The sequence below is a fragment of the Xenopus tropicalis genome, chromosome 1 (assembly GCF_000004195.4).
Source record: "Xenopus tropicalis strain Nigerian chromosome 1, UCB_Xtro_10.0, whole genome shotgun sequence".
Classification (NCBI taxonomy): domain Eukaryota; kingdom Metazoa; phylum Chordata; class Amphibia; order Anura; family Pipidae; genus Xenopus; species Xenopus tropicalis.
The window spans coordinates 183292457-183580814 of NC_030677.2; the positions used below are offsets into that span (position 1 = coordinate 183292457).

The 288358-nt window shown below is 40.4% G+C and overlaps 5 protein-coding genes across 14 annotated transcripts; 3 read left to right on the forward strand and 2 right to left on the reverse strand.

Moving 5' to 3' along the window:
* Window positions 1-7589: 7589 nt before the first annotated feature.
* On the reverse strand, window positions 7590-9414 carry foxd1 (forkhead box D1). Its single transcript, NM_001008147.1, is given in 1 exon segment — window positions 7590-9414. A coding segment is annotated over 1 exon segment (990 nt). The 5' UTR covers window positions 9231-9414; the 3' UTR covers window positions 7590-8240.
* An 18072-nt stretch (window positions 9415-27486) lies between these two features.
* btf3 (basic transcription factor 3) lies at window positions 27487-33316 on the forward strand. Of its 2 annotated transcripts, none has more exon segments than NM_001016697.2 (6): window positions 27487-27644; window positions 29204-29272; window positions 30633-30746; window positions 31260-31461; window positions 32662-32718; window positions 33010-33313. In NM_001016697.2, coding segments are annotated over 5 exon segments (489 nt in total). In that variant the 5' UTR covers window positions 27487-27644; the 3' UTR covers window positions 33057-33313.
* A 1570-nt stretch (window positions 33317-34886) lies between these two features.
* Window positions 34887-45192, reverse strand: ankra2 (ankyrin repeat family A member 2). Of its 5 annotated transcripts, XM_012959507.3 has the most exons (10): window positions 44124-44716; window positions 44018-44073; window positions 43197-43561; window positions 42309-42467; window positions 41498-41563; window positions 40581-40678; window positions 39704-39829; window positions 39173-39239; window positions 38854-38934; window positions 34887-38122 (listed from the first exon to the last, which is right to left on the reverse strand). In XM_012959507.3, exons 3-10 carry the CDS (start codon window positions 43480-43482, stop codon window positions 38067-38069), a joined length of 939 nt encoding a protein of 312 aa, XP_012814961.1. In that variant the 5' UTR covers window positions 43483-43561; window positions 44018-44073; window positions 44124-44716; the 3' UTR covers window positions 34887-38066. The 5 variants fall into 5 exon arrangements, with proteins under 5 accessions (XP_012814961.1, XP_012814942.1, XP_012814970.1 ...); XM_012959488.3 differs by lacking the exons at window positions 44018-44073; window positions 44124-44716 and adding an exon at window positions 45106-45192; XM_012959516.3 differs by lacking the exons at window positions 44018-44073; window positions 44124-44716 and adding an exon at window positions 45061-45080.
* Window positions 45193-45400: 208 nt separating this feature from the next.
* utp15 (UTP15, small subunit processome component) lies at window positions 45401-56505 on the forward strand. The gene is given in 13 exon segments (NM_001011103.1): window positions 45401-45469; window positions 48120-48275; window positions 49370-49462; window positions 49830-50014; window positions 50107-50285; window positions 50520-50645; window positions 50857-50992; window positions 51940-52024; window positions 53633-53785; window positions 54054-54155; window positions 54424-54557; window positions 54961-55019; window positions 55777-56505. Coding segments are annotated over 12 exon segments (1548 nt in total). The 5' UTR covers window positions 45401-45469; window positions 48120-48185; the 3' UTR covers window positions 55983-56505.
* Window positions 56506-79769: 23264 nt separating this feature from the next.
* Window positions 79770-211396, forward strand: arhgef28 (Rho guanine nucleotide exchange factor 28). Of its 5 annotated transcripts, none has more exons than XM_004910823.4 (35): window positions 79770-80832; window positions 116379-116422; window positions 121451-121598; window positions 123272-123565; window positions 134609-134792; window positions 137799-137979; window positions 141235-141304; window positions 161363-161493; window positions 162813-163093; window positions 166254-166446; window positions 167021-167132; window positions 169072-169152; window positions 174077-174119; window positions 177515-177638; window positions 178664-178790; window positions 179273-179328; window positions 179981-180032; window positions 184108-184255; window positions 184800-184918; window positions 186347-186487; window positions 188014-188261; window positions 191060-191182; window positions 194711-194828; window positions 195077-195331; window positions 196608-196684; window positions 197236-197414; window positions 198637-198728; window positions 200849-201031; window positions 201856-201987; window positions 202666-202763; window positions 203118-203156; window positions 205052-205099; window positions 206349-206807; window positions 207678-207957; window positions 208914-211396. In XM_004910823.4, exons 2-35 carry the CDS (start codon window positions 116387-116389, stop codon window positions 209060-209062), a joined length of 5001 nt encoding a protein of 1666 aa, XP_004910880.1. In that variant the 5' UTR covers window positions 79770-80832; window positions 116379-116386; the 3' UTR covers window positions 209063-211396. The 5 variants fall into 5 exon arrangements, with proteins under 5 accessions (XP_004910880.1, XP_002934885.2, XP_012808341.1 ...); XM_002934839.5 differs by having other exon boundaries at window positions 79771-80832; window positions 184797-184918; XM_012952887.3 differs by lacking the exon at window positions 169072-169152 and having other exon boundaries at window positions 79771-80832; window positions 184797-184918.
* The last annotated feature ends 76962 nt before the right edge of the window (window positions 211397-288358 follow it).

The window sequence follows — 288358 nt, forward strand, 5'->3', positions numbered from 1 at the left end:
CTTCTCAAATGTTCAGTTCTCTGAATCTCTATGTAATTCACTTACCGACATCTGCACTGTAACATGATTTGTAGCTTCAGGGAATGGGCAAGTTGTACACTACTGTCCTAAAGAAAAAGGCCATGCCCACAGACTGCCAGGCAAAAAGCCAAGGATTTGTTGCCCTGCTATTAGTACATTCAGTTTGTTCTGTCGCACTGTCACCTCTGGCACTGCCAATGCCAAGTGCTCTGTTTGGATCAGAATTGATTGTCACCATTATTCCTTAGATTAAATATCAATGTATTAGTATTATTATTAGCAATATAATGTTACATACAGCTCACAGGTATCAAGTATATAAATAACTACAGTTTTCAGTGATATGCCCCGGGCAAAGAAGGTAAGAATTGTGGGCAAATTTTCAGCACACACACACACACAAATATATATATATATATAATTACAAGTACACAGTGAAAGCCTGAAGGAGAAATGTAAAGTGTGAAGTTCTTCAGAGAGCTGCCGAAACGTGTCCGTGCGGTTGCAGAACATTTGTTTTATTTCTTTTACTTCACACAAATCTCTCGCTTGCCTTTTGTATAAGTTATACGTTTTCTTATTACTCTGCAAATGTCTCCAAATAATTTCTTACCTGGCAAAAAGCTGAAGAGAATCCGAAAAGAGCCGCAGAGTAAAGCGACAAGCACTGCGCCCGGCATCAGTATTAATAGAGACAAATTGCGACAAATTGCCTGTTTTGTGACTTACATCCTACATTATTGTGTATGACTTTCTCTTCCCAACAGGAACGGCTGATACATTAACGAGAGAAACTACTACTCTATACTGTGCTACTACTGCTCATATCAATAACAACAATAATCAATACATTAATTATGTCACCAACTACTGCTCATATCAATAACAACAATAATCAATACATTAATTATGTCACCAATTATTGCTATAATTGTTGTATAGCAACAAATAATAAATTTCACATTTAACTGGATTTAACGTAAAAATCAGCAAAATCGTGAACAATGTGGAAAGGAAAGGGTAGCACAATCTGGTCTGTACCTTATCTTTAATCGTCATTTAGCTATAGTTGTTGTGTCTTGTTATAGATGAGGCCGAAACAGCGGCTCATTTACCCTTGAAAGTCTTGTGGCCTTTTAATGTCTTGTGAGGTTTTGTAACTTTCAGGCACCTGTGTCTCTATGGAATTGGGGCTACCTCTCATATACGTGTTTCTAGATCATTTTAGTGAATTGTTTCTGTGAAAGGTGGATAGTACTCACTGTATTTTAGTGTAAAGTAAAGGCAATTAAACATATCTGAAGAAGCCAGGAGTGGAACCGAATGGATAAAGTTAATAACATGATTACTCTGTACATACATCCCACAGCAAGCAGAACGTACATGAGATGGGAGGTTGGACACAATGTAGGTGATAATTTGGTCTGTGGTCCAGTGAGTCAGTGATACAATAACCGATACACAGAATCTGTATTTATTTATGTTCAAGCTGTAAAAGCTTCTCAGAAAATAAGAAACAAGAAAATAAGGTGCACTGGCCTTAATGCATTTCTTATTTGTTTTTCTGGCAGCAGCAGCACAGCTCTATCTCATACCTTACACTGGCACCAACATAGCCACATCCCTTTCACATACCCTGTTGCACTGACAGCAGCACAACTGGTATAGTAGGGAGAGATGGTGCCTATAGTAGCAGTGGGGGGATAATAGCCTCTGGGAAGGGACTGTGGCTGTGGGATAGCAGGTATAGTAGGGAGAGATGGTGCCTACAGTAGCAGTGGGGGGATAATAGCCTCTGGGAAGGGACTGTGGCTGTGGGATAGCAGGTATAGTAGGGAGATATGGTGCCTATAGTAGCAGTGGGATAATAGCCTCTGGGAAGGGACTGTGGCTGTGGGATAGCAGGTATAGTAGGGAGAGATGGTGCCTATAGTAGCAGTGGGGGGATAATAGCCTCTGGGAAGGGACTGTGGCTGTGGGATAGCAGGTATAGTAGGGAGAGATGGTGCCTACAGTAGCAGTGGGGGGATAATAGCCTCTGGGAAGGGACTGTGGCTGTGGGATAGCAGGTATAGTAGGGAGATATGGTGCCTATAGTAGCAGTGGGATAATAGCCTCTGGGAAGGGACTGTGGCTGTGGGATAGCAGGTATAGTAGGGAGAGATGGTGCCTATAGTAGCAGTGGGGGGATAATAGCCTCTGGGAAGGGACTGTGGCTGTGGGATAGCAGGTATAGTAGGGAGAGATGGTGCCTATAGTAGCAGTGGGGGGATAATAGCCTCTGGGAAGGGACTGTGGCTGTGGGATAGCAGGTATAGTAGGGAGAGATGGTGCCTATAGTAGCAGTGGGATAATAGCCTCTGGGAAGGGACTGTGGCTGTGGGATAGCAGGTATAGTAGGGAGAGATGGTGCCTATAGTAGCAGTGGGGGGGATAATAGCCTCTTGGGAGGGACTGTGGCTGTGGGATAGCAGGTATAGTAGGGAGAGATGGTGCCTATAGTAGCAGTGGGATAATAGCCTCTGGGAAGGGACTGGGGCTGTGGGATAACAGGTATAGTAGGGAGAGATGTTGCCTATAGTAGCAGTGGGGGGGATAATAGCCTCTGGGGAGGGACTGTAGCTGTGGGATAGCAGGTATAGTAGGGAGAGATGGTGCCTATAGTAGCAGTGGGGGGGATAATAGCCTCTGGGAAGGGACTGTGGCTGTGGGATAGCAGGTATAGTAGGGAGAGATGGTGCCTATAGTAGCAGTGGGGGGGATAATAGCCTCTGGGGAGGGACTGGGGCTGTGGGATAGCAGGTATAGTAGGGAGAGATGGTTCCTATAGTAGCAGTGGGATAACAGCCTCTGGGAAGGGACTGTGGCTGTGGGATAACAGGTATAGTAGGGAGAGATGGTGCCTATAGTAGCAGTGGGGGGATAATAGCCTCTGGGAAGGGACTGGGGCTGTGGCATAGCAGGTATAGTAGGGAGAGATGGTGCCTGTAGTACCAGAGGGGATAATAGCCATTGGTTACACAGTATAGGATAGCAGAACCAGTAGGTTGAGATGAAAATAATACTTTGTATCAGTATAGTCCAACATGTGGTCAGTAAAGCTGATAGTTCTAGTTTTACAACAGCTAAAAGACTATAGGTTGGACAGGCTACTTTGTTATATAAATGCTGGCGCCCCACAAAGCCTGTCCTGCCCTAGGCACTAGCGCCAGTAATCACCAGCCTAACTGGAGTCCCAGGTTGAAGACTAGTGCAGTAGAATATGGTTTTGCCATTTAAAGAACAAATAATCACTGAAAGGAAAGCTCAGTATCTGGAGGAGAGGAAGACTATGGGAGGCCCAGTGTGTGGTACTAAACACAAGCCATAAGGCCTTCATTACTTTTCCTGCCTGTACCATTTGCTTAATCTAAGCAGAGATCTCTTTTGCTTGTAATAACAAGAGAATCAGCACATTCTGTTTGTGTGGTCTCCCTTCAGAACCTGATGAAACACCAGTGAGATATTCCCGTCACTATCACAGGCCTTGTCTCTCGGCTTGTCCTGCCATTTTCCTAGGCCCCAGGAATCTCACCAGGTTAATGAGTTCTAGTAAATCCACACATTGTGACTGCTCAGAGGGAGGGAGGATGGTGTTGGGCCATCAGTTAGTGTTTCAGCCAGTGCCCATTGTGGAGAATAACTCCCACAACTCATACAGCCATTACCCATGCCTCTGTGGGCTCTGAATAGAGACAACACTCTCTGGCATTAGCATGCAAATGGCAGCTCCCTGGGAGAGGAGAGATCTCTGATCAAAGAAGGGGGCTTTGTCCCAGCACCTGCTCTGCAGAGGGACCAGGACACAACTGGCAGGAATGACCAAGTAATACACATAGTAAATTACCTGCTATACCCTTCTATGGCCTAGCCAGGCCTGGTTCTGTCTCAGACTGAGACTGCCTCCTGCATGGGCCTATGCTTACAGTTAACTGCTCTTACTCTGAATTCTGAAGGAAAGTAATGATAATATTTTACATTTTCCTTACATGAAAACACAGGTTATATACAGGAATGTTTCACCGGGTGGGAATGCGAATGAATTTAGGATGCAGTGTTTGCTTCTTGCTATTCCTGGGCAGCAACATTTAAAGGCTCTGCCTGGGGATTCAACTCCTTAGTTTAGCTCATTCCTCCTTTCATATGCACCTATGGATGTTACATGTTAGACCCACTGAGAACCCACGGATAACTACAACACCCAATATCCTCAGTAAAAGGTGGGCTGAGGATTGTGGGAGTTTCCCGCAGCTGAGGGTTTTGGGTTTATATCGCTTATGTTTATCCTGTGGGATTACTTATCAACCATCTGTATATGTGTAGTGCTAGCAGATTATTATGGCCCAAACAGACCAAGAATACTGAGCCGTATGGGGCATTCTAGGCATTTGCACAATCCCCCTGCAGAAGCAAGAATGTTAGTAGCTGTTATTGGCAATCAGATAGACAGACAGACTGACTGAGAGAAAGGGGGGGGGGGGGGTTACTAGAGGTGCTGCCCTTGTTACAGTCAGTGCTGCTGTTATATTGCTCCTTGCTACTTTTGGTGCTGCTGTTCTATTGCACCTGCAGCTGTGGGTTTGATGTTCTATTGTCCCTGCTGTTGCTGTGCTATTGAACCTGCTACTACAGGTGCTGCTGTGCTATTGAACCTGCTACTACAGGTGCTGCTGTGCTATTGAACCTGCTACTACAGGTGCTGCTGTGCTATTGAACCTGCTACTACAGGTGCTGCTGTGCTATTGAACCTGCTACTACAGGTGCTGCTGTGCCATTGAACCTGCTACTACAGGTGCTGCTGTGCTATTGAACCTGCTACTACAGGTGCTGCTGTGCCATTGAACCTGCTACTACAGGTGTTGCTGTGCTATTGAACCTGCTACTACAGGTGCTGCCTGTACAGGTACGAATGCATTGTGTATTGCATTACTATGCGTGTCTATGACTGCCCTATTTGTTCCCATAGTAGTATAGTAAGAGCCTTTGACTCCATTCACAGATAACTCAGCCCAATAATCACACCATCAGGATCTGCACATAACAGTCTCATTAGTGACCTGCACATTAAGCACATCTTAACCCCAGAGAGAGGCAACGAAAAGGTAATTAATAACCCAGAGAGGAAGAGGCCCATTCCCAGGAGCAATGAGTGGCTACTGGTGCCCATAGTGTAACTGCTCAGAGGGCCCTTAAAAGACAATAATGAATATTCTCTGAATAGAACCTCTAAAAAGGACTTACAGCTGGAGCTGGCATTGTATTAACCCCTTGCTACAAATTGTCTAGCTGTTGCAGGTTAACTTTATAGTTCTTAGTTTCTAGACAATTAATAATTTGTAATTTCAAATATTTTAAAGACACAACCTACCCTCTTACAGTTCATGGTGATTAATTTTAAATCTAGGCCAGAGCAAATGCAATTGTATCAGTTATTGGAGTATGGGGGGCTATAGGGGTGCACAGCAGCCCCTTCTTACCTTGGATACTTTAGCAATAACATAGAGAAATACTGGGGGGTGGTCCATGTTGCATGCCTTATATACAGGCATCAGACCCTTCTTTATGAGATTTAATATTTATGGCATATGGTGCGTACATGATGGAGCAAACCCGAGCGAACTCGTTCATAATTGATACCAGATGCTCCAGAATCAAAATTTAATGTCTTACTTTGAACTCAGACGCAATGGGATTCTGCACTGAGCGGCGATAGAACAACAGGGCGCTTCCTAGCGATTACAGAATAGTGCGGGGTGAACTTCTTATTTATCTAGTTTTAACGAAAATAAACAGGGGAGTTTGGAGACACCTGAAAAAAGACACTGCGCCGACCTGGGAATTTAGGGACTTTCTGTGGCCCCTTATGTGGCCCCTTATGTCCTGCACATTGTCACATGTAATGTCTGTAATAACAGAAGGATATGGCCCGGAACGCACAATTAACTACAGACTTTTCTGGCTAAAAGTTGGTCATTTAACGATCAATTATTTAAAATTAGTACATTTCAAAGTAGCATATGTATAGAAAATAGATATGTATTATTTTTGTTAAGCCAGTTCGTTCGCCAGCAATTCGATTTATTTCAACAATTTCAAATTCCTGTGTTAATTATTCCTAATAAGGCAAACGGTCATATAGTATCACTAAATTCTGCAGATTGTAAAAAATATATTTATTTTATGTTAGCCTGGCACAGATAGTAAATGTACAACTGACAGATTTAATCGATAGTGAATATACGAGTAGTATTGGCCTTTCTATAGAATCTAAACATTAGATAAATAGTGTTTGAATGCAAATAATAAAAATAATCATAATAATAATGCACTTTTAGAGGTTGGAGTGTTTCCCTTATTCAAACAGATATGAGATCTTGTTATTTCCCATTGTAGTTAAAGCATGGGGCAGTGGTTATCAGGCAGGGCTGCTTACAGGGTAGGGGCTTCTCTACTTGCTTCTATACAATCCATTAAAAATAACAGAATTCATCCATTTCTGCGCAGGGTGAAATTATTGCCCCTGAGGTGGATAACTGGCCCCCAGGGGCTACAATTGCCCTAATTCGGCTGTGTGAGCATTAGGCATTGGCACGCAGGCACTTACAAGCAAGTGACCGGCCTCTTCTGTATTATTTCCATTTAATCATCCCTCCTCTAGTAATATTGTACTAAATAACTCTCAGCTTCATAATAATGCGACTAGTGGGAGTGCGGCAAACCCTGATATATTTAAATACCCAGGCCTACTGGCATACATGTCATTTTCCTTTATTTTCCCTTCCAGTAAAGCATTTCCTGAATTTAGCAAATCGAAAGTAGAGTTATTTAGGCAGTATTACTCTGTATTGTTTTACTATACACCGTATTACTGTGCTATAACATTGTACTCTTACTATCCCACTGTAATGATTCAAAAGTATGAGAAATACAGGTAATAAATATTCCCAATTCATCAGAACATTTTTATCAGTATCACCCCAGTCAGCCTTTTGTGACAAGAGGCTTTCTAGTTAGAAAATAGGATAAATAAAATAGTTTCTAGGTACTGATTTTCGATCAGTATTTATAAGGAATATAATTATCACAAGTTGAAGAACTCGTTTATTTATAAATTGTAGTGGAATACACAGCCTTCTATGTCCCAGGAATATAATGCTGTATGGGGCCTACACTAGGCACTGGCAGCCTCTCTATTCGCTTCTTTGCTGCGGACGAATCTTAATTAAATGTTGACTTTATCCGAGGCTTAAATATAAATATATTATTATAAATTCAGCCAATAAAATAAAAATATACTCTTAAAATCATAAATAATACTATTTGCGCATCTTTGCTCCAATATGGATCATTCTGCCCAATTTTAGTTACACTTCATTTAATTTTTTTTTAATTGACACACCATGTAAACTATTTTAGCTGTAGGATCCTGGGAGATTTTACAGTTAAGAGGTTAGGCTTTCCCTACTGCTGCATTTAGCCCAGATCAATTCTCTCGGACCCTAAACAATGAAGTGAAATTATTCGGTATCTTTAAACATTTTGTTTTTATTTAATTTTTATTTTTTTTTTGTAAATGTGAAAAAAAATCGTACATTGCCTAGGTACAATGATACTTGGCAGTATGCGTTACATTAATTCTTGTAAATAAGAAATACTTTCGTACAAAAACACAACCCCCTATTATGATACAAAACACAGGCTAAAATTGAAATGGGGAAGATTGTCTCTGTGTAAACATGGAAATCATTTCGCCACAAAAGCACTTGGTGTGTGTGTGAGCTACAAGATATTGCTGCATTTCTGCTTCCTACACAAATGCTGGGAATCTTCAGACCTGAGTCACAGTAAAACTGTACAAATAGAAGAGACAGGGATCTCTAAAGGGCAAGTAAAGGCGCTGCAATCCGTTGGCAGGGAACCTTGGTTTGGCATAGAGTTCAGGCTGAAATATTTTGCATTCCTTGCTGGAACACAGCTCTCCAGCCTGCCTCCCTCTGCTTGTGTTAGAACTACAGTTCCCAGCATGCTACGGCAGCCATGCCTGAGACTTGTAGTTTAACACCAGAAGGAAGGAAGTAGGTTGGGCATCCCTGGAAAAAACCCCCAAAGCAAAACATGATGCATAATCCATAAAAAGCCTCCTACCTTCTCAGAAATGTCTGATTTAAGAATTAGAAATCCTAGTGGTTTGTAAGCACCGTCCCAGGCTGCAGGGTCCCCCCTAAAGCTGCAGCAGCCTGTGAGCTGGAGAAAGTCACCAGGGCCCTAGAGATCACAGGGACCCCAGCTGCTTTGGGGGAGTTACACTGGCCAGGGTTGAGGTCCCCACCTATGATACTCTCAATAGAAAAGGTGGATCTAGCCAGGGCTGAGCTGGACTTGCTCTGCAGGGAAGGTGGCAGGGCTGCTGGGCTGAGCTGGTGAGGGTAGAAAGTGCAGGTCCTTGATAGATCCTGGGCAGCAGGTGGCATAAGGGCTGGGGCCGCCATGGGGGGGAGGCTGGGGGGCTGCTGCCTGGCTTGCTGCTGCTGCTGCTGGAAGGCAATCAAGGCTGAGTGTGGGTGGAAAGGCTGTAGCTGGATGCCATAGGCGCAGCTGTAGGGTCCGTAGCTGTAGGCAGAGGCTGGAAGGAAGTGGCCGGGCTCCCTAAGCACCAGCTCCGGCGCTTGTTGTCTCTTAAAGCGCTTCCTCCTCCTGAGAAAACTCCCATTGTCAAACATGTCAGCGGACTCCGGGTCCAGCGTCCAGTAGTTGCCCTTGCCGGGGTTGCCGGGCTCCCGGGGGATCTTGACGAAGCAGTCGTTGAGGGACAGGTTGTGCCTGATGGAGTTCTGCCAGGCGGGGAACTTCTCCCGGTAGTAGGGGAAGCGGTTGCTGATGAACTCGCAGATCTCGCTGAGGGTCAGGCGCTTCTTGGGGCTCTGCAGTATCGCCATGGTGATCAGCGCGATGTACGAGTAGGGGGGCTTCACCAGGGCGCTCCTGCCGCCCCCGCCGCCCGTCCCCTTGTAGGGGTCTTTGGTGGCCGAGCTCTGCGGGGATGTGGGCAGGAGGTCCCCATGGAGATCCTCGTCCTCTTCCTCCTCTGCCCGCGGCTCGTCGTCTTCTCCCACCACGTCTATGTCGGTCTCTTCAGCAAGAACATCGGACATGTCAGAGCTCAGAGTCATGGCTTGGGAGGCAAATCATAAGGCTGCTGGGGGGCCGACTGCATCGGGCACACACACAGGGGCAATAGGGGCAACCCCGGGCTCCGGGCGATGGGTCTCGGCTCCCCGGCTATAGCGGCCGGTCATTGGCCCGCACAGGCGGAGAGGGAGCTGCAAGGAGTGTCGGGCAGCGCTACACAAGCTTGCCTTTGACTTGGCCAGAGGGCGGACCTTATAGCAAGCACACACCATCACATGGCTGCCAACGTCAGAAAAGCAAATGGGAAAGGGGGGAAAGTGAATCGAGTCCAAGCCACACAGACTATCGCCTATAGATCGCAACAGGGCGACTGGGCTGGAGTCGCCTCACTGGGAGCCCTGGTCACATGACACTTCAACCAGTTCAGAACCCATTTCCCCAGTGTCCTGATCTGGTACTGAATGTCCCTCCCTATAGCTCTGCCTCCAGCCTCCTGGGACTCAAATGCCTCTCTGTATCCTGAGCAGGTACTGTATATCCCTATAGCTCTGCCTCCAGCCTCCTGGGACTCAAATGCCTCTCTGTATCCTGAGCAGGTACTGTATATCCCTATAGCTCTGCCTCCAGCCTCCTGGGACTCAAATGCCTCTCTGTATCCTGAGCAGGTACTGTATATCCCTATAGCTCTGCCTCCAGCCTCCTGGGACTCAAATGCCTCTCTGTATCCTGAGCAGGTACTGTATATCCCTATAGCTCTGCCTCCAGCCTCCTGGGACTCAAATGCCTCTCTGTATCCTGAGCAGGTACTGTATATCCCTATAGCTCTGCCTCCAGCCTCCTGGGACCCAAATGCCTCTCTGTATCCTGAGCAGGTACTGTATATCCCTATAGCTCTGCCTCCAGCCTCCTGGGACTCAAATGCCTCTCTGTATCCTGAGCAGGTACTGTATATCCCTATAGCTCTGCCTCCAGCCTCCTGGGACCCAAATGCCTCTCTGTATCCTGAGCAGGTACTGTATATCCCTATAGCTCTGCCTCCAGCCTCCTGGGACTCAAATGCCTCTCTGTATCCTGAGCAGGTACTGTATATCCCTATAGCTCTGCCTCCAGCCTCCTGGGACCCAAATGCCTCTCTGTATCCTGAGCAGGTACTGTATATCCCTATAGCTCTGCCTCCAGCCTCCTGGGACTCAAATGCCTCTCTGTATCCTGAGCAGGTACTGTATATCCCTATAGCTCTGCCTCCAGCCTCCTGGGACTCAAATGCCTCTCTGTATCTTGAGCAGGTACTGTATATCCCTATAGCAATAGAACCGACCTTCTCCTCTCTGGGACCCAAATGCCAATGTCCCTCACTATGTCCTGATCTGGTACTGAATGTCCCTCCCTGCAGCTTTGCTTCCAGCTTTCTAGGTCCCAAATGCCTCTGTCCCTCTCTGTGCCCTGAGCAGGTACTGTATATCCCTGTAGTATTAGCACCGACCTTCTCCTCTCTGGGACCCAATGCCCCGCTCCCTGCCAGCACCTATTATTCCACTTGTCTTCCCACCAACACACACACACACACACACACACAGTGACTATGCAGTAAATACATTACTATGGAAATACACCAGCACTATTCTATTGGCTTTTGTATTGTGAGAGGTAGGTATGTATTCTTTATAGTGTGCAACCGGTGGATTTAATTTTTTAATAAGAAAGGGAAAACTGAGGTAGGAAGTTAGGAACCAACAAGAGATAAAAATGGGAAGCCCAAGTTTCCAGGTTTCTTTTTAAAACTTTGTGTGTATATCATGTATATATCATAGATATATGTATAATATCTATCTAATATATATATATATATATATATATATATATATATATATATATATATATATATATATATATATATATATATATATATATATATATATATATATATATATCTTCCTATCATCTATCTATCTACATCTATGTATCTATCTAATGCTTGTGTATGTATTTTATATAGTCCGCATAACTATGCCTCAAGCTGGGTACAATTAGGCACAGTCAGCTGTGGCAGCCATGCATATAAGATATATATCTTTATTTAATATAAGTATGAACGTTGCAAAGCCAACAATGTCTTCAAATTATTTTTCTCGGGAATATTATATAAATATGTCTTATTTGCAATGCAATACTCTATACTCCATATTCCATCTCCAAGAAATCCCTACTAGGGACGAAAACTTTTGTTTCCCTCTCCTTTTATTATACTATCTAACTGTCTGAAGACAGATATTAATATGGTCTGTACAATCTTTTATGTTTAGTTAACCAAATAAATTATGCGTACTGATGTAAAAAACACAAAATATTTATTTTAATGCTACATTACTCTTGTAGGTTATTTTTTATGTAGAGAATTAAAGTATGAAAAAAAGTAACAACGATGTATGAGTATTTCTATTTATGCTGTGTGTGTTATATATATATATATATTCACATTCACCAAAGAGAAGTGGCACTGCTGCAAACTCTGGGTGCAAAAGGACTAATCCCGTTGGTACAGGCTCACATACAAAAATCCACCAAAAAAGTCCTGCACTACAAACACTTTATTGTTGAAAACACATAGAAAAAAAGGCAATTTCAGAGCGTCCCACTCCTTTATCAAGCCATATATATATAAATATATATATTTAGTATATGCTAAAAAACCCTTTTAGCATTGTTATTACAATTTACATTTCAGAAAGCCAAGAAACTTACGAAACTTTGAATGACATTTTATCTTCCCTGACTGAACCCACTGAGGAGAGATATTTACTGGAAAGAATTGGGATTTTAGAAACCAACAGGATAATTTAGAAGCATCTGTAGAAGTGTAGTATTTGGGTTAGATACACAACACTAATAATGAAAGAGCAATGTATAATGCCTGTAACACCAATAGCTAAAGCACAGCGCTCAGTATCATTTCTATATACCGTATAGGGAAAGCTGGATATGTGCGCAATGTATCAGTGTTACTGGATTCCACCTGTTGCTGTTTAGTCGCAGAGCAGTTGCTGATGGTACAACTAGTTACAAAACAAAGCTGCTACAGTGCCAGGATCGCACTTACTGAGCGCTTTATCTTCCTTTACCCGCACCGTGGGAATTCCTTAGTGTATAAGGGCCATTCGCTTATTTATTTAGCGGCACTTGTGCGCTGGGGCAGGCGCTGTTATGCCGGGTTAGACCCAGTTACTTGCGGGAATTTACTGACTGCATTTATAGGGCACATCTCTGCGCCCATGTGGGGATTCCTTTGGAAAATGCGCTTTCCCATAACTAACAAAATAATATTAAAAACTGGCCTGGCTAAATCTAACACCATTTTAGTTATTTCTATTAGGCGTTCTAATAATTCAATGAACGATTTCTTCTACCGATTACCACAAACAGTAACAACGTCGTTTTCAAATAATGACACAATTATCACAAATGAGTTGCTATTAGCAACAATTAAGTCCGTGCTATAGTCAAACAATTACATTAACAGTTTAATTATTGTTCTAATAATTATCTCATTGGATTGGAATAACCCTTTGGGATCATTAGTAAAATGAGTATTTCTGCTCACAGTTGATTAAAAACGAATTTGAACCAAAGAAAACTGCGTGAATATCAAATTTCATTTTTAGCGAAAAGAGAAAAAAATAAATGATAAAATATACAAGATATAGAATTATATTATAAATTAATATACAAATAATGTAATTATATAACATATATTACAGGGCGATTCTTTTTCTTTTGATTATATATTTATGAATTGTTTTTATGTGCCTAGAAATGTTTTCGGTGGATCCATGGAATATTCATTATTTGTTAAACTAGAAAATTAGAGTGACTGCTGTACAAAGCAACCAATTAGCATTATACAGTAGTAAATCTGACAGCAGTTAAAAAATAGCACTTATTGTATAACTCTCTGCCTCATTTATTTCTAGACAGACATAATCTAATAACAATATAGTTTTTGTACTAGAGCTTATCTGTCCATTATCTATCTATCTATCATCTATCTATCTATCTATCTATCTATCTATCTATCTATCATCTGTCTGTCTTTCTATCTATCATCTATCTGTCTGTCTGTCTATCTCATCTATCTATCTATCTATCTATCTATCTATCATCTATCTATCTATATCATCTATCTATCTATCTATCTATCTATCTATCTATCTATCTATCATCTATCTGTCTGTCTGTCTATCTATCTCATCTATCTATCTATCTATCTATTATCTATCATCTATCATCATCATCATCTATCTACCTACCTACCTACCTATCTAATCTCTCTCTCTACATATCCATCTACCAATCCAATATCTATCTATCAATCATCTATCTATCTATCTATCTATCTATCTATCTATCTATCTATCTATCTATCTATCATCTATCTATCTATCTATCTATCTATCTATCTATCTATCTATCTATCTAATGTTAACAGGAAGCGAAACAACTTTTTCTCTGTACACATTGTTTGGGTAGTGGCGGCACCTGTCGGACAAATGTGATTATTGCAGGCATTTTCACCAACCCAAGCACAAAGCATGAAATGAATGATGCTCCCTGGCGCAGGAGCTGTACATAGCCCTACATTAGGCATTGAGAGTGCGCGGTGCACTAGTATATTCATGCAGGAAACCGTGAGTTGATCCCTGTAGCAGAATTTCTTAGCTAATAAGCAATATATTGTAAAGGGGAAAGCAGTAGAATAGTTACAGCTAGGCCCCTCAGGTGGGAGACAGACAAGGGGAGGCAAAAGCAAAGGAAATCGCGGTAACATTTCTCATTACAAATGACAGAACAGCTGCTTTACATAGGACAGGAGGCCAGGTTGGACCTTGGTATTGTGGGCAGAATCACAGTAGAGGAATTACTAAAGGACCCCTGAGTGTAGAGGTCCCAATGGGGGTCCTGGAGGATATACAGTGCATATGTTTATAAAAAAGATAATCTTCCCAAAGATTGGGGTTTCCAAAGACTCTGCAGTGAGATCCAGTGGTTTCTAGTTATGCTGATAGCGCTGCATTCAGAAACTGCGCACTCACCTGTATCATCATTTTAGGAGGTCATTAAATTGTGACTTTTTATTGCAGGGATAATAACAAACAGTTTCGATTGTTAAATCGTGATTTCTAGCACTGTTTAGTGAATCTGGACCTACTGTAAAACAAAAAGGGAGTGCTGCTCACTGTGTAGCTTTAAAGGAACAGTAACACCAAAAAATGAAAGTGTATAAAAGTAATTACAATATAATGTACTGTTACCCTGCATTGCTACAACTGGTGTGTTTGCCTCAGAAAGACTACTATAGTTTATATAAGTAAGCTGCTGTGTAGCCATGGGGGCAGCCATTCAAAGGAGGAAAGGCACAGGTTACTTAGCAGATAACAGATAAATCCCCATTATATGGGGCTTATCTACTAGTTATCTGCTATGTAACCTGTGCCTTTTCTCCTTTTTTCCAGCTTGAATGGCTGCCCCCATGGCTACACAGCAGCTTATTTATATAGTAGCTTTTCTGTAGCAAAAACACCATTTTTTTGCAGAGCAACAGCACATTATATTTTAATTACTTTAAAACACTTTAATTTTTTTATGTTACTGTTCCTTTAAGTACTTACAATGTGTGTGTGCCACAGCAGTGCAGCACTAGAACTAGGTCCCAGACCCACAGCAAAATCATTCTAGGGACCCCAAAACTTTAGGAGTAAGACATTTTTCATAAACATATACTGATACTACTTATCAATTAGTGTCCCCCTCAGGGCCAATTTAATTAGTGTATTGTATGCTTGTGTTACCCACAGTGTGTTACCCAAGGCACATAATAATGCAGGCAATATAGGTCTATGTTTACCAAAGCAGAACTGAGTTCCAGCTGCTCCTTATGGACCTGGAAGAAAATCTTAGAAACGTATATGACTGTCATACTAAAGCAACCGCAGAAACTGGGAAATTAGCAGAATGTGACTTATAATGTATGTACCGACATACTGAGCAGTGTGAGTGTGAGTGTGTGCAGCTGCAAAGAACAAGGCAGATTGAGCAACTAATACATTCATAGTTACATGGCTGATTTGGCCCGTTAAAGGAGACATATTGGATAAATGGGGAAAACCCTAATTTTGTAAGCAATTATGAATAATATATGTATGTATGTATGTATGTATAACTTTATTTATAAAGCGCCACAAGGGTACGCAGCGCTGTACAGTCTTACAGAATACAAAATTACACACAGGGAGGACAAGTGATATAATAAATAAATACAATAAATACATATATGTATATATATATATAAGTGCCATGTGGTATGAGACACAGTAGGAAGGAGGTCCCTGCCCCGTAGAGCTTGCAATCTGAGTATGGCATTTAGCAAAATATTTCAGATCTTTCGGCATTTAGCAAAGATTTCAACAGTTTCGCATTTTTTTTTCACAAAGCAAAACAGGACAGATACCCTCATCACTAAGGGCAGTGGCACACAGGGAGATTAGTCCCCCGCATCAAATCTTTGTTACCGCAGGCAACTAATCTCCCTGCAATGCCATCCCACTGGCCATTTACTTTTCATTTTCTATCTATCTATCATCTATCTATCTATCTATCTATCTATCTATCTGAAATCAGCAAAACAGTTCTTCTCTTTCTGCATCATTTGAAATCCTGGCAGGGGAGGAAGGACTAAAACACTGATGTTACAAATTGTAACAACTTCTCCACAGCCTACAAACAGCATGCAGGAACTACATAACCCACAATGCATTGTACTGTGATGTTCCTTTCCCTATTGACATCACGTGTGCAGAGGATTGTGGGATTTGGGGTGATGAGGACAACTGACTACTGTTATATTTCCTCTTTGGCCTAGTATTAGGAGCTTAATTTCAGAGTGTGAGTTAGGATAGATAGCAAGGACAGCCCAAGTGCCAACAAGGGGTAAGATTTCTGGAGCAGAGCCCTGTGGCAATTATGCACCAGATAGTGTTTTTGATAGCATTCAGGCGTATGTTAGATAAGAGCCTATGGGTACAATCACCGCAGAGAAAGGAGGGAGGTCAGTAGTGAGAGGAGACCCCCCTGTAATAGCTAACGGCACGCTGCCTGCGCATCCCAAGGTGACGGGGGCCCTGGAGGCTTCGGTGAGAAACACTGAGTTTAATAAAGAGAGTTCAGACCTGCTTAACCCCTCAAGTGAATCTCAACCTAGTTGGTTATTATGAAACAGATTTGCACTTTACGCAATGTAATGCGGGGAATGTAGAGGGGAAAAAGCACCTCTATTAATATCAATGATATGTTTTTGACATTATTTAAGTGGCTCAGATAAAACACAAGTGGAACCGGCCATGTAACATTGTTGTAATCAGATGTGAGGAACATGGCAAGAACCCAGAGCCCCCATTGCTCCTTAGGGATCCCAGAAATTTGTTTCCATATATTTTTAGCTGAATGGCATTGTGTATATTGGTCACAATGCCACCCCAAGAATAATATACAGAGAGGCACGTAGCAAATAAGCACAGTGCTCTGGTGCCATCTTGTGGTCACTCGAATTAAAGAATCCCAAACATCTATCAATGAGAGACAGTCACACTAGCGCTCTTAAATTCTGCAAAATAAATCATTAAATAAATACTCTATAAAAATGAAAGTGTTTTTCCCTAATATTGGGAATTTTCTGACTCCTGGAATGAGGGGTGTTTTTCTAGAGCTCTAGACACCATCCCCCAGCTTTCCCCTTCTCTTGAGGATCTGTACATGTGCAGCCAATCTGCATCAATTGCAGCAAACACGGGAACCCCCTACTCCCCCTTGGATTTAGCTGCAGTACCTGGTGGCCGGAAGGGGGGATTTTGTGCCATATCTATGTTGTAGCCATGACAAGTAGGTTGCTACAAGTATAACTGTGTGTTGTTACCCTTATTGCAATTGCATAGAGGGCCATTTATCAGCAATCTGATTTTAGTTGTTTTAGAGTTTTTTGAAACCACAAAAAAACACTACCGCTAAGGATGAAGACACATCGAGCTACATAGTAGCAGCTACTTGTCTAGGGTACTAAGCGCCAAAAAATCCCCTGCCATAGGCAATACTGAGAATTGCCTCTGCTAAAAAACACGTAGAGACAATTATCATAAAATGATCAGCATTGTCTATTTTAGTAGCAGTGACAAGTAGCTGCTACTAGTAGCTCCGTGTGTCTTCACCCTAAAACTACGAATGTCTGGTTATTATAAATAAATAAAAGATCTGAATTGAAAAAGCACAAACAAATTAAAATGTGGAACGAAAATAAAAAGAACAAAGAAACCTCAAATTTTTCATTTTCATAAGAACGTAAAAGAAAAGAAAAACCTCTAAAACCACAGACAAAATAGATTGTTACCTGACTACTGCGGGACCTCGACAGCTTTTAGATGCCATACTTTTTTCCGCGTTTTTTTTTTTTTTTTTTTTTTTGCTTAAAAACACAATTTTTTGAATTTTCATGTAATTGGCTAAAACCAATATTCATAAATTTGAAAAAAATACAAATGTTAGTAACTGGGCCCATAGTGTAGGTTGGGTAGGGATAGTGTAGACTAGTGATGGGCGGAAAAATTTGCCAGGCATGGAGTTGCAGTGAATTTCCATGTTTTCCCACTGGCAGATTTTTTTGCAAAACGGGTGACAAAATTCACTGCGTGACCAAAAATTGATGCCCGCGCCAAATAGAATTGTCTCGAGCAACATATTCGCGGATATCATTATATGTTTGATTTCAATAAACTCTGAAACCACTAAAATCAGAATGTTGATAAATCTGCCCCTATTACACAAACACCAATCACTTTACGGAAGAGCAGGGCTGTAACCATAGGTGGATGGTAATGTTTTGTGGGCCGGAGGCAAAAACATGTTATGTATTTTTAATGACAGTCAACAAACTAGCCCAACAATATTTTTTTGTATTTTTGTGTAACACACATGTTGATAACTTTAAAGAACTGAAGTGATAATTCAGTTTGTAGCAGTGTAAGGTTACAGACAGCCCCATATATTGTAAATGAAAAGGAGAGCAATTTCATGCAGATACACTGCTTTAGAAATGTTATTTCAAGCCAATACACACAACATGTTTCTCATGTTTCTCAAGTGTAAATACTATTAAAGACAAAGTGAACGTATAAACCCACAGTCCCACCCCCTGTGTCCATTGATTGGTACTCAAAAGTGTCCATCTTAGTTTCATTGTAACACCATAAGGTTTCATTAGTCCATATCATTAGTATCAACTAAAAGTCTTTATACATAGGTGATCCATCCATTTGTGAGCACAAAGCTGTGAAAAAAAGCACAATTAAAATCCCACACATTATCCATGGATTTAACAGGGTACCGGGAACTGCAAACCAGATATGCCTACCAAGTATTATATCAAGTGTCTTATTAAAATACAGATTAATAATATATCAGTAATATTAATAATATCACCAGGAAAAAATAATCTTACCCTTATCTTTACGTGGCTACACTTGCTGGTGAACAAAACATTCTCAAGACCTGCAATAAATGAATACATACATAAATAAAGCTAACAAATTTACAAAAAAGGTTTCAAACTCCAAGCACCAATAAGCCCATCAGTCCATAATGTACTGAGCTTTTTAATCCATTTACCTTCACGTTTCAAGAGTTCTTTCTTACGATCACTAACCCTTAATTCTAGGATTGCCTCATCAAGGGCACACCATCTGAGTGCTGCATTATGCTTATATTCAATAAAACCCCATACAGCTTCTCTTCTGAGCCCTTTGGCAATGTACAGTCACTCTTCTGTGCATTTCATTCATACCAGCAGTTTTTACAATGTTACTATCACAAATATGTAAGCAGAGTGCCCTCTGCTGGTCAGTACAGGTGGGAGGCAGGCAGAAGAGCAAAATCTCATTTTAGTGAAGCAGTAAAGTGTTTGACATTTCCCTTCCCAGCTCTATGGCTCAGTGTGACAGAAGCAATAAAAGGCTACTGCCCTTAGGGCAGCATTAGTAGATGTGTCAGATAAATAGCAAGTTACTTTATTCAGGGGTATCTAACAAATGACATGCCCCAGTAACTATCACTTTCCATGCCCTTTAAATATTTAGGCTATAAGGATGAAGTGGGAATATTTCTCCATCAGCAGTAATAAGCATTCAAACTTTTAGAAATAACTAAAATTTGGAACAGGCAGTTTACAGAACATAACTATGGGATAAATTGGTTAAAATTTGAATTACTGATACAGTAGGTAAATGACCCCATGGTGGGACAGGGTTACGGAGCTCCTTTACCGTGAGGCAATGTGGATTAGGTCTTGGAACCCTAGTTCTACACGGGATAAAGAATATAATTTAGTCCCCACTTTTAGATGATTCCTTATTGTTTGTTTAGTATTTGAGGGTAATTGTATTTGCTTTATGTATTTGCTTTTAGGTATCAGATGCAGTAGTGAGAAGCTGTTTCTACAAGGTAAGGGGACCCTATGTAAAATAGAAACAAAATGCTACTGTGTTTAATTTGTATAGAAAAGTTTTACATTTTGTAGCCAATTGTATCTGATAAGCAGCCACTAGAGGGCAGTGTGCTTTAGACTATATTAATAGGGTTTATGCTACGCATTTGGTTAGCTTGAAAAAGGGTGGATTAGGATCTGAAACATTGCTGTACTGGTCTGTGCCATTTAACAAATAAAGGCATTTTAATTATATGAAGGTTTGAAGTGCTGTTCAGATTTCACAAAAGATTGTCTCATACCCTATACAGAGAGATGCCCAAAGATGAATCCAGCATAAGCATTACCCATTCATATGTCTGGTATAGGATCAATGGGCTGCTGGGAAGTGGTTGCAATTACGAAAGTGGGGAACAGTCTTAGAGATGCTGTAGCATTGTGGCCTATGGAGTAAAGCAATATTGTAGATCCTTCTAATTAATAGAATCTAGTATATATGATAATAAAATAGGTACAGTGCCATCATATCTGTGTCTATGGTTCCATGTGTCTTTCAGCCCCATCATGTACATATTAACCAATTAAGTCCCACAGCAGAACCCACTCCCTGCAGAGATATTAACCCATTCAGTTCTTCAACTAAACCTCTCTATCAGCAACACCACCCAGTTTACCCCGCCCTGCCCTGCCGTTGCCCATTTTGAGCTGCTCCCAACACTATTACCCGTCACACACAATTGGCCAGTCACCTTTAGCAGAATGAGGCACAGGAGCACCGCTCCACTCAGTGTTCATCATTGGGATTCAAGAAATACACAGAGCCATGTTCATTGGAAACAGGATTTATTGATATAAATAGACAATTGGGGGTCGGGCATTCCAGCAGGTGCCTCCTCTTCCTTTTGATCGGCAGCAAGAGCTTCCTCTACTTTTTCGACCCACCCCCCAATGCGCTTTCCACCAACCCCCCAACGCTCTCGACCCACCCCCCAACGCTCTCCACCCACCCCCAAACGCTCTTGACCCACCCCCCCAACGCTCTCGACCCACCCCCCAAACGCTCTCGACCCACCCCCCAAACGCTCTCGACCCACACCCCCAAACGCTCTCGACCAACCCCCCAACGTTCTCGACCCACCCCCCAACGCTCTCGAACCACCCCCCAAACACTGCAACCCACCCCCCAACGCTCTCGACCCACCCCCCAAACGCTCTCGACCCACCCCCCAAACGCTCTTGACCCACCCCCCCAATGCTCTCGACCCACCCCCCAAACGCTCTCGACCCACCCCCCAAACGCTCTCGACCCACCCCCCTAACGCTCTCGACCCACCCCCCAAACGCTCTCGACCCACCCCCCAACGCTCTCGACCCACCCCCCATCGCTCTTGAACCACCCCCCAAATGCTCTCGACCACACCCCCAAACGCTCTCGACCCACCCCCCAACGCTCTCGAACCACCCCCCAAACGCTGCAACCCACCCCCCAACGGTCTCGACCCACCCCCCAAACGCTCTCGACCCACCCCCCAAACGCTCTCGACCCACCCCCCTAAACGCTCTCGACCCACCCCCCAAATGCTCTCGACCCACCCCCCAACGCTCTCAATCCACCCCCCAAACGCTCTCGACCCACCCCCCAAACGCTCTCGACCCACCCCCCACCTCTTCTCTTTGCTCCACAGTAAGAGCTTGCCTTTTCTTCTTTCTCAGTGGTTCTGAAAGAGAAAAATGTAACTGAGTCAATAAATGAATGAATGTGACATATGGGCAGTAAGTGTTCAAGGGGCAACTAGGCCATAGGGCTGTATTACTGGGTAACTGTAGCAAGTAAACATTATTTTATTCAATACTGCCCCCACCATGTACCCTATTGCCCCCCACACCTAGAGCATTTGTAGGGAAAGTTTATGAGACTAATAAATGTTATACTGTAAAAGGACAAAAGTATTGGTATTTATTCCATTAAATTCAGTTACATGTTAAGGTTGGTACATAAGAGCAGGGCAGATACCTGGGGCAGAGGGGCAGAACTCTAAGGAGCCTGTCAGTGCTGGGAACAAAAATAAAGTATTTTATGGTGGGGCACAGGGGTCCCCAAATGTTACCTTTTTATAGGGGCCCCAGTGGATAACAGTGTATATTTGCTGACATCCCTGCATAACTCCCAAATCCTGGGTCTGTTTCTCCCAACCAGCGCTACAATCAATGGCACCTCCAAAGCCCATTTTAGGGGAAATTTGTCCAGATTCACTAAAATCAGTGAGAGGAGCAACATCCGCTAGTCTGGGGGGCATCATCTAACTATTTCCCCGCTTTTTTTAACTATACTAAGGGTTATTTGGCCAAAAATCTCTCAGAGGGGATGTACACTTACCTCTCACCACAATGCCACAACCAACGGACTGAACCAACTGTCACATCCCCAGGCACGAAGTCCCCTCTCATCACATGACAGGTGCCACTCTTAAAGGGGAAGTGTCCCCTGTTGATGAGTAAGGATTATATGGCGTTTATTTGCCCTTAGATATGCAGTACATACATAGCTTATTATGTACATAGAGCGTTGCTTTGTATGTATGGCCTATCTTTGTATGTGCTCCCATATCTGCTGGAGAAATCTGGTGCTAAGTCTGTGTAACTGGGGGGGGGGGAGTCTTTATCTTGTAGGGTTTCCCTCCTATCTTGATGGGGGTTACAGGGGGGCAGGTTTCTTCTAGTAAGGGGGCAGGTGGATAGGGAAACAGTACAAATCATTTGTTACTCAGGCAGTGACCAGGCTGCTTGTCTGTTGGGCCTTAAATGATTCTTTAAGTATAAACTATTGCATCTTGGGAAACAGGAAGTGAGCTTGCATACAGACTGATGCCAGAAACACAGTGTGCCATACATGTTACATAAACTCCCATATACACATGTATCAGTGCCGGGCCAAGCCGACCGAGCGCCTTAGTTTTGGCAATTCAATTACATATAAGCCTATGGCTAAAGCTTGGGTACTGTACATGCAGTTGCCGCAGAGAAAGGAGGGAGGTCAGTAGTGAGAGGAGACACTGCTGGAATAGCTAATAGCACGCTGCCTGCGCATCCCAAGGTGACAGGGGCCCTGGAGGCAGGGTCGGACTGGGGCCCGCGCCCATAGCGTACCCCCCCGAGGGCCCCCCCAACCCCCCTTGCAGGGCCCCCCACCCGACGACTTTCTCCGAGTGCATAAATATAACACATCGGGGCAGGAGCGTTCGGGCAGGGGGAGCGCCGCAAGGGTCGGACTGGGCCGCCGGGGCCCACTAGAGCCGGGGCCAACCGGGATTTTTCCCGGTGTCCCGGCGGCCCAGTCCGACCCTGCCTGGAGGCTTCGGTGAGAAACACTGAGGGGTAGATTTATCAAAATGTGAGATTAGAGTTTAATGCTTAAAAACTCACCATGTTCTATTCCTTGCTATGGGATTTTTTGTAGCACAAAACCATTGATAAATACGCTGTGTAAGAAAGGTAGTTCAGACTTGCTTAACCCCTCAAGTGAATCTCAACCTAGTTGGTTATGCTGATACATAAGAAACAGATTTGCACTTTACACAGTGTAATGTGTAGAAGACAAATAGCACCTCTATTAATATCAATGACATGTTTTCGACATTATTTAAGTTGCTCAGAGAAACTTAGGGGAAACCGGCCATGTAACATTGTTGTAATCAGATGTGAGGAACATGGCAAGAACCCAGAGCCCCCATTGCTCCTTAGGGATCACAGAAATTTGTTTCCATATATTTTTTGCTGAATGGCATTGTGTATATTGGTGACAATATCTAAATTGTAAGCTCTACAGGGCAGGGACCTCCATCCTCTTGTGTCTTTGACTCTTAACTTATTGCAACTGTACCTTGTATTTATTGTTATACTTTGTATTTATCTATTATTATCGCTAACCCCCTGTTTGTATTAATGTATTCTACTGTAAAGAGCTGCGTACATAAATAGCGCTTCATAAATAAACATATACATACATACATACAATGCCACCTCCAAAATAATATACAGAGAGGCATGTAGCAAATAAGCACAGTGCTCTGGTGCCATCTTGTGGTCACTCAAATTAAAGACTCCCAAAAATGTAAATGAGAGACAGTCACACTAGCGCTCTTAAATGCTGCAAAATAAATAATTAAAAAAACATAGCAACATTTTTCCCTAAGATTGGGAATTTTCTGACTCTTGGAATGAAGGGTGTTTTTCTAGAGCTCTAGACACCATCCCCCAGCTTTCCCCCCTCTTGGGGATCAGTACATGTGCAGCCAATCTGCATCAATTGCAGCAAACACGGGAACCCCCTACTCCCCCTTGGATTTAGCTGCAGTACCTGGTGGCAGGAAGGGGGGATTTTGTGCCATATCTATTTTGTAGCCATGACAAGTAGCTTGCTATAAGTATAACTGTGTGTTGTTACCCTTATTGCAATAGAGGGCCATTTATCAGCAATCTGATTTTAGTGGTTTTAGAGTATTTTGAAGCCACAAAAAACACTACTGCTAAGGGTGAAGACACACAGAGCTACTTAGTAGCAGCTACTTGTCTAGGGTATTAAATGCCAGAAAATACCCTGCCATAGACAATACTGAGAATTGCCTCTGCTAAAACACATGTAGAGACAGTTATCTGTAAATGGTCAGCATTGTCTATTTTAGTAGCTGTGAAAAGTAGCTGCTACTAGTAGCTCTGTGTGTCTTTATTATTAACATTATTAACATTTCTTCACCCTAGAACCACAACTTTTCTAGTTATCTGAACTGAAAAAGCACAAACAAATTAAAATGTGGAATGAAAATGAAAAGAACAGAGAAACCTCTTTTTCATTTCATAAGAATTTAAAAGAAAAGAAAAACCTCTAAAACCACAGACAAAATAGATTGTTACATGACTTCTACTGGACCTCAACAGCTTTTAGATGCCATACTTTTTTTTCTCCATGGTTTTTTTTTTGCTTGAAAACACAGTTTTTTAAAATGTTCATGTAATTAGCTAAAACCATGATTTTTAAAGCTAAAAACAATGATTCATAAATTTGAAAAAAATACAAATGTTAGTAAAGGGGCCGATAGTGTAGGTTGGGTAGGGATAGTGTAGGTAGTAAGGGGCAGACCTGCTTGCAAATTCCCTCAGGGCAGCATTAGTAGACGTGTCAGATAAATAGCAAGTTACTTTATTCACTCAGGGGTTTCTAACAAATCTATTTATGAAGTGGGAATGTTTCTCCATCAGCAGTAATAAGCATCCATACTTTTTGTAAAAATGAAAATTTGGAACAGGCAGTTTCAGGTCAGTTTATAGAACATAACTATGGGATAAATTGGTTAAAATTTTAATTATTGATGCAGTAGGTCAGTGATCCCCAACCAGTGGCTCCGGGGCAACATGTTGCTCACCAACCCCTTGGATGTTGCTCCTGGTGACCACAATGCAGGTGCAAATTTTTAATTTCCTGGCTTGGAGGCATAAAGACCATGTGTACTGCCAAGCAGAGCCTCCTGTAGTCTGCCAGTCCTCATAGAGGCTACCAAATTGCCAATAACAGCCCTTATTTGGCACCCCCAGGAGCTTTTCAATGCACGTGTTGCTCCCAAGCTCTTTTTACATTGGAATGTGGCTAATGGGTAAAAAAGTTTGGGGATCCCTGCAGTAGGTAAATGACCCCATGGTGGAGACAGGGTTACGGAGCTCCTTTACCATGAGGCAATGTGGATTAGGTCTTGGAACTCTAGTTCTACATAAAGAATATGATTTAGTTTATTTTTAGGTGATTCCTTACTGTTTGTTTAGGAGTTTAGGGTAATTCTATTTGCTTTTAGGGTGAAGATACACAGAGCTTCTTAGAAGTAGCTACTTTTCATAGCTACTAAATGCCAGAAAATACCTTGCCATAGACAATACTGAGAATTGCCTCTACTAAAACACATGTACAGACAGTTATCAGTAAATGATCATAATTGTCTATTTTAGTAGCTGTGGCAAGTAGCTGCAACTAGTAGTTCTGTGTGTCTTCACCCATCAGATGCAGTAGTGAGAAGCTGTTTCTACAAGGTACGTGGACCCTATGTTAAATAGAAACAAAATGCTACTGTGTTCAATTTGTATTTGTGTCTGTAAATTACCCTCCCATATAGATTGTAAGCTCTACGGGGCAGGGACCTCCATCCTTTTGTGTCTTTGACTCTTAACTTATTGCAACTGAATTTATCTTGTATCTAGCTGTATTTATTGTTGTACTTTGTATTTATCTATTATTATCTTAATAATCCCATTTGTATTAATGTATTCTACTGTATAGCGCTGCGTACATAAGTAGCGCTTTATAAATAAAGATATACATACATACATACGTATAGAAATGTTTTACATTTTGTAGCCAATTGTATCTGATAAGCAGCCAGTAGAGAGCAGTGTGTTGCAGACTATTATTAGTGGAATATGCTACGCATGTGGTTAGCTTGAAACAGGGTGCATATAGACCTAAAACGTTGCTGTACTGGTCTGTGCCATTTAACAAATAAAGGCATTTTCATTATATGAAGGTTTGAAGTGCTGTTCAGATTTCATAGTACATTTTAATATCATGCACTGCTGCTCTGTGTGGCTGCTTCAGAATCTCTGCTACTTTATATAATCAAAGGAGAATGAGAGGTATAATCACTGGGTAGTGCCCCTGCTCACTAAAACTGCCCCGGTCTGGCTTATTTCTGTAGAAGGGCCTCATGGCTGTCCTCTTTAGCTTTTTATTAATATTCTTTTCCTTTACTGTGCATGCGCCTGCCTGGGCCCAGAGAGAAGAAGAGAAAGAAGGATATGACAGTGAATGAGAAATACAGAAAGACCCTGGGCAGGAGCAGTTGGTTAACACCGGGCAGGGGGAGCACCGGGCTGGGGTATCAGGTAAGTGATTATAATCACTGGGTGGTGCCTAACATATTGGCAGCCCCCAGGGTTTATACCATTAGTTCTACATTAAGTGGGGGGGGGGGGGTCACATGAATACGTTGCATATAGCCGCTAAGTGACTGGTATAGAAGAGTTTTAGTTCTGATACTCTCATATAAAGTCGGACATTTGCTGTCTGTAGGTACAGGAGGAATGGATACAATGTAAAACACTTTAAGGTGTTGTTGGTCAGAAAAAAACCGGAAAATGCAGTTGTTACACAAACTCTTTGCAGCAATGTCTCTTATCCCCAATGACAGCTGCCCCCCCCCCCCCATCACACTATAGTGAGGCCAAATATAAACAGTGTGCGCTGCCCCCCGGCTGCTGTCAGGGTGCCCCCCAGCTACTAGCGCCCATTCCCAGCTGGCACCTATGGCTGCTGCTTGTACCTCACTCTTTACTGTATGTATGTATATATTAAGAGCCATATATCCATGGGAGAATATCTACCATTATTTTCCTGTTAATATTTGCAAATAAAAGCTCCCTGCAAAGTCTGTAGGACTCCCAGCAATGTTTACAGTGAGTATATTATATTGGCTATTACCTCACAGACGCTTATGACCAGGTTTTGGTGATGACAGCCAATACTATGTGATGGGCAGATGATTTGGAGGCCCAAACAGCCCCCCTAGCCCAATAAACAGTGAGTGCCTATGGCATCTTACAGCAGCCCCTCTAGTATTTGCCTGAACCCACAGACTAGCAGGTCGGGCCTCATAAGCAGATTTCTCATAAACCACTTCCAGCACTTCCATTCTTATGAAAGCCATGCTTGAAGCTGCGCTGTGTCTCCGCCAATGAGGGGCGGGGTGTAGGTCACATGGGGCGCTGCGCCACTTCCGGCCCTCCCTCTTGGCTTCCATCTTGCTCCCCGCGTGTGTGCGCGCCCGTCCCCCGGCTCCGTAGGAAGCCTTTAAACCCGCTCTGCTCGCCAGGCGTGCCCGCTGTCTGCCTTCAGAAGGTGAGGGGACGCTACAGGGTGTTGGGGGGCTGTGTGTGGGTTTCGGGGCAGGCTGCTACCGGGCTAAGGAGAGGCCGTATGTACCACAGTGATAATGAGGGGGCCCCTGTGCGTTACCGGGGATTTGGGCTGTTGCTATGGGGAGTCAAACGCCAGAATGGCTAAGCTATTGCTTGTCCTGCTGAATAGTGCGGGTCGGTATCGGTCACTTCCCCGGCTGAGCGTTGTTTCTGTAATGTAAGTGTCCCCAGTGTGACAGGACCCCCCCCATCTCATTGAATGGAACCGCTCCATCAGCACATGAGCTGTAACATAGGGTTCTACTGGCAGCGCCTTGTACTGCAGCCCCCCGGCCGCTCCCTCCGGAGCTGTCATAACGGGTTATAGGCTCCGTATATTGGCCTGCCTGTGGGTGTATTCATTATTATATTGCCTTACTGTATGTAGGGTGGGGGCCATTGTGGGGAAACCCAGAGCTAATCTGTTATCTTGGCTGCTGCACAACTGTAATGGTTCGCCGAGCGCTTCAGGCAGACAGCTGCTGTGTCTTGTCACCCAGGGGCCCCACAGCCGTGAAGGGGAGCGCCGCCTGCAGCCTGATGGGGTCAGGGCCTAGTGCTGCCCATGCCTGGGGCAAGTTATTGCTGTTTCATTATAGACATGATGCTCTGGGTGTAATTGCCCTGCCAGGGCCTGTCCTGGGGAACCTTGGAACTGTATCTGTCTCTATCATGTGGGAAGGAGGGCAGACACCAAATGTGGCACCTTGGTAGGAACCATTTTTCCTGAGTTGACCAAGTGAGCAGTGTTTGGCAGGGAGTTGTAGTTAGGCTGATCAGTAAGGTGTAGCTGTGTTTGATATAAGGCACTGAATGCAATAGAGTAGTACAGTCATTTCTCCACTGGGCTGTAACTCCCAGCATCCACTGATATAGAGGTTTTAGTTGCCTATTAGCTGGAGGGCTGTAGGTTAGATACCCTCTGCAACTGCTCAGCTGTAACTACTATTAACCCCTTTAGGCCTCACTTATAGGCATTTACATACATGTGGCCCACCTTGCTCTCTACATTATTCTATATGCGTAAAAGTGGCCAGTGTGCACCTCTTGAAATGCCTTATTTCTTATGTAGTTGTACGTATATTAAAGTCAAGATGCTGGTAGTACAGAATCATACTTTTTGATTGAATTTACCAGTAGTGCCTGAATGGGACACTGTGTAAGTGTATATCCCAAAGGTTACTGGCCATTATAGGATTTTCATACCATATAATACAAAATATGTCACAGTTCAGCTGTGTGTGTATGGGAGCATACTGTCAGATGTGTATTGCAATGAAAATTCACATTGTTCTGCTTTGAAATGAATGGAGTAGCATAAGGCCTCCCAAGGCACTAACCAACTATATTCTCTTTCTTGCAATTATGGGCTTCTGACACCATTTCATTCCTGCAGTTTTTTCCAACAGTAGCGCCACACATACCATTCCGTAATTTTGCTCTTTGGATAGAAGGATGGGGAACATGCTGCTTTATGACACACTCTTCTTACTTTTTCAGATGAAAGAGACAATCATGAATCAAGAAAAGTTAGCCAAACTGCAAGCACAAGTGCGCATTGGTGGAAAGGTAAGTACATCTATGTCATTGTGCATTTGAGTTCATCTTCTTTATGCTGTAAATCAAAAAGCTGATATTTACTGTATACCAGAGAGCTGCAGTGTAAGGTTAAATTGTTCAAAAACCTTGAAAATTTAAAAATTCCTACTACTGTGTCTTTGCTGCATATGAGCATTGGGCTCATTACCCTAAAAGCAGAGCAGGTTGCGGGGCCTATTCAGGAATTACATTTTTTTCTACTAGGAAGTATCTAGATTTTGAGTTTCATTCAGTTTAGCCTCAAAACACAAGGGGCACAGTGTTTAGGGTTAGGCCATAGCCGCATGGCTTTACTGTGCCCATTCAAACTCATCAGAAACTGCTGAGCCAGCACTGCTTCTTGTTAGTCCTATGCAGTTAGCTGACTGTGCAACTTCAAAAAGTCATTCCCGGTTCCAGGCTTCTGTATAATCAGATTTAGGGTGCTTTAGAAATAGTATTTACATTCCATTGAAACTTTTGTTGGAATTTGGTTTACATGGTCCAAACATTTTTCATTCAGTGTAGTTGGTCCTTAAAATTATCACAAAGCTCCTTTAGCTTTGGCTACCAAATATTTCATTGGCACAGATACATTGGCTTTATAGAAACACCAGAAAATAGACACAAAAGTTTGAACCCATGTTTTTTTTTTTTTTTTTCCAACCTAACTTACTATGTTACTGTACAATTAGCTTACCTTTGTAAGGGTTTCATGTGGATTTCACATAGATGACAATGATATTAACATGATGGTTTTACAATAAACTGCTATGTTAAGACTCTTAAAAGAAGCTTGCAGTGTATTGATTCTGCTGTTACTTTTATAGTATAACACTTAATCCTGCTTTCCCTTGAATAACATGGAACCTTTTTCTGTATATTTTCTATAATGGTCACTGATCTGCAGTCCGCATTACCCAATAACCCAGACAGCTCCTTTTATAAAACCACTGCAGCACTGAGAAGACACTGTTGCCTTTCTCTTTTCTCACTCCCACTTCCATACAACCCCATTCGCTGCAAGGTTGCAATAGGTGTTCCAGGCCCTAATTCCCTTATTCAGTGATTGAGAAGGGCAGGAGGCTGAGTTAGACAGTGAGCAAACCTTCCATTACAGTTCAGGGGTACATTTTGTCACCTGTATCTGTTTCAATTATATGTTTATAGTGTTTAATATTCTTAACTGCATTATAATGTCATGATCGTAAATGCTGAGATAACCTGGGCCTGTCACTCGCATCTTTCTTTATGCTGGTGATATACTTGGTGTATACTATCTGTACACTGTCTTCAGTTAGTTATTCAACATTTCCCTAAATTTTCTTCTTTTGATTTTTGCTTTTGTTAGGGGACAGCCCGCAGAAAGAAGAAGGTTGTGCACAGAACAGCAACTGCCGATGATAAGAAACTGCAGTTCTCTCTGAAAAAACTTGGAGTGAATAACATCTCTGGCATAGAGGAGGTAATGTCTGCGTTGCTGCCATTGGATTCTGTGTGCACACTAGCAGTGAAGTATTCGGTTTCTGGGTGTTTAGCACAGATACATGCAACGTCTAGGTTAAATGACAACTTAATAATAACAAATTAGGTTAAAAAAGAGAATCTAATAGTTATATCCCACTGATAGGTCCCGAATCAACATATGAATAAGCAACAGAAGTTTCAGTGGAATAAAAACTTTTATTGGCTCAAAGTAAACAATTCACTGGGATGCACCTATCCATTGTCTGGTATAGTATATCTTATATGTTTGCTTTTTGTTGAATTGTTTAATTTGAGCCAATAAATGTTGTTTTTATTCCACTGAAACTTCTGTTGCTTAGTCTAGGTTAAATGCCTAGCAACTAGATCCTGGATCTTCTATAGCATGATATTTTAACGTAATGGGATCACAAGCTGACGGTAGAAGGTGACTGTGTTTTCTTAAGAAAACTATCTTTTAGGAAGTCTGTTCAAATTAGTTTTTTGTTTACAGGTGAATATGTTTACAAACCAAGGAACAGTTATTCACTTTAACAACCCCAAAGTCCAGGCTTCCTTGGCTGCCAACACATTTACCATTACTGGGCATGCTGAGACCAAGCAGCTTACGGAGATGCTGCCCAGCATTTTAAATCAGCTTGGAGCAGACAGCCTTACCAGCTTGCGGAGACTTGCAGAGGCCTTGCCTAAACAATGTAAGTAACCTCCCTCTGAAATGTATTAGCCAGTTTGGCTAAGTAGAGGAACAATGTTAGGATACCTTCTGTTTGCTTTGCTTTCTCTGCAGTAAATTTTGGTTCTAGGACTGCAAGATACTGTGTGGTTATGGGAGTCAATATAGGTATAAATGTAAAAATGTACAGTCCTTAATTGATGGGTTCTACATGTAGCAAATGATTTAATGACAGATTAAGCGCTGCCTCTCAGTTTAGCTTTTCTTGCTTACCAATGTACTAACACCATGGCATGGATATGCACTTTTGTCCAGATTTTGCCCCTGCCAGTTCATTCTTTTCTTTTAGACAACATCATGGTGTTAATTTTCTTTTTCTGAAATTTGAACAAGCTGAGCAATCTCTCTAACATTCACCAACAATCGGCCCTATCCCGCGATGTTTGCTGTTTCTTAGTAAACCCTGGAGCCTGACATATCTGGCATCTCATTCTGCCCAACATCTTTACTCTGTCAGTTGTCTGTGTATTTTCTTGATAAAATAAGTTAATATGGCACAATCATGGAATGCTGCAACTTCTCTGGCTTGCTACATAGCAGGTTACATAACATCTCAGACCCCCATTTTCAGTATGGGCATAATGTGCAAGTTATGAAAGCAGAAAAAAGTGTTTATAAGATAACTGTTCTTGCCTATTTAAATTTGTCACTACAAAGGCTATCAGTTTTAGGGCAAAGCAGAACAAGATATTTGCCCCAACAAACTATATTTATTTGCTTACATGCTACAATACCTAGCATTGCCCCTGATAGCTGAAAGCTTGTGGGGTTGGACCTCATGTATGTTTATTTGTAAAACAAGAATAAGGGGATACATATGCTCATAAGAGAGAGTTTACATCAAATCTCACCCGTAGTATAGTTGGGCCCAGGTGCTCATGCCCCAGACTTTCAGCTAGAGGGAGCCATCATGGATACATCACAAACATCAATAGGCAGGCACTCCGGGAAGTGCCTGCCTATTGATGTTTGTGATGTATCTATGTTTATTTGTAGTTAGGCCCCCCTATAATTACACATTTCTTACCAGCCCTCACTTGCTAATGGTGTGGCCAGCTAAGCCATATGGAGAGTAGTTATTCACATCATGTGGAGACTGGGTGCCCTTTCAGTTGTAGACTGACTATAATTAGTACACTTATTTTTTAATTTGTTTTTTCAGCTGTGGATGGGAAAGCACCACTAGCTTCTGGGGAGGAAGAAGATGATGAAGTACCAGGTAAGACATAGGCATATCCAATGTTTTATTGTATTTGCTAACCTTGGTTACACTATAGTCTATTTGAGATTTATTTTTAAACTGGATATTTGTAGATATTTACTATGCCTAGTAATGCAAATATTTACCTATGGGGATGGTTGAGTGGTTAGTACTGCTGTGGGGCTGTTTGGATTTAGTTATGAATTCTATGTGCCTGCTGCTGGAGTCACAAATCGGTGTGAGATTTGTTGTAATCACGGCTGTTTGCTAATCTTTTTTTTTTTTTTTTTTCCCCCATCCTTTTTGCAGAACTGGTTGAGAACTTTGATGAGGCTTCAAAGAATGAATCGGTCTGAATGAAAAATATCTAAAAGGAACAAAACTTGAAAAGCTGACGGAGCTCCTATTTTATATTGTGACTGCATTGCCTTTGTGTGTGGTTTTTTGTTGTTTTCTTTTGACCTTTGAGATTAAAAGCCCCACAGATTTGAAATTCTTTCTATAGCAGCTCTGCAGTAACTGCATTCATCAGATAATTTGCCTTTGCAGCCACATAAAGTGAACAGTCCTGGAAATTAAAATGTAAATGAATAAAGAATAAACTTAATAGGAATTGCGTTTTGTATACATTAGCTTTGTTGAAAAAAAAGTTACTTGGTTGGAAACCTATATGTAGAATCTAAGGCTCTGGCACTGTCAGTACTAGCACCATAGATGTTATGATCTATTGCATGTAAGGGGTTAAGCACATCTGACTTTAGTGCCATGCAGAAACATAAGGTTGGGATTATAACTAAGAAAATATTTGCATGACTACTGCAGAAAAAGTTATAGGGTTAGACAATAAGTGTCGCACCACACTGAAGTGGTGTAACAAAAGGGGTCAACAAGTGAGAAGAGCATAGAGTGTAAATCAAAGATGTTGGAATAAGGGCAAATACAAACTAGAAAGGGAAATTTGAAAACAAACTTCATGTTGGTTTGAAAAACTTGAAGTCACTGAATGAAATCTGATCTGTTGTTGGCTTCACCCACTTTTTCTAACCTTGGACCAAAGTTATATAGTAAAAACCACTGCAAAGTTTGGGGACCCTGGATTTAATAGTGTCTGGCAGCAATTTAAAGTCAATGAGTGACATCTAATTGGCAATTTTTCTAACTTGGAACTGCAGTTACCCAGTGACTAACTGCAAAGTTTAGGGACCATCAGATTAATAGTTAAAGAATGACAACAGTTTAAATTTTAAATAAGTCAATAGGTGAATTGTGATTGGTGGTTTAAATGTGTGAGTGGCACACACCCTGCTTTTAATTAAAATTACATTTAAAAATAACTTGAAATAAGCTTTGAACTGTTAACTGTACATAACACCTGATTCATGCCACAGATAGTGATACCTGTGCCCAGACTGGCACCATAGCTGTACTGGGGGTATCCCAATCTTGCAATGGTCTTGAATTTCCTCCATTTGTACACAATCTGTCTAACTTGAATGGTGGAGTCCAAACTCTTTAGAGATGTAACCTTTTCCATCTTTATGGGCATCAACAACTCTTTTTGAGGTCCTCGGGCACCCCCTCTGTTCAAGCCATGATACACATCTCCAATTGTGTGATCAGGCTTTGCTGGATCCCCATTCTTTAAAGAAACCAGGGTGTCTCACACCTGATTGTCATCCCATTGACTGAAAACACCAGACTGATAAGCATAAGGTTTTACTTACTTTTGCCACAAACAGATGTGTTATTGGATCATTTTTTTTTTTTTTTTTTTTAACAAATACATAACCAAATATAATTTGGATAAAAATAGCAGGACACCAGGCTGTCTAGGTGTCCATTACCAAACCAAGGGTCTTATTTTTAAAGTCAGTTCTCCCTTTGCTGCTGTAGTCTATAGAATAGGCTCTACTCTTCTGGAAAGGCTTTGCACTAGATGTTGGAACATAGTTGGTGGATTTGCTTCCATTCAGGCCCAAGAGCAGTAGTGAGGTTGGGCACTGATACTGGGGATCAGGTCGGGCGCCAGCATTCCTATTCATCCCACGGGTTCAGTTGGGTTCTTCTATTGCCATTTCAGCAACCCCATACTCTAATGACCTTGCTTTGTACTTGGGGGCATCAAACACAGTAAGAAATTGTCAAGAAATGCCTTCATTCCAACATTGTTAGAAATAAACTGTATGTAACACAATAGTAGTTTATTGGTACAGACACTGTGCATAGGCTGCAATGGATACAAAACAAAGCAGGGGTGATAGCACCCTATTTAAATGAACCAAATAGGAGAGATGTGTGCCAGATCGCACTAAGCACACACTGACATACATGTATCATATTTACACTTACACAGGCAGAAAGACAGTTACACAAGAGAACAGGGTACCACAATACATAATTGCATTTCTGCATAATTATCATTACAATAACACAGTATGTTAGCAGTTATTAGAGGAGGCCTAAACACAGATCATTTAATTGGTTAAATCACCTTGAAACAAACTTTTTGCAACAGTAATATTCTGTGTCAGTTTTTTATGACGTCTGAATGATGCCTTATGTTCTGCAGCTCTAAGGCTTGGAATGTAAGCTGCCACATGGTTGCCAGGACTTCATTGCGCTGCCAAGGGGCAGTTAAGAATGATCCTAAAGCCCGATTACTAATGGGGTAATAAATGTTGCAATGTTTACACCAGGGGGTGTAACCAACCTGCTTTCAAAAAGGTGACCAATAGATGCCCCTTTCTGATTGGTGGCCATGGGTTACTAAATGTAAACGTTGTGACTTGTATTGCGTTACCTGCTTTAAAAGTTTAAGTCAAAGGTGAACTATCCCTTTCAGACCCCTCACTCTCTCTAGTGTTAGCAGGGTTAGTGAGCGCAATATGCTACTAATTATAAATACAGATCTCGGGTACCCAAAGTGCAATGGTTGTTTCATTTCAAGTTACCCTTTTTCTAGATACAAATAAATACTGACAACAGTATTACATCTTATTATTACATTAATTATTATCTTACACATTTTAACTCAGGAAGGTGCAAGGATGTGGCTCAGTATAAATTAGGGGTGCCATACATGTGGCTTATAATAATTACACTGACAGTCTTAAACAATGAATGCCCATGCCATGCCTTGGACCTGGGGAGCACTATCCATATATATCAAAAAAATAAAAAAAGCAGTGTAAGCAGTACAATGACTTTGTTACCACTGACACTGGTCAGTCGGCAGGTCTCTAGACAGCTGCATAAAGAGTGACTTGTCATGAACCCAGCACAAACTTCGCTGAAGGCATTCTCACATGCCCCTGTAACAAATCCATGATAGAAGGACTGTAAAAGCTGCTAATATAATAAAATCTAAAAAAGTGATGATAAAAATGATGTAAAATTGATCAATTGCTCTTCTGAGCACTTTTGCAATTCATGTGGGTATAGGCTATCAGGGGGCCTGGTTGCTGCCCAGGGTACAGTGCTAACTGAAGCCCATGGCAGCCCCGGAGCAAAACAAATGATCAGTTATGTCTATATCAAATATTAGTGCTTGATACATGTAGATATTTCGCTACCTCCTCCTTATAGCTGTAGGCCAGCACAGTTCAACTAGAACACTAGAAGATATCACATTATCGGGCCTATATATAAGCTGTAAAATTATTGCTGATTACTCCAACTTCACTTTTTTTTTTAACTTTCATGGTCACAAACACAATTCTTTCCTTCCTTTCGACATCACTCATCTGCTCTCATTTTATAATGCAATGCCATTAGAGACCAGCGAATGCTCTGTAAACACAATAAGTCTCACTCAAACAGAAGGTGATCATGGCTCAAACAAGTCTTTGTTCCTTTAAAAATCTAAGAGTCAAACAGAAAGGTTTGATCTGTGGGATATTTAGGGCACTGGCACACGTGCAGTCACGTCTTTATTAGCTCAGAGGTGCCCCTAATCTCTCCCTCTTGCCTTGCATATGAATTGCCCTAGAAATGCCTAAAAATGCAGCAGTTAAATGGGTGGTTTACCTTTAAGTTAACTTTTATTATGTCATAGAACAGCCTATTCATAGAAACTTTTCCATTGGTCTTAATTTTTTATAGTTTTTAAATTAGTTAATCATTTGTCTAGCTGTTCTGCCTCTTTCCAGCTTTTCAGAAGGGGGTCATTGACCCCAGCAGTAAAACTATTGCTCTGTGAGTCTATATTTTTTTTACTTTTTATTACTTATCTTTCTATTCAGGCCCTCTACTATTTATTTTTAAGTCTATTATTAACACTGTTGCCTAGTTGCTAGGGTAACATAAACCCTAGTAACCAGATAGCTGCTAAAATCCTCAAAATGGACAGCTGCTAAAAAAGTGAAATATGTAAAAAAAAAAAAAAAATTAAGACCAACGGCAAATATCACTATCTATATCAGGGATGTCCAATTGGAGGCAACCAAACAATTGTTATGGCCCAATTCTGCTCAGAGGCTCTATAGACTTCACTATATAACATTTTAATTTAATCTGGCCCAACATGCTGTATATGATACAACAGGCCTACAACATGTAATAAGTTGGGTAGCACTGGTCTACATCACACTAAAATTTAATTTAAAGATAAACTACCCCTTTAATAGTTTTCAGGGAACAACTGAATTCACATGGACAGCAATGCAGGGGTTCTGGTGCACATGTTTGGGCTACACTCTATAATAATAAAAATGTGAATATTTTTGCTATATTATTTCTTAAAACCATCTTTAATAGTAACCATATCATATATATACAGATTGATTAATATTATTATAAAATATCAGGATATAAGTAGTCCTGGACGAGTGCTTCCAAACAGGTCATAAAACCCAGAGGTGACTTCCAAGATCTAAATGCAGTATATTATTATTATTATTTTTTTTTTTAACAATATACAAGTTTTCAATGAGTCATTAAGCAAGTAATGGCATAACTAAAGTAAAAGGAAAGTCAAGACATTGGGGGAGCAGGATACCCATTGTGCTTTCCTGGTCCTATAAATACTGTTTTTAGGGATATATACATTTTACAGGTTTCATCATGTCTCCCATGTATTATAGTGGTATATGCATGGAATCATGAACCTTATAACAACTTTACCTTTAAAAGCAGCGATTCTTGTTCTGTGCATCCTCTGATAATAAGAGAACCAGTCCACAGGATAAAAAACCCATATTGCGCTGTAGAGACCACTTAATCTACTATGTGCATTTTTATAATTTTTTTAGTTATTGCACATTGTTAGTATAGAAACCCCACTGAAACTAAAAGTCATAAAAACTACCGGCAGGTTGAGCAGGATAACACATGGACTATTCACATCTTCTGTTAAAAACTAGGTTCACTTATTCTTTGATACTTTGAAGAAGTTGCAACAGATGAGTCTCAATTACTTGCTGAACTGAAAAGCAAAAAAAAAAAAAAAAAAAGTGTTAGCCATAATACTTACTACCGTAGGCCAAGCATGATGTCAGGGCCACCCAGCTGCTGTGAATGACAATTCAGGGACCCACAGCTAAAGGGGAGCTGCAACATTTATGATACCATTTTAAAATCATGATCTTTTCCTTAAAATAACCGTTATTAACTAATGAAAAGGACAAATTTGCTCACAGAACATTGTGGAAAAAGCACTGGACAGCTCGAGCATGTAGTTCTGCTCCAAAATCCTCTCCAAGTGCCTGCACCCAGGGTAACTCAGTGGCTTTTGGTGCAGGCACATCACTAAGCTTTATGGAGTGTAGGGGCAGATTCTCAACCTAAGTGGCTACTGCCATGGGTTGTCATTCCCCTTAAATTATTTCCAGAGCTAGTTTTATTAGCTGTTTGTTAAGCTGGCCATACACAGGCAGATTAAAGCTGCCAATTCAAGTCCTTTAAACCGCTTCGGCAGCTTATCTGTCCGTGTATGGGGACCTGACAGGCCTCCCAGATCGATATCTGGCCAAAATCAAGCAGGTTACATTTTCCCGTTGGATCAGGAAGCGACATTTCCAAGGTGGGCATATTGGGGAAAGTTTTCCTTATTTGGTGAGGTTGACTTAGGATGTAGAGTAAAGATGGCCATACATGCTAAGTAAATATTTGCACAGAGCAAGAAACAAGTGGTTTCCTTCACGCAGAGCAACGTACCACTTCTATGGCCAAGAGCTACAGACAAGTCCATGGAATTATACCCAGAGTCTGTTTCGATAGTTGGGTCTGCACCATTTTCTGTTGAACACATTAGAAATAAAAATTACAGGTCATACATCATTAACCAAACAATACAAGATGACAGCTTAAGTTGATACAAAAGTGAGCTTCATTTCTGAGATAGAGGCAAAAGCCTTGTACACAACTCACAGGGTACACCAAATTATTAACTAAACCCTTCTATTAGCTGGTGCAATGCACAGTACAAAATAATAATTCCTCACAGCTTTACCAGCCAGTCATATGAGACTCTCACCCAAGAGGATCTTCACACACTTCACATGATTTCCATGAACTGCATAGAGCAGAGGAGTGCCTCCATTCTGAGAAAGCAAACAACAAAATAAAAGTTAGCAATGATCCAATTTTTTCCTTTACAGAATTATTCTCAAATGTACTTTCCAAGTACTTCAGGCCCTTTGAATGACAGAACAGAACTCACAAACCTACCTAATTCTGTCCAACATTATTATAAATTCATAAATCCTTAACAAGGAATTTCATATTAACGTTTAGCAGGACAGAATGTTGGCTCAATTTGATTCATGAGTTTGTATGTTCTCTCTGAGTCTATGTGGTTTCCTCTGGGTATTTTGGTTCTTCTAACACTCAAAAACAGGCACGGTAATTGGCTACTGGTAAAACTGCCCATAATGAGTGTGTATGTGATAGAGACCTCAGACTGTAAACTAAATGGGCAGGGATTGGTGAGAACATCAAATACATTTGTTGGTGTACAAAACATTATAGTGTATATACACTGATATTCTGAAATAAAGGAGCTTACCCAGTCATATTCATTGACATCCACACCACACTCTACAAGCATTTTGACAATATCCGTATAACCTTTGCTGCAGGCCAACGATAACGCACTTTCCCGACCTTTTCCAAGGACCTGAGGATCTGCTCCCTTACAGAAAAATGTACAATTTAAAGGGATATTATACAGGCCAATCATAATTAGAAATCAATACACCATATGCATGGCTGAGTAAAGACAAGAACCAAACATTACCAGAAACATAACTATAATAAGAAAACCTGGTCCCGAGCATTCTGGATAACAGGTCCTATACCTGTACATATTTTTAAAATACTAACTTAGTTTCCAGAGATATTATTCCACAATAATATACTACATACCAGAGAAAGGCTTATAGACAATTAAACAAATGGTAAGGAGGCTCATTTATTTTTATTTCATAGATGATATGCTCAAATATTTTGTTCATGCAGACATTGCAACACATACTAAATATGTAGAAATGCTGATTTTGATCAATAATGCCTTAAAGGGGTTGTTCACCTTTAAATTAAGTTTTAGTATAATTTAGAGAGTGCTATTCTGAGACAATTTGCAACTGGTCCTTATTTTAAGTTTTTTTATTTATTTATTTTTTTGGCAGGTTTCCAGTTTGGAATATCAGCAGCTTAAAAGCAAAAATAAAATTGTTGCCTCACAGAGAAATATTTTGTGGCTGTTGGGGTCAGTGACCCCCATTTGAAAGCTTGGAATAAGAAGGTTGTTTGGTGACCTTGCCAAACAAATGGATCTTCTTGTGTATGGCCAGCTTTAGGCAAAAGTCTGCTTTACTGCTAATGTGTTTTAATTTAAAAATTAAATAACAGTTCTTGTCAAATAAATGTTGTAGGGTACTCACATTCTGGAGAAGAAACTCTACCACAGCTATCTGCCCATGTGCTGCAGCCCACATGAGAGGTGTGAAACCTTCTTCATCAGTAAGGTTGACCACATTTTCTGTTTAAAAAAAAAGCAAGACTGTCACTGAAATCAAGGGGCTCATAATTAAACTGATAAGAAGTATGAACCATAGTGTCTCCATGTTATTTTGAGAAATGTGTAACACTTCTAAACTGTGCTTGATTTTTTATTTTAAGTACAATAACAGACAAGGTGATTAATTGCCCTTGATAAATCTCCTTTACTGCTGGTGACTAAGATCTTGCAAATGCTTTCCAACTGGCAATAATGTAAACCTCTGGTGGGAAAACTTGTCGCTAGGATGCAAAGTTTCCTAGTGAGGCAATATCCTAAAAATTAAGCGACATGTTTTCCCACTGGTAATTTACATTATTGCTGATGGTCACCTGAAGAAGAGGAGATTCATTATGGGCAACATCTCATAATCTCCTAGTCTGTCATTGCCCTAATGTCTTCCTATTCAACAGATGGCCTTCCTCTGGGCTCCAAAGATATCTATTATTTTACATCAGAATTCCAATATGTTATGTCATCGCACTAAAATGTCCATATAATGTGTCAAAACCCAACAACAGTTCTGTGCATTCAGACCAATACACAGACCCACAACTGTCATGTTGCTAAGTGAGTTTGAGGCTTATAGTGAAAAGAGGTTATAGCACCTATGATATTTTAAGTGAATAAGGGTATCCCTTATCTAATCAATAGCTATAATCTTAATCTTTGACCAGCTCTTATAATACTGCTCAGCATACAGATACACATACAGTGACTTTATTACATTTAAATTCTACAGAGAGTATATGGCTTGAACGTGTGGTGATATATACATAACCATTACATATTTACACTCACCCTGTTCCAGACGGCTGGCCAAATAAACCATTTCTCCTTGGGCAGCCAGCTGGTGAACAGACAGAGCTATGAAATAAAGACATGACGCACTTTTATAAAACATAAGCCACAGCACTAGCAATAATAATACATCACAATTACAGAAATGCTCTTCAATTTAACCTAAATATGAGCAATACATTTACTACTAGCTCTTAGAAAGCAGAACAACTTGACATTCAATAACCAGTTCGTCATTTTTAAGACACAGGCTAAATTTATTAAAACAGATATGTGGGGGAAGTATGTTGGTATGACGGAATTGTTATCTAATATAAATAATGTATATTCTAGTGCAGTTCTATAGAAGAGGGACAATGCAGGACATTTCAGCACATTAATATTCAATCATGGACAATTATATGCACAACTGAAAACATGAGAAAGAAGAAATGAAACAGTCAAGCAAGCATTAACACGACGTCTTTACAGCCAATATACCTTTTGATAAAAAGAGGGATTACAATTAAAAGGGACCTACTTTAGCCAATAATACCTAAGTTAACAATACCAATAAAAGTGGTCAAAATTGCTGCCTCAATCACAAGTCTCAAAGTCTGCGTTCTGCTACTTAAAAGGTAAAACAAACAGGATACACAGCCACAGAGGATCACTTGGTCATTTTGTGACCCTCCAGACATGAATCACAACTAATTAGGCATGCATGAAATATTAAATGTCAAGATAAAAAAATAATAGAAATGATGTAATGGTTGATGAAGCCCTTTAGTATCAGCAATTGCAAAGAGACACTGGAAAAATAAGTGCTTACAGTTCACCAGCAGGGGGGTTGTGGATACCTCATTGCCCCGGTGTTTATTTGTAAGAGTGGTTGACTGTTTGATTGGAGAGAAATGTTTCGTTGTAGAGGGTGTGTAGACATGTCGAACCTGGATTCCAGGCGAGGGAGACGTATGGATATTGCATTCAGCTGCATGGAAGAAAAATTTGTCAAGATTTAAATATTTCTCAGTCACTATGGGTAGGAACTTGCAAATGAATGGCTCTGGAATAACAGTGTATATGACCTGATTTTGCTCTAAAAGAAAAGAGATATAAAGGGGATTAGATATTAATCTTTCATAAATAAGCACAGACAATTTTTATATCCCCAGTGACAAGGTATTAAAAGCAAGATACTCAATTTACTCTTTTAGACCAGGAATACATAAGCTAATTTTTATGGCATTTAATGACCACAATAAGCCAAATATGCTGTGAACAGCTCCATGCTACCACCAGACTGCAAAAAGAAACACTGCAGTGCTTTCCAGTTCCAACACCTCGTTTTTACTGAAAAGCTGAGGACCCTATATGCGCTGCGGAACTAAAAAACAACTGGAATCCCAGAAAGAAGGTTAACTAAATTAAGAGTTGGGTCAAAATTTGGGTTAAACACTAGCTGCTGCCATAGATAAATTTGTAACAAATAGTGACAGTTGGATACAGCAATGCTTTCATTTATCTGTAACATTGTTATAGGCAAACAGAAAACTCTTACTAGTTGGGATATTTTACAGTCAAGGGGCCTCTATGCAGGTCTGATGCATTAACATTATAATTACAGAGTTTGTGTATCTAGTGCTCATTTTATTTACTCTAGCAAAACAGTCGAAAGCTTTTAAGTTAAAACAAAAAAAGCACACATAAATAGAATAACCTTTAAAAAGGACAGATGCCACTTCCAGGTCAGAGTTAACCTGGTCCTGTATATTTTTGCTTTCTTCTTCGTTCAGAGACTTTACAAAGCGAGAGCACACGTTCATATCAAATCTGTTTGGCAAAATAAATTTCATTCCCATGGCTACATTCTGGGCTGAGCCTTCCTCAGGGTTTGAGTCCATCACATGCTCCACCTTGATATCAGGCATGCTGGACAGGCAGAAGCTGACACACTCCTCTCCTGTCAGCTCCTCTGAGCTCTCCAGGTTACTTAAAGAGGACATGGCGACACCTCAGCTGGCCTGTATTCTTCTTCTTCTAACTGCCCGTTGCATCCATTGCATCAAATACTGAGAAGATCAGCTACAATAAAAGAAAACAACAAGAATAGTAACTACACTGTTACACATTTACATGCTTTAAAATGAAATTAGTTTGTGTCATGTGTACTCCCTGCTATCGTGCAGCACTACAGAATACAGCAGCACTTAATAAATACATGTTGATAATTATACTGAGGATGAACCCTTCTTTCACATCACAAAACATTTCTTTTTTTGCTAAATCCACAATCTGCAAATACAGTGTTTCATCTGAAGTCATGAAAATGTTAAATATCTGTAAATGTATGTATGATGTTAAAGTCTTCTCATCACCCACCCCTCAAGCAAATGAACCTAGGAGGCGATCGGGTAACCTCTTCATGCAACCGGACCCCTTTGGATTTTGGCCTTTTTTGCTGATTGGTTGATCCAATCAACGATTATATCATTGCTAGCCTTTCCTAGAGAGTTAATGGCATCATGTAATCATTCTTACAGTAATGAACTCCATCCTGAAATGATAGTGACGCTGGAGGAAAGGGGATGCACTGGCTTTTCCGCAGCTAACTTAGAGATGAATGTGGCCACTAGTCTGTCAGAACCTTTTCCCCAGTAACTGAGAGATGAATGAGGCCACTAGTCTGCCAGAGGCTTTTCCCCAGTAACTGAGAGATGAATGAGGCCACTAGTCTGCCAGAGGCTTTTCCCCAGTAACTGAAAGATGAATGAGGCCACTAGTCTGCCAGAGGCTTTTCCCCAGTAACTGAGAGATGAATGAGGCCACTAGTCTCTCAGAGGCTTTTCCCCAGTAACTGAGAGATGAATGAGGCCACTAGTCTGCCAGAGGCTTTTCCCCAGTAACTGAGAGATGAATGAGGCCACTAGCCTGCCAGAGGCTTTTCCCCAGTAACTGAGAGATGAATGAGGCCACTAGTCTGTCAGAGGCTTTTCCCCAGTAACTGAGAGATGAATGAGGCCACTAGGTGCCAGAGGCTTTTCCCCAGTAACTGAGAGATGAATGAGGCCACTAGTCTGCCAGAGGCTTTTCCCCAGTAACTGAGAGATGAATGAGGCCACTAGGTGCCAGAGGCTTTTCCCCAGTAACTGAGAGATGAATGAGGCCACTAGTCTGCCAGAGGCTTTTCCCCAGTTACTGAGAGATGAATGAGGCCACTAGTCTGTCAGTTACTGGGGAAAAGCCTCTGAGAGATGAATGAGGCCACTAGTCTGCCAGAGGCTTTTCCCCAGTTACTGAGAGATGAATGAGGCCACTAGTCTGCCAGAGGCTTTTCCCCAGTTACTGAGAGATGAATGAGGCCACTAGTCTGCCAGAGGCTTTTCCCCAGTAACTGAGAGATGAATGAGGCCACTAGTCTGCCAGAGGCTTTTCCCCAGTAACTGAGAGATGAATGAGGCCACTAGTCTGCCAGAGGCTTTTCCCCAGTAACTGAGAGATGAATGACTAGCCTGGCAGACATGGCGCTGGGTATAATGCTGCCAGATGTACCCGGCACTGCAAGCTCTCACACTGCCACTAACCCAGTATAATAACAAAGCTAGAGCTTCTCTGTTTATGTTACTCACCTGGGCTGCCACCCTTTGTTATATGACAAAACGTCACTTCCTGAGTGGACGTCATCAAAACGCGACATCTTTGGAAGAAACTCTATATTTCCAGCCCTCTCCATGGTACGACTCTCAGGCGTGTGGCAGTGACAAGATATTGCACCTCCGGCAGTGCTCGATCCCCTATAGAAACCGAACCGTGGGAATGAAGTTCTGTTTCAAATCTAAACTGTCCCTACACCAGTTGGGTGCCGGCTGCTGACTTATAACCGCTGCGCCCCGGCCGGAAGTGCGTCATCCAGTAACATGGCGGCTTGCAGCGACCATTCCTGCAACGTGACTGCCCGTGTGTGAAACCGACATCACGTATTGGAGCTGGGAGGTAAGGGATGGAGCGATATTTCATGTAAAGGTTCCGTCTCTAAAATGATCTGCAATGCGATGTTGTGTTGTGCGGATTCCGTGTGTATCTGTAGCACCATGAGGCGACTGAGCCATGGGTTAGCGATCTGCCACTGCAGGCAATCTGATCGCCCATCCTGGGGCTGTCGGGGGTTAGCGTTGTCCTTCTGTATTATGCGATAACATAGTAACTGCAAAAATCGCAATAAAAACGATGTAGTGGGTTCCCTAATCAGTAATGGTGTGACTGTACAGCCGTGACCAGCAGGATCCCCGAAACCTCTCTTTCTACCAGTGGTTGGCACACTTTCACACTTTTCCCAGCTCGATTCCCCATTCGAGGTCCAGCCTTTCGTTGGAGCGTCGTTTTAGTTCATAAAATGGGTACAATATGGGTAACAATAGTTCCAAAAATATTTTGTAGCGCAAATACATAATCTCCCCAAATATCCCCCTAATTAAATATGAATTAGTTAATAGTGACCCCCAAATGTCAACCTAATCTAACAAGCTGGGCTTTCAGGTGTACTGTATTTAGAAGAACAAATGGTCATTGTCACCAATTATCACTCTAAGGGGCAAATTCGATAGGTCCGATTACAAAAAAAATCGTATTTTTTTTCAAAAGTTTAAAACTTTTGTGTATTTTCTGCAATATTTTTGTAAATTTTTGCGACTTTTTCTTACTTTGCGACAATTTGAACTACAAATGTCACAATGAGTACGAAAGTTTCTGATTCATTCAAGCTTCGGTATCGTGACTTTCCTTGGGCCGGGTTGGAGCTGCAGAGTGCCATTGAGCCCTATGGGAGACTTTCCTTGGGCCGGGTTGGAGCTGCAGAGTGCCATTGAGCCCTATGGGAGACTTTCCTTGGGCCGGGTTGGAGCTGCAGAGTGCCATTGAGCCCTATGGTATACTTTCCTTGGGCCGGGTTGGAGCTGCAGAGTGCCATTGAGCCCTATGGGAGACTTTCCTTGGGCCAGGTTGGAGCTGCAGAGTGCCATTGAGCCCTATGGGAGACTTTCCTTGGGCCAGGTTGGAGCTGCAGAGTGTCATTGAGCCCTATGGGAGACTTTCCTTGGGCCAGGTTGGAGCTGCAGAGTGCCATTGAGCCCTATGGGAGACTTTCCTTGGGACAGGTTGGAGCTGCAGAGTGCCATTGAGCCCTATGGGAGACTTTCCTTGGGCCGGGTTGGAGCTGCAGAGTGCCATTGAGCCCTATGGGAGGCTTTCCTTGGGCCGGGTTGGAGCTGCAGAGTACCATTGAGCCCTATGGGAGACTTTCCTTGGGCCAGGTTGGAGCTGCAGAGTGCCATTGAGCCCTATGGGAGACTTTCCTTGGGCCGGGTTGGAGCTGCAGAGTGCCATTGAGCCCTATGGGAGACTTTCCTTGGGCCGGGTTGGAGCTGCAGGGTGCCATTGAGCCCTATGGGAGACTTTCCTTGGGCCGGGTTGGAGCTGCAGGGTGCCATTGAGCCCTATGGGAGACTTTCCTTGGGCCGGGTTGGAGCTGCAGGGTGCCATTGAGCCCTATGGGAGACTTTCCTTGGGCCGGGTTGGAGCTGCAGAGTGCCATTGAGCCCTATGGGAGACTTTCCTTGGGCCGGGTTGGAGCTGCAGAGTGCCATTGAGCCCTATGGGAGACTTTCCTTGGGCCAGGTTGGAGCTGCAGAGTGCCATTGAGCCCTATGGGAGACTTTCCTTGGGCCGGGTTGGAGCTGCAGAGTGCCATTGAGCCCTATGGGAGACTTTCCTTGGGCCAGGTTGGAGCTGCAGAGTGCCATTGAGCCCTATGGGAGACTTTCCTTGGGCCAGGTTGAAATTTTCAGAAATTTCATCAGAAATTTTCGGATTTAATGCGAATTGTCACAAATCGCACTCGTAATTCGTACTTTCATGAATCTGGCCCATTGCCACTACTCCAAACCTCCCCCCCATGGGGTCAGCCCAAAGGCACTGGTTTAGAGCATATATTAGGAATTGATATGACTGATGTTTATAATAGGGTTTGCTAATAACAAGTGGTGAAAATAAGCACCCCCATATAAATCAACCAAATCAATGTATTGCATTAAAATGTCAAATCGCTAAAATCTGTAGGTATGCTTCCCCTGTATAAAAATCCCACCTAAGAGCAATTACTAAGAAATACTACTCAAAACATAGTTTAGCTACACATTTAGAGATCTTTTAAATGTGGTTTATTAATTTCTACCCCAACTGCTTTCACATTTTGAATTATAATGGTGCGTGTTTTTACCACATGTTATCTGCATTTGGCCTTTTTGTTGGGTTGTGTGACCAACTTCATAAGGACATGCAGGCAAGACTTACATTGTCTATACTTTTCATTTAATAAACTATTCTAAGCTTATTAATAATAAGCTATATGATTATGTCACAGCAAACGTGTTTGTAACCTTGCACAGAATCTAAAATAAACAGCTGGCGGTGTTGATCTCTATATATTTCCATTTTTACCCATCCATAATATATAGTTAAATAAGAACAATCCCATTCATGTTAGAAAACATAATGTGTAATATTACATCTACAAGGCATTGGCATTGGTGTCCAGCAATTTAGGAATTCCCATGGCTTCTTTAAGTTTTAACTTTTTTTATTTCAGCTGAGCTCTGGTCTCTTCAAGAGGTGCAATTCCTTTTGTTTGAGATACATCATTTATGAGTAGAAAATGTCCGGTTACAAGCCTGTAGCCATCCCCACCTACCCCAAGCTTGGTGAGAAGATAACACAGGATACTTTGTACTGGAAGCGTTACAAGGTAATATACAAATGTGAAAATTAGTTTGGATTTATTGGTTACATAAGGGTATCTTTATAAGAAAGAGGCTATAAAAAATGGTCATGAAAGGGCATAACAGTAAAGGGATTGTTGTCATATGTTGTTTATTATCTATCCATAAGTAAGTTTGAGCTCTGGTATGTCCCAGGTCCCTGGGCTTGTCCATTGTTTATAATTTGTGTGTTTATAAATGTGAGTCACTGAAAGTAGAGAGAAAAAAGGAAGTTTCTAAAGTAAAGGAGACTGAGGGGTGCTGCACAGTATCTTGGCTGTACTGTACCTAGCACCGCACACTGCACTGTTCTGGTCAGAGTTCTCTAATATATTTCCTGGGATCTGCTGGAGTAATTCTCTCCAAAGGAGTCACAGAACCAAGTGATCCTACCTCCACTGGGACCACTTTAAACTTTTTACTTTGTCTTCATTTTTGTTTTCTAGTTTTTAATTATTTGAAATTACTTCTCACTCTCTTCAGCTTTCAAATGGGGATCACTGACCCCATCAGCCAAAATCCTATTCCTCTTTGAGGCTACAGTTTTATTGTTACTTTTTATTACTTATCTTTCTATTCAGGTTCTTTCCTTATTCATGTACCAGTCTCTCATTTAAATCACTACCTGGTTGCTAAGGTATTTTAAACCCCAGCAACCAGATAACTGCTGATTCCATATAGGGTAGTTTCTAAACAAAAAGTGAAATAATTAAAAAAACAATAACAATGAAGACCAGTTACAGATTATCTTAGAATATTACTCTCTACTTCATACTAAAAGTTAACTCTCAAGGGTAAACAACCTCTTTAACACTGTGTGTGTATATATATGTTGCAAGAAGACAGGCACTTACGTATAAGTAGGTCCAAGGGAGCCTGGGTGCAGTCCCAAAATAATAGATGGAGTAGCTGTAGAGAGAGTCCGAGAAATATAAATATATGCACAATAGATATGAGCTTCTTTATGTGCTGATGTGTTGTGAAGTTACCACTCTTGTATTGCCATCATATATTTTTGTTCCACATGAAGTTGCATATTTCGGCTTATTGTTAATACCAAATTGTATGTTCTTTTCCTTAGACACCGGTTCAAATAAAAGAATTTGGGGCAGTAACAAAAATCCACTTTTCACCTGTTCAGCCTTGCACATATGCTGTAACGTCATCCACGCGGGTAAGTAGAATATAGTCGAATGCGCTAAACTGCACAGCTCAGAATTATAGTAAATAACACAAATAGAAATTTATATGTCTGAAGCCATTGTGCAAACTTGAGTAACAGAAGAGTAGCGCTGCAGGGGAAAGGGTATTTTGCTTGAATATATCAACTATTTTATTCCTGTTAGCAATACTGTTGGTTCTGCTTTCTTCCTCTGAAACACTCTTTGTGTTATACTAACTAGAATTGTAGGTATAATCAATGTTTGTTTGTTTTTTGTTTTTTTGCCCTCCACTAACATTGGTTATCTGTAGAAAAGTAGTTTTACTTAGATAATTTTTTGAAGCCACCAGAGGTGTTAACTAATTTTTTTTTCCCCCAGATTCACCTCTATGGACAGTACTCTCAGGAACCTATAAAAACCTTCTCTCGCTTCAAAGACACTGCCTACTGTGGGACCTTTCGGGGAGATGGGAAGCTTCTTGCTGCTGGCTGTGAAGATAGTGTTGTTCAGCTCTTTGATATCAGTGGGAAAGCTGCACTTAGACAGTTTTCTGGCCATAGCAAGTAAGAATATAATAATTCCCTGTGACATGAACATAAGGAGTTATGGCAGCCTTTCTCAATATCTAACAATGCTTTTGTATGTCTTATTACAGAGCAGTGCACTTTGTAGACTTTACCGCCGATAAGTATCGCATTGTGTCTGGTTCTGATGATTACACAAGTAGACTCTGGGATATTCCGAATGGCGTAGAAATCACGAGCTACAATGAGCATACGGACTATATTCGATGTGGCTGCACAAGTGCGCTGAATAATGATTTGTTTGCTACAGGTGGGTATCATGTCTGTTTAATCTTTGCAGAATATGAAAAGATCAGATGGTGTGAAGCTAGGGCCATATTTTTTATATTCTATGATATTTCGCTCTGTCCTACATTTCTGTTTATCAGTATAAGTGGGGTCTGCTATAATATTAGATTAAATGAAATTTGTGTTTTGATTAATCATACTCAGTACTTTGTTCTGAAGTAAGCAGCATTCTTCTATTGTCATATGCATGTTGCAGGTTCATATGATCATACCATTAAAATATTTGATGGCCGAACAGACAAGAGTGTAATGAGTATGGATCATGGACAGCCTGTGGAGAGTGTGCTTCTCTTCCCTTCTGGGGGCCTCCTTGTTTCTGCAGGTATGTCTGGGCAAGATCATTGACAGTTTGTCATTCAAAGACTTATCTGGGAAATTTTTAATGAATGTATACCAAACTGTTTGTTGTAAAACTGAAAGAACCTGAACTATGCCGTGTTTGATGATGCTCTTATTACAAAGCATAACATGTAACCTTAGATGTTCAAAATATTCCATGTTCTGACTTATTTCTCTCATTCCTTCTGTTCTAGGAGGCCGTTATGTTAAGGTGTGGGACATACTTAAGGGAGGGCAGTTGCTGGTGTCATTAAGAAATCACCACAAAACAGTAACAAGCCTGTGTCTTAGCAGTTCTGGTCAAAGGCTGCTATCTGCTTCATTAGACAGGTGGGTAATTTATCTAAAGGATTCGGGTGAATCTACTCAAACTTCACTGTGTATCATACCAAATGGGAAGGTTTTGAAAAAGTGTTTGCCAATTCCTGGGCTCAAGATAGGGCTTTTTATACATTAAACTCGGTTGCTTTCATCAAGCAAGTGAGACTGATGGGTGGAGAATGTATCTTGGAACCCCTGTAGTAGCCAAATAACAGCAAGCATGTTGAGAGAGTATGGGTGCTTACTATAAATATATTTATAGTTTAATTGGTAAACAGAGCTATCCGTCTGCCCTTAGAGCAAGATTGTCACTTTTGGGGGCCAAATGCAGTTCTTTCTTTCCTTGTGGCTCTCGGCCAATTATTTTTTGCCAAGTGTAGCCAACTGCTTAGAATTTTTATATTTTCCACTTGCGGGGAATGGGGGGAGTATTATACTGAATCTGGTGGGATTTCAGTTAGAGGTTAGTTACACCCTTACTGTGGCATTTTCTTTCTGGAATATGAGCTTTCCAATTAAGAATGAATTTAGTTCTCAAGATACTCGCCTTGTTTTCAGATAAGAATTGCCTGACAAGGTTTCAGGAGATTCATAGAGGGCGATACCGGGCAGCTTGTACTGCTAACAAAAACATAGGGCAAAAGCAGCCCCATGCCACTTCCTTTGCTTCTTGGGAACCACTGCTCTAGATCCTAAGTGCAAAGTGATTACTTTAGAGGAGCAGCTTATAGTGCATTTCTGTAGTATATATTTTAGTTTTTTATTTTTTTGCATGACTGTGGTTAGCATGCATCTTAGCAGGATTCCAGTGTGCTACATAAGTATATACTGTGTGCTAGCTTTTCTGCTGTGGCTGCCTGCGTTCATTCTGTAAATTACACTGTGTTTACTGTGTGCGCTTACCCTTTATGTTGTGAAAAATCAAAAGGCAAACTAAACTGACTTTTGTTTAACAGGCATGTAAAGGTCTACAGCACAATGAACTACAAAGTAGTTCACAGCTTTGATTATGCTGCCTCGATACTGAGCCTGGCTTTGGCAGTAAGTATAAATTATATGTACACACACACACACACATACACACACTGGTTTGTCCCTGAGGAAGAGCACAGTTGGTGCTCGAAACGTTGGATCGTTTTCATTAAAAAAAATTTTGTTTTCTAACAAAGTCCCTGTGTGTGCGGCTCATTGTCTTGCTATATACATGGTTTTTGCAAGCACCTGGGGCATTTGATTACTATTAGGGTGTGCTCTGTTCTTTTCTGTATATATAAATATAGATTTTTTTTTTTTTTTTAACCAAATAGTTTACAGTGGTGACTATTATGTAAGGAAATACATATTTTCAAGTTCTAAGATTTCTATTTATACAAAAAAGATTTGTTGGAACAATATGTATCATTTATGGATATGTATCATTTATATTTGAAATACAGTTTCCCCATTTAAAAATGAGGCTTTGATGAAAAATTCAGTGTCTATTTTATTACCTTGCGCTGTTCTTGCTCCCTCTTCTCCCTGCTACTCGCACTCTGATCTACCAAGCTAAAAACAATCTAAAGCACTTTAAGTTCTGGCCTGCAGGAGAGCATCAAGCATGCTTACACAGGCACCGCCAGTAGATCAATGTGGGAGTAGCAGGAAGAAGAGTAAGCAAAAACAGCGCAAGTTGAACTGGCAAAACTGTATTTTAATTTTGAATTTGGGTCTGTGTCCCCTTTAATACCCACTTAATATTTGAATCAGTGGCTAATGTTAAAGGAACAGTAACACCAAAAAATGAAAGAGCTTTAAAGTAATAAAAATATAATGCACTGTTGCCCTGCACTGGTAAAACTGGTGTGTTTGCTACAGTAACACGACTATAATTTATATAATAAGCTGCTGTGTAGCCACGGGGGCAGCCATACAAGTTGTAAAAAAGGAGAAAAGGCACAGGTTACATAGCAGATAAAAGATAAGTTCTATAGAATACAATAGTGTTTTATCTGTTATCTGCTATGTGCCTGTGCCTTTTCTCCTTTGAATGGCTGCCCGCATGGCTACATAGCAGCTTACTTATATAAACTATAGTAGTGTTTCTGAAGTAAACACACAACTTTTACCAGTGCAGGGCAGCAGCACATTATATTTTAGTTACTTTTATACACTTTCATTTTTTGGTGTTACTGTTCCTTTAATCGGGGTGATTAAAGCTCAGAACTGCTGCTAAACTCTAATAGTCCATTGAACAAGAAAGCAAAGATGAATGTGTCACTACAATGCTTACTGGCTGATACAGACCAAGCTTTTGGCAGCACTTGTCCTTTGCTTATTCACATAGGTTTAATTTTACACTTATTCACAACCCTCGCAGCATTGATGCATATAGGCAAAGGCTTCTAGCAATCACAATAACATTCTCCTTGTTACTGATTACTAGCTATTGCAATACCTGTAGCTTTTAGGCTAATGTTACACTGGCTGGGTAGTTTGGGACAGGCCAGCAGAGAACTCTATGGAATGTCGATAATGATGCATTCACTCTTATAATAGTTATTTTTTACTTTTCTTTTTAAAACCCCTTTTCTCCAAAAAAAATATTTTTTCTTGTAAAATGACTTAATATAGTTCTGGGTAGTACTACATATATTTATGTCTTCTTTGCAGCCAGATGACCAAATGATTGTAGTGGGGATGACCAATGGCGTGTTGAACATTAAGCATCGGAAACCTGAAGAGAGAAAACAGTTGCAGTCCACGACAAAGAGGCACCCGCGGTACAGAGTGTTTGTGAGAGGCAAAGACTACATGCCCAAGCAGGTACAGAAATTAGCAGTGCTCCTATTAAGGGAGAAACACAGACTGCTTATAGTATAAAGTGCATTCACTTTGGAAGTATGAAAATGTGCTGCTAATTTTTTTTGGGTTGAGGTCTGACATTTGCATAGGTCTCCTGGCCTGAGGCTTTCTGGCCAGAATAGCTTAAAGTACCATAATCTTCATGGGAAAGCACACCAACATTGTAAAAACATATTTCATACTTCATACTTTTTTCTAATGTTAATTTTATGTTTTTTTACAAATACAGGATGACATCTTTATCAGTAAGCCAGTAATAGCGCACTTGAAAAAGTACGACAAGTTGCTGAAAGGTTTTCACATGACGGAAGCACTTGACACTGTGTTACAGGTAATTATGGGCAGGGGGAGGGTAAGCACTGTCACTGTAACTCCTGTATCTTTAAGGGTACAACATGTTAGGATTAACACCAAAGGTTAACTTTTAGTATGTTTATAGAATGGCTAATACTAAGTAACCTTTCAATTGGTCTTTATTTTTTCTTTTGTATAGTGTCACAATTATTTGCTTTTTACTTCTGTCAAGCTTTCAAAAGGGGGTCACTATCCCCAACATCTTTTTCCCGTATTAAACTTTCTTTTGCATCATTTTTTTGTAGCCTCAGATTCGAAATCAAAGACCTGAAGTCACAGTCGCAGTGATGAATGAACTTAAAAGAAGGGGAACTCTTAAAAATGCTCTCGCTGGAAGAAACGAAAAGCAGTTGAGCGACCTGCTCATTTTCCTTCTCAAGTAAGGGCCGATGCAGAGTTAACAGCTTTGATTTTACTTCTCATTTAGTTCTATAAACTTGCTGATTGGTGGGAGAAAAAATTTTGCTTGGGCGCCGTTGAAGGCATTTAGGGCTGAATCATAAGGTGGAGGAAATCCCTATTGTTTCTTACTCCGTATCTGATGATTCAGCTCTGAACGTCCATGGAGGGAACGAACGATCGTAATTTTAAGGTGTATGGCCACCTTTAGAGTTTATAGAGAAGCTGCTTCACTAAAGAAGACCATCCAGTCAAGCTATCATTTGTGTCTTATATTAATCATTCATCCATAATCTGCAAATTTTAGATTGTACATTTACTTATGTAAATATTTGGATTTGTAGTAACTTTTTTTTTTTTTTCTTTTTTTTTTTTCTTTTCAGACATCTGGTAAATCCTCAGTTTGTACCAATTCTATTAAATGTGGCAGAGCACATTATAGGTAAGCCAACGCATGCAAATAAATACAAACGTAAAAGGGGATAAACTGTAAGCATATAATTACTTATAGTGCTACTTGTGTACACATTGCAGTACATTTAAAACAATGCAACATTGGAACAGACTGATAAATGCAATAATAGAATATTACAAATTTCAGAATTACACTTAGATTCCAGATTAAGTGCTGACTGGTAAGAGGCAAGATTTGGGAAGTTCCTTCCCTGTGGAGCTTTCACTCTAACTTGGTGGGTAACTCGCGCACACACACACACAGGAGGATAAATGTACTTACTGTTATTGAGGCATCACAGCCTAAATCTTGGGCCATACATGGTCTCAGTGTTGGATTACTCAGTAGGCGCCATAGGCATTGGGGCACAGAACTTAAGATTTAAAATAAGATGATAAAGGCCCCTCTGGACTGAACAGATTTCTTATTGGGCTGTGTGTGGGTCCCTCGGGTGGGCCTACCCATCCAGTGTCTGACCAGAGAGAAATAAACAGCTTTGAATTTGTTGTATCCGGGCAGCTGATTCTGATTTCTTTATTAAAAAATATAAAAATAATAAAGCAGTTTTTCAATATCTGTGATCTATTCACCAAAGAGCTGTTTGACACTGACAGTACAGTTTTTCTGAACTTAACTAAGAATGCCCTTACTTTACCCCTTATCTTACCTTTATATAATGTTATAAGGAGTCACATTCCTGTTGTCAAGGCTTGTATTGAGTTATTTTCTTTCTTTGTCTTTCTAGATATCTATTCTCCTGTTGTGGGTCAGTCTTCTGTAATCTACAAACAATTCATAAGGCTTCAAGAGGTGCTAGAAAAAGAAATTAACTACCAGGAGGAACTCTTAAAAATGTTGGGCATGATGGACACACTGTTTGCTACGATGACATCGAAAAAAGAGAGCCCATGGGATGAACCCAAACCAATACTGCCTCTCAGTTCCCAGTAATGGAGTGGAAGCGTGAACATTTTTATCTGGTGGATAGCCAATTCAGTTTGGCTTACCCTTTGTACTATATTTTAATACAAGCATCACCAGAAACTGCATCTATTTATACAAAATGTATAATGAAAGCCACATCTTCTCTCTTTTAAAGAGAGCTCCAGTTTATTATGTGGATGTCTTTTAAACATGTTGAAAACTTGCAGTTTGTTGGACAAACTCCCAGTTTTTACATCAAGGATTCTTCCTGAGATCACCAGTACCCTGGCAAGTAATGGCAGCGAGTAGCTCCAAGGAGTTCAGTTTTACCCAGTTTGACAGCGCCACTTCCTGCTGTGTAAATGTACAATCACATTTGTAAGTGGGCAGTATATAAACTGCACCCACGCCCTCCATGTCTGTTGTTTGAATGTGGTTTGTTTAGGGTCACGCTGCACTGGAGGGCATGCAGAGCAGAAATGGGTTGAAACATTCCATTTTACCTGCAGTCGTTGTTGAAACTTAAAAAATAAAGAATATTTTCAAAGAATGCTGTTCATTTTCTACAGTGTGTGTTTGTCGATGGGCACTGCCCCCTGTGCAGCACTACAAGTCTCATAGCCTTCTCTCCTCCCTTTTATACAGTGACAGTGCTTGTATACATGAATGTTGTACAGTGAGGAACATAAGTGTTTGAACACCCTGCCATTTTGCAAGTTCTCCCACTTAGAAATCATGGAGGGGTCTGAAATTCACATTGTAGGTGCATTCCCACTGTGAGAGACAGCATTTAAAAAAAAAAATCAGGAAATCACATTGTATGATTTTTAAAGAATGTATTTGTATTGCACTGCTGCACATAAGTATTTGAACACCTGGCAATCAGCGAGAATTTTGGCTCTCAAAGACCTGTTACTCTGTCTTTAAAAAGTCCACCTCCTCCACTCATTAATCTAAATTAGTAGCACCTCTCTGAGCTCTTTAAAGATGGGCAAGACCAAAGAGCTGTCAAAAGACATCAGAGACAAAATTGTGGCCCTCCACAAAGCTGGAAAGGGCTACGGGGCAATTGCCAAGCAGCTTGGTGAAAATAGATCAACTGTTGGAGTTAGAAAATGGAAGAGGCTAAAGACGACTGTCCGTCTCCCTAGGACTGGGGCTCCATGCAAGATCTCACCTCGTGGGGTATCACTGATGATAAGAAAGGTGAGGAATCAGCCCAGAACTACAAGGGAGGAGCTGGTCAATGACATGAAGAGAGCCGGGACCACAGTTTCAAAGGTCACTATCGGTAAAACACTATGCCATCATGGTTTCAAATCATGCATTGCACGGAAGGTTTCCCTGCTCAAGTCATCCCATGTCCAGGCCCGTCTGAAGTTTGTCAATGACCATCTGTATGATGCAGAGGAGGCATGGGAGAAAGTCATGTGGTCAGATGAGACCAAAGCAGAACTTTTTGGTCTAAAGTTCACTCACTGTGTGGAGTGAAGGAAAGTGGAAAAATAAGTATGAGTTGCATGCCAAGAACACCTTCCCTACTGTGAAGCATGGGGGTGGTAACGTCATGCTTTGGGGGTGGTTTTCTGCGAAGGGGACAGGACGACTGCACTGTATTAAGGAGAGGATGAGTGGGGCCATGTATTGTGAGAAGTTTGAGCTCCTTCCATCAGTCAGAGCATTGAAGATGGGTCGTGGCTGGGTCTTCCAACATGACAATGACCCGAAGCACACAGCCAGGAAAACCAAGGAGTGGCTCCGTAAGAGGCATATCTAGCCTCCAGTCCTAAATCCAATAGAATATCTTTGGAGGGAGCTGAAACTCAGTGTTGCTCAGCGACACCTCCGAAACCGGACAGATCTAGAGGAGATCTGTGTGGAGGAGTGGGCCAAAATCCCTGTTGCAGTGTGTGCAAACCTGGTCAAGAACTACAGGAAACATTTGACCTCTGTAATTGCAAACAAGGGCTTCTGTACCAAATAACACTTATTTTTTCAGGTGTTCAAATATTATGTGCAGCCGTGCAATACAAATACATTCTTTAAAAATCATAGAATGTGATTTCCTGAATTTTTTTTTTTTTTTTTAAATGCTGTCTCTCACAGTGGGAATGCACCTACAATGTGAATTTCAGACCCCTCCATGATTTCTAAGTGGGAGAACTTGCAAAACCGCAGGGTGTTCAAATACTTATGTTCCTCACTGTATATGGTTTCCAAATTGTAGGTTACACACAGAGCTTAGAAGTAAACTGTACCTCCAAATACCCAGCCTTTACCTATAAGGTGCACCAATAGCACTCATAATCCTCTTGTCTTGGAATATATTACAAATCTTTGTTCAGGTATAAGACCCGTAATCCAGAATGCTCGGAGACCAAGGGTATTCCGAATAAAGGGTCTTTCTGTAATTTGTATCTCCATACCTAACCCAAGTGTTAATTAAACCCAATAGAATTGTTTTGCATCCAATAAGGATTATTATACCTTAGTTGGGATTAAATGCAAGGTACTGTTTTATTATTACAGATAAAAAGGAAATCAATTTTAAAAATCTGAATTATTTGATTAAAATGGAGCTTTCTCAATAACAATTTTTTTGGATAAGGGATCTCATACTTGTAATATCCTGTGCATGAGCTGATTGTATGTTATTGACTTATCTGGGGTATTTCGAGTTATATAACATTTTCTATAATAGGGGAATATACAACTGAGTACTTTTGAAATGTCTGAAGTAGTGGGAACGTTAGCCCCAAATACATTAAATACAATGAAGGACAGTGATTCATGACAGGCCAGGCTCCCTTACCCTTCCAAAAGTAGGTTTCCTGAAGGCTGGAGAGGATTTCAGCATTGTAGAGTTCAGAATGCGTTCACAAGCCACCACCTACTGGTAGACCTGAGAATAGCACCCAAGCAGGAGAATCCCTGTTTCGCGGTTATGTGGCTTCGGTCATATTAAAAGTACACTGAGTAGGAAGAACAATAGGTTACCTGAAAGCAGTTCTAATGTGTAGCGCTGGCTCCTTCTGAAAGCTCAGACTCAGGCACAATGCACTGAGATGGCGCCTACACACCAATATTACAGCTAAAGAATACATTTGTTGGTTCAAAATGGTAGAGAGTATTATTTGCTATGTAAACCATGTAATTTAGAAATAAAAAGTAAACCATAAAAATCATGACAATCACTTTAAAGGCTCTCATTTTTGGTTTTAAAGGAGAAGGAAAGGTAAAAATTAAGTAGGGTTTATTAGAAAGGTCTATGTAAATACAGCCGTAAGCACTCACAGAGTCCTTTATAAAAAAAAAAACACAGGATTTTTTGTCTTCTTATGTGTTTATACTGTATGTACTTTGGAATCTGACTTCCTCCCTCAAAAAATCCTAAATTCCTGGGGCAGGAGGCTGCCCAGCTCTCTCCCTTCTCCTGCTCCCCCTCCCATCAGCAGGGTCGGACTGGGCCGCCGGGACACCAGGAAAATACCCGGGGGGGCCAAGGCCCAGGCCCGACCCTGTTGGCGCTTCCCCTGGCCGCTGATATCCTCCCCTGATGCGTTTACATATGCGCATTCAGGGGAGGACGTTGGGCGGGGATTGGGGGGTGTTAGGGGTGCACAGCATGGGCCCCTGCAGGGGACACGTACCTTGGGGAGTGCGGGAGCCCCTATGGGCCCTGCACCCCCCAGTCCGACCCTGCCCATCAGAATGTGTGATCTATGCTACCAACAGCTAGAGCTGCAGCAGGAAGCTACAGAGTCCAAGCTAAAATGGCAGCTGCTATCTTAAACAAAGGGAGCTTCTAGGGCTGTTTAATCAGGTATGGTAAAGCTTTCTGCCGAATAAATATAGTGTTCTAGCTCTCACTAATGTGACTAACCTATTGGCAGTAAAATGCCATAATGACTTTCCTTCTCCTTTAAGGTAATGCTATGTGTGTAACAGGGGGCATGTAAATACCTTCTATTTTAAGAAAACTTTCAGTGAATGTTACATTTCAAATAAACAGTATTTCCCAATACTTACATTCCCCTCTAGATGGCAGCTGCGTGCCTGTGTTTTAAGCAACCCTAACTTTTGAACATGTGGTTTGAAATACTACCAAGTAAACATAACATATAATTGGTTAGCTGTTACTAATCATACATTCAAATGTAATACATATAATTAGGTACAGAGAATAAAGAGGGCATTTTATGATATCTGCATGTTGGATTCTGGCATTATTAAAATTATAATAACTCGTATTAAAAGTAATGTTAAAGCATCCCATCATGCCTGTTTTTTTACCCAAGAATGTGTTGGTATAATTTTAAAAATGTTCCATGAACTTCTAACCATGCTCCCCTAACTCTGTTTGATAATTTCTGCTCATTCTGGGGGTGAAACTCCAATTCCATTCCCTGCGTATGTGTCTCAGACTGTCAGTGCTCACAACTCACCAATCGTCCTTTCTCTCTCCTTCTCCAGTGCGCCATCAGATCCCAGTGCTGGAGCTGGGGCCGGTTTAGGGTAAGAAGAGCTAAACCCCCACAGAGTAGGGAATATGGGTTGAGTATTGTGGACTGAGGAAGAATATGAGGATGGGAAAAAAAACAAGATTCCCTGTCTCAGTAGAAAATTGACCCCAGTAAGCGCCCCTGCATCTAAATGCTGTCCCTGGCTGTCCCCATGTCAACAGAGCCCCCCATGTCTTCCAAACTTCCCATGCCAGCTTTTCTGTTGCTGAAAGAAGGGAAATATATGAGCATTAAAATATGTGTCTTTGATGTTGAGCAGGCGTATGGCAATAGGTGGCATGGGCATGGCATATAAAAATATAAAAATTTAACACACGCCACAGACCCCTTCCTGTCCCCAGATTTCACTTTGGAAATCTGGTAACCTTATATCTAACTGTTGTAGTTGTTGCCATGACTAATCATTGGCTGCCAAGCAAAATCAGGGCCAGTATTTAGGTGGGGAGATAATGCCCTAAAATGTACACAGAAATATTACCCAGCTGATGGTGTGTATCACCATCAGGAATAAAGCACTGAAAAGACTTTAGCTGAGATGCACATATGGGGAAAAACATTGGTTTAAAGCAGGGGTGCCCAGACTTTGTCACCCTGTGATCTACTCTTGCCACTTGGCCTCTGTCATAAGATCTACCATAAAGGAGAAGGAAAGTCATTTTGGCATTTTACTGCCAATAGATTTGCCACATTAGTGCCACCTAGAACACTATATTTATTCTGCAGAAAACTTTATCATACCCGAGTAAAGAGCCCTAGAAGCTTTCTCTGTTTGTTTAAGATTGCAGCTGCCATTTTAGCTTTGTCTTTGTAGCTTCCTGCTGCAGCTCTAGAGGCTGGTAGCTCAGATTACACATTCCAAAGGGTGGGGGGAGAGAGTTTTATGAATTGTTATGGGAGAGGGGAGCAGGAGAAGGAAGAGGAGAGAGAGCTGTGCAGACTCTGGCCCTGGGAATGAAGGATTTTTCTGAGAGAGGAAGTCTGGTACCAAAGAACATGTTTACAAAAAACAACAAGAAATCCTGTTTCCTTTGATAGAGAACTATCTTTTCTGTGAGTGCTTAAGGCAGTATTTACATAGATCTTTCTGATAAAGCTTACTTAATTTTTACGTTTCCTTCTCCTTTAATAAAAATAGTGCAACATATCAATATAAATGTAGTTCCAAATTCACACACAAAGCATTATACAAGTGCCAACAGAGCAGTATATAAATGCAGTGCCAACACGTTTAATGTAAAAAGGATTGTTGTATTTTTATTCTCCTTCTTCCCAGTCCACTTTGTAGTTTGCACACAGAAACATATATATAGTGGGAACAAATGTATACAGTGGCCAGGCGGGGAAATCTTCTATGCTGGGATGAAACTCAAGAATTCTTTTTTTGGGGGGAAAAAAAGAAGTGGCAGGATGGCATCCACCTTGTGGTCTATCAGAAACATTAAAGTGGTCTACTGGTAAACCCCATCTACCTCTTGGGCACCCCTGAAGTGGAGGTTGCAGTTATAAAACCTGTATGCTTGGGCCCACATACATTCCTCTGGATTTAGTGGTGTCTTCTGCATTTCTCTGTGTTTTTCACAGTGCATTCTGGGTTGTAAATACATGGGCAGAAATACCACTTACTGCTGGCTTCTTGTGTAAGACCTTGTAACACCCTGGCAGTGGCAACACCGCAAGAAGCTGCAGGCCAAGGAAATACCATTGTGCTCTATAACTTCAATGCTATTTGTTTCAGAAAAATATGTAGTCTCTTTAAATGTTTTGTGTAAGAAAACCAGGCTTATGTAATGCCATTCCATTCTCAAAATAGTACGGAACAAAACACAAACTTATATTTCATTCCTATAGTGTTAAAATATCTCATCAAAAGCCCCGGCGCACACTTTAACCTGACGGGCTTTACAAAGGTCTCCAAGCAACAAACTGTGATTCCTTTACATGTTCCAAAAAATCTATGTTATTTCCTCAGATCACAGCTGCTGGAAGGGATGGCAGGCAGTGAGTTCCAGTAAGCAGGACAGGCATGTCATTGTTGTGTGCCACCGAGTTCCTTGTCACATCCACACAAGCATCACAAGATTGCACATCTGCATTCCGGCACTTAGACTTGAACAATCGAAGGAAATTCAATCCAAGACGACCGCATTATGCACAGACATTAGCAAAAGCAAGGAAATTCTGCCTGAAGTCTTGAGCAACATTCCTGGCTGCCTGGGTATTTCCTCACTCTTAAGTGAAAATAAGCTCTCCTTTGGAACAAAATCCATTTGTATTTAAGTTTAAAAAAAAACAAAACAGCATAATGTCTCAGTATCGCATGCTCACATAGCTTTGGAGAGATTTTGGACTGGGCATCCTAGGGCCCACCCAAGAACATGATATTGACGACAGTAGTATGGAAGTAGATGGTGCTAAATGGAATAGGTGTCATATAAACCTATGGTGGAAATACAAAAGCGATAATGCAAATTGTCTCTAGCTGGGGGCCACCAGGAGATCCTAGGCCAGTGTGACCCTGTACAGCAACCTCTCTCCAACCTTCTATTACCTGTAAGCAACATTTTTTAAAAGTTAGGGAGCAATGCAAGCCTGACAAAAGTCCCAAGGGGCTAATAAAGGCTGTGATTGCTTATTTGGTAACTCAATATGGACTGGCAGACTACAGGAGGCTCTGTTTGGCATTACACATTGTCTTTATGACTCCTAAACTTGCCCCCAAGTCACAAATTCAAAAATAAACACCTGCTTTGAGGCCACTGGGAGCAACACCAAGGGGTTGGGGAGCAACATGTTCCTCCGGAGCCACTGGTTGGGAATAATTGCTGTAGAGAATACCATTTTTTTTTTATTATGGACACCACAATCTCCACCAATGATCAGTTTTAAAGTTCTACAATGTAGCCAAGCATGGGCTTAGCTCACGTAATAAACGTGAAGAAAAATGGCTGTAAATATTCTCAGCAGCTGTTCTATTTTATAAAAGAAAGGTTGTCATCTTGTAGGTGTGTAGAGAGCAATGAATGACATTTGACCCCTGTTGATCTCCTCTACTTAATGTTCTTCAAAGTGCTCCTCTGTTATCTGCTATGTGTAAATGTGTGCCCTGCAGCAATACTGCAGTCTGAGTGGCAGCCCCCATGGCTACACAGCAGCTTATTTACATTATTTAGATTATTATTGTTATCTATAGAGCAGGTTTGGATGCAAACACATACATGTAACCAGTGCTGAATAGCGGTAAATTATATTTATAAGCAGTCTTTTTATTTTTGATGCTGCTGGCAATAATCTAGTTTAACATAACCTCAGTGTGCCGCTAAAAGCAATAACCTGTTCCACACCTCTCACAACTCTGGTCATGCCCATTCCCACACCTTGTGTCTCAACCATTTCTCCTTGTAGATTGTAAGCTCTTTTGGGCAGGGCTCTCTTCACCTCTTGTATCGGTTATTGATTGCCTTATATGTTACTCTGTATGTCGAATGTATGAAACCCACTTATTATACAGCGCTGCGGAATATGTTGGTGCTTATAAATAAATGTTAATAATAATAATAATAATTAGATTCAATATATAATATATTCCAAATGTAACCAAACTAGAAGTAATATCAAACGTATGATACTAACTGCTACACTTTTGGAAGTTTCCACCGAGGCGCATAATCATAACAAATAATTAAAAATTTTATTTACCATTATATTGTCTTACCATTATGTTTTATAACCATTATGAGCCACATCTGCCATTCTCAATAAAGCCCTACACCTACCCCCAGCTAGGACACAGAAGTGGAACAGTAGGTATGTACTTCTAGAGATAATTGAAAGACCAATAACTGAGAAGCAGCACTAATAAACGGAAGCCATCCATAGAGAAATAATAGTGACTTGTTTTTGTTGCGTTTCCAAAAAGAATGAAATCAGAGTAAAATTCTTCCATCAGCAGCAACACGTATCCATTGCCTTTCAGAAATAAGCAAGAATTATCCTGCCCCCAAACAATGAAGCTGTAATATTATCCTGCAAAGTTATTGATCTGTTTCCTATTGTTTTTGTGGGCCTGACGCTTTCATGTAACACAAGAGCAATAAATTCAGAATGGAATGGGCTAAGCTACGGGGATGTGTGCAAACAGCATTTTCTATGGCCCCAAGCCTACAATAAGCCCAGCCTGATGGGACAAAGTAGCAACAGAAGACATAATGTACTGTTCTGCACTGCATAATGTAGAGTATTTGTTACTCGTGCATTGTTCAAGATTTTCAGGCTTTATTCAAAATTTAAAAAATGTTGTGTCAGGTGTAATATTTACAGAGTTCTTTGTAATAACCTTTAGAACTTAGATGTTGCAGCTCTCAAATGATAGAAAAATGAAATGAGCAGATGTAGATTTGTGGCGACAATGAAAGGGGCAATATGTCTGGGGCCATGGTACATTCAGCAGTATGATTGCCACTACTTGTGGATGTGACCAAAACGCCTGGGTTCGGACTGGTCTAGGCCCTAGTGCAGATCTGGATTGGGAATCAAAATAGGCCCTGGCATTTTAAGTACACGGAGGACCAAACAGCCCCCCCCCAGCTATAAATAGTGACTGTCTATGGCATCTTACAGCAGCCCCTCTGGCATTTGCCAGAACCCATAGATTGCCAGTCCGGGCCTGCCCTAGTGATGTTCTAGTATCTAGTGGACTACAGCATAGGACAATTCCTGTCAGCCCATCTTTATTTCCACTGAGGGCTTATATATCAACATTCTGTATATCATTAGGCACTATCTACTTGCTGTGAGCACAGGCCCATGGTGTCAGAGTCTCTGGTCGGCTCTAGGATACTCAGACCCACACTAAAATCACCTCTACTCATACTTGCCAAGCACGAGCTACTAGCCCTCTGCCATGTGTGTTACAGTTGAAAACTAGTTAAATTGCATTTTTAAAGGTCAATTTATAAGTTATATTAATATGCCTTTATATTGTTTGCAACCTCTTTAATATAGCTATCAGAGGCAGGATAATGCTTTTGCCAAGACAAAGGGCTGCAGAGAATATATATGGGATCCATTATATGGAAACCTGTTATCCAGAAAGTTCCGAATTACGGGAAGGCTATCTCCCATAGACTCCATTATAAGCAAATAATTCCATTTTTTAAAAATTATTTTGTTTTTCTCTGTAATAATAAAACAGTGCCTTGTACTGGATCCCAACTAAGATCTCATTAATCCTTATTGGAGACAAAACAATCCTATTGGGTTTATTTAATATTTAAATTACTTTTTAGTAGACTTAAGATATGGAAATCCAAATTACGGAAAGACCCCTTATCCAGAAAACCCCAGGTCCCAAGCATTTGGATAACAGGTCCCATACCTGTACTTATAAATGCAGATATGTTCTGTGTGAATTGTATGTATTTATATGGCACTACAAAGATGTGCTGCACTTTTAAAGTTTAACATTTCTGCCTAGCACTGATGGGCTCCTGACTTTCATTCTGACCTGGGTGCTGTTTGCAGTGAGTTGTTCTGCCCATGTATGCATAGGTTTACACAGGTAGTCAGGTTTCCTCCCACACCCTACAGCAAAAACAAAGTAATAGATTTACTTAATAGATTTACACAGATATGTGCTAAGTAACCTATGATACAGGAGGTTCTTGCCCCAAAAGGCTTAGGGTGATGGCACACAGGGTGCTTTGTCACCCATAGGAAAATCGTCAAAGCCTCTGACATTTAAAAAAGAAGAGATTTGCAACACGTATATTTGCGTGATTTCATGGTTCAAATGTTTTACCATTCTTGTAAAAAAAAAAAAGGGTATTCTTGGGCACTTTGTTGCCCCATGTGTCATCACCATTACAATTTTAAAGGGACAGGGGACATACAGATTTGTTTTGGGGAGGCAATAAAGTAAACGGAATCCTCCCTTTACATATACATTGCTAAGGGAAGGAGAACAATTTAGGGGAAGAAATGATTAAGGATTGATTGTACTGGGTGGATATGAGAATCTGGAAACAGTAATAGTGTAGTCTGGGAAAGATAAAGACAGTGTTGCAGCAGTCGCTAGGCAAAGGAAGGTAGGGCTGGATTAAGAGCTTAAAACATCCTGGAACTAAAAACTTTAATGGGCCTATATTTAAGTACAGGCACACTTTCAGGCAACAGACATGTGAATGGCAAGGGGGGGGGGGAGCTTTCAGTATACTTTGTCTCCTGTCCACACAGTTACAGAACACAAAACCAACAAAGGCCTCAGAATCATCCCGCTGTGTACTTTTCTCCCAAGGTGTAAATATTAGGTAAGGCCTGGAGTTGCAGCTCCATCCTACTCATTAATATTTTAAGCTGGCCGTACACACACTAATATAATCATACGTTTCATACGATTTTTGGACTGTATAGGGACTCAGAATTATCTTCCCGATAATAATCGCTTGTTTTGTTGATCAGACAGCAGGTTAGGGAATTTCGGTTGGATAACTATAAAATCTGCACATGTAATGTGTGTCAGACAATATCTGCGGGGGACCTACAATGCATTCCCAGGAAGCCACTTTCGTACGATTGGTGTCTGACAACTATTTCATGTTCAGAACATCCTCCAATTTGTTATTTTTATGGCTTTATCCTACAATTTCAGTCTGAATGTTAGTTTTAGATCATTGCATCTACAACGTAAATGTACAATTGATATCCGAAAGTTCATCGGAAGAAGACTAAAATCTGAACGTGTATGGGCAGCTTAAGAAATAACAGCATTACACTGTTGACAGTTATGCCACCTGATAAAAATAAGAGCAGTATTTTCTTCCACTAAAGGTGGCAGCCCTAACTGCAAAGCAAAATGGAGGCTCACCTTTCACTTTATAATGCTCTCAGTGTTTGGCAGTTCTACTGCTGAATCTTCCATTGCTACAGAATATTTGAGGCTCTATAAACAAAGGTTACCAACTCCATAACCACAGGATTACCTTTACTTTTCTTTATATATCATTAAAGAGTGTATTTTACGTCACACTAATGCAGCCTGTGCCAGACTGTTCCTCCATTTGCACAGGGACTGACTTACAAAATGGTAAAGCCTTTGCATTGTGATGTCATGGTGCCACGTCTTAAAATAAGCAGAAACGCCTATTTCTCACCTTTTTGCTAAGCCATTCCTGTTAACACAAAATGAATATTTCACGATGAGGAGAAACCAAAGTAATGCAAGAGCATTAAGTCCTGCTTACATGCTCAGGGCATGTCCTCTCTGCTAGAGGGAGCCTAAATGATTTCTGGAATCACATTCTCTTTATTCTCCGGCTTTGTGTATTTTCACCCAAATGGCCCTTTAAACGTGGCTCTATTCAAACATGTTTTGTTTGCAAGGAGCAATTGTCATTCTGTGATATTTTAAAACTATGGAAGGATATTACTAAAGGAAATGTCATCCTGCTATTGTCCTCTCTTCATTACGCGGCACATCAAACTCTAACAGAGAGGTTGCCCATTTTCCTTGTTGGCCTCATGTGTCGCCTTGTATGTGCCATGCAGCACATGTTCTGTAAAGGGGCAGTCTATAAACAACTTTTTAAGTTAGAGATTTTATATTCTTTACATAAAACATACATTTTTTTTAGACATACATACTTTTAGTTAGCGTTGAACTAATCAGCCAGGGCTGCCAGTAGGTGCTTATGGCTGCTATTCACCTATTCTTCCAGGAGTATCAAAAATCAAAATTTAGAATTACTCAGAATTCAAGGCCCCAAAAATTTCCCACTTGTACAAGGTGCAAGAATGCCAAGACCTTTATCTTTGCTCCCTTGTAAATAGTAATACGTAGATCTGCTGAAAAGGCTATTTTTTTTCCTAAAGATTTGTTATAATATTTACACAACATGTCAAATTTTGTCTTGTCTGGGGGTCAAAGAAAATCCACCAGTGCTAGTTATATTATTATTTATTTGCACAGCTAGCACACATAGATTACATCCAAATCAGTCATAACAGTAGCCAGCAGTGCCCATTTCACAGGCTCACGGGAAAATAATAGCTCATATGTTGATGTTATTGGGAATTCTTGAACTGGCACTATTATGGGAGCAATGGGCCAATGAAAATGTGAGCATTCCATGAATCTCTGTTAATGTAAAGAGGGAGACTCCATGGGTGAATTTCTGGTATTTCTGACAGTAACAACAGGTTACACACAAGATATGCTTACATTAGGCACTATTTATATTTTGTGGCTCTTAAATTAGTCTGTTGTAATAGGACTGTAGTTCTGAGATTCCCAAATGCAATATTTGGGCTTTAATCACCTCTAATCAGATATTGTATACTGATTTATCTCTGGATAATCAAACTGGCAGCTCACTGTCAGATAATCCAAATAGTCAGGGACAACATGGGTCACTGCTTGGTTCCCCTACACCAGCGCTGTCCAACTTCTGTGGTACCGAGGGCAGGAATTTTTCTGGCCAACGCGGTAGAGGGCCAATAATGAAAGCCAGTTTGACCACTCCCCCTTTTTAAACCACACCCACTTAAAACCACACCCATGTTATCACAAGAGCTTTTAAGACTATACCCACATTAATGGTGATAGCGCAGCAAAACCCAAAATGGTTGGTGCTCACTGTAGGGATATCACCCTTCATTCATATGTGAAAGAATTATATTATGTCTTATTAAGACTCAACCTCATCTTCCCCTGTGGATAGCATCACAACCCCCAGCACATAATTACACATCTTAGGGACCATATAATGACTATTTTAAAATCTAACAAACTCCTAGAACAAACCCCTGCCAGGATCACCTCCCACAGGCAGCATAGGGCAGGCAGAGTATGGCACACACAGGCAGCATAGGGCAGGCAGAGTATGGCACACACAAGCAGCATAGGGCAGGTAGAGTATGGCACACACAAGCAGGGTAGGGCAGGCATCATAGGGCAGGCAGAGTATGGCACACAGGCAGCATAGGGCAGGCAGAGTATGGCACACACAGGCATGGTAGGGCAGGCAGCATATGTCAGGCAGAGTATGGCACACAGGCAGCATAGGGCAGGCAGAGTATGGCACACACAGGCAGGGTAGGGCAGGCAGAGTATGGCACACACAGGCAACATAGGGCAGGCAGAGTATGGGACACACAAGCAGCATAGGGCAGAGAGAGTATGGCACACATAGGCAGGGTAGGACAGGCAGAGTATGTGCCATACAATGCTGGCACTGCTCCTACAGTCTGAGGTGTGATTAGAGCCTGAGCCTGAGGTGTGAACAATGCAGGGGGTGAACAATGTAGGGATTAAAAGGTGTGAACAGTACAGGGGATTACATATTTAAACAATACAGGGGGATTGCAGGCTGAATATGAGGTGTGAACCATGCAGGGGGCCAGTTAATCTCAGTACTGATACCATTTAAAGCTTCCACAAAGGTAAACCATCAAAGCAGCCAGACAGGTGAGGGGGCCACACAGAAGGGGGTCGAGGGCCACCAGTTTGACAGCCCTGCCCTACACTATCCAATCTTGGGTTTGACTGATAAACATGAAGATCTGCCGGGTTTGGACTACCATGTGGGTGGTCAAACTGAAGAGGTTCTGAGAATTTAAAAGGTTTTGCCCAGTGATATATAGTGTTGCAGATAGTCTCTATTGTAGGAGAGAAAGGACTGGAAAGGACTGTGAGAAACCAATGGGAATTACTGATCCCCACAGCACAACTGCTGACACTACAACTTTCAGCATGCTTCAATGAGGAAATCTCAATATGGCTGTTTCCATTTTTCATTTAACAACAATCAGAAATAATTGTCATTATACAGAGAAATCCATGGGAATTACTGCAGTTACAACATCCCAGGGTTATAAGAGAAAACTCAATTAGGTCCCAAAGAGAAAATGGAAAAGACAAATAGCATGTCCCACAACCCCACTGTCACAACACACCATATTATATTTTTTATATTACCATTCACTACCCTAAACAGCTCAGCTGGAGCACTCATTGTCTAGCTCCTAAGTGTTTCCTGCAGCAAAGGCTACACAAGAACTGTTCACTAAAGAGATACTGTCACCAGAAATTTAACCTTTATTACCACTGTCCAGGGGCGCTTCTGCCATTAGGCGAGTTGAGAAACTCGCCTCAGGCGGCAGACGGGCCCAGTTACCAGGGGCGGCAAAAAGCCGCTCCTGGTAACTTTAAGAGCCAAATTTCCGGTTTTTAAACCGGAAATTCGGCTCTTCTAGTGAAGAGAGCGCAATTGCCAGGAGCCGCCTCAGGCGGCGATATGTCCAGAATCGCCCCTGCCACTGTCATCTCATTGTCTTGGCAAACTCTTTATAATTTTGCCAGGAAGGTATTTGTCCAGTGCTTTTGCATTACCTATCCAATGATGGGGCTTCTATATTTGTGCTGTAGAAGTCCATTGGTGTTAGAAATACTAATTGACAAGTTAAGAATGGGCAGTCAAGTTGGAAAGTCAGGTTTAGGAACTTTAACAAACAATTGCTTGCAAAATTCTGAAGATTTTTTTAGTGTCATTATCACTTTAAGATATAGTAGAGCGAGAGGAGGAGGTCTCCTATGTTTGCTGATGCTCTGTAGCAGTTTTAGTATAGACTTTGTCTGTGCAGCATGGGGGGAATATCTCCAATGGCAAGGAAAGCCACTGATTATCTACTTTCTCCTTTTTGTTTTCTATGCTGCTATGATGCTCTCAAAGATAAAAAAAAAAAAACCACCAAACCAGTCTTCCACATGACTGAACATTATTTAGAAAGTGGCTTAGGAAGGATTGGGTATCCATACTGAATTTCAGTAGCTTGGAGAACTCCCAAATGTAACACAATGATTAAATGTTTTCCTTGCTGCTCATGACATGTGGTTCTGCTGGCACATTCTGTTTGACACATTTTTTTTTTACTTTAATCCGTAATCTTACAGATTGTGGGCACAGAATTCACAAAGATTTTTTATTATTGTCTTTCGGTGCTAATCTAATCCTCCCAAAATGGAAAGTTGTGTAACATTACATTCTTATCTAAATTGTTAACCTTTAAAATGAATATATTTCACATCTAAAGGTGGCCATACACCAATAACAATCTTTTGTGCGACCATCGGGGAGGTAGAATATAGAGGTAGAAACAATAGAAATTCTACCTCCATCTGCCGATTCAGGCCTGAACATATATTTTGCCCAATCAAAATCTTTTAACCTGCCCGATTGAAGAGACGATAACGGTCGTATATCGGTAGCCCCTCTTTGCACTGCTTCAACACCCCTGCCCTGCAAACTGAGATTCACTAATCTAAGGGGAGGTCACAGTAAGATAGGGATGCACCAAACTCATGGGCTCTGTATTTGGCTGAATCCTTCTTAAAAGATTAGAGTTTAGATTTGGTTTGGCTTTTAGAAATTTGAATCCTGCTAAAAAAGGCACAAATTCTGAACTGAATTAGTAATTCAGTGCGTCCCTACAGTCAGATTCAAATGACCATCAGCATGTGGTGTCACTATCCTTTACTCTCTAGAATTCTGTATTCAAATATTTTTATTACTTCTTCTGTGTTTTCTGTTGCAGCACAGTAGTTTTACACAGCAGAGTAACTATAGAGGAAGCAGACCCTATGGTTTCGGAAGGGACTGTGGGGTCTCCTTTCTCTATTGTTACATGGCCCCCTTCCTTCTGCTCACTCTCTTGCGTCCCCCAGCCTGCTCACATATAAATCCCTGCCCCATCTTCGATAAGAGAGCAGGCAGGGAGCTATATGCGAGCAGACCAGGGAATGAGAAATACTGGGTGGAGGGATGGGGACCAAGGGCTGGTAGGGTTAGCTACTCTGTGCCAGGTGCCTCTGAAGATTTTTTTGCAGGGGGGGAGGCAAAATACCATGTACAATTTCTTCTTTCATTTGTCTCAGTGAAAATGTTTAATGCAATGTGAAACTGTATTCTAGCCCGAAGTTCCTACCATGCAACAGAAGGCACTAGCGTACATTACAGCAATAGATATGGAGCAATGGAAGGACAGGAAACTGCACATGGTTCTCCCAAGATATGACGCAAATAGCGAATTCCAGTTATAAAGAATGTTCTTTCGGTTGTTTGTTCATTATTTAGCAAGCTGGCTTTATTTTCTTACAATCTAGATATCCTAGGAATGACTGTATTGAAATGCCATATTTTTTATTATCTTCCTGCCTTTAGTGGAAAATCAAACAATGTGAATATAACTTGGCAGAACTAGGAGAAAGTGTGAGATAATTGAGTGCCATTGTTCAATACAGATTCTGTCTCACCTGGAATAAAATACCTTAGGGCATTGGAATGAAGGTATCTGTGGTTTCAGCGGACAATGACTCCTCTGTGCCTTAACCCCGGTGATCCTCCCAGAATAGGGCTCTTCAACAGGATGCCCAGAGGGCAGATGTAACCCTCCAGTGCATTTATAGCCCGCAGCCTGCCCATAGAGTCCACAGAGCTTCTAACTATGCCATCTTCACCATGTGAGCATATCCCTGCCAGTATAGTTACATAGGGTTGAAAAAAGACCATCAAGTTCAACCGATCCAAATAAACCCAGCACACACAACCCACACCTACCAATCTATACACTCACATACATAAACTATATATACAACCACTAATACTAACTGTAGATATTAGTATCACAATAGCCCTGGATATTCTGATTGTTCAACAACTCATCCAGGCCCCTCTTAAAGGCATTAACAGAGTCTGCCATTACCACATCTCTAGGAAGGGCATTCCCCAACCACCTACGCTGCTTGAAATGGAAGCTCCGTTCCTCTAATCTAAAGGGGTGACCTCTGGTGCGCTGATTGTTTTTATGGGAAAAAAGAACATCCCCCATCTGCCTATAATCCCCTCTAATGTACTTGTACAGAGTAATCATGTCCCCTCGCAAGCGCCTCTTTTCCAGAGAAAACAACCCCAACCTCGACAGTCTAACCTCATAGTTTAAATCTTCCATCCCCTTTACCAGTTTAGTTGCAGTCTCTGCACTTTCTCCAGCTCATTAATATCCTTCTTAAGGACTGGAGCCCAAAACCGCACTGCATACTCATTCATGTTGTGTATTCATGTTGTGTACTGGATATCAGGCCTACTGCTTGGAAAAAGTAGGGCAAGTATGGTGGGAGTGATATGTGAGAGCCAATTTTGTAGTCAAATGTCCCAGGGGCCACAAATGTTTAACTATTTAAATGAGATAAGTCGTCTTTTTTAAACAGATATCCTGTTAGGTTCCCCCTATTGATTACAAAGTTGAGTAATTGTTTAAAATCTATTGACATTTTCTAACCTGGGAACTGTTAAATAGCTGAACTGGGTCAGAACCAGAAAGACACCAATTAAACATTATGTCAAAAGGTAGAATCACTGCAAGGTGAAGGTTAAGGTGATAAGGCCTTAGATTGTGAGCTCCACTGGGGAAGGGACTGGTGAGAATGATGTTTCATCTTTGGTAAAGCAGGTCAGTGCTGTATCAATAAGGGACAATAAACATGATGTTTTCATGCATTGTGTGCTTACACAACAATAAATGAGATGTCAGCTTTGTTTGGGCAAACAGATCATTGCTAGGCACGCCTGGTTTTAATCTAACAGAATATCTGATACAAATATCACCAATAATGATGAGCGAATCTGTCCCATTTTGCTTCACCGAAATGTCGCACGTCAAAAAAAAATTGTCGCCCGTGGCTTTTCTTTCATCCCGCGGCTATTATTTTGTCGCGCAGCTATTATTTTGTTGTGCAGCTATTATTTTGTTGTGCCAATTTGTGGGCGACAATTTTTGGACGTGCGGCGAATTTTTCCGCAGCAAATTTTTTTATCTGTTTCGCGAAACGTGCAAATTCGCCGCAAATCCATGCCTGCCGAAACATTTCGCCCATCACTAATCACCAATTCTTGAACAAATTTAAAATACAGTAATATGACATCAGGGTATTATATATGCCAGCTGACTTTTGATTTTGATTTTTTGCTGTGCGTTATTTTCGCCGTTTTGCAAATTTTCACTGTTTCACAAATATTTTCAAAGATTTTTGAATTTTTCAGCAAAGCAAAACGGGACAAATTCGCTCATCACTACTACACACGAACAGACCCAATTTGCACCAATTTGCAGTGCACAAGGCCACAGTATACCTTTAATTTTAGGATATAAGCATTGTGTGAAATGTTACACTTTGTACTTCGTTTAAGTAGTTTTTCCCTCAATATGCCCACTTTGAAATGGCCGATATTGGATTGATCTGGTATTTCAGCCCTCAGGCCAAAATATTGAATCACATTACTGGAATACAAGTCATCAGGATGAGGACCACATCAATTTTTAGTCTTTGAGAAATATGTTATGTTAGAATGCTAGCAGTGATGCACTTGTGTTTGTTTGTTGGTTTGGGGCAAAAAGAAGTTTCAAGTCATGACAGGAGCAGGGGAGACTAGCCCAGAGTTGTGTAGACAGCCATAGATAACATCTGGCATGTTTATACAAACATCCCTTCTTCATTAGATAAAGCTTACAACAACATTGCTGAGCCTGCTTGGTCCACTTACCATGGCTTTATGCATGCCCAGATTTGCTTGGCCATTTTGTCTGATATTAGCCTTGCTGCCCAACCATATTTGAGTTGCTGGGGGGGGAGGAATTTACAAGAGACTGGCAGTTCAAATTGAAATTATAATCTGCTGATGCCCCTTTCCCTGAGCAGACATCAAGGCATCAGAAGAAGAAGAAGTGAGAGGCCAGTGGTTCAGCAATGAGATCTTTGTTTAGGGAAACCAGCACCTTAAAGCAGCCTGTTTACCTTTGATTGTAAATTATGACATCACAAGGCACCATTTATGACAATATATTCTACTGGGTATTCATGGCTCTTGTGTGTCATATACAGGGCCGGATTTCTTTTCCATGCGCCCAGAACCTGTTCTGCTCTTCCCCACCGCCTCAAGCATTGCACAGAAGCTCGTCCCTTCATCTTACATCCGGAGCACTGGTAACATGCGTCTAGACCCCAGTGCTCTGAATGTAACAAAACTTCAGGTGCAGCCCCCTTAATCTGTGCTGCCCTATGCCCAGTACTTAGTGGCCTTGCCATAAATCTGGGCCTGGTAATATAGTGAATAATATACCCCCTATTGTAAAATATAAAGATATTAGAAGTCACCGAGGAGTTCCATGTCCATTTAAAGGTACAAGGCTGAAGGCTGAGTGATTTTATACTTTATACATTACCGTATATACTTGAGTATAAGCCGAGTTTTTCAGCACCAAAAATGTGCTGAAAAAGTAACCCTCGTCTTATACTCGAGTATATGGATTTGCAGACTTGCTGGCATTCATTGCGCACAAGACCCCCCCCCCCCCTTGGACGTGCGCATGTGCGTTTGCGCGCATGCCTTCCTACGATTGGGAGCGCACACAGCACCAATATGCCAGGATTGCAGAATGCAAGGAGGTGTCCTGCCTGTCACAATTTGTGGGCGATGTGCCTATAATTAAGCAATTGCTTAGGCATGGTACCGAGGGAACCCTCCTGGTCCAGACATGTTAGTAGCTCCACTTCTGTGTTATTAAGTATGAGTGTTGCGAAGGACAACCATATGAAAGTGCGTGTGTACTTCTTTATATGATTGGGCGCGCACACAGCACAAATATGAAGGGATTGCACATTGCATACCATTGAAGCACACAAATGATCCGATGGGAGCGCACACAGCAGAATGGCAAGTACTTAATACTTAGTGTGGCTGCTTCCTTAGCCTTACCAAACTTGCTTTTGTCTGCTGCTGTAGCATTTTCCTTTTTCTGAAGTTATCAGCAGTGTTGTATTTCTAAAAGGCAGGATAGTCAAAGGGTCCTCCATCAACCTTTCCCTAATCACCTGCCAACATAATATACAGTATATATGAAGAGTTCACAGGCGGTCACGCTGAGTGTCCTTTTATTATTTATTTGATTATTGAAACTTAGCAGTAGCTGCTGCATTTCCCACCCTAGGCTTATACTTGAGTCAATAAGTTTTTCCAGTTGTCTTAGGTAAAATTAGGTACTTCGGCTTATATTCGGATCGGCTTATACTCGAGTATATACAGTATTTATTATAATACACATGTTTCAGAGAGTCATTTGACAGAAATTACATCACTAAGCAACATTAATAAGGATATAATTTACAGGATATTCATAGGTCTTGCTTATTACAAGCATATTATTCACAAGATCCATGTATATCCATTAAATTATATATTCTTATATAATTATATCACCTGGCTGGTAAAAACGATCCCTGATGCCAATGTTAATAATAGAGTAAATGGTTAAAAATATAGGAAAGACAGTTTTTTTTTTCTTAGAAAAAGTGGCAATGATAAGGCTTAGTGAGATAATTTCTGTCACATAACTCTGGCGCTTGTGTATTTTAATAAATAATGCACCTCCTGTTAAAATACAAGAATATTAGAAGTTACCTCTGAGTTTCACAACCTGTATAAAAGCACTTGGCCTTGTGCTCTGATCATAGAACTCCTCTGTGACTTATGATTTATGCAAAAGGAGCATAATGCATTACACCTCCATAAATATCCCGACATGGGAACATGTGACAGAACCCAGAGGGATCCCGAGGCACAGGTAGAGGGAAAGGCAAAGCTGCCAGCACACAGTAAGTCACACTCACACACCGCTGCTTCTCATAGTATTTTTTGTAGTCATTTCCATGAAAATTAGCAGTTTACATTGAAGTGCAAGACCGGGCAAACCTGCTGGCACCGTGTGTGACACAACAGGAGTGTGATGGTCCCGGGATGCTCGTCATTAATAAGAAGGATTGGCAGTAATTAGCTGGCAGCCACACGTGTTCCTCATGTCCCGACCAACCCCTGGGTGGGGCAGACACAGGTCAGACAAATTAGGAGGGAACCAGTTGCCTGACTGCGTCGCTTCCCCACCCACGGATTCCTCACAGCCAAAACAGCAGCAGAGTTTGTCAGCGTGTCACTGGCACAGCCGGGACTGAGCTCCTGCCATAGCTCTGTGGGCTGGGATGGATGCGTTACAGAACTGAGGAACAGGAACGTAGGGCAGACCCTGTATGTGTGACAGTGCTGAGGGGCAGGAGCTGGCACTGTAATGGTACAGAGGGGCAGGAGCTGGGTCTCTAACAGGACTGAGGGGCAGGAGCTGGCACTGTAATGGTACAGAGGGGCAGGAGCTGGGTCTCTAACAGGACTGAGGGGCAGGAGCTGGCACTGTAATGGTACAGAGGGGCAGGAGCTGTGTCTCTAACAGGACTGAGGGGCAGGAGCTGTGTCTCTAACAGGACTGAGGGGCAGGAGCTGGCACTGTAAGGAGACTGGGCTGCAGAAGCTGTGTCTCTAACAGGACTGAGGGGCAGGAGCTGGCACTGTAAGGAGACTGGGCTGCAGAAGCTGTGTCTCTAACAGGACTGAGGGGCAGGAGCTGGCACTGTAAGGAGACTGGGCTGCAGAAGCTGTGTCTCTAACAGGACTGGGGGCAGGAGCTGGCACTGTAAGGAGACTGGGCTGCAGAAGCTGTGTCTCTAACAGGACTGAGGGGCAGGAGCTGGCACTGTAAGGAGACTGGGCTGCAGAAGCTGTGTTTTGCACATTTTTCAGCCAAGCAAAACTGGACAGATTTGCTAATCACTAGTAAAAACATAAAATTTAGCATTTATTTTTACCTGAGCACACATTTTTTTAAAGATGTGCACAGAATCGTGCGACCAAGATTATTTCTTTGTACACCTAGCCAAGAAGGAATTAGAGGTAACTTTGGAGGGGCAGGAGCTTGCACTGTAACTCTCACTCCTGTTACAATTCCAATTGCTTCCACTCAGTCCTGTTATAGTGCCACCTACTGCCCCTCAGTCCTGTTACATTGCCACCTACTGCCCCTCAGTCCTGTTACAGTGCCACCTACGGCCCCTCAGTCCTGTTATAGTGCCACCTACGGCCCCTCAGTCCTGTTATAGTGCCACCTACGGCCCCTCAGTCCTGTTATAGTGCCACCTACGGCCCCTCAGTCCTGTTATAGTGCCACCTACTGCCCCTCAGTCCTGTTACAGTGCCACTTACGGCCCCTCAGTCCTGTTATAGTGCCACCTACGGCCCCTCAGTCCTGTTATAGTGCCACCTACGGCCCCTCAGTCCTGTTATAGTGCCAGCTACTGCCCCTCAGTCCTGTTACAGTGCCGCCTACGGCCCCTCAGTCCTGTTACAGTGCCACCTACGGCCCCTCAGTCCTGTTATAGTGCCACCTATGGCCCCTCCGTCCTGTAACAATGCCAGCTACTGCCCCTTAGTCTTGTTACAGTGCCAGCTACTGCCCTCAGTCTTGTTACAGTGCCAGCTACTGCCCCTCAGTCCTATTACAGTGCCACCTACTGCCCCTCTGTCCTGTTACAGTGCCACCTACGGCCCCTCAGTCCTGTTACAGTGCCACCTACTGCCCCTCAGTCCTGTTACAGTGCCACCTACTGCCCCTCAGTCCTGTTACAGTGCCACCTACTGCCCTTCAGTCCTGTTACAGTGCCAGCTACTGCCCCTCAGTCCTATTACAGTGCCACCTACTGCTCCTCAGTCCTGTTACAGTGCCACCTACAGCCCCTCTGTCCTGTTACAGTGCCAGCTACTGCCCCTCAGTCCTGTTACAGTGCCAGCTACTGCCCCTCAGTCCTGTTACAGTGCCACCTACTGCCCCTCAGTCCTGTTACAGTGCCAGCTATGGCCCCTCAGTCCTGTTACAGTGCCACCTACTGCCCCTCAGTCCTGTTACAGTACCAGCTACTGCCCCTCAGTCCTGTTACAGTACCAGCTACTGCCCCTCAGTCCTGTTACAGTGCCAGCTACTGCCCCTCAGTCCTGTTAAAGTGGCACTGGTAAAGAGAAGAGGCAAAGCTGCCAGCACACAGTAAGTCAGTCACACACCGCTGCTGCTCATAGCATTTTTTGTAGTCATTTCAATGAAAATTAGCAGTTCACATTTCAGTCCCAGACTAAGCAAACCTGCCGGCACTGTGTGTGACAGTAGTGTGACGGCCCCAGCACTGTGTGTAACACACCAGGATCGTGTGGCACCAGGGAATCTCATCATTAATGAAAAGGATTGGCAGCAATTAGCTGGCAGCCACACGTGCTGCTCATGTCCCGACCAACCCCTGGGTGGGGCAGACACAGGTCAGACAAATTGGGAGGGGACCAGTTGCCTGGCTGCATCACTTCTCCACCCACGGATCCTTCACAGCCAAAACAGCAGCAGAGTTTGTCAGCGTGTCACTGGCACAGCCGGGACTGAGCTCCTGCCATAGCTCTTTGGGCTGGGATGGATGCGTTACAGAACTGAGGAACAGGAACGTAGGGCAGACCCTGTATGTGTGACAGTGCTGAGGGGCAGGAGCTGGCACTGTAATGGTACAGAGGGGCAGGAGCTGGGTCTCTAACAGGACTGAGGGGCAGGAGCTGGTACTGTAATGGTACTGAAGGGCAAGAGCTGACTCTGTAACAGGACTGAGGGGCAGGAGCTGGGTCTCTATCAGGACTATGAGGCAGAAGCTGTCACTGTAACAGGACTGAGTGGCCGGAGCTGGTACTGTAGAAAGACTGAGGAGCAGACACCGGCTCTAACACAGACTAAGAGGCAGTAGCTGGCTCTAACAGAACTGAGGGGCAGGAGAGAGCTCTCTAACAGGACTGGGGGGCAGGACCTGGCTCTCTAACAGGACCAAGGGCAGTTGTTGGTTATCTGATTACAGAACTGTGGAGCAGGAGCTCATTGTATCACAGGGCTGAGGGGCAGGAACTAGCTGCATAGCAGAACTGAGGGAAAAGGAGCTCCAAAGCTGAGAAACAAGAGCTAGCTGTATAGCAGAACTGAAAGGCATTATCTTGCTGTATAACTGGACTACTCTGAGAGGAGCTGGCTGTAAACCCAAGGACTGAAGGATAGAAACTGGCTAACATCCAGATCCAGGACTGAGGGTCAGGAGTTGGCTGTTACACCCAGGACTAAGGGAGAAGAGCTTTCAACACTTGGAGCTAAAGGACATACTGGATTTAACACTCTGGGCTGAAGGACAGAAGCTGGATATAACATACAGGGCAGTAAGACTACCATATGCACATTAAGCAGCGATGTAACAAGGAGCTAACATGCTTCAACAGGGGCTCTGATCAACTGGACTGTGGTGGTTAGAAAACAGGGAATTATTTTGGCCTGTACCTGAACAGTACTGCGATACTCATCCCACTTTCTTCATCGCAACCTAAAACCTACTGAGGCTAACAAAGTGTATATTTCAGGTAAGTCTTATTCTCTCCTGCCCTTTGCCAATATACGGGAATTAGGTTGCGCTTTAGACTTAGCCCATAGTAACCCAATCACATTCATACAGGAACCCATATGTTCATTTCAGGGATGTGATTTAATGTGTAAATGTTGATATTTATTACAAATTCTCACATGCCCTATACTTACAATACAAGTATAACATTCCCAGAATCCCAGCATTCCAAAAGCATGCACCTTGCACCTAGTTCTTGGTCCAATTTAGCATCTAGAGCTGTGCCATTTAATTGTAAATGAATCTTTAACTCTACTACTGTCTGGGAAAGGTTTATAAAAACTAATTCCAAAGTATTTTCAGAAAAAATAAATTAAAAAATCCTCTGAGGGACGTTTCATAGAAATAGCTGCAAAAGGAAGGCCACCATAGGTGCAGAAGTACAGATGATCTCTAGTGCCTGTGAAATGTTGGGAACTATGATTGTCTTTCCAGAATTGTAATATACATTCTGCTGTACTGATATGTGTAAGGTTATATGTTGGTCCCTACTCTGATCACTTTTCATCACTAATAAAGATATGGTGAAATGCACTAATGCTAGTGATAAAGAAGAGAGACAAGTGATATATCAGTATTTTAGGTTATTTATTTATGGTAAAGGTCAATCCCCTTTAGCTATAAATAAAGCAATGTATTTGATTACATTTCAATATAAAAAGCAGTTGTCAAATCAAGCAGTATTATATGAATATTTAGTCATATAAAGAGTCATTCTATAATATTTATTAAAAGAGTCAGGGAAATTATAGACTCAACTAGTCTTTGCACCTTTTATTCTTGGTGCATAATTTTGCTTTTGTCAACAGATTTGAATAATAATGAAAAAATGTATATTTTATATTTATTTTGTATGTGTCTCTCATTGGGGTAGTTAGTAGCTATATTAGCTTTCTCTAAGGTCTTCAGTACAGGAACCCTCTATAAATATAACTATTGTTACTTACTATTTCTTGTCTTTCTATTCAAGCCCTCTCCTATTGATCGTCCAGCCTTTCATTAAGAACCAGTGCCTGGTTGCTATGATAAACTGGATCTTAGCAATCAGATATCTGCTGAACAAAAGGCTAAATAATTCAAAAACCATAAAAATGAAGACTAATTGCAAAAGCTGTCAGAATATCTTCATTCTAAAATTAGCAGTTTAACATAGCAGTTTATCTGTAACTAAGTTGTCTATACACTGACTGAGCTATATATTGGTAAAAACTTATATCCTTAATGTAACTGTCTATGTCAATATGACAGATTGGCCTGTGGGCCTACATGTGCCTGAACACACTCTCTGTATAAAAGCCCTAAAAAATGTTTACTACAAAAAGAGGAGATACACCTCCTCCTTGTCAAAGTCAATGTGAAGGTGCAGCCATAAAAGATCAGTTGCCGTCCAACAGGCTTACTGTATGTCTCATGATTTATATTTTGTTTTTTAGTAATGAATCAAATCTCAATACATAACATTGGCACAAGGTCTAGTAACCCATAGAAACCAACCACAGGTTTACTTTTAAACAGACAAGCTGTAAATGATAGCTACTGATTGGTTGCTTAAGGTTAGCCACATGCTCTTAAATTTTATAAAAGGCACTAAGTTTCATTTTCCTCCCTCTCATATAAGCTCTGTAAAACAGGATAATAGAATGTGTAAACTTAGCTGCAGCTTCTGCTGAGAAATGTATTGGCTAATGTATTTGTAATGTTGCGCGGGCCCTCTCAGAATATTTGTTTGTAAAATGCCCTTTCTTTCTGGCACTACCCCTTATAAACATATAGGAAACCCGTTATCCAGAAAGCTCCAAATTATGGAAAGGCCATCTCCCATAGACTTCATTTTAATCAAATAATCTATATTTTTGAAAATGATTTCCTTCTTCTCTGTAATAATAAAACAGTACCTTGTACCTGATCCCAACTAAGGTACAGGTATAGGACCTGTTATCCAGAATGCACAGGACCAAGGGTATTCCGGATAAGGGGTCTTTCCGTAATTTGAATCTCCATACCTTAAGTCTACTATAAAATCAATAAAACATTAATTAAACCCAATAGGAATGTTTTGCATCCAATAAGGGGTAATTACAGTATATCTTAGTTGGGATCAATGACAAGGTACGGTTTTATTACTTAAGAGAAAAAGGAAATAAGTTTTAAAATTCTGAATTATTTGATTAAAATGGAGTCTATGGAAGACGGGCTTTCTGTACTTCGGAGCTTTCTGGCTAATGGGTTTTCAGATAAGGGATCCCATACCTGTATAATGAATCCCATTGGAGGCAAAACCATCCTATTGGGTTTATTTAATGTTTATATGATTTATTAGTAGACTAAAGGTCCCCATAGACGTTGAGATTCGCTCGCTTGGCCCTGGGGCCAAACGATCAAATTATATTGGCGGAAATGGGGCAGTCGGTTTGGGGACCGCATCAATGAGCTGATGCGGTCCCCGATCCGACTGAATTTTCTAACCTGGCCAATCAATATCTGCCCAATGTCAGGCCAGATATCGGTCGAGCAGGCCCCTCATTTCTGCCCCTACACAGGCCGATAAGCTGGTCCAAGGGACCAATATTGGCAGCTACAATCGGCCCGTGTATGGGGATTCAAATTACGGAGGGCTCCCTTATTCAGAATACCCCAGGTCCTGTGCATTCTGGATAACAGAATACCTGTATTACTGAATGTCAAGCATCTTTTTGGACTCCTATTGAGTAGGGACACTCAGCGAAAATGTTTTCAAACAAATGAATTTCTTATCACACTGATTATAATGTAATGCCACATTCTAAGTGAAAGTGAGATTTGTTATTTACCTATATGAACAGCAATGCGCAAGCTTGAAACTTACTGAATAACATTATATTTGTAGGCTATCACCCCCCTTTTAAACAAGCAAATAAATGGACCCAGTGTGAGATTTCACACTTACTGGAGAAAAACCACAGAGCTGCGGTTACATCAAAAAGTGAACAAAGAATTTGTGTAATGTGTTCATTTAGGGGACCATCCTTTGCTTGGGGCACTTACGTGCCCAAGGGGATCTTTTACCTGCACTGGAATAGAAAAGACCAATCACTGCTTACTATGGGAATGCCAATAGAAGTGTCACATTGCATGACACTAAGCTGAAATTCATTTGTTAATTCCCAAGCTCTGTGCTTTTTTAATTATCTTTGGCTTCTACTTTACACCAGCTACTGACAAGCTACAGCCAACCCTTATTTCCTTCTATATACACGCCACTGTTTTCTCTTGTTCAAGGGCCTGAAATAAAGCAAAAGGCAGGTCTCAACAGACCTGGAAACTGATAGCTGTGTTTACTAAAAACAATGTGTATTTTAACTTGAAATAACCCCAAAGCAGTCCAAAACAGTGATATGAATCTTGGAAAAGCACTATGCACTTAGTCATCCTTAGACTGCCAAATTAGGTAGAAAGTTTCAGCCATTGTTCTGCCGTCTTAGCACAGTCCTCTGTGATATCAGCTTACAATGGGTGTCTGCGTTTTTTTCAGATATGGGCACAGGTAGCTACATGAGTACAAATCAGTGTTCTGAATTAAAAGCTAAAGATATTTACAAATGTAGATTTCCCGAAATCGCCCCGTTGTGTCTGCCACCCTGCCAGCGACTTACATGTTCGCCGGTGGGATGGCAGGGGTAGGCAACTCGGGGAGATTAGTCGCCCGCGAACAGGGAGTTTTGCCGCGGGCGACTAATCTCCCCGTGTGCCAGAGCCCTTAGGCCAAAGCAGAGTTCCCCAATCTTTTCTATCTGCAAGCAACATTTAAATGCAAAAAAAGCAAGCATGCAACCATGAAAAAATGTTGTAGGGGTGACCAAGAAGGGCTGTGATTGGTTATTTAATAGCCCTATGTGGACTGGCAGACTACAGAAGGCCCTGTTTGGCAATACCCATGGTCCTTATGCCACCAAAACTTGCCTCCAAATCATAAATTCAAAAATAAAGTTTGTAAGCAACTTGCTGCTCCCTAGCAGCTGGTCAGGGATCACATTTGGCAAATTCTTGGCCTGCAGATAAATGCAGGGTTAGGATCTTTCCCTACCCTTTAAAAATCTCAAAGTTGTGCCTGCACCTGAAAGCATTATTTTGGCCAGGGTGTAGGCACTAGCAGTGTATGCAGGCACTAGCAGTGTATTTCACTCCAAAGCTGCATACTCGACCAAGGAAAGTGGAGGATCTGTTTTGTGTAGGGATGCACCGCACCCACTTTTTTGGGTTCGGCCGAATCTCCGAACTCACCCAGCAGGATTTGGCCGAATCCCGAACGGAATCTGAATCTTAATTAGCATATGCTGATTAGGATTGGAAGGGGTTAAAAAAAAAAATTCGGTGTGCACATAGCATATGCTAATTAGGAGTTGCCTTCGGTTCGGCCAGGACCGCAGATCTGGCCGAAACCGAATCTTTAAAAAAATGCCGGGATTCGGCCAAATCCCAAACTGAACCCAGGATTCGGTGCATCCATAGTTTTGCGTGCCCCTGCCCTTTGGCTGTAGTCACAAGTTGCGTTTTCTTCACTGGCATCAAAACAGTAGACTGCAGTGACAGATTCCAACAGGTATAATCGATTTAATTAAATTGGTTTAAGAAGGGAATCAACAGGTTATATCCCACCAATAGGTCCCGAATTATCATATGAATAAACAGCAAAAATTTCAATGGAATAAAAACCACAATATTTATTGGCTCAAATAAATACAACAAAAACTAACATATAAATCATACTATACCAAAAACGACAGGTGCATCCCAGTGCCTCATACTAAATGTTGTGGTTTTTATTCCATTGAAATTTTTGCTGTTTATTTAACAGGTATAATCCTATATTCATCCACTCAATTGTGTACAAGAACATTCAGTGATAGAAGCAACTGAAGGCATTATACCTTTATCCAGGGATCCCCAAACTTTTATACCCGTGAGCCACATTCAAATGAAAAAAGTGTTGGGGCGCAACACAAGCATGACAAAGATTCCTGGGGGTGCAAATAAGAGCTGCAATGGGCTATTTGGTAGCCCCATGTGGACTGGCAACCTATAGTAGGCTCTGTTTGGCTTTACACTGGGTTTTATGTAGGGATGCACCGAATCCTGGATTCAGGCCGAATCCAGACTTTTTTCTGAAGGATTCAGTTTTCGGCCGTATCCACGGTGCCAGCCAAACCGAATCCGAATTAGCATAAATTAGCATGTGCTAATTAGCATTTAGTAGGGTTAAATGGTAGGGGGAAAAAAATACACCGCATGCGCAAATTGTTTTTAACCCTTCACAATCCTGATTAGCATATGCTAATTAAGATTTGGTTCGTGATTCGGCAGAATCCGTCGGGGTGGGTTCGGGGGTTCGGCTGAACCCAAAAAAGTGGGTTCGGTGCATCCCTAGTTTTATGCAACCAAAACTTGCCTCCAAGCCAGAAATACAAAAATAAGAACCTGCTTTGAGGCCGCTGGGAGCAACATGTTGCCCCTGAACCACTGGTTGGGGATCACTGCTTTAATCTATTGAATGCCATTGCATAGCCCAGTGTTAAGTTCTGGGTTCTGTAGACAGAAAGAAGACTTACAGCTCTGAGCTGAATGTTCACTTCCTAGGTTGGTACTTGCTTAATCACCTGCCCCAACTGACAAGTCCTTTAAAAGGGATTCTGTCATGATTTTTATGATTAACTTTTTATTTCTAAATGACACCGTTTACATAGCAAATAATTCGCTCTGCCATTTAAATGTTTTATTCTTGAACCAACAAATATATTTTGTATTTTTTTAAAAATATTGCTGTGAGTCTGAGCTTTCAGAACCTGCTTTCAGGTACCCTATTGTTTCTCCTACTCCCATGTAACTGGAGGAGTCCCAAGCCAGACTTGGATTGTGTACTATTGAGTGCTATTCTGATACCTACTGGGAGCTGCTATCTTGCTCCCTTCCCATTGTTCTGCTGATTGGTGCTGGGGGGGATAGGGAGGGGGGGATAACACTCCAACTTGCAGCTCAGCAGAAAAGTGCAAGTGAATTTTATTAGAGCACAGGTCACATGGCTGTGGCACCCTGGGAAATTAAGAATATGGCTAGCCCCATGTAAAATTTCAAAATTAAATATAAAAAAATCTGTTTTTGAAAAATGGATTTCAGTGCAGGATTCTGCTGGGGAAACTCTATTAACTGATGGTTTTGAAAAAAACATGTTTTCACTTTACAAAATTCCTTTAAGTTAAGGAAATTGTGTATTTGTATATTGTAAATTGTACTGATTTTTTTTTTCATATGGAAGTAACAGATATTTTATTGTAACGTTGCTTTTCATATCTCCCTGTGTCCTGTTCCGGAAATAAAACTATCCTGATGATACATTTTTATATACATACCAGACAGAGTGAGACTTGGAATGTGACACTCTATATATACAAACACAGTATGGAAGAGAGAAAGCAGAGGTTTCAGTGAAGTGACAGCGGAGGTTTTGCTTTAGGTTTGCGTTAGTTCAAGTATGTTTATCACTTGTAGTGGTTGCTGGAATGTTCCCCTTTGGAGGTCCAACCTTTGGTCAGGACCCCCTTAGTGCAAAACAAGGTTAGGGATAAGGCTAATGTCCCATGGGGAGATTTAGTCGCTGCGATTTTTAAAAAGCGAGTTTCAGCGACAAGTTGCTTGGTTTGTCCCTACATAGAGAATAATATAAATCGCCAGTACTAAAAACCGATGATACTACTTCAAATCGCTTATCGCTCCGAAACGCTATGAGACCCTTTTTCAATTGATTTTACAAAGAAAGCGTTGTCATTCAAAACTTCTGGATTCTCTGAAAGTAAAACCCACGGAGCGGGAAGTCACTGCGATTTCCCCATTGCACTGAATGTAATTTCTTTGTTTAACTTCAGGCGTTTATTGAGTACAGCTTCACAATAACAATATGTACAGTATTTGAATAATAGTGTTGAATTAGTAGTTACACATTAGTAGCTTCAAAGACAATTATTACATAGCATAGCATAACACATTCTATTATAGTTTAACTCATTTGAGTCCGGACTGGCTTAGCCCTAACATGATCCACTGGGGTTGGGGCTTAGGTGGCCCATTCTAGACATTTATCCCATATCTTATGGTATTTCTTTGGGCTGCCCCTTTTACAATAGATGAGGTTTTCCAGACTGGATAGACGCTTGACTTCTAAAGTCCATTGGGCGGAACTAGGGGGTGTGGCCTGCTTCCATTTCCTTGTGATAAGCTTCTTTGCTATGAATAATGTTTCATTAATAAAGGCACTTTGATACCGTGTGAATATCTCTTGTATACCTATACCAAATAAGGAGACCCGAGGGGATCTAGAGAGCTGTATTCCTAAGGCTGTATCTATGGAGTCAAAAACCTCATTCCAATAGCACTGAATGTAATTTCTAATTGTGGGCGGGGAATATGACACCTGGATTTGTAGGAAATAGAATCGCTCCGTTGTTGAAATCTCTAGTAATTGCTTGTTAGGAAAAGACAAACGACTTGTCCCTGGAACTCGCTTTTTAAAAATTGCAGTGACTAAATCCCCCCGTGGGACATTAGCCTAAAGGAAAACATTTGTATCAGTCATTCAGCTATAGTTCCAACAATATTCAGGACAACAAATACTTTTTCATCCCTAATCTCACTCTATATTTATCATGCTGGGTAAAAAGTGGAGTGAAGCATTACCGGTGATGGTGGCCAGGGCAACCAATCAGCAATTAGAGTCCAACAGTTAGAAACCAAAGCAAAGCATCTGATTGGCTGCTATGAGCAACATCACCGGTAATGTTTTACTCCACTTTGTAGACAATAAATATATCCCTAAGTGATGTACAAGCTAGGCTTGTATGTTTAGCTAGGAGAAGAAATAGACTTACTCTATAAATCTTACCCTAAATGACCTTCAGTCTGCCTCCCTGCAACTACTTAAAGCCCTCAAGGTGAACCGGCCCCATGGTTTGCAGTGTTAAGGTGGCCACACATGCAGGGCTGGATTTATGTAGGTGTCTTCTTACAGCCTTCCTGAACAGCATATGGCTGAAAATCAAACAGGTTAGACAATTCTATAGGGTGAAGATTTGATTGGTGTGTCAATAGGGACCTGAATAGAACTGTATTAGGATCTATTTGTTAGCCTGGGGGCTAAAATATCATTATTTGGGTGACTAGATTGGGCAAAGATTGACTTATTTGGCATTCTCATCTGATGAATGGATCTATTAGTGGAAAAATGCAGGAGTAGGAATTTCCCAGTGATAATGCTGGATTGCTGCTTATAAAGTGCTTTGTATGAACTATTCCCCATTCTCTTTCATTAAAAATTATTTTGGGACACTTTGTTGTCCCCAGGAGAGAAAATCTCAGAGTGCTGTATTACAGGATTAATAATGTAGTCTCACAAAAAGAGCCATAATATAAAATATATAATATATAATAACATTTTGAAAATCCCTATCTCCAGAGGTAATAAGTGTAGCAGAGAAATATTCCCTGAAATTACAAGGACGCTACATTGGCCAAACAAACAGAGAAAAAGTACACAAGTACAAGACTGGGAAAACTAGGCAGGTAGTGTTGAACCTGACAGCCCTACCGAAAGCTGGGCTATCTGGGTCAAAACCGGACATGGCCTAAGGCTCATGGGGTTGCCCCATGAGCCTTAGGCCATCAGCCAAACAAAAGCATCAGGGCTTCTTTGCCATCCAAGTAGATGGCCAAATAAGAATATAATTTAACATACAGTCTTGTACCTGTGCACTTACCTTGTGCTAGTGTTCGACTACAATAGCTTGTGTAAACTTTAGGAAACAATTGCACATGAATTCTAAGCATGCAATTATTAACATGTCATTAATTATATATAATTTGTCAGCCAGTTAAACCATGCCTTTCCGACCTTATGCAGCATTTAAGGTATGGCCAGACACACTAATGTAATAAATAGTCCTAGTAAACTGCTTCTAACGGAAGCACAAACTTGCCTATTAGGGCTCTGGCACACGTGGAGATTAGTCGCCCGCGACAAATAATTAATTAATGTGATTAATGTGATCATCTCACATTGATGTTGGCTTGTTACTGACCATACTGCCTGCCCTGCGTTGACCTGAATAGCAAGTGCTGCCGCAGTGATATGCCAGTGGAGAAAATGCTTTGTGTGCCATTGGACTAATAGTCCTAGTCATAAAGGACAGATAAGACATTCCATTTATTTGTTTTATTTTATCTGTTAAATTCTGAGTTGTTCACTTCCTATTTCTTAATGCCCAAGGTTGTTTGCCTTGGCAGCGCAGTAAAATATAAACTGTGTGTTATCAGCATGGAAACTGCACATACTTAGCTATAAACAGTTTCTGCAACCCTATTTGTTTGCATAAAGTGCTATTGAAAAGGCTTAAAAAAAGTAAACCAAAAAATAAAATAACACCAAGAATGAAAAGAGTAAAAAGAATTATTTTCTTTTTTATTTACATAGTACTTGCTGTGCTACGGGGCCACTTCATATTCACTTTCCCCAGCAGTCTCTCATTCATCCCTGCTATCTGTGTTGCCTCAGCTTTACCCGTCCTAATTTGCACCCATCAGTGTCTTTCTCTGCACTTTCACCCAGTCCTGGTAGGTTCTGCCAGCCCACCCACCGTTGCCTCTGCTGCAGCAAATAAACTGCCGTCTATCCTGCAAATTTTTCTGTGTTGAATGAGTAGGGTAAAATTTAAAGATGGTTGTGGGGTCCATTGTGGAACACACAGCCATCTTTTTTTTTGCCAGCATTTCAGCAAGCAGTGCAGAACAGAATATGCTGACGGTATTCTTCTTGGGCAACTGTGGGTGAGGTAATACTTTCAAAATATTCATGTTCTGCACTGATGCTTCTGTCAAGTCTGGTCATTATCCATTTTGGGATCATAATTTGCCAGTGTAAGTTGCAAGGTAGCCCACCGATTGGATCATTGCCTAAGGCCCACCAAGGTCTTAAAACAGCCCTGAGCCCAGCTACATTGTGAGTAAGGCATCCAGTGCTTACTGCCTGCTCTGTGTCTGTCTTATGTCTACCCATCCTGTGCTCTGTACTCCATGTATGATTTTTTGCCCCTTTTGTACCATCTTGTGTCTCCATACACACTTTCCCTAATAACCTCTTAACCTTACACCAGGGATCCCCAACCTTTTATACCCATGAGCCGCATTCAAATGGGAAAAAGTGTTGGTGAGCAAAAAAAGCATGAAAATGGTTCCTGGGGGTGCCAGTAAGAGCTATAATTGGCTATTTAATAGCCCCTATGTGGACTGACAGCCTACAGAAGGCTCTGTTTGGCATTATACTGGGTTTTTATGCAACCAAAACTTGCCCCCAAGCCAGAAAATCAAAAATAAGCACCTGCTTTGAGGCCGCTGGGAGCAACATCCAAGGTTGTTGGGGAGCAACATATTTCTCACGAGCCACTGGTTGGGGATCACTGCCTTACACCATGCTTTACTATACTCACTATTCTACTGTAGAAATGCCTGATTCTGATACTGTCTTGCCTTTCTTTAACCACAATCCCACTATAACAGTCTTCTCCCAAACATGAGTGCAAGGCACATACAATTACTGATCTGCTGGTCTCCCCAATAAAGAGCTGCAGAGGAGATTTCCCCTGATATTACCATGATTGAGTCGGCTTTGGTTGGCAGCCACTGGTCCTGTCATTGCTTTTACCAGGTTGTGGTAACCTCAGAGCAGAGCATCAGAAATAGTAGTTATAAGAAAATTACTGCAGAATTCACAGGGCAGTTGCATTCTTCCTGCATTTCAGTACAAATGGATGTTCTTTCTTATTCATCTTCCATTATTGTTCCCTTTGGAGAGGAGAGGGCCAGGGTTTCACTGTATGGGGAGCTGCAACAGGAATGCTATTGTTTGAAGCGAAACAACATTATTAGCACTACAGCTTCTTCAGTGGAACCCTAAATGGCTTTGACAGCAGGACAGTCATTAGCAGCAGAGTCACCGTGGGATCCACTCTTGTTTTCAAATGTATTCCTTCCTAATAATTGCAATATAGTGCCATAATAATCTGCTTCATACAGATCTCAGCACAGGCGTGTTTTTACTAAAACAGGCAGGCAACTGTAACTTGAATAAAAATAGGATATGAGATTTCTCTGACATTTGTGTTGTGTGTACAATACAACAGCGTATGATAAACATTCAGACTTGGGGACGTTTAACTGGAAATGTTATTGTGTTCCACTGAACAGAGAGACACTGTGCTATACACAATACAAAGGAAGGTGTGAAAAGAAACAGACAAATACCCATAATTCCAAAGGATGACCCATTTTTTAGCTGCAGAATCAGTCTGGTTCCCATTGTGTGTGTATCTCCCATATACAGCCTCACACACTAGCAATTTGACATTTTCCCTCTAATGACATCTTGTTCTGCTTGGATCATTTGTGTAAATGATGTCAAACACATAGTCCACTAAGTTTACTGGAAAATAACCCCCCCCCACGCATCTCTAGGTAGCCATTATGGGAAATATAGTTTTCACAAACACAGTTTGCCTTATGTGGGACAGACCTTCTGTTCTTTATATGCTGTAGATTTTGCATCATCAGTGGTCTAATTTATGCCAAACCACACAATTTCTATGCAATTTCATCATGAAAGAATAGGTAAAAGTATGTTTTTTTTAATTATAATTAGTTAAACAACCATGGCAGTATTTTGTTTTTCTTTAAATTAACCAACTAACTTTCTTTCTGACCGACTTTCTATTCAGTCCCTCTCCTATTCATATTCCAGCCACTTTTAAACTTTTAAACCACTGCCCGGTTGCTAAGGTAAACAAAACCTTAGCAACCAGGTAGCTGCTGAAATTCAAACTGCTCAATAAAAAGCGATATAACCGAAAAAACACCCAAAATACAAAAATTAAGAAAAATTGCAAATTGCCTCAGAATATCACAGTTCAAAGGTTAATTTGAACTGAAGCACCCATTTCAGCTAGCTATACACATACCCATAAAATATTGTTCTGGTTATTATTTAAGTATGTGTATGATAGTCCAACAATCCTAACAAATATCAGTATGCTATTGCTATAGGTCGGTTCAGCATATTTGATAATTGAATCCATCTATACCATCATCTGGGCTTACCACTGAAATCAGCAGAACAATAGAAAGGCAGCCATATGGTCTATTGCTCTTTGCACCTTATCTATCTTTTTAACCCATGAGCCAATTGGTTGGATGCTGTCTTTCCCTTTAATAAACCTGTTGACTTAGCTAACAAACTTAGCTAATGACTTGCTTCTGTTTGCTGACAGACTGGATATAAAACAATAAAAGCAATAAAGCTATATGCTATTGTAACATGTAAGTTAACATTTTGATAATGGCTGAACCTCATTGTCAGTGACCTGTACTATATTGATATGATCAGATGAGATATTTTAGAAACAATGGGCACATTCCTGCTAGAAATACAAACAATAGAGCTGGCTTAATGATCAGTTATGGGCAGCTGTTTTATAATTTAGCTTTTTATGGGGGACTTACAATAAAAGATTCAACTCAATTATGTATTATTACTCATTAGCTCATAAAGTAATCATGAAGAATAACAGCCAGATTAGTAAATTACTGTTGGAAGGAAATCAAAAGAGGTAATTTATAATTGTTAGGAGCAGCTCAATGCACAAAAATGGGCATATCATTTAACCTACTAGCCACATTTGCAGTTTAAAGGATGGCCTTAGTATGATATCAGCGGCACAAGGTATTGTGTGTGGTCTGGTGTGAGTCCTGTACCTAATGCCTGCCTTCACCACTCAGTAAGTACAGTGCTTCCTTTGCATGTTATACCTGCTGGTGATTAAAGGTATGTTAGATGAATAACATGCAGCTGAAGCCCTTGTCCCACCATGTACTAACCCCTTCCATCATAGCTATAGGTGCACCTATTTGCGTGGAGTTAAGTAACTGGCACAATTATTTGCTACTAACTACAAAAAAAAAGAATTAATTTCTCATTATGTTGCCTTATGAAATAATAGAAGCAGACATCAAATTTCCTGGGTGTTTTCTAATCCTTCCTATTGCATCATAATCCCCTGACAAGAAGCAACAACAGTATATTGGCTAGCAGCATACGGGGCATGTCTGGCATCACTGAGGGTGTGGTAGGATAACCTTTTAGTTAAGTCTGTACAAAGAGAGATAGGAATCTCAAGGTATCCAGCAATCTTCCAGGAGATTTGACCTATATTTAGAGAATCATTTGATTTTCCAGGTCTGCATTTTTCGAGGTGATGAGTGGGGGCTATAATTTTCATCACCCACCACCCCTATCCCAGCCCCGATTGTCACCGTGCATGGGGTGATCTGCAGCTTGCCTTGGGTGCTTTTCAGTCATGGCCCAGCACTGGGACGATGGGTCCCAGTCATTACTACCTGCCCTATGGCGGAACCCTAGTATTTCAGCACTATCACCCCAGAAATCAGTAAATGATCCCTACAGTGTTAGGAGAACATAGGGGGTCATTTAATGATCCCAAGGGCACAAATATTGGAGTGCCGAGGGGTGCAAGAACACACTATGTAGTGCTCATTTACAAGAACTTGCACCCTGGGGAATGCTGCATTCTTAACTGGAGTGTGGGAAAGTGGAAGGTCTCTGTGTGAGAAGCACAGAAACCTGTATCAATATACAGAGATCAGAACACAGTGTTAAAAAAAATGGCTTGTTTGCATTTTGCACACTGGATTCTTTAATGCAAATTGGCCCTTGTAATATTATCCTTTCCAGTCTGAATGGAAATGCAGTCTATTCAGCATTAGCAGTTCTTTTTGGACTACACATTTTACAAACTCTTGCTTTTCAGCGCCTCCAGTTAGGGCTGTGACAGACGGGGAGGTTAGTCACCGCGCAACAAGTCTCCCTTGTCGCGGGTGACTAATCTCCCCGAAATGCCATCCCACCGGATAGAATGTAAATTGGCTGTGGGATGGCATAAGCGGGCGACTAGTCTCCTGGAAATGTCATCCCACCGGCTAGAATATAAATCGCCGGTGGGATGGCATACGCGGTGCCGCAAGTCATGGAAGTTGCCTTGAGAGCAGGGCCGGAACTAGGGGTAGGCAGAAGAGGCAGCTGCCTAGGGTGCAACGATTGAGGGGCGCCAGGCAGGTACCTCTCCTGCCTACCCCTAGTGCTACTTTGTCATTGCCTCCGCCGCTTGTCATTAGCGGCGGAGGCAATGAGCGATCTAATCGCCCCGCCCCCCCTGCACTGCCTCCTGTGCTTTGGCGCGCATGCACCGTTCAGGGGGCGGGGATATGGGCGGAGTTGGCCGACCGGGTTGCCTAGGGCGCCCGGTCGGCTTGGCCCGCCCCTGCTTGAGAGGCCGTGTATGCCATCCCACTGGCGATTTATATTCTAGCCAGTGGGATGGCATTTTGGGGAGATTAGTCGCCCGCGACAACCGAGATTTTTCGTGCAGCGACTAATCTCCCCGTCTGTCACAGCCCTTACTGAGAAAGGGTCATTGGAACTCCTCAGAAGAGACTTGCATGAGTCTAGTTCCTGAACTGGTGTTTTGCTGCATTCCACAAACAAATACTAAAATATATCTTTTATAAAATTACCTGCATCCCACCTGGCTATTCATGCAAGATGCCTGCAAACTGCCTGTATGGATGGTTAGGATACTGGGGCTTTTCAGCCCAAATCTACTGCTTTGTGGATGTTCTACAGGTATCCTACTTCATGCAGGACTCTACTCAGACGTGCATGTTAAAGAGCCACAGAGGGCTCAGGATGCAATTGGCCTCTGTCCTGGGCAGATTTTACAGATTTTGTCCTTTCCTGGGCAGATTTAACCCTGTACAGGCGCTTGTGCAAGTGCTTGTTAAAAAGGGTGGTTCACCTTTAAGTTAAGGCTAAGGGGTATATTTATCATGCTGTGTAAAAAGTGGAGTAAAACATCACTGGTGATGTTGTTTATAGCAGCCAATCAGATGCTTTGCTTTGATTTTCTAACTGTTGAAATCTAATTGCTTATTGGTTGCCCTGGGCAACATCACCAGTAATGCTTCATCCCACTTTTTACACAGCATGATAAATATACTCCTAAGTGTCAGACGTGGCGTATAGTGTATAGACTATAGTTTCGGCAAGTAGAAAATCGATTGCTGAAAATAGCGCCATACGCCTCCTACCTGTGCCTGCAGCTGAATGGAAGACGCTCGGGTGCAGGCACATGTAGCCGATATCTGCTGAAGATACGAAGTCTTGCGTTTCTTGCCGGATATCGGCTACATGTGCCTGCACCCGAGCGTATTCCATTCATTTGGCCTAATACCAAACCGAATCCCAATCTCAATTTGTATATGCAGATTAGGAGCAGGAAGGGATCAAGAGAACTGTGTGCATAGGGCACATGGCTTTGTTTGTCTGACAAAAAGTCATGTGAGTTTAAGGATTCACATTCGATTTGGCCCGGATTTTGGATTTGGTGCATCCCTAGTTTTTTGTTTCTTACAATTTTTAAATTATTTGCCTTTTCCTTCCTCTTTTCAGCTGTCAGAAGGGGGTCACTGACCCCAGCAGCCAAATAGAAATTGCTCTGTCCTGCTACAATTTTACTGTTTTTGTTACTCTTTATTACTTATCTACCTATTTAGCTCATATTCTTTTTATATTCCAGCCTCTCATTGATATCACTGCCTGGTTACTAGGGCAATTTGAACCCTAACAACCAGATACCTGCTGAAATTCCAAACTGAAGAACTGCTAAACAAAAAGCAAAATAATCTAAAATCCACAGAGAATAAAAAGTGAAGACCAATTGCAAATTGTCTCAGAATATCAAGCTCTACATCATTCTTAAAGTTAATTTTAAGGTAAACAACCTCTTTAAGGGCTCTGGCACACGGGGAGATTAGTCGCCCGCAACAAATCTCCCTCTTCGCGGGCGACTATTCTCCCCGAAATGCCATCCCACTGGCTAAAATGTAAATCGCCGGTAGGATGGCATGCACGGCGCCGTGATTTCAGTGAAATCGCGGAAGTTTCCTCTTGAGGCCGCGTATGCCATCCCACCGGCGATTTACATTTTACATACATAGTTACATAGTTACATAGTTACATAGGGTTGAAAAAAGACCAGTGTCCATCAAGTTCAACCCATCCAAGTAAACCCAGCACACCTAACCCACACCTACCAATCTATAGACTCGCATACATAAACTATATATACAACCACTAATACTAACTGTAGATATTAGTATCACAATAGCCTTGGATATTCTGATTGTTCAAGAACTCATCCAGGCCCCTCTTAAAGGCATTAACAGAGTCTGCCATTACCACATCACTAGGAAGGGCATTCCACAACCTCACTGCCCTCACCGTGAAAAACCACCTACGCTGCTTCAAATGGAAGCTCCGTTCCTCTAATCTATAGGGGTGACCTCTGGTGCGCTGATTGTTTTTATGGGAAAAAAGAACATCCCCCAACTGCCTATAATCCCCTCTAATGTACTTGTACAGAGTAATCATGTCCCCTCGCAAGCGCCTCTTTTCCAGAGAAAACAATCCCAACCTCGACAGTCTCACCTCATAGTTTAAATCTTCCATCCCCTTTACCAGTTTAGTTGCACGTCTCTGCACTCTCTCCAGCTCATTAATATCCTTCTTAAGGACTGGAGCCCAAAACTGCACTGCATACTCAAGGTGAGGCCTTACCAGGGACCTATAAAGAGGCAAAATTATGTTCTCATCCCTTGAGTCAATGCCCTTTTTTATACAAGACAGCACTTTATTTGCTTTAGTAGCCACAGAATGACACTGCCTGGAATTAGACAACTTGTTATCTACAAAAACCCCAGATCCTTCTCCATTAAGGATGCCCCCAACACACTCCCATTCAGTAGATAGTTCGCGTTTATATTATTTATACCAAAGTGCATAACTTTGCACTTATCAACATTGAACCTCATTTTCCAGTTTGCTGCCCAGTTTTCTAATTTTGTCAAATCGCTCTGCAAAGCGGCAGCATCCTGCATGGAACTTATAGTTTTGCACAATTTAGTGTCATCAGCAAAAATAGAAACAGTACTGTCTATGCCCACCTCCAGGTCATTAATAAACAAGTTAAAAAGCAAAGGACCAAGGACTGACCCCTGCGGTACTCCACTAACCACACTGGTCCAATTAGAAAATGTTCCATTTACCACCACTCTTTGTACTCTATCCTTCAGCCAGTTCTCTATCCAATTACAAATATTATGTTCTAGGCCAATACTCCTTAATTTGATCATTAACCTTCTGTGAGGTACTGTATCAAACGATTTAGCAAAGTCCAAGTAGATGACATCAACTGCCATTCCAGCATCAAGGTTCCTGCTCACCTCCTCATAAAAGGCATATAAATTAGTCTGGCAAGATCTGTTACGCATAAAACCATGCTGGCACAAACTAATAGTATTGTGAACTGCAATGTATTCATCTATCCTATCCCTTATTACCCCTTCCAAAAGTTTTCCTACTACTGATGTCAGACTAACAGGCCTATAGTTTTTAGGCTGAGAACGGGATCCCTTTTTAAATAACGGCACCACATTAGCAATCCGCCAGTCTCTTGGCACCATGCCAGACCTCAATGAATCCTGAAAAATTAAGTGAAGAGGTTTGGCAATCACAGCGCTCAGCTCACTTAATACCCTGGGATGAATCCCATCCGGCCCTGGACCTTTGTTTACCTTTACATGTTCAAGTCTCTTTTGAATTCCCTCCCGAGTGACCCATGCGCCAGTAGCTAAATTACTAGAACTGGGCATATTACAAGGGAAGCCTTCATTATCTGGCTCCTCAGATGTATAGACAGATGAAGAATAAGAGTTCAAAATTTTAGCCGGTGGGATGGCATTTCGGGGAGATTATTCGCCCGCGAACAGGGAGATTTGTCGCTGGCGACTAATCTTCCTGTGTGCCAGAGCCCTAAGTGAACACTAAGGACCACACAATTGAATCCTTTAGTGCTCTAGCACTTGAGCCCCAGTGATCATTAAATTACCCTTTTTTCCCAGTACTCCTCAACTATGTGGCATTGCCACTATGTATGATAAAATGTACCTTCTTTGGGGCATCTGCTGAAGCATATGTATCCAGCTCTTGTCACAAAAATGCAAATATATGTTGTCACACTCTTAGGTTCCCTTTTGTTTGGTAATCTTCTACTGTGAACTAAGGGCGAAGACACACAGAGCTACTAGTAGCAGCTACTTGTTGTGGCTACAGAAATAGACAACACTGATCATTTACTAATATTGTCTCTGCGTGTGTTTTAGCAGAGGCAATTCTCAGTATTCTCTATTGCAGGGTCTTTTCTAGATTTTAGTAGCCGTGAAAAAGTAGCTGCCATTAGTAGCTCCATGTGTTTTACCCTAAACGGTTGTACACTTACATGCACTTCAGTTCCTTTGTTTCAACTTGCACAACATCAAGTGCCTATAGGTGCAACAAACAAGTAGACACAACTGCCAAATTGCTGCATTGTGTTTGTATAGATGTGTAGGCACAAGTGCTTTTTGTCTAGTGTTTTAATTGATAGATTAATGTATGTCAAGGTTTATTTGCTTTAAACTCTTCTTTGGGCTGGTGTAGGTCATGTAGGTTTAATGCGTGTTAGTGAAACAGGCAGTTTGTTTTGCTGTGTCAGAACCGTGCCGAGAAGCAGTTGCACAGTCCATTGCATGTAGTACTTATTCATATTGTATATTGCCCAAAATCTGCTGACCTTACATGTGAAAGAAGGTCATATTTCGCCCCAGCTTACACATTGCACGCTACATCGCTTCCAACAGGGCCGGAAAAAAGTGCAGTTTCTGAGTCACGCAAGAATTTCTAAAGCAAATAAAAATATGTGTATGCTACTGGGGAAATGCAATGTGAAGGAATGGTAGCATTCTTTCTGTAGAGCAGGGATCCCCAAACTTTTTTACTCACGAGCACATACGCAGAATATATGCACAGAGCTCCTCCATCTGATCAGAGAGCCTCAGTTCTACAACTTATTGCCACACTAGCATACCTCCCAACAATTTGAAAATGAAAAAAGGGACAAAAATAAATGGCAATTTTTTTGACCACGCCCATTTTTGTGACCCCCTAAATACCACTTCCATTTGACTAAATTTGGCAGGTTATTTAAAGTTTGAGCACATTTCTGGGGGGTTTGGGGTCCTGTTTTATTTGTTATTACAGTTTTGCTGAAAAAAGTGAAATTGCCCTTTAAGCTGCAAGTCTCAGTTCCCCCGAGAGACCTATTTAGCTTATTAGTTACAATTGTATCTCAGTGCAGGGGGGGACTTTTAAACTTTCTGGGCTCTCTGCCAAAAGCCAACTTATTTAATTAAATGCGAGAAACAATGTATCTAAGTGCAGATGACACTCGTTAAGATTTCTGGGCTCTCTGACAAAAGCAACTTTTTAATTAAATATGAGAAACAATGTTTCTAAGTGCAGCTGAAGCTTGTTAACTTTCTGGGCTCTCTGCCAAAAGCTACTTTTAATTAAATTTGTATTTTTCTTAGCATTCAGTGCAGGAGATCAAAGGGAAATGAGGGACTTTTCAGTAAGAATCCAGGACTGGGGGCTGAGATGTCAAAAGAAGGACTGTCTCGAGAAAATCGGGACAGTTGGGAGCTATGCACTAGGAACATTGCACCAAATTGCAGTAAAAAAAAACCAAAACAACAAGTGTACATTTTTGGGATCTATGGCTTCTCTGCCTACGTTTATCCCCCAGCAGATAAAATGGCTTGTGTTGCATTATCATGCCAGTACTGGAGGTTTCCTTTTAATTTCAATATTCACAGTTTAATTTATATATTTCTGGGATTTCAGTTCCAGTATCCTGTGCTGTGATTCTTTACTTGCCGTTATCAATCAGTACTTCATTGGTAGCAAGGCCAGACTGGAAATCAAAATAGGCCCTGGCATTTCAATTACACAGAGGCCCAAACAACGCCCCTCCAAGTTGGGTTTCCACCTTTTCTGGAAAAAATACTGCATTAATCCTATATTTATTTTTACTACCAACCCAATAAATAGTGACTGTCTGTGGCATCTTACATCAGCCCCCCTGCCATTTGCCAGAACTCACATATTGCCAGTCTGGGCCTGATTGATATTTAGTGGCATTTTGGTGCCACATTTTTAAAATACCCTGAGCCAAAAAGTTTGCCCACCCCTGGCTCCTAACTGTCCCGATTTTTGCGGGACAGTGCCTCTTTTGACAGATCAACCCGCAGTCCCAGATTCTTACTGAAAAGTACCTCCTTTCCCTTTGATCTCCTACACTGAAGCTAAAAAAGATACAATGTTTCTCAAACTTAATTAAACAGTAGCTTTTGGCAGAGAGACCAGAAATCTTAACAAGCTTCATCTGCACTTAGAAACATTGTTTCTCACATTTAATTAAATAAGTGGGCTTTTGGCCCAGAAAATTAACAAGCTACACCTGCACTGAGATACAATTGTAACTGTAACTGTTGTCTAAACTAAAATGCGCTCTCATTTTGTCTGCTGTTGGGGGTGGGATGTAAAAATGTTCCAACCCAGTCCAAATAAGCTGGACCATGGGCTCCAAACCTTATTGAATTGTTCATGTTAGTAAGTCACTTTCTTCATAACCTTCGCCAGATCCAGGTAGGACCCGACCAAGCAAATAGTTGAAGTATGTAAAGTAGCAAAGTTGGAGTATGGGTTAGATTGACTTTTGTTGTAAGTACTAGGCTAGGTTAGTTCTGACTCTCAGGGTTGAGGCTACCAGTCTTGGCCAATATTGCAGAATAACATTAGCAACATTTACTGCATTATATTTATCCCATTTTTCTGTGTACTACCCCTCTTTTTGTGCTAATGGAACTCACTTCATCCACAGTTTTTTCACCTACATATCGCTTATGTAATTCACATCATCCTCCCACCTAGATAATCACCTGAAACAAAGGCTCGAATGCAGTCTGATGCCTGCCAACAATAAGCTGACCCAGAGCAAAATTGCCTGCGGCAGTGATTCTTAAGCCTTATTGTGGCGCACCCTTGCAAATGTGATGAGCCTTGAATGAACTCTTTGCTCCCTGTATATAACATTATCTGTTGTTACTTCTACATACAGCCTATTTTTGTGCCATAACATGCAACTGCATTCCAGTTGTTCTGGTTACAACTTTGCAGGCAACAGCAACATTCAGTAATGCGCATTAGGTTGCAAGAAGTGAAACTTCGAGAGCAGAGGATGAGTGTATCCCCAGTCTGACTGTCACCCAACCCAAATTTCAACCCTAACCTGCCTGACCTAAGGGTAAACCTGTGGGTTCCGTGGGTTTAAATCATTACACCAGTGACACAATTTACACACAAGTGATTCCCTCAGTTTATCAGTACTTCTTCCCCACAATCAGCACATTTACTGCACACTTTTTGCTTGGTGCTTACAGAAACACTGAGACAGATGGTATATGTATTTTGCTAAGTTTAGGAAAGTATGTTATATCCAGCCAAAAGGAAAATTACAAGTCCACATATCTTATCTATAAGTAGGATTTATAAATGCATGGAGTGTTTAGTAAAATGTCACGGTGGCTCTGTAGTTCCTCCTGCCCGAAGCAGCAGCTAGAATGCCGGATGTGAAACCCATTGTTTGTATCACTTTAAAATATGGACTTCCATTAGCAGGCCTATAGATAGGAATCACTTGGTGGGGTAAGGGCAAGGTAAAGTATGTGTTTATCCATATCTGGTTTTGATTCTTTAAATAATGTGGCAGAAGTCAGTTCTCCTTCAGCCCTGTTCCTCAGCTGTCTTCTGTTTTGTTTTTCTGGGGCCAGAACCCTCAAAGGTAAGAATTTAAATAGGTAATAGGGAATTCAGGGATGATTGTATCTACTGAATTGTACCCACTGCAGGGGTATATATATATATATATATATATAAGCATAACATTGCTCTTTTTCTTGATTTACACACTGTGACCAACCTCTGCGGCTGTGTCTGCCATTGTCACAGATTTGATTGTGCCTTGTGCCAGCTACCCCTTAAAGGAACAGTAACACCAAAAAACTAAAGCTTTTTAAAGTAAATGAAATATAATGGACTGTTGCCCTGCACTGGTAAAAGTTGTGTGTTTGCTTCAGGAACCCTACTATAGTTTATATAAATAAGCTGCTGTGTAGCCATGGGGACAGCCATTCAAGCTGGAAAAAAAGGCGAAAAGGCACAGGTTACCTAGCAAATAAGGATAAGCTCTGTAGAATACAATAGTGTTTTATCTGTTATCTGCTAAGTGTCTGTGCCTTTTCTCCTTTGAATGGCTGCCTCCATGGCTACACAGCAGCTTTCTTTATATAAATTATAGTAGTGTTTCTGAGGCAAACTCACCAGTTGTACCAGTGCAGGGCAACAGTACATTATATTGTAATTTCTTTTATACACTTGAATTTTTTGGTGTTACTGTTCCTTTAAGACCTATTACAATACTAGGAAAGCAACACAGGACACAACATGAGACTGGCCTGCACAGGGTTAAAATAAGTCCTCTAACCAAGCTTTTCAGGTGATTACAACATATGTCTGCCATAACCAACAGCAGTTTTCAGTTAAACATACTGAAGTATAGTAAACCTAATCCTAATAGGTGGATGCAGCATTATTTATATACTCTTTGTTCTAAACAGAGGAAGAAGAACTTCCTTAATCCTTTTCAGCTATGGGTACAAGCTCTGTCCTGACCTCACTTATTTCCTTTACCTTTTTTTTTTTTACAAACTGGGAGAAAATAGTGCATACATTTTAGGTGGAAAATGGGGCATATGATTCGTCTATTCATGATCTGTGTTGCAATCTCAGTGTATGTTTGGGAGGATAGCTGGAAAGCTACTGTGAGTAAAGTACAATCTTCTCTATAACAAGGGAGCACATTTACATTTCCTTTCAGTATTCCACATGTAACAAGACGCCTGGTTTTGCTCAGAAATGTGTTTTCTTTAGTTCATGGATCAGCTCGGACAGTGTTGTGCTTTAAATGTGGTATTTAAGAATTACTAATCTTTATATTATCCTAGGCAGCCTGCCAGCGTATGTATAGAACTCCCTAACAACATTTATATCTTGTACTGTTTAAGTGGTGTAACTACAAGCAAACACAGACATGGCACGTTTCATTCCAGGCTTCAAAGAGCTTGCAATCTTGTATTCAGCACAACATCACTACACTGGGTCTTGTCCAGTAACATAAAGCTTAAAAAAAGACAAGCATTCATCCTGGTTGACCTTTTGCTGCTAAACCAAAATTACTGCTTGGCTTTGCCTGAATGACTGGTGGGGAAATCCTTATACCGTCACTGTATACATACTCGGATGGTGTTGGTGCGCTGGAAGCAGTATATCCATACAGGGTCAGATTGGATCGCCGGGGCACTAGGAAAAAAACCCGGTGGGCCCTGCAGCCCAGACCCAATCCCTGCTAGGCACTCCCTTGAGCCACTGGTCTCCTTCCCTCGATGCACTGATGGTATAATACACTCTAGGTTATTTAGCAACCCTTGATGTTACAAAAGGGGGAGAGTGGGAGAAAAGGGTTGTGTAGTAAAAACATGACCATTTTTCGAGGGGTGCAAGTGCTAAAGTGCTAAGGGGTGCAAGTGCTGGCCCCCTACTTTCACTTACTAGCAAGTGTGAAACAGAGCACAGAGGACTGGATATTCGCACAGTGACCAACGCAGTAGTAAATGAGCCCTAAGTCCTTCATTAGGCCACACTTGATTCAAAAGGGGCAAGTGGGTGGAGACATAGGCATCCTCCCTTTCTGTCGCTACCTTGTGCATCATTATAAGGCCTCCTGACACTGCCCTCTGCAATGGATTTTTGATCATTTACAACCCTGGGGGGCGCAATTGTTAGTAAATGAGCACTAGGGAGCACAATATTGCACTTGTGCCCCCGCCCAGGCTGTAAATGACCCCTCATGCTTAAGAGCATTTATAGCCCTGCCCCTCAGCCTTGTTTCATCAGTGGTGAAATAAAAAATGCTCCTTATATTATCATTAAAATACTTTTTCTTCATTTCACTTATACCCCATATGGTATCAATAGGGAAGCAGTTTTGCATTATAATTCATGGTTTCTGGAACCCTGTCTGAACCATGTGCTAAAACCTGCTTGTGCAGGGTGACTGGGAGTCAAGGTGGCTTCCCTACAAAAGGTTTAAGGATACTGCAGTGCAGTTAGGCTTATTCAGGGACAGTCACAAAATATAAGAGAAATTACAATAATGTAATAAATGTGTAACTAAGCATGTACTATTTACATGATTCAAAGTATCATTCATACCCTTAAATGTATCAGTTGAGGCAAAATATGTTTATCGTTACATGCTTCATTAATCCAGGGAGGAATTCCATAACACACACAAAGAATATTTTTATGTGTGATCCAGCGCCAACTAATTTGTAGCTGCACTAATTCTGTTTTTCTTACAAACAGTTGGCAGCACCACGGGGAAACATTATTTACAAAGCAAACCCAGGCTGTGTAACATGATTTCTGTGTGTAGTAATGACCTAGAAAGGTGAGATGGTTAAACAGAGGCAAGCCTTCCTTGTTCAGTCTGCACGCAAATACTGCCTGTTGTCCTTTAGATTCAGGATGTGGAGGCAGTATTGCCTCCATCGTCTTTTTCCAATTGTCATTTGGAAAAGACATTATGGGGCAGATTCACTAAAGGTCGTCAACGCTTAACGCATAGTTTTTTGCTTTAAGTGTGCGATAATTAAGTACCGATTCATCAAAGTCATTTCGCATGCGTTAATTCTTATGTTGCATGCACAAAAAAACGAATTATTGCAAAGCGTCATTTCCATTGTATTGCAGTAATTATTGAATAGAAATAATACTAACGCATGATTCACAAACACAAATGAAGCATCAAACGCGTGAAATATTGCGGTAATCTGTGCTAATATTAACACCTACTTGGAGTAGGCGGTATTTAAAAAACATTGCGGTTCGTGAGCATTTGGCAAGACAAGATGGAGTTAAATATCTCTTAAAAATATCTCATCGCCAGATAAATAACGACAATAACATCGTTCTTAATTCAGACAAGTGTCCTTTTAGTGAATCGATCGTTAATTCGCAAAATATAAGAAGTGAAAATATTTTTAACGCATGCTATAAATATCACTTGTTTTTTCGGACTTTAGTGAATCAGCCCCTATAGCTGCTGGCTTGGAAATTCAAACATCATAGACTTATGCACAGTAGGTAGAACCAGTGCACACAAGGTTTTATAAATTATGTTTGGCTTTGAAAGAGTAATGTATGATTGGAAATGTGGGGTGCAAAAACACAGGTGAAAATCACCATCTGTTTGTTCCTTTGAACCTTGGTCTATAACGAGCATCTGTGGGCTCAACTTAAGGCTAATGTCAGACGAGGTGTAGGGCGGATATTTTCGAATGAATAGAATACGCTCGGGTGCAGGCACATGTAGCGGAAATACGCATAAAAACGCAAGAGTTTGAAAGTCTCGCGTTTTTATGTGTATTTCGGCTACATGTGCCTGCACCCGAGCATATTCCATTCATTTAAGTGCAGGTAAGAGGCATAGGGCGGTATTTTCAGAAAACGCTTTTCCTCTTGCCGAAAATATCTGCCCTACGCCTCGTCTGGCATTAGCCTTATGCCCTCTAAAATAGAGGACAAGAATCCGCACTTTAGTTTGGTGTAATAATTGATTTGTTAAGCCGTCCTTACATTGTAAAACCTGCTTGTTTGGCAAAGGAAGTTGAGCTAGATGGCGATCATAAATGGCCAGAGGATTTTGGGCGGGTTCGACATGTGTATCAGTGGGTTAGGGTCAGGTGTGGGTGAGAAAATGACCAATTATGACCAGACCTATTTCCAAGTTGGGTAGGTTTGGGGCAAGGAATATGGGCAGTTTTATTAGTGTGCAGGACACATATTTTTGGGTAAGGGTTCTCCACGTTGGTGAAACAGTTGTGACAACCCTTTAGAAATCACTTAATGCACTTAACATTCCCCTTCAGCCAACCCTACAGTGACTATAGTAGCAGGCCAGATGACAGTGACTTTGGACATACATACCTGAAGGTCTGAAGGAGGTCTCAATCAGCAGCTTTGGTTATAAAATACTACAGCTCTCATTTCCAGGCATTCTTTTGGTGATATGTGACAAGTAAGTGTTTCCAGGTAGATTTAGAAATCCTTCCCTTTGTAGCAGAGAAAAGTTAGGCAACCAGCTGGTTCATAGGAAAGGGCTGTTTATAGTAAAATAAGTAAAAAAAATAACAATGTTGCTTCACTGTGTGTGATTTTATCTCAAGGTCATAGGAGCATTTGGAGAAAATATTTAGTAAATTCACTTGTCACTTCAGTTCACACATTTATAAACGCTGACTGTAGAATGAAAGAACACGAAAATCACCTGTAGAAAAGCACCTGACCTGTGGCCCCCTGTGTCATTAAATGGTTAAAATAATTCTCTGTGCCTTCTAATGTACTTTTCCAATCTTCCCTCTTTAATACACCCAATTAAAATGCATTGACCCTTTTTAACATTGTGTAAGCGAGGTTCCTTTAAATGTTTAAATTAAGTATTTTAGGGTCACCTAGCAGGAAGGAAAAGAAACGATTTTATTGCTTTTATTATGAAGCTCCGCAACTGTATTTTTCCTTTGATGTCTGGCCTGGTTTCATCTCTGTTTCATCTGTCATAGGGCTACAGTTTCATCTCCTTTCACTTGGGGTTCTGTTTCATTAATTGGAAATCTGCCCCAGGGCCTCATCATCAGTTCTTTCTCAAAAAATATGGCACATACCATGTAACAGATTCACTCGAGGCTTTCCTGCATTGCTGACCCAGCTTATTGATTGCCACATAACCCTTCTTTAGGGAAATGTGTTTGTGTATATCATGACTACTGGCCTTGTGATCACTGTAATTTATGAATCCCTCATCTAGCGAAGGAAGATATGTGGTAGAATAAAGAACTGCTCAGAGCTGAACCACCACATGGTTTGCCCCAAAAATGTTTGTACTCAAAATACCCTAAATAGACTGTGGTTACATTTAAAATATTGAAGTTCAAGGTTTGCACTATTGTTATGTTAGTGCTCCTTGTGCAACTAGCAGAACAGTAGTTGTAGGTAGAAGGAGGTTGGGAAAGCTCAATAATACATACTATAGCCCTACAGTGACTATAGTAGTAATCTCAGGACTGTGACTTACATACTTACCTCCCAACATTTACAGTTCAACATTACAGATATTTTAGGCTTTGCATTCATTTAGGAATGGTGATGTTATGACTAGTTATGGCCAGACATATTTCCAAGTTGGGTAGGTTTGGTGCAAGGAATAGGGCCTCAGGACCAGTTTTTAGGGTGTAGAGCAGGGATCCCCAACCTTTTATAACTGTAAGCCACATTTAAATAGAAAAGGTTTTCCAGAGCAACACAAGCATTAAAAAGGTCCTAAGGGTGCCAATGAGAGCTATAATTGGCTATTTGATAGCCCCTATGTTGACTGGCAGCCTAGAGAAGGTTCTGTTTGGCAATTACACTGGGTTTGTATGCAATCAAAGCTTGCTGCTTACCTGGAATTCAAAAATGAGCACCTGCTTTGAGGTCACTGGGAGCAACATCCAAAGGGTTGGAAAGCAACATGTTGCTCTCAAGCCACTGATTAGAGATCACTGGTGTAGAGGGTCAAATTTTTGGGTAAGGCCTCTTCATGTTGGTGATAGAGTTGCAACAACCCTTTTCCTTTAGTGATGTAATTGCACCAGTCTTTATTGGAGGGAGCAGAGTTCAGTGGAGATCATAATTGGCCTGAGGACTTTAGGGTGCATTCAACATGTGTATTGGTGGGTTAGGGTGAGGTGTAAATGACTAGTTCCATACTGCCAACACCCCACTCACATTTAGGTTAATGGTTTTGTCACTGCTTGTCAGTATTTTCTCTCATAAACAGTTGCACATATAGGTCTGTTGCCCTAAGTTACCACCAACACTTAAAAAAGTGCCATTGGAATAGACCCAATAGACCCATGACCCAAAGACCCTTCCCAATTTTCCATGTGATTGGGTCTGTACAATTTTTTCAAAATTCAGAATTATAACATTAAAACACTCTTTGGCTTAAAAACAAACAGAGCTAATGTAATACAAGTTTCAAAGGGTTCTATTTCCCTAGAAACACAAAGCAACCAAACAACAGGTAGCATATACTGATGAGCTATTCGAAAGTCAATATCTGAATGGTTGCCATGGGTTACTAGAACATTTTGGGTTTTTTTACAACAGCGCAAGCAAAGATTTAAACTATGAGGTTAGACTGTCAGGGTTGGGGTTGTTTTCTCTGGAAAAAAGATTTTGCAAGTGGACATGATTACTCTGTACAAGTACATTACAAGGGATTATAGACAGATAGGGGGTGATCATTTTTCCCATAAAAATGTTCCCATTTAGATTGGAGAAACAGAAGTTTCATTTGAAGCAGCGTAGGTGGTTCTTTCCACTGAGGTTGTGGAATTCCCTGCAGGGTGATGTTGTGATGGCAGATTCTATTAATGCCTTTAAGAGTGGCCTGGATGGGTTCCTGAAGAAGCTTTGAACAAGCTATTGTGTTACTAAGATCTATAGTTAGTATAGATAGTGGCCTTTATAGTTTATATATGTGAGATATGTGTGTTTATATAGTTTATATATGTGAGATACTGTTATATATAGTTTATATATATGAGTGTAAAGATACGTTGGTATGAGTGTGCGTATATTTGTTCACTGAGGTTCATTTGAAGGGGTTGAACTTGATGGACTTTGGTCTTTTTTGAATGCAACTTATAACTATGTAAGTCATTACTAAGTATTTCTTCTGATCTTTTGCATTTCATAACTCTTCTGTGACTGTGGATTTTCCTTGGTCATTGTGTTTAGTCAGCTGCCTACTGAAAAAAACTGAAACAGTTGATTTAATTCATAAAGCTTATTATGTATCTATGTTACTTAACACATACACACACGAAAACATGTTTACCTTAATTATTATGGTAGATGCAGTTACCCATAGCCACCAACCAGAAGTTAGATTAGAACAGCCTACTGCAATTAGAACAATGAAACCAAAAAAAAATATTTTTTTTTTATCAAGTTCAACCTGATCCCCAGTAAAAGTAAATACACCTATAAAGATCTACCTTGTCCAAGAAATCATCCAAGCAGCTCTTAAAGGCATTAATAGAACCTGTCTAAATAATATCACCCAACAGGGCTTTCCACAACATCACTGCCCTCACCGTTAAAGGAACAGTAACACCAAAAAATGAAAGAGCTTTAAAGTAATAAAAATATAATGCACTGTTGCCCTGCACTGGTAAAACTGGTGTGTTTGCTACAGTAACACTACTATAATTTATATAATAAGCTGCTGTGTAGCCACGTGGGCAGCCATTCAAGCTGGAAAAAAGGAGAAAAGGCACAGGTTACATAGCAGATAACAGATAAGTTCTGTAGAATACAATAGTGTTTTATCTGTTATCTGCTATGTGCCTGTGCCTTTTCTCCTTTGAATGGCTGCCTCCATGGCTACATAGCAGCTTATTTATATAAATTATAGTAGACTTTCTGAAGTAAACACACAACTTTTACCAGTGCAGGGCAGCAGCACATTATATTTTAGTTACTTTTATACACTTTCATTTTTTGGTGTTACTGTTCCTTTAAGAACCATTTGTGTTGCTTCAAGTGAAAGTTGAGTTCCTCAAGTCTAATGGCGTGGCCTTCCCATTTGTCTTGTTGTTTTTATTGTGAAAAAGACCCCCACGATCATGCCACTCTCAGACACACGTGACCCCGGGAAGGGGAAACAAGGGGTTACACTCAGTCACCTTTCACACAGGTTAGACTAAGATCAGACACCACCAAGCACACCACTGCCCCAAATAACTATTCGCTGCCACCATCTATCATTAAATCTGGCCATACACGCACCGATACTATCGTACGAAACATCGCAGGAGGCTGCTGATATTGGCCGACTCGCCGATCGGACCGGTTAAAAGATTTTGATCGGGCGCCATAGAAGGCACCTGACCAAAATCTGCTGTCAGGGCTGAATCAGCAGAAGGAGGTAGAAATCCTATTGTTTCTACCTCCTTATCTGCTGTTTCAGCCCTGACGGTGTGTGGCGGATCTGACGATGTTTCGTACGACCAATGGTCGCACGAAACATCATCAGATCGCCACGTGTGTGGCCACCTTAACAGGCGATAGAAACCTAATCTGAATATCTCCCTGCTCTCTACAACAGGTACTATTTCCTAATACACAAATGTATCACACACTCTCTCTCACTGTAGTTAGGGTTAGCTTCTACTAATTCAACAAGCACTCTAGCAGCCAAAGGGTTAAATTAGAGTCAAACACACTCTCCTGCTAGCAGTCAACTAGTTCATTTACACAGACAACTTTCCCTCTCTCCATACAGACAAGCAGTTAATACATTTTAGGCCCAAACGTCATACAAGCACATGAGTCTTAGAGCCAAAGAATATAACATATTAAATTTTATATTTAATATTACAAGAATAGACATAGTGCATTTACAAAGATATTACAAAAAGAGACATACACATAACATTGCAAACAGTAAATAAAATAAAAGGGAATAAAACACAGAGAAACCCTATGTACTTTACCAAGTTAGGAATTTCCTAACTTAGGATTTTGTGTCCTCCTGAGGCAAGAGTTTGAGAACCTGAGCCCACACCCCAACAGAATTGGTACCTCAAGTATGAGCTGTTAGTCACTGGGTCTATTGCCCTTTTATCCCCCGCTGGGACCCTTCCTCAATACCGTATGCATGAGGGGGGAGTGTCCAGGAACTTGTCCCTTGTGACCCCCTGTAGAGGGCTGCAATTCTCAGGCCAGTTTCTGTCATATAATATTGAGACTTGCCAGTATCCAATATTATTATCAAAATATGGGCTTGCATTAACCCATATGTGGGTGATCAGAATGATACCAAACATGAGGGGTGTCTCATGTTCCAGTCCCCCAGAAACTATCCCTCCTAACTGGTGGGTATAGGCTGTCCCTGTTTAGTATCATTAGCAAGCATGGGACCTCCTCATAACCAATATGTGATTTATGAGGATGTGAACCCTAAAGCAAAGGAGATATGGATCTCTTTTTATAATCCATATTTTTCTCATAGCTGCACCCCCTGCACTCATAGGTAAATGAGGTAAACCAATTGCCCCAACTTCCCCCAACTGGCCTGGCTCCGTATTGCCTTGTAGCCCAGATAAATTTGTCACCTTCCCACAGTCCCTTGTCGCATATTTAATTAATTAAGGACACAAAGCCAAATGCTGCCAAGTTTAACTCTGGACATACCAGGGAAATACTATGCTGGCATGACAACCCCCTATTATCTTTTTATGTTGTCCTCTAATTGTAAAGACAATCATGCCCCCTTGCAAGCGCCTTTTCTCCAGTTAAAAGAACCCATGCTGAACATATTTCCTTGTAGTTTAATTCCACTCTTTCTTTTACAGGTTAAGGTGCATGTCTCTGCACTCTTTCCAACTTATTAACATCCATTTTAAGAACTATTGCCGGAAACTGTGCTCTCAAGATGAGGCCTTACCAGGGATCTATAAAGAGGCAAAATTATGTGTCCATCCCTTGAGTCAACATCAACCCTCATCAATCCCTTGAGTCAACATCCTGCATGGAACTTTTAGTTTTTCACAATTTTGTATCAAAATCTGTTCATTTATTAGTTGGAGAAAGATAATTGGGGTTTAGATGAGAATAGGCATAACTGGTCCAAGTGCACAGGGAAAAGCTCTTTTATGTTTTTATGTTTGGTGCATCAGTAACATAAAAGACAGAAACTAGTCTAGTTAGGCTTCAAGGTGGGTAGTGCAGTACTCTTTATTTGCTCTTTTAGGGCTCTTAAGCTGGCCATACACGTGGCGATCTCACGATGTTTCGTACGACCGTCGGTCGCACGAAACATCGTCAGATCCGCCACACACCATTCAGGGCTGAATCGGCAGGTAAGGAGGTAGAAACAATAGGATTTCTACCTCCTTCTGCCGATTCAGCTCTGAAGGGAGAATTTTGGTCAGGCGCCTTCTATGGCGCCCGATCAAAATTTTCTAACCTGGCCGATCGGCGAGTCGATATCAGCAGCTTCCTGCGATATCGGTCGGCTCGCTGACATGCCATACACGCACCGATTATCGTACGAAACGAGGTTTCGTACGATAATATCGGTGCGTGTATGGCCACCTTTAGACACAGGTGTTTTTGTATGTGTTTGATACGTATTTGAGATGCAGGTTAGAGCACACCTACATGCATCAGATAATTGATTACATTATAGTCTGAGTGGTCGCACTCATGAGCATTTAGAGTTGTGTTCATGGGGCATTTGCTCTTCAATGCATTATTTTGGATGCCACATGCTACATTCTCCAGACATTCAGAACACATAGACACAATATATGTATTTTATGTGCTCCGCATGCATTTCTAAACACAAAAAGAAAGCGTAAGTGCATTTACAACTGCTGTATGCTACAGGTTGAGCATTTGCCACGCTTTACTACTGGAAACAATGACATGCAATAACCGTTTGCTGCAGTTCTTTCATGTGGGCATGCCGATTGTTGCTAATAAACATGTGGCCCAGTACAGATCAAAGAGATAGCTGGACTCAGTAGTCAGGTGCTACAGTAGGCACGCAGTTGGGTGCTTTTGACTGTCAGGTTTCTCCACAAGAATGATCTCTTTACAGAAGAAAAGTGGTACAGATAGGTTCAAGCTGAGTACCAATACCAGTCAGGACTCTTCCCCTGTTCTAGTCCTTCATTCCAACCCTCTACTTTAGTATTCACTCACATCTTGCCTCTACAGTTTTAATCCTTTGCTCTGTTAATCTTATGGGCTCCCAAAATTCCTGATGCATGTACCTATATTCATAATGGTGTTTTAAATGTGCAGCAAGTTCCATGTCTGACCTTCCTTGGAAGCTGGTCAGTTGTATGAATGCACAAAGGGAGACAAAGGCAGACTCGCACCGTCTGTTACATTCTTTCCTGCTCCCGAGCTGCCTTTCCTGCCAACAATAGTGCAAGGAACAGACAGGATGCACGCTCTGGAAAACGTCACATCACTTATTCATGCACAGATTAAAGTGTTATGGGGAGCTTTATAATCATCCTTTTCCAGCTACGAAGTTGGTTAATTGAGTCTGTAATGCAGGGGATACATTTTTGCAGATGAAGGATATAGCAGGGGCACAGTGAAGTTCTTGTATGTTTTCACTCTGGGTGGTACAGGACAGGAAAAGATTGGGAACAGTCTGTCCAGGGAAGGCCTATTTAACTACACGCAAGAAAACAAATGCTTCATGGACAGCGCTTCAGTGTGAAGTATAAAAAATCTTAGGTGGAAAATTCTCAGTAAACCTCAAATATTCTGAACAAGACACAGGATCTTGGAATCCACACTTCTCTTTCAGTAGTGCTTCAAATATATATGAGCTGCTACACTCTGCTTACATATACCAAATACACCTACTGTATGGAAGTTAGGGTGAAGACATACAGAGCTACTAGTTGCAGCTACTTGTCATGGATACAAAAATAGAAAATGCTGATACATGTGTTCAACAGAGGCAATTCTCAGTATTGTCTTTAGTAGCTGTGAGAAGTAGCTCCATGGGTCTTTGCCCTTAGTAGTGTAATAAAAAAATGTGAGTAAGGTCTTACGAACAGGACCTTTTAATCCTACTGCTTTATTCTGCAACCCTGGTTTTTGAATTCATTTAATTCAAGCTCTCTGTTCATTATACAGGTATGGAATCTGTTATCAAGAATGCTCGGGGCCTGTGGTTTTCCAGATAAGGGGTCTTTTTGTAATTTGGATCACCATACCCTAGGTCAACTAAATAATAATTTAAACATGAAATAAACCCAGTTGGCTCCAATAAGGATTCATTATATCTTAGTTAGGATCAAGTACAATATATTGTTTTATTATTACAGAGAAAAAGGGAAGCATTTTTAATAATGTGAATTATATGATTAAAATGGAGTCTATGGGAGATGGGCTTCCCGTAATGGGATTTCAGGATAACAAATCCCATCCCTGTAATATACGCATGACATAGCTTGATGATGCTTTATACAAAACTGAAGGTGATGATGAAAGAAACATGATTCAGAAGCAATAAAAAGGAATCCAGACCATCTATGTTAGACTGATATGCCTGGCTAGACAGGATTGTGTAATACCAATTACAACTTAGAAACCAATTACAAAACAAAAGTTTGCACGTGTAAGTGTATTGGATCAGATGCCTTTGAGTTCCAACCTTACATCATGTTTTTGGTATAATAATATATATTATATATATATATATATATATAGTATAGGTATGGGACCCGTTATCCAATATGCCTAGGACCTGGGTTTTCTAGATAAGGGGTCTTTCCGTAATTTGGATCTCCTACCTTAAGTTTGCTAAAAAAGTTATTTAAACAGTAATTAAACCCACTAGGATTGATACCTGTATGCAATTTTGAATCTGGTGCTGTACAAATAAATAGTGAACAAACCCTATAATGTTTTCTGTAATATTCCCTATATATCTTTGTGAGGGCAATTAATACATTTGTACAGGTAAGGGACCTGGGGTTTTCCAGTTAAGGAATATTTTCAGAATTTGTCTCTCTATACCTTAAGTCTAAGGATCAATTATATCTTAATTGGGATCAAGTACAAGGTACTGTTTTAATATTACAGAGAAAAAAGAAATAGTTTTTAAACTTTGAATTATTTGTTTAAAATGGAATTTATGTGATACAACCTTCCTGTAATTTGAGCTGTCTGGAAAATTAGGCGACAGAGAAAAGATGGCTGAATACCGGAGAGAGCTGATAGCAAATTAGTTGCAATAAAAACTGAGACGTCTGCTTCAGTAAAACCCTTTTTTTTTGCATGTACTACATTGGAATATCGGCTATGTCAATAAAAATAAATATTTGCCTTTTTTTTTGCTGATACTCATCCTTTAAATCCAGTCCTGGGTGTAAAAAAAACATAGTTTCTTGTGTCTGCCTAGAAATATATACCTGTAGCAATCACAGGTGTGGCATGGACAGACGCGCTCTGTAAGCGTATGGAGATTAACCTGAAGAAGAACACACCCCTCTAGTGAGTGATGCTGTGTGGGCGCAGTGTTTGAGAAAGGCAGAGTAATTATAGCAACCCATCCACCTGGCCTATTGTTAGCCCTGCATAGGAATAAATCTAAACGTATATCTTATCTTTGCATAACAGTCGCACACATGCCTGACGATCACTCTTTTGTTCCTCTCTCTGTCTAGATGTGAAGATGATGGAACTCAGCCTATCCGAAGTGCCTCTCTATGTAAGTGGAACTTTCCTTTTTTCCTTAAGCACTTGCCACAGCCATTTCCCTTCTGTCAACTGGGATGGAAGAACACACAAGATGAAAGTGTGCATTCAAACATCCACAGGCCCACATTGGCCATTTGTGAATTCTGGCAAATGCCAGAGGGGCTGCTGTAAGATGCCACAGACAGTCACTATTTATTGGGCTGGTGGGGGGTTGTTTGGGCCTCTGTGTACTTGAAATTCCAGGGCCTATTTTGAATCCCAGTGCAGATCTGAACATCCACATACTTTTATCAGTAAATAAGTATGCCGCCGTGTTTTACAAATGTATCTCCATTGTCAAGTGATGAATTCTGGGACTTGAAGTCCTTCTGCTTTGCACTGTAAGAGACTTTGCACCTGGGGCGGTCTGCAATCGGCAGTTCTCTGTCTCTGCCTGCAACCTTTTACTGACAAAGCATTAGCACTCAGAGATGGGTAGGCAGATTGGCCATATCTATTGACTGTTGGTGGGAGGCACATGCATGCAGATGGAGATAGGAAGTCTTGCTTGCAAAGAACATTGTCAGGCAGTGCAAATGCTCTCTGACACTTGCCAGTAGCTGCCAATCATGTGACTATCAAAGTGTCTGTTTGGAGCCTTCCATGAACTGGATACTGTATGCTGTTTTAAATCACCCCCCCCCCCCCAAATAATTAATTGCTTAAGGGGAACACCACCCAAGCACAACTTAAGAGCACTTGATGAAGGGACTTGGCCCCCAAAAGTTTGCTGGATCTCAACTTAAAGACGTAAGGAGATGTAAGATTTTTCACAAAGAATGATCTAATGGAGCCTGTGTTTTTGTTTCATTGTTACATTTGCTCATTTTTGCAGCTGAGCAATACCCAAACACAACTTAAGCTTTTTGAAAACTAAACATAATTTCAAGCAGCTTTGAAATATACAAAAACAATCAACAAAAAATATGAAGCCTTTTGCATGATTTTAATGTAATAATATGGTTTGGAACAAGCCCCGCCCCCTGTTCCCCTGTTGATCTGGCTGACTGCTTTGAGACTAGAATATAATGTAACAATAGTTGCCTGTCCTCTGTTTTCGGGCTCCCTCCAGGTGTGGACAGCCTTTGCTGAAGGGGGGGGGTATTTTTTGTTTTTAAAAACTATTTTTTCCCCCAATCTGATTGCGGGAGCTATTACACGCACCTCCCGTTGGGGAACAATTTTTATGGCAATAAGTGCCCTTTAAATAGCCCTGCCCTGCAGTCCATCTACACAACACTCACTCTAAACCAGTTGCCTTGGCTGAGCTGGCACTTTCTGTAATATTTTCTTCATGCATAATCTTCAGCTTTGGTCTTGCATTGCCCTTATGTGCCTGGGGCCAAACAGTAGGTTAAATAGCAATGTTCTGCAATGCTGCAAAATACACCGCAGCACTCCAGGCTTGGTAAAGGGCAGTGTTTTTGCCTAAAATATTGCCTGCTTAGGTAAATCATTTGTGTTACTGCATGTAATCTGTTGTGCTTCATAGTTGTCCTTTACATTAGATTAGAACACCCCGTGGAAGTACGGACCACTTGCTTGCATCCATCCCTGCAAAAGTATATTCCTGCGAGGTAGTCACTACTTGTATACATGCATTCTGAGAGGCCTAAGCAAACTGTTTTCTTTTCCCTTTTCAAAAACAGCTCTAGGGTGATGATTTAAGATCCCAATACAAATAGAATTGTAATTGTGGGGGAGTGAAGTATCTAATGTAGATAAACATATTCGTTGACTTGCTGGAGAAGAAATATACGTTAATTAAGTCGAGCGTGGGCAGAGCTTGTCTTGTTGTGTATAGTTGTGTATAGCCTGCAGTGCAGGGCAGTTTATTGGGATTTTCCCAATCCCTGGTCCTGAAGTTTCCTTGTGTATGACAGAAGAATGTAACATTCATGGTTCAGACAGCAGCACATGACAATAAATTAATTTTGTGGTTCATATCACAAATCCTGAGCCACATCCTCTTGTTCATCATCTAGCATTGACCTGTGTCAGACAATAGATTTTATAGATTTTATCCATGGCCAATAAAACCATCATCCTCCAGAGTCCAGACCACCAGGCCTAGCTTAGCAGTATTTCGACTATATAAATAGTGCAGCTACAGATGGAGCAAACTTTTTTGTCTAGACTTTGTCTGGATTTATGTTGCTCAGCAGGTTCCACCATATCACTAGCAGAAGAGGTAAATGCCTAGGGCGCAACAATGAGGGGACTGCAGGCAAGAACTGCTCCTGCCAACCACTAGTCTGCAATCCCTTGTCATTGCTATACCTCCCAACTGTCTCAACTTTCGCCGGGATAGTCCCTCTTTTAACAGCTCAGCCCACAGTTCCGGATTCTTACTGAAAAGTCCCTCATTTCTCTTTGATCTCCTGCACTGGATGCTTAAAAAGATACAATATTGCTCAAACATAATTAAATAAGTAGCTTTTGCAGAAAGCCCAGAAAAATAAACAAGCTACACCTGCACTTAGATACAGTTGTAACTAATAAGATAAACATATCTCTTGGGGGAACTGAGACTTGCAGCTAAAAGGGCAATCTCACCTTAATTAGCAAAACAGTAATAACACATAAAACAAGACCCCAAAACCCCCAGAAATGTGTTCAGACTTTACATAACCTGCCAAATTTTGTAAAAATGGGAGTGGTATTCATTCAGGAGGTGTGGTCAGAAAATGGGCATGGTCAAAAAATGTTTGCCACACTACGTGCAGCATTTCTTTTTGTCCCATTTTACATTTTTCCAATGTTGGGAGGTATGCATTGCCCCCGCCATGCATACATGCGGGGGTGGGGGGGGAGTGAGGTTGCAGGGGCAAGATAAGCTCCACTGGGCCAATGAATAATGTATAATCTGCAGTAATGTGCTGGCCCTTTGTAACAGGAAAAAAAAAAGGTGATAAACTTGTTTTATGGCACTGTGAATCAGTAAACCTGTTTCGCTAGCTATGTAGTTATGGGAAAATGAATATTGTAAAGTCACTTTCCAGGCTTTGGGTATACAAACTGCAGCTAACATAGCTATATGTGAGTCATGGAATGAATTAAATGCTTATATTATTACCTCCTCATACATATGACTGTATTTCTATCAGTCATTTAATTAAGATTCTTTTGTGCTGAAATCCAGTATAATTACAGCAGCAGTGTGCTTCCATGTGTATACCCATGTGAACAGGATAATATAGTCCCATAACCAAAAACATCAATTATAGGTGAACTCAGAGGTTTGATAGACTACTTTTTCCTATTCTTTTTAAAAACGTTATATATATGGAGAAGGAAAAAACTTTATATATAGTCGCCCCACTACAAATCTTTGTTGCCGCAGGCAACTAATCTCCCCACATTGCCATCCCACCGGCAAGAATGTAAATCGCCGGTGGGATGGCATACGCGTTGCTGCAATTTCCGGAAGTTGCTAGAAATTGCTGTTTGTCACCTCCCTAAGAAGAAGGAAAGGTAAATCACTGGGGGGGTGCCAAAATATTAGGAACCCCCCAGTAATTGTAATCTCTTCATTTATACTCTGGGTTGGTGCTCATAACCCACAATGCATTGCACTGTGATGTCCCTTATTGACATAACCTGTACAGCAAATTGTGGGATTTGGAGGATGCAGCCGAAATCATGAAAAGGCTGCAGACAATTAGAGATTTAATTTTCCTTGATGGTGCCTTGCCAATACATTTTACTATGCTATTAGTTAGTTTTGTCATGTATATGTGTATTTTATTTTATTTATATAGTGCTACATGCAGTACTGTGCAATTTAACCAACATATTCATGAAACAAACATGGCAACATAATATATGAAATATAAGCAATTCTGTTTAAAAGTGAACATTAAAACATTCTTGAATGTATATAGTTTAGACACACACAGTTAAGGAGGTCCCTGCCCCAAAGAAATTACAATTCAAGCATAATGCTTAAAGAACTGGTTTATGACTTTTCAAATCTGTGCAAATATTGGAAATAATGCATTCTTTGTCATGTGTGCTTCAAAAAGACAACTGCTGCTAAAGCCAAGCTTTTGTGTGGCTGACAACTGCACAAAGTAGTGAGGCAGAAGTGAATAAACTGAAGATGAATAGATGGAGGTACCATACACTTTAACTGAAGTTCAGTGCAGAACTGGATGAGTATTCTATAAAACAATCCAGAACCCTGCTACAATACACGGGGGAAGAATCAGCCCTTTGTGCCTCAGGGCATTCTTGTCGCTCACAATAAATTGATTTGGTATACTTATTCTGTTCCTAAAACCGCAGAGTCCAGGGATTGCTTCAGTCCAGTTGGGTGCTTAGATCCTTGGGCACCAACATTGTATAACCTGATTCTTTCCAGGCCAAGATTTGTTTATTATAAAAAGGGGGAGACAATAAAAGACTAAAAGGAAGATATAGGCAAGCAGAGAATGATAGGGGAAGAGAGAGAAGGAGGATATGTCTCCCACAAAGTGTGGGAAACACAAATGCTGCTGTGGGTTTAGGAGATTTAATGTGCCTTGAATCACCCTAAACCCAGATAAATTAATAATTAATATACCTGATTCTATTCCAGTCTCACTAAATTTCAGGCACAATCACACTGTAAGCTTCATGGAGCGGGACATTCGTTCCATTTTAACAGTTAGCACTTCTATTAATGTATTCACATGTACAGCACTGCAGGTACAAGCAGTATAAATAATATATATTTATATATATATACCAGACCAATTTTCAGGTTAGAATTCTAAAAATTAGAATTATTTCAGTGTTTCTAGTATCAATAACTAATATACTATGTCAATAACTAATTTACTATGCCAGGGTTGCATGTACTTGTATAGGTTTCTACAGAACACTAGGGCTGGGACACGTTTTTTTGTTGATGGATATTTCCCCCTTAATCACATAATTTTTCCCCATTTATGTGGATAAGACCCAGCTATGAGTTACACAGGTTGTGCCTATAATAATATTTATGTCCATCCTTCAGGGTCAGATGATTGTATTTGCAACTTTTGGGCAAGATCTTCATCTGCCGGAAGATGCAGAATTCTACTTTGTTTACAATGGATCCAGCCAGAGGCACGTAATATTTGCAGAGCGCCTCGCTTCAAATGTCCTGCGCTCTGTTTTTCCAGGTGAGAGTTTTTTTTCAAACCAAAAAGCAATAAATGTAATACATGATGGAGTTATGATGCCAAGTGAATATTGATGTGGATAACATCAGTGGATGATTTACAAAAGAACCCATATTTTGTGTCTGTATTAGGAAATTGCTAATTTCTATATGATTAGGAAAATGTTTTATTATTTCTACTAAGGTCATTTTCTTGCAGTCTTAACAGACGGGAATAGTAAGTGTCAGTTGCCAATTGCCTGTTCATTACTTGCCTTGTAGGCTGTGGCCCACGAAGCAGGTATTCACATCAGAAATATCTTCATTATTGTTTTGCCTATACCAGAGTCACCAAGGTGACATTAGTGACATGCTACTGATCCACCCACAGGCCATGAGTCACTCAAGGGTAGTTACAGGTTGTCATAATAGCAAAAAATACAGCATACCATTGTCACTAAATAATTTTATCAGCAGAAACATACAGTATATTTCCTTCACCTGACCATAAATGCAGCAATAAATGCTGTGTAGATAAACTGTCTCTATACACCTGCATACTTCTAGATGCAAAGATATAATTCATAGTTTGCTTTGAAATGAATCTGAACTGAATGTGCAAACATCAATGAAAAACAATCTGCTAGTCCATGAAGCCTATAGAATATCACTATGCCATGCAATATTTCAAGGCAAACAAATCACTTGAAATAGCATTAGACAGCACAGTTAGGTTGCCTGCTACCGTCACCACAATATTCTGCGTAAATAGCTCTAAATTACATTTTTCCAGGATGCAGTGGAACTCGTTAGCCTGGTAGTGTCCAGTACAGTGTTCATTGTATGCTGAGTCTTAGCAGCTGCCAGCCAATTCAGTTCTGTACAGGTTCTGCACAAAAAGTATTGTGTCCAGGGGCATTTCAGGGGTACCCTGATGGCAGGAGGGGGGTCTCAAGCATAAATGTTTAAAACACCCTAGGGCTTATTTAACGCAACCTAAAGTGCAGGGCTTAAATGGATGCAAGTTGTGCCATTCATTAATGGTACTTGTAGGGTTGCCACCTTTTGCGGTGCCTAACTCCGATCAAGGGAACGGTGTGTGACATCACTGGGCAGGGCAGTAATGTCACGTGGGGCAAGACTATGATGCCTCAGGGGTGGGGCTATGATATGGTTGACAGGCCATTCACCACATCACTCTCAAAGAGTTATGCACAGTTTTAAGAAAACCGGGCTGTCCGGGTCAAAACCGGACAGGTGGCAACCCTAGGTACTTGGGTCCAAACACATTTCTTGCGCTTCCATATAGTTGTGCTTGGCACCAGTGTGTCTGTCCGGCCCCCCACTGTTGAATAAAGTGCAAGTGTGCCTATTAAATATGGGGAACCTTGAATCTACCGCTAACTTGAATGAGATGGTAATTCCAGGGGTTACTTGGCATGCAGATTTAAGCCCAAAAGAATCACACACTAACGCGGTTAAAACATCATGCCATGGAAGTGATGTATTACCCACTATGAACATTTTAGCCGAATCCAATAAATTCCATTAGTTTTGACACATTGGGTACAATTGCATCAGACACCCCTGCCCACCAGTTCTCAATGCATATAAAATTGGGGGTAAGAAACATGATCTGAAATTGCACTTTGCACTTGTTGTAAATAATAGCTTTTTTCTTTTTATTGTCTACAGGCCACAATTGCCCAGAATCTGTAATTGTTACTGTGTGTATGCACACCGAGGGCTACTCACCTGTGATCGTGGCTTGCACGCCTGTAACATACATAAGGGACACAGCATGCAATATCTCACACTACCTGAAAATGCACTGTGGGAGTCTATCCCCCACCAGCCATGAGACAATACTCACTCATTTTGGACTGACTGTCAAGGATTTGCTCCATATGGACAGAAACATGATGCTGTGCCTCGCTAGTGAAGAATCAAAGCCTATCTGGAATATCCTTGGGTCGGCTTCTGAATCAGGTAAACGTATTCAGAAATAATTTCATATACATCATGTTGAACCTACACTGGAATTTATATATATATACAGTATGTAACCTCTATTTTGGCTTAATAACTGCCTTCCCAGACTAGTACCAGTAGAACATGGGTTACACTGGTCTTTTTCACCCAGAATGGGCCTTTGCTAAGTGGAAGAGGATGGTGAGGGTGTTGTTCAACTACACCTCTCTTGCTGCTATACAGAAAAATAAAGACAGAGGGCTCCAGAGGTTCTTGCAAATTATTGAACATCCACAGGGATTACTCACAACACAGCTTCTCAGAGGCAAGTGGCACAGGCAACATCACATGCAGAGCACAATACAGGCTGACACTCCCCTGAGGAGAGACTTGGCAGAAATTTCACTTCACCTCTGCCACACCCCATAGTGGCCTGGAAAACCTCAGGGAATTCTCTATCCTGATTCCCTATTCACTGGGATCCCTACACTATAGAGATACCTCCAATCTGCCACTCCTATGTTGGAGCTCAGAACTGCTCTTTCTAGCTCTACCCTAACTGCCTTACATTCTAGAGTTTACTATAAAGGAAGCTACACCTGCCAATATCTAATGCCTCATTCACAGGGCCCTGTTCCCCAACTTTAACTGGGGCCCTGCCCAGGTTCACAGCAACATCCACCCTGTTCCGCAGGTGGAAGCAAAGAGGAAATGTCACTCCTTTCCCAGCATTATATCAAAGTGAGGCAGGAAGTGGTCACCCTACCATCTAGCGGCTAGCCAATAGCATCCATATGTAAATGTACTGACTATATATATATATATCTACAGTATATAGTTTTATAGTGTTGGTAACTTACAGAAAACACGATCTTTGCTAAAGCCTCTGGGTGCCATCTCTTATCTAGGCTTAAATTGCAGTGTGTGTTCTTGCTCGAGAATTGCAGTTTCACAATGCAATATGGGCACATGTATACAGATGTATTTAAGATACAGGCACCTGCCTTGCCTTAAAGGGGTGGTTAGCATTTAAGTTAAGTTTTAGTATGTTATAGAATAACCTGTTTTTAGCAAATTTTCATTTGACCTTTATTTTTTTATATTTTTTGAATTATTTGCCTTCCTCTTCCACTTTCAAATCTCTCAGTTGCCCTGTCAGGTTACGAGTGTATTGCTACTTTTTATTATTTATCCTTCGGTTCAGTTCCCCCACTATTTATATTTCAGCCTCTTATTCAAACCACAGACTGTTTGATAAGTTATATTGGACCCTGGAGAGTTACTAAGAAAAAAACGAAATCATTCAAAAACCATAAAAAATGAAGACCAAATGCCCATTGTCTCAGAACATCTACATCATACCTATAATTTAAGATAGAGGTGAATTTCCCCTTTAAGCCCCCTCTGCTCCAGTACCTGCCACACTCATAGGTGCTGTACTTGCATATGATCCTGTAAGTAAATCTGCTGAATCGCTTTGTGAGGAAGGGCATAACAACAATAACTTTATATTAAGGCTGCCCAATATTCAGAAACACCAGCTATCAGCATTGCCCTGACATGGGATGGTGAGAGTTGTAGTTCAGTAAGTGAAAGTTGCATTATAAATAACAGGACCCCACTCAGGGTACACTGTTATATTCCCTACCAATTGTAAGGACATCCCTGTTCGCTGTTTTCTTTTTCCCATAGCAGTGTGTGGGTTTTGCAGTTGTGATACTGAGAGGTTGTTATCACGTTCCGCTATACAAGAAGTGCGCCTCCGATAGAACCTCATTTTCACATGTCCTTCGTGTTTCTGTTGGCAAGCAGTCCCCCCATTCCGTCCGCCAGTTGCTTTATGATAATACTGACCTTTATCCCTGCACGACTGGACATATTTAATGCCTGTTGTGCACCAAGGGTTTCAGGCAAACTTTCAACTTAGCACTTTATCTGTTTGGTTCTGTGTCTCAGGATACAACATCTGTAGATCCGCAGGGGGGAAAGCATACAGGAAAGGTAGGGCTCACTGAGGCCATGGGAATAGATTCTATCTGTGGCAGCCAGACTATTACTTTACAGCTGGGGATCCGTTAGAACCACTGGATAAAGTGACAGGGAAGGACTGCTAGGCATATTTTCTTTTTTATCTCCCACTATACCATGTACTCCTTCAGGATCCAGTTCTGTTTACAAGGGATGTTGGCTAAGCCTGACATGTGAGTGTGATGCCCACATTGCAAAGTTCAGCTTTCTCCTTTGAATATCTTGGCCTGAGCAGAGGTGAATATATCAAAATCTCAGATGTAATGCACAATGAACTTATATTATAAGCATTAATATGTCAATGTGTTTGTGTGTAGCCTTACAGAGTATCATACTCAATATCAGCCTTTGAAGCAACCATAGTGGGATACAAGCATGTATCAGTGGTAGGTTGCTAAGCATACATACATGGTATGCAGTCAATCATGAATCAGTGGTAGGCAGTCAGGCAGACAGGAGTTGCAGTTCTTTACCAAGCATGTTGGTAACTACTGCTGATCTCTTAACTGCTGATCTCTTACTGAAACATTCTATGTTAAACGATAGGTTGAAGGCACATGGTGGGATTAATGTTAAAATGCCCCGTGGGTTTAAATGTCTGTAATCCCTGAGTATTTCATAGCATAGTTGAACATTCTCTGAATATTTTTAACAGAGAATGGTTGCTGGAATCCAAATAATGCCTCTTACTTCTGAATCTACAACAGTTTGGGGGATTGCTAACAGGGTGTAGGGGGGCTTCATCTTGGTTCTGTGACCTGTGGGGACACCAGGGACACAAATAATAAGATATTTCAGCAACCATGACAAAAGCTGTAAAGTGAAAAGGCAGTGGCGTAAGTAGATGTTACTGGACCTGTGAAAGGGCAAGTTTCACATGCTGAGGGCTGTGGGGCAGGGGTGGCATTAGGAAGCTGAATATAGTTAAGGACAAATAGTTTTTATACCTTACGAGGCATTCAAGCTTCTAGCTATGTCTCAGAAGTCCTCTACCTGCCAAACTACCCTTGTTTGGGGTTTTAATATGCTGCTTTAAGAGCTTGTATTCCAATCAAATAAACTGCCGTCTGCTTGCTTCTGGCCTGGTGTGGCACCAGATGTTGCACCAAGTAATAAATCCACATAAACGCATTACCTGTCATATCCAGGATACAGATGGTTTCATTTATTCAAGTTCCCTCAGAGGCAGAGCCGGCAGACAGGTGCAGGTTGTCATCTCAGCAGGTGTCAGGTTGTTTATTCAGAGATGAAGTTCATTGCTTTGGTGCATTCATAAAAATATATTAGAGATAAAGATAATATGGTTTAACGGCTTTCCTTTGCGTGAGACTTTCTGTGAGGCAGCTCGTACCATTAGAGTATTATTAAAACAATTTGTTGTAAAGCAATTATTTACCACAGAACCTTGAGAAGATGTATTTGAAAATTCGAAATTGAATGAAAAACAAAAACTCTTTATGGCACTTCAGTTGCTAGAAAAAAGAGCAGAAACAGTAGCATATTGATTTGCTTTGTACTTTTACATATGCAACAAGATCCCACCTTGTGTGAAGGTAACATTTTAATTACTTACCCGATAAAAAGGCATAAAAGAACATAAACTACCAGGACATTTATTACATGTTTATAGCACTAAACTTCATGTGGGCACATAACTGCGCTAATTATTTTGTTATACACCATGTACTTGTGCCTAGCCCTTGTGCAAATAGTAAGCGTAATGCATGTGAATGCCCTTTAGTCAGGTGCTAAAGCTGCAGTAGGGGGCAGTGATGAGCCAGGTTTTACTAAAACAAAACCCAACCACCCATAGACTATAATGGCTGCATTGGTGATTAAGCTAAGGTTACCAGATATTAAAAATGAAATCCAGAAACCCTGCAAAGGTTACAACCTCAAGGTCACTGCCACAAAGTTCAATTTAAATGAGAAGATAAGTCCCAATCACTTGGGGGTGCCAAATGCTAGGAACCCCCAAGTGATTGTATTCACTTACCTCACAGGGAGGGTGAGCCAAAAACAGGTAATAAATAAACTTCTGTGACTTCAGTATACAAGTGCCGGATGGGTGTCCCTCAGACCTCCTAAGAACCCTGTTGCGTATCACTGAATAATCTGGGTCACCACATGTGACATTAGAACCCATTGAAAGGATGGAGAGTCATTTTTATGGTTCAGTGGAACTTTTGTATATTTATTGACTAATGACATATTTTGAATTCTTGACATTATATTCTAAAGGAGTGTTTTGACACAAAATCTTGTGTTTTAAGCCATTGTCATGAGAGACATTGTAAGCTGAAGCATTTGCCTGCAATTAGTATATATAGTATTGCCTGATGTAGGTATAAACAGAGAACCTGCTTAGAACCCAGTGCGTGACTATAACCCATTGCACCAACAGAGGGGGCTCTATTCATATATTACATTTATATATAGAGTACTTGTTATTCTAAACATATGTGAAAAGTTGTTGCTGTTATTTATATTATTGTTTCCAGTATTAGCACATGACACTAGTGTTAGAAATAGGTTATTATAATAGCATTCTCATTCTCATAGAGACTCCTCCATTCTGAAGGTGAGGAGCCTGAAGCTCAATTGTGTAACACATAGCAATGCATGTTTCCTGCCAATATAGAAAATGTAATTTTGTTCCATTTCGTATTCCTTGTCTACATTCACCAAAATACCTCCATTCAAATGTATCTGCGTGTGTGTACAGATTGTAATGAATTGTTAATCCCTATTCCTCATGCAAAGCTGCCTGATGAGAACTAAAATTATGGCATAATGTCTGTGTCTCCGAGTTTTAAGGAGAACTAAAGCTTAACAAAAAATAGGCTGAAACTGTTGTACCTTATGTCTTGGGCTTCTGTACCAGTTCAAGGCAACCCCAGCCCTTTAGCAGGGAAGATCTGTTCCCCAAAGATGCCCCAGTAGCCCCTCATCTTCTTTTCTGCTGATTCCCTGCACATACTCTGTGCTGCTGTCACTTACCTGAGCTTAGGGACCCACTCACAATATACTGTATATATAGAGTATAAATGTCACAATATACTGTATATATAGAATATAAATGTCACAATATACTGTATATACAGAATATAAATGTCACAATATACTGCATATACAGAATATAAATGTCACAATATACTGTATATATAGAATATAAATGTCACACTATACTGTATATATAGAATATAAATGGCACATTATACTGTATATAGAATATAAATGGCACAATATACTGCATATACAGAATATAAATGTCACAATATAAAGCTGAATAGTAATTAAGATTCTTATTACAAGCTAAGTAGTCCTTGCGGTTTGCCTCAGAATTTAATAATCAGCTCTGTTGCATCAGCTTTTATGACATATGAACTTTATTTTCTGCTTGATGATTGGCAACAGTCATAAGCTGCTTCTCTATACAGCAGTTGCGGGCTAATAAGGCCAACACTCCATTTGGGGGGAAACAATCGTTCTTTTAAAAAAAAACTGGAGCCCATACCTCTGGTGAATGAAGATTTGCCGCAGGGCTACTAATCTCCCCATGCACCACTGGCCTTAAAATGGTTCAGTATATAAAATATGGCATTTATAGTGATATTTGTTTTTAAGGGTTTAGTTCTCTTTAAAGTGACAGTATACACCAATATCTGTGTTCTGTATGAGTAGAATGAATAACTTGCATGTCTGTGTCAGAGGTCTGCTGTTATAACTAGGGATGCACTGAATCCAGTTTTTTGGTTTCGGCCGAACCCCCGAATCCATCCCAAGGGATTTGGCCAAATACCGAACCAAATCCAAATTAGGATATGCTAATTAGGACCCAGAAGGTTAAACGTCGCCGGGCATGAAGCGCAATGCAAAAATTTTTTCACTTCATGGACATGGACTTCATGGCCAAAAAAGGCAGAATCCTGGCTGAATACCGAACCGAATCCTGGGCTCGGTGCATCCCTAGTTATAACTCCAAATAACTGCATTCCTAGAACCATATTTGTGCATCAATCAAACAATGTTCCATCAATAGTGCAAACATGCAGTTTGGAAAGTAATGGATGTTATGCTATGACTTTACATGCAGCATGGTTGGAATTGGCCCTGCAGAATGGACAGTGCCACAAATGAAAATTACATGATGATGAATGTAGCCTGTGGCTAAAAACTACTAATTGGATTCCAGCTTATAAAATACATTGAAAAAGTGACATGTTTTTTCCTACTGAAAACTGTAAATTCTAAAAGAACAGAGGGATATATCCATTATAGATACGCCTTTTTATTAAAATTATTCTTTAATATGAGGAGAGCACTTTCACCCTGCCTCATGTTTGGTTCCATGTTGAACATATTGCTGCTTTAATATAGTTCTTTTATATGAATTGTCTTGCTAACACTAAGTTACAGGGAGTAGCAAAAACAGCATGTACATTGTATCGTTTGTGTCTGGATTAAATCATCTCTGTGTTTGTGCTGCATGCATTATGCTAATGTCAGTTACTTAACAAAATATGTTCTTCTGTTTATATATCCAGGCCTGATAAATGGCCTCTTACATACAACTGGACCATTTGTAGCAGAATTTCTATTGCTGTGCATGACTAGAGAAAGAATTTTTACTTTTTTCCAATGGTGGGCAATGTCATAATTACATGAATTTCTTTAATGCAGCTCTTTCTGCCAAAAGAAAAATGTATAGGGACAAATCAGTATTATGGCTATGACAGGCAAACTGTTATGATCGCCAGTACTTTCTGCTCAGTTATAGGAAAGGGAAGCACCATTAACCACTGGGTGGCACAGCCCTTAAGCATATAGGGATCTTTCTTTTTTTCCAGACCATTATATCTGTATCTGTGGGTTGGTGGAGATGGTGCTAAATGCTTAAAGGAACAGTAACACCAAAAAATGAAAATGATTTAAAGTAATTAAAATATAATTTACTGTTACCCTGCACTGGTAAAACTGGTGTGTTTGCTCCAGCAACACTACTATAGTTTATATAAATAAGCTAATGTGTAGCCATGGGGGCAGCCATTGAAGCTGGAAAAAAGGAGAAAAGGCACAGGTTACATAGCAGATAACAGATTAGACACCATTGTATTCTATAGGGTTTATCTGTTATCTGTTATATAACCTGTGCCTTTTCTCCTTTAGAATGGCTGCCCCCATGGCTACACACCAGGGTTTTTATATAAACTCTAGTAGTGTTTCTGAAGCAAACACACAACTTTTACCAGTTCAGGGCAGCAGTATATTATAGTTTAATTTCTTTAATCCATTTTCTTTTTTTGGTGTTACTGTTCCTTTAAGCTGGCCATACACATTCAGATTTTGAGTCTTCTTCTGACAAATGTTTCGGATGTCAGTCGTACGTTTAAATGCAACAATCTAAAACTAACATTCAGACTTATATTGTAGGATAAAGCCAGATGGAGGGATGTTCTAAACATGAAATAGTTGGCAGACACCAATTGTACAAAAGTGACTTACTGGAAATGCATTGTAGGTCCCTCGAGGATATCGTCACAATACAAGCGCAGATTTTATTCTTAACCAACCAAAATTTTCTAACCTGTCCAACTGACTAAACAAACATAATTAAGGGGATGCTGCAGCCTTACTACTAACATTTTAACAACTGCAGTGGCAGGAACTTAAATATTTCAAAGAGGCTGTTCACTGATTACATTTTTGTATTAGTGTGAGGGGGTTATATGTACTTTGAGATATGCTAAGTACAGGGGAAATGTGCCATATTTATACCAAATCTAAAACCTATTTCCGTTATACCATTTTGTTTCATCAAAAACATAAGACTGTCACTCAGGGGCCCTCTACCCCAGTTGTGAAACTCCCTCGCCACCCTAAGTTCCTGGCTGGGAGCAGGCCTGGTTCAGCAGAGTCCACAAGTGCCGGAGCCCAATGAGTTTTTTGTCAGTGCCCCATTTAAGTTCAGCTTTGCAAATGAACATATGATAGATATCATGTGTGTGGTTGTACATTTTTGAAAACAGTTCCCTTTATATGTGATAATTTTACTGAAAGTCAGTAGTTGTTCCCAGTGAAAGGCTACACAGGCTGGGGCTTGCTTTCTGTTCATGTCATTAAAATGCTCTTATTTGGAAAAACTAAATTAAGAACAATTAGAGTTAAAAGCACTGGAAGCAACTATGTAATAGGAAGGGTTGGGTCTGTGCAGACAAAGTATAACTCAAGAAATGGGATGTAAAAATAATGGGATGTCATTTGACTATTTGGCGAATGTGCCTGTGCTTTCTATAGCTACAGCACTTACCCCAGTTACCATGCACCAATTGATGATTTTATTGGTACGTGTATGGCCAGCTTTATGATCTATCCAATGAGCTGAATGATCAGATCACCTGTGGAACAGTAAAAAAAAGTTGGACTCCATGACTACCCCATTAGGGTAAATTTTATAAAATAATTCAAGGCATGTATATGAATGCTCAATGTATGGCACAGCAGGCATCTTGGGCATCTTTAATAGGCTTTGTGTTCAGGCAGGAATCAATCACATTTCAGAAAGATCCAAAATAGATTAACTTTCTATGTTTCTAGTTAACTTTCTATGTGACAGGCTAGGCAGGGAAACGGGCGAATGGGGCAGGGGAATCAGTGGATGGTGTGGGGAAATGGGCAGGCAGAGAGTGGCTTCTAAATAAAAGGGGATGATCTGCCGTGAAAAGAGTCAGAGAAGGTAGGGATTATAGGTAAGGTTGCCACCCATACTGGCATCAGCCCTACCTGGCCATTTGCCGGCTAGCCCAATCGAATATTGGTCGAGCGGCAACCCTAGTTCCTGTGAGTGTGTAATAAAAGGGCAGTGCCTTAGTCCAACTTGCTGTGTTTTGCTGCTATGAGAGACACAAGCCATATCCCTCTCACTTTAAATCCAGGGTAACATTTGTGATGGCTCATGGCTCACTTATTTACATTGGGATAAACAGAATAAGTGGCTGCACCTCATAGCTCAGACACAGACCTGTCATGTGCAAGTGCAGCAATCTCCCTGCTTTTTATGGAGTGTAAATATTCGGCTGTGTATTGTCTGTGTACTGTCATGTACTAGGGACAAAGAGATGTAAGTTTTAACTTGCAAAACATTACTGCCACAGTCACGTGAGTGCATATGGAATAAAGTACTCTTGGCAGATATATTTTTTTTAATAATGAACATGAGGGAAATGTGGTGAGACATCAAGTCGTAAAAAGTGTACATGGCACATGGTTATATCTAGTACATCCAATAGAATTTGATTAATTGGAGTCTCATGGTTAGGTGGGGTGTAGAATAGGACAAAGAGGATGGGGAAAAGGGAAGGGTTAATTTACAAAAGGGAAATATAAGGGTAAGTTTTGGGGGCAAATGAACACAAAACAAAATTTAAATTTGTACAGCTAAACAGTCACTGTCTCAAAATAGTTATTGCATAAATAGTAGTAACATATGCCTCACAATTTAGATACATATTTGTAATTGACTAAGAGGTCAGGCTGCAGGTTTCAGGGGATGATTAGCCAAATAGATGGGTTTAGGGTCCTGGGAATTTGAACTCTTCTTAAGTTAAGGAAAATGCCACCAGCTTATGTACATAATGGTATATTCAAACATAGTCATCCAGGTCTGCTTCCAATCATCAATCATTAATAATGAGAGAGATCAGCAGCTTGTGGGTAATTGTAATTAAATCATATTTTGTCTAAAAGGATGCTGTACAATTTTCAATCATTATCCAGCCCTTTTTTTTTAGATTGTGTTCTATGTAGTTTTCCAGTGCTTAGCTATAGTCAGTTTAGCTGCCATAAAATATGGGAAATAAGATTCCTGCTATGCAAACACCCTTTCTGCAGAGAAAATAACCCCAACCCTGACAGTCTATCTTTATATTTTAAATCTTTCATCCCCTTTACCAGTTTTCTGCACTCCTTCCAGCTCATTAATCTCCTTAAGGGCCCTAGACCTGAAGACTGTCAAGGTTGGGGTTGTATTCTTTGGAGAAAGGCGCTTGCAAGAAGACATGATTACTCTTTACAAGTATATTAGCAGAGTATATTAGAGGGGATTATAGACAGATAGGGGGTGATCTTTTTTTTCCACAGAAAGAATCAGCACACCAGATGCCCCTTTAGATTAGAGAAACAGAACTTTCAAACATAATGAAATCAAATTTCTTATTGGTTCCCATGAATACTTACAGAAGGGTTATGGGTTATAAAGTGGGTACATGTGGTGCTAATAGTTTCCTTTTGATTTCTGCTCCTTTTTTATTTATTGTCTTCAGTTTGTTCTGTTATGAGGCACTATACGGTACAGTGCTTTTCATGGATATTTTACTTTAAAATGAAAAAAATCCCCCATTTTTGACATAAGCTCATTGGGCTCATGTAGAATAGGTGCATATACACTGTCTCAACTGCCTAAAACAAATATAACTTTTTTACATGTACAGTACCTCTCCACAGGTCATTAACATTAATAAGGCACCAGCCTATTCCTCAATTACTGTACTTTATATGGGTGTATGAATAAAACATACAGGATTACACACAAAGCAATCAATAACTGATACAAAAGGTAAAGAGGCTCACAGAATCATTCAACCCCTCCCTCACCATGTTCCATTGTTTAGTGATAGATTCTTGGCCTCAAAGTTCCTCTGCCAAAAGCACCAGAAGGTTAAGAAATTGCAATGCTATTGCAGGATATTCACTTTTTTGTTGTTAAGCTTTTATAATGTTACTTGGTGCTTGGAATCACCATCCTGCTGGAAGATAAACTCCCCCCCCTTATCCCCTTTATGCAGTAATTCTCTGTATTCTGTGCAATTCATTTTTATTCTGGTTAACACGTTTTGCAGCCAGGACTGCAAACAGAAATCAGGGGGCCCTATAATACCCATAATAGTAGAAGTGGGAAATCATGTTTTATTTAAAAAAAAAAAAATGTTGAACATGTCTGTTGATACTCATTATCCACTCATTATCTGCTTTCAGGCAGCTTTCGTGGCGAGACTTTACTTCACCTGACAGCAAGATGGGGATTGGAAGAAGTCTCTCATTTCCTTATGTACCAGCCTGGTGGAGTGTGTGGATTACATACAGAAAATGAAGATCAGGAGACCCCAATCGATATTGCAGCTCGCAGTGGACACATCGGATTGGTTGCACGCTTACGAAAGTAAGTTTAATATATAATAATTTATTTTCATATCACCAGCTCTTTCTTAGCCAGCAGGGATTTCTTTGGTGCTCATGTGGGGCAAGTCATAAACTTTATCTCAGGTCTGGTAGCTTATTGCAACCAATCATATATCTTCAAGCAGCAGACCAGAAAACGCTATGTTCTGATTGGTTGCTGTGGATTACCAGATCAGGTCCAAACTTTGAGACTTTAATTATATTATTAGTAGGGACTGATCATTTGTCCTTATAACTCTAATCTATTAAGGAAAACTATACCATGAACAAAAGTAGGTCTCTATAAAAATATATTGCATAAAATAGCTCATTTGTGAAGCCCTGTTTCATCTAAATGAACTATGTTCTTAAAAATATACTTTAGTAGAAAATTTCTATTTTTAAAATTAAGGGTCACCCCCTCGGATCATATGATGCACACGAATGAGCCAAGGCACACATACATGCTAGGCCACATCAGCCAATGAATGGACAGAGTTCTGCCTTTTGCTCCCACACTTCTTCCTGTTACATTATTTCCTGTCAGGTGATATCAGAGGGACCACACATCACTAAATGGCGGCTCAAGGGAAAAGATATAAAAGGGCAATATTTACTGATATATATTCCAGTTTTGTAAGATCCTTTAATAGGCTATTTAATATGATATAAGCTATCTGTTGGTTGAAGGAGACATATTGGATAAATGGGGAAAACCCTAATTTTGTAGGCAATTATGAACAATATACAGTGCTGGTTTTACTTTGGGCAAAAAATAAATCCTCTCTGTAAAAATGGTCCCTTACTGTAACTTCCTATAGGTCCTATCAGTTCTCTGTCCATGTTTCAAATGTAGGGTGGGCATGTCCTAACAGTCCCTGCCAGAAGCACAGTAGGAGGGGGATAGCCAATCACAGCCTTGCACTCACACAAGCAAAGACAGGCTTCAGTTCCCTATCAGGTCAGCCTAGCTGCTGATTGGTTCCTATTCTACAGTACAGTATACTGAGGGCCGGCAGCTCCCCAGCTCATCCAGAGAATTCAGCCAGCAGGAAGTGGAACAGATGGGCGGGGCTAGTAGAGTTTTGGTGGAATTTCTCATTAAATCATTTAAGAAAGTTGTGTTTCAAAGCTCAATCCTTCTGTATTTAGAGAAGTATAATTCACTGGTACATTCTTAATTTTTATATGATATGTCTCCTGTAAGTAATCATTCTGGGGGTATAGATTTCCTTTAAGGGGGAAGTAGCAACTGTTTTAATGAGTACAGGGTGTGCAAATACAGCTGCATGCTATCTAACTTGCTGTGTGGTATTTGGTTCCCAGTCCCCCTCCCCTTCTTCTATTGCTTTTTACATCACTTTAGTTAATTTCTCCCTATACTTTCCCTTACCTTCCCTCCCCTCTGTGCATGCATTCCTCCCCTCCGTACTACCCACCTCAGTTTGCACCTGGTGTAAAATGCTTTCATATGAGATTAGGGACATCCTTTGTGGTGGTGCAGCCCAGGGATGAATTTACTGTGGCCGAGTTGCATTTTGGCACTGTTGCCTCGTGCATGCACACATTTTAAGACCAGTGCACACAATAAATTGTGGCGTGCACAAAGAATTCTGTGTGAAAACACATATTTTTGCACCTCACACACCAGTGCGCACACAGTGAGGGCTGGAAAGGGCCAGGTCTAGGGCTGTAAAAATTGCGGAGCAGCAGGCTGCCAAGCTGCACATGAAGTTACTTACACCTGGAGAACTGCAGTCCAGGTGTGCATCCCCTGTGTGCCAGGTGTAAGTCAAACAGCAGGGGGCGGAAAAGGGTTCTGGCCTCTGGGCGCGCAGCACAGAAATCCGGCCCTGCACACAGTTTTTAAAAAGTTCACACAAAATACATTTTTTGCACATATATTGTGAGTGAACATTGTGAGTGAACATTGTGAGTGAACATAGACTGAACATTGCATTTTGGCACAGTCAGTTGCACAAAAATTCCCATTCATTAGAGGTACTTGCACCAACATGAACTCCTTGCACGTCCATTGCCTTCCTGCTTCTTGTTTGGAAATTTACACCATTGCATCATGCCATAGGGTTCCCACAGCAGCCTGCATCAATTGCCTTAGTGCAGTTGCACCATAACTATAGGGTGCTCACTCTCATGCCGAACGCTGGAAATGACACCAAGCAAGACACAGCTTAGAGGGAACAGTGCCAAAATGCAACTGGACCACAGTTTATTCATCCCTGTGCCAAACCACCACAAAGGACGTCCCTAATCTCACCTGCTAATAACACCCCAGTCTGATACTGCTACCTGGACCCCTCAGCAGTCACAGAGTCTGTTTCCCCTTTAGTTGTGTGCCTGCCTCTAGTTGTCACTTATTTCCAGGTATAATCTTTGGTTTTACTCTCTATCCCTGGAAATTTCTGTCCCTGGAAATGTTCCTTCTCTACATCCCTCCATTGATGGAGACTGACAATGTTCTGTCATGACTTTTGTGATCTCATATACTGTGTTGCTTGGTATGTCACAGTTTACTTCTAGAACCTGTTCTCTGGCCATGTCATATCCGGCCGGACAGTGGATAGTGGTGTTTGTCTGACACGAGCCCTTCGCTATCCCCCCGGTACATTTAGTCATGAATGAGTCGTTTGTTTAAAGCAAGTGGAACAATGCTGTGCTCCCTTGGGGCTCGCTCTATTTTCCCACTTACAGGCAAGCAGATCTGGTCCTTTTCAGGAGCTGCACTCACACAGGCAAATCTGCATTTGTAGCAAGCACTGGAGGTAATTGTCCTTTATTTCCCATCCATTAGTCAGAGAAAGCTCAGTGCTCAGCTCCAGTTACACAAGTTTATTCCTTGCACAGAGCAGGGTGTTCTCCATCTCCTTCTGCACTGAATCTATTTTTGTACATACATTAATAGGTTTAGGGCTATGATTTTCAGAAATATGTTTACATGTAGGTAACTCGTTCGCACGTGTTTTCATTTTCATGTTATCTCCTTCAGTTTTCAGGATGCGCCACCCCTTGACTTTTTCACAGTAGTCATCGGAGAGGATTCCTTCTTACGCTTCTGTCATTCAACCACTGTGCTGACACTGACTCGGCTTCAGCCTCAGGGGAAGTCGCTGGAGTCTGACATTGAGCTCTTCAGGAAATGTTTGTGGGACTCCCGCTTCATTGAAAAGGTACTGTGACATCTTGTTATGTAAAGTTGCCATTTAATACACAAGTTTAACTTTGATCTTACCCTCTTTTAAATCGGGGATCCCTAAACTTTTGTGCTTATGAGCCACACTCAGATGTAAAAAGTGTTGGTGAGCCACACAGGCATGAAAAGAGTTCAGGCTGTGATTGGCTATTTGGTATTTGGAGCCACTGGTTAGGGATCACTATTTTAAAGAGGACCTGTCACCCTAAGATTTATCTCAAAATTCTTTTCTATTGTGTTTGTTAAGCAAAATAAACTTCACTTACATTATATAAGTAATATAAATCTGGTTTCCTTCAGTTCTGGAATTACACAATCACAGCAAATAGGCAGGTGCCATTTTGTGGGCAGTGTTATTAAGACAAGCTTTGTATCACTCCAAAATCTTGTTTATGTGCCAGAATGGGGGACCTGATGCCCAGGCTCATGCACTGGCTACACAATTAGATGGTTAGGAGGGAGGGGGAAAGTGAGAGCTGAGTTGAAAGTTAAAGTACTTGTCTGCCCCGCCTCTGTGCCTAAGGCATAGAGGCGGGGCAGGCAGTATATGATTGACAGCTGGGATTTTTAAATGCCTTTATAATGGGTTTGGATGTGTTAATATAGAAATTAATTTGGGTTTCTTTTAATTTGAAAATTACTTTTATTATACAGCTTTTTATGTCTGGGTGATAGGTCCACTTTAAATGTTCAGCAAAACATATAGAAAGATGCTTGTCAGGCTTGTTGAGGTAAAATAAATTATCATTCATAGACTGAAATAGTGCCCCTAGTGGCCAGATTATCAGGAAAAAAAGATTATTTCTTGTCAATAATAATCTTGTCAATAATAATTTCTTGTCAGTAATCTTAGAACTGAGGAATCGCTTAGCTTTACTCAGCAAATGTAAAATGTTAAAGTTAGTGTCAGTTTTTAGTGTCCTTTACTCAGTTTCATCTGGTGATGGTAAACAGCAACAATTGGTTTCCAGTTTTGGGTTATTGTAAATGATTCCAATCTTGGTTTGCTTTGCAAGAGTCATCATTCATCATTCCGAAGGTCTGGCTGCACCAAAAAAAAACAAAAAAAAAAACAACAAAAAATGTATACATTGATGTATCTGGAACTTCTATTGTGTACACGTGGAATTGTATTTTAAATCTTTTCTTTTTAATAGACCTGATACAGAAATTAAACCTTTTTTGCATATATTATAAGTTTGTCTGTGCATGGCAGTCGAGCTTATGGCCTTTCCTACACTTCTGCTACTTATTGATTAAAGGGGTTGTACACCTTGATAATCAAATTTGTATGTGGCTTTCTCTCCACTTTATTATTTTATTAATATATATGCATTACCAAAAATGAATGGCTAGGATGTTATGAACTCACAAATTCAAACATGTTTCCGATGCAGGGTATCACCCCTTCTCAATCCTCCTAATCCTCTTCAGTCATATATATTTCTATTTAATGGACTATTTACTGCAGTGCATCAGTGCTTGAAGCAGGAAGCACCCAAACTATGTGAGGCAAAAGACCCATTTAGCAGGACTGAGAATGGGTGTCAGCGTTCCCCTTCCTTGGAAAGCTCTTTGAAAAGGCTTATTGTGGTCCATTGGATATTTGTGAGTTGATATCTCCTAAGCCATTTATATATGGTAATGCATATATATTGGAAAAATGCTTGTATAGTGGAGAGACAGCCACATACAAATTTTATTATTAGGACCCCTTTAATTCATCTGGAGATTGTCACAGGATACTTTGTGGGACAAGCTGGAAAATCTTTAAGCTACAGTCAGCCACATTTGCTTTGGAATTATCCTCTGACTGGTGCAAGTGCATGCCAGAATCTGTAGTGTGTATGTACTGAGAGATGTTCTGCATTGCACCAACCTTAGCTCCTCTGCTGTAAAGGTGGCCATACACGCACCGATATTATCGTACGAAACCTCGTTTCGTACGATAATCGGTGCGTGTATGGCATGTCAGCGAGCCGACCGATATCGCAGGAAGCTGCTGAAATCGGTCGGCTCGCCGATCGGCCAAGTTAGAAAATTTTGATCGGGCGCCATAGAAGGCGCCTGACCAAAATTCTCCCTTCAGAGCTGAATCGGCAGAAGGAGGTAGAAATCCTATTGTTTCTACCTCCTTACCTGCCGATTCAGCCCTGAATGGTGTGTGGCGGATCTGACGATGTTTCGTGCGACCGACGGTCGTACGAAACATCGTGAGATCGCCACGTGTATGGCCAGCTTTAGTCTCAAGTGAGGGTGGGGGTGAACATTTGGGATAAAAATAATTCCCCCTGAAACTGTGGCCCTGTGCTCTGGCCTATATGGCAAATAAATCTCTTATTTCATGGTCCATCAATATAAGTACAGGTATAGAACCTGTTACCCAGAATGCTCGGGACCTGGGGGTTTTCCGGATAAGGGATCTTTCTGTAATTTGGATCTCTGTGACTTAAGTCTGCTAAAAATCATTTAAATATTAAAAAAAAACCCAATAGGATTGTTTTGCCTCCAATAAGGATTAATCATATCTTAGTTGGGATCAAGTACAATGTACTGTTTTATTATTACAGAGAAGAAGGAAATCATTTTCAAAAATATAGCTTATTTGATTAAAATGAAGTCTATGGGAGATGGCCTTTCCATAATTCGGAACTTTTGGGATAATGGGTTTTCGGATAAGGGATCCCATATCTGTATGCAGATTATCATTTTGCATGGAAATAAATGCAGCTTTGCAGAGGCACTATTCATTTAAATAGCAATTTAAATCCTAGATATAAATAACATAAGATGGAATAATTCCCAAGTCATTAGTTTCTGTACTTGTGTGTATCACACAGCTTTCCGATCAATTAAAGCAACATCCATTTATTTCCTGTCTGCAGGGGGAAATGCCCTGTGACTCACAGGAAGCTGCTCTTGGCATGTATACACCTGTAGCTCAGTGTGTAGATAATTTTTTTTAACCCTGTTTAATAAAGATGACCATACAGGCAAGCACTAAAATTCCACTTCAATGTATAAATATATCTAAAAAAATATTGTTATGATTTCTTTCTTTTTTTTTTTTTGCAACTTATATTTTTATTGTTTTTTTTATTTTCTTTTGCAAATAAACATTTATACAAAACATAAAAGAAAAAGAAAAAAAAGGCATAGTAAGTATATTAAAGATAGTAAACCTGAGTTCTGCTGGTTGTGGTTGTCCTGAGTTATGATTTCTTTCTTTCAGATAACAAACCCAATGCAAAATCAGGATCACAAAATACTGAACCAGCCCGATGAAATACATAGAGAAGAAGGTAAAATCTTATTCTTGTTATAATATTGGTCCTTGGGTAGGACGGTACATACTGCAGTTTTGTAAAAAAAATATAGCTTAAATTTTGTGTTTATCTTTATCTTATAACAAGAACAGGGACACATTGGGAGGAAAAAAACATGATATTATATTTGCGTTCTCAAATTTGTTTCTCAAATATTGGGCATATATTCCCAGCCTTTTCTCTTTAACATGTTCATAAGAACAATAAACATACAGGGTGCCAAAAAATGCAAACAGCCATCAGGTAATTGAACTGTAATTGTGACAAAATCTATATTATATATACTGTGATTATAGAGGTGCTGTAAAATGTCTAATAGCGTTTGGGAGATAATGAGTTGTTGACAGCCTGAAATTTGGGTGCATCTTTCATATAAATGTAAAAGATAATAAATAGTTTAAAGGAGCCATGTAGCCTAAATTAAACCCCTCCCCTAATCTTGTATCTTGTAGGTAATTTTGAATAATATATGGTGCTGGTTTCATTCAGGGCTAAAAATGATCAATATCTTTAAAATGACCCCTTTCTTGGAGCTTCCTATAGAACCTCTCTGGTCCTTGTTCATGTTTCAAATAATGGGTAGGAGACTCCTAACGGAAGAAGCGTAGTAGAAGGGGGATAACCAATCACAGGAATCACCACTGTTACATAAGCAAAGAAAGACTTCAGTTCCCTATCAGGTCAGGCTAGCTGCGGATTGGTTCCTATCCTAAAGTGCAGTGTGCTGAGTGCTATAGGGCCCCCTGTACAGCCTGGAAAATAAGGCAGCAGAAAGTGGAACAGAGGGGTCGGACAAGTCAGGTTTGGGGAAATTTCTCAGTAAATCAGCCTGAAACACATCTTTTTTAAGCACAATTCTTCTATAATTAGAAAGGTATAATGCACACATTCTTGTGCCAGTGCATTCTTGTCCCCTTAAAGGAAAACACTGTCTAAAATTTGCACCTGTCAAACAAGAAACAGCAACAGGGAAGAACAGAGAGAAGATATGTAGTTGCTAAATACCATACCATCAGCTGACTCAGATGGTACAACAGGACTGAATGTGGATCTCTGTGCCCCAGACTGAACAAAAACTGGTCAATGCAGGCTTCACAAAGCACAACCATACGATAGCGCTGATGTTCTGAAATCACTCATAACCAAAATGAAAACAGAAGAATAAACCAAACTTCCAAGTGCTGAAAGAATGTAACATGATAGAGGCAGGTATCTTTGCTATTGTGTAAGGGTTTATCTGGAGAACTCTAAAGGGATCCTACAAACCACATGGCTTGTTTACAGGTCTTTTATATGGTGGCAGATTTTGGTATGATATGGGCAGCCACCATGTTATTTTATTACTGTGCTTGGTGCAGCTGTTACTGTGCATAGAATCCTATGGCACAGTAGGTGATGAGGTGCTTGCCATGTGCAAACATTTCTTCTTTCATATGTTCTCATATCAAAGCCATATTGTTTCTGTACACAATACTATACATAGCAGGATAAAGTCCCACCATGTCCACCCAGTCAAGAAATGTTAATTTGCTTACATTTATAGAAGTAAACTGTGAGCTGGGTTGATTCTTTAGTTCTTGGAGATCTGTATGCTTTCCTTCTTGATCACTTGCATAACATCTTGCTAGTAAGAGCTTAGAACTTTTAAAGATTTTCTTATAGTTAGGCTAATCTGAAGGCAATGTAACAAATACTTTTAAATTAATAAATACATCCCTTTTCAGGACAATCACTGTCTGTACCCCATTATGCATGAACAGGGGCTATAACAAACTCTGGCAGGTTTGGACTGGGCCACCAGGACACCTGGAAAAATCCAGGGGCCCCGGCGGCTCTGACGTGACCTTTTCCGGTGCTCCCTCTGCCCGACCGTTCCTCCCCTATCGCGTTAAATTTACGCACGCTCAGTGGAGGACATCGGGTGGGGGACCCTGTGGGGGTTGGGGGGTTAGGGAACGCAGCCGGCTGGGACACCTGTGGGGCCCTTGGGGCGGGAGCCCCAGTGGGCCCTGCACCCCCCAGTCTGACCCTGAACTCTGGAAGGCAGTTATCAGAGACGATGAAATAATAGACACAGATTTTTTGCATGGTCTTGTTACCCATAGCAACCAATTAGATATTTGCTTTTAAACTGTTTCAGTAAATCCTACCCATGCTGATTGACTAGAAGTGGAATTTTGCAATGTTTTACATAAACCCTGTAGTAGCTGGGTTCGGTCATGAGTGCCTCAGCAGACCCCTTTTTTAATTTAAATACCCTAACCATTTTTATTTTATTGTGGTTAAGAGGGGACTTCCTGGCAGGGGGAAATAACCAAGGCAGGTAAACTCTTTGGCCTTGTTATTGGCTGCTGATGTGGCAGAAATCGTAAATAATTTTATGCAAACTATACTACTCTTCTGCAGAATAAAACTTTTAGTATCACAATATAAATGTAACTTGTGGGATGGTCATATTCCCTTTCCTTGCAGATACAAATGGTTATATACATAAGTGTATAGGGTATCACCTAAAATTATTAAAATGGCTTTTGCTCTTGAAAGCACTGTTTCTGGGTGGGCTAAAACCAAGGTCGACAGAGCTCTAAGAGAGAATTGCTGCAGGAAAGAGATACCAGGCTATCAATTAGGCCTTTAGCCACCATTTATCTAGTGGCGTGAGTTCAGGTGTGTGTAAAGTGATATACTTTATCTTCTATAATGGGGAATTTCTTCTTCAGACTTAATTAAACCTGACAGAATGAAAAATTCTTTTTTAAGCATGTAAACCCATCTGGCTCTTTGTGTTTAACACTTTTATTTTCTAAATAAATGAAAATCTAAAGGTTATAATTGTGATCATTCTGTTATCTCGCTGGGGGCCTGGGGTTGTCTGGATAACAGATCTTTCTGTAATTTGGATCACTATTCCTAAAGTTTGCTAAAAATTTACACATTAAATGAACCCAATAGGATTGTTCAGTCTCATATTTCCCAGAGTCAACAACTTTCTAAACTGGTAAAAATAATACATTCTTTGACAGATTTGTCATTAGAATAAAAAAAAATACCAGACACAGTAAAGTGGGGGGGGGGGGCATGCTCAATAGAAGCTGAAGTGGCATCAGAAAAATGTGTGCACTTCATTTATTTTATGATTATTATTTATTCATTTTTTTATGGACTCCTATTTGAAAGTTGGAAAGTGTGGGAAAATAAGGCGAAATACAGGTATGGGATCCCTTATCCGGAAACCTGTTATCCAGAAAGCTCCGAAATACGGAAAGCCCGTCTCCCATAGACTCCATTTTAATCAAATAATTTAGAATCTCAAAACTGATTTCCTTTTTCTCTGGAATAATAAAACAGTACCTTTTAATTGATCCCAACTAAGATATAAATAACCCTTATTGGATGCAAAATAATCCTATTGGGTTTAATAAATGTTTTATTAATTTTTTAGTAGACTTAAGGTATGGAGATCCAAATTACAGAAAGACCCCTTATACGGAATACCCTTGGTCCCGAGCATTCTGGATAATGGGTCCTATACCTGTATTAAAAACTATAACGAAATATAAATAAAAAATGAAATCCACCTGAAAAGATTAACTACTGTTCACTGTTAATTGAAGAATCTCTGTCATTGATTCCATTAAGTTTTTCAAGCCATCCAGTAGTTTTCTAGGACATGTATCATGACTTTTGATCAACTGTTTGCCATTTTTATTACAACTGAATTTTAATAGAAGTTTGTCACATTCAGTATATGTTTCCGAATGCTTGAAGACTGGCAGTTCATCATTACTAATGTTGTTAATACATGGCGGGACGATCTGCATGACAGCACAGATAATACTGATATTTTGATCTTGATTAGGAGTTATTGAATGGATAGAATAGGCGTAGGAGTATGTCTTTTGTTCAACTTGATTTAAAGTTGGTTGTAAGGGAGTTTATGATATAGTTTAAGATTAATGGGTAGATTTTTCACAAGGAAGAGAGATCAGGCAAGTTAACTGCAGCAGTATGTGAAAAACTACTATTACTGCTATGGTTAACACATAAAATAAAAATTAAAAAAAAAAATACTGGCTAAGGCTAAAGTAGATTGAATGATTATCATCTTCTCATGTTGCATAACTGTCTACTATTAGTAGAGCATTTTAAATCTGTGGCCATCACTGTGATCAATTCCACTGAGATAATTAAAGAAGTAGTTGACATTTAAATTAACTTTAATTTAGATTAATTTTAAATGAACCTTTGATATGATGACAGTGATATTCTACATTAAATTAACCTTTGATATGGTGATAGTTGTATTCTAAGACAGATTGCAATTGGTCTTCATTTTTTTGTTTTTTTCAGCTTTTTGTTCATCAGCTTTTCAGTTTGATATTTAATCAATTTATTTTCCCTAGCAACCAGGCAGTGGCATAAATAAGAGAGTGGAATAAGTATAGTAGAGGAACAGAATAGGTGGATAAGAAATAAAAAGTAACAGTAACTATATTATTGCAGCCTCACATAGCAATAGTATTAGGCTGCTGGGGTCAGTGGTGCAAAGAGGTAGAAGAGGAAGGCAAATAACCAAAAACTATAAAGAATAAATACTGACCTGTTGCAAAACTGCCTGTAATAGGACATTCAGTAACATACTAAAAGTTAACCTAAGGTTGAACCACCTCTTTAATGGTCCATAGGAAACAGTAAAAATGGTGTTCACAAGCATGGTCTGTAAAGTAAGACTGGGGTGCGAGTCTCCAAGGCTGTTGGCTGGCTGTGCCCAATCACATAAAACTCTCTTGGATTCTGGCTGTGAGCTGGCAAGTTGCCTGTTCAGTATTAGAATCCTGCAATATAAATGGGGCCACTTCTAAAGGTAGAGAGCTTGCAGTAAGGGGGAGCATTGGTAGGTTCCCTCAAGGAGAAGGCATGTTAAGGTTTGATTTGTCATATAGAATAAAGAAAGTAAAACAGACCACATGTTTATAAATATGGGCAGGCATCATCTGTAGTGATACTGATTGCAGCTGTTAGGGCCATGCATTGGGTTGCAAATACAAGCTGATAGCCAGATCTCTTTCACTTTGAAATAGTCTAACCATTTTTTCTTTTATGGATAAAGGTTTCTACTTAAAAGGAAAGTATAAATCTGTAAGGCATTCCCCCTAAGAGGCAATGCATTCAGAGAATCACACCTAGACCCAGTCTCCTAGGGTGAGAAGTCAAAGGACATTTTAGTTGCAATAACTTTGTAAAGGGAGACAGTTATATTGAGAGTTGGAATTTGTTCTCTGAGACCTTCATACATTTGACCTAGGCACTTCACAAGCACCGCTATTTGACCTTATCATGTAAAATATATATTTGAACTTGAAATGTATAAAACGCACCCATGGTTCAGCTAACCTTTCAAATAAATCCCGATTGAGTTGTATTGTCAGGCATTGTATGATAGCGTATGCCTACGTAAAAAAGAGAATTAGAATGATGTGATGATAACATCCCTTTACATAAATGCTTCACAGGCAGCTAAAACAAAAAGTGATTTGTGAGGCTATTTTGTGAAAATACCACAGTCTACTGCTTCAATTAGCAACTGCAATTAAACTTTCTCAGTTGGTTGCAACACGCATAAAAAAGAGGTAGGATGTGTGCTGGGGTATTAACTTACTAATCCACGAACAGTCCGAAGGGGTCCGAATGCGTTTTTTCGTAATGATCGGTATTTTTGCGACTTTTTCATCACCGTCGCGACTTTTTCATATGTCCCGCGATTTTTTCATCGCCGTTGTGACTTTTTTGTATATTTTCCGTGACTTTTTCGTCACCGTTGCAAAAAAATCGGACTGGTTTTTCCGCCGTTTACTATTGCTCAATACGAAAAAATCGCGACAGCGGTGAATTCGTCGCGCAAAATCCGATAAAGTCGTGACGGCGACGAAAAAGTCGCGACAAATACGAAAAGTCGCGACAAATATGAAAAATCGTGACGGCGACGAAAAAGTCACAAAATTTTCGTTTCCAGTACGATTTTTTCCCTTTCGGGATTCGGATTCGTGAATTAGTAAATCTGCCCCTATGTGTAGCACTGCTGAGCTTGTTTAGAGAAATAAGCCATTGTGACTTAAACTAAAAGAAGCATTTGCTGTGCCATTAAGTGGAGGGCTTGCAAAAGCACAGATCTTTCTGCATTGCTCTAAATAAAGCTTAGTTCATTTTTTTATCTGTCCAGCTGATAGAAAGTAGCACGTTTTTACGTTTTTTTTACTAAGGTGGTGCAAAGTACAAAAAACAAGCACAAAGCACCATGTTTTTCTGCCCATAATGCACCTTTCTCTCCTTTATTTGTACCTGCTGCTGTTAGGGTTAAATCATTGCACCCAGCGTTGCAGACAAGGAGTGGCCAGGCTGTGGGCATCTACATACCCAGCCCATTCCACAGGCAGTAGAAGAAATGCCAGTTGGTACAAGGAGAATTGGCATACCTGTACTTATCACTAGGACAAGGAAGGAAGGTAATGCTATGCTCCTTAGTACTGTTCTCTGTGCTTTGTACTGGTATGGTCGCATAGAGCACAGAACACTGCTCCAGGGGAAGGCTCCCATTAGCTTGCACTTATCCCTATCCCGAAATAAATGAAACATCCCATTTCGGCATCAACTGTCCATTTCTCCATGAACTGACCTGTAAAGCTGATAGTATCTCTCGCTAAATTTTTGTAACATTTGTATGTATCACAGGATTTCCCCTCAGTGTTTAGTCTTTTACAGGACTGGCCGCTTGGTTCCTGTATTACTGACAACTCTCTTCCTTGTGTAGTAACTGTTTCTTTTACATCTCATGAGACTGCTTACAATGTAGGCTCCTATCTGCCTCTACACAGTCCTTTTGCTTCCTGTTTTTTATAGGCTTAGCTGGTAATTCAATAATTGTTTGTTTGTTCCAAAAATATATCATTTTTTCTTTTAAACTATCTTGGAGTTGTCAGAGTTCAGGTCTTTAGACTTTCACACCATGTGGCTAATGTATTGCTATATAATGTATAACAGAACTGTGATTCTAGTGGTTTACAGATGAAAGGTTTCATTTGATTGGACTGGTTTATCTTGCATCTTGGGGCAGATATGTAAACTGCACCTTTATGGGGCTACTATACTTTAATTTTGTATATTGCATGTGTATTTGTCTAAAAATGTTGTGAGGTATACCGTATATACTCGAGTATAAGCCGATCCGAATATAAGCCGAGGGACCTAATTTTACCTAAGAAAACTGGAAAAACGTATTGACTCGAGTATAAGCCTAGGGTTGAGCGTGCAACGGATGCCAGACACTTACATCTTCAAATCCATATACTCGAGTATAAGCCGAGGGTGACTTTTTAAGCACATTTTTGGTGCTGAAAAACTCGGCTTATACTCGAGTATATATGGTAATCACTTTCCACTGGTGTTATTTTCTTTAATGATGTTGAGCTGGGCATAGACATCCAGATACACTTGTTGTTCAGTCACATAAGCAGATATTTTGCCCAGTTTATCCACCCAAAGAGTAATTGCAGAGCAGTGTTTTCATTGGACTTAGTAGTTGAGTAGCAGTGTTCTAGAGCTGATATAGTTCATAATAAATATAAGAGAAGAGAAGCATATTCTAGAAGTTTTATAAAGTGGGCATATAACATTGTAGTAGATAGCAGATGAATAGCAGTGTTATAAAATGAACATATAGTAGCTAAGATGCTGTGTTCTATAGTGAATATATATAGTAGTCGAGGAGCAGTGGTCTAGAGTAGACATATTTAGTAAATGAAGAGCAGTATTTTAGAGCAGACATATAGTAACTGAGTAACAGTGTTCTAGAGTGGACATATATAGTAGGTAAGGAGAAGTGTTGTGGACATATTCAGCAGATGAGGAGCAGTGTTCTAGAGTGAACATATAGTAGTTGAGAGGCAGTGTTTTAGAGTGGACATATAGTAGATGAGCAGCAGTGTTCTAGAGTGGACATATAGTAGTTGAGCAGAAGTGTTCTAGTGTGGACATATTTCATAAATGAGGAGCTGTGTTCTAGAGTGTGCATATTTAGTAGACATGGAGCAGTATTTTAGAGTGTACATTTAGTATTTGAGTAGCAGTGTTCTAGAGTGGACATATAGTAGCTGAGCAGCAGTGTTCTAAAGTGGACATATATAGTAGGTAAGAAGAAGTGTTGTGGACATATTCAGCAGACGAGGAGCAGTGTTCTAGAGTGGACATATTTAGTAGACGATGAACAGTGTTCTAGAGTGAACATATAGTAGTTGAGCGGCAGTGTTCTAGAGTGGATATATAGTAGATGAGCAGCAGTGTTCTAGAGTGGACATATAGTAGATGAGCAGTAGTATTCTAGAGTGGACATATAGTAGCTGAGCAGCAGTGTTCTAGAGTGGACATATTTAGTAAATGTGGAGCAGTATTTTAGAGTGTACATTTAGTATTTGAGTAGCAGTGTTCTAGAGTGGATATGGGAAGTGTTATAGAATGGATATATAGGTCAAAAAGAGTGTTTTAGAGAAAACCTATATAGTATCTGATTGGCAAAGTGCTAGAGTGGACATATACAGTGACTTAGTAAGAGAGTTCTAGAGGGGACTTATTCTAGGTGAGATTTAGGTTTTAGAGTTACCATGTTATAGGTGAGGAACAGTGTTGTTGGTGTAAGTTTTGGGTATTTGCACACCTCAGTGATGCCCCTTAGATAAAATGTGTTCTGTAAACTGACCTTGTTTGTGCTATGTAACAGCTGTTAATGTGTCCGTCTGGCCGACATAACCCAGTATTTTTTATTCATTAACCCATTAGAAAGGCAACAAAATATGCTGAATATTTGCAGAGTAAAAGTCAGCAAAATGAAAATTCCTATGTAAGGACATAATGAATCCTCCTCCTCCTCAGTCTCTAGGGTTTGGCGTATACTTGTAGACAGATTATTGATTAATCAGGAGTTACAAATTTACTTCCTCTGAGTTTAGGAGACACATTCCTGCTACACGTTGCTCATACAGAGGCACTGAGAATGATGCCTTCTCTTAACAACACAATTAAGTAATTCCGAAAGAATGGGTGAATATGACTATGCAAGTATTTAATGCATACCAGTCATTTCAGGAATGCCCTGCTGGTTGGGTGCGGGTTTGCTACACCGACGGATGGGGGTGGTAACATAGTATGCCTCATACCTAATATAGGCTGAATGCTTGTTATTCAAACTTCCATCTGTGACCACATGTTTATTTGTAGTCCTTAATAGCCAGCCAGCTGAGGATGCTGGGAGATATGATTTACTTATATTTTTTCATGTTCATGTGAAAAGGAAATTCAGCAAGAAAACCTGCTCACAAGCATGGGCAAAGTTAAAGGAGAAAGAAAGGTAAAAACTAAGTAAGCTTTATCAGAAAGGTCTATGTAAATACAGCCATAAGCACTCACAGAAACACTGCACTGAGTTCCCTGTCTAAAGATTTGTTGTGTCTGTAATTCCTGTGCCACAGACACGCAGCTTTCTGTTCTCTGCTCGTTCCTGCTCCCCCCTCCCTCAAGAATGCTAAGAACTGGATGTGGATCTGAGCCAATCAGCAGGAAGCTGACTCATAGTCTAACTAACTGAGAATGTTCACTTGGTCTGGTTGTCTGTTCAGGAGTGAGGCATTATGGGAACTTTCTTAACACAGTTCAGCGTTTTTTCTTCTTGGCTTCAGATCTTCTGAACAGGTGAAATATGGGGAGACTTAAGGGCACTATTGAGACAACTGAAGGTATGCCTGCAGCTTGAGATTAACTCTTTACTAGCCTTTCCTTCTTCTTTAAGTCCTTGCTCAGTAACCCATAGCAAACAATCAGCATTTATCATTTACAAATCAAGGGGTTCCTAATGAACCCCTATTTCATTACTTAACCATTTTTTTGCAATTTTTGGAGAGGAAGCAGGGCCGGAACTAGGGGTAGGCAGAAGAGGCAGCTGCCTAGGGCGCAACGATTGAGGGGCGCCAGGCAGGAGCCTCTCCTGCCTACCCCTAGTGCTACTTTGTCATTGCCTCCGCCGCTTGTCATTAGCGGCGGAGGCAATGACCGATCTAATCGGTGGGCGGAGTTGGCCGACCGGGTTGCCTAGGGCGCCCGGTCGGCTTGGCCCACCCTGAGAGGAAGTAATACTGACTGATTAGCCAGGGCAATGTATAGATTCACATACTCCTAGAACCATAGCAGGGTGACTATAACAAACATGTTTCCATTTCTCTCTCACCTTGTTGAGCTTTGGTCCAGTGATGTAACTATAGAGGAAGCAGCCCCTACTGTTGCTGGGTGGCCCAGACCACAGTCTGCTTCCTTTATAGTTTTAGAAACTGTAGTACCTGGCTGCCCTCCCTGCTCATATCCCCCTTTCTCTTACCTAACAAAAGCAAGCAGGTGTGAGCTTGTGGGGAGTGGGGTGAGCAGGTGGTCGGCTACAGGGGGTGGCGGGTTCCTGTTGCTGTGCGTGCTGGGGGTTCTCTGCAAATTTTTTGGTGGGGGGAGCAGCATGGCTTAATTACACCGCTGCTTTGGTTCCAATAGTTGCAGCAGCTGAACATGCAACCATAATTGCTCTCCAAAAATCCAAGCCATCTTGGAGAAAACTTTGGCAAAGCAAGCAGTATGATAACTCCCACTTATAAGTAAAAATGCCTTTATGCCTAGAACAAAATATTCTTTGCAAATGTGGAGCAATTGGTCCTCTTAATGAAAATTCATGAAAGAGTATTTTTTTCTTTAAGCAACAAGTATCTCTTTTCATCTCTAGTTAACTGCATACATTCAACGTGGGCGAATGTAACCCAAACCATAGAAAATCTGAAGTTGGCACAACAAGAGTCATTAAAACTCTATTGTAACAAATAATAAATGCTCTGCCAAGTAGATTTGTACATATTAATATGGCCGTAAGGAGACAATGGCCTTAGTTTGAGGCGAGGGCTCGGCATGTTTGTGTAGCCTTCATTATTAAACTCTACTATGCTAATTTGAAGCGCTAACTCATTGTCATGCATTAACTCGCCAACAAATACAGAGGAGGGAATTAATTTGAGGCCTGAGCACAGACGTGCTACTGTAGGCTTCCGTACCATGAACAGCCATGGAAGTGAAGGAAGGAATGTTAACAAGCTCAAATGTCACCGGCTTCCAAATGTGACATTTAAAGGGAACCGCTGTCTGCTTCTCTTTGGAATCAGAAAATCTCTGTGCAGCCGCTTAGTAACATGTTTATTGTATCCCTGCCTGTAAAAGAGCTTATTTATTATTCATTATGGTTTCCAGCGCGGCTCTCGTAGGCCTCTTAAGTGTGTGTTCTGTGAATCTGTTGGTGGGGTAGAAAACCAGTTATCCCTGGCCACTTGTGCAGAGAGAGAGAGTTGTTCAGGGATACAATGGAAGTATGGGATGCTTGTTGTAAATCACTCACTAATCCCATTATGCATTGCTGCAATGTTACATGGAAACAGCCAGCCTCTTAATAAAACCCTCACCGCTACTGCCTAAAAGAGGAGCGCAGGGAACATACACTATATTCTTATTTCTGAAGTTCATCTTTATAGGTGTAAAGTAATATTTGCTATGATTTAGGGGGGCCGGGATTGTGCACATTGTAAGGTAACCAGGGTTTCCTACAAAAATCTTCCTCTGATGGTCTTGGTTAGCTTATAAATATTGAAATCTAAACTCCTTTTTACTGTCTGCCTAGTAAGCTTCCCATGAATATATCTGTTCATGATTCATATACATCTTATAGACCCCAACACTCACCCACTCATAAATGTCTTGTCTTGAGTAACTTTAATACCTAAATAAAGTTTAGTCCAGTTTCTTATTTTGCATTTCATATGCTGCCTGCCCCCCGGGATGCTGTACCAAATGTCCATTCTCCATAACAGAAAATTGTATCAAAGAAGCCAGGTCCCAAAGCAGCAGATAGAAGTCTGGGTATATAAGCGGCCGCCTTGCTCATAGCATACAAACATCACCCTACACAGTGGGATCTGTTTGTTCTGAGTGCTTTCACTCTGTTTGCTTACAAGTATATCTCACAAGCTGCAGCTTTGTGCAGCCAGTTTCCATTAGCATGGAAATGAGAAGGTGAGTTAATGATTCATTGGCACAGATTGACCTTTCAAATAGCTCTGGACCATGATGCCGCTTAGTTTTTTCCCCCTGTAGTCTCCCTTTTTGATTTAATATTTACAGCCCGATGTGTCTACATGCCTGAGCGCCTGAAGAGAGCAAACATTTACAGCTTCTCCCTCCCCTGGGCAGAGAGGGCAATGTGATCCATCCTTGCTCATTCCTTTATTTTTCATCTGCTTGACTTGGTCTCTAAAGAATCACCAGGATCTGTGTTTCAGCAGCAGGAACTGGCTATATAGCCAGGAAAAAAAATATGGAATCAGACTCAGACTCACCTTTCAATTATTCCTGGCCTTCATTTCCAAAAATGAGGATTCACAGAAGGTCATCTAAACAAGGTATACATATATATCTATATATGCACTTGCATGGAGTGTGTGTAGTACTTGCTGAAGCCAATATATTAGCTATTACCAAGCAGTGCCACTTATGTACATGCTCCATGGGGGGGGGGGGGGGGGGGGGGGGGATTTTACAGTATAGATATTACAAGATTAATTCCAGAATTAATATTCAGCCTCAATCACAATTTGGAATTGTTGATGATTTTTATCTGTAGCTTGCCTCATTGATTTGTGCTTAAAGACAAGCTATATCCTGTCTATGTGCTAAATTTTCAGTGGCAATGTCTCTGTAAATCTGAATATGTACATATCATTGAGACATGCCATTCTGTTTATCTCAGCTGAGGTATTACTGACGATTATTTTTATTTACTAATATCAAGGGCAGCATCTGTTATTGACCAGCAGAGGTGATATGCTCCTAAAAACCATGTTGATATGGCAGCCCCTAATTATATGAATAAATGTGAATTTTCAGGGAAAAAATACAATATGCTGCGATGCTCTCTTACTCTACCTGCCTGTTAAATTAAATGTAAACGGGTACTAATAACTACTGTGTGTTTTGTCTCCAATGGTTTGAACAAGAAATATAAATCCAGAGGCAACAGATGGTACTTACAAATGTACTTGCACCCATACAAGCTCCTTGCAACTTGTACTTGGTGCCAGTGTGCCAGTTCGGCTTGCTTTGATGAATTTCATGCAGTTGGAGGTACAGAGCAAAGGGGCACAACACATGCCCTGAAAAGGTTTTCCTTTCAGGGTTATCTTAGTGTTGCTCGAAAATGACCAACTGACTTCCACCTAGTTAAACATGCCATACAAAATGGGGCACTGGAACTGATACCATTTGTGCACAGTGGTTCCACCACTTGCTTGCTGTACATTGTACCAACAATTTGCCCATTCATGAGTAAACCATGTTCAATTTGTGCAATGTGTTATTATTCTGGAATTCCAATTTTTGGGTAAAAACCTTTGTGATATGTGTTTGTTTTTGCACATAGACCTTTATTATCATTTCAAATCCTGGCAGGGGAGGAGGAACTAAAACACTGATGTTACAAATTGTAACAACTTCTCCACAGCTTACAGACAGCATACAGGAACTACATAACCCACAATGCATTGCACTATGAAGTTCCTTTCCTTATTACTGTTACATTTTTTTAGTCTCAAAGTAGTCAGCCAGGTCAGCAGGAGAACAAGGGGCCAGGCTTAGGCAACTGTTCCAAACCATATTATTACATTAAAATCATGAAAAGGCTGCATATTTTTAAATTAATGTACATTGCTTAAGTTGGGTTTGGGTTGAGTTCCCCTTTAATTATTTTTCTTTTCCTTTTCTCTTTGCATATGAGCCACTGCTCTTAGAAGGAATGGGTTAACTATTTGAGTTGTGTTATAAAAACTGTACCATATGCTTGGCGGATTTGTTTCATTTTATGAGTTTGCGTCACACAGTTGATTGCAGTTCCTGGGGCAGTGTATTTTGGAAGAAAGACCATTAACTTCATAACTAGTAAGTACAAGTTCAGATTATTTGTTTCTGAAAGTGCTAATGTCTATATCCAGTGGCACACATGGCATTTCTCTTCTGGGTAAATTATACTGTTGGAGAAATGCTATACGTGCCATTGCCAATATCACTTTCACATACAAATGATAGTCCCCCATGCCTCCTGTCATTGACTTTATCTCCATTAATAGACCAACCAGAAATGCATGTTAGGATGTGGCATTCTATTTATTATTCTGTTCATGTGGTTCTACACCCATAACAAATGGAATTATAAGAAGTGAAAAGAAGCTCTTTACTTATCTGACCATCATCAGACTGTGGTACATAGATATCAGTTGGGATTGTACATCCAAAATACATCAAGAGTTTCATATGATTTTATTGGTACATGTATGACCAGCTTCAAACACATTTAAGGGAGTTTGTGATATGACTGGGGGTGATCCCTTCCCTGAATTTGGGGCACAACTGGAGGTGTCCCTTTTTTCAAAATAGCTTACAGTCTCCCATTGAGTGGTGAATGTAGTAACTAGTTTAAATACTCGCTTCTGGCATTATCCACTGGGGGTGTCAATTTGGAGACAGTGGCTAACCTCAGACAGTTACACAAATGATGAAAAACACTACATTACACTATAAGCAGGGATTTTCTGCAAGGCGTTTACTGTTTATTATAGTTCGTTTTTTGCTGTACTCTAATATGAAAAAGTAGAAGCGTATTTAAATATCAGAGTCAAGATGAACCATAGATGAAATATATTTTATTTCCTATAATCATAGTAACATAGTAATGGAACTGTAACACTAGGTGGGCAGTGTAAATACTATACTATACTATACTCATTGGCTTTATTTTTTCCAGTTTATTATTAAGTTTATTTATCAAGCAACCATATATTCCGCAGTGCTGTAAGATACGATACAATCAATTCTACTACCATAAATATAAAATATGCAACAAAAAAGTACAAAACAGGACATGAAGTCTAAAGGTGGCATACACGGGCTAATATCAGCTCATGTGGGGGGTACTCAGATGGGCCCGCCCGATTGATATCTGCTTGAAAATTGCCCAGATATTAAATGGGAAGGTTTACAAATCATTTCAGGGTTCATGGGCGTGTTGATGCAGTCCGAAGGCCTTTATGCCATCAATGTGATCTGATCAATCCTATATCACCTCAAGGTTGGTATATTAGTGAAAGGTCTGCAACCTGGCTAAGCGAGAGGATCTTGGCCACCATTGAGGTGCAGCCCATAATAGCTTAAGTGATACATGATTTGTTCTAGTTTATCCACATGGATTTTTTCCGGGTACTCTGGTTTCCTCTTACACTCCAACGACATTAAGGCAGGTTAACTGGCTCCTGATAAAACTGACCATGTTGTGTGTGTTGTGTGAGTTTGACTGGAGCCATGGATTGTGAGTTTGACTGGAGCCATGGATTGTAAGCTCCACTGGAGCAGGGACTGAGCTAAATGATGAAACATCTTTGCAAAGCAATGAGTTACTTGTGTGAGCCAATATAATAAATGATACGAGTAATAATGGCTTTGATTCAGAGAAGGGCAGAAACACTAAATGGAAGCATACTGGCAGATGTTAGGAAGGATCAGGATAGGCTTCTCTAAATCACAATAAAATATAGTGCCAACTGTGACATGTGTACCTGCTGCTGTCTAAGCCCAGGGTGCTTGGTCTGCATTCCCTGCCAGTGCTAGTGATTAGCCATATGGCCACAGCCTGCATACATGTCTGTTTGATGATTTGGTAACAATACCACAATGGCCCTGACCATTTCTTTTGAAACAGCAGGACAATATTTGGTGAAGATAGAAAAAATTAGAACTCCCATTTATAAGAAACAGTGCAAGATACAAAATACCGTGACTGCTAAAAACTGAACTAAAGTTCTTGTTGAAACAGTTTGTACATTGGGAGTGATTGTTAAATATTAACCCAAATTCCCGCTGCTGGGGGCAATGCCTTTTGCATGAACCTGAAAAAATACACAGGAAATGTTTTGTCTGGTGACTGCATAAGAAAATGGAAAACAATATAATAAAGTACTCTCTGCCTCTCAATAACGTTTTTCTAAACAAATGTGAGATTTCTTTGGTTTTAGAAGTTATTCTGTGCATAACTAAAGGTGTACTGTAGGCGTTGTGCCATTCATAATGTGGTATACAGCAAAACCAGAATCATGCTAAAAAGGAATTTTCACCCGAAACTCTTAGCAGTTACAATGATTAGAATTACAAAAGGCCAGATGATTTACCACTAATATCTAAATAGTACACTGAGGGATCTATTTGCTGACAGGTACACCTCTGTATTGTGTTCACTGTTATGTTTATTATATATCTGTTTACTGTTATGTAGAAAAACTATACCCCCAGAAACACTTATCCAACAGATAGTTTATATCATATTAAGTTGCCTATTAAATAATCTTACCAAACCAGAATATATATCCCACACCTTGTGTCTCAAGCCTTTCTCCTTGTAGATTGCAAGCTCTTTTGGGCAGGGCTCTCTTCGCCTCTTGTATCGGTTATTGATTGCTTTATATGTTACTCTGTATGTCCAATGTATGAAACCCACTTATTGTACAGCGCTGCGGAATATGTTGGCGCTTTATAAATAAATGTTAATAATAATAATATCAGTAAATATTGCAGTTTACATCCTTTCCCTTGAGCCCCCATTTTGTGATGGGCTGTATGCTCCCTCAGAGATCAGCTGACAGGAAATAATGCAGCTCTAACTGGAAGTAGTGTGGGAGCAAAAGGCAGAATTTTGTCCATTAATTGGCTGATGTGACCTAACATGTGTGCCATTGGTTTTTTGTGTGCACCTTGAATTGTATGATCCCAGGGCTACTCAGAATGAGGACTATGGGCTGTGGTCTTTCACCCCTTAGAGCTCCTGCACTTACAACCCCAAGGTCAAGAATGTCTGAATGAAATTGTACACATTTTTCAATTCAAATGATAGTAAAAAGTCCCTGGGAGTATCCCTTTGTTAAATTAAGGAATTTCTGAATGACTTTAAACAAATACATTTCTAGCCATATAAAATGTTATAAAGAGGTTGTGGGAGCACTCTATGGCTAATTCAAGTTAAATAAAAATATAATGAAAGAGTGGCTACTCTGGCAAACTTTGCTTTAACAAACAAAATGAATAAACACATATACATGTTAAATTGAACTTAATACTTCAAACAAGAATGAAGATTTTCAAGGTTTCTGTATGTGTGTGGGCCTGTTGGCAACTCTGTCAGAAGGAATAAAATTGAGATGGAACAGCAAATTCCCACTGAGCTTCTATTTCAGGTAGGTGAGTGAAGCAGCTAGCCTCCTGGTACTTTGTACCCATGTTTAGAGGCAGTACCTACTGGTTCTGCTGGTACCAGGAGTTAGTCAGTTGGCTGCTCACATTTCTGCTGGATCTTTTGTTCTTTTCATGCATTTACTTTCTAAATGGCTTCACGCCTATATAGTCTTGTTTTGCTTTCATCTCCCTTTCGGTTACACATACTCTACTGTACCGTACTTGTTATGCTTACAAAACCAGTCCTTGTTTTTTGTAAATTGAAAAGTGATGGACACTCAAAGGGGTTGTTCACCTTTAAATTAACTTTTAGTATGTTGTAGAGAGTGCTATACTGAGACAATATGCAATTGGTCTTCATTTTTATTTTTTTGTGGTTTCTGAATTATTTAGCTTTATATTCAGCAGCACATTTGAAATTTTAGCATCTGTATGGAGTCCAAATTACCCTATCAACCAGGTAGGGGTTCAAAAGAGAAACTGGAATATGATTTGGAGTGGATCTAAATAGAAAGATAAGTAAAAAACTAACAATAACAATGAAATTGTAGCCTCAGAAAGCAAACGTTTTTTCACTGCCAGGGGTTAGGGACTCCCCTTTTGAAAGCTGAATAATTTAGAAATCATAAAAAATGAAGACCAGTTAAAAAGTTGCTAAGAATTGGCCATTCTATAACATGCTAAAAGTTAACCACCCTTTTAAATAAAGCTTTTTCTTTCATCTTGGTGACCCCGGTGTCCATCAATTTCCTGTATATTTACAGTTTTCCGCTCCCCTGGATGGGGGTCTGGGGCTGGTGTACATGGACCACACTGTGTTTTTGTGAGTTTTCAACTCTGCCGATATATCTCTGTGTTTGACATATATTTTAGATCTTGTTCCTTGTACCTGATAATTACTTTAGGAAATAGATTGTCAAGGGTGGAGAGATTTCACAAGTCTAGTTACCTAACATTCCACTTATGAAATATCCCACAGAATATTGATACTTTTGTACCAGCAACTAAACCAGCTCTTACTTTTCCTTAGCCACGTGCACAGGCTGAACATACAGTACATACATGCTGGGGCCTGGGGCACTAAAGACTTGACATTTTCCTTATGGATTGTAACATGTAATTATCACATTTCATTGTTTACCATTGTCCTCTGGACTCTTTTCTTTCAAAGAAGGTTTTAGTGTCTCACAAAATGCAAAATGATTATGGGATTACTGTTTTTTTATTGGCTATTATGGCTTTTGGCTATGGCTTTATGGACTATTGCCTGTTTTCAGCCCTGAAATACTTCTTCCTTTGTTTTTTTATTGTGGATGCACACACTACAGCCATCAGTGGCTGGTTTGTTGTTTTGTTCTAACTGGTTTTTGTAACTGACCCACTGCACAGAAGTATTTTAATGTCTTTATGATTCCAATTTTTTTTTCCAGGTGCCAGCTTTCACCTTGTAAGCTATTATTATTAAAAACAGGTGCTATAAGTAGAAATTTAGTAATTTAACCATGAGCATTAAAGAGATACTGACACCAGAAATTAAACCTTTTTTTACATCTATCATAACATTGTCTTTGCATGACCTTTATTTTTGCCATAAAAATATTTGCCCAATGCTTTTATATTTCCTGTCTGATCCCCCATGTTCCCCTATAAGGGGGCTGCCATATTAGTGCAGCAGGAGTCCGTTAGCATTAGAAGCTGTAACTGACAGGCTGAGAAGGGACAGTCAGGTTGGCAAAACAGTCAGGTTTAGGAACTTCAAGCAACAATTGTTTACAAAAGCAAATCTCTCAGCGAAAATCAATCAACATGACCTATAGGCAACTTTTTATGTACATTCATATTTTGAGGAGTCGTTTTTTAGTGTCAGTATCACTTTAAGCATGTCACATATAGCAGGTACTGTATATAACTTTGTGCACAATATTCAGATGGTACAGCAAGCCCAGCAAAGGTTCTCTAGAAATTAGTCATAAAAAATACCTGTGTGGTCCAATAATCTCATCACATAACTGTCTTTCCACACATTAAACTGATAACGCAATACATACAATACAGCATATACAGTCACAATTAGGGTTTCCACATCACCCCCTTAATACCTTAATAGAGGGGCTGCAATGTAAGAATGTCAGTGGGGGCACAATCTAGCTAAGCCCATTTGTTCTGCTAAAACCACACCACTAAATATCTAAATACACTGTATGTATAAAACATATAATAAATGCAAACCAAAGACAGGGTAATCTATTCCAAAAGACAGATTAAGAAAAAGATAAACACAGTTTTGCTTCATGGCTTAAATATCAGAAATTGCTCCATCTTACTAATGAGTACCTTCCTGGAAATGACGTTCCTTTCAACTTAAGCAACAAAACAGAGGGCATTTGGAGGGAAGCCATTATAAGGTCAACTATACTTGAGGGTAGCACCATGTGAACTTTCTCCCAAGTTTGACTGCTAATACTCTTATCTTGGCATTATGGGCTCTTGACATTTATAATTGCATTATTAGGGTTTTAACACCATTTAGCTTTGTTAGTGCTGACAGAAAGTTTGGGTTAATTTTGGCAAATAAACTATGCAGTATTGGTAGCCATGGTACAAGGAGAAATACATAGCAACTCCCTATACTTTTTTTCCTAGATAAAAGGTATTCATCAATAGATGTGCTCAAGAAGTTAAAACACCCGCCTACATTTCTTGCTGCATCCAGACTTTCTGCCATGCTGAATGGAAATGATGAGGTGTATGCCAACAGTATGGTGGTGGATGAGGTAAGTTACAGTTATAAAGGCAAGTGAGGTTAAAAGATGGCCACATGTTTTGTAACTCGTATATGCTTTCTACTGATGATTGTTGGTACAGGTTTTGGATCTATCATCCTGAATGCTTGGGACCTGGGATTTTTAAGATAAGGGATCTTCCTGTAATTTAGATCACTGTACCTTGGGTCTGCTAAAAATCATTTAAACATGAAATAAACCCAACAGGGTTATTTTGCTAATATGGATTCTTGCAGCTTAGTTACAAGTACAAGCACCTGTTTTATTATTATAGCGAAAAGGGAATCATTTTTAAAAGAATGTATTTAGGGATGGTCTTCCAGTATCAAAACTTTCTGGATAACAGGTTTCTAGATAAGAAATTCCATACCTGTACTAGTGTGCCTTCCATAGTCTGTTAGCTACATGCCCTAACATATTCATTGTATATATGAAACATCAAGATAATATACAAATACTGATAAACAAGATAAATAGGCCCCTATGTATCTAATAGAATAAAGTATAAAGAGGTTCACACTCTGTGCAACAGGAAGGGGCCTTATTGATAGCTACTGTACTTTGTAGCAGTAACTCATAGCAACCAATAAGATGTTTGCTTTTAAACAGGTAATCAGTAAATTCTACCTGCTAATTGGTTGCTATGGGTTACTACTCCTGGGAAAACGTAATGCCTTTTATTATATAACCCCTTATTAGAATAACATTTACTGCTATGGAGGTGTGCATTTACATCAGTGTTAAACTGTCCATGGGTTCAAACACAATTTTTTTCATTCCATTGGCTGCTAGGCCATGTCTCCTTCTGACCTCTTGTAATGACTGAGGAAGGTGATGAAGATGCTTGTGGCCAGCCAGACTGAGGGGCAGTGGCAAGGTTAAACAGCAAGCCTAGCCAGTTACACCTGCACTGAAACTAGGAAGGGGACTGTAGGAAAATAGAAAACTTGCCTTTCTCAACCTGGGATGTAGGAAACAAGACAAGTGAAATATAGCATTACATTCACATTTGCAGAGGGGAAAATATGACAAAAAATGCTTTTTGACGACAAGTGTTAAATACCACATAAACCACCCTCTTTAAAGAGAAATAATGACAAGTATGCACTGGGGATATTCAGGATAACTTGCAGCATGTTAATTAAATGACCAGTAACTTGAAAACTAAAATTATTGATTTGAATAGGTTACATAGAATTTGGGCGATGTAGCTATCACTTGTTCGAGTTGCTGTGGAGTGGATCCTTACTAGCTCTCTCTGCCATGCAGAATAGTATTTTAAATGCCCCCACTTATTATATTTTGTACAGGTGACTGATTCAGAGATCAACTACATTCATGTGGACAATGCCAATACTGAAGGCTCACCTACACACCGTTCAGACTCCACCCTGACAGATAAAGCAAATAATTATAGTGTTTGTGCATCTCCTGAGAGAAACAGACCAGAAGTAAACAATGTGGATCAGGCAGACCTGCCTGCTTTCCTTTCACCTTCCCACCTGTACTCAGGTGCAGCACGGAGACAAAGCAGAACCCTGGGCTATGCTACTGAAAGGAACACAGCTTGTAATGTCATAAAGAGAAGAAGGTAAGAAAAATCTTGTTTTAATATTTTCTATTAACAATGAGGGTCTCTCTATGTTACTTCTGTGCACCAGGAGATGTTGACCAATCAAAAAGTCTTACATTTTCTTTGCTGTGGCATATATTTTACATGGAAATAGTATACAAATTGTAGGTGCTTTCCATGGGGTAAACTTAGATGCATGGGGTCTGGATCTAGACATTTCTAGTTTCTTAGCACAAAATGCCTATGATAGTATTTCCTAATCATTTTCAGTCCTGAGCTGCTACTCGACATTAATGTAGTTTGCCTAATGTATGGATTATAACTGAAGGAAAAACATGGGAAACAATGAGTTTATCTTTATCACAGAAAGAAAGTAGTGAGTAGTAAACAATCCTACATGAAGGGTTTGTATTTTGATACTGATGGGCAGAAAGGGTGATTGGGCAGTAGGTGTTTAGGGGTGACAAGGAGAGGGTTGTACCCCCTCAAATAATTTTTTGGATTGGAAAAAACAGTACAAAATCAAAATGATTCTTATGCATTTTTTTGTGTACGTAAACATGTTTATGGCTGGTACGTGGTTATGTGTATACAGTATATGTATACTGTCCATCTGTACCAGTATCTTTAGCACATTTAAATTAAAGCTGTTTAGTGATCAGTTCTGACTGAGCAGTAGTGATGCACCATATCTAGGATGCAGTTTGAGGTTCAGCCAAAGTACTGTACTTTCTGTAGGATTTGGATGAGCAATTACTGCAAATAAGGTTAAAATTAGTGTTGGTATTCTGACAAATGTTTTCTGGAATTTGGCCAGTCCCTAAATTATGGATTTGGTATATCTTGTCTTCTTTTGTGATTCCCATTTGGGACATTTCTCTCATGGTTTCATAATTGAATTACTAATGGTCTAATGTCAAACGCAGATACCACTGCAGAGACAATAAGTTCCCAGCCATACTGTACAAACAGGACTGCTCCAATTGTGTTCAGCTTTGCAGGTGCACTAGTGATGAGTAACAGGATTTACCAGCTTGCTGGGCTCCCACAGTTAGCTATAAAAGGAGACATTAAGGGTGTGGATGGTTACGCAAAGTTAACTTGTGTTCTTGTCATTTAGTTTCAGTCATTTCTGTCCCATCAGCAGAAAGGACTAACACCAGACTAACATCTGGGTGCTATGAGCTTTGATAAATGCCACATTGTAAAACCTGCCCTCGCTCTAACACCCTGAGATGGGTAAGAAGGTGAATGAAGGGGTGGAGAGATGCACTGCTAAACCCAATCTTTCATATTCTGGATCTGAGTTCACAAGTAACCTGCTGCTACAGGGGGCCAACAAAGGGGACTCCTAATAACGTGTAAAAGAAAATGCTTCTTAGATTAAGGTTACTAGATATCCAAAGTGAAATCAGGGGACAGAAAGGGGCCATTTTTGCAACCAGAGAGGGTGTGTTTGGTTCTGATGACTAGGGTGGCACTGGACCTAAATACAACCCTGCCCATAATCTTTATCCAACCCTTTCTCCATTGAGTAGAGCAGGGATCCCCAACCTGAGCCACAGCCAAATGTAAAAAGACTTGGAGAGCAACACAAACACCATAAAAGTTCATGGAGGTGCCAAATAAGGGCTAAGATTGGCTATTAGGCAGCCTCTATGCACACTATCAGCTTACAGGGGGCTATATTTGGTAGTTAATCTTGTTTTTATTCAACCAAATCTTGCCACCAAGTCAGGAATTCAAAAATAACTACTGGGGGCACTGAGAGCAACATCCAAGTGGTTAGTGAGCAACATGTTGCCCCCGAGCCATTGGTTGGGGATCACTAGAGTAGAGAATGGCTAACCTGGTGTCTATAGAAATATTTGCTGGGAAATAAAGTGAATCATAAGTCTCAATGGGCATCTATTATATTTGGGGTCATTTACGAATGAACACAAAGGGATAATCAAACACCAATGTGTATTAGTAAGTTGCTTACAATTATATTTTCTTTCATTATGTAAAAAAAAAATATACAACTCAACTAACATAGTGGTGTTTGTGGGTATAATGCTACAAACTGTTTACATTTTGTTTGATAGCTTAGTTCTAACAGATATATCTCTAAACCAGAGTTATCTTATTTTATTCTGGTTACACTATAAATGGAAAATGCCAGTATCACTTAGCTTAGAATGTAATTAGAGTTGCCATGGGGATAGAAAAAAAAAATAATTGATTCACTGCAAGGAATAATTTGTTCCCTGGTTTCTGTCTCATGAACTGGATGTTTACAAATCAAGGCACTATTGTTAGATTAGTAGGATAGACCACATGGGCTAAAAGCATTATACAAGGAGCATTTTTAAAGGAATAGAAGAAAAAGATATAGCACATGGTAAAGCTGGGTACAACAGGGAAGGCTCATTAGCCAGTTCAGCTAAACATGAGGAACCACACTGTGTAGTACATCGAAAGACTGGATCGGGTGTGTTCTCTATTCTGCCAACCAAGTGCTCCTTACACCCAAGGGTGAACTTTTACCCCACTCTGCTCATATACAATATCTGTGGGTGGCAAATATCTTTCTGAAATATTAGTTTGCTTTTATTAGCTGTTGGATTGCCAGCCTTAGCAACAACTGATAATAGATAATATTATGTTCATTTAGAATTTTCACTTAGAATTTCAATTTCAGTTTTTTATCTCAGTTGAAAATGTGGCCATTTAATAAACTTATAGGTCCTGACTGGCATATTTCCTTTGTTGAGGCTTGAAAGAACTTATGGTCTAGCATTGCTGCCTTGAAACTGGGGGTCCTTGGTTTGATTCCCACCTGGGTACTATCTGCAAGAAGTTTGTATGTTTTACCCATGTCTGTGTTAGTTTCCTCTGGGTTCTCCATAAATTTGTACTTCTTGTTATTGGGACTTAAAATTAGGATTGTAGATTGTAAGCTCTTTTGGGCAGGGCCCTCTTCACCTCTTGTATCGGTTATTGATTGCTTTATATGTTACTCTGTATGTCCAATGTATGTAACCCACTTATTGTACAGCGCTGCGGAATATGTTGGCGCTTTATAAATAAATGTTAATGTAATGTAATGTAATGGATATACTGTAATGTAAAAATGTTTATTTATACAAAATAATTTTATATCACTGGAGTTAGAAGTGTTCCTCTTTATTTCTAGCTCAAGTCTTGATGGTCTCGATGCTGACAGCGAAGGAGAAGGAACATATCCAAGATATAGTTCTGGGTCATCCATTAAACAGGACTCCCCTGGTCTTCTGGGAAACAGTGGGGATGAACTTGACTCTCCTGAAAGAAATGCTGAGCCTGACTTTCCAATTAGAGGAGTGGGAACATTGCCTCTGCAGGGAAAGGTATATTAATGTTTTGCCTTTACAAAATATCAGGTTCAACTTGATACAGTATGTGATTAAAGGTAGCCTTCACAGATACAACACAAAAGTGGCTTATGGTCAATAGAAAAGGCTTGAACTGAATGCGTCACATAAGGAGCTACTCAAGGAAGCCTTTTATGGTGTGTAAGCAGTATTGCTCTATACGTCTGTTGATTCCTAGAGCCCAGAATTTTGACTGGCATTGGAGATTTTCTGGCATCTCCTACACTCAGTATTCAGAATTTATAGTTAATATACACAAATCTTTTCATTTTATACATGGGTGAAACTGAACACTTATATGGAAAACATTCTGTGCAGCTGGCCAATTTTAAACACCTATGAAAATAAAGAACCCCTTGAAAATATTTAAAAACTCGCAAGAGAGCCAGGCCTGTTGCTGTTGGTTTAGAATTAACACAATTTGCACAGAAAAGCATGGTGGCAGATCACAATTTTGTAGCATAATAAAATGTATTATACTGCCATGTTTCTTGGTTTCATTATAGCACCCATAAAGATTTGTCATATTATTCAAAACAATATTTTTTAGGATCCACTGGGCACTGGTGTTCGATTGCGTTCATACTCGTGTTCCTCGCCAAAGCTTTCTGTTGGAATACCTCGCATAGCAAGGGACCTCTCCGTCAGTGACACAAGTGAGGGTGAGCACTGCTGTCTGATCAGAATTATTTCACTTTGCCAAACATATTTGATCATCATCTCAATGTCATTGTGATTATATTTAGAGCCATGGTCAAGAGAGGTGAAATTATTGGTAACAATGAGGGCAGGGCAAGTTTCAACTGACAGGAAGTCCTCCCCTTTCAATTATAAAAAGATATAAATTGCCCATAACCAAAAATGTTTTTTTATAATTGGCCATGCAAAATGTAAGAAATATATTCAGGATTTGAGGGCTGCATTAACAATGCGGGTTATGTAATAAAAGGCACTAAGATTCCCAGTCTTATGTGTTGCTATGGGTTACTGCTCTTGGGCAAACTTAGTGCCTTTTATTACATATGGGGGACAGTGTGTTAAAGAGCTTGGGGCTTATTATGAACACAGGTGCTTAACTGCATTTGTTATTCGCAGTTTTGAACAGTTCACTAAAAGCTGGAAAATGAAAGCAAAGACCTGTTTGGTTGTTATTGGCCCTTGGCTCTTGTGCAGTTTAGCACTTATGTTTGTTAAGAAGCCCATATGTCTCATACATTATTATAATAACTGAAAAGTTAATATGATTATAAGAATCATAAATGGTTACATTGTTTTAGATGGTGACAATGAAAGTAATTACGTGCGGCCTAGTATACTTTCCTGCACATTGCACATTGTCTTCCAATATATAGCATGGCATAGCTCAAACAGGACCAGCAACAAACGGGTTAAATGTTATGCACAGAATTATGTGAATTATTTATTTATCTTGAGATAACTGTGACCCCCTGTATTCTTGCTTATTCCATTTTTAAACGGGTGATCTTTAAGTTAACTTTCAGTATTTTATAGAATACCCTATTTCTAGCAACTTTACAATTGATTTTCATTATTTAAGTTTTTGAATTATTTTCCTTTTTCTACCAAACTGGCGAGCTGCTAAACAAAAAAGCTAAATAACTGAAAAACCATAAACAATGAAGGCCAATTGCAAATTGTCTTTAATTACAATGTCTACATCATACTAAAAGTGAAAGACAAACTACCCCTTTAATGTGCATTACAATACAGGTATGGGATCCCTTATCCAGAAACACGTTATCCAGAAAGCTCCAAATTACGGAAAGCCCGTCTCCCATAGACTCCATTTTAATCAAATAATTCAGAATTTTAAAACTGATTTTCTTTTTCTCTGTAATAATAAAACAGTACCTTGTAATTGATCCCAACTAAGGTATAATTAATCCTTATTGGATGCAAAACAATCCTATTGGGTTTAATTATTGTTTTATTGACTTGAGGTATGGAGATCCAAATTACAGAAAGACCCCTTATCCGTAATACCCTTGGTCCCGAGCATTCTGGATAATGGATCCTATACCTGTACTGTATACCAAGTTATGCTATATATCCTGCTGTCCTTGTTTTGTTTGCCATACATTGTAGTTGGTATAGTGCTTTCTTTACGGCATATGTGAATTCCTAACTAATACACATCTCATTGACAGCTAAACGGAGTTTGGTGGACCTTCTTCTGTCTTGGTCTTTTTATTTTAATGTCACATGGGCTGTTCTGTTGCCATGGTTTTTAAAGGAAGGGGAGTATAGTGTAAAAAAGTTACAGAATTTTATTTTATTACTGCAAAACACTTGTTGATCAGTTTAAACATTTATCACAACTCTTTACTTGGAATCTGGGCACCTTGCCATGAAACAACATTATTCTATTTAAGCAGCAACTACTGTAGTCACTACAACTCCATATGTTTGTCCCAGGTTTGTATCATAGCCGTCTATGTCTATTGGTCAATGTCTATTAAAAACTGTGGTAATAAAATCAACCATGTGACATGTTTATGCTTAAAGCACTGACACTGAATCCACAATAGTAGAACACCAGTAGTAAATATAGCAATTTCAAGAATCTGTTCCTGCTCTTAGATGGTGTGGTCAGCTTCAGTGGTCGCTCACTCCTCCAAGCACTTTCATTGTCTAAATCAGTATATCTTCTTCACCCTGGTAGTAAGTACTGGAGTGGTTATTGCAACAAAACCTAAAGACTTCATTGTTGCATGGATTTTTCTTTGCTGTCTTTTGGAGGAATTTATCAAGGTGTAGCAATGCTTATGACCTTCCCAGGAATGTGCATCGCCAATAGCTGCAACAGTTCATGGCTGTAAGAATAAATTAGCTGCTCATTAAGTGCTATTGTTATTGTGAGACATGATTTTACCAAAGAGGTAAAGAAAAAAAGTGCTGTTATTTCAGTGAATTAATTAATACCTCTACAAGCAGCACAATGTCCGTATCATGTTAACATAATAAGCTCTGTAAGCTATGGGTAACCTTGATAAACTTTTCCATTTCCTCTCTTTTGAATACTTTCCCAGGTGGCGGCATTCTCTTGTGTAATGTTATACTCATTTCACTAAAAATGTTCCAAGTCTACAAAGTTTCTCACAATTGTTACTGCAAAACTGACAGTTCTGTTTCTATATATGGCTGTAATTGCATATTGATATTTCCAGTTTGGGGTACTATAACTACCAGCGTCCCTGTATGAGCATGATGGGTGTTGGTGTTCAGAACATCTACAAGAAGTGGAGCTCACCTGTTTTAATTAGCTTTGAATAACTAAAAGCACTGATAAGCTAATCTAAAGCCTAGTGAAAGAATGACTACAAAATTAACCCTATATACTGCCTTTTATTTTTAATATGGGCTTGAATAATGAAAGTATTAAAAGCTGGGGGAAAAAAAATATATATACAGTGGAGGAAATAATTATTTGACCCCTCACTGATTTTGTAAGTTTGTCCAATGACAAAGAAATGAAAAGTCTCAGAACAGTATCATTTCAATGGTAGGTTTATTTTAACAGTGGCAGATAGCACATCAAAAGGAAAATCGAAAAAATAACTTTAAATAAAAGATAGCAACTGATTTTCATTTCATTGAGTGAAATAAGTTTTTGAACCCTCTAACAAAAAAAGACTTAATACTTAGTGGAAAAACCCTTGTTTGCAAGCACAGAGGTCAAACGTTTCTTGTAATTGATGAGCAAGTTTGCGCACATTTTAGGAGGAATGTTGGTCCCACTCCTCTTTGCAGATCATCTCTAAATCCCTAAGGTTTCGAGGCTGTCTCTGTGCAACTCTGAGCTTGAGCTCCCTCCATAGGTTTTCTATTGGATTAAGGTCCGGAGACTGACTAGGCCACTCCATGACCTTAATGTGCTTCTTCTTGAGCCACTCCTTTGTTGCCTTTGCTGTATGTTTTGGGTCATTGTCGTGCTGGAACACCCATCCACGACCCATTTTCAGTTTCCTGGCAGAGGGAAGGAGGTTGTCGTTCAGGATTTCACGATACATGGCTCCGTCCATTTTCCCGTTAATGCGAATAAGTTGTCCTGTGCCCTTAGCAGAAAAACACCCCCAAAGCAAAATGTTTCCACCCCCATGCTTGACGGTGGGGACGGTGTTTTGGGGGTCATAGGCAGCATTTTTCTTCCTCCAAACACAGCGAGTTGAGTTAATGCCAAAGAGCTCTATTTTGGTCTCATCAGACCACAGCACCTTCTCCCAGTCACTCACAGAATCATTCAGGTGTTCATTGGCAAACTTCAGACGGGCCTGCACATGTGCCTTCTTGAGCAGGGGGACCTTGCGAGCCCTGCAGGATTTTAATCCATTGCGGTGTAATGTGTTTCCAATGGTTTTCTTGGTGACTGTGGTCCCTGCTAATTGGAGGTCATTAACTAACTCCTCCCGTGTAGTTCTAGGATGCTTTTTCACCTTTCTCAGAATCATTGACACCCCACGAGGTGAGATCTTGCGTGGAGCCCCAGAGCGAGGTCGATTGATGATCATTTTGTGCTCCTTTGATTTTCGAACAATCACACCAACAGTTGTCACCTTCTCTCCCAGCTTCTTGCTAATGGTTTTGTAGCCCATTCCAGCCTTGTGCAGGTCTACAATTTTGTCTCTGACATCCTTGGACAGCTCTTTGGTCTTTCCCATGTTGGAGAGTTTGGAGTCTGCTTGATTGATTGATTCTGTGGACAGGTGTCTTTTATACAGGTGACTAGTTAAGACAGGTGTCCTTAATGAGGTTGACTAATTGAGTAGAAGTGTCTAACCACTCTGTGGGAGCCAGAACTCTTAATGGTTGGTAGGGGTTCAAAAACTTATTTCACTCAATGAAATGCAAATCAGTTGCTATCTTTTATTTAAAGTTATTTTTTCGATTTTCCTTTTGATGTGCTATCTGCCACTGTTAAAATAAACCTACCATTGAAATGATACTGTTCTGAGACTTTTCATTTCTTTGTCATTGGACAAACTTACAAAATCAGTGAGGGGTCAAATAATTATTTCCTCCACTGTATATATGTATAGCAATAAATATTCTGTGACTGGCACACCCTTTAAAACATATATTTATTATATATTTATTGTAAACATATATTTATTGTAAACATATTGTTTAAAAGAATCCGACGTTTCGGTCCTCAATGAGACCTTTCTCAAGGATATATATATATTTAATTTTCCATTTACTTTATTCTGAGAGGGCATTACTGGCTCGGCCTGCAGTGCTAGTCTTGCCTAAGTAGCCATTGTCTCACTTCAGGGCAGCCACAAACTCATATTCGTCTCCCACGGGACCTCTCTTGGGTTTATAACCACTCCAGGTCTGGCGTGTAATGGAAAGAAGGTGCCATAAGTAGCACTCTTCCTATAAAGGACAACACCATAGGTTTTCTTGTAGCCTGTATATAGAGATGCTGTATGTCTATCCTAGCTTCTTTTAATACACAAGACTGTGCATGGTTATAAATGTTATATATCTAATGTCATTTTGGCCTCCATAGATCATTAGAGACTGCTCAGTTTATAAGTAAGCTGCCATCAGCATTAGATTCAGGGGCAGGTTTATAATGGATCAAACATGGGAATACAGAAGGATTGCCAAAAGTTTGATCTTCTTTGTGATTTTAATAAAACCCCCTGACAGGAAAGGGTTAACGAACCAAGACATTTTTAAAGTTGAAAGACGGGACAATTTGTTCAGATATGTTCAACTGCTTTGAGCACTTTACCACATTCATTGTCAGTGGGTGTCAGCACTAATGCCCCTGTGTTAACATCCATTTTCTACTCTGGAGCTAATTGTTTACTCTCCTATTAGAATTAACTAAGGTTGATAAATCAGACCCAAAATGTTGACATCTGTGTAACTGTGCAGAGATTTTCTCATATGGTAGTTACTTTGTTGAGTAAAGCTGGCCATACAATGCCTAACCTGCTCCTTTCACAGGGTTTCCAAAATAGCGGATCTGGGCCCAATTTGACTACCCACATGCTGGGCCAAAACTGGCTCATCCCTCATACACTGGGGCCTATGAACACCTATAAGGCAGGACCGCATGAATACGCTGATGTGCACCTCATCCTCACCTGGTGAGGCTGAGTGGGCTAGAGTCTTATTCTGCCTTTTTAGTGCATCTTACCTAAAATTCAGCTAGTGCAGATGCAGTTAGTTGCCTTGGGTTGTCGGGATATCTGTAGTAACATCCTGGGGGTTCTTCTGCAAGCCCATACCTTATCCATTGATAGTTTATCCTCTGGAACAGTGCTGTCCAACTGGCGGCCCACGGGCCGCATGCGGCCCGCGACCCCCCTCTGTGTGGCCCCCCACCTGTCTGGCTGCTTTGATGGCTTACTCTTGTGTAAGCTTTAAATGGTATCAGTACTGTGATTAACTGGCCCCCTGCATGGTTCTCACCTCAGATTCAGGCTGTAATCCCCCTGTATTGTTTAAAAATATAATCCCCTGTGTTGTTCACACCTTTTAGTTTCTGCATTGTTCAACCCCTGCAGTGTTCACACCTCAGGCTCAGGCTGTAATCACCCACATTGTTCCACTGTTCACACCTCAGACTGTTGGAGCAGTAGAAACCCATAAATAATCCCTGCACACTACAAAAAGAACATATACTGAGGTGGTACTGCAATTAAAACGTTTTTTAATATATAGTTATTGTGCAGACTGTAGGAGCAGTGCCAGCATTGTGTCACTGTATGCTGCCTGTGTGTGCCATACACACACAGGCAGGGTAGGGCAGGCAGAGTATGACACACACAGGCAGCATAGGGCAGGCAGAGTATGGCACACACAGGCAGGGTAGGCCAGGCAGAGTATGGTACACACAGGCAGGGTAGGGAAGGCAGAGTATGGCACACACAGGCAGGGTAGGGAAGGCAGAGTATGGCACACACAGGCAGGGTAGGGAAGGCAGAGTATGGCACACACAGGCAGGGTAGGGAAGGCAGAGTATGGCAGGTTTTTGCTGTACTACAACCATTAATATGGTTATGGTCATGTGATAACACGGGTGTGGTTTCAAGTGGGTGTGGTTTCAAAAAGGGGAGTGATCAAAACTGGCTTTCATTATCGGCCCTCCACCACGTAGGTTGGAAAAATTCCGGCCCTCGGTACCACAGAAGTTGGACAGCACTGCTCTGGAATATAACTAAAGTCATAGGACTTGCTCTCCTGCACCAGTAAGTGAATTGGGGGTATAGTATCATATTGGATGGCTAGTCTTCTTATAGGACCCCAGCCTTAGCAGAATTATGTTTGCTTGTGAGAAAAATTATTTTTTTGTTTAAAAAGAAAAGCTACCGGGGGGGGGGGGGGGGGGGGGTGTGTACAAAATATTTATAAAACCAATTAATAAACAGCAGCACAGAAATACACCTGCAAGGTTTGAGCTCACTTCATTTCCTACTAATTTTCTGTGTGTGATCTTTTGACAACCTGTGGTGCTTCATGTGTTTTGCTTGACTAAAAACTCATCATGGTGGTGGACGAGTTTTTTGTTCAATAAGTTTCGACGTCTTGGTTACGTAACAGGCACCTGATGTGTAATTTCTCTTAACAGAACAGCGGGCGTATAGCCTCCCTGATCAACTGAGAGAAAAAAGGTAACGTGCACTCTTCCTTTCTTACTCTGTGCTACAAATGTTTTTGTTTTGTCTATGCAGTGTCTATGCAAACACAATGTAAGCTGTTTGAAAAGTTGACATATTTTTAAGCAACTGTGCAATATACATCAATTAAAAAAATATGCAGCCTTTTCATGCTTTTTAATGTAATAATATGGGCTGAAACAGTTCCCTAAGCCCCGCCCCCTGTTCTCCTGCTGATCTGGCTGACTACTTTGAGAAAAAAAAATGTACCGGCAGTCACCTATCCCTGTCTGCCTTCAGCCTGCGTCCTCCAAATCCCACAATTCCCTCCACTTGTGATGTCAATAAGGAAAGGAACATCGAAGTTCAATGCATTGTGGGTTATGTAGTTCTTGCATGCTGTCTGTAAGCTGTGGAGAAATTGTTACAATTTGTAACATCAGTGGGGTTTCTGTGTTGTGTGGGGCTCTTTAACAATTTTTGGTTCAGAGGCCAGAGTCCCCCTTTAATAAATGTCTATATGCAAAAACAAACACACATCACAAAGGTTTAGCAAATTTTGGTTTAAAAGCTGGAGTTACCCATTATGTTAAATAATAAAATTATATAACATTATATAAGCTATATAATGGACCAATATTGCAAAAGAGAGTGCAGTATGGTTGGCCATTTAAATTCAGTTTTTTTACTAAATGTATTGACTAGTGCTCTATGTATTACGGAGCCATTGAATGGTCATTCTGGGCAACCAACATCACATCATAGAGAATCACAAGGCTGGAATGGTACAGTGTGGCTAGTGTAGTGGCACTGGAACCAAAAGTGTTTTGTGTTGTTAGGAAATTTGCTTGGCCAATTAGAGCTGAAAATCGTATTTGCTCATAGAGGTTACAAGGGAACTGAAAGTATAGGAAGCACACACTTAAAGAGCTGTGCACTATGGCCATTGACACAAAGTCTCATCACACAAACACACTGTCTGTCCATTATGAAAAATAAATTCTTTGTGTGAAACCTTAAATAAGCAAACTCAACCAGTAATTCTACAGCTGCTCTTGAAATAACTCGCACAGCCTTTACAGCAGCAAACTCAGCGTGCTACTTCTACCTCTCTGTTGTGTATAAAAACAAAAACATTTAAACAAATTTGTTTTTGTACAACGTGAAATTTTATCCCTCCATCTTTTCTCTGTAGAAGCTGTTTTAGAGCTTACAGTATCTTCAGGTTTTCTTCAAAGTGTGTGTAGTTTCATCTATGTCTATGTAAATATGTCAGGATGAGTGAAGAGAGGATTTCCGTTTGGAATGTAAGAAACCGAGCGAGAAGGAAAGTGCAGTGCGTTAATGTATATATTTCTAATCTATGTAACAAGTAGGACATTTACCAACGCGACTATAAAATAAATATTTATTGGAGAGGAGGCCTGCTCTACTACGAATCACTAAATCCCAATACATTTACTGCGTTTAGCTGTATTGTTGTTTATTCTGGCAAAGGAGATGAGATGATATAAGTTAAATACTCTTTTCTAACCAAGTGGCAAAAAAAAAAAAAAATAGCAATTCAACTAGGAATATAAAACAAAGTTACATTAGTGAAGAATTGTTCTAGATATATTTAAATAGTTCATAAATATTCCAATTCCAGGGCTCCCTGAATCAAAGTCAGGTTTATCTTTCCTTTTTTGACATAGACTTATGGAACGGAGGTCATCCACTTGCCATGAGTTCCTACAATGTATATTCCCACATTGAAGCCGCCTTCTGTTGTTGCCTACCGCAATCCCAAGTGACCAAAGATGGTTGGAGGTTGCAAGGTCAAACATTAAACACCCATACTCTGGGCCTTTAAAAAAAATGTTTTCTAAGCTAAAGCTTAAAGCAGAAGAAGAGATCAAAGGCATTATACTGTCAGACACAATGAAAAGTAACAACACAGTAAATGAAAATAGAACACAGTTCGGTGTGTGGAATGGGTCTCTATTGCTGCAGGCACAGTGTTTTTTTTTATTGTTTTATCTGATATTCTTATGCTATTAAAGGTACCTTTCAAATGATGCTAGTGTATATCATAGGGGTGATAGGCAAAAGGCTAATGGCGAAGACACACAGGGCAATTAGTTGACGCAACTTTTTGACAAGTTGCACCGGCTAATTCGCGCAATGAAATAGCACGCGCAATTTGTTGCAGTGACACTATTGCACTCTATGGGTGGAAAGTCACCGCGACTGAGTTAATTAAAAGTCGCGGCAACTAATCGCCCCGCGTGTCTTCGACCTAAACGTGTTTTACATTTATTACTAGTACCCAATAATAATAATAATTACTTGGTGATACCACAAATTGCTGTCTACTTGATGAGCTGGTCATGATATTTGATGAATATCACGACTAGCAGTCTGTGCCAACCAACCAGCAAACCTGACTTAGCAGGTGAAAGAAAATTACCTCTGTAAAAAGTTGAGAGCCAAAATAAAAAGCTTGTGTCAATAATATCAAATCTACTGAAAAATTCACAAAAAGCGGCTACTGTATGAATTTTTGACCTCCATGACTTTATTTGACCCAACTGCAATTATTGTGATGCAACTTTTTCGTCACTCTGCGAATTTTTTTTCACGTGAACTTTTTGCATCCGTTTCGTAAAAAAATAAATAAAATGGGAATTTACAGCAAATCCATGCCTGCCAAAAAATTTCACTCATCACTAGTCAATATTTTAAAGGTATCAAAATGGCCGCAAAGACATTTAGATTTCAAAAAACATTTATGGACTTACTTGGTTTATAAGGGGCCAATGTTGCCTGTCACTGTACCCTTCACATGATGTAGTATAGAGTGGTTACAGTTAAACAATGTTTTGAGCTGTATCAAACAGGTATAGATTGACTAGAGGAGAGGGTTATTCTTCCTCTATACAAAGCACTGGTTGGGCCCCTTATAGGATGCAGTGCAGTTTGGTATGAAGTGCTCATACGGGATGTCAGACCTGACAGTTATGGACTAAGCTATATATATCCCTACTTATGAATCTCTAAAAGCCAATTTATTTTGAAAATGATTTCCTTTTACTGTGTAGTAATATAACAGTACCTTGAAAATGATTTCCTTTTACTGTGTAGTAATATAACAGTACCTTGTACTTGAAGGTAACTAAGCTGCATGAATCCATATTGGTGGCAAAACAATCCTATTGGGTTTATTTAATGTTTAAATGATATTTTTGGGAGACTTAAGTTATGGAGATCAAAATCACAGAAAGACCCCTTATGCAGTAAGCCTCATGTCCCAAGCATTCTGGATAACAGGTCCCATACCTGTTACGGATAAAAAAGTTGTTACTGGAAAAAACCTTTATGACATTGTTGTTCATTTAAAGATTAACAGCTACTGGACTTTACTTTGCTAGGATTGAGGAAGAGGAATGGGATAAATACGCAACTCCTACAAAACCAGAATCTGAAAAGAACAAAGTCAGCCGGACATTTAGCTTCTTGCGGAACAGGATGACCAGCACCAGGAACAAAAACAAGGTGAGATGTCACGAGCTGCCATGCCAACACACATCCGCTTTATATCAGAATTGGCAGGCCTGCCATTGGGCAATCAATAGTAGCACTCCGAAATGCCATGATGATTTGGGAATGTAACAGAACATAACTGCAAATGAGTGTAACTGCGTTAGAAAATGTAGCCTGTGCCCGTTGGTACTTTCTTGATGAATTTACAAGGCTATTTTTCACTCATTATCAAATGGCTCACTTCCTGCAGTTACTGAGTCTTAATAACATTAAGTTGCAGGCACATGGAAATAAAGGTAACAGGCATTGAAGTAAAATTGAATTAATTAGAGTCCATGATTTTAATAAATGTGTTCTACTATGAAAGTTTAATACGATTACATGAGTCATACTTTTATATAACTAAATTAAAACAAATTTGGAGTTAGATTTTTAAATATGTAGAAGATATCTTATTCTCATCAAAACACAGCCCAAACTTGTTCCTCATGTGTATGAGCATTCAGTTATATTTTTTATAAGTAATACTTATGTTTGAAGTTGTGCATTTATATCCATAAATATACTGGAAAGTTGCTAAATGGATACATTATGTACGTTTATTTGCTCATCATAAGACAACATAAATATATTATCATGAATTGATCTAGAAGTGTATGGGGGCCTATACAATAGCCATCAGTGACACTGTAGTAATTCCTTGTTCTCTTACCTGCCTGAAAGGGGTTTGTCACATCTGGCACAGTATTTGGGATGTCCAATCAACTGCTCTCCTGTTGCTGTTAGATTTTAACAGTGAAGAATATTTTTTCAGATTTTTAATGTTCTTTGTTCTTTTGTATATATGGGCCTTAACAAAGGAAAGCTTTCCAGTAAGAGCCACCCTCAATACACACCTAAATTATGTTTCCAGCTGGTGGGGTTTATATCCAGGAACCTTTTCCCTCCAACACATAAAGTTCCTGATAGCACTGACATTCTAATGTAATTCATTCTTACCTCTTTGTTTTTCATCCCTCAACAAAATCATTGTGCAGGTGAAAAATAAGGATATGAAAGAGAAGGTGAACAGGCATCAGTTTGTGACGGGCACGTTCTCTGGGGTGGTTCCATGTTTGGTGTGTGAGAAGGCACTCCTGGGGAAGGAGTCTCTGCAGTGCTCCAGTAAGTGACTTTTATTCGTTATTATTCCTTTGGCCCTTGTTGTTAGGGCAGTGATTTCATTTGCATACGTGACTTTAATTAGCCACTTGCTCTGGAAGGCATATTTTGTGCTCCATTTATTTATATTCATCTAACTGTATTCTGCATCTTTGAGTTTCCATATGCAACTAAAAGTTAAATACAGCACTGGCCGATTCAGCAAGTTCAAACCACTTGTGTAAAAGATGGTGATCATTGGGGTGTTTCATTGGTGGAAAAACAGACACAAACAGGCAACAAAGATTATGGCCATGTACCAGGGGCAACTGCAGTGCTTAAAGCGATATCTGTCATTCAGAACTGACTGTCCCACTGTGGCTAATATAAAATACAGGGCCTCTTTGTTTACCTGTGGCTCCTGTGTGCCCTGTGTAATTATATACAAACAAAGGTTCTTACACTTATCCTCTTTGGTTTGTTGATGGAACTTGCCTTTGTTTCAGGTTGTAATGTGAATGTACACAAAGGCTGCAAGGAATCTGCTCCCCATTGCACCAAGGTAAGATAATCACTTGTAGGAATTGTGTAATATATAAATCCAATAACAATCAATACAGGCAGTTTTATCCATTAATTTAGTGTGTCTATTAATCGCATTTATTGTACTGGTAAGAGGATACACACTGTTCAGTAGGAGGACTTAGCAAGGTTTTGCACAGATTGTTCATATGCAAAATGGCTACTATACAATTTGCCTCTAAAATGTTTGAAAAATTATTATATAACTGTGTTAAAGGGTGCATTTACTCACCTAGACAGTGTGCAAAGTACAGTGTCAAGCGCAATTGCCACGTTTCCCACAATTTGCTATTTTTCCCAGAATTCCAACATTATTACAGAAAAACCCTTTATCCAGAAAACCAAATGTTTGAGCATAGAAATAAAGCAAAGCAAAGTATACTAAAAATGCCGATTGAGCTTTGTGTACATATACTTTGCCTAAAGCAGTCTGTGCCTATGTTTTTGAAATGAATTGGAAATGGAAATGATAATAGGACAGATATAGTATTTGTGCTGGGCACCAGAATCAAAGGGGCAGAATGTTCAAAGGGCATTTTTAGTATATACACCAGGGGTGTCCAACCTGCAGTGCTCCAGCTGTTGCTGAAGCCTCTTAAATCTGTTACTTATGTGCTATTTTTGTTTTGCAGCGATTTCAGGAACGATATCACCCAAAGAACAAGCAGTCGGCAGTTATATCAAGTAAGTAGAACACTTTCCACAGATTATATGAGGTTTCATACTTTGGACCAGTTGTAGACTGGCAATCTGTAGATTCTGCAAAGGGGCTGCTGTAAGATTGACAGTCATTTTTTAGTGGGATGGTGGGGGGCTGTTTGGGTCTCTGTGTATTTGAGTACAGGGTATTATGTAGGCAATGCAGCAGCATCGTTATTATCAATGGGCCTCTGGGAAGGGACTGTGGCTGTGGGATAGCAGGTATAGTAGGGAGAGATGGTGCCTATAGTAGTAGTGGAGGGATAATAGCCTCTGGGAAGGGACTGTGGCTGTGGGATAGCAGGTATAGTAGGGAGAGATGGTGCCTATAGTAGTAGTGGAGGGATAATGGCCTCTGGGAAGGGACTGGGGCTGTGGGATAGCAGGTATAGTAGGGAGAGATGGTGCCTATAGTAGCAGTGGGGGGATAATAGCCTCTGGGAAGGGACTGTGGCTGTGGGATAGCAGGTATAGTAGGGAGAGATGGTGCCTATAGTAGCAGTGGGGGGATAATAGCCTCTGGGAAGGGACTGTGGCTGTGGGATAGCAGGTATAGTAGGGAGAGATGGTGCCTATAGTAGTAGTGGAGGGATAATGGCCTCTGGGAAGGGACTGTGGTTGTGGGATAGCAGGTATAGTAGGGAGAGATGGTGCCTATAGTAGCAGTGGGGGGATAATAGCCTCTGGGATGGGACTGTGGCTGTGGGATAGCAGGTATAGTAGGGAGAGATGGTGCCTATAGTAGTAGTGGGATAATAGCCTCTGGGAAGGGACTGGGGCTGTGGGATAGCAGGTATAGTAGGGAGAGATGGTGCCTATAGTAGCAGTGGGGGGATAATAGCCTCTGGGAAGGGACTGTGGCTGTGGGATAGCAGGTATAGTAGGGAGAGATGGTGCCTATAGTAGCAGTGGGGGGATAATAGCCTCTGGGAAGGGACTGTGGCTGTGGGATAGCAGGTATAGTAGGGAGAGATGGTGCCTATAGTAGCAGTGGGGGGATAATAGCCTCTGGGAAGGGACTGTGGCTGTGGGATAGCAGGTATAGTAGGGAGAGATGGTGCCTATAATAGCAGTGGGAAAATAGCCTCTGGGAAGGGACTGGGGCTGTGGGATAGCAGGTATAGTAGGGAGAGATGGTGCCTATAATAGCCCTAGGAAATAACAGTGAGGATAATAGCCTCTGGGAAGGGCCAAGTGTAAAATGGCTGAATGGTGACTCACTGCAGCTGCACTCTATTAAAGCAAAACTACTAGCAACCCCAAGAGTTAAACAGAATGGTGGATTCTGGAATTGTAGTTCCAATACTTGCTCCATTCCTCAGTACTAATGATGACTGTAGCTGCTGCTTGCATAACATATGTTTCGTTTTTGAAAACTTAAAAAAAACATTGGCTGTAATGTAGCTAAAGGTTAAACCATCTGGAGCCTGAGCGGTATTGCCGGTCAGTGAATGAGCAGTTGTATAAGAACAAGGTGTGTTTACCCACGTGTTTTATGTGCTGGTTTTTTCTTAAATCTGTTTCAACAGTTCCTAGTTGTGAGTTAGCCATTCAGGAAAACAAACATAGCAGCTGGGATTCTGTCAATAGAACATATATATCTGTAGATACAGATGTGTCCGGCCTAGCTTTGGCTGGAAGGTGAGAGTTTAGGGCATCATATACTCCACTTGTCAGAGACTACCTGCAGAAGGAAAAATCATATTTTAAGTATATATCTTTATGTCCCCTCCATAGATTTGCACAGCATAATGACTTCATACTAAATATACCTTTTCTCTGAGGGCATAGTTTCCTACTAAGTATTGGATTCAAAAATGGCATTGCACCTCACTCCCCCCCCCCCCCCAAAGCATTGATTGGTTAGGTCCTGCCTGAACTTGGATTGTCAACTAATGTTTTGGAGCATATTTGATAGCAGATAGCAAAGTGTAATTTCAAGAGCAATCGCCATGTTATTTTCTCAGACGTTTTTCTTGCTGCAATGATACTGCGCTTATAACAGCTGTGCCTGATTCGGCAAAATGGACAAAACTGCACGTGTGATTCTGACCAGTTGCAACAAATATTTTTTCAGCATGCAAATGACATCTGTGTCAGATTCTTTTGGCGCAAGAGGGCTGTGCCTATAGATGCAGGCTCAGGGGGATCCCTGAAGCTACTGACTGGTGAGGAGATGGGGTAGCTCCAGGGATTCCTGCGTCAATAGGCGCAGCAGCACCCAATTCACAACAGAAGGCAGGAAGGGCTGAACAGCGCCAAGTGCAATGATAGGAAAGTACAAAGACCACATTTAGACGTAAATGATTTTAATGAAAGTGGTTTCCCACTTTGCGAGGAGCAGAGCCAATGCTCCATGTGCCCTCAGCTTTAGTGTAATGTTCCTGGAAGATGCTTGTTGTACTGCTAGGAATCATATGGATTAATGTTCTGTATCTGTGGGAGAGGCATTTTACTGTTCGGCTAAACTCCCTGGGGCCTTATCTTGGATTTGTCTTCTCTGGAGTACAGAAAGACTCACTGCTTCATTTTTTTATAGAAATCTGGCATTATTGCCCTATCTCTGGTACTGCAGTTGATGCTGAACTACAAATTTCTCCATGCAGACATGTAGGTCTGGTAGTTGCAGTACCAAAAACAAGGCTCCAGGCTATCTATTTGTGGCCCCAGAGCATTTCCTCTTGCTTCACTTTTATATACCTGCCTGGGACTAGTGGCTTAATTGTATTTTTGGCTATTTATGAGCCTGACGCAATATTGACAGATCCATTTGTTCTCTCATTGAACGTATGTTTGCCCAGCTGTACTCTCTAACCTGGCCTGCGACACTGTTTCGGAGATGGCAGTAACTAGTTTTTCATGTTCCTTTAGTCAGGGGCAGATCCCTGCTTATGGGTCATTATGCTTTCTATAGATTTATCTGTGCAAAACAATTGACTTGCCCTTTCATACCAGTGCACACCAATACAAACTGTAAGAGATTACTGCCTATTGGAACCAGCTTATATTAGTTGCTCTCTTATTCTTTCAAGTGGGACACCTCCACTTGTGGAGTCAAATAAAGAGACATTTCACCACCAAATTTCATTAAACAGTATTTATAGGATCTATAGGACTCATCTATAGGACACATTAAATAAGTGTATTACTGAACCTTCATCTTTATGAACACAGAATATGAAAGATACAGGTCTGGTGAAAGAAGGGAGTAGAAGAGGTTCTGTATCACTGTTGCTGGCAGTAATCCAAAGAGTCTCTATATTAAGATATTACTGGGTAGCCTCTCTGCTAATGCACGTTTGCTTGTGGAATGGTTGGCAATGTTTAACCAAGTTTTTCCACACTCATGTCATCTATTTTCAGGCTGATTTTGAAGAACAGTAGATAAATGTTTGGGTGTATTCTGCAGTCTTATCCAAGTGGTTATAAACAAAGGAAAGCCAAACACCCTAAATTTGTGCTGGCTTCTCTTATATGTGGGGTATTTGCCAGCCAATACTATCTTTGGGTGCCTAGGTTGGGAATCTATTTAGTCCATTTTATATCTATGGCAGAGGTGGTAATAGGAGCTTTCTCTTTAAGAAATAGCAGAGAGTTGATGAAGTTGAAGGTGCCTCATTGGCATGCTGTTTTTCCCCAATAGAAAACTTTTAAATCAGGGCATCAGTAGTAATATTCTACAACTTACTTTGCTGTTTTCCAAGCCTAAAAATTGTCTTCCGCCATTGCCAGCTACAGCTTACACCTCACAGGAGTGACATTTAGCATAGTCTCTATAATTGACAAAAGCTGTTCACATGCCGGGTAAGTATTGGTTTTAGTAAAGTGGTTGTCACTGTTCTCAGAATATCTGAAAGCCAGCAGCTCTTTCTTCCAGGTCGTTGTGTGATATTTTTTACAGTCAATTTTACTTTTTTAATGGGAATTGTACTTTTGGCCTACTCTTGTGTTAACTAGGCATGGCTATAGCAAAACTCCCACAGAACGTCACAAAAGCTTGACTTTACTTTCATCTTTCACATTAAACAGATCACATTTACAATTGTTATCATCTCCACAGATTCATCATATAAAGATATCCCACAACAAGTTCAACCTACAATGCATACTTCTACATCTGTGCCTCTGGGTCTCTCCTCGGGCAAGAAAGAGACCATTCACTCCACTCCCCTGCATTCTAAAACCATCCCTGTGTTAAGCTCTGATAGGTAAGTATTGCATCCCTTTCACCAGAAGTCAAATAAGTTTTGAGAACAGAACAAAAATAAATTGTCATCCAGTTATATTAGGATATGTATAATGTGAGTACAGTAGCCTTTGGCATTTTTATTGCATCTTGCATCTCACCTTGAAATGATACAACTGCAAAATACTGAACATACTGCCAAAAGGCTTGATCCTGGACTCCAGCCTACAGCACTCAGGGTCCACAGGTATCCAGTATCTTGGGGACAAAATACTGGAAGTTTTGAATTGGCTTCTAGAACCATGAAGGGAACATTAAGTAATAGAAATTGGGCTGTAATTGAATATCAAAGGGACATACATGGCAGTGTGGAGTTAGCAAGGGACTGATTACTTAAGGTAGGAGGTGGTATAATAGGTATTGTGAATAATTAACAAGAGCAAAAGAAAAACAAGGCACTGTTGAGAAAATGGTTGCTGAAAAACAGCTTCATGTACCTAAACTAATAATATGCATTATCTATAGAATTATTACAAAAGTGCCAACTAATTTTCTTGATCCAGAAGGTCTGACCCCTCTCTGGAATCAGATGGGGACACCAGTGGCTGCAGATCGAGATCTCAGTCGGAAGAGCTGCTGCAAACCTTGGGCACACCTCCATCCATGGACTGCTTCCCAATTGAAGGTTGGATGTTGTCTCAGAATTCTACAGCCACCTGTTTTCTTTAACTTATTAATTGTGCCTGATGTAGGAAATTCATATTCTAGATTCTTTAATATGCCTACCCTCTGCCCCTCTGCTATTATCTTTGCTTTTATTCAAGCCCCAATTTACAGTAGTTTGTGAGCCACCTGTATGGCTGCACCCCCAACTAGCTGCATGGTACAGCTTCCGCATACAAGACTAGGGTTGCTTTTTAATTTTTTTTATTTATTTTATAAAATAACCAGTATTTGTAAGGGAGACAGAATATATATTTTATAGACAAGGCATACTTTTCAAGCAGGCTGTAAATCTGATTACTAAGCAAAGGAAAGCTCTGTGCCAAGAATTTCACTAGATAAGAAAGGGCACAAATAAATGGAAAATGACAAATACATATCAACATAAGAGCAGACTTCTACAGGCAGCTTTTTGTTGCCTTCTCTAAATATTCTTCAAAAGGGGTGAAATGTAATAATAGTAAATATGCCTTCAATAATAAAATGGTAAATATGGTTTTGATAGCAACAGAAAGGGAAATGAAATCTACATATAAATAGGATATATTACCTGCATTTTTAAATAAATGATAGTTAAGTAAATAGATAAGCTGCTTTTGAGGGCAGTAATGTTTTTGCACATCTCTTAATTACAGGGAGGATAATGTTATCCATGCCAGGATACAAGTTTGTAGAAGCTTTCTGCCATGCCCTTCCCCGCTGTAAAAATAAATTGTTTAAATGACTTTCTCAGCCCTTAACCAATTGCCTATAGGCCCTTAAATAGCCTGAAGCCTGTTTTTCCTGTTTGCAGACCTATTTGTATTTATATACATTTGTTTTCAACAAACATTGGACAAAAAATCTGTCTTGTAGAGCTATAAACAGTGTAATCTTTCCTTCAGCCAGGCCTGGATTTGAGGCAAGGCCACAAGGGCCCGGGCCTAGGGTGGCACAAATTTTAGCATGCCGCCCAGCCACACCTGAACTTGGTTCACATATGGAGCACTGGGTTTTAAGCACACTGTAGTTTTCTGCTCGTTCTGTCCCCAGTGCTCCGTGTGTGAGCTAAAAGTATGCACTTGAGCGCGAACTTGGGGGGGGAGAGGATGGGGGACAGGAGCGATCACTGGGCGCTGTGTTTAGAGTACTGGTGCTGCCTTCAGCACAAAACAAAAAGATCAGTTTGTTCTTGTAAATCCAGCCTGTAAATTATTGGGCACAATGTGGCCCTGGAACATGTGGGTTCTATATATTCTGGTGAAAAAACTATTGGGTAGCATTAGCCATTGCATTACTAAAATGTTGTTACCAACTTTTGTATCGGATCAAATGCATTCACAAGGCACACAGAAAGCAATGCCACAGAACTGTTGTAGTTACCTTTTTTTTCATTTTTTCCCACTGATAGATGTAGTAGATACAACGTTATGGAGTGACTTCAGTAATGACATGCAGGAATTCGAAGCCGAGTCATGGAGTCTTGTGGTTGATCCATTATTCTGTGAAAAGCAAAAGAAAGATGTTATAAAGAGACAAGATGTCATTTTTGGTAGGTAAATCTCTTTTGCTGGATCGTTATGCTCTGTCTGTAGCAGGTTTAGCGTCTGGCACCAAACGCATGTATCTGTGAGACATACTGATCTGTAACACATCATAGGTTGTTTTGGTTCTGTCTCATATTTTGGCTGTAAAGAAAGCCTTTGTGCAAGAGATACAGCGAGAACCAGAAGTTAAGGGAGTCCCTTATGCTAAAATAGGAATTTTCTAATTTTTCCATAATTTAACTATGATGGATGGTTAAAATAATTATTTGAGTGTTTTGTAGAGTAGTACTAGTCAAGTATTCATCTATCCAAATTGTACTGACCATGGGTAGTATGATACATTGCCCTGTTTGCCTCCAAATGGCAGCAGGTGCAATTACATAAGAATTCTGGGAAGTTTTTTTTTTGTTTACTTTATTTTTGCCTGTAATAGCTAGCTAACAGCGCCTCAGTTACAAAGGGTCAGGCATGTTCTGCATAATGCACAAGCTAGGGGCAAATTAACTTGTTTGCCCACCAATATGCTTGTCAAAATTGGGTTTATGCAATTGTCTGGCCCTTGGGCCAACAATCAAATCATAATAAAAAATTGCAGATGCGATCCTTACCTGATGGTATTTTCAAATTTCCCGATATTCAACCAGTTATCTTTTGGACAGTTGCTCTAAAGGCCAATAAGCTGCCTACCTGTTCTGGAGGGTCTCAGGGCTGACTTATGTTTGGAGTGGGTGGTCTTGACCCTAGTTACATTGCTAAGAAAGTTCAGTAAGTAGAATACTGAGCACAAGACCCAGTCAAATGTTTCTGAAAGAAATACGGAGAAAGGAAGCCATATTTCTTTCTCTGCCTGTACTGGACTGGGTTTTGTTTATGCTCTTCAAAGACAGCCTTGAAGTGCCCGCAAGTACTCTAATGTTTCACTTCCCTGACTCAAACGATTTTATTTCCACTGATGAAATCCAAACAGAGGATTATTGCCTTTCTGTGTTTTACCTTTTAATAATCCACTAGGGACCAAAAGGGGAAATCCTGAGTCCTGATGGAAAAGGTTTAGTGAAGGTCACACATATAATTCAATGGCATTGGCATGCCTGTTATTTCCCTAGCAGCTTGTTTTGCAACTGGAAAATGTGAAGGTCATTAATATGAGTTAAGACCACACAGGGTCCATAACTTATACAGTGTTTATAAATGAACTCTTCCAAACCTTTTTAGTTGAGTCTTTTACCCAGTATGCAGAAGCTCATTAAGTAAAATACACACTTTACTTGCCAGGGAACACAGAGTCTATGGCTTTGCCATTCAAAGTACCAGCATGAAAGAACCATAGATTCTACATGTGCCATGCTGTGTATTGTCTGGCAACACGAGGAGCTCAAAGATCTCAAGTGGCATGGCACGCAAGGGGTTAACATATTGGGTTAATCTTACATCTAACCCATGGCTTATTTTGTATGAAGGACATTTTTGAAATCACCCAAACTATAATGTATCTTCATCTCATTGCACTATGCTTTTTTTCGGTGGGCAGAACTGATCCAGACAGAACTCCATCACGTCCAGACATTGTTGATTATGTCTGAGATATTCAGAAAAGGAATGAAAGAGGAGCTTCAGTTGGACCACAGCACAGTGGATAAAATATTCCCTTGTCTGGATGAGCTGCTGGAGATCCACAAGCAGTTCTTCTCCAACCTTAAAGAAAGGAAACAGGAATCTAGGGAAGGAAACGACAAAAACTTTATCATCAACAGAATTGGAGATATCCTCGTGCAACAGGTACTCATTTCTATTATTGCTCCAGTCATTCTACCTTGTACATTTATAAGTAGCTATGAGTGAATTTGTCCCGTTTCACTTTGGCAAAAAAGTTTGGAAACGGCAAAAAATACGTTAAAAATGTGGCTATCGCACAGCTGTTTTGACGCGTGTGACTTTTTTTACGTGACCATGACTTTTTTTTGATGCAACTGCAACTTTTTCCTCAGTCTGCAAATTTTTGATGCACAGAATTTTTGCTGCAGTTTTACAAAAAAATTGCCAGTGGCAAAATGTGGAATTTCACATTGAATCTATGCCTGGCAAAAATGTCACTAATCACTATTTATAAATTAAGCCATTCCACCCCTGCCCTGTGTTTTCCAATCTCACTGTGATGCACCATGATTGTGCCATATTTAAACAATCCAAAGTATTACAATGTCTGTTGATATGAAATAATCTTTTAGCCTCCAAATTACTGTATATCTGCCAATGTACCTAAAGCATTTATTTTGGGCTCCCCCCACAAGTCATCCTATAACCCCCTTTATATATATATATATATATATATATATATATATATATATAATGACTTTGGAGTTTCTGGTTGTTCTGATGATTCTTCAGAGGGCCAGGGGTATTGCAGAACCCACATCTAATGTGCAGTAATCATTGATAAATATTTGAAGTATTTACAGTCATTTTGTTTGCTACAATTGTCACCATTTACTTATAGCAAAAATGCTGTGGGGGCTGCTATAAAAACAGAACAACAGGTTGGGCGAGATTTAAGAAACAGATGCCAGATACACATACCATAACTGCACTATTCTGGATCTCTTGGCAATGGCATCTTCACCTGGGGCTGTAGACAAAGTCCAAAAGCTTTATGTGCCTCTTTTGCTGGTGCTCCTCACCCTTACATTCATAAAGGTGGCCATACATGCACTGATATTATCATCTGAAACCTAGTAGTCATAGGAAAGATTGTAATTGTAAGGTGTATGGCCACCCTTAAGTACCCACTGATTTCACTAGTGATGGTGTTTTTCATACTGTCAAAATTTTTGCCCAATTTAATACACCATTTTTCCAGATCACCAGATCAGGCCAATAATTGTACAAGCCCAGTTAATTTACACTTACATACACCATGCACCTGATAGAAAAATTGGGTTATAAGTGGTTATAAGAAATTGTATGTCAAATGGTTAGACAGCCACATTAAAGGAACAGTAACACCAAAAAATGAAAATGTATAAAAGTAACTAAAATATAATGTGCTGCTGCCATGCACTGGTAAAAGTTGTGTGTTTACTTCAGAAAGTCTACTATAATTTATATAAATAAGCTGCTATGTAGCCATGGAGGCAGCCATTCAAATTAGAAAAGGCACAGGCACATAGCAGATAACAGATAAAACACTATTGTATTCTACAGAACTTATTTGTTATCTGCTATGTAACCTGTGCCTTTTCTCCTTTTTTCCAGCTTGAATGGCTGCCCCCGTGGCTACACAGCAGCTTATTATATCAATTATAGTATGTATGTATGTATGTATGTATAACTTTATTTATAAAGCGCCACAAGGGTACGCAGCGCTGTACGGTCTTACAGAATACAAAATTACACACAGGGAGGACAAGTGATATAATAAATAAATACAATAAATATATATATATATGTATATATATATATAAGTGCCATGTGGTATGAGACACAGTAGGAAGGAGGTCCCTGCCCCGTAGAGCTTACAATCTGAGTGTAGTAGTGTTACTGTAGCAAACACACCAGTTTTACCAGTGAATTACAGTGCATTATATTTTTATTACTTTAAAGCTCTTTCATTTTTTGGTGTTACTGTTCCTTTAATGAAGACAAATATAAGCAAGAGATCTACAAGGTACTTCATACCATCCTTGCAGCTCTACATGCTTAACCAAAACCCAGTCTGGCTTCTTGTGGAGTCACTAACTAGGATTGCATAGGGTTGCATTTACAGTCATGATTTGCAGTCATGATCCCATGACTTTGTGCCTTTTGGGCATGACATGCTTAGGGCCATTGGGGATGGTTATCATTTAATTGGATGGTTATCATTTAATTCAACCTAAATAAGTGCCAAACTCTGCACTGCAGTCCTGGAATGGCTTCTCACCTGAAGCTTTTACTAGAACGGGAGGTCTAAAAAGATTTGCATTACAGATGAGATTAAGAATTTGTAATAACTGTATTGCAATTTCGATAGTGGTGTCCCTAATAAGTGCAGCCTGGGAGATGACTGCCATAAGCAGCATGTTTTAGATAACATTCTCATTGCAGAACAGGGAGAGAGGTATAGTGGCCCTGGTACTGTCTGCATAACAGAGTGGTGGAAGTTGTTTTCGGGTAAAAATTCTAATTATTTTCAGCACACTTGTATTAATATTTTTCCACAACAGTCATAAGCAAAGTGCCAAGCTACAGCAATAATAGTTCCAGGAACATTCTGGGATTTTTAGTTCATAACAGCTTGGTGTAATACCCAAACATGGATCCCTGCATCTGCTTGGGTTTCCTCTGTGTACTCTGGTTTCCTCCCACACTTCATAAACATACAGGCATGTTAATTGGCTCCTGATAAAACCCTAGTGTGAGTAAATATAATAGGTACCTTACGATGTAAGCACCACTGGGGAAGGAATCAATGTGAATGATGGCCAACCAATGTAAAGTGCTGTAAATAAAAGATAACAAACTGCTGTTATGTTTTAAGTGTATGTATTAAATGCTCAGACTGTACCATATCTGCTTAAGCATTGAGCTCTTCCACTCAGTTTTCAGCAGACAGTGCCAATAAAATGAAGAAGATCTATGGAGAGTTTTGCAGTCACCATATCGAAGCACTGAACTTGTTTAAGGAGCTACAGCAGAACAAGAAATTCCAGAACTTTATTAAAGTAAGTGATTTCGAATGTTATTTCCCAGTTTCCTTTTGTTCTTTTGTTTCAGCTCCATGCCACGGGTTGTTTATAACCAGGAGGGGGCTGCCTGGAAACATTTCTCTGAGGGAGCCATTAATCTTGTTAGCCTAATAACCTTCTCACTTCCAATGTATACATAAAGGGACTGAGAAGTCCATCATGCAGTCTGACAAAGCAGCCACAAAGCCTTATGGGAAGCTACACTGTCATTACCTTCTATGCCTTGTGAAATTGCATCAAGCACAGCATGGCTCAGTGATTAACAGCTCTCGGTCTATGGCTCAGTGCACATGGGCCCTGTCTGTGATGGCACAGATAACCATGGGTCCATTATACTTGAATGGGAAACTGAGCTGCACATCCATAGAGATATAACCAAAGCATGAAAGATATTAGTGCAGTATTGCCTGGCAACCAGTCAGTTGCAGTAGAGAACTGAAAGCATGTATCTAGTCGCTAGCTTACTGCGTTGGAGCAGAATTGGGGGTTAAGTTTCTGAATTTTCCCACTCATTGTTTTAGATAATCCATTGAAAATTCAAACCAGACTCTGGGATTAAAACCCTTCAGCATACCTCCCAACATTTAAAAACGATAAATTGGGGCATAGTAAACTGCTTTGCATAGCTCAGTATTTTAACTACACCCACCTTTATTCTAACCCCCAAATACCATGACCAAAGAAAAAACAAAAACCCTAAAACATAACTGAGTCATGCCAGTAAGATTACTGCAGAAATGGATAGATTCAAAACATTGCCTGCACAAGCAGAATACACAAACTTGTGTTTCCCAGTGCTCCCAAGCTGCTTGTCTCTTGCTGCCCAGCTGAAACTCCTGTAAATAAATCTGTGAATGCCCTGCACAAATTGGGACAGTTGGGAGATATGCCCTACAGAAGTGGCATTTAGACTTTTTTTAGCTTCATGCTTCAGCAGTTGGTCAAGTTCCCCTTTAACAAACAACAAACCTTCAAATATATGAAAACATTCATTCATTTAAAGTTATACAGGTATCGGACCCCTTATCCGGAAACCTGTTATCGAGAAAGCTCTGAATTACAGAAAGCCTGTCTCCCGTAGACTCCATTTTAATCAAATAATTCCCAAATGATCCCAAATAAGATAATATAATCCTTATTGGATGCAAAACAATCCTATTAGGTTTAATTAATGTTTCATTAATTTTTTAGTAGAGTTAAGGTATGGAGATCCAAATTACGGAAAGACCCCTTATCCAGAATACCCTTGGTCCTGAGCATTCTGGATAACTCGTCCTAAACCTGTGTAATATCTAGGAGAGAAAAATAAATGCTTAGCCAAAATCTTACCTTTACAGGTAGGGTTTCCACCTTTTCTAGAAAAAAACACCAGCCTTCCTATTTTTTTTTTTTTATATTTTTTCTTTATTGATGACATTGGCATTGATCATTACATTACACATGTAGCCGATATACGCATGAAAACGCGAGAGAATGCAAAGTCTCGCGTTTTCATGAATCTGTGTACCACCCACTATGGAAAGCAGAGGGACTTTAAATCCTGGAAACCATCACTTTACAATGGAACATGGCGACATAGGGGCTGCATTACAATGCTAGCCTGAAGGATGTTGGGAAAAAGTTCATCAGAGTATCATGGTTTCCTCTCAATCTGTGTAATCAAGTTATACCTGTGTGAAAAAAGCTAGTGTTAAAGGATAAGGAAACTGGTCAGGGTGATTTTCTAAGCATTTATGTAATTGACATTAATGATTTTTTAATTTTTGTGTTTTTAGTGTAAGAGCTGTTAAGGTTTTTAAAGGGGTGATTGGTCCTTAAGTTAACTTTTAGTAGCCATAGAATGTCCTGTTCCTAGCAACTTTACAATTGGACTTCATTGTTTATTTTTATAGTGTTTGAATTATTTGCCTTCCTCTTCTACCTTTTTCCAGATTTCAAATGGGGGTCACTGATCCTGGCACCCAAAAAACGATTGCTTTTTTTTGCTCTTTGAGCTTATGGTTTTATTATTATCGTTTTATACTCTTGTTTCTGTTCAGTTCCTCTTGTAGTTTCTCATTTTAATCACTGCCTGGTTGCTAAGGTAAACGGGACCCCAGCAGTCAGGGGAGGGACACCGGCAGCCAGGGGAGTGACGAAAGGATTGGGTCTGGGCCACCGGGGACCCACCGGGAAAAAACCCTGTCGGGCGGCCCTGGTAGGTCCCTGGTGGCCAGTCCCACCCTGCAAAGCTAACTAAATGAGCTCATATCAAAATGAGGAGTATATTTATATTAAGTAGTGTTTAATTTTGATGTAAAGCAACAAATACACTCTCCATACACATGTAACCATCTGACAAAGTGAGGCTTGTATGGGCAGTATACAATATACAACTGGCATGTTAATAGGCCGTTTATATCAGTGCTTTAGGGATAGATGTTGCAGAGACGATGGCCTACAGCTGCAGGATCCCTGTGGTCTCTGCCTGGCAGGTCCGAACTGGGATTCATAATAGACCCTGGTGTTTCAAGTACACAGAGGCCCAAAGAGCCCCCCACCAGCCCAATACATAGTGACTGTCTGGTGAAACTGAGAAATTGGTACTTGCACTTTAACATATTCCTAGAATAAAATCATAGACTTTTGCACTGTAAGTACTGTAAGTAAGGTGAATGGAAATACCTGAAGAACTGTAAAATATTTTTTTTTTTTTATGGCAGTGGGTTATTATATTATTGTCACATTATTTGACAGCAGCAGATCTATGCGCTTCAGTGTTGGGAATAAAGCATATCATAACTGACTTTATTGCTGTTACAAATGCATTATGTACATCTAACTACCAACTAAAATGTGTTCTTTAACATAGCCGTAACATAGCAGCTCTCATGACTGTAAACAGCTTGTACAAATTGCATACTGAGAGAGGGATCTGGTGCACAACAGCACCACCCAGTGGCTCCTTATGGGAACATGCTGAATAGGAGCAGTTTTGATGTACATTGGGGTGACCATATCACTTGAAAATTTATGGACTTGTCTAAAAAATCCAATTAGCAGGGCTAAACTGATTACAATTTATTTTAAATGCAATCAGTCCCTGTAACATGTATTTATTAGACATTTCCCTGATTTTTCAAGAGATCTAGGTACTCACTAACGTACATAACAGTGATACAAGAACCTAAATAACTGCTATATATTGTGCAGATACAGGCAGAGCTACAGTGCCCTGTAATACATTATTTTCTGTATACCGGCTTAACAATGTTTAATAAAAGCTGCACAACCCCTACTTGAGTTTTCCTTTGCTCATACAAGACTTCATGTATTGAACTGAGCTGTGAGCAGTGGGTCAGCCCACATTTGCTGCAGATTTGCTAGTTAAGAGACTTATACAATGAATTGATAAGCTGTAAAACCAGCTGTTCTTCTATCATCCAAACCCTGACACGAACATTTTGTATGAAGAAATTAAAAGTAATATAATAAGCAATAGTAACAATTGCTCATTTTTTTTAGCTAAGGAACCGTAATCTCCTGGCACGCCGACGGGGTATCCCGGAATGCATCCTTCTTGTAACTCAGCGCATCACAAAGTATCCAGTGCTTGTGGAAAGGATATTAAAATACACCACCGGTCAGTACTTGTACAATTTAATCACCTTTACTTAAACTTTATTGGGTTGGCATGTAGTATTTCACAAGGGAATACTGTAGGTTTTATTTATAAAGAAGAGGGATCAACAGATGGAATTATCTGTTAGCACAGTAGGTGTCTTTTAGTCAACTCCTAGTCCTTTAAACATATACTGTATATACATATTCCCTTGCCCTGACTTTAATATCCCTGGATTTTAATCTAAAACTGTTTATTTCCTATATTAGAAGGGACAGAGGAGCACACAGATCTCTGCAAAGCCCTGGTGTTAATGAAGGAGCTGCTGGCAGCAGTGGATTTGCAGGTCAATAAGTTTGAGAAAGGACAAAAGCTGCTAGAGATTCTGAATAAAATTGAAAATAAAACTTGCACCAAATTAAAGAATGGCCTAGAATTCAGAAAGCAGGACCTGACGAGCAAAGAGCGGGCGCTGCTGCATGAGGGAGTGGTGTTTTGGAAAACGGCTACCGGGCGCTTTAAAGGTATGCTTATACTGTTCCTGTGCTGTAAAATACAGATTCTGCCTATGCCTGTGCTATAAAATACAGATTCTGCCTATGCCTGTGCTATAAAATACAGATTCTGCCTATACCTGTGCTATAAAATACAGATTCTGCCTATACCTGTGCTATAAAATACAGATTCTGCCTATACCTGTGCTATAAAATACAGATTCTGCCTATGCCTGTGCTATAAAATACAGATTCTGCCTATACCTGTGCTATAAAATACAGATTCTGCCTATGCCTGTGCTATAAAATACAGATTCTGCCTATGCCTGTGCTATAAAATACAGATTCTGCCTATGCCTGTGCTATAAAATACAGATTCTGCCTATACCTGTGCTATAAAATACAGATTCTGCCTATGCCTGTGCTATAAAATACAGATTCTGCCTATACCTGTGCTATAAAATACAGATTCTGCCTATACCTGTGCTATAAAATACAGATTCTGCCTATGCCTGTGCTATAAAATACAGATTCTGCCTATACCTGTGCTATAAAATACAGATTCTGCCTATGCCTGTGCTATAAAATACAGATTCTGCCTATACCTGTGCTATAAAATACAGATTCTGCCTATGCCTGTGCTATAAAATACAGATTCTGCCTATGCCTGTGCTATAAAATACAGATTATCATCCTAAAATTATTTGGGATTGAATCCAGGTGTGCTTTACACTACAAGTGTGGTTGTGCTAAAATGGGCACGAATGTTGCCTCTTATTGACAGAAGAATTACTGCAATATGCAGGGTGGCAGTGGCTTCAGGGCTCAGAATAGGGTGGCCAGGTCAATGGAAAATTTAGGGACATGTCTAAAAAACTCCAGCTAGCAGGGCTGAACTGATTGAAGTTTAATTTAAATGCAATCAATGCTGCCCTGTAACATGTATCTATTAGATGTGTCCCTGAATTTTAAAGTGATCTGGTCACCTTAGCTTAGCAGCACCAATAGGCTTACTTGGGCAGCATTCATCAGAAGAGATAGGAGGGACAGGAATGCTAAAGTTCTGTGCTTTAATGAAAGTACTTTTAATAAATAGCGTGAATACATGTACCCCATTTGGTCCATTCTCGTATGAATATATTTTCGTGTGAATATGCACATGCGTTCAATTTTATCCATTGGGTTAAATTTGTGGGGGGGTTGCTTCTCAGAAATAACAATTTCCTAACAAATTAGAACATGTAATAAAATTATTAAACCAGTTATTTAGACCACATGATTAATCAATTTGCTCATATTTGTTTAGATATTCAAGCACTTCTGTTAACGGACATCCTGCTGTTTCTACAAGAGAAGGATCAAAAGTATATTTTTGCTGCAGTGGTAAGTTGTTGAATATCTACTTATGAAGGGTACAAAGATGTGTTCTTATTCATACAATTTCCCCAAAGCATAAATATATATATATTAGGCACATGCTATGTTTTTACAGGAGGATGAATGTCATCTGAATACTTTACTTGGCCAAACATCACAGTTTTTTAAAGGAAAATAAATCCTCAAAACAATGTAAATTGCTCTAATGATCTTCTAAGCACATCTGCAATGTACATTTTTTTTTTTAAATTTTCAAGATATTATCAGTTTTTAAACTGCGTATATAATGAATTTGATACATACAGGAAGTTAGTGAGCAGGGAATAGTATCTGATGATTCTCTAGTTGCATAGTAGCGTGAAAATGGACGCATGTTACTTCTGCCTGCCTTCTGGCTGAGAGGATAGCACAAAGGACCCTGAAGGGGCCACATATGTTGTTGGGATTATTTAACATTGGGATTATTTAACATTTTCTCTAATAGTTTGCTGATTGTAACATCTGGGAGATAATAGACTTAAATAGAATTTGTGTTGCTTGATTTGATGTATCTGTAGGACCAGAAACCCCCAGTTATTTGCCTTCGGAAACTGATTGTGCGAGAAGTAGCGAATGAGGAGCGCGGGATGTTTTTAATAAGTGCCTCATCCGCTGGGCCTGAAATGTATGAGATCCACACCAATTCCAAGGAAGAGCGCAATGGCTGGATGAGGCAGATTCAGGAGGCTGTACAGAGGTGGGTGTTGGGAGGGAAAGGTTACACACTCTAGGGATCACATTAAATTAACTTTTAGTATGTTGTAAAGAGGCGTATTTTGAGGTCATTTCCAACTGGTCTTAATTTTTTTAGTTATTTAGCATTTTGTGCAGCAGCTCCTAAATCTTAAAGTTAGAATTTCAGCAGCATTCTGGTTGCTATGGTACAAATTACCGTGAAGAGAGTCACAAATGTACAGTTGTGCTGTAGCTTAGAGAAAGAATGGTGCAATGTGGGTAAAATCTGAAACATATTTACATGAACTGAATAGAAATGACTTAATGTTGATTCCCTTGAATCATTTTTATTCAATAGAGGAAAATTGTCTCTTATGAACACTGTATATTTTCCTTTAAACTTTCTACATTTGCCAGCAAGCATTTTGTCTGTATCAAAGCTGTCACTGGGCTGCCATTGCTTTATTTGGGGTTTCTGGATTTAGGAAGCTTTCTTTATGCAACCTCTGCCTATATTCATTATGTAGCAATTCACATTATTGACCAGATTCAATTTAATAGGAAAACCATAGGGCTGATTTACAATGCCTCACCCAGTGTACAAAGTGCAAAAAGCAAGGCGCGATCAGGCATTTTTTCCCTTTGTGCACTTGCACCCCTTCCTGCTTTTGCACTTGCACCCCATGGGCCATAGATAAACCTAATTTATTTCCAAATGTCCCACTAGACTTTTAATTAGTTTTCATGAGATATGTTTTACGGAATTGGATCTGGCCCTACGTGTGTTTCTGATCTCTCATTGATAGACATTAGTGACAATGTTAAGCCCGTGTATATATATATAGTCAGTTTGCTTAGCATGTCTATTTGGGGCTCATTTATAAAGCAAGTGTATGGTGCAAAATTCACATGCTATCTGCAATGTTTTTCCCCACAACACATTGTTATCTCCCAAAATCCCAGCATAATTAATAGTTTCTGCAATTTACCAATGCTGAACCAAGCTGATTTGGTCTATACTGGGTGCAGTGTGGGTGCAAAACATATCAAACTGTGCTAGCAAGTGATACTTTAGGTACAAGTCTGTTGCGAGTATAAATGCAGCACTTAAAGGGAGCCCTGGGAGTAATACCTACTCAAAACTCATGAGGCCTGTACCTTGCACCTTATGTACGGGTGTTTAGTACAGAGGATCTTGTATCAAGGCAAGTTTATTTTGTAAATGCCATTTTTTTGTCACCAAGCTGTCCGCAGGAAGATGAAGGTAAAAGCTGTGAATCAGATGAAGATAAACGGGTGGCAGAGGCCAGAGCAGTGAAGGCTCAAAAGTATCATGGTATGTACTAACCACTGGGACAATACAGGGTCACTACTATTGTGCCATTTGTCTAAGGTTTTCACACCTGCAGGTTAGACAAAGGCTCACACAACAGGTCTCTGTCACACCAATCTAATCAGTTACATTCTCAGAAAAGTTTGACTTCTAAGCAAATCAGGGGAACTGTTTTACTGGCACACTTCCTACATCCTTGACCCCTGGCATCTACTCAACTCATCTACAAACTCATCTACTCAAGCTGCAGCATCATTGTGTCTTAAATAGATACTGTAACATCATTGTGTCTTAAATAGATACTGTAACATCATTGTGTCTTAAATACAGTGGAGGAAATAATTATTTGACCCCTCACTGATTTTGTAAGTTTGTCCAATGACAAAGAAATGAAAAGTCTCAGAACAGTATCATTTCAATGGTAGGTTTATTTTAACAGTGGCAGATAGCACATCAAAAGGAAAATCGAAAAAATAACTTTAAATAAAAGATAGCAACTGATTTGCATTTCATTGAGTGAAATAAGTTTTTGAACCCTCTAACAAAAAAAGACTTAATACTTAGTGGAAAAACCCTTGTTTGCAAGCACAGAGGTCAAACGTTTCTTGTAATTGATGAGCAAGTTTGCGCACATTTTAGGAGGAATGTTGGTCCCACTCCTCTTTGCAGATCATCTCTAAATCCCTAAGGTTTCGAGGCTGTCTCTGTGCAACTCTGAGCTTGAGCTCCCTCCATAGGTTTTCTATTGGATTAAGGTCCGGAGACTGACTAGGCCACTCCATGACCTTAATGTGCTTCTTCTTGAGCCACTCCTTTGTTGCCTTTGCTGTATGTTTTGGGTCATTGTCGTGCTGGAACACCCATCCACGACCCATTTTCAGTTTCCTGGCAGAGGGAAGGAGGTTGTCGTTCAGGATTTCACGAAACATGGCTCCGTCCATTTTCCCGTTAATGCGAATAAGTTGTCCTGTGCCCTTAGCAGAAAAACACCCCCAAAGCAAAATGTTTCCACCCCCATGCTTGACGGTGGGGACGGTGTTTTGGGTGTCATAGGCAGCATTTTTCTTCCTCCAAACACAGCGAGTTGAGTTAATGCCAAAGAGCTCTATTTTGGTCTCATCAGACCACAGCACCTTCTCCCAGTCACTCACAGAATCATTCAGGTGTTCATTGGCAAACTTCAGACGGGCCTGCACATGTGCCTTCTTGAGCAGGGGGACCTTGCGAGCCCTGCAGGATTTTAATCCATTGCGGTGTAATGTGTTTCCAATGGTTTTCTTGGTGACTGTGGTCCCTGCTAATTTGAGGTCATTAACTAACTCCTCCCGTGTAGTTCTAGGATGCTTTTTCACCTTTCTCAGAATCATTGACACCCCACGAGGTGAGATCTTGCGTGGAGCCCCAGAGCGAAGTCGATTGATGGTCATTTTGTGCTCCTTCCATTTTCGAACAATCGCACCAACAGTTGTCACCTTCTCTCCCAGCTTCTTGCTAATGGTTTTGTAGCCCATTCCAGCCTTGTGCAGGTCTACAATTTTGTCTCTGACATCCTTGGACAGCTCTTTGGTCTTTCCCATGTTGGAGAGTTTGGAGTCTGCTTGATTGATTGATTCTGTGGACAGGTGTCTTTTATACAGGTGACTAGTAAAGACAGGTGTCCTTAATGAGGTTGACTAATTGAGTAGAAGTGTCTAACCACTCTGTGGGAGCCAGAACTCTTAATGGTTGGTAGGGGTTCAAAAACTTATTTCACTCAATGAAATGCAAATCAGTTGCTATCTTTTATTTAAAGTTATTTTTTCGATTTTCCTTTTGATGTGCTATCTGCCACTGTTAAAATAAACCTACCATTGAAATGATACTGTTCTGAGACTTTTCATTTCTTTGTCATTGGACAAACTTACAAAATCAGTGAGGGGTCAAATAATTATTTCCTCCACCGTAGATACTGTAACATCATTGTGTCTTGAAAGATACTGTATCTAAATGCATACCTGTCTGTGTGATGTCAGGCATATGTAGACATTTCAGGGGATAGTACACATAAACCTGCCCCGTCAAGCCAACACTGTGCAGCTACTAGTAATTATTTGTGTGATCTATTATATTTTTTTTTACAATAGATACGCTGACCCTCCAAGATCAGAATATCTGTAATACTTTAGAGGAAAAATTACAGATCTACGCAGAACTTGCAGCCTTAAACACAAAGAGTGACATGCACTTGGAACCTCACCTTTTTATCAAAGCCGATTCAGGGGAAATCCCTCAGGCGGCGGCTCTGCTGGCTGCTGCACTCAAGGAAGGTAAGGGTGCACTTACAGCAAGGGGGGCAGGGATTTTAGATTCAGAAACTGAGAACCTGCTTTATTGGAACCAGAACTTCACTCCCCAATAAAGCCAAATATTCCAAGTCATATGCATTCTTCTTTGCAGCGTTCCCTTTTGGGGAGTAATATTCAGGCATGCCCGGTATTGTGGAGGCAATTGCTATGTTCTTCTCTGGATCTAGAAAAGCAATCATGATGATTAAAACTGGCAGCAGTTTTTTTCTGTCCTACTCTGTAGGAAAGGAGTTTATGGCTAGTATGACACAGTATCGACATTGTGTACATGACCTCTGTGTTCTAATGAGATACTCGCTCTTCCTGTGTGATCCCATTAGAGTTTGGTGATAGTCACTAGTGGCAGATCCAGGTTTTTCTAAAGAATATTGTAGACATCTGCCTGATATAATATGAGGGCGTTTCATACCTACTAGCCTAAGACTTAAGTGTAGTGCTGCTGGAGGGGTGATCAGCTTTCCTATGGCAAGCTATGGCTTTTTTTCTCTTTCAATCGGGGGGTGGGGGGGGGGATTCCTATTGAGGTTTTAGATCTGGACTGGGATTCAAAACAGACCCTGGCATTTCAAGTACACAGAAACTGCCCCCCACCAGCCCAATAAATAGTGACTGTCTATGGCATCTTACTGCAGCCCCTCTGGCATTTGCCAGAATTCACAGATTGCCAGTCTGGGTGAATCACCAAGCTTCCCTAAGGCATAGAAGGTATAGAAGTTAATATTCAGTTAAATACATATAGGTAATACATGTTAATAAAAGCTATGACCTCTGATATTCCCTAATAGCTGAAAATCTCCACTCAACCATTAAATCACAAATGGAGGATCCATCTTGGTTACCTGAATATGAAAGAAGCACTCCGAGAAGATGTCGTTCTGTTGAAACATTAGATGAGGAACCGGAGACATCATATAACTGTAAGTTGGCATGTCTCCTGAATTGACTATGAAATCTTTCCCATGCCAGGTATGCCCTGCCTGTTGCACCAACTGAATGCTGTTTGATAATGATGGAAGTTTATATTTAGAGCTCAGGGCAGCAACAACAATTTCTCTGCCACATTACTAGCCCTTATTGGAGTTCAGGCTGCATTACCTAGCCCTAACTCTTTCTAGGCCTCATTCACTGGGGGGTCCCCAAGGTTGTTTGCCTTGCTCACCTGCCATCCTTACTGGCAGAATGTCAACTGGATTTACAAGATTAAAAGACTGCTACTGCATGCAGTTATTGCAAAGGCAAGAATATTTCTTTCAGTAAAATAAATGGTTAATACTTTCTACCAAAATAAGGAAGCCCTTCTTCTTTGCCCCTATTTAGGCACATATTTTAACTTTTATTTTTAACTGCACTGTTTGATGTATCTACCTCTGTATAGGGGTTATGTAATAAAAGGCACTAAGTTTGCCCAGGAACAGTAACCCATAGCAACCAATGAGCAAATAGAATTTATTGGGTGCATGTTCAAAAGCAGACATCTTATTGGTTGCTATGGGTTATGGCTTCTGGGCAAACTTACATATGGGGGTATATCTATATGTATGTATGTATCTGTCTGTCTATCTCATATCTATATGTGTGTATTTGCATACTATTAGCCCAGAGCCCAGATGCAAGGGAGAGAAGGAAGCTTTCCTATGATGCCAGTATTTCTCATGTGAAGAGTGACAGGGATCTGGATTTCACAGAAGAAATTGTAAGTCACAGTCATTATGTAGTGACAAGTAGAAACCAAATAATTACACATAAGTAAGAACAATAATTTAACAAGCTAAATTAATACTTAATCTTTATTAGTCCCAGTTAAAAACATATGAAGAATTGTAGGGCCAAACTGCTTATATGTTGCTATATATGTACCCTGGAATTTTGACCAAGTCTTAGGCCAATATCTGTCCATGCATGGGCATCTTTTGTGCATTTGTGCCTCTGTTCCATTGACATTAGTAGGACATATTGGTATATGGCAGACAAAGGCTTTTATGTTTATTTAATTAGGCTGTTCTTCCATTTTATTGAAATAATCTGATCTCTGGAATTTCATTATTAGGAGGAATGTATGCAAAGTCCAAGCTATAATCAGGATGAAGTAAGTAGCCCTGTGTTCCTAACATTTTGTGGCAAGTTAAAGCTGCTTGCTGTGCACTCAGTTAGCCACAAACATATGCTTTATATTTGTATGTCTGCATGCACCGACTCTGCCAGCTCACTTGTCATAAAGATTTAAATACAAAGAATTACAAGGATTGTAAAATAAACTGGCAACTACACCACAAGTTTCACCCAAATGCTGACTACCTTGAAATAAATGAAAGCATATGTGTGCTTATCACTTGTTTGTGTGGTCAGCTTTTTATTCCTCCCTATTCATGAAACAGATACCTCTACTATGTTCCAACTTAAAAAAAAGTTAAATGTTTTTAGGAAGACAATACACTGTATGGCCAAAAGTATCAGGCACAGTGTTAGCCAAAGGTATCAAAACTAAGTTCCAAACTGTCCATTCTGGGAGCAATGTTAGTACAAAACCTATATGTAGAACAAGTGGGGATTTATGGGTGATCAGAACAAACCAAACATCCCCATGTGCAATGCCAAGTGTTGGCTGGAATGGTGCAAAGGTCACTGCCATTGACTCTAGAGAAGTGGAAACGTGTCCTCTAGAGTGATAAATGGCATTTCATCATCTGGCAGTTCTGGGTTTGACAGGTGCCAGGAGAACACTACCTGTCTGAATGCATAATACACACCGTAAAATTTGGTTGAGGAGGAATAATAGTCTCTGCCTATTTCCATGGTTTGGGCTAGGGCCCTTGGTCCCAGTTACTGCTTCTTGCTTTATTGCAACAGTTTGGGGAAGTCATTCAGCACAATAATGCACAAGGCAAGATTTCCAGACCCACTACCATAGCATAAAGGGACATTTGTGGCCTGACATCTACTTCAGTGAAAAATGATCTGCAGCAGGGTCCAGATAACCAGCACTAAGTAGCACAGGTTGAATTAGCTTCTGTGCCATAGTCACTAAAGTTCCCATGTATGCATTGCCATGGCATACAGAGCAGCCATTAATGAGGACATTGGATTAGTCAGATAAAAGGGAAAATAGGTACTTTTCCTTAGTCTTAGTCTGCATTTAAAAGAGTGCTATGGAAAAAATCATGGTGAGAAGAAACCATGAGAAGAAATACACAGGAATGGGGTTAAGCGTATGGATACGGTTGGCTGCATTCGGCCCTGGTTTCCAGCCATGAACATTGTCCACCTTCTGTACAATCCATACAGTTTTATCATCCAGAGAAAACATTACACTCAGCATTTTGCCAGTCTCCCCATAAACAGAAGCAATGAATTCCACCAGTTCTGGAGCTAACGTGCAGCACGTGGGGCCAGGCCATTTACCCTGACACCCCATATATCACTGCTGTCTTATTCATTACTTTGACATTGTGCCTCGTGTGTGAAAGGTTATAGTTGGCGAGGAGAAGCTCAGCAAGGTTCAGCCAGTGAATGATGGTGGGGAGCAGGATTTCTATTTTACAGCTCTGAATTCTAGTGTAATTCAATAGGCTTTGCATATTATTTATTGGAATCTATTCGAGGCCAGTGCTTTGGCTGCTCTTACAAAGAACTGCATCTTTGTGCTATGTGCTAGTATTGTGCTATGAGATTCATGTATATAATGAAAACTACTGCAAAAATCAAAATTTAATGTAGATGGCTGAATTAGCCATCAATCAGAATCTGACTCCTAAATATAGAGATACAGATTGCTGAGGGGGGGGGGGGGGGGTAGTAGTGAATATAAACTTAATTATTTCAGAAATATAGCAGAATTTATTATTGATATTTTTTTGAAAGATCATGATTTCCATGAGATGAAGCTCATATTAAATTTTCATTCTTGCAATAGTTCCCCTTTAAAGTAATTTCTTCATTTTTTTGAGCACAGACAGCTTCTGAGCAGTGTTGGTTTTCTTCCAGGTTCTACAAGTGGTGCATAACCTTACTCGCCTGCTGTACAGCATACAGGTAAGTGCTTCTTGGAGACCAGTTATGTATCGCACTGAAAAAGGTATTATAATATTAGAATTATACTGGTAGAATATATTTTAGAGAGAGATAGCAAGTACAATATGGCTGTTGGATATCCCCCGTCACTATAATTCTAACAGGTTAAGCAGAGCTTGGGGCACAATATTTCTCTTATAGCCACAATTGCGAAATGGCAACATATGTTAAAGTGCTTTATGCTGGATGGCTCTGAAGGGCTATATTTTTGTTTTGTTTTCCAGCAAATTAATTCAGACAAAATAAGCCTTTGAGAATATAATAGATTCAAATATGCAGAAAGGTCCTTCTAGTAACCAATGTAGGTCTGGGCACCTGGGGCCCGCTGGGACCACCAGCCGTATGCACATAAGTATGTGTTGAATCTGCTCTAATTTGGTTAGCCATGGAATTGAAACAAGTGAATTAAATAATTGATTTATTAATTTACAAAAGAATTACAATGTATACAATAAAAAGGGAAGTAACTTAAGAGAGAAAAGTGGCTTACTAGCAAAGCATTTACAGTGCTTTATTTATATATATACAGGTATCGGACCCCTTATCTGAAAACCCGTTATCCAGAAAGCTCCGAATCACGGAATGCCCGTCTCCCATAGACTCCATTTTAATCAAATAATTCAGAATTTTAAAACTGATTTCCTTTTTCTATGTAGAAATAAAACAGAACCTTGTAATTGATTCCAACTAAGATATAATTAATCCTTATTGGTAGCAAAACAATCCTATTGGGTTTAATTAATGTTTTATTGATTTTTTATTAGACTTAAGGTATTGAGATCCAAATTACGGAAAGACCCCTTATCCGGAATACCCTTGGTCCCGAGCATTCTGGATAATGGGTCCTATACCTGTATATATAAATATATACATCTCTTTGATAGGACAATACTTTAGCTGCAAGAATTGCTGTATAGTTTCCTGTCAGGAAGACTATTGTTTAGGCTTGCCCCTTCAAAGTTACCATATGATGGAAAGGCAAGATATTTGTAAAATACAATACAGTATGTTTGCACATACATATCTCAACCCTAACCCACTCACTGGTCCAATCCAGACGCAAATTTTAGCTGCTGCTGCTGTTGTAGCATTAAAGCTCATCATGTCCTTTAGCTTATGCCATATGGATGTTATGTACTGATGGAGCAGATCCTACTGCTTACTATACCCGTTGATATGCTTATTTACCCTATTTCTTTCATTTTACTAGGCTACTGTTGCTATGCAAGATAGCCACATAGAACTGCATAAAGCTTTCCTACAGGATTATGAATTGGGCAGTAGAGGTTCCCGTGGAAGTATACTTAATGAACATGAGAAGTATCGCAACCTAGAAAAGCACCGCTGCGAGATGGTCAATTTACATAAACTCCAGCAACAGTTGCATCAAGAACAACAACGCTGGCTGCGCGAGTGCGACCAAAAACAGAGGGAAAACGAGGAGAAGGAGAGCATGCTCCAGCATAGGGAGCAAGAGTGTCAGAGTCAGGAACATCTCTTGCACCAAAAGAGGGAGGAACTTGACCAACAGCAGCAAGAATTCCAGCAAAACGTGGAGCGGCTACAGGAGGGTCATAGACTTGTGGAGAGGGAGAAGGAGGATCTGGCTGTGAAACTTAAGCTTTGGAGGCACTTTAACAACCATCAGCCAAGGAGTCTATTGACTGAGGTAGGGAAGGTATTCTGTACTCCCAGGTGATTCCAGTGGTTTATAAGGAGGGTGCCATGGGGTTAGCGATGGCGATTTCATCTGATGATGTGGCCAAAACAAATGGAACAATAGAAAAGCTGATTAGTACGTTTTTACATGTAAATGGCCCACTATAGACAGAGTGGGGATTGTACTTACACTCTAGCAAACGTGATTTATACAAATAATATTTCAGTTATAAACCTTCTAGCTTCACATATGGATCACCAACAGATAGGTTGGTTGGATGCAGACTTACACTTTATTGACAATGGTTACTGTTCATTACAAAAGTCTTATTTAAAATAAGCCTCACAGCTGACAAAAAAAAAGAATTTAAGAGCCATAGATTGTGCAACACCATAGGTGCGTACTGATATTAATCACATTGTCTTTTAACCAACTGCTGTAGCACAAGAGGCATGTGTGCTTTGGAAACAAGCTTTACACCTGCCATAGAAACTCATATCTTATTCACTTGTAGGAAGGTGTCAGTGATTTCTCTAGAAGTTTCTAAAACCCTTTATTGCAGTGGTTAAAAGAGATAAAACAAGATATTTTGGTATGTTTCTTAAAATCTCACTTTATGGCTGCTTCATCAGTTTTTCAGCTGTTCCATGAAGAATATAAAGCAATTCCCAGAACCTTTTCCCGAGGAAAAGGTTTTCTTTCTATTAAAGTGTTTGCTTCAAACAATCAGATCAGGGAAATTGCGGATTTAATAACAGAAGGACAGACGGTGCTAATAAAAGTGTCAGAAAATGCTGAAGCGATAAGCTGTCTCTGGTTCTTGTACACAACACCAGTCAATTTATTCCCACGTTTCTTCTTTTTAATTCCTCGGAACAGGGTGTCGGAAGCCGTCGCTCTGTCAGTTTACAAGACGAAGACTCTGTGTATATTAACAGTGCCTTGGCTCAGATATCACTCAACACCATCACAACATTTCCAGCCCCAGACTACCCGAATGCACATTTGTTTCACAGCCCCAGTTCACTCCTTGCACAGTCTACTGAGAAAAACACAACGGACACTGCTAATGAGCCTTGGAGCTCTGTGGTCTCTCGCCACCAAAGACTTGAAGGATCTTCACTCATTTCCCGGCACAACAAGGATGCATGTAACAATGGTACATTCCAAATATAAATATTGATAAAGTAAATATGTACCTGCCTTAATGTTCTTCATTATCTAATTCTGTCTGTGTTGTAAGTTCCTTCTACTCTTACCCCATTTTGTCAACAGACATTTCCACCAGATTCTTTCTCTGTTTACTCATCAGACTTTATCACATATCCTATGTGTCTGGTGAGCCTTGTTTTTCCCTTACTCTGAACCTATCCACAGAGATAGCTATGAATTGGGCCCACCGGTTTCAAAACCTGCCCACACCAGGCTCCCTGAAGAACTCATTTTGCAGGATCCAGACTTGCTTTGTATTACTGGCAGCACCTAACTCTCTGGGTCCCGCTGTTTTCACTGAGTAGAATAACATTCCTTTGCCTGCTTCAGTGAGCCACACAAACCCCACATTGACATTATTGCTTCCATTTGTGCAAGTGTTATGTCCCCATCTACCTTAGGGGGGTATATATAGTAAATGGGAGGTGGGATATATAGTAAATGGGAGGTGGGATATATAGTAAATGGGAGGTGGGATACATAGTAAATGGGAGGTGGGATACATAGTAAATGGGAGGTGGGATATATAGTAAATGGGAGGTGGGATATATAGTAAATGGGAGGTGGGATACATAGTAAATGGGAGGTGGGATATATAGTAAATGGGAGGTGGGATATATAGTAAATGGGAGGTGGGATACATAGTAAATGGGAGGTGGGATATATAGTAAATGGGAGGTGGGATACATAGTAAATGGGAGGTGGGATATATAGTAAATGGGAGGTGGGATATATAGTAAATGGGAGGTGGGATATATAGTAAATGGGAGGTGGGATACATAGTAAATGGGAGGTGGGATATATAGTAAATGGGAGGTGGGATACATAGTAAATGGGAGGTGGGATATATAGTAAATGGGAGAAGTCAGTTGGTAACTAACCGTTTCACATCTTTTATTGTAGATCTGAATGCAGCTCATGTTATTTCCTGTGGTACGCTCCTGTCTGTGCCTAATGCAACGCAGCCTGTGGAACCACAGACCAAACCCGCAGAAGAAACCTCACATCATTTGGAAAATGGCAAAATTGAAGAGAACATAGTTTACCTCTGATTGCGCATGGACGTAACGTTTGCTCTCTGGAGAATTCCCTGCGCTGGTGGAACCTACAAACCATTTGCTCACAATCAGACAACGGACAGGAGAAAATGGTCATTTTTTTTCATTTGTGTTTTTGTACTACTTGCCATTGAGTGGCAAGGCATCGATGCCATGTGGATTCTTATTGACATTTTATTGTTTTATTATCACTTCTGTATCCTGATTTACCCATGGAGCCCATAGCCAGCAACATGTGAGCGACCCGTGACTCTCGGGGTATTACCATGGAGCTACAATCACTTCCTATGGCCCTTAGGGTTCTACAGAGGACATTCTCATGTATCTCAAACCGAGGGCACGACTGAAGCCTATGGATGTCTGTTACATGCCATTTCAAGGATATTTCCATGAACTGCATTATTTCCATGAACAAATGGAAATAAGCAGCCAATCGCTGCAGGTCCATAATATAAGTATTTAATGGCTGGCAGTGAACTTGTTGCTTTGTAGCCCTCTTGCTCAGTGAGCCAGGGGATACATTTTATATTTTTTTCTTGTGGAAAACTAAGTTATATTTAAGTATGTTGTTAATCCCTCTTGTCTTAAGCACCTTTTGCAGGTATTGTCCCTTAACAAAGTCACAGAAAACATATTCCTAAGCATATGTCTTAATGGGGAAGAGCTCAGAGTGCTCTTCTGAGCGATTTTGCAGTTTACACCAAATATTGTTTTCTTGCTGTGATTTTATGATATCAGTAGTTATTAACGTCTGTGATTGTGAACCAAGCACTTGTGTTAGGGCAGGCTGGGCAGTGCTATTGGTCAGTGTGACAGAAGCAATATCATCGGGCAGAGAGGCGTCAGGAGACACTTCCTGCTTCAGTAAATGAGCTTTTGCCATTCTCTCTAGAACCTCCCCAACAGAACAGCAGAGGGCGCTCCCATTTCACATTCATTATAGTAGCAGTGAACAACTGCTATTATTAATTAAAATGGAAAAATGTAAATTGCAAAAATGCTCAGAAGAACAATTTTACATGAAGTTATACAGGTGGGTATATATCACTTTTAAAGATATAAAATGATCATGCTGAGTGTGCCGGAAATTCCGTGGAGAATATAATGCTCTGGATGGGCCTCCTGACTGAGCATCTTATGGGGGGGTCTGTGTTCTGTTAGAAAGTCAATTAATACAGTGACCTTTAACTGTGTTTAATTGGGAACATTAATCCCTATGGATCTTACTGAGATCTCTGGTTGGGGTGCAGCAGGGTTTGGCTCTAAGCTACTGATTGGTGGCAGGTATCAGTGTTACTTGGTGTCAGTCTGGGATTAGAGCCTTGCCCCTCCCTGCACTGCGTGAAAGGGGATTCTTTTTTATAAATCGTTTAGTATGTTTTAGATGGATTTATTCTAAGCAGCCTTTCTATTGGTCTTCATTATTTATTTTGTTTGCTTGTTTTAATTATTAATCTATTCTGGTTACAGCCTGCAATTGAAACATCTATCTGGGTGTCGTGGGTCACTGACCCCCAGCAACAAAAACACAGACTAATTATGAGGGTTAGAAGTTATTATTATATAGGAATATAAATAGTACAAACATGAAAAAAAATTAAATAATGAAGACTAATTGCAGATTGCCTTTAAATACCTTTGTCTACATCATACTAACATTTTGGGGGGCACTACCCCTCTAATTATTCTTGCAGGCAGCCTTTCTGGCAGGGTCTGGGTTCGCTGTAAACATTAATCCACTTCTGTTATCCCATTGCCGTTCCTTTCAGCTCACAGAAATCTTCAGAGCAATGCGAGGCCATAGGAGCCACAGATGAGATTCAGCTAAACGGGATTGTTTGCTTTTGCCATTATTTGGGATATTAGAAGGCAAAAAAGCCAATTTGTTATAAAAGAATAAGAACAGGATCATGTATGATGAGTGTTAGCGGTATAGACAGAAATATACAGGGACATGTTCTTTCTATAAACCCCAGTACTGGCGGATCTCTGCTCAGCACCATGGGAAGCAGGACATGGGGAAGGTGGGTTATTATATTGGCACAGGGAATTCTATGTTCTTTGATGCTGTTTTGTGTCCCAGTTCTGCTCTGACTTTGCCTTGTAGTTACACCTGTATGCCCAGAGCCTTCCATCGCGCACCTAAGCAGCTGTGAGCGAGGCTTGTATGCAGGGACTCACAGCACAGCGCTGGCACCGCTTCCCCTACATGTTATAAACACTATCAGTCGCCCGTATGCTTATACTTCATTGTTACATTCCAGTTAAAAGACTCCTCGCCTCTGTGTAAAGTATATTTGATACAATAAAAATATATTTATTACCATGTGTCCCTTTGTGCTTACAGTTTGTGCCGCGCATGAATGGGTTTCTTATTGGCAAATCCTACTGGCCATATAGACACAGATACGATTCAGTTCATAAATAAACCCTCAGCCAGGATTATATTCCCCTTCTATTCTTTTCTTATAACCTTTAGTTAGCTGCTCTTCTGTGTCTCTCATTATATATATGTGTGGGTGTGTGCTTCTGTTTTACATTTGTTTGTGAAAATAACGAAAGTCCGGGTAACAAATAGGAAATAAATTCTGCACTTTGTGTTTAGTACCATCTCACAAACACCATGGCTGTATTATGCAGCACTGTACAACTGCTGGGTCAGGGTGTAGACATAAAGCTGACAGATTATATACAAATGCTGACTGGTACAGAGGGCCCTAAAGTCTCACTATAACTAGGCACCTTAAAAATACTCCAATTAAAGGGATAGTTGACATTAGAATTTACTGTTAGCATGATGCAGCATAAGGCTGCTCAGTATTTCCAATGGATAAGTGAACATTAAAAAATGTAATTCAATAACATGTGTACCAACATCATAACCTGCTGGTCAGTTCCTGTAACTGTACAGTCAGGGAGATTTGCCTTCAGAAGGAAACAGAGAAGTGTTCTGATGTTGCTCTGCTCAGGGAAGAGATCAGATGCCTCAGATGTTATTTTCAATCTCCTTCCTGAGCAGAGCAACATCAGAACACTTCTCTGTTTCCTTCTGAAGGTATATCTCTCTAATTGTACAGTTACAGGACATGCCCAGCAGGCGGCGACGCTATTACAAAATTCATTATACTGGCAGTTAATAATAACTTATAGCTAAAACTGAAAAAAAATGTGCAAAAGTGCATAGAAAAGCACCCAATGCTTTAATTTAAAATTTTAAAGGTTTATTTATCCTTTAATTGCCCTATCTACCAGAGAGCAGCTTAGCGGTTAGAATAATAGGAGAATATAGGAAATAAATAGGAGAGGCCTGAACAGTGACCCCCAAACAACCATACAGCATGTTCAGTTGCAGAATAGACCACTGACATGGGGTTCATGCTTTGTAGGTTTTACTGTTTTACCAGTTCTCTTCAGAAATAAAGGGGGAGGTTATCATGAAATGCCAGACTATTATTCCAATTGGGAATGTTACTCATGATGAAATATAAGTATTATGGTTTGAAATAAAATCCTCAGTAAAATTCACATTACATTTGTAGGATCATTTAGATGCACAGTAGAAGTGATTTTTGAGAGGTTTGTAACCCCCAATTCTTTACTGGCAGAAAAAAAATTAGATGAAATAGCCAACAACAGTGACTCTGTGAACATCCCACATTATCATTATTATTATTATTATCATTCATTTCTATTGGCAGTGCTTTACAGAGGGTGTACATTATTCACACCAGTCCCTGCCTCAGTCACATAACAAAGTATGGAAGTGAAAGTGCATTTCTTACACTGATGTGACATTGTAATCTAAAGATCTGCCACATGATGGCACTAGAGATCAAGGAGACATGAAATTATGACTGCCACAGAAAACACAAACCTATCTGAGACAAGGCATAAAGAAATAATATAGAATATTAGCTTTTAAAAAGTATTCTGTTGCTTTTGCTATTGCCAATCATGAAAGCAAACAGAGAAGCCTCTGCCCCGTGTAGCTGCAAAGCCCACACCTGCTTTAGGAAATGTGCCCCTGTTCCCTTGTGGGAAAGCGCTAAACCCACACATGCCTTGTAATGTCAATTCCTGCAAGGGAAGGGCAAGCAGCCGGAGCAGCAGAGACCCCAGGCTCCTACATGTTACACATGTATCTCCCCATAATACCATAATGGCCGACCTGATACCTGCTTTCCCTGGGCCCAGTGTTACCTTATGGTTGTCCTGTTATCCACAATGGCTGAAAAAAGGTTTTAAAGGAACAGTAACACCAAAAAATTCAAGTGTATAAAAGAAATTCCAATATAATGTACTGCTGCCCTGCACTGGTACAACTGGTGTTTTGGCTCAGAAACACTACTATGGTTTATATAAAGAATGCAGCTGTGTAGCCTTGGGGGCAGCCATTCAAAGGAGAAAAGGCACAGGCACTTAGCAGATAACAGATAAAACACTATTGTATTCTACAGAACTTATCTGTTATCTGCTATGTAACCTGTGCCTTTTCTCCTTTTTTCCAGCTCGAATGGCTGCCCCCGGGGCTACACAGCAGCTTATTATATATAAACTATAGTAGAGTTACTGTAGCAAGCACACAACTTTTACCAGTGCAGGGCAACAGTACATTATATTTAATTTACTTTTAAACTCTTTCATTTTTTGGTGTTACTGTTCCTTTAACTTGACTGCTCTTAGTTCTGTGCATAAAAATGACTCCTGGGAGGAAGCTTCTATTGCAAAGAAGCAGCATAATAATGCCACGTAGGGCAACTCAGAGAGGCCCTGTTTGTCCTTACATATTGCTTATTTACCAGGAAAATACTTGGTTTTAACTAGGTTTTCTTGCTTCTTTTTACTAACATTGCAAAATAGGTACAAGAGGATAAAGGATTTACAGACCTGTAGTTTACGGCCTTGACTGCCACATTCAGCACTGCACTGCAAAATGCCTTCATTTTTGTCAGTTCCTGGGTACAGCAATGGCAGGGTGCCCACAGGCTGATCCCATATGCCCATCAGTGCTCCCACGTATAGGGGGGTGGAAGGCAGTGGGCTGGGGTTTCTCCACTGGTATGAATACTGACAACTCATGTGCCATTAGCCTAAGTCTAGTTTTTAGTAATGCCACTGAAAAGAAAGGCCTTCTTCTCTCGTAAAAGGGGAACGCCACCCAAAACCAGATTTGGTCATTTGCACAATGAAATGCCGTAATCCACTCATGACACATTTTTAATGGCTTTAGAGTTATTTGTAAATGTAATTGCCCTTGAAAGCAGTATTTGTTTATTCCTTACGGTTCTCTGGGTCTGTCTCTTGAAACAGCGTAGCAGAAGTCAGAACCAGCAGTGCAGAGAATGTAATCAGCTTGATCGATTTTAAATCATATTTTTGAACTTTAAAACCATTGAAAATAAGTAAAATAGTTTGGAAAGTTAATCGGAATGGTATTTTCTTTCTCTGTGTTAAAAACAGGTGTTTTAGGAATGGTAAAATCTGTACTTATTCCATATTCACCTTCCCGCAGGGAGACTTTGCTTTATTGTGTTCCTGCAGCAGAAAGAATGATTTCCAGAGCAGCAGCGGTGGGCATGGCGGGGGTACACTTAACTGTGCTCCATTAATCTCACTAAGGTGCTCGGCACAAGTAAGTAAAGCCCGGCCGAGTGTGAAAGCACTCTGTTAATTAAATGTGCGCACTGGCATTCTGCATATAATATGCCTCATCCACTCGCTGCCACGTTTTATAGGCTCAATGTACAGCTTTACAGGCTCTGAACAAGCGGCTTAATATTAGCTCTCGAGAGAGTGAAAATGCCAAGGAAATTAAAGCTCATTAAAGAGAATCAGTGATGGTTCCCTATGTCAGTCATGCATTCAGGGGACGCCTACTGAAATGATTTATATTCCTTATACAGAATACATTACTGGCACCAATATAGCATGCCACTGGCTGAAAAATGCTAATCACAGATGGTTGCTATGGGTTACTGCCCAGGTGCAGGTTTGCCCAGTGTTGATAAATAAGCCCAACGCTACAGGAGCTGCACATCTAGATCCAACACAAGCTTAAGCTTAACTCACAGATATTCTCAATCCATCTTGCTTTTACATTTAGGGAATTCAATTCTATTTTGTAAAACACCAACTGGCTGACGGATGGCTGCTGCTCTAAATTCCATAGGTCTCTGTACTGCTTAGGGAAGGAATCCAACTCCCAATGTGATCTGACTTTTAACCCTAAAGCTGAATGATCAAATCAATCTAATCAGTCTTCTTGGTTGGCCAGATCTGGTATCTGGCAACCTCAAAAAGAGGCAGATCCTTCCTTACATGGCCAGCTTCAGCAGCCCCACAGCTCTCGAAGACATGCTCTTCAACCACTCTTTAGATGACATCCTCTTCTTCAACAACTGCTCTAGATGACATGCTCTCCTTCGATCACTCTTTAGATGACATGTTCTCCTTCAACAACTGCCTCTAGATGACATGCTCTCCTTAAACCACTATTTAGATGATATGTTCTCTTCGACCACTCTTTAGATGACATCCTCTTCTTCAACAACTGCTCTAGATGGCATGCTCTCCTTCGATCACTCTTTAGATGACATGTTCTCCTTCAACAACTGCTCTAGATGGCATACTCTCCTTCGATCACTCTTTAGATGACATCCTCTTCTTCAACAACTGCTCTAGATGACATGCTCTCTTTAAACCACTCTTTAGATGACATGCTTTCCTTAAACCACTCTTTAGATGACTTGGTCTCCTTAGATGACATACTCTTCTTCAACAACTGCTCTAGATGACATGCTCTCCTTCGATCACTCTTTAGATGACATGTTCTCCTTCAACAACTGCCTCTAGATGACATGCTCTCCTTAAACCACTATTTAGATGATATGTTCTCTTCGACCACTCTTTAGATGACATCCTCTTCTTCAACAACTGCTCTAGATGGCATGCTCTCCTTCGATCACTCTTTAGATGACATGTTCTCCTTCAACAACTGCTCTAGATGGCATACTCTCCTTCGATCACTCTTTAGATGACATCCTCTTCTTCAACAACTGCTCTAGATGACATGCTCTCTTTAAACCACTCTTTAGATGACATGCTTTCCTTAAACCACTCTTTAGATGACTTGGTCTCCTTAGATGACATACTCTTCTTCAACAACTGCTCTAGATGACATGCTCTCCTTCGATCACTCTTTAGATGACATGTAGTGATGGGCGAAAAGTTTCGCCAGGCATGGATTCGCGGCGAATTTCCGCGTTTCGCCATTGGCGGATTGTTTCGCGAAACGGATGAAAAATTTCGCCGCGGAAAAATTCACCGCACGTCCAAAAATTTTCGCCGGCGTCAAAAAAGAATAGTCGCGGGCCACAAAATAATAGCTGCGGGCGACGAAACAATAGCGCGAGACAAAATAATAGCCGCGGGCGACGAAACAAGAGCCGCGCGACGAAACAAGAGCCGCGCGACGAAACAAGAGCCGCGCGCGACGAAACAAGAGCCGTGCGACAAAATAATAGCTGCGGGCGACGAAACAAGAGCCGCGCGACAAAACAAGAGCCGCGCGACAAAACAAGAGCCGCGGGCGACGAAACAAGAGCCACGCGCGACGAAATAATAGCCGCGCGACAAAATAAGAGCCGCGGGCGACGAAACAAGAGGCGCGCGACGAAACAAGAGCCGCGCGCGACGAAATAATAGCCGCGCGACAAAACAATAGCCGCGGGAGACGAAACAATAGGCGCGCGACAAAATAATAGCTGCGGGCGACAATTTTTTTTTGTCGCACGACATTTTCGCCGTTTCGCGAATTTTTCGCCGAACAGATTCGGAACAGATTCGCTCATCACTAATGACATGCCCTTCTTCAACAACTGCTCTAGATGACATGTTCACCTTCGACCACTCTTTAGATGACATGCTCTCCTTAAACCACTCTTTAGATGACATTCTCTCCTTCGATCACTCTTCTTTTCTTTACTTAAACCACTCTTTAGATGACCACTCTTTAGATTTAACACACAGGATCAGCCTTCAGTTGAAAAATATAAATAAACCCAGACCTGTGAAAGTTTAAATATAAGTTTGTATGGCAGCTTTCCTTTTTCTGCAGCTTTCAATGCTCCAGCTTGCAAGAGAGAAGAGGAGGCAGTTTGATGGAGGTGAAAGGTTGAACGGCCTGTTGGGGGATGCTAGGAATTCTGGTACAGTGGACGGATATTTGACTGTATGGCTGTATAAATGTTTTTTACTGCAAGTGGATTTAAACCCATTTTATCAAACTGAGTGAATAAATGGCAAATGTACTTGGAGCTGGCAAACAGCGGGGGATTGTTCTTTTTTCCCTGAACTAATCCTGGATGAGCACAGAGCAACTTGCGGCTGATCCAGCACAGCTTTGGATCATAGTGGGACTCGAGGAACAAGCGCTAGTATCATGTATCACTTGCTCAGAGGCCTAGAGTTATATGGTAACGTAAGAGAGTGAGTATTTGTGCAGAGGAAGGAAAGAAGCAATTATATATTACCTGAGGAATACTCAGAGTATCATTTTCTATCATCTGTTACTACCTCTAATAAACTTCAGTGCAATGTTCGCACTGTGTTTGTATAAAGAGAATGAAATATAAGGGAAGCCGATTTACAGTGGGACCTGGGAGACACAGAGTCATTAGCTCAGTGTGATACTTATATCTGCTTATACATTCATTGGAACCGTGGCAGACTGCACACACAGCAATGGGACTCCCCCTTTTTCCATACAGGGTATTCCTCCACTGTTGCAAAGCTATGTATTTTAGCATCAGTGAGAGAAAGGCAACCAACACAAAGTCAAAAATCTATTATATCTATAGCTATGTTTGTAAGTACAGCAAAAAGAGACAGTGACAGCAGATCTACATTGCAGCTGCCAAGGGTGTATTTATTGCAACTAATGTTAGGGCTAACAATCAGATACATCCCATTTGGCCCAGAAAGTTGGTGGCTAAATCTGGTCACACAAATCTAAACAAAAGCAAGAAGAATAGATGGTGCTTCTTTAACTGTAGTTAATCTGAGTTAACACCAATATTTATCAATTAATGATTCTGTCCAATAGTTTACACACTCACAATATTTCTGCTGTCATTCCCTTCTGGTTGGTCAATCCATTCTCAGTGTCTCTATAGGACCTTTCTTTCAGCTCAATATCTACAACACTTCAATTAAATTCTCTTTCTTGCCTCTGCTACTATTGTTATTAAAGTCATAATCTTCAGTCTGTCTGATCATATTGCCCTCTCTTTCTGCCCTCCCAATCTTTTAAATCCACAAGTCTTCTCCAAGCTTCTTGTTCCATTAATCTTTCCTGCCAATAGCAAGGCCATCTTTACTAGCTACTGTATGCCTTGAGCTGGGCAATATTAGACAGAGCCGATTGTTTGGTACTGGGGCCAAATTATAAGACCACAATGAGGGGGGTGAGATTTTTAAACCTGTCCCACCTGGCCTATTGGAGTGGATAAGTTAAAATCTGCCCACTGCAGCTGGCCATTACAGAAAGTGTTGAACATTACGGCAGACTTCAGGTGATTTGCAGGTGAATGTGAAATTGTGCACCTTGACTTTAGCAAAACAAGAGGTATAAACGGAAAACAGAAAGGACCCAAGTGTGCAGTGTGTGGCCAGTGGCATGACACCTGAGCACCTAATAGCAATAGCTAGAAATGGCAATATCTGACTGACCTACCCAATACTTATACTTCCTACCCTCTCCTGCTAACTGCTAGAACAAAGTTTTATAGGCATTGTCTCTCTGGAGTGAATTTGGCGGGTTTGCCATAAAACGAAGATGAGGGCCAGTGGAGCAGATAGCTCACCCGCAGTGCCTCTTAATTCCCTATTACTCAATTTTTTTTATAGCATAGCTGCATAGTTATACTTCACCCTCCATTGTGCGGTTGGGCAGAGAATAGAAGAAGACCAAGCAAACCTCACAATTCTTGAACTGCCTGCGTGTTCAATAAATCTTACATTTATATGCATCTTTAGTATTCTAAGCAACTCCATCAAGCAAGCCTTGTGAAATGAAACATTCACTCAATAAAATGCCAGGTTTTGGCAACGGTGAGCTGTTGGGAAGCCAGAATGCAATGAATTTGCTGTGTATTCCTGTATCCCAAATAAAGTCAGTCTTGTATAAGGAGCAAACAGAGACATCAGTATAATATGGAGCCGTGTAGCTGTACCGACCACGAGCTGCACTGAGGTACTGACACTCCAAATGAAATATTTCGTTATAAACCATTCAATTACAAGCCGAAACTCTATATTGGAAGGAAGGAGCTAGACAAAGAGGAGCAATTTGTCAAATCTTAGATTTGGAATAATGAAATTGTCAGCTGCTTAAACGAAACCGTAACATGAGAATGAAAAAGACTTATTAGAAAACCTCACTACTTATGGTGAAACATGAGGATTCATTCAGAGCAGCTCCTCTACCAGAAACAGTCAAAAGCAATTTCTTACCGGGGCACTCGAATTACGGGCAAATCACTGGTGGCTTTTAGTTAACGTTTTTGGGCAATATGGATCCCAGGCTGAAACTTGAATATACAACATCTCCTCCTCCCCAAAGAAATAAAACGTAAGAAGATCAAAATATGGGACATAAAAGAAAAACTCAATTTTGATTTAGAGTAACCCAATTGTCACCAATGTATAAACGCCCTATAGAAATACACCTTCCACAACGTAACTGTATATTGTTCCAATGCTGGTATTTTATCAGCTTATTACATTTATATCAAATTTCAGAATTTAAAAGGAGATTTAAAATTCCAGATGTGGATCGTTATGCAATTAATGACATTAGATTAAAGTCCGGGATCATGTCCCAAACAAACTTCACTACCATTTTCATTTCTATGACAGTTAAGAGACCTGTAGGATTTTGCTGTACCTTAAAGGGGGCGTTCATCTTATAAAAATTTAGTATGTACACTATTGCAATTGGTCTTATTTTTTTTATTTTTTATGGTTCTTCAGTTATTTAGCATTTTGCTCTTCAGTTATTTCAGGTATTTCAGAAGCTATCTGGTTGCTAGGGTCTTCTTTCTCCTAGTAACCTGGCAGTGCTTGAGTAAGAGACTAGAGTATGAATAGGAGAGGGCCTCAATAGAAAGATAAGGAATAAAAAATAACAATAATTATAAAATTATAAGCCCACAGAACAATCATTTTTTGGCTGCCGGGGTCAGTGACCCCCATTTGAAAGCCAGAAAGATGTAGAAGAGGAATATAAATAATTCAAAGCTCTAAAAAAATAAATAAAAAAGACCAGTTGCAAAGTAGCTAGAAATAGGCCATTCTATAAAATACTAAAAGTTAACTTAAAGGGGAACTACCCCTAATTGATACTTTTACCATGAAGAACTCTGAAGAACACAGTGCAAGGTAAGGGCAGTATAGCTTCACTATACATTAAAGAAGTAAAATATATAGGTCACCACCACAATGTCAGTTATATAAAATATAAGACATGGATTCTATTGCCATTGGTGTTATATATTAGAAGGAGTAGAATCCTGTTCAGAAACTGTTTACCCTCTTGGGGCCACTTGCTTTCATTGAGTGAGGTGCCTTACCTTAATACATTCTTTCTCAACAATTCTAAACTGCTGATTTGGGTGGGGAGATTGCACAACATGGCAACTAAACCGTAACTCAGCATGGAAATGCCAGTGCAATGGTATCCCACCGCCCCCAGCCCATCTCCAGATTTAGGGATATCCCAACAATGAACTCAAAAGAGGTAGACTATTGCCTTTATTTTATTGCCTGGGATATTGGGACACACAACATACATACATAATATGCATTGTTTTTTATGTCTCTGTCTTACTTTCCAGCTATTGTATTCATTAAATTAGTGTCAGCTTTGCCCAGTGAGCGTAACTGACACCTAATGCCTTGACACCCTCTCGCTTTAGCTACAACATGGGAATGTATGCTTAGTTTTACCAGTTTACCAGTTTTCCACAATGTTTAACTCTACTATAGGAATTTTCCTGTATAAATGTTTAGGCGCTACCCTCACTTACAGTAAAGCACTAATCACCTCCCACACTAACCTATGTATGTATGTATGTATATCTTTATTTATAAAGTGCTACTTATGTACGCAGCACTGTACAGTAGAATACATTAATACAAACAGGGGGTTAATAAGATAATAGATAAATACAAAGTATAATAATAAATACAGATAAATACAGCAGCAATAAGTTAAGAGTCGAGGACACAAGAGGAAGGAGGTCCCTGCCCCGTAGAGCTTACAATCTATATGGGAGGGTAACTAACAGACACAAATAGGCAAATATAAGTGCTGTAGGTCACAGTGGGTGACACTACAATATAAGTGCCAGTTCCCAGATTAGGGGCTGTGCGAGTGCTCCAAGAGGGAGTCTTTAAGTTTAGTTTTAAAAAGACTGGGGGAGAATTCTCTCCTGAAGATATCAGGGAGGGCATTCCCAATGCAAGGGGCAGCCAGGCAGAAAGGTTTAAGGCGGGAAACAGCAGTAGTAGTGGGGGGCGCAACCAAATGATTGCTCTGCAAGGAACGAAGGAGTCGGCCAGGAACATACGGAGACACAAGGGACGAGATGTAGTGAGGAGCAGAGGAATGGAGGGCTTTGAAGGTTAGGAGAAGGAGTTTGTAAGCAATTCTTTGTTTGATAGGAAGCCATGATAAGGACTTTAGCAGGGGAAGGGCCTGAACTCTCCTGGATGAGAGGAGGAGAATTCTGGCAGCAGTGTTTAATATAGACTGTAGGGGGGAAAGATGGGAGTTAGGGAGGCCGGTTAATAGCAGGTTGCAGTAGTCCAGTCGTGACAGGATGAGAGCATGCATGAGCAGCTTAGCTGTTACAGTAGAAAGAAAGGGACGAATTTTGGCAATATTGCGTAAGAAAAAGTGACAGGTTTTGACAGTGGTGTTAATGTGGTTAGAAAAGGAGAGACTGGAGATGTGGTTAGAAAAGGAGAGACTGGAGACCTATAACCTATACACAGGCCCTCACTGTGTTTCCTGACTGTCACTTGCGCCTCTGCAGCACCTGCACATCAGTGGCCCCATCTACCAATCCAACATAAATAGCTGCACCCTATTTGCTTTTGTTGAGGCTCAGAATAGTACTCGCAGTGAGGCTGACCAATAAGCAATCTGGACTTATAGCTCAGAAAGAAGAGTGAAACCCAGTATGTCATCCATTTGAGAGAGCAGTGACACCACATTAAGGTGCAGAAAAGTGAGAGTTTGATCAAAGAGAAAAGTCTAAAGCGCCCATGAACAGAAGAGAGAGAATCAGCAAACCTAACCCTGGAGACCAGAGCTGCTGAATAGAGTGTCGGCTTAGACAACCAGAAATCTCCAGGCTGATTATTTCATGCTCTGTATGGACTGAGATATAACCCACAAAAGCAAAAAGAACTGGACAGTTGGCTCCCCATTCCTCCACAAGAAGCAACATGTGCTGCAGCTCTTGAAGCTGAACTCATATCTTGCTTTGACCTCTTGTTCCATCAGGGTGTCCCCAGTGTTAGGTACAGATTTGTTGTATGGGCATAAAAGCTCCAGCAAGGGCTAAGCTAATACTGTAGATTTCATCATAATTGTCTTCATTTATAATGTTAATATTGCTTATTCTATTGCGATTGTTTTAACAGCTGCTTTTCCTTTATTGAATCCATCATCAATATATTTATTTTTGTATTTAGCTGCTGCCATGTTATTCCCATTTTTCATAACCAAACCTTTCAGGATGGAAGCATTGCACTATAAAAGTGTACCAGGTAACCAAAGCATCTCTCCACCCAAATGCAATCAGTTTCCAAACTTATATCACAATTTTCCATCTTTAATTAGCAGCACTTGATAGAAGCAGAGATTGGATCTGCAAAAAAAGAAGTTTAAGTTAAAAAGCTCGTACAGGTATGGGACCTGTTTAGTAATGAGCACATTTTTTCACCAGGCATGGATTCCCTGCAAAATTCAGCATTTCACGTGAAAAAGTTGCCATCATCTTTAAAAAGCTGCGCACATCAAAAAAGTCATGTGGTACCTGCATTTCTTTACTTTTTGCCATTTTATGAATTTTTGGTTATGGTAGACTTAAGGTATAGAGATCAAACTTATAAAAAGATCCCTTATCCAGAAAAAAAGCATTCTGGATAACAGATCTTGTGATGAGCGAATCTGTCTCTGAAAAATGCTGGGATGCCATCATTTCTGACTCTCGCTGTCCAAATGAAGTCTAGGTATGATATTTTTGGCAATGGCACATGGGTTGACTAGTCGCCTGCAGTAGCTGAGATTTAACCATGGGATTAATCCCGCGACAATTGTTCTGCACCTATAGACACATGCCGATGTGGGGACCCCAGAGATACCGCCACCTTCGAAGGCAGTAGAATCTTTAGAGCTGCCCTGGGTCAGTAGGCACACTTGGGCATGATTTCGTATGAATAGGAGCTCAGCACAACTATGCAGAGGTGCAAGAAGCAACTTTAGATGCATTTACTTTTAATGGATGCCATATTCTCTTACAAGGGCTGTGGCCATTTTGAGTGACTGCAGCTACATTTGTGGGACATAAATGACCCCTGTCAGGAACCTAAGAAGGGGGTCTCGCTACAACCTGTGGGAATAGGGGACAATATGAATATGCCATGCCACTCACAGAGAGTCTTTGGCAATGTATCTGGGTTTAGTAAAAGCAGCTCCTTCTATCTGTTGCACATGGCAGCTATACTGAATAACTAGTTCAGTTTCTTTCTTCTCTGAAGATCGGCTTTCAGGCAGCTTAATGAAAAGCAAGCGTCTGTCAACAGTGTTTACGGAACATGATTAATTGGCAATGAGAGTGGCTCAGCCAAGGTTCTGCTCATTTCCAAGGCTTGAGAAACCAGGGATCAGTGGGGCGGGTTTGTACCTACATTGTCACAAGTGTTGCTGGGCTGAAACAAGAGAATTGACTCCCTTAATCCTGAAATCCAGCAAATAGCCAATTACACCATACATCTCCACTCTTGCCTTCAATTATAGGCCTGGGATTAGCTTTGTTTTGCTGTGAATAGCACAATTCAAGCAAAGCCTATTATGTTGCTAGTCTGAGTGTATGAGTACATCCTGATTTATACTTTCCCCTATTTGTACAGCAATATATTTATGTATCATGTTTTTAATAAATTATACTCAACATTTGCAGCTGTCTTTGGGTGAGACTTACCTGGGAGCAAATACTAGAGTTTCTCCAAAACTAATGTTACCTACATTAAGACCAGACTCAATCACTATTTATTTTAGCTGAAGACATTAGGGGTCATTTATTCCATGCAGGTCAGGGGCACAATCCAACTTTATTTTACCCTGCACCATGAAAAATTGCCTTAGGTCTATGTGCACTTGCGCATCATTCAGACATGTGAGTCAGGGAATGTTGCCAGGCTAAGGCTGCCATAAAGCCCTGCGCTTACTGCCTGCTTTCTGGCAGCCAAGTACCTGTACTTTTAGAATGAGCACTAACAGGAGTTCTTTTGCACAACCTGATGCTCTTGCACTTGCATTCAGGGTCTTTGTAAATAACCCCTATTCATTCCTCAGTTCAAGTCTTCAGTATCCATATTTTCCATAATGTCTTTTTGACGTTAGATTCCCTTAACAAAATAATATTGGAATTATCTAAGCTCTCTTTGTCAATCCAGCAGTGCCCTGTAGAGAGGAAAATAAGAAATCCTTCTGTAACCAGCCATTCCTGAGGTCTGATGCGAGCCAGGGAATAGAAGCAGCAGTAAATATACAAGCAATAATACAAACATAAACGGTTCATAAAAAGTAATGGTTTTATAGCACAAAAATGAGATGCCTGCAGGCAGAAGAACATAACAGAAAAGAATGGTAGGACTTATGATGTTTGAAAATCCTATTAATATTTCGGTATTGCCATTAATAGGGAGATTGCCTTCATTGAATTGAATTAATTTGCTAAAAATTGGATGAACTGCTAGACCTAATGGGGAGGAGTGGTTATTCATGCATTATATATGAGAAGATGAGATGGTATTTCTAGTTCCCCTGCCTGGGGTCTATCAGCTTATCCTGCACCACTCCTTTCCCCTCTCCTGATGATTTATATCACATGTACATTCAAGCAGTTAAACACGTATTGTAGGCAGTTAGAACCACAAGGTAGTATAGCTTCTTCCAACATCTCCATCAGGTATTAGGTATCAGCTATAGGTTAATATTGTTCCCAAATGGATATGCCGAAGAGCTGCAGAGGTCATGGAAGAATGATGTACATGGGGCTGATGGAAGAAAGAGAATAGCAGTCTGTATGTTGGGAACGCTCAGAACACAGTAACAAGCCAACATGTTAGTGTGATCCAAATCTTTATTAGAAGTAGATATTGATCAGGTTACAGTATGCATTTCCTTGATGTGTTTTATCTCTGCTTGAGGTTTGGGAAGCAGCCCAGTTAGGCCCTAATTTGTCAGGTATGTTCAGTTTGTGCTCCATCCTGGCCAACATCTGTTTTATTGGGCTAACCGCTATCATTTCATTGTGAGATGGAGGTGGTTGCTATTTCCACTCAGATGCTATCAGTGTCTATGCTGTTGTTACAATCATGTTTATGCGTTTTTGTGCTGACTTTTAAACCTTGGAAAAGGGGGCTACGGAGTCATTAATCAATTTATTCCTTGAGGGAATGTATTGCATTTATCATGGTTGATCCTTTTCTACAGTTAAATACCTCTGGTGCCCACTTTATGTTAATAAACATTTAATATAAAGATTAATTCACAGTGCACCATATATATTCACTCGCTTTAGCATTGCAGGAAGCTGCTGCTGTTTATCTTGTCTATAAATGCCCCTTGAGCACTGGGGCAACTAGAGAATTCCTGAATTCCTGTCACTGCTCTCTGCTCTCCTAAAGCCCAAGTACATACGGTGAGTGCCACTCATTTTACACAGCTTTAAGGTGGCCATACATGGGCTGATTTCAGCTGCCAATATCGGCCTTTAGACCAATTAGGCAGCTTATCTGCCCATATTTGGGGCAGGTTTGATTTTCCCATTGGATCAGGGACCCCCAATGCGGTCACCAATCTGATGGCGTCTACGCCTGCCGCTTTAATTTGAATTAGCCCAATATCGCCCACCCGTAGGTGGGCATATCTGGAGACGATCAGCTCACTTGGTGACCTCACCAAACAAGCGGATCTTACACCTTAACACTGGTTTTTCAGTGTATTTCGTTTTACTCAGCATAATAAATCAGTCTGTCTCATTTACTCCGCTCAAAGTACATGTACATTTTACTGATCTCTGTCTGGAAATGTATTATATTTGTTTAGGGAGATCTGTCTTTAAGAAATCTCTGTGAGCTCATCATTGTATCACAAAATGTATTCTGAACGGCCACTTAATAACCCATATGATAAAGGTCCATCTGTTGTTAAGATGGCAGGCACTTATATAGATTTCTGGGTGAGAATAAACTTGCTTCTTTATAAAAATGGTTCCATACCCGGAGTTAAGCTTTGCATGTATTAAGAAACCACCAAAGCATGAAATTTACAGTCACCTTCACTGTCTGTTCTTCAATTCATTTGTTTCCCTGATTCAGCCAATTGGACTTTATCTTTAATACAGCGGGGATATTTAACTGCAAGCCTTTGTCTATTCCTTCCTGCAAATAAAATGTTAAAATGGGTTGTTTCAATATATTTGTCCATGTAATTGTTATTTTCGATTTTTTTCTCCTTTGGGTGCACATCCAGTTTCTTGTTTCTTGTAATTAGACAAAACAAACTGCTTTTACTACTGCCTTGCATGTCTGAAAGGGCCAAATGCCTTCTTTATATTTTACTTATGGATTGTTTAGTAGAAGTAATATTTCCATTTACTTGATTTATACATAGTTTCTGTGCAGGTATTACTTATTCAGTTTAAAGCTGGGCATACAAGATAAAATCCACTCAATTTGAGAGGCTGCCAAAAGAATGGATTGTTGCCCAATATGGCTCCCATGCTGTGGCTTATATTGCTCTGATCTGATTGTTTGGCCCCCATTGCAACTAATGGATCATAATAGGGCTCTCTTCAGGTGCATCAACAACAACAGCATTAACAGGCCGATCCTACTGCTGTTTGATGGAAGATTGAAGATATCTGGTTGTTCCTCATACAGATCAGGCAGGCCATACCAAGACTTTGATTTGTTCTTGTAGTACCTTAAAAAAACACAGGGAAAACTGCTAAAGAAACACATGGTGTGGCAACCAATCCCACCTATTGTTAGAGAAGTAGCGAACTGTTCGCCGGCGAACTAATTCGCGCGAACATCGGGTGTTCGCAAGTCCGCAAATTCGCGAACTTTTGGCGATGTTCACCATTTTGGGTTCGCCGTGTTTTTTTTTTGCGCCGCGTTTTTGCCACCGCGTTTTTTCGCTTCGGTTTTTCGCCTTTGCGTATACATAGGAATAGCTTGCGGTTTTTTTTTTTGCGTTATTTTTTTGCGTTTTTTTGGGGGGGGGTTTTTGGGTTTTTTTTACAAAGTATTTTTCAGAAAATTTTTTGCCCTTGATCCCCCTCCTACATGCCACTGTCCAGGTCGTGGCACCCTTTAAACAACTTTAAAATCAGTTTTCTGGCCAGTTTTCTAGGTTTTAAAGTTCGCCTTCCCATTGAAGTCTATGGGATTCGCAAAGTTCGCGAATATTCGCGAGTTTTGGCGAAAGTCCGCAAACGGGTTCGCGAACATTTTTGGCGATGTTCGCTACATCCCTACCTATTGTAACTATTTATTTTACCAAACGAGGGATATAGTAAAGTCTTAAAACTAAGGCTACAGTCACACCTGGCTGTTTCTTGGCCTACGAAACAGCCATTCCACTCTTCTCCGCTTGCTTCCATGTCTCTGTTGAGAAAGACAGGCACTACTCTGGCCTCTGTACAGACACATGGAGTGAACTTTTGTTCAGAAATGCAGTTTGGTGTGGCTTTAGCCTTACTCCAGCAACGGTCATAAAGCATCGCCCAAATGAATTGTAGTTATCTAGAGTTGCAGTGGCATTGTCCTTAAGTTATCCATATACAATGTCAATAGGTTTTTCAGAGAGTGCAACCAACAACCAGGCATTGCCAGACAGTACTGGCCTCAGTAATCATTATTGCAGTAAGGTTTACTGGAGATGTGGTACTTCTAAATTTGGTATTACATAAACAGCATAGGCATGCCATAAGCACCAGTCTGTTTCATTTCAGTTCTTTTGTTTTGCTGCTACTTAGACATGTTGCACCCCAAACTTCTGACAGTCTTTGTGAGTTGCAGTCATATGAGGAAATTGTTAATATATTTCATACATTTATAGAGTTATTTTATACAGAGACACTTGATGATTGTGCCCTGTATTTGTAAAAACAGCACTATTTGTGTTCTTGGCCTGTTGAAGGCAGGGTCGGACTTGTGTGTGTGGGGCCAACTGGGGCTGCCATTCCAGGGGGGGCGATGATGCTTCCTAGTAGGGATCGGGTCTGGGTCTGTGGGGCCCACTGGGTTTTTTCCTGGTGTCCTGCTGGCCCAGTTCGACCCTGACTGGAGGACATTTTGTTAATAGCAGACTTTTTGCTGGAAAATAGCAAAGAATTAGGTTTATGGCGAAAGTATATATAAAATTATCCATGGAGCGTTTAAAGGTCTGTTGTTTAAAATAAATATCAGGTTGGTTGCTCTGTGTTATTAGACCTGGAGCAAATGTTGCGTCCGTAAAGTCTTTTTTTCTGCTTTATATTATAGGTTACCTTCTACCTTAATTAATACAACCCCCCCCCCCTTTTTTTAAAGGTATGACAAAATGTGGTAGCAAATGTCAAACACATTGTGTTTTTTTTATATTTCTCGCTATTTGAAATTGCAGCAAATAATGTCTCTGGGAATATAATGCCCACAACATGCCTTAAAGTGAAATAGGAGCCATAAAATGTAAAGAAATGTTTCTATAGGGAGGTTTTCATTATCATAAATCATGAGGCAGGGCCTTAAATGCTTTTGTTATTGTCACACCGGCCCCAGAGATGTCCCTCGATTTCCATCAACAGCTTGTTATGGCTTTGATGTAAAAAACCAGACCTGAGCATTAAAACCTCCACCTCTGAACTTTTTTTCCACTTGGTATTCCTAATGGAGACACTCTAAGCTGAAAGTGGTAGCATGAATAAAATGACAGAATGCTTGAAATGGAAATCAGATCCAGTGATCGAAATGAGTAATTCCCCAGTTACGTCTATAATACGCATTATATAATAGTATAAAAACACAGTGCCAGTCATTTTAAAAGGCTGCTAGTTTAATTGCTGATACAATTAGCAAAGGCTTCATGACCGGTCAACATCTGGCTGTTTCCCAGCAGTCGGCATCCCGACGTTAAGTGAGGATGCCGGGAGGTTTCGGCACCAGCAGGAGAACCATATGTTGGCTAGACCTCTTGTAGAATGTGATATCTTTTAATTCATGGACACATCAGTGAAACAAGGTATTCTGTTTCATAGGCCTTCCAAGCTACAGACGTTTCTTCATCAGGGGACATATGTTTGCTTCAGTTACACATTAAAAAGTATCACATTCCACAACATTCTCTGCTCTCCAAGCCCTACATACTCTCTCCAAGCCCTCTGCTCTCCAAGCCTTACATGGCTGTGATCAATTTAGTGCTGATGCAAGTCTGAATTAAGCCAGAATTAAGAGTTATCTTCTTTGAAGAGATGAAGAAACTGTATTTAAATAGGGGGTTTCTATTTCATTCAAATCTGCCTCTTTGAATATGTTTAAAAATGGTTCTTGCCTTTTCCCAAAAATAATACCAATACAGGTATGGGACCTGTTATTCAGAATTCTCGGGACCTGGGGTTTTTCCAGATAAAGGGTCTTTCTGTAATTTGGATATCCATACATTAAGTCTGATAAAGCATAATGTAAACATTAAATAAACTCAATAGGCTTGTTTTGCCTCCAAAAGTATTACTTATATCTTAAATGGGATCAAGTACAGGGTATTGTTTAATTACAACAGAGATAAAGGGAATAATTAGTAAAAAATGTAATTATTTGGTTAAAATGGAGTGTATGGCAAATGGCCTTTACATAATTTGTAGCTTTCTATATAAAGGGTTTCCAGATAACACATACCATTCTGCTCATACATTGAGGGTGCCTTGTAACCCAGGATTAATGCTGCTCTAAGTTCTAATGCACAGAATCTCTTATAAGTCAAGCAGAGCCGAGAGTAAAACGTTCTTCGCTTTGCACTTTTCAGAACTCACTCTGGGCCTTGCAAGGTCCTTCAGCAGCAACTGGGTTTCTATGTTCTAGTAACTTCCTACACATCTCCTAAATACAAGGGTTCATTGGGACATCTAATTAGTTTGTATGCTGTATGCTTAGATATAGACCTAAGGAAATTGCTCAGTATGGTTCATGCAACCTGCTGCTATTCATCACATGTGGTGCATGGTCTGTGCAATTAAGTACAAATATGGATGCCCATAAATATGAAAGTATTATCAAGTCACAAATCATATCCCCTCTAAACTACATTATGTACAACAGGGGCCTAAATCAAAGAGGAACAATCCTGGTTTTAGAGTTCATAAAGTGCAAGAATATAAAACTTCTTTGAAAGGGTGTTTGGCCTCAACCGTTAACCTTTCGGGTACATGCGATTGGTTACTCTCTGGGGTCAGCACATCGGAAGCCATGTTTCACTATCTGGTACTGATTAGATTCAACAACACTGTAACAGGGTAATGTAATACAAGATACAAACCATTGGAGGGGTCCAAACATTGACACTTTTACTACATTACATAAGTAATAGAGAAGAAGACATAATTTCAAGCAACTTTGCAGTATACATCAGTTAATAAATATGCAGCCTTTCAAGATTTTTAATGTAATAATATAGTTTAGAACAGTTCCCTAAGCCCCGCCCCCTGTTCCCCTGCTGATCTGGCTGGCTACTTTGAGATTCAAATAAAATGTAGTCGCCTGTCCTCAGCCTGCATCCTCCCAATCCCACAATCCTCTGTCAAAAAGGAAAGGAAAATCACAGTACAATGCATTGTGGGTTATATAGTTCCTGCATGCTGTCTGTAAGCTGTAGAAAAGTTGTTACAATCAATGTTTTAGTCCCTCCTCCACTGCCAGGATTTCAAATGAAGCTGGATTTTAGAATATTAAAATGGTATTTATTTATACTTTTTGAAGGAACAGATTACAGTGATCGGTATATTAGAGGTTTCTGTGTTGTGTGGGGCTCTCCAACAAATTTTGGTTTGAAAGCTATTTATTAATGTATCAATTTTGTGATATAAATAATTAATTGTATAATGTTTTTTTTCCTGTTGCAGATGCCATACTGAAATCAACCTGTTAGGTACTGTTTGCAGTTAAAAAACAAAACAAAAAAACTTTGGTTTAGTAACTTCCCCAAAAAATGGTTTCATAATTAACTGTAAGAAAGATAAATAAACTATCCACTACAGTTGAGGGGACATTTTATAATAATGACAGTTCCCCTTTAAAAGATTCACTCGTCGGATGCTGCCATTTAACGCTGCCACCTTTACCATTGATAATATTAGCCATGTTTGGAAATGTATCTCTAAATTACAGTTTTTCATGGAAGAACAAAAGCTGCTCCCCAGCGCCCGGCCAATCATTTACTATCGGGGCAGCCGCTCTGTTCAGGGGAATACATATTGCTGATCTCATGGAAAGGAAACGTTACAGCTCTAATGAAAAACTCGCACAACTCATTGATCAAGCCTGTGACTTTCCAATATTGCTCCCACCGGAGGGAAATTAATATCTTAACTTATCAAAAATATGACTTTAAGGAGAGCATAAATCTTTATGTCTTGAAGGAAGGACAAAGGAAATGAGACAAAGTTTTTACAATTCCTCTGATGGCAAAGACACCCGTATATATTGCAACTGCCACCAATTATAAATGTATTAAACCCTTCCTTATAATGAATTCTAGCTTTTACTGTGTGTCATGGGGCTAACTTTGAAAATGTTTTGTTGGCCTGGCCATCTGACAAATTACGAGCAAATACAAAGTATGTTAAGTATTGCCCTAATGTCTGTAAATGCACATGATGGGTGATACATTGTAGGATAAGGCTGATTAGCACCGTGTCCAATGGGAAAAAAGTGTTCAAATTTGGTGATCTAAAAGAGAGGCTTCTACTCTATAGGTGACTTACAGCTCTCCATCTCAGTGTTTGTCGCCTTTATTGCTAACACATTAATATCAATATCTTAATACTAATGTCAGACTGGAATGCTAGTGGCCCACCAGGAAACCTTCTCCAAACTATTTGTACTCTTCTTCTCCTCACTCAGCCTGTTATTCTCCTATGAGGGAATGTACTGTAATAGAGGTTAACAATTATTATTATTAACATTTATTTATACAGCACCAACATACTCCGCAGCGCTGTACAATAAGTGGGTTTCATACATTGGACATACAGAGTAACATATAAAGCAATCAATAACCGATACAAGAGGTGAAGAGAGCCCTGCCCAAAAGAGCTTACAATCTACAATGCATATAAATATTCACATTGCGAACAATTTTACATTTGCGCAAATGTAATATACCTTTTGCAAACCCTTTGCCCCGTATGTGACAGTAGGGTAGAGATTGTGAATTTTTTAGCTTGCTTCTGTGCACGTCTTAAACATCACAATTAAAAAGTCTAATAAAAAATATTACATTGCTACATGCACATTTTTATTCTAATTTGTGTGCAGTTTTTTTCTATTTACAACTTTTATTACTTCCCCCCAACTAATCTGTGTTTTTTATATACTATAATGTATCCTTCCATCTATATCGCCTCTTTGTTTTCGTACAGAAATAGGGAATGACCATGAAATAGACCAAATGCAGAGGAGTAACAATAGAGGAAGTGGGGGATGGAAAGCAGAGGGGCACAAACCTCTATTGTTACATATATATCTCTACTCCGACTCTCAGGTAGGGTGGGCAGGGAGCGGGTATTTATTTGGCAAGCTGGCCGAGGGATGTGTGTGCGTTTGGGGGGGCGGGGTCAGGTGCAGAGTTACGCCACTGGCCAAATGGTTAGAAGCAGAATGGACCACTGATAGCTGGGCTCAGCAGGAGTTATCCTGCTATCCCAATGGGCCAGACCAGCACAAATTGAAAACTCCAAAATATGTTTATAACAAGAACTGTAGGTCAGTTTTTAGAATACATTTTTTCTTTGTTTTACTCTTTAAAAAGTATCTACAGGATTTATATTTTTAATGTAACCATAATAAAACCCAGAAAATAGGATAAGACTGAGTTAGAGAACTGTTAAGTTAAAATAAAACATTCATACTCTGCGTTACTACAATAAAGAGAATCATTTTCCTTCCAAGACCGTTGGGACCTCATTTTATTTCCCAGGTATCCCTGACAAGTCTTTAGCACAGCTTTGAACTTAGCTGAAAGAAGACACTATTCCCAAGCATATGATCATTCAAGTGTATTAAACAAATCAAGTGTTTTGTGCCGGGCTCTGAGACTTGCCAATAAGATAAGAGATTAAATTACATTTCATACCCTGGGATTATTTGTGATGAATTTTCTAGATAAAGTGCTGTTAGTGAGAATATCAGGTGCTGTTTTCAGTTCTTTTTTCTGCTGTAAATTGACTTTGGCAAGAAGAACTCATAAATTCCAGTATAAAAAAGACTGTATTGTTCATCCACCTTAATTATGGGATGCATAGAAAAAATGTATTACTGAGGCATTGATGGTAACAGATGACTCTATATCATAATCTTCTCCTAAAATATACTACGATCTATGGGACAGAGTTTAACTAATATTTATAGTTACATTGGAGCCCACCTGCTGTAGAACTACCCAAGCCTGTCCCTGTTTCCTTTGTTAAGTAGATATAGGGGCTAAATCAGGCTGCAAAAAGACACATTATAATCTCCAAGAATTTTGTAGAAAAATAGAAAACAATATATCGGTTTCAGATAAATGTAAAAAATGCATGAATTTTAAATTGTGTTCCTTTGACACAACGTAAACAAGGTGCATACACACTATATGAACTGGCAGATATTAAATATAATTGTATTTTTTACACAGACATACCTGATTGAAAGGAAACCATAATAGTCTGTCTGTGCTTGCAGGGACCAATTCACCATCCCTTTAGGCTCACATAGTGATGCAACAAGTCCTGGGACTTGCAATCAATCTCTCTACTTTCCAGATAATCTGCACATCAACTACTATAAAAAGCAAAAGGATTTCAAGTCCAGGAATCCATCACTTCACAATGGAACAAGGCCAGGGAGAGTCTGCATTACTCTGATCTTTCACTGGCTGGTTATTGGTTTATATTAGAACTTCATATTTCTGAGTATATCCTCAGGGAATTGCTAAAGCCTTGCACTGTGTTATGACCTTAAATTCATTATCAAGAATCTAGCCACAGTTTGTAGCTTCAGAAACCTTAATCCTTACTTGCCAACAGGGACCAAATAAGGGGGTCTGAGTAATTCTGGGAAAAGAAGGCCAGAACTTTATTAATAAATGATAATCAGTTACCAAAACCTCATTATGTCAGCTGCTGTCTCAAGAGCAGAAGGTATGAACTGGCAACCCAACTTCACTTGGAGCAAGGGCACATGGAGCCATGGAGTTTGTGTTTTTGAAATGGATTTCAATGCAGGATTCTGCTGGAAAAGCTCTGTTAACTTGACAGTTTTCCTTTAATATATAAATGATTTTTAGCAGAATTAAGATAAGATGATGCAAATTAAGACAACCCCAGGTCCCAATCATTCCTGATAACAGATTCCATACCTGTATGGTATTCGACTAAGGAAACCATTAGCCAGTATGGTGCCACTGAGACTATTAATAATTATTGTTATTTGATTTAACTGTTTTACAAATCCGTATAGAAACATTGTATAGTAGGGACTATGACACACACCTCACACACTTTATTTCATTGGTGACTCATGTATGATATTATAAGGCTTGGTGCCAGCTAATAATATACATCCCAGCATACAACTACAGTAAGCAAATCCCCTGAGTATACTGACTTAAGCAGGTAAACTTATATTAAAACACATGATGTATGCTGTTTCCAAACTTTAAATAGAAGTGTTTTGAACATGTTCAGTGTGTAAGGCGCAGGCAGGAGGCCAGACTCCATCATCACTGCTCAATAATCAATAAACAGAGACAGTTGCTATCTAAGCCGATGTAGCAAAGGGCACAATGAAACTCCGGCTTTTCATAAAACTACCAAGTGTCTTTGCTAAATACATTTTAAGTGGAAATTTACGTAAGTATTGAAATCACACAAAATCTATTACCAAAAAATACGACAAGCTTACGTTCACTTGATTAAATATTCAGTTTCCAATATATTTGTGCTATTTTGTTTTGTGGAACATCTTGAAACCTTGGGTTATTCCGTAAGATGCAAAGTGCAGATTTTAAACAAAAGTTTATATACAATTGGGACCCCTAATTAACAATAGAGATGTAGCGAACATCGCCGAAAATGTTCGCGAACCCGTTCGCGGACTTTCGCCAAAACTCGTGAATATTCGCGAACTTTGCGAACCCCATAGACTTCAATGGGAAGGCGAACTTTAACACCTAGAAAAGCCATTTCTGGCCAGAAAACTGATTTTAAAGTTGTTTAAAGGGTGCCACGACCTGGACAGTGACATGCAGGAGGGGGATCAAGCAAAAATTTCTCTGAAAAATACTTTGTAAAAAAAACGCCAAAAAATAACGGCAAAAAAAAAAAACGCAAGCTATTCCTATGTATATGCATAGGCGATAAAACGCGGCGGGAAAACCAAGGCGAAAAAATGCGGCGCCAAAAAAAAACCGCGGCGAACCCAAAGTGGCGAACATCGGCAAAAGTCCGCGAATTTTCGCGAACGCGAACACCCGATGTTCGTGCGAATTAGTTCGCCGGCGAACAGTTTGCTACATCTCTAATTAACAATAGGGCATAACCAGTTAGACAAAAATACAGTATGATGGTTGTATTATATAAGAGTCTCATGGACACTACTGGATTGATATAAGCAGGGAGATTTTATGCCAGTTTTATTGTGTCTCCCACTATATAGCTCATCCCCTGTGCTACCAACCTTACCTTACCAGTTGTGTATGTTTACTTTCTGGCATCCTTAGATTGTAAGCCCTTTGATACAGGGCCCTCAGAGCTTCCTGCCTCAGTTTATCTGTATATTACTTGTTGTTGACATTCTATAACTAAATGTGATAATAAATGTGAAATAACATGGTTGTATTAAAGTTCTGTTTAAGTGAACTTACTTGAATGGGATTCCAACATTGTATGATGTGTAAAAGTGTCAAGAACATCTGGGGCCTCAATAGGAACAGAATGGAAATGTAGAAATGCCTATAGGAATCCAGATGTCTTTCATCTGTAATGGTTTAAGGAGAATAACTAACTAACTAACTAACCAAAAAGCATTTAATTAGCTTCTAACTACTGACTACATGCTGGGTCTCTCTTGTAGGAAGAATTGGGAGTAGGACTGGGGACTGATTCAGTTGCCACTTTTCTCTCAAGCTAAATATAGTGCATCCCTGTATCATACCACATTTTATTTGTTTACAAACGGCTTTATTGTAGAAAAGAATATCCTTGTGCTTTATACACAGTTTTAAAAGAATGATTGTCTTTTATGAAGGAAGTGGCTATTGAAATCTCAGTAGAAGTGCAAACACACATAACAAAGCAGGTCAACTCAATAGACATTTCAATACATCTACAAGCCAAACCAGAAAAGGTATCACGAGTATATCTTTAGCTGCTTTACCTGTTCAGAAGACGATTGGATATCTGGATACACAAAGAGGTGGGGCTGTTAAGTGGTATTAATTTTTTTTCAAAATAAATGTGCATAATTGATTTGTTCATATATTCTGTGCTATCAAACTGAGTTCACGTAAAGGGTAAATAATTGTAAAAGAACAATGTTTTTAGGAAAAAAAGGCAAATTAAAATAAGACTGCGGTCTCTCTGCATTTATGCTTATGAGATATATCTGCAGAATATTTTAGATGCATTTATGAATTGTTTGGTACAGACAATTGCTTTTCTTATTAGTGAAAATGTTGATAGTTTTAGGCAGTGCAGATAATTTATTATTACCAGAGACTGGTTAGAAATTACAGAAAAATGGTCGTATGCTGGCCAATCCTAAGTGGCCCCTAGGCATACCAGACAAATGCCCTACTAGGGGATATTTAGGGTACGGTCACTGTTTTTGTTTCCTTTATTCAGGTAAACAGCTGGAATTGATGGGGGGCTTTAGTTCCTCATAGTGATAAAAACATTAACTGACTGGGATGTGCTGGGGTGAGAAATTGGTTGATTATGTAAAGTGTCAGTTCAATGATGTAAAAGGTGGTCCAGTAATGAAAAGGGGTGGGTCGATGATGTAAAGGGGTGGGCTTATAACATAAAGAGGTGGGTTGCTGATGCAAAGGCGCAGGTCTATGACATAAAGGGGTGGATGGATGATGTAAAGGGGCTTGCCAATAATGTAAAATGTTGGATCAGTAATGTAGGAAGGCATGTGGTGGGGTGAATTCTGGACAGAAAATAAGGGGTAAGATGGAGCTGGATTGGGGAGTTTGTACTGGCTCTGCTTTGATTGGTGTTTTACTGGCTAGGCTGGTGAAACAATACAACAATACTAGTGGGGACCATGCACCACTGGCTGACATAAATTTTGGCAGATGACATTTTCAAACTTGTCTGGTTGACGAACCAATCAGCATTCATAGTACATACAGTACTAAATATCAGGATTGATCAGGATTGCTGGGCTACAATACAATTAGAGATAATTGTATTTCCTTTCATGTGATTAATTGGTGTGTGTATGGCCAGTTTTAGGACCTTTTGGACATAGTAAAGTCCTACATTAAATATGTCTTTAATGAACTGGTCAGGTGCAAGAAAAAGCTCTTTAGCTGTGGATCAAAGCTATTTGACTCATTTTTGGAACTAATTTAAAGGTTTTTGGAATAGTTTACAGGGGTCAGTGACCCAGACAACCACAAAGTTAGTTTCCATCTGCAAAGAGGCATAATCAGAAGGTTTGTCATTAAAAAAACATACAATTTAAATCATTTATACCAACTGAAAGGTTGGTAAGAGCAGGTCCATATAAAACATTCTGAAAGCTAATGTGTAAAGTTGAAAAAGAAGTTCTGATTGACTTCTATCATTAATGAGCTGGGTAACTCAAAAGAAACAATGAATAGCTGCCACTATTTTTATTGCTGTATATTTTCCATTTTCAGGTCAGTTCCTGGCAGAGTTTACAAGATCAGTTATATACAAAGCCGGAAATATAAGTTTAAAAAACAGCTGAGATATAAAAAAAACAATAATAAAATATGTATTCAGTGAAAAACGTTCCCCTTGGGAGGCCTGTGGTAGAGGAAATTTCATCATAAAAAACATGATATTTTTTATCATCATCACTCCAGGAAGTGTATCATAAAACTCTGACAATAACAGACAGAAATACAGACAGATGTTAGGAAAAAACAGGCCATTTCAATGAAAATGCATGTGATTTGTTTAGTAAATCAGATTAGTCTTGTTTGCTTTGGAACATTTTAGAACTACAATACAAATTTGCCAAGTGTCTCGTGTTTTCTTACAGTTAGTTAAGGCAGGTACTAGAATATTCTGCTTTGTTTTATATACCTTGGCTGTGTTAGTGGTATCAGTGCTTTACCAGATAGCGGTTAACTTGGGTGATGTGTGACTGTAAGAAATATACAGTGATCAGCATTATTGCTCCACATCTGCTCTCTGCTACCTTCAAGGCTAAACTTATATTTGTTATTGCTGTATTCTAGGTCATTCAAAAGGCATGAAAGAAAGAGTTCTTGTTCCTATTCCCATTATTTCCCATTATGTTCTGTTCCCTTCCCCTTTTTTCTCATGCTCTGCCCTTCTCTACCCCTTTCTCTTATTCCCTTCTCTTCAGCGCCAGATTTGTGTTCCGGGTGCCCCTAGGCCGTCCCCGCTAGGGATGTAGCGAACCCATTCGCGAACTTACGCCAAAAAGTGCGAACTTTGCGAACCCCATAGACTTCAATGGGAAGGCGAACTTTAAAACCTAGAAAAGCCATTTCTGGCCAGAAAACTGATTTTAAAGTTGTTTAAAGGGACAGTGGCATGCAGGAGGGGGATCAAGGGCAAAAATTTCTCTGAAAAATAATTTGTTGACACAGCGTTGCGTAAAAACGCAAGCTATTCTTATGTATACGCGAAGGCAGCTGGCAGACCTAGCGGAAATACGCGTCATTTTTTGCTATTTCGCGCTATTAACACAATGGAAACGGGATTTGCTGAAAAACGCCATGTGTGGCTTGTGAGAAAAAACTCAGCGGAAAATTTATTTAATTACATACAAAAGAATGAAAAAAAAAACATTTCCTTTTATTTAAGTATGGCTTACACCCTGTGGATCCTTATATAAGTGCTCCTGGGCAGAGTGATACCAGGGAAGATACAGAGCTACAAGAGCCCCCCACTATGTATGTTGGTCAGAAGAAGTTTTTGGATGCTGCAAGTATAACAGATTAGTGATGTGTGGGCTGGCCCGATACCGGTGGGACGTGCAGGCTAACCTGTGGGTTGGGTGGGTTTGGGTCATCCTCGGCACATAACTTGTGTTTAAGCTCTTCCTCTCACCCTCTCTGCCCGTGACCTAACACTGCCGACTGCCTCTTCCAGCTTGTGAATTTATAGGTGCACACCTGACACGCCCCGCCCCTTTTGAGACATCATTGCGGGACAGGGTGTGGGTCTATAAATAGAGGGGAGAAGCCGGGTTGGGTAGGGTTTGGGTAGGGAGCGGGTGGATTTTATAACATGGTCCTGCTATTAATGAATTATGTCACTAAAGCCAACTGTCATCTCAAGGCTGCAGCCAATGAGAATGAATGTAAGCAATTAATGTCAATTAAAATAGACAACCTTACCACAATTACTCAATTCTATCTGAGCACTGTTGGTGGATAGCCTTTACAGCACTGATAAGACTGACATAACTTTGACCTAAAAGCATTCTTTAAAGGAAACTATTATCTTAAGAGCAAATGACTGTCCCTTCAATCACATTCAGTAATAGTACTTAAAGATAATCGTGTGTGTTTGACAGAATGGATAATTATGTGCTTCTGTAAATCATAAGTTCCTTGTGCTGCTGGAGTTGGGGATGTTCATTATGCATATCAATAGATCATCCTCCATTGAATTGATGGTGGACCTCCATAGTCAAAGAATGGCATCATTATACAAAGCCCCCTTCAGTAATAATATCAGTCATGGTTGTCCAACCTGCTGACCTTCCAGCTGTTGTTAAACTACAACTGGCACAGCTCCTAGCAGTCAGGGTTTGACTCTCAGTAGGGATCAGTCAGTCAGTATCTCTCTGACACTAATGAGACCTGGAGGCAAAATGCAGATATTCTTCAGCTGAAATGTTCTTTTTTATATTATTAAAACCAAGTCATGACAATGTTTATTGTGTCCATGTGGACACAAATTGCTCTTGTGGAGCAGGGCGCAGCTGACTCCCATGAGATGGCATGAGGGTTTTGGCACAGACATAAATTAGCTATAGTTAAAGGGGAACTCAGGCTTCCAAACCAAAGTTTGTTAAAGCACACAACAAAAAAAACCCTAATATACCTAACACTGTAATCTGTTCCTTCAAAAACTATGAATGAAATCCAGCTGCAAAACAGTTCTTCTCTTTCTGTGCCATTTGAAATACAGGCAGGGCAGGAGGGACTAAAACATTAATGTTACAAATTGCATCAACTTCTCCACAGCTTACAGACATCACAAACTACATAACCCATAATGCATTGCACTGTGATGTTCCTTTACGTATTGACATCATGTGTGCAGGGAATTGTGGGATTGGGAGGATGCAGGCTGAAGGCAGGCTGAGGACAGGCGACTACTGTTACATTTTATTTGCGTCTCCAAACAGTCGGCCAGATCAGCAGGGGAACAGGGGGCGGGGCTTAGGGAACTGTTCCAAACCATATTACATATTTTTAACTGATGTATATAACAAAGTTGCTTGAAATTATGTTTACTTTTAAAAAAAACTCAAGTTGTGTTTGGGTGGAGTTAAGTCTAAAGAAAGAGACTTATTTACTGAATGACTGGGAGACCCAATTTTGTAAGAAACAAGGAAACTAGAGAAGTCTGGAAAGTCTGCTTTTCTAGCACCTAAATTTGAGTGCAAATGAGCGTGAAACAGGATCTATGACCCATAGAATAGAGGCCACAGAACAGAAATCGTAGTGAGGAAAGTGTAATTAAATAAAGATTATGCCTGACAAGTGAATAAAGTGGGATGGTGTGAAGGGGAGAAGAAGATTAATGGACTATGAAGGTTGATTCCCTTAAGAACCAGGTGAAACCCAGTCCCCCTGGGCCAATCAGCTCTCCCCCTCTCCAATCTGTATGTTCCAATATGAAGGAATATGTGATTTGCACGCCTTATACACAACAGAAATAGCTGGCCAACTACTCATATTGGGACAGACATCCCAAGCTTCAATAAATCGCTTTCCTTCCATCACTACTACAAACTCAGTGCCCAACCTGACCCGGCCCATATTCAGTCTGAATTTACTGTATCAGGGCCTAGGCAACCTGGTTGGCTTTGCCTGCCCCAAGCAGTACCCCCCCCTTCCCCAGTGTGTACATGCGCGCAAACATGCAGCTTGGCCCAGCACTGATACATGTGTATATGGGAGTTTATGTAACATGTATGACAAGATAAAGACCCCCCCCCCACCCAGTTACACAGACTTAGCAACTGATTTCTCCAGCAGATATGGGAGCACATACAAAGATAGGCCATACATACAAAGCAATGCTCTATGTACATAATAAGCTATGTATGTACCGCATATCTAAGGGCAAATAAATGCCATATAAACCTTACTCATCAACAGGGGACACTTCCCCTTTAAGAGTGGCACCTGTCATGTGATGAGAGGGGACTTTGTGCCTGGGGATGTGACAGTTGGTTCAGTCCGTTGGTTGTGGCATTGTGGTGAGAGGTAAGTGTACATCCCCTCTGAGAGATTTTTGGCCAAATAACCCTTAGTATAGTTAAAAAAAGCGGGGAAATAGTTAGATGATGCCCCCCAGACTAGCGGATGTTGCTCCTCTCACTGATTTTAGTGAATTTGGACAAATTTCTCCTAAAATGGGCTTTGGAGGTGCCTTTGATTGTAGCGCTGGTTGGGAGAAACAGACCCAGGATTTGGGAGTTATGCAGGGATGTCAGCAAATATACACTTTTGTTTCCACTAGGGCCCCTATAAAAAGGTAACATTTGGGGACCCCTGTGCCACACCATAAAATACTTTATTTTTGTTCCCAGCACTGACAGGCTCCTTAGAGTTCTGCCCCTCTGCCCCAGGTATCTGCCCTGCTCTTATGTACCAACCTTAACATGTAACTGAATTTAATGGAATAAATACCAATACTTTTGTCCTTTTACAGTATAACATTTATTAGTCTCATAAACTTTCCCTTCAAATGCTCTAGGTGTGGGGGGCAATAGGGTACATGGTGGGGGCAGTATTGAATAAAATAATAATGTTTACTTGCTACTCCTTACAGTTACCCAGTAATACAGCCCTATGGCCTAGTTGCCCCTTGAACACTTACTGCCCATATGTCACATTCATTCATTTATTGAGTCACATTTTTCTCTTTCAGAACCACTGAAAAAGAAGAAAAGGCAAGCTCTTACTGTGGAGCAAAGAGAAGAGGGGACCTGGGAGAGTGGTGGGGGGTGGGTCGAGAGCGTTGGGGGGGGTGGGTCGAGAGCGTTTGGGGGGTGGGTCGAGAGCATTTGGGGGGTGGGTCGAGAGCGTTGGGGGTGGGTCGAGAGCGTTTGGGGGGTGGGTCGAGAGCGTTGGGGGGTGGGTCGAGACGGTTTGGGGGGTGGGTCGAGAGCGTTGGGGGGGTGGGTCGAGAGTGTTGGGGAGGTGGGTCGAGAGCGTTTTGGGGGTGGGTCGAGAGCGTTTGGGGGTGGGTCGAGAGCATGTGGGGGGTGGGTCGAGAGCGTTTGGGGGGTGGGTCGAGAGCGTTTGGGGGGTGGGTCGAGAGCGTTGGGGGGTGGGTCGAGAGCGTTTGGGGGGTGGGTCGAGAGCGTTGGGGGGTGGGTCGAGAGCGTTTGGGGGGTGGGTCGAGAGTGTTTGGGGGGGTGGGTCGAGAGCGTGGGGGGTGGGTCGAGAGCGTCTGGGGGGTGGGTCGAGAGCGTGGGGGGTGGGTCGAGAGCGTTTGGGGGGTGGGTGGAGAGCGTTGAGGGGGTGGGTGGAGAGCGTTGAGGGGGTGGGTCGAAAAAGTTGAGGAAGCTCCTGCTGCCAATCAAAAGGAAGAGGAGGCACCTGCTGGAATGCCCGACCCCCAATTGTCTATTTATATCAATAAATCCTGTTTCCAATAAACATGTCTCTGTGTATTTCTTGAATCCCAATGGTGAACACTGAGGGGAGGGGGGCTCCTGTGCCTCATTCTGCTAAAGGTGACTGGCCAATTGTGTGTTGCAGGGGCAGGGTGGGGTAAACTTGGTGGTGTTGCTGATAGAAAGGTTTAGTTGAAGAACTGAATGGGTTAATATCCCTGCAGGGAGTGGGTTCTGCTGTGGGACTTAATTGGTTAATATGTACATGATGGGGCAGAAAGACACAGGGAACCATAGACACAGATATGAGGGAACCCTACCTATTTTATTATTATATATACTGGATTCTATTAATTAGAAGGATCTACAATATTGCTTTACTCCATAGGCCACAATGCTACAGCATCTCTAAGACTGTGCCCCCTTTTGTAATATTGAATGCCAACCACTTCCCAGCAGCCCATAGATACTATACCAGACATATGAATGGGGAATGCCTATGCTGGATTCATTTTTGGGCATCTCTCTGTATAGGTTATCAATCTTTTGGGGTGGGGAGGATCCTGATAATGCTATAGCAGGGGCCGTAGGCTGTGCTGAACCGGGCCACCTCTGGTCCCAGTTACCTGTGATTCCAACTCCCCGATGTGTTACACAGTTATGACAACAGCTATGCGAAGCCAAGGAAACTTTCTACTGATCAGGACAAGGACCAAAGAACTTTATTAAGCTGTATGCAATAATAATAATAATAATAATAAAGTGCACAATATAACATTTAATAATGGCAATTACATTATATATGTAATAATTAAATTATATACTATGCACTAGTTGGGTCCCCCCATCCCCGGTCCTTGGAAAAATTGTCCTGCTTGAAACCGGTCTGTGATGCAAAAAAGGTTGGGGACCACTGTGCTATAGTGTAGTGTTCCATTAAATCTCACCCCTGATGATGATGATGATGATGATGACCACTGAGGTTTGGCTTTGTGTGGTCTCTCACTACAGTAACTTGGATGAAGTCTGGATTTGAGGGGACTGGAGGCTTCACTTTCTAAAGGGCACAAAGTTGGACTTGACTGGTCTGGTTTTAGCTTAGTGAAGTGAAAACATGGCTCCTTTATCATTAGCTGTAGTAGGGACCAGCAGTGCTTGTTCTTATCCTTTACACTTCCACTTAATGAGCTGCTCTCTTTCCCATGGTCAGAGAGAGGGCAGAGATCTGGGCCAGTGGAAGTTGTTTAAAGCCCTAGAGCTGAATTGGAAAAATCTCCTAACAGCATCTTAGTCAGGACCAAGCCATTCCCATAGCAAAGAGAGCAGCCTAGGATCATGAAGTACAGAGAAACAGGGCTTTTTACCTGTTTAAGGACTATAGGGGGCAGATTGTCCTTGCCTGTATTACACGTGTGCAGGTATCAGGTATCATTGCTCCTAAAAGTGCATAACTAGGGGTAGGCACCTGCCTAGGGTGCAACAGTGGGTGGGCGCCAGGCAGGAACCTCTTCTTTCTCTTACCCCTATTTCAGTGCCCTTTACCCCCACCGCACCACCCCACCCCATCGTCGGTTGCCCCCGCACCCGTGTATGTGCATAAGTGCGCTCGCATGCGCGTACACCCACGGGAGGGGGGTTGGGCAAGCCGGCTGGGTTGCCTAGGGTGCCCAGCCATCTTTGCCCGGAACTGTGCTATATATACTTTAAGGGTTAGATTTATTAATATACGATCGCTCTGAATCTGACTTTTTCATACTGACGTATTGTCTGCGACATTTTCGTTCTCGTAACTTATTCGTGCCCTTTCCATGACTTTTTTGTACTTTGCGCCAAAATTTGTTTGACAAAATCGTATTTGAGTACAAAAGCTTCGGATTCATTCAAGCTTCGGTATCGTGACTTTCCTTGGGCCGGGTTGGAGCTGCAGGGTGCCATTGAGCCCTATGGGAGACTTTCCTTGGGCCGGGTTGGAGCTGCAGAGTGCCATTGAGTCCTATGGGAGACTTTCTTTGGGCCGGGTTGGAGCTGCAGAGTGCCATTGAGCCCTATGGGAGACTTTCTTTGGGCCGGGTTGGAGCTGCAGAGTGCCATTGAGCCCTATGGGAGACTTTCCTTGGGCCGGGTTGGAGCTGCAGAGTGCCATTGAGCCCTATGGGAGACTTTCCTTGGGCCGGGTTGGAGCTGCAGAGTACCATTGAGCCCTATGGGAGACTTTCCTTGGGCCAGGTTGGAGCTGCAGAGTGCCATTGAGCCCTATGGGAGACTTTCCTTGGGCCAGGTTGGAGCTGCAGAGTGCCATTGAGCCCTATGGGAGACTTTCTTTTGGCCGGGTTGGAGCTGCAGAGTGCCATTGTGCCCTATGGGAGACTTTCCTTGGGCCAGGTTGGAGCTGCAGAGTGCCATTGAGCCCTATGGGAGACTTTCCTTGGGCCAAGTTGGAGCTGCAGAGTGCCATTGAGCCCTATGGGAGACTTTCCTTGTGCCAGGTTGGAGCTGCAGAGTGCCATTGAGCCCTATCGGAGACTTTCCTTGGGCCGGGTTGGAGCTGCAGAGTGCCATTGAGCCCTATGGAAGACTTTCCTTGGGCCAGGTTGGAGCTGCAGAGTGCCATTGAGCCCTATGGGAGACTTTCCTTGGGCCGGGTTGGAGCTGCAGAGTGCCATTGAGCCCTATAGGAGACTTTCCTTGGGCCAGGTTGGAGCTGCAGAGTGCCATTGAGCCCTATGGGATACTTTCCTTGGGCCGGGTTGGAGCTGCAGAGTGCCATTGAGCCCTATAGGAGACTTTCCTTGGGCCGGGTTGGAGCTGCAGAGTGCCATTGAGCCCTATGGGAGACTTTCCTTGGGCCGGGTTGGAGCTGCAGAGTGCCATTGAGCCCTATGGGAGACTTTCCTTGGGCCAGGTTGGAGCTGCAGAGTGCCATTGAGCCCTATGGGAGATTTTCCTTGTGCCAGGTTGGAGCTGCAGAATGCCATTGAGCCCTATCGGAGACTTTCCTTGGGCCGGGTTGGAGCTGCAGAGTGCCATTGAGCCCTATGGGAGACTTTCCTTGGGCCGGGTTGGAGCTGCAGAGTGCCATTGAGCCCTATGGGAGACTTTCCTTGGGCCAGGTTGGAGCTGCAGAGTGCCATTGAGCCCTATGGGATACTTTCCTTAGGCCGGGTTGGAGCTGCAGAGTGCCATTGAGCCCTATGGGAGGCTTTCCTTGGGCCGGGTTGGAGCTGCAGAGTGCTATTGAGCCCTATGGGAGACTTTCCTTGGGCCAGGTTGGAGCTGCAGAGTGCCATTGAGCCCTATGGGAGACTTTCCTTGGGCCGGGTTGGAGCTGCAGAGTGCCATTGAGCCCTATGAGAGACTTTCCTTGGGCCGGGTTGGAGCTGCAGAGTGCCATTGAGCCCTATGAGAGACTTTCCTTGGGCCGGGTTGGAGCTGCAGAGTGCCATTGAGCCCTATGAGAGACTTTCCTTGGGCCGGGTTGGAGCTGCAGAGTGCTATTGAGCCCTATGGGAGACTTTCCTTGGGCCGGGTTGGAGCTGCAGAGTGCTATTGAGCCCTATGGGAGACTTTCCTTGGGCCAGGTTGGAGCTGCAGAGTGCCATTGAGCCCTATGGGAGACTTTCCTTGGGCCGGGTTGGAGCTGCAGAGTGCTATTGAGTCCTATGGGTGACTTTCCTTGGGCCGGGTTGGAGCTGCAGAGTGCCATTGAGCCCTATGGGAGACTTTCCTTGGGCCGGGTTGGAGCTGCAGAGTGCCATTGAGCCCTATGGGAGACTTTCCTTGGGCCAGGTTGGAGCTGCAGAGTGCCATTGAGCCCTATGGGAGACTTTCCTTGGGCCAGGTTGGAGCTGCAGAGTGCCATTGAGTCCTATGGGAGACTTCCAAAATCATGTACAGAAGGATCAAAGTCAGAAAGGTAATTGAATTGGGGTAATATAGGTAGAGATGTAGCGAACCTCACAAAAAAAGTTTGCGAACCCGTTCGCGAACTTCCGCCAAAAAGTGCGAACTTTTGCGAACTTTGCGAACCCCATAGACTTCAATGAGAAGGCGAACTTTAAAAACTTTTCTGGCCAGAAAACTAATTTTAAAGTTGTTTAAAGGGTGCCACGACCTGGAAAGTGGCATGCCGGAGGGGGATCAAGGGCAAAAATGTCTCTCAAAAATACGTTGTTGACACAGCGTTGCGTTTTGTGCTGTAAAGGGCAGAAATCACACTACATTTCTAAACTTGCGTAATAAACTGCTTTAAAACGTCCGGTGTCAACATGCCAATCAAGTCGTGTAAAGGTTAGTCGGTTCACACGCAAAGAAAAAACGCCGCAGTAGTGGATACGGAATATATTATTGCTGGTGGAAAAACATCGCTCAGGTGATTTTATTGCAATGCAATGCCACTACTATGTGTAACGTGTTTGGTGCACTACTATGAATAACAGCAAACAGCACTGGACACATTAAAGAACAGTAAGTTAAATTAAAAAAAAAAAAAAAATAATAATAAAAAAAAGTGATCTCTGATTGGTGCTGGGGGTGAACTACTAGGAGCAGCACACCAGTCCCCCACAGCTAGACTAATAGCACTTGGCTCTATAAATTACAGTAGCAAAGTAAAAAAACACAAATAAAAAAATTGATGTGAATGTGTGGTTGGTGCTTAGTCCACTACTATGAGCAGCACACCTGTCTCCAACACACACAGACGGAGCTGCAGTACACAATGAAAAGAAGAGTAACAGTAATCAGAAAATAAAAGCAATCCTTACAAGGACTATTGGGTTACAGCAGATGATCAGCACAGGACAGCTGCCCACAGCAGCTACATACAGAGCAGTAGAAAGTAGATCACTAGTCAGCAAAGCTACCTAAACTCTCCCTCAAATCCCTGCACAGCTTCTCTCCCTACGCTATATCTTCAAACACACACAGGCAGAATGTAAAATGGCTGCTGGGCTTCGGTTTATATATGGAAGGGAGTTATGCACTTTGGTAGAAATAATATAAACGCAAACTATCTACTGAATGGTAGTGTGTTGGGGGCATCCTTAATGGAGAAGGATCTAGGGGTTTTTGTAGATCACAAGTTGTCTAATTCCAGGCAGTGTCATTCTGTGGCTACTACAGCAAATAAAGTGCTGTCTTGTATAAAAAAGGGCATTGACTCAAGGGATGAGAACATAATTTTGCCCCTTTATAGGTCCCTGGTAAGGCCTCACCTTGAGTATGGGGTGCAGTTTTGGGCTCCAGTCCTTAAGAAGGATATTAATGAGCTGGAGAGAGTGCAGAGACTGCAACTAAACTGGTAAAGGGGATGGAAGATTTAAACTATGAGGTGAGACTGTCGAGGTTGGGGTTGTTTTCTCTGGAAAAGAGGCGCTTGCGAGGGGACATGATTACTCTGTACAAGTACATTAGAGGGGATTATAGGCAGTTGGGGGATGTTCTTTTTTCCCATAAAAACAATCAGCGCACCAGAGGTCACCCCTTTAGATTAGAGGAAAGGAGCTTCCATTTGAAGCAGCGTAGGTGGTTTTTCATGGTGAGGGCAGTGAGGCTGTGGAATGCCCTTCCTAGTGATGTGGTAATGGCAGACTCTGTTAATGCCTTTAAGAGGGGCCTGGATGAGTTTTTGAACAAACAGAATATCCAAGGCTATTGTTATACTAATATCTACAGTTAGTATTACTGGTTGTATATATATAGTTTATGTATGTGAGTGTATAGATTGGTTAGTATAGGTTGTGTGCTGGGTTTACTCGGATGGGTTGAACTTGATGGACAATGGTCTTTTTTCAACCCTATGTAACTATGTAACTATGTAACTATGTCCGGGGGGGGGGGGGTCCAGGAGGGAGAGCTGCCTGATTGGCTGTCATGTATCTGCTGGTCTGGGGTGAGAGGTCAAAATTTGGCACCAGCTAAGGCGAACCCAAATTGCGAACATACGCGGAAAGTTCGCGAACTTCCGGACTTGCGAACACCCGATGTTCGCGCAAATTAGTTCGCCGGCGAACAGTTCGCTACATTCCTAAATATAGGTAGGGATTTAAAGCCATAGGAGCTGATATACTATAAAAACAATGTTCACCAACCACACAGGGGCTAAGCAGAGGGCCATTCTGGCAGCCAATAGACCAAATTGCAGTAATCAAACTTATTTGCTAGAAAGATTTCAGTGCACTAGGATCATGATGACAAGAAAATATTTTCCTGTTTTGTGACCCTTCCTTGGGGTGTCTACCCTACTTATGTTTATTGCTTCAGTTCCCGTGTGTTTAATGAGACTGAAAACATTCCACCCAAATTGTTTGGCAACATGCTAGTGGCAAGAGAGAAAATGCTGCTATATTTTATTTATTTTTGTATGCCTGAAATCACTATGGGGAAGACTTATTAAAATTTGAGTTTCAAGCTTAATACATAAAAACTCACCCACGTTTCATTCATTTTTATGGGATATTTGGAAGTATATTCATCAAATGGTGAACTGTAACACCCATTTTGGTAAATCTGCCTATTTGATAAATCTGCTACTAAAAATCCCATAGGAATAAAAAGAGAGTGGGCAAATCTTCCAGTGGTGAGCTCTAATTTCATTCTTTGATAAATCTGCCCCTTAGGGCCGTGGCAGACGGGGAAATTAGTCGCATTGTCGCAGATGACCATTCTTTTATTACAGAGTATTAAATCTGAAAACTATCTGGTTTGTCTAAGCCTGAAGTTAAGGAACAGTACAGACAAAATGTATTCAGCCAGACTGGCAAAATTACTTCAGTGCAGAATCCCTTAGCAAGCAATCGTCAATGTGCATTATCAAAGTTAATACTTGATATGGGTAACAGCAATGAGGCAATTTTAGTAAATGAAATCAGTAAATGGACCCCAGTGTATGCATAGCAGTAGAACATGAAGTTAGAAATTATATGCCAAAGCATAACGTCAGTATTATTTATTCTCATTAGGTTTCTCTGTACTGTACATAGGTGTTTAATTAGTCAATATTAGTCCTATTAATCTTCCAAGATTGCAAGTAGCAATACCAAAATATAAACAGAATCCAAACTAGATATGACATAGTGCAAATGAAGGTTAGGTTTGAGGCAAGAGGAAGCAGTGGTCGGCCTGCAAACTGCCAGATCTGAGTGAGAAATGTATCACATGCTGAGGAGACAGATGTTAGCAGAGAAAGGATCTGGAAGCAGTTCAGGAAGACACAAGAGCCAGCAATGGAATTTTCCAGTGTGTTTAATGAGATTAAAAACTATTAGGCCTCTAACTACCTCTAACTTGGTTGGTCTCCATTTGTCCGACAGCCTCTACAGCAAAGAGATATTGGTTTGATAACTGTGGTTTTCTGGCTCATGCTCTACTGAGACTGGGAGTCTATATAAGATATGTCAGACTTGATGCCTAACTGGCTTGCCATCTACTTTCATCTTTCTGTGCCAGGGCAGCTAATAGCTATAAAAGTGTGCTGTTTGGGTTACTGACATTTTTACATCATGTGGTGCTTTTATTGTCCTGGAGAAGGGGGGTGAGTAGGTTGTATGAGGGTAGAATATACAATTCAACTAGGATGTGCTACTGAATGAGTTGGACAACTTAGGCAATGAAAAGCGAAATACACGGAGCAACTCCAAACATCGCTGCATAAAATCACCGTTTATTGTAATCGCTTAAAACACATATGAGTGTCCCAAAAATGGGGATTATACGCTTGACGCGTTTCGTGGCGTCACAACACTTTCTCAAAAGCTGCATAAGACCCATCACAAGGAGGTACCTTTTATCCCAGACGGAACTCCACCCCCCTACAAGGATTTAACCCTTCACAATAAAATACAAAAATATAAAGAAATACATACAAAATATCAAATGCAATTCTGGAGAAAGATAATACATTAACTATAGATTTTTAACTATAGGGTTTTAGTCACATAAAGCAAAGTGTAAATAGATATTGGGGGATTCTTTTACAAGACCCTGTTCTGGCAAAAGTTTTGAGTAATAGGCCTTCCTTTGTATTTAAGAAGGGTAGAGATTTAGCGTCTCAGTTGTCCCCAAGTTTGTTTATTTCACAACAACCATCGACTAATACATCCTGGCTTAGATATAAGGGCAATTATCGCTGTGGTAGAAAGAGACGTAAGGCCTGCCAATTTTTAAAGATATCTAAAGAATATAGGAGTACCTATACAGGGAAAATATATTGTATTAAACGATATTTTAATTGTGTCTCAAAGAGAGTAGTTTATCTTATTACTTGTGTATGTGGTGCTCAATACGTTGGGAAAACAATACGTAGAATAAGTGAATGTATCTTAGAGCATGTCTCTGCCTTAGAGAGAAATGATACTCGGTCGGCCCTAGCTAAACACTGTATAGAAAAACATGAGGGTAATTCTGATTTTACCTTTCAGCTTATAGATACACCATCTGCAACTATAAGAAAGGGTGACTTTGAGAAAAGACTTCTAAAAAATGAAGCATTTTGGATTTATCAGTTGGGAACGTTGGAAACACAAGGGGGTATGAATAGAGATTGGGAGTTGACATGTTATGTTTAATACATAGATGATAATAAATATATGATTATATCTCTATAGTTAATGTATTATCTTTCTCCAGAATTGCATTTGATATTTTGTATGTATTTCTTTATATTTTTGTTTTTATTGTGCCAGTGAAGGGTTAAATCCTTGTAGGGGGGGTGGAGTTCCGTCTGGGATAAAAGGTACCTCCTTGTGATGGGTCTTATGCAGCTTTTGAGAAAGTGGCGTGACGCCACGAAATGCGTCAAGCGTATAATCCCCATTTTTGGGAAACTCATATGTGTTTTAAGCGATTACAATAAACTGTGATTTTATGCAGCAATGTTTGGAATTGCTCCGTGTATTTCGCTTTTCGATGGATCCATGCTGTCTGGGTGTCAGCAACACATTTGAGCATGAACAGAGCTGACCGGTAAGTGCTCCCGTGATATGTTTTTGCATTGAACTTAGGCAATGCCATAATATTGATAAAGGTTGGAAACCCCAAATCCCTTAGAATTTGAAACGTTGGATCTGCAAGAACCTGAAGTCTCTCTTTCCCTGGTATTTAAAGATAGGGACATACAATACTCTCTATAGTTTTTATTACAGCTGCTTCAGGCTCTAATTCATTAGTTTATTAAATACTTGACTTTGTTTTGTTCTCAGATTTAGTTTTGTGCTTGGTGCTGGCCCTTACCCTTTATTTGTATTAGCAGGCAACTGAATCAAAATTTTACCTACTGCCTTGGGTTTTGAAATATTATCTACACATCACAAGGAACATGCACTTTTGTTAACAGTTTATGGCAACTGATGATGGATTTCAATTAGAGCTGCAGTCCAAAACCAACATAATTGCTGTTTCTGTATTTCTTTAGCAGCCGCTATTCTCAAGGCCTCATTAATAAAGCCTCAGTCAAGGTGCCAAAAAATGTAGTTTTTTGCACTTTGCCGTTTGTGTCCATGGTGATTCCTTGCAGTGTACCTCTTCATATTCCTACAATGAAGCAGAAAGAGTTTGCTATGAATACAGCGATACCTGAATTTGACATTGCTGGATCCAAAGTCAGATTGTCCCCTAGTATGCCCATCATTCAGTAGTTCTGGTGTGCATCTCTGTGCATGGGGCCTAAGAAGTGCCATTTAGGTTTTTTAGATGGTTAAAATAATATCTTTTGACACAGCTAAATGCAGCGTATTTGTAATGCAGTGTATTAAATAACTCAGCAATGTTTTTTCTTGTCAACTCAGACTAAGGCAAACAGATACCCTGGTATGGAATCAAATAGAAACTCCAGAACTAATATATAGTATTTCATATTTTAATTCAATTCCTCTAGAGTCAAAATCCACCCCATAAATGTTATAGTATTTCATCACATGGGGTATTTATAGTAATTATCGTAACAATGTTCATTTTGACTGACAACATTAGGGTGGAATGTTTGATTTATTTATGCCTTGGACTTGGATATAGAGAATTTCCATAGCTGCATAACTGGGAGGTAAAACTTCTTTGTCTGGGCTGATATATTTGAAGGCGCATTGTGCTGTATGCTGTGAGGCAGTACTTATCCCAATTATTCTAATTCAGAAATCCTACAAATCCTTTCTATGGAATGGTGCTATAAAGTGTTTTATGTCAGCTCCCCAGAAGTTGCTAAATGAATCTCACCCTGTCAAATGCAGCTAACTACCCAGTCATTAAAAGGAGGAGAGTTTTGTAATTGCTACCTGCATTAGTATGGAAGCTTTGAAGTTCCCCTTCCACTTTACTATGTGCTTCTTTATTGGGCAAACTGTGTACGCATGCAAGTGCCATCCAGCTGCAAAAATAGCTTTCATCTCATTAACACAGGGCAGTAAAATGTTGTAACGTGGGATGTTGATCTTAAAATGGTAAGCTTTGAAATTAAGAACCTCCAGTGGAGAAGACCTCCCAAAGCAGAAAATGCTGTGACAAGGAGTAAATAGTGGAAAACTGTTAGTCTCTGAGGGTTTTGGGGGAAAAGGACTTCAATGTGGGAACAGTAAAAGATTTAGTATCTGTTTCCAAAACATTCTTTTCATATTAGGTGGAAGTAAATACACTGCAAATCCTGGTTTTAATGATTAAGCAAAGCACGTCTTTTTATTGTTGCTCTAATGCTCTTACATTGGTATGTTCTTTAACATATATTGCATGAATGAAGATCATTTTTAAATTATATTGATATCTGAGAGAAGAACTGGTTTCCATCTCTTTTTATTTGTGTGTATATATATATATATATATATATATATATATATCATCAAGAACCCACATCGTAACTTTGATGCTAATCTGTATTCCCTATATTACCTCTTGCTAAAGAGATAGACCCATGCTGCCTGCACTACAGAGGGCATGTACACAATATGTGGTATGTATTAAGCAATCATGGGGGAGCCAGACAAGGGACCCTTAACTTAAGGCCAAACTTCAAGCCAGGTTAATATGGCATCTAATAAAACTGATTATTATATGGTTGGTGATCTTGATTGTAAGGTCCAATGGAGAACGGACCTGTGTAAATGATGAACCCATCAGTGATGACCTTCCTGCATCAATTCATGCCAAGATAAGAACAGTTGGTTGGCACTGAGGGTGCTACTAATTCTGGCACACTGGAAACATCCATAAACCCATAATGTGCCTGGGATACAGGACTCCTGTAAGGAGTATGCAAAGTATAAGGAAGGAAGAATTATTGATGTTAGCAAGGTAATATAACTGATTTTTTTTTTTAGAATTAACAGTGAGTGAATTGTTCTAAAATAATCATGAATACAATTGGCCACTTCAGTGCCAGCCTCCTTAACTTCATTATTCTAAGTGCTCTAGATGTCTGACATATTCCTCTTTTCTTTTTATATCTTACAGACTTAATTTCGTTCTTGAAAACTCCAAATGTATTTAGTAATTGTTCCCAATTGTGGCACAGTTATTTGACCTGTCATCCAGAATGCTCGGGACCTGAGGTTTTCTGGATAAGAGATCTTTCCGTAATTTGTATCTCCATAGCTTAAGCTTACTAAAAAATTATTTAACATTGAATAACTCAAACAGAATTGTTTGGCCTGCATTGTTTTGCATTAATAATCATGATTTTGAATTATGGTTTAAAAGATGTGAATTTTTGTTACTTAATAAATGAAAAAAAAAATGAAAAAAATATACAATATAAATATGAATTTTGATAACTAGGCCCCCATGAAAAAAAGCATATAGTACATAAAGGAAGAGGTACAGGGGATTAATATTGTGCTATAGAAATTTCATGGCAGTTTCATTTCCTATGAAACTGGCAAGTGAATCCGCTGGATTGAACACAAAGTTCCTTTATAAATACCCCTTGGTTGAGTCTTAGGATAACTAGAGCTGGCAAGCACCAATCCATTTGTGAGATACATCAGTGTCCCAGTTTTCAGAGAAAATGTTACCAGTTTTTCTGCCTAATATAGATGGGTAGTTAATAATAATTAATATAACTTTTAACTAAACTTTCCAGCAATGTCATATACAGGCTGCAGAACGTGTAGGCAAATAATGCTCCTATTTGTGTCTCACAGCCAAACAGATAAGATAATAAAGATACTTCTGTATATTTCACCATCTCCAGATTATTATGTATAATCTCCAGTCCTTTATCCTGTGAAATGGTTAATCTACATAAAGTTTAGAATAACAATATCCATCTGACTATTTAAAAGGATCCAAAATCTGTAATACATAATGCTTAGCTTGCCAATCATAACAATGTTGATCCAGCAACTGGCCAAACTGTTAGACAGCTGCTGTCTTTATGGATTTTCACCAACTTATAGAAATTGTGTGCCATTGCATTTTCAGGTACTAATTTTCCTGTTTGTCAGTCTCCATTTCTTCAACAGGCAATGATTTTTTTTTATAGAATTTTATAGATTTTTGTCCCTAAATGTGGCCCACTGTGTGATCCTTCTTTGTTTCAGTAGAGAGAACTGGACAATCCTTGTCTGCATTCTCACTTTTTCTGATTGCAATGTTATTGCTCTTTGCTTCTCTGTTCTGGGAACAGTATCAGAATGGACTGTCTGCCCTCTCTCCAGGTTTCAGAGAACTTTCCCTACACATATCTGATTTGATAATAAGGGCTGTGACAGACGGGGAGATTAGTCACCCCACGACAAATCTCCCTTGTCGCTGGCGACTAATCTCCCCGAAAAGCATATGCTGCGCCAAAATCACTGAAGTTCCCTCGCAAGGCACTTGCCTTGCCACATATGCCATCCCGCCCGCGATTTCAATTCTAGCCGGTGGGATGGCATTTTGGGGAGATTAGTCACCCACTACAAGGGAGATTTGTCGTGGGGTGACTAATCTCCCCGTCTGTCAAAGCCCTAAAGGGACCTCTCTAGTTCACATTCTAGCACCAACTACTCATTTTGCAACTTATTAGGTGCACGTAAATAAATGTGTGCCATATTTTTTATCATGAGAATACCAGTGACTTGTGTGTAACTCATTCACCCCTTGAATATTGCTCCCAGTGGCCTCAAAGCAGGTGATTATTTTTGAATTTCTGGCTTGGAAGCAAGTTTGGGTTGCATGAAAACCAGCTGTACTGCCATAAAAAGCCTTAAGTAGGCTGCCAAACCACATAGGACAGGGATCCCCAACATTTTATACCCATGGGCCACATTTAAATGGAAAAAGTGCTGGGGAGCAACACAAGCATGAAAAAGGTTCCTGAGTGTGCCAATAAGAGCTATAATTGGCTATTTATTAGCCCCTATGTGCACTGGCAGCCTACAGAAGGTCCTCTTTGGCATTATACTTAGCTTTTATGCAACCAAAACTTGCCTCCTAACCAGGTCACTGAGAGCAACATCCAAGGGGTTGGTGAGCAACATGTTGCCCCCGAACCACTGGTTGGGGAACACTGACATTTGGGGGCACATTTACTAACCCACGAACGGGCCGAATGCGTCCGATTGCGTTTTTTTCGTAATGATCAGTAATTTTGTGATTTTTTCGTATTTTTTCGGCGTCTTTACGATTTTTGCGTAAAAATGCGAGTTTTCGTAGCCATTATGAAAGTTGCGCAAAGTCACGATTTTTTCGTAGCGTTAAAACTTGCGCGAAACGTTGCGGCTTTTAAGTTTTAACGCTACGAAAAAGGCGCGACTTTGCGCGCAAGTGTTAACGCTACGAAAAAATGGCGACTTTGCGCAACTTTCGTAATGGCTACGAAAAACTCGCGTTTTTACGCAAAAATCGTAAAGACGCAGAAAAAATCGCAAAAAATACGAAAAAGTCGCAAAATGTTCGTTTCCAATCGGAATTTTTCCAATTCGGATTCGAAATCGTGTCTTAGTAAATCAGCCCCTTGGTCTACCAAAAAGCCAATGACAGCCCTTATTTGTCACCCCCAGAAACATTTTTTTATGCTTGTGTGTCTCCCCAACTCTTTCTACATTTGAATGTGACTCAGGTAAAAAAGGAAGGGGATCCCGGCCATAGAAGATAGGGCTAATGTGGGACTGCAAATGCAGTTGTTGCAGTGCAGGAATAAAGGTGCAGCTGGTGATACATTAGGGATCATCCTGATAAAAAGTTGCATTAAAACAATGACACTGTATTTATCTACTAGTAGGTCTGGGGACACATTTGCAGAGACTGAGCTCCAGCACTATAGTCTATTTTTCTATTCATTTCTATTGATGGTTAGGAACAGTAGATTCTCTAGTCCTGAAATAGATGTCACCTGTCAAATGGTAAATATGACCTTGTTAGCCATCTATTTGTCTTTTTCCTTGTCACACCTTTGTTTTTGCAACCTTTGACAGTTTCTTTGAAGTTACCGTTTACAATGCCCTTGAGTGTGGCATGTTTGCAATAGAAATACGTAAAAGAAAGCAGAAGCAGTAATCAGGGTAAATTCTTCACTTGTCAGATGGAATTCACTAAATCTTGGACCCATTTCATAAAGTCATGCAGAGCTGTCACCGGGACATTCTACATGAATTTTTAGCATTGTAACCTTTAATACTCTGTGATAAACTGCAAATGTCACAATGGAAAAATGAATGGTTGGTTAATGTACAGTATTTGATTCTTTCACAGTTTCACATAAAAATGACTTTATATTACCACTACTAAAATAAGCACTGGTGCTAAAAAATAGCTAGCTAGATCTTAAAGAGTCACTTCATTAAATGAGAAATACTATATAAATAAATTAAAAGCAGGTGTTCCAAATTAGAGAACTAAAGCTTACAGAAATACTGTTTTCAAAACCCATCAGTTAATAGAGCTTCTCCAGCAGAATCCTGCATTGAAATCTGTTTTCAAAAAACACAAACAGATTTTTTTATATCTAATTTTGAAATCTTACATGGGGCTAGCCATATTCTTCATTTCCCAGAGTGCCACAGCCATGTGACCTGTGCTCTGATAAACTTCAGTCACACTTTACTGCTGAGCTGCAAGTTGGAGTGATATCCCCCTCCCTCCCAGCAGCCGATCAGCAGAACAATGGGAAAGTAGATGGTTTCCAGATAATAGATCCCATACCTGTACATAGAGAGGGAGCATTGGACTCATATGACTCATTTCTCTTGTTTCTCATATTGTGCCGTCTTGTCCTGTGGGTAACATGTTATATGACATTAGCCTTTAGCATATGTTTCTATTGGTTAGCATTTTTACTTCTACAAATAATGGATGTGATTGGCTGCTGTTGCAGTAGATATACTATCATATCTGGACATAATCACATTTAGGTTCCAAAAGAGAAAACAAGTGAATTCTACTTTTTTGTGTTATTTTTAAATTGACACATAATATATCTCTATTTGGCCAATTTTTGACAGTTGTATAATGGTCACACAAGGATGAAGAATTCCCTGCGCTTTAGGTACAATGCATTTAAGTACATTTTATTAAAGAAATATTATTGACTTAGCCTTTCTTCATTCATTCTTCTCAGTCACGGGAATGTTCATGTTTGCTGATCAAACAACAATCCCAGGGACACGGAGAGAAAGTAAGCGCCCCTATAGAGTGGAATGTTAATGTTATTTTAACTTTATTTGCAAGTACACAAAAGAACCATAAAGGCTAGATGCTACCTGCCGTTCCCCTCTCAGCCTTTGCTCTATCAATTTCAACACCATCATTTCTCTTGCAGGCAACTAGTTTAACAAGATGTTTAAATGATGTGCTATTGAGTGGGAAACCCCCAGATTGTGGTCACTCAGCTTGTGGGGTAGACACTAAGCCAGTAGCAACTAAAGGTGTCACTCATTGGGTTAAATGTAGACGTGCGAAAATATAACTTCCTCCAAAGGAAAGGGCGTGTTGCATACATACCAAATATGTCTGAAATAGTTTTCATACCCAGATATAAATTATTTCTATTTCACCTGATGTTTTTTAGATTCTAAGAAAGAATTTTCCTTAAACATCATGACCTGGAGGTTATACTTTATCATTCGAGTCATTATGAATTTTCCAGTTCCAGGTATGCGGCTCTTGCAACCTTGCAACAAGAAGCAAAGAGTACCTGAATTAAACACCATTGTGCTTGTGTATGTTTGTGGGCAGAAGAATGTATTGGGACCTTATTGGTATTAATGATGAACACTGGGAGAGGCCAGTGTGACAAAACGAGCATGCCTGAGCCCAATGGGCAAGTTGTTAAAAATGTGCTTTATTTGGCATGAACCTTCTTTGTTTACCTAAACCAACATTTCTGTTTATTTTCCCACTATGCAAGGACATCTCTGCCCCATCAGAAGATTTAGTACAGATTATTATTATTCTCTGTGACCAGAGATGCAAGCAAAGCACTAAGAGGACATTGTGTGCTAGAAATACAGGGCAGGGGCTTAACATTTTGAACATAATGTTGAGCACTTAAAGGCACTGAATGGGTTATCCTTGACCAGTAACCACCTCTGCACCTTCTCCTAAATTGTGTGTTAGAGAAAATCCAGTCACCTATGAAAATAAGCAACCCATAGCAACCAACTGACATGGAGCATATACTGGTCCCATTTTGGAAAGCAGACATAATTAGTGGCTATGGGTAACTAGATCTCATGCATGTCTGCAATATAGCCTTGAACTTGGGCCCTTACTTCATTCACATAAGGCAAGGCAACCATCTTTCAGATAACAGTATTGTATGTAGGAGAAGCCATTCACAAAACCTAGGATTTTTGACTCTCATATTGCCACAGTCTGGACCCAAATAAAAAGGTCGTAGAAGGTAGATTATACAAGTAGACTATACAAGCACTAAATTAGTTTTCTATATCTGTTGTATTCACTGTAAATGTAAAACCAAACAGTATGTATGTATGTAACTTATACATATGTTGATATAATTATACTTAGCAATTCATAACCTGCATGATAATGGGACTATTCTACATGAAATGGTGCACTGTTGGGTAAAAACTTCTATACAAAGTTGAGTGAATGCTGAAAGGTGATCTTCTAAAATCCACTCTCTAAAGTGCTGGGCTGGCAACAATAGATATAAAGAGCAAGCAGTCAGCCCTTACTTCTCACGTTTGTATTCTACCTACACGTATGCCAAACACCCAGCATTTTTGTGCTTTACATTTCACAGGTTAGCGGCTCAGGTAATCCAATCTTCAGTCTCTGGGAGCTCCTTGGCTGGAAGATGAAAGTTGTTAGACAATTAAAAGAGAACTTTTGTGAAAGGGTTCCTTTAGGAGGTCTTTCAGAGAAGCTTTTTTATTCAACCCCATCCAAATGGTGAAGACACATTACACCCAAAAAAGAAAGAAGAAACTAAATCCTTTTTTCTTTTGAGTGGAATTGGCTCATGCTTCACCAGTCCTACCAAAGGTCTCTTGATGGATTGAAAACTGGCCAGGTTTTTGTTGAATGATACTAGTTAGCACTATTGCATCTTTAAACTTACAGTTAGTCTTAAGGATATTAATTATGAAGGTGGATAAGCAAAAAAAACAGAATACTCACTTTTTGGGATACATTTTATACTATAAATCACAGATATCACAGACAAGCATTAATGTATGTCTGATATCTTTAGAATATAATTATGCCTGGTCAGTCACTGCAATGACCCCCCCATTACCTTAAAGGAAAGCTAAAGCTTAACTAGGATAGACATTATGTTTTGGGTTTCTGTACCAGCCCTAGGCAACCCCAGCCCTTTAGCAGGAAAGATCTGTGCCCCCAAAGATGCCCCAGTAGCCCCTCATCTTCTTTTCTGCTGATTCCCTGCCCATGCTCTGTGCTGCTGTCACTTACCTGAGCTTAGGGGCCCACTCACAATATACTGTATAAATAGAATATAAAAGTCACAATATAGTGTATATATAGAATATAAATGGCACATTATACTGTATATATAGACTATAAATGGCACATTATACTGTATATATAGAATATAAATGGCACAATATACTGTATATATAGAATATAACTGTCACAATATAGTGTATATATAGAATATAAATGTCACAATATACTGTATATATAGAATATAAATGTCACACTGATTAGTAAACAATTCAGACTAGTTGTATACAATAACTAGAAACCAGCATAGTTAGCAACATCATTTAATAATCAGCCCTGTAATGTAATAGGCAAACCACATTTTTTGCTTGTTAATTTGCAATGACCCAAAAGCTTAGCTTCTCAAAAGATGCTCAGAGCACAATGAGCATGTGCAGTGTCACTGACACTTTAAACAAAATCCAAGATGGGGAGCTGGGGGAATTCCAAAGGCATGAATGATTACTCTTATAAGGATGCTGAACCTTTAGGCTGGTGCAATAAGTTCAGCATATAAAACCAATAAACCAGAGGGGGTGAAATATAAAACAAAAAAAAAGCACCTGGTTTTCATTATATGAGACGAGAAGCTAATTTTAACCTCTTTGTTGAATGCATTTGGTAGTATCTTTCTAACTGCCATATTGTTGGCATGAATAATAGATATTCTTCCCTGCCTTCACATTAAGCATATATTTTATGACACGGCTCCTATGTTTCCTTGATGTTTAATTTCATACAACATGTTATAAAAGGGAAAGCAACTCATATGTCACCAAAGATTTGTAGGAGCATGCTATTTAAGATTAATATTGTCTATATCTGTCTCTGCCTTATGTTACACACTGGCTGCTGATGCCCCTAGTGAATAGTAATTGCTCCTCTATTTAAATAAAAGGCATATGGCATAAGGCTAGCAAATGAGAAACAGAGATATAAAATAAAGCTATAAAAAAAGAGAGGGCATGAAAAGGAAAGGTTTGGACTTGCCATCTGAAGGACAGGAATATAAGCAAAATGAAGTTACAAACTCAGTCATTCATTTTGTCTAACTGTCTTTGGGCAATGCCAAAGTTCAGAATATGCCAATAGCCTTAATTTTTCTCATAAATATATCCCACCCTTACCATGTACTGTAGAATCTAAGATGGGTATGGAGGAACAGCTAGCTGAGTCGGAATGTGCAGATTGCCCAGATTGTCCCTCTTTAGACAGCACTGTCCCAATTGCAGACATCAAAGGTGACACATAACAGAGAGAGAGGGCTGGGTTTAAGCAGGTCAGGGCCATGTGTGTCCAACTGGTAATGGTTGGTACAGATTGGAGGTGGAATGTAAATTGTCCTAGATATTTTCATTTTAAACTGTAGGGAGGTATGATTTGCCCCAGTGATTCAAATAATATAATTATAGCAATGAGAATGATAGAAAGTCTGTTGAGATCAGTAAAACTATTCATAGTCTGATGAGTTATTTAAACATTAGCCTTATGATTCATTCCAAGCTAACACAAAGTTGCTCTTTCTTTTTTTGACATTTTAGTCAGACATTTAAGTCAGTAATATGACTGATCATTCTCTCATTTGAAAGGCTGGTTTCTGCTTGGCCAACACAGGTAACTTTCTTTATTATTGTTTTTCAGTGGAGGTTATCATTTGTGTCCAATGTTGCCGGTTCTTGGTTCCTGATCTGTCTAATCCAAACTTCAGTGATAACCTTTGCTTTAGGTTTCGGTATGACTTTTGGAGACATTCTTGTGGCCAATATGTGCACATGGTGTAGACTTTATTGGTGCTATTGTCCACTCCCGCTCACAATTTATATCAGTAGGAGAAAGGGTGTGGCTGTTATCAGTAACTGCTTCAATAAATCCTGCTCCATCAGTAAGGACTAAGGGCTCTGGCACACGGGGGAGATTAGTCGCCCGCGATTAACTCCCTGTTTGCGGGCGACTAATCTCCTCGAGTTGCCTACCCCTGCCATCCCACCGGCGAACATGTAAGTCGCCGGCGGGATGGCAGACGCGGCGGCGCGATTTCGCGCAAATCGCCGAAAAAGACTCGCGAGTCTTTTTCGGCGATTTCCGGAAATCGCCCCGCCGCGTCTGCCATCCCGCCGGCGACTTACATGTTCACCGGTGGGATGGCAGGGGTAGGCAACTCGGGGAGATTAGTCGCCCACGAACAGGGAGTTAATCGCGGGCGACTAATCTCCCCCGTGTGCCAGAGCCCTAAAGGTCCCCATACACGGTAAGATCCGCTCGCTTGGTGAGATCGCCAAGCGAGCGGATCTTTCCCCGATATCGCCCACCCGTAGGTGGGGATATCGGGGGAAGAGCTTGAAGTTAAAAAAAATTGGGGCAGTCGGTTCGGGGACCGCATCAACGAGCCAATGCGGTCCCCGATCCGACTGGATTTTCTAACCTGGCCGATTGATATCTGGCCAATTTCAGGCCAGATATTGGTCGGCCAGCCCACTCGTTTCTGCCCCTACACGGGCAGATAAGCTGCCGAGACAGTCCAAGGGACCGATATCGGCAGCTTCTATTGCCCGTGTATGGGGGCCTTAAGGTTCCAGGTACTTGGTATTAGTACTAGTCATATTTAGAGCTTATTCATTTGCTTTATCACTGATCAAAGGAGTATTTAAAAGGAGCTGACAGGACCAAATAGCCTGCTAAAGTATACCCCTCAGCGTAATAATCCCATATTTTACAACTCCAGAGATTGACTGCAGTGAATATAATGTTATATTGATAAAATATCAGTGAGCTCCATTTCTTCTCATGTTCTATGTGCCTCTTGTACTATATTTTAAATCATCTGCAATACTATCACTATTAAGAACTATAGGCTATAAGGGATAATAGGGATTATAAAATGCACTTTCATTGAATAATCTCTTCGCTCTTATTGTGGATCCCAATATATCAGAGTCTTGCTAGCTGGCCAGTCTACCAATTAATACACATTATAAAAAATATAATAATATAAATATAAAATAATTCATAAGACCACTCAAAATTAAAATGTTATTATATCAGTGCTGTGTGCACAGTGCCCCTCCCCCATGGGAACACTAGTTACACCACCACTATAAACTCTACGTGGCAGCAACAGAAAAGAAAAATGAATAATAATAATTAATGGATCTCACATTTATTACTTTATAGAGAAAAAAACAACTCATCCTCCACTTACAAAAATACAATAAAACTAGTTGGGATCTTAATATTGAGTTAAAACATTAACATTTGGGCAAGGCTCAGGATTTACTTGGCACATACCAAACCCTCCTTTTAGCTCTCTTCACATGAGCACTTGGTTTTAGTGTTATTCAGACAATATAATAAGTCTAGAGCCATTTCTGTTCTGATGATATTACAGCTCAGCTGGGGGTAATTGAGAAAAGCCCTTGGCTAGTTTACAGCACTATCATTTAAGGAGTCATTGTCAGATTTTGTAATTAACCACATTCCCTCTCACTGCATTTCTAAGAAATATTATCTGAAGCCACTATTAGCAAGAACATATTGCGTTGGTAATAATTTAAGTCCCGTTAAGTGACATGGCAACTGATTAAAGGATTGTGGTTGTATTGTCAGCCTGGAATGTTAATGGTTTAAAATCAAAGCAATACATAAGGACATGTCCTTTTTAAGATACTGTATTAGAAAAGTAAAGCGATTTCTTGACATCAAAGAGCGATCCCTCCCTGACTAATAAATAACCAAGAGATTAGCCAGGTGACACTTTACTTCTTTTGAAGGCAACAATTAATATTTAGGTGACAGCTCACAATTTGAATGTACTTTTGTAGGTACTGAAAATGCTGCGTGACTGGGAACCAGTGCAATAAACGTAGCGCACATTGGTGCCCCAACAGGGAATTTCAAAAGCAGCTGGGGTAGGTAGGTGGGTGGGTAGGGAAACCTACTCACTCTTATCTAATTCATTACTATATTTCCTCTGTTTACCTTCATTTACTGTATCATTTTTATTTATTTTATAGCCTCTCAAAAAAAATCGTGAAAAAAACCCACACACGAATGTTAATAAATCTCCCCCTTAGTGTAGACATTATTTTATTACATTTCTGTATTAATGCCTGCAGTTCATTTGTTGAATGTATTTTTAACTAAAGCCAAGGGCCAGAGGCTTGGTACATGGGCATAGTCCCCACTACACAGCATTTTTAGCAGACAGAGAAGTGCCAACCCCTTCATTTGATTAGGAAATCTGTGACAGTGCTGGAACTGGAACATTTCATTTAGAAAACACTATTATATATCAAATATTATACAAAATTAAAATGAAACTAAGCATACTAAGAGCAGAGTATGCTTAATCCACTCTAAATAGAACAATGGCAGTGTTACAGTCAATATTGAAACATGTTTAATTCTTCTATTTTCCTGTTCCTGGCTTAAAACAGCCATAGATCACCCTACATCCAGTTAGTTTCAACAAACCCACGCTGCTCTGTAAACCTCCTTCCGCTATTTCCCCTGAAGCATTCATTTTATTCTCATTTGGAAGCACGGTTTAATGCAATTTACTTTATGCAATAAATCCTGATAAAATTAATTGGAACAATGGCAATAGAGGAAACAGAGCATCGGAGAAATACGGGTTGTCAGGGAATATGCGCGCCCTTAGTGTGGCTAAGCTATCGGAGTTCTTTGTTATCTCACAGAAAACACATTGCATTTTTGGGCGGCTATAAGTCAAGTTGGTCTCTTAGGCAATTCATTATAAAAGTATTTACTGTAAGTCTAGACAAACTGTGAGCAACAAGGAAATATTTTCAAACCACAGCCATCTTGAAGGCAGTTTCAATCTTGCCTGTACACAGGGAGATCCGAAGGTCAGCTTATTGCACAATGTTTCCGCCTCTGCCTTTACAGAAAGTAATGCAATTATATACAAGGGATGTGATAAACACCTGCTTTTCTGCCTTATGACTTTTTTCATGGTGATTTTGGAACAATTTATCGACGTTTTTCTTGATTCTTTCAGACTAACAGCAATGCTCATTACTTGAAACAGTAGGGTATGCCAGTGCTTCAGTTCTTTCATCATATGAATGTAATTGGCTGTATAAAATGAAATGAATCCCATGGTCAGATTGAGATTTAGAACAGGGCACAAAGGGGATTTTCCCTAGTCCCCAGAGCCAAAAGGGAATCCTTGTATATTCATTATACTCCTATAGATTTCTGAAGGAATCTGTTTTTTTCATCAAAATGAAGCCATACTGCAGACTTCGTCACCTATTTCCTTATAGCTTTCTATAAAATAGAAAATACAAGTTGTTGAGTCTTGGAGCATGGAGGATCCATTACATATAATGGGGGTGAACTCAACATATCAGACAGGGGTCCGGTTGCACATGCCCCGGACCTTCAGCTTTAGGGGGGTAGCAGATACTCCATTTCCTAGTTAGAAGGCTGGCACAGAACTGGACTATCATAGACAGTGATACAGATTTAAAAATGTTTTTTTTTTTTTAAAAACTACATCTCAAAAGGACAAGCTTTACGTGATTTGTGCCTATGATTAAATGCATGTGCCCACGTATTGCCCCCTGCCATGAGTAGGACTCATGTAAATCAATATAAGTGAAAATCGATCAGCATAGCTATCCTTCTGTAAATGTCTTGTGCTAGCCTGTTATCAGACATTTATTTACTACATTCTGACCTGGGTACTGGAATTTCTTGTTTGTGCAGAGAAGCATGATAAAAAATCATTTTCCACTGCTGCTCTTAAAATATGACTTATTAGAATGTTTATAGACATGGATGAACCCATGCTGGGGGCATAAGGAAATATCAAGCTGTAAATGTGGGAAAGTTGTGTGTTAGGGATGTGTGTGTTATGGATTGTGAAGTAATACGTTCTTAAGGCTAGAAGCAGTTATTGTACAGTAGGTATTGAATAGGGGGCAGACTGGAGCGGGAACAGGACCGGAGCGGAACCAGGCAGGAGGAGCAAGGGGCAGCTAGGGGAGCTAATGCTCAGGGCAGGAAGTGATGTGGGAGCTGTGTTTATGATAAGATAAACATCTGCTAAGATGAGAGGAAAAAGCCAGGTGAAAGGTAAGGAGGAAATTTGCCAGCTGCTCTCCTGGCCTAGTGGTTAAAGGAAAACTTTCCCTCCCAACAATGTACAACGTAGGTCTCTATACAAATATATTGAATAAAACAGCTCATATGTAAAGCCCTGCTTTATCTTAATGAACCATTTCATAAAAATTATATATTTTTAGAAGTATGTGCCACTGAGTGATCCTAAATAGAAAATTGCTGTTTTAAGTACTAAGGCCCCCCCTGAGATTCACGGTGCACACAAACAAACCAAGGGTACACATATAAATTAGGTCACATCAGCCAATTAATAGCAAAGTTCTGCCTTTTGCTCCCACACTACTTCCTGTTACAGTCAGAGCTGCATTATTTCCTGTCAGCTGATCTCCGAGGGAACACACAGCCCATCACTAAATGGCGGCTCAAGGGAGAAGATGTTAACAGAAATATTTACTGATATATATATATATATATATATATATATATATATATATATATATTCTGGTTTGGTAAGATTCTTTAATAAGCCACTTGATATGAAATAAACTCTGTTGGTTTAGCATTTATTCTGGTGGTATAGTTTTCTTTTTAGGAGAGGTTTAAGTAGGTTCCTGACTCAAATTCCAGTGGAGCCACAGTGTGACATTGAGTGACAAAATAGGCATGGAGTCGAAATAACTGGGGGAACTGTACTTAGCTCTCTGAGTTACAGTGGGAGAGCAGACTCCTGGCTGCTAAGTGGTAATAAATCATGGAAAAATAAAAGTAAATAACAACATACCGCTTAAAGAGAGTTTGGATTAAGGTATGCTTTAAAGTTAAGCAAATGCGACACTAGCTGAATATGTTTTGTAAATAAATAGAAAACAAAAATTGATACATATGCAGAAGTAGGATCATGGGTGCTCTTGGGTAAAAGACTATAGTACAGATAACAATTTCAGTGTAGGAGAGTTTTAGAAGTTCTAACGCACACTATGAATAAGTCCCAGGCGGTATGCACTGAGGATGCTGAGGGAAATGGAATCACATTCAATTGAATAGCAAGTGAAGCTAGATAGACAGGCTTAATGAGTCACTAAGCAACTGTGGGAGCGCAGGGAGAAGGCTGAAGACAGGTAGCAGATTGAATGACATTAAAATGACAATTAGACAAATGACACAAATGAGATTTGATGTAACCTTCTGAGGACAATAGCTTCAGAAAATACTTTCTACAAGAAATTGAGCTCAGCGATCCATGAATCACTGCTTGTGTCTTTTATAGAATATCTCTTTTTATAGAATCTGCAATGAACAGTATTTGTCTTAAAGCATGGCTTTTAAAAAATGGATCAGATATTGTGATTGGACCATCAACCTAGTTAGCAAAAGACAATGGATGCTACCATTTACATTGTACTATAACATCAAAGCTCCAAGGGTCAATGAGGTTTAGCATAGAAGGGAACCCTGCAATTAATACCTGCCTTTGACCAATTATTACTTCACAGCACTCTGCGCCCACATGCAAATCACTTTACACCAATTACAGTAAATAGCAAATAAACTGGAAGGTGTCAGTTATAATGTCCAACATTGTGCTAACATTGATACCCATGCATATTTACCTTTTCTTCCACTGTTTGTGTCAAACACAAAAGGGACCATTTACTTACAGATCCGCAGTATGCAAAGCGCAATTTGGGATGCAATCAGCATGCTTTTTACCCACAATGCTGCATTTTTCTCCCATAATTCCATCATCATTGTGACTTCTTTTTCCAATCAACAACTGCGGCAACAGCAATTGCATTTGCAGGTCATCAATAACCCCTAAAGACACTAGAGATCTGGGAAAATGTACTGTACATAAAAGCAAAGTATGGGGTCCTTTACTATGTTGCAAAGCGAAAGATGCAGGCACAATTTGCTGTTTGCGCCCTTCCCCACACTAATTACCCTGAGTACAGGTCTTTATGCTCTAAAATGGAAACAAAGATCCACGCTTCTCTCATGAGGGGCAGGCTGGGGAAAGTCATATGGGCACCCCTACCCTCTCAGCAGGCCTGAGATGCAGCAGAGTGCTATACTTACCCATAGATTTTAATCTGGCACAAGGTGCTATGCATATACATTACTCACCCTCACTTTGGGCTTATTCACTAACTTACTTACCTAAAAGACCCTCACACGCAAAACAGTGCAAAAATACCTCTCTTTTCTAACAGTTACAAAGAATCTGACATTTCTGTGTAGTTGTTAGAAAAGGGAGGCACCTTTGCTGGACTTTGTGGTTAACATTCAGTACTGCTCATTTCATTTAATACCAGGAAGAATCACATGCTAAATAAAACATAACCACAATGCAGAACTGTCACTATAAAAGATAACCTTAAGGAGGGGGTTTAGGTGGGGTTACTAAACTCATAGGAGAGTAATGCGGTAGCTTTTACCACCTCCGTTTAACTGTAATGCAGGATGTTTATAGTGAAACAGAAAGGAATGTTTCTTTGCATACCCACAATAGAGTCTTTCTCAATCTGAAAATGTTTATGTCTTTAGCACTGTATTTGGTATGCAAAAATAATCTACAGAATTTATTTTATATTGTTGTTAAGTATTATAAAGTTTCTGATATGCAAATATTCTTTCCGTCTGTACAGAATACTTTAGCTGTATTTTTCTTCCTCTTACAACATCACAGGTTTTATAGGAAAATGTGCTAAAGGGTGTGGAGACAGTAAGGCACACATATTTTTATAGTAGCTTCCTCTCTTCCATTGGGCCAAGAACCAAGCCTTCTGGTCATTATAAGCAACAATTGAACTACTCTTTGAACTACGTTGATTTATGCTCCATTCTGCAATATTTGCCAACATTAATAGAATGTTGTTTCCTAAACTGAGACTACTTATCCGGTTAAATAAAACATTAAACATAAGGATTCCAACTATATCACATGTTATAAGTATGTCCACCAGAAGGTCACTATGGAATTATAGACAAACCCCTCTGCTGTTGGCTCCAGGAACAAGGACTCTCATGTGTCAGGCAAATGACAAATGTGACAAATGTGAGGGGGATAAAGCATACAGGAATCAATAGCATGAGTAGACACAAGCTTGTATCACTTGTCTTGTAAAGCGATTTGTTAAATTTGGTTTAATATTCTCCATCAATTTAATTGCAGAATAAGGGTACACTTTGTTTCATTCTCTTTCCTATCATGACACCTAGCCTACAGGTTTATGTAGTGCTCTACTCAAGGAGAGAGGGTTTAGGAAAGGCAGTACTCTATTAGCCAACAAGGACCAGATCCAATATGAGGGGAAAACATTATCATCTAATCCTATTAGACATTTTCCAATAGATTTATAAGGTGTATATATATAGAGGAGCCAATGGCCTCCCTGCTTAGGCCTGCCTACAACTCTTTTTACAATTTTAAAATGACATTTCCCCTATATTGCATGAAATATTGGACTTTTAGAATCATTTTGCTTGTTCATAGATTAGATTCATAATTAATATCTACCGGTAAATGTCTAGAACTGTCATTTGGGGAACATGTCTGTCCTTTAGTTGTGGTTAGTTGTGATTGTAAGGAGGTGAAATAAGTTTATTTCAAAGTGTAAATAGACTACATTTAGTTTGTCCAGCAGGTGGCATCAAGCCTTAAGGTTGGCCTGTAGGGGGCATTCCCCTTCAGGTATCTATATAAGAAGTGAAGGAGCTAGGAACTTTCTGTTATGGCCGTAAGGGCCAGATGGGAGACTGTATCCTTCAAGGCTAGGAAGTGAGTTAGTAGTTTGGTATCAGCTCACTCTAGGAGTGAGAGATAGCCAGGTTAGCCAGCAAGAACAGTCTGTTGGCTGTGGTAGACCCTGGACGATTGTGCGCCAGTTAGGGAATCAGAGCATTCAGGAGTAGGTTGAACACTGTATGTAGGACACCAGAGAGAAGTAAGGGTAAGGCTTTATTGCTGTAGGAGGCCCCTCAATGGCTAATGCCTCTCTGCCAGTTCATTTCCACATGACAAGGGTCCTGAAGGCTTTGTGAGAGGAATGCTGTGTGTGTGTGTGTGTGTGTGTGTGTCTGCATGAGAGAAATGGCAAAGATCCTCTGAAGTATTATTTTGTACAACTGATCAACTTGGTGTCCAGCAACCTGCCTGTAACCCTTTTTTGCCGGTGTTTAACTTGGAGAAGTTGTTTAATAAAAACTGCCCTGGTTCATCCCATTGCTATGGCCGTTCCTATATCTTTTCCTGTAATGGGTGTCTGCCAGCTACAGGTAGCCCGTCACAAGACAGATGACTGGGCTCATTTAAAAACCAAGTAATACTCAATAAGCACATATTCACAATCAACACTTTGAGAGCTCGTACATAAGAAATTCTTGGATTTATGATACAGAAAGGATGAATACCTAAATCATCATTTGCATGAGCGACTTGTTACTAGTGGTAAGGACTAGAAAATGAACAATGAGACTGCAAGCCAAGCTATTGGCTGCAAGCTAAGCAATTACAGGGAATCTCTCAGAGAACAAGCTGGTATTAATAACAGTCTCCAATGTCGTCTAATAACAGCACTCACATCATAAATGATTTGTAGAAGCCGAAATGGTTGATTTTTTTTTCTTCTTTCGGAAGATGAATCATTTTACACATATTATTTCCCTTGAGAAACTGAAATAGGGAAAGCAGAGCTGCGAAAATCTCCCTCCAATTAAATTACAGAAGAATATTCGCTGTCAACATAAAATGGCAAATCCATAGTATAAGATCAAACTTTTGTTTCAGATTCGTCCAGGTGACCGATTTTACATTGCGGCACAGGTTTATTTTGCAATGGTTATATAAAAACAAAAGGAAAATTCGCATTTTATGAAAGATGGGGGAAAATCTGGAAATAAAATCTGACTCATTTTGAAGATTTATTACAGCAAAGCGTGTTCTTTAAAATCTGCTATAAAATTTCAGTATGACTTTGACCCTGCAGGCAGAACAATATAAGCAGAGTCCTCATAAATTCACTGGATGTGCATTCTCAAGTGCTTACAGCACAATATTTTATGCAAGGATAAAATCCTCTTGCTCGACTGGATTATGGGACAGTGCTAATAGGAATTAGCCATAAGGCAGTGCAACATACCCTACAGGAACAAGAGACATGTCCAGTTTGGAATGGTTATGGTTTCCGTGTATTTGCAAAATCCCTTAGTTAAAGAAAATGGATGTTGACATCCTGACGATGGTCCCAGGTGGATCGAAACGCGTCGATATCAATGGCATAATGATGGAACAATAAATATGTGGTATTTTTTCATGTAAAATGCTTTGCATGCTTTGCATTTATTCGCTAAATATATTGCAAGGCTGACATATAGTGGGCTTCTAATGAAAGCACTAAAGTTTCTGATAAGCAGAAAGCTATGAGGCAGGTGTGGTACGCATTATCCCTCCGCAAGCGACGTCATCCCATCCACAGGGAGCCTATAATGGCTGGTGGCAGAAAGCGCTTTCCTGTTGCAACGCAATAAACGGAGGTGTTAGCCATCAGCTGCCCTTCTCAATCTGACAGAAAGAATAGCAGCCCCCAGCACAGACCCATTGTTTCACCCATACGGCACACACAGGGCTACAGGCATTGCCATTTTCTTGAGAAAAGATTTTGTTTCCATGGAATGTGGCCAGCAAATTAAAATGAAACAATTAAAGGTCAAATAACATCTCACTCCATAATTCTGTAAATGAGCTTGACACCTTTTAACATCACACACAGACCCTTCCCCATCAAGATGTACAGAAAGCTCACCAATGTCAGACAGATATGGCCAGACAGACAAAGCCTGGGAAAGGTCCAATTAATCTAATCAGTCTAAATGGAACAGACAAAGCAAGATGCAAGTCCTGTATGTAGTAATTGTTACTGCTTGGTGTTGGGGTTAAGTGCAAGTCACCATGTTCTTTGCCCACAATGCAGCATTACCCATAATTCCAGCACCACTGCAGCCTCTAGGGGGCAATGTGCTTGATGCAATTGCAGCCAATGCATTAAAAGGAGCATGGTTGAGTATGTGTTGACACAAATTGAATGCAAGTGCATACGAATGGCTGTATTGCCTTAATTTAGTTGATCCCAGGCCAAACATCATTACATTTATGACCCTCTCTCTCAGATGAGCCCTCACAGTAGATTTAAAGAATTCATTTTTTTTTCATTATTTGGGCAGACATCCCCCTAATGTGTCCATCTCTTCTACAAGTTTAGCTACAGAAGGTTACCAGCTCCTGGCTCCAAAACAATAAAACTTAATTTAAAAGTAAAATAAAATCACAGTAGTATTCAGGCTGATGTCAGATGGGTATTTTAGATTAACGTTTGCAATGAAATGTTTCATTTGCCAGAAAATGCTACAGTAAATGATGAGTTTCCAGGACAAGCAGCAGTGTTCAGGGAAATATGACTAGACAGAGTGGAACCTCGCTAATAGCATCAGTTCTCCACACACATAAACTTTTCAAATGTCATGTTTAGGCTAAATAATTCATTTTAGACTGTAGCACATGTAACAGAATATTTCCATCCCCATGGCAAAGTCCAGAATACAATGGGTGGCACAGGACCAATAACTGTATGTTGGAGATAGGGATCAGCCTGTTTCTTCTCCACAAGTCTTTAACTAGTTTCTAGATTAAAATACATTCATTGTAACAGGCTTGGTGTGGATCCCACAATTCCTTCAAGATGTCATAATGCCGCCCAGAACTCAACCAGGCTAATTTGAACTCCAAAGGATTCTACACTACCTTGAGTCTCCATACACAAGTCTCTATGCTATGGGTGCACACAATGCTTAATTCCTAACCCTTTGCATTGAGATGGAGATTCTCTGCTAACTAGGTTATCATTCATTCCTAAATCAGCTAAATATACAATCTAGTTCTTCTTCCCAGCTTCCAAAAGTGAACACCCTAATAAAAAACTCTGTTTGCTTATGTAAACCATGATATACTGTATTTGTCAAAATCTAAGGAGGAAATATGGACTTTAAAATAATACATTTAAAATGTAAACTGCCAGTTATTCACAGGGGAAGTTAATGTTGGGACCTATAGGCTTAATATGCTCCTATAGCTTTAAACCCTACTCTTTCTTATTGCAATATTATGAGGCAGAAGCCTATGTATCTATTTTTCTATTTACATATTGTTAGCAATGAGCAAAATTTTTCGCCAGGCATGGATTCGGCGCGATATTCCACATTTTGGCATTGGTGAATTGGTTGCATCAAATAAATTGTGGTCGTGTGTTACATCTGGCAGTGGGAGTTGTAGTTTAACAACACCAACCATAATAACTTTAATGCCTTTAAGAGGGGCCTGGATAAGTTTTTGAACAAGCAGAATATCCAAGGCTATTGTGATACTAATATCTACAGTTAGTACTAGTGGTTGTATATATAGTTTATGTATGTGAGTGTATAGATTGGTAAGTATAGGTTTGTGTGTGCTGGGTTTACTTGGATGGGTTGAACTTGATGGACTCTGGTCTTTTTTCAACCCTATGTAACTATGTAACTCTTCCACATAGCGAAGGCTATGTACCCCATGCTCTAATCCATTGTAGCTGGACTTGGCTGTATTACTGCCAAAAAGGGGTTACATTAGTGCTTGTTCTGTGGCTGTGTAATATTTGGCTTGTTCCTTTTACTACCCTTGTACTATCACTCATAGACCGAGCAATAACAGAAGCTATCCCTCACACCAGCTTACCCTCCATAGTTTTATTCTTCCAACTACTGAGGTCTCCTACTCAAGACTGACTGTAGACTGAACCTTGGGATCCACTCCACTTTATAGAATACAGGACCAACCTAAAATTCCAGGCCTACAAGAAACTCCTAGGTTCCCCCAGGGCATGCTTAATCATGAAAGGGAACTCCTCCCCATCTCAGTTTTATAACAGCCCCAGCCAATAGCAGCAGTAAACATATCCCCCAACAAAAATAAAAGTCAAGTAAAGTTTGAACCATTTCTTCTAACCATTTCTTCTAATCCCAAAATCTAACTGCAAAATAAGTGCATATTTTTTATTCTTTCATAAACCTGGGTTGATATAGTCCTTACTGTTTGCTTTACTGTACTAGTTCTGGCAGTGAAGGTGTGTCAGCTATCTATTGCTCCCCATATGCCAGAAAAGAGAATTGGCGCATCTGTCCTGTCCCATAGAAATAACACTGAGATCTGGCAGGTACTGTATATACTCATCCTCTATTCTTTTTCACAGAATGGGAGACTTTGGCTACACAAAATACAGATTTCAAAGCCCACAATGAAACAATCAGCACAGATGGCTGCCTTGTCATTGTCATCATGCCATTTGTCAAATTGTCATTTTTCCCCCCATACTTCAAATTCATAGGGTTTGAAAATACTGCCAGTAATTTCCCTTAAAGGGAAACAAACATATTACTTTCTATTAAACCATCTTAGGTTATTAAACCATCTATAGGACAGAAGAAAGGAATAAAGTATATTATAATTATGCATCTTTTGAATTGCAATCATTTTCTATCTAGGCAGCTTATATTTTCTATTTTTTGAGCTTTCATTTGCTGCACTCATGTCAACTGCCAAAGAAATGTTGTTAAAGTTATATATATAATATATATTGTTTTGTCTTATTCACTTTTCTTCTGTTCTGGATTCTGATCCACTTTCCAGTTGTTAAACAATTTCCATTCTTCAAATGTTCAGAGGAATGATAGTGTATCACAAATCCCATCTTAAAAGAGAAGGAAAGGTAAAATCCGAAAGGTCTATGTAAATACAGCCATAAGCACTCATAGAACTTACAGAACTGCTGCTCTGAGACCTCAGTGAAAAGAAACACCACATTTATTTATTTCTATTCTGTATACATGATCTTCTGGGTCAGACTTCCTTCTCTTAGCAAAATTCTTCAAGCTGGCTCAATTTGCTCCTCTCTCCCCCTCCATTCTCTTACTCTCCCCTCCCCTCTCTGTTGTAATCTGAGCTGAAAGCTGTTCCATGAGCAATGTTAGACACAGAAGTGAAGTCAGACCAAGCTAAAATGGTAGCTGTCATCTTAAACAGAGAGAGGGCTGTTTACTCAGATATAGATAAAGCATTCTACAGTGTTCTAGATTGCACTATTGTGACTGATCTATTGGCAATAAAATGCCTCAGTAGCTTTTCTTCTCCTTTAAAGGGGTTTTCACCTTTAAATTAACTTTTACTCTGATGTAGAGCGTTATATTCTGAGCTTCTTGTTCATCATCTTTCCAGTTTGGAATTTTAGCAAGTATCTTGTTGCTACGGTCTAGTTTACCTCAACCATGCAGTGGTTTGAAAAGAAGCTGAAACATGAATTGTTAGATGACTGAATGGAAAGGTAAGGAGTAAAAGTAAACAATAGGACAATCTAGAATATATTTAAAGTTAATGTAATGGTGAACCTCCCCTATAAGAATGCACAACAAAGGAAAGGCTAATAAAGAGTTAATCTCAAGCTGCAGGCATACCTTCAGTTGTCTCAATAGTGCCCTTAAGTCTCCCCATATTTCTCCCGTTTAAATGATCAGAAGCCTCATAGGAAAAAAAACCACTGAGCTCTGTAAAGAAAGTTCCCATAATGCCTCGCTCCTGCAGCAAGACCAAGACCTGTGTACATGCTCAGTTAGTAAGACTATGAGGAAGCTTCCTGCTGATTGGCTCAGATCCACATTCCTAAGGGGGGGTGGGGAGGGAGTTCTTAGCATTCTTGAGGGAGGGGGGAGAGAGGAGAGGGGGGAGCAGGAGAGAGGAGAGAGCTGCGTGTCTCTGGCACAGGAAAACAAAGAGACAACAAATCATGTTTCTTTTGACAGAGAACTCAGTGCAGCATTTCTGTGAGTGCTTATGGCTGTATTTACATAGACCTTTCTGATAAAGCTTACTGAGTTTTTACCTTTCCTTCTCCTTCAACTTAAATTTATATTTTTGTTCAAACCCCCCTCTGTGTGAGCCTTACAGTGTCATGTTAATGCTGAATTATGTTCTTGGCTTTCCTAACTTACTTTAAAATTAAACACGCTTGTGTCACATCAAAACAGAGGCGATTTCACGGGCCGGGCAAAATATGAGCATTTCATTTCCACGTGGATATCGATAGAATCCTTTGGAGAGCTACAAAGAAAGACATTAATTCTAAAGCCAGGGGAGGAGTGCAGTTAGTATTCATTTTCTATGGTGAATTGAAAAGAGATACGTAACTCTCTCTTTCCTTTTGTTCCCTCACTAAGCTGCAGTTACCACAAACCACAAGGTCACACCATTACTGAATGCTAATTTTTCACACAGACGTGCAAATGCAATTTTAGACTTTTTAAAAAAAAATTTCTGCTGTGACTGGCAACATTATGAATGGAAATAAATCATCTATGGAAAGTGATTAAGCTCATTGTTTTCACTGAGTGGGCTGCACAGACTGTCTATGGGAAGCAGGCATGTTTAAAATCTACAGGAGGGTTTGAAAAAAAAATCCAGAAAATACAATATAAAATATATATATGTGTGTGTGTGTGTGTTGGTGAAAGCTTTAAATAATCCCAGCTATACAATTTTACTAATGAAAACTCCTGTGGAATTACCCACAAATATCGACTTGGACATACATAATGTCACTTTTAATGTGATTGAAGAGGGAGGTAGAATCTAGGAACAAAGATGGATGAGAAGAAGAACAGTTTAATTATCACAGGGATTCTATTATGTTCTGCATAGATTACAGCATTCTGTGCAATATCATTTGCTTTCAAAATAGCTGCTGCAGAGACTGAATTTTTTGCCATTGGTCATGTTTAAATTTTTTTTTTTAATGACATGTGAGAGAGTTGGCAAGCCCTGTTAGAAGTTGGAAGTGTGTGTTATATTCTCCGGTCTGATGTGCCAGCTTTATATGTGATATGCCACGAAAGGGCGTCCATCTGGTAACAGTATGCTTAATGAGATATGCCCATTTATTCACAGTATTCATCGGGCCAGTTGCAAAATGTTATGATGGTTCCTCCACGGCACATTAAGCGATTAGAGCAGCATCTGACACCGCATTTGCCAGATACGGGGAGACCCTGCCAACTGAGAGGACAAATAAAGAAGGCAGGTCAAACAGATGGCGAGAAGTATGTTACCGATTCACAAAGTCATTATATAAAATCATAATCTGGGTTAGTTACATTAAACTCATGGCATCCCATTGTGCATTCATTTATAGACTTTATTAGAATTGATTTTGCATGTGGATTAGTCATAAATAACAAGTGAAGGAATTAGAGCTTTTAGACATTTTTGCAATCAGAATGCTCTAATAATGGACAGACAGTGTTATACAGAAGGTGGTACATATTTCTAGCACACATTTAGGGACACATTCATTAAAGTACAAATCCGAATCACGAAATCCGATCATTTCTGGTGATTGCAAAAGTCACGAAAATTCCGTTTGTTTGAATACGAACATTTCGTACTTACGATCCGTACTTATGATCCGAAATTTTCATATTGAAACTATGGTTTCCGATTGGCGATCCCAAAGTCATAAAATTATCTTATCCGTACGATTGTAAACGGCGGGAAAACCCTTCTGAACTTTCTTTCTTACTTTGAACCTTCAGTGCATGATTTTGGAAGCCTCCCATAGGACTCAATGGCACTCTGCAGCTCCAACCTGGCCCAAGGAAAGTCTCCCATAGGGCTCAATGGCACTCTGCAGTTCCAACCCGGCCCAAAGAAAGTCTCCCATAGGGCTCAATGGCACTCTGCAGCTCCAACCCGGCCCAAGGAAAGTCTCCCATAGGGCTCAATGGCACTCTGCAGCTCCAACCTGGCCCAAGGAAAGTCTCCCATAGGGCTCAATGGCACTCTGCAGCTCCAACCCGGCCCAAGGAAAGTCTCCCATAGGGCTCAATGGCACTCTGCAGCTCCAACCCGGCCCAAGGAAAGTCTCCCATAGGGCTCAATGGCACACTGCAGCTCCAACCTGGCCCAAGGAAAGTCTCCCATAGGGCTCAATGGAACGCTGCAGCTCCAACCTGGCCCAAGGAAAGTCTCTCATAGGGCACAATGGCACTCTGCAGCTCCAACCCGGCCCAAGGAATGTCACGATACTGAAGCTTGAATGAATCCGAAACTTTTGTACTCATTGTGACAATACGATTTCGTTGCACAAATTGACACACAAATTTTGCAAAGTACAAAAAAGTCACACAAATTAATGAAAATATTGTAGAAAATAAGCAAAGGTTGTAAACTTTAGAAAAAATACGAATGTTTTGTAATCCGACCTGTCATACTTTAATGAATGTGCCCCTTGATATCAGTGCCCAAGGGCTGGAAGAGAGAATATTATAGTTTGCTAATTATACTGTAGTGAAGTTCTTAATCAACCTAAGCTCTAGCGTTCCTATGTAAGTCATACACCTTTAAATACAAAGTGATCAAGCTGTCTAATATATTAACAAACAATATATACCATAGGGTATCTGCTATAAAGTGTGAAACCAGGGGGTCATAACTTCAGGGGGTGCAGAGGCTGCAACCAATAACTGCCACAGAGACCTGACATCATAACAAGGGTAGAAATTTCATTTCATTAGATACAAGACGAATGAAAGAAACCAAGCCAGCACACACTATATCACATTTTAAAGGGCACAGACACCTTATAAAAACACATATCTATAACATCCCCAAGGCCTTGTTTTTCTAGAGATGATTTTTTTGGTTTTGAATGAAATATTTTAGCAGCACTTACTTGTTTGACTAATGTACAATACTTAGAAAGTCAGGTTGCTGACTATATTCCCATATACAAGCAGGCAGCAACCTGACTTTCTAAGTATTGTACGTTAGTCAAACAAGTAAGTGCTGCTAAAATATTTTGTTGGCATAGACATGTATTTTATTAAGGTGTCAGGGAGAATTAAAGCATAAAAACCATTATGCCAGAAATGCTACACTATAGGGGTCATTTGCAAAGCAGAATGATGAATGATGTCCTAACCACCAGCAATGGGTCAGGGGTCCACAGTGCCTCACTCTGGCGTGAGGAGCAGACTGGATTTTTCCTCAATGTGCAAGTCCTTGTTGAGTGAGCACTATGGAGTGTGCCCTTGCACCCCTTAGCACTCTTACACTTGAGCCTCGGGGAACTGTAATCAAGTCCTCTTATGTTCTAGGGTTTTGTGCCAGTCTACTACTACTACAGTCCATTAGCAGGGAAGATCTTTGTCTCTGAAGATGCCCCCAATAGCTCCCCATCTTTATTTCTACTGATTTACTGGCCATATTGCTGTCACTTACCTGAGCTTGGGGACCGACTAACAATAGACTACATATATAGAATATATAATAGGCTTCTAATGCTTTGATTATTTCCATTGATCCCCGAGTTTACCTTCTAATACCCAGGCCAAAAAAGATCCAAAAAAAATGTCCTAAAGACACCTAAAGTTCAATAAAATACTCCAAAGTGCCCTTTTCTGCTTTAGACTTAGCGATGAGGTCTTATGAAAAAAATAGTGTAATACTGTTATTACTTCTACTTACTGTGCACTCCCTTGTGCTTTTTAACACCAGTGATGACTTTTACTTATATCACCCTTTTGTGCCCAGTTGTGATATCCCTTTCCGATTGCCAATCTACTTACAGACCCCCTTGGGTTTATATGGCATCCAATTGGTTTGTTTGTAGCTCACGACTCTCTGCTTTCCCACCTCTTAATTTCAGGCAGTGTTAGGAACCACTTCACAGGTAGGTAAATTTCCAACTTTAGTAACTTTAGGTTAATTCCACTACTTTTCCGTTTCCCTTCCCCTTCTGTGCATCTTAAGGACACCCAAGATGGGGAGCTCCTGTGGGCAACTTTGAAGGTATGGATCATTAATGCTGTAGGGCTACCACACTTCTGAGCTGGTAAAGTAAGCAGAATATATAAAATCCTGCATTTCTAGCCTTATTGTTTTTTATGATTTACTTCTCCTTTAAGGTATATGGGTGCTATAAGGGGAGTGAAAGAAAAAAATAAATGTTTCTTGAAAGCATGTGTATTTTGGAAGAAAAGAAGGGCGGGCAGGGCCAAATTCACTGGCACAGTGCAATGCACAGGATAGGACAAAATTAATCCCTTTTAATTGACCCACTGTTTAACAGAAAATGTAATCCTTTTCATTTATAGATGTTAGTTTTCGTTTAAAATGTTTGTACTGGCACAAAGAAATCAATACAAATTATCTGGCTCACTATTTAATCTGAAGGCAAATATTTGCCTCTTAAAATGTATTATAAAGCACAGGCAGCTCTTGTGCCAGTCCTGTTATACTGTCTATGGTACAAAACTTTTTGCAAATACTTTATTTACCTAACAAGCTTTTTAAAGCAAAGCTTTCCCTAGTAAACCAGTTAAGCCAACATAAAAATGAAATAAATGTTCTGTTCTCTCCATTCCATGCTTTCACTAAATTGTTTTGACTTTTATTACACCACTGGAGCAAAGTTGAAACCATGAAAAATCTGTTTTCGATCACTTGCGACCCAAGGAAGAGGGGATTCCTCCCCCCTCAAAGGCTTGTTATAAATTTATTTAGTTAGTGTAATAAAATCTATCACCTACCTTTAATGTCTGCCTTATTAGTTCAGCAGAAAAATAAATGGAAACCGAGGCGCTTATTGATAAACTGACACGCTGCTAAAGAAATTAGATTTCAAAGGTGTTAAAAAAATTTCATTGTAGGAGTAATTGCTAGACTTTAACTACATGGGTGCTGGTTAAAAGTGTCTGGAACAAAACTTTGATGGCGGAGTTTGTAAGACTATCTGGAGAATAAACACCCGAATAAGACCAAAAGTTTGCTCTTTGATTTGGAGCCTTGAACACATGGGAGCCTAAAGGGTTTGGGCCACAGTTTGTACCCAGCAATGTAGATATCTGCAGCCTTACAAAGTACAGAAGTTTACTTATGGGCAGAACACACTGATACTATACCAGGGGCCATAAACAGTATTTCCACCTTTATTCTGTTCCATGCATTTGGGCAGACAGCCGAACCATCACAGCAGCAGGAATTAAAGCATAGGATCTGGCCAACATGGTGCATCAGTGTATGGTAGGGTTTCCACCCAGCCAGTATTTCACTGGCCTAGCCAGAAAATTACCAGCCAAGGCCAGCCTTCAATGCACCCCAAAACCCTCTCTCTTTTCCCCCAAACCCTGCCAACTCACCTTATTTGAAACCTGGCAGTCCCTTCCTGGCCCAGCCGGCCCCTGAAATGTCACAACTTCACCCCTAAAATGCCAATACTCCGCCCCTCTCTGCCCAGCCCCCTACCTCTTTGGCTGGAAATACCTGAAGAAAAGGGTGACAACCCTAGTGTATAAACATCTTTAAACATGCATTTCATTATGATGTACAGAAGAAAATTTGCAGTTGGTCTAGATTGGGCTAGATTTTCATTATTATTGTTCTACTTGCATCATATTATGACTGCATTATTTTGACTGAATAGCATGTTATTGATTAAGGCTAAACCAAATATCCTTTATATTAAGTCCCTTGTTTCTGTGAGTTGGACAGCCTCGCCCTAAAATCTCTTTTTTTAATTATCCCCCTATAATGTGAATTTAGATCTAGACAGATGATTTTTCCTGATGGCAACAACCTGTATATTTGTGATCCCTATACTGTATGAACAAAGTAAGTGGCCTATATTGTGAGCAAGTGACGTAATAGAGACAACTGGTTCTCTGGTTACAAGCCAATGAAGATAGAAATTTCTGCAGTTTTAAGGATATTACAGTCAAATAAAAGTTATTATACCATCCATTTCATCACTTTACTTTCACGTTAGAGCTACACATTCTCCTCTCTCTAGATAATTTCCTCTGCTTTGAAATTCACAAGGCTCTGGGGAACTCAGAGCAAAGCTCAGTTTAAGGGGCCACTATTGCTTTGTGGGTAATAAAAATGTGAGCATGGCTGTCTGTCCCAAAAAAGAAAACCCCAGTATATACTCTTTGTTTTCTTATTATTTGACTTGAAATGAAGATGAGGACAGAGAATAAATACTGTTAGTGCAATAAAAGCAAATAGATAATAACAGGGAACACCATTATACTGTAGTTAATACCTGCATGCATATATATTTCTATATAATGCAAAGACTTCTTTTCTCTCTCTTCTTAAAAGATTTCTCTCTATGCATATTTCTCTCCTTGTCAGTAATAGTTACTGTTCTCATGTAGGGAACTGTCCAAAGTACCATAGAAACGCCAAAATATATTGTTTCACCTCTATTTCTTAGAATGATATTACATTCTACTTATACTTATACATCTTATACAACTTATACATCTTCATATGGAGTTGTAAACTTTAGGTGGTCGTACATGTTGAGATCCTTTCATCTGGCAAGGTCACCAAACAAGTGGATCTTCCACCTACTGTGGGCAATATTGGGCTAATTTGATCGTTTTGCCCTAGGACCAAAAAGCAGTAAAAACACTGATGTCATTATTATTTGCCCCTTGCCTTTCACATCAACCAATTGGATCGGAGCCCAACCTAGCCCTCCCCCATCTATCTAAGGAGCTGTTTGGGTGTTTGAAAGATATTGGCAACATGGAAGCCTTTTTTTATATGAGCTTTTATAACAAGGGCAATGTATACACTATTACAGAGCTGAAAACACTTTAACTGCAATCTTTTATCCTACCATTGACTCCAATGCCTTTGGCAAAATTTCACCATTTTGCAAACTTTTCAGCTGTTAGGAAGTTTTTCTGCAAAGTGAAATGGACCAGTTTCATTCATTATTCACGAGAGTTCTTAAACATATATAATATAGAGGCAATGTTTACGTTTTTTGGGTGGATAAGAGGAGAGGTTGATAACTACTAACTTTACTAATTACCTGAGCTTAGCATTCATTACTGGGATATACATATTATACCTTTGCAGAAACCACAAAAAAAAGACACTTGTGTGTGCATGTTCACAGACACATATACATTTAAAGAAGATATTTTATCTATTTCTCTATTACTTCTGATTGGATAATATACAGTCTGATTGACACCAGATTGTTTCTTACAGCTACCTCCCCCCTTGGGTTTCAGAATGCACTTCACAATGACAAACGTATGAACAGATGTTATAGGCTCATTCAGTAGCAAAGCAGAGTTTAAAGCAATAAGGCTTGGCCATCTTTCCTAACTCTTTAATCTCCATGGGATAATGACCAAAAATACAGACAATGGCAGCTGGACAGTTTGACAAGCATTGCTTGAGACACTTAATGTTAAGTCTAACCCTGTCCACTTGGGAATATCCGCCATGCTCCACTAGGAAAATTCCATATAAATTGCATGCTAGACCTTATAAAATAATTTTATTTATATAATCAAATTGTCCATGAAGGTCTGTTTTTGCCATTTGAGGCAGCTCTATAAAACAGTGCATCAAAGCCATGGTTCTGCATTGTCTGGCAGGCCAGCTTCAGCTGGTTTAGTAGGACCACCTTGGTGGTGACCAGAGCTTTACTGATTAGAACCCTACCATGCAAACTCGGCAGGGACATTAAATGGGGAAAATACTTTTTGCATGTTTCCAGGTCTGAACCTTGTTTACATAATGAGTTCTGTTCTTTATTAAAATGGATTAAGATTTCTTCCATGGGAATGCAGTGCGCTATTAAAGTCACCTCATTCCATGTGGGTGCAGCTCACATATTCTGTATTGTACAAAAGGTATTGACAAGCAACCTGCCTGTTTTATTTTTTCCAGACTTTTTTTTTCTGGTCCCTTCTCTTTGTCCCTTCCTCCACAGTCCCCCTGGATTCCCTGCACCTGGATGAAATAAAATAAATGTAATACAAGCTATTGGCATATGTTAAATTTTTTAAACTCCTTGCCCCTTATCCTAGTTAATTTTGCCTGTTGGGCCTGTATTAAGAGCAGCTGTGAGTGAATTCAGATCTATCAGTTAACAATATCCAAATCTACATCCATTAATAATTAACCAATGCACTTCTATCCATTGCACCTTCTCAAACTGTTCCGGCGCATTACCCTGCCTCATACTTCATTTCTTTATCCAAAGCTTACTGTCAATTATTTAGCAGTTCCCTCGAGGCCTTTTTTTTTTCCATTTTAAGGCCGATGCCCATATGCCGTGAGTTAGGCAACAAAAGTGAAAGGTGATTCTGGATATTTTAGTTTAAAAAAAAAATAGCACAACAAAAACATATGGACAACATAATAAAACATTAAGGACTCAGCCACAATACCAGGACCTAATAAAAACTGCAGACCCCTTCATATGGTTCATTTACAATATGTCCCTTAAGGAGCCTACAGTAGGGCTGCCTGCATTTCTTTAAGGAACTATGACTTTTTTTCTCTCCCTGTGTGTACATAAATCAATATAGTTTAGTCAACTTTTCCGTACTGGTTCTGTGAAGTAGAGTACCTGGCTGCGGTCATGGTAGATCATTAATGTAGCTGCACACATGTACAGTCTTTCTGTGTGATTGTGAAATGGATATGATACCAGCAGAAACGTTTTTTAACATTTTGATTATGTGAAAGGAAATCAATGTGTGTGGCCAGATGATAAACTTATAGACGTTACGTTTCTATCACTGGGTTTGTGGCTATGGCAGCTTAGGTGTTTTTATTACCAAAGTCACCTTAGAAAAATCACATGATGCTAAACACTATGACAGGGGCAGTGTCAATTTGATGTGCCCGACCCAATTACGCCAAGCTTCTCCCACCTTTTATTAAGATAACATACAGGACTACATATAATACTCACGGTAAAAATCCTGCAGCTTGTTTATTAACAAATTGATATAAAATATCATTTAACTTCAGTAATGTGTAAAGTTAATGTAAATGCTACATCCAATGGCTTCTTGTTACCTCCAATGGCCCCTGAAGGCTGCAGACAACATTATCCAAGCGTGAGGGGCCTGTTGTCACTTCTAGGTGTGGCCAGGCCTGACCCCTCCTATGCCCTACATTTCATACCCCTATTATCTGCTCCCCCCCCCAGTGGAGCCCGTCCAGCTGCGACTCTGCACTAAAACCAACCCCCTAATACGCTACGCTCTGTTCAAAGCAAAAGAGAACACACCCTTACCACTTGAACCCCTCGTGTCTCCACCCCTCCTAACATGCAGGATTCCCTTAGCATGCTGTGTCAATAGGCACACAAGTCTTACACCCAGGGATTTGGATATAAATACCATTTTAAACATTCACTCCAGGAGTGAAGCAACTTGCACCTGATATGCTTCAAAATGTACACACTTCTGGAGCAACTTGGAGTATGGGCACAATTACATTGGAATTATGGGAATAAGTGCTGCACTATGAGTTAAAAAAAGGCCTTATTTGTAATTCTGGAGTTCCCACCACAGGTTGCATCAACAAGCAGACCCAGGTTGGACAATAATGCTGTTTTTAACACAAACTTTTAACGCACACTAAAAGTGACACAATCCCCAACTGCCAAAAATGCGCTTGTGCAATAGCGTTTGTTTTGATGAACTGTGCACAAATTCAGAGGCAACTCAATTCTAGGAAAAAATACTGCATTGCTGGAAAGACTCCTGACTAATTACATCTGAGAACTGTGCCTAATAAGTAAATGCACCTTAAAAATATTGCCATACTTTACAAAACAGGGTGCTGGAAAAAATATCAAATAGAAATTCAAATTTCTGCCTTGAGTGCAGGGTGGGCTAGAAATTGGGTTGCCTTGTGAGCAGGAGTGCGACAGCTGCGGCTCTTGCTTTGTTATTTTTTGGTTTGGCCGTGCAAATCAGAGTGAATATATGCCAGAGTTTTATTTGTCACATGGATTATTTTGGAAGTCCTACACATGCCTAGATAATTGAACTGGAAATTGATTTAACTGTATATTGTATATTGGACTGAACATTGGATCAGTATTTATAAAAGTTTCTTTAATGATTTGAGGAAAATCTGAAAACTGCTTATATTTTCACTTGCATTTTTTTTTTATACTTTTTAAAGCATTTTTCTTGACTTGCTGCACCATTGCTGCTTCTGACTTTGGAACTCTTGCTGTCATATTTGTTTGCCCTACATTTCCTCCAGGGGAGAGGAAAGGAGAAACAGTTGCAATTTCCCACAATTTAATCATTCAATTCCTGCAAAAAAAAGTTTACTAAAACTCTAACATTTCTCATTTTTTTTATTTTAAAATTTGAGTAAACTCATTTCCACAAATGTCTGGTATTTACAAAAAAATATGAAATGAAAAAAATCAGTCAAAAAGTAGCGAAAAACTTTTGAATTGTCGCACAAAAAAAATGTCAAAAATCCATTTTTTAGTTAAAAATCTGAATCAGAAAAAAAATCAGAGGTTTAGTAAATGGTCCTCAAGTTCAATGCTTGTGTAATAGAGGCGTCTGTTATATCTCTTACTTTGTTACATGTAGTGAGGCTTATGATATACCTATATATTATATTTGTGAATAGTTGTAAAACTAAGAAAAATTTAATATGTAGTTACTGTATATGTGGTCCCTTTCTTTTATAAATATTTAAAAATACAGGTATCCAGAAAACTCTGAATTACAGGTGTTCTCTCTCCTATAGACTTTATTTTAATGAAAATAATTTAAATT

Coding starts and splice junctions, on each gene's coding strand:
- btf3 (XM_031900069.1), top strand. CDS start 27,504: ATGGGGCGCTGCGCCACTTCCGGCCCTCCCTCTTGGCTTCCATCTTGC. Junction 31,462..32,661: donor AGAGGCCTTGCCTAAACAAT/GTAAGTAACCTC, acceptor TTGTTTTTTCAG/CTGTGGATGGGAAAGCACCA. Junction 32,719..33,009: donor AGAAGATGATGAAGTACCAG/GTAAGACATAGG, acceptor TCCTTTTTGCAG/AACTGGTTGAGAACTTTGAT.
- ankra2 (XM_012959488.3), bottom strand. CDS start 43,482: ATGTCCTCTTTAAGTAACCTGGAGAGCTCAGAGGAGCTGACAGGAGAG. Junction 42,468..43,196: donor GGCATCTGTCCTTTTTAAAG/GTTATTCTATTT, acceptor TCTTCCATGCAG/CTGAATGCAATATCCATACG. Junction 38,935..39,172: donor GTGTGTGAAGATCCTCTTGG/GTGAGAGTCTCA, acceptor TGTGTTCAACAG/AAAATGGTGCAGACCCAACT.
- arhgef28 (XM_002934839.5), top strand. CDS start 116,387: ATGATGGAACTCAGCCTATCCGAAGTGCCTCTCTAT. Junction 186,488..188,013: donor GAGACAAGATGTCATTTTTG/GTAGGTAAATCT, acceptor TTCGGTGGGCAG/AACTGATCCAGACAGAACTC. Junction 206,808..207,677: donor CAAGGAGTCTATTGACTGAG/GTAGGGAAGGTA, acceptor TCCTCGGAACAG/GGTGTCGGAAGCCGTCGCTC.